Here is a 286494-nt window from a genome sequence, read left to right as displayed (position 1 = left end):
ATGGCCCTGACCTATTTTCTGTGTTACATTTATGTTACATTTACATTTTTAAAAAATATTTTTAATACTTAATATTTTTTAAATATTTTCGATAGCTTCTGAGAGTCCAAAACGTTCCACATATTGATAAATAAGGTTAAAATAGCTGTTATAACACCAAGTTATAATGAATATGATAACAAGCAGGACATGTTTATGGACCAATGGCATCACCACATTGAAATGGCCGAAGGTAAATATGGTTGCCATGGGTAATTTCCTAATGACTATAAAACATTGCTTTATATGAACTAATACAGTATTTTATGATAACTAATACAGTGTGTTTAGCATTTTATAATTAACTTATTACAGTTAAATAATAATTTATAATAAAATTGCTCTAGTTTTTGCCTTGATTGTCGTCCATCCGTCGAGTGACAGTATTTACATTTTAAAAAGTCAGATTCTGTTATAATATTTAATTGAAACAAATAAAATAACAATAAAACAAACAAAAAAAGGTGATGACGATCTCTGAACTCCATGTTAAAGGCACTCGCCCAACCCATCATTCTCACTCTCCTCTCAGAAGGGATGGTGGGCCAAACCAAAGGTTACAATAGGCCAACACTGGCCCGCGGGCCCTACTTTGGGCATTTCTGACATAAATAAAAACAAAGTGAGCAAATAAAAAAGAATGATAATCTGAGAATAAATACTGAAGTAATTTGATACTACACAGTAAAACCCAAAAAGTTAAGGTAACTCAAACTATTTGAGGAAACTGATTGCAACAAACCATTTAAATTCAAAAACTAATCCTAATGAGTCCTGTGAACTAACTCCATTTAAGTTGAAGTAATGAGTTATTTAATTAACTTATTACCTTCAACTCTGAGGTCAAAACTCTTTTCAAATTAGTAGAATTAACTTTCAGTAAATTTTAAGTGAACTACACTTAATTCATTTGATAAAATTTACTGTTGGGTTTCACAATGTATAAAAATGTTGTTTTAAGAGTACAGATTTGGGTCATTATACAGAAACGCCCTCTTTTGTTATGGTAAATGTCTAAAAATAATCTTAGACCACATTAATTATATATTTTTGTTTATGACAACACATAAACAATAACCTATATGACATGTTTCATTTTGTCACTGGCATTACCTACTTTTTGGCAAATTCGTTTTCTGTTCGGCTTAGTCCCTTTATTAATCTGGGGTCGCCACAACGGAATGAACCACCAACTTATCCAGCATATGTTTTACACAGTGGATGCCCTTCCAGCAGCAACCCATCACCGGGAAACCTTCACACACATACACTACGAACATTTTAGCTTACTCCTTTCACCTATAGTGCATACCTTTGGACTTGTGGGGGAAACCGGAGCACCCGAATGAAACCCATGCAAACACGGGGAGAACATGCAAACTCCACACAGAAATGTCAACTGACCCAGCTGAGGCTCAAACGAGCGATCTTCTTGCTGTGAGGCAATTGTGCTACCCACTGCATCACTGTGCTGCCCTTTTTTGGCAATACTAAAGGTTTTTATAAAACAATGTTTCTTGATCCTTCTTTTACAGCACTGTAAACAACGTTGTGTTCCACACTATTCATCCATGTTTTTTACAAAATGGAAGTTGAGTGAACATAAAACAATTAAGTTGTCATTAAAAAACGTAAGAATTTTGTTGATTCAGGTCATTTTAAATAAGTAGTTTGAACAAGCAGCAAACGTCTCTTTTTAGTGAATGTAGTTACAGAAAAAAGACGAATATACAACAAATTGATATTATGGTTTATGTGTTTGTTTGATTAAATGTTATTATCTATTTATGTGTGTTTGCTAAAAGTGTTGTTTAATATTTTTCCTGGTTTCATGCTTTATTTTACATTGTGCACAGATTACGGTTACATGATGGATTTGTCTCTCTGTTCTTTGTTTTTCTATGACTGCAAAAAAAACTATAATAATACAAAAAGTTTGTATGTCATTTACATCATGTATTTGTTTTGAGCACATTGTATTTTGATCTGTCTGTTTTTTTTACCTCAGAATAAACCACCTACCTTCTGTAATTAAATAGCAATGACTTTCAGTTATTGAGGACGTAAAAGTGTTTAATTGCTGATAGCTCTCTCTCTGCAACTCTCACATGGTCGCCCACTGAAGCTAATCAGGGCTGCGCCCGGTCAGTACCTGGATGGGAGACCACATGGGAAAGCTAGGTTGCCGCCGGAAGTGGTGTTAGTGAGGCCAGCAGAGGGCGCCCAATCTGTGGTCTGTGTGGGTCCTAATGCCCCAGTATAGCAAAGTCCCTTTAAGGCAAGTCATTTCACTCAGCAGCCATCTTTGAAACACCTCTTGGGCAGTATGCTTGGGCATTGTTTGAATGGGGAAACATCAAATTCTCCAAAACGGCTTGCCAAGCTTACAACTGAATTTCATATTAGGAATCACCAATAAAATTAAACAACAACTGGTTCTTTAGTTTCATTTCTAAACATCTAAATCACACAAAATCAGCAGAAACTCACGTCTGGTGTGAGCCCCTCCCCCGGAGTTCGTCAGTCTATAGCGGTCAGTGATTGGCTCCTGTAAGGTGGGCTTTATATGCTATATAGCGATCGATGATTGGCTCCTGTACTAGTAGGCGGGGCTTTATTCGCCATATTGACCGTTACACTTTTCCCCAGTCAGAAAGATACGAGTGACATGTCTTTTGTATTCTATAATCTTTGAGTATAGTGAAGGGGACTCTATACTGCTCAGTGAGTGCCGTCTTTCGGATGAGATGTTAAACAGAGGTCGTTAAAAATCCCAGGATGTTCTTCAAAAATAGTAGGGGTTTTACCCAGGCATTCTGGCCAAATTTCCCTCAATGTCTATTATGGCCTCCTAACTTCATCACTCTGTCTCTCCTGGTGTGCCGTCTGGCGCAATATGGCTGTTGTCGTGTGGATGAGTGGATGAGGAGATTCTCCCTAATGTGTAAAGCGCTTTGAGTGTATAGAAAAGCACTATAAATATAAATGTAAGGAATTATTAATTGTTCAAATAACATATTGTTTCATTTTAAAATATAAAGAACCTGTCAACCTAAAGAGTTTTTCGATTGTAATGTTTCTAGGGACAAATGCAGACTAATAATACAAATTCCATCACAAGTCCTTTGTTTGAGACCAAGACGAGTACAAGATAGATATTGAGTATGGTAGATATTGAGACAAAACGAAGGTTTGAAAACGAAAAATGGTGTTGAGATGGAAAAAGTTCACAAACTAACCATATAGGCTACACTTAATATGCCATATTTGTGGTTATTTTAATATTTGCATCTGTAGTACAGAAGGAACGTTCCACTATTCATGTTTTGAAAAGGATTAATAGCATTAAAATATAGACAGATTGATAGAAAATGTATAAAAGAGCTATATGATTAATACAGGCTTCTTAGCATTTGCCTACAAAAACAGACCTTTGTCTGTGGGATCTGAGGAAAGAAAAGTGTCATGTTTCAGTAGACCGCTAGAGGGCAGAACCTCAGGTAAAATATAGCAAAGTTGGTCTTTTTCGCAAATATTAATAATAATGTCAACATACGACGTCGATACATATTTATATAACAATTAGTAATCATATTATTGATATTTAGACACATGCACCTGTACTGTTTTCTCCACAGACCCAGCTCTGGCCGTTTTTGACGACTACAGAGAAAGGTAAACAGTCCCCTTTTTTACATATAGAAATGGCAGGAGGCCAATGTAAATTAAAACATAAGGGCAAGTTCAGAGTTCTGCTTTCACCCACTATTCACTGCTTTAATCTTCCTCGCCCTCCAATGTTGATCTGGTGCAGACTTTTCTTTAAACTCCAGTTATGGCTAAGAGGAAGGAACTTGTATTTGACTTTGATTTATTTTACCCTAGTAGAATTTCCCTTTTAAGCTTATGAAATATAAGAAGCCAGAAATGCGAGGATGCCTTTTTTGCCAGAGAACAAACACACTAAATAAATATTGTCAGTAACATAGTGTCCAGAGTATCTGCGGCTAATCATTGATGTCAGATCCTGGCCTATTTTTTTCTGGGAGATTATTTGAAAGAAAACAGTTACATGCTGTTCTGGACACACCATGATGTACGGTTTGTGTTTTTAGGAATTAATTAAAGCCAAATAAACTAAGATACAAATCCTAAAGCACTGGACATAAATTATAGAGGGCAAAACCAACAGATTTGCTGTTACATACTGTTTTTGGGTCTGTTTTTGCTCACACAAAAACTAATCAAATAAATATTCAGCAAGGACAAAATAAACTGATCTCAATGCTTTCATGCCACAAAAGTTTTCTATAAATAACAATAAAAAGGCTATTTTAAAAGCTGTTCTTCTTAACTTTAAGCTGCCTAATTGTTTTTAAAAAGTGATTATATTAAGAAAAGTTTTGTAATATTATAATACTCTCTGAAGGATCATGTGACACTGAAAACTGGCTATTCAGCTTAGTCATCACAGGAGTAAGTTACAGGAGTAAGTCTTTTTGGGGCCCTAAGAAAATTGATTAAAAAAATTGTGAGGGGGCATCTACCAGTACACATACTGAAAGAAAAAACATAATGCTAATTTAGAGCCTCTGCTGAAAAAAAAAACAGCTTAAACCAGCCTCTGGTTGACTGGTTTTGGTTTTAGAGGGGTTTGGGGCATTTCCAGACTGGTTTAAGCTATTTCCAGCTGGTCAGGCTGGTAACCGACCAGCTAAAGCTAGCTTGACCAGCCTGGTTTAAGCTGGACATAGCTGGTTTTGACTGGGCTTCCAGCCTGGTGGGTTTCCCAAACAACGACAAAGTTCGCGGCTGAACTATCATAGTTTCAATGCATCGTTTGGGAAAAGAACGATGTTGTGACGAGTGTTTCCCAAAACACGTAGTTTCTCTGTCGCAGATCTGTCGTTTGAACCACGTTAGTTGTAACGTAAAACATCCATAATGAAGCTCTAAACAGGGTGGTAACTACTTCTTTAGAGAAGAACCTCATAATTTCTTTGTGCAATTTATATTGTTTTACACACACACGCATTAAAAAAAAATCCAATATTAGTTTAAATATATAAAAACTTGCACTCGTTTTCCATATTAATTGAAATAGATGTAAACTGCACATATAGGGCTTATGTTTCCTTTACAAATAATTTTGAGAACATTACATAGTCTATTCTAAAACATAAAATCACCCACAAAAGCTAACACGTAATCCAATATCATAAATAATCATATAAATAAATAAATAAATAAATAATGAGGCTATTTATTGAGAAATGAAATTTAATATTTTAATTATTAGCAAATGAAGAAAATTCTACTTAAATAATAATATTAATGATGATGATTATGATAATAGTTAGGATATTGGTTTTTTTATTTTTGAAAAGTCTACTTTTACAATTTGACATTCAAATCATTGCAGAAACGTTCTAACCAACAGGCCCATGTCATATACAGTACAGATACTAAATAAATAACCTGCTAAAAATTAAAAGCATTAACGTATGTTATGTTTTTGTTTTCACAAGCTTTGAAGACATAACGTAAACTCCGCTTTTAAGTAATAGGTCACCTAAAGCTTTCATCATGAGCCACGGCTGTGTTCATGTTTTAAACATGAAGATCACTAAACCTGAACTGTAAAAATACTTTGAAAGCAAATTTCCCCTAAGAGTTATGACTTTAATGCTTTTTTAAATCATTCTAAGCTTAAATGTTAGGGCATAGGGGGGATAACTGGGAATAGAACACAACCAGGAACTGTGCTTCTAACTACAGCTCCAGAGGTGTAGTCGCAAGCATACAAGTTTCCGACGCAGTTTGCGAATGTTCGTTGGAATGGTGGATTTGGGAAACACTAAATAAACTAACTATGTTTGTAATGACGGAACTTGCAACCTTAGTTTTCGGAAACGCACCCCAGTTTAGGCTGGTTTAAGCTGTTTTTTTTTCAGCAATATCACTCTTCGTAAACAACAGTGAACAGTTTACACAGTCAATATTACAATAAAATTACAAATGGTAAATAGAATACAGGGGGCAATGTGGTGGCGCAACGGGTAGCGCTGTCGCCTCACAGCAAGAAGGTCGCTGGTTTGAGCATTTCTGTGTGGAGTTTGCATGCTCTCTGTGTGTTCGTGTAGGTTTCAAAGTTCAAAGACATTCGGTACAGGTGAATTGGGTTAGCTAAATTGTTCGTAGTGTATGTGTGTGAATGAGAATGTATGGGTGTTTCCCAGTGATGGGTTGCAGATGGAAGGGCATCCGCTGTGTAAAACATGTGCTGGATAAGTTGGGGTTTTATGCCACTGTGGCAACCCCAGATTAATAAATGGACTAAGCTGAAGGAAAGGGAATGAATGAATGAAGATAAAAATAATAGAACATTAAATAAAATAAACAATTTAGCCTATTGAAATTAATAGCACAATACAAACAGTGATAAAATCTAATTAAAAAAAATCTTAAAATAGATTGAAAACTGAAATTACTAGTTATTCAGGGAAGAGCAGTGAACAGCCGTTGACTTCCATAGTATTTTCTGTTCCAACATTCTTCAAAATATCTTGTTTTCTGTTCAACATAAAATAGAAACTCTTATACGTTTACAACTACTTGAATGTGAGTAAATAATTATCTTCAGAATACCTTGTTTTGTGTTTCAACAGAGTCAAGCTTTAACTGAAAATGTTCAAGCAGTTGTTTTGAGCGAGATGCTACTGGTCTAATCCGATTCAATGATTTATGCTAAGCTAAGCTAAAAGTGTACGTGTCATTCTGGTTCAGGGTGCCTAGTGCACAGCTTATGGAGGATCGATTCTGCTTTAACTTTAAAAACAGTAAAAGAAATAATAATAAATGAAAAAATAATAATAATAATCATCATCATAGTGGTTCATTTCGCTGTGGCGACCCCAGATTAATAAAGGGACTAAGCCAAAAAGAAAATGAATGAATAAATGAATATATCATCATCATAAAATCAGCTCCAAAATTGTAAACAGATAACGATTTTTTATCTCATGTGTAACTGACCCACAATTCACACCTTGAACTTTGCCTGTAAAATAAAGCTGCTCACATGAAATCCCACCCACCTCACTCCATGTCTGATTTTTCTGCTCGCCCCACACAATACTTAAAAGGAAAGCCAGAAACGTGATTGATAACAAAACCATGTTGGAGGTGGAGCTGTTTGCCTAGTAGCTGCACTCAAAAACATGCAGAGGTCGCGGATGGTTCCCCCTTCCCTCCGGCCCCAACCAATCCGTGGCCCAATTTTTTCCAGGATGCCTTTTTTTCCCCCAGTGTCATCCTGTGGGCCAAGTGTGTTTGGAAAAACGAGACGTGGGTTGTGCGAGTCTTTTTCAAGAAACGGCATTCCTAGAAATCTCCTGATTTCCCGAAAGTCATGGCTTTAGTGTGGGCCCTTTGCGGTTTTATGGGACAGTCTTCATCTACCTGAATTATGTGTGCGTTTGACAGGAGAAGGCTTTTATTTATAAGCACAGTCACGTGTAAAATGAGGCCTTTAAGTTCACATTCACAGCTGCCTCTGTCATGTCTGTGTTTTGCAGAAGGCATTTTAGGCCTGGCTGGGCCTCAGATCTCTGCAAAGAAGAAATGCATTTTTTTCCTTCTGAAATTGATCCTCATAGGCCTGCTGTTTTCATTCTAACTCAAACTACTGAAGCCATTTTATCTTTTACAGCTCTAAGTCATACTGGAATACTGGCTTCTGTAATAAATAAGGGATAGTTTAAGAAACTGAGTATTATTTACAACATGATTACCTGTAATTCACAGCTAAATCTAAAAATCTACTTTTCGTTTTCACTTTTTTAAGTGCTCGGTATTATCAGGAAAATAATGTATAATATTGGTTATTAATATAACAATAATTGTGTATAATATAATGTATAATACCAGATGAATGTATTGTAAATACTATTTTTAAAGGGATAGTTCACCCAAAACTGGAAATTCTGTCATCGTTTACTCACCCTTTACTTGTTTGAAACCTTTCTGGATTTATTTCTTCTTTATTTAATTAAAAAAGATGTTTTGAAAAAAGGTGAAAACCTGTAACCATTGACTTCCATAATATTTATTCATGAATGTCAACCATTACAGGTTTTCAGCTTCTTCAACGTATCTTCTTTTGTGTCCAACAGATGAAAGAAACTTGTAAAGGTTTGGAACCATTTGAGAGAGAGATTAATTAGCGAGTAAATTGTCATTTCTTTGGATGAACTATTCCTTCAATCTAAAAAATGCTGGGTTATTTCAACCCAATTCAGGGTGTAATGTAACCTAAACCACCTGTTGGGTATTTTTTTTTTTGTTTGTTTTCATTAAATTAATATGACCAAATTTAACCCAATGTTAAGGTTAGTCCTTATTTTTCCCAATTTAAGTTTAAATAACCCAGCATTTCTTATAGTGTTTAAATCAGTGCATTAAACAACTCTTTGTTAATGAATGCTACATAACACAGTTTGTACTCATAGACTACAATAAATACTGTAGTATACTTTCGTTTTTACTACAGTAAACAGTGGTGTATTATAGCGTTGACTACGATTATATGGTCATCCGTGATCGAATTATTTGCCTTAATCTGAATAAGACAATAATATGATTAAAGTGTTTACATGAGGTGCTGTTTGAGTGTTCCTTTCAGTTTTACATGTTATAACACATAGTTCGATTAACATCATTATGTCACCACTCATTATCCACATTTCCTCCAGAGTTTCATGTAATTTTGGGTGCTTCGATTTTAATTTGTGGACTTTAACTGCAGTTTGGCACTTTCAAATTCATTTAGGAACATTTCATGCATGCCCCTGTGTCAATCAAGATATTGGATGCGAGTATGACCTGCTGGAAGAGTGTTGTTTCATTTTGTTTTAATTACCACAGCAACTATAGAATTACCACAACAGATTAATTTAAGTCCTTTACTATAGTATTCTCTTTAAATGACTTTTGTATTTATTTCATGATGGCTGTTTTGTCTGTGTATGTTTTTGACTTTTAAAGGGCCGATAGCAGTTGACTTCGATTTCACAAATCATTAATGACCATGATTTCAGCTAAATGACCTTTAATGTTCCACTGATGTATTAAAATGCTTGCATCTCAGAATAAATTGATAATCAATCATTAAATTAAGTTAATTAACAGCTGATTTAGTGGACGATGCGGTGGCGCAGTGGTTCAAGCCTTGACTGGGTCAGTTGGCATTTCTGTGTGGAGTTTGCATGTTCTTCTGGTCAGGGATGGACAAAAATACAATAAAATGTATTTTGATATAAAATACAAAATACCTCAGTTTTACGTGTATCAAAATAAACTACAAATTATACTAAATAAAATACTGTATTTTGGATTTTGGATATGTTTACAAAGGAGCATGACATTTCTTCCCAAACCTTCAATCAATAGGCATATTTGATCAATCCCTTCACCATTAAACTGACTTTCTAATTCAATTTAGCATACCTTTTGTACAAATTTCATACAGAAAGTCCTGTCTAGAATAAAATAAGTTTTCTTTTTTTATTAAACATTTTAAGGTCAAAATTATTAGCCCCTTTAAGCTATATATTTTTTTCTGATAGTCTACAGAACAAACCATCGTTATACAATTCAAGGGGGCTAATAATTCTGACTTCAACTGTGTATTTGTGTATATGTGTGTATATATATATATATATATATATATATATATATATATATATATATATATATATATATAGTATAATTATTAACAGTATTATTTGTTATATGCATATTTATATTTGTTTTAATAAAAACAAGTTTAGATTTGTCCACCTGTGGGGTTTTGGAGACGTCTGCATCATTATATTGGTCATAAGAACAGGACGTGTTTGGACATAACTAAGTTTTTTGACCACACTTCGTTATTACTTGTTCATTTATTCATTTGCTGGAGATTAGAACTGAATTTAGAAACAGTTTTGAAACAAATCTTTGCGCTTAACAAACTAAATTAAATATATGCTGATGGGTGTTTTCAGTGGAGAGCATACAACACCGTTTCCTTACTCCACCAAAGTATAGAGAAAGTAAAGAAGCCGAATGAAGGAGGCACATTCTTTGTTCTTGCTGCAGATGGTCTGTTGAACTGTTTTAGTGAAGTGAAGCGTTCTGTTTGCTAGTGAAGCGTTCAGTTTTTCCATTCAGTTTATCCACTTACAAAGTCGCCATGTAAATAGTAAATGTGCCACGGCAGGACACAACTGAATCTTAAAGTAAATGGGAGTGAGACCCTGATTGGTTTAATGTACATTATTCTCAAAACACACCTCATTAGGTGAATAAGCACAACCCTGTTAGACCATGCGCAAAGCATATTTTTCCGTCCCTAAAATAGCAAGAGTGGATTCAGACACACCCTTAATTCTTTTGCACCCTGTGCTTTAGACTCTGCGCCTAGATCGTTAAAATAGAGCCCTTTATATGTGTGTGCATGATTTCCATTCGTAATCCAAGCATTGACCACCTTGTTAATCAATTTTCTGTTCAGATTTCAAGCCTATGCAAATAACTGAGAAAGCATCAATCTGAAGCTCGATTTTTATGATGTTATCATGTAGACTTCTTACAAAGTATTTTACAGTGTTTTAAAACACAAAAATACAAGACACTAAAGTATTTTGTTACAAAATATTAACCCATTTTCATAAACCCCATAAAATACAAATTACAAAATTTAAAATACGTATTTTAAATAGATGTATCAGAAATACTGCCCATTCCTGCTTCCGGTGTTCACTTGGGTTTCGCAAAGACATGCGCTATAGGTGAAATGGGTAAGCTAAAATTATTCGTAGTGTATGTGTGTGAATGAGTGTGTATGGATGCTTCCCAGTGATGGGTTGCAGCTGGAAGGGCATCCACTGTGTAAAACATATGCTGGATAAGTTGGCGGTTCATTCCTCTGTGGCGACCCCAAATTAATAAAGGGACTAAGCCGAAAAGAAAATGAATGAATGAATGAATGACAGCTGATTTATTGTCATTCTTTGTGAACTATGCCTTTAAGCAATCCTAAAAATGGCAATTGATGTTTGTGACAAAATGACATTGTAAAAAAAACACAAGTTAAATATATATATATGAATATTTTTTATTTCAAGATGTAATTACACAAGTTTAGAGAACTGCATTTGGCTTTTCAGAAGACGCATAACTAAATTAGCTCATCAGAATGTACAGAAACATGATTATTTTACATTCAACAATTAAACAACGGACGTGGCACACAGCCGATTATCAAATGAAGATTTAGATAAAAAAACAAAACAATAAATAAACATTTCTCTATATACAGTACTGTAATTCTTACAAATACAAACGCAATAATACAGATATTTACAATATGTACACGTTCACATTGAGGACGTAAGGCGATTGTGCTGCATCTGCATGATTAAAAAGCTTTTAATAAAAAATAAAGGACATTCCCTGACTCTCTGAAGAGTGTTAAGCTTCCTTATTTTCACCACAGTAGAATTAAAGTCGTAAATAATCAGTGACTGCAAAAACAAAGAACTTTATGATAGTGATTAAGTAACCTCAATATCAATACTGCATATAAGACAGCTTTCATTTACTGAGGTGTGTTTTTCACAGCAGTTTCAAATGGAATGCTGACCAAAAAATAAAAAAAAGAAGAAGACATGGTTAGGAAAATAAACTTTGCACATCCTATGTCAGTAAATGTACTATCCTAAATATATTAACGCGTACTGCATCTTTAATTAACATACTGCATGAACCAAACAATACAAATGTTTTGGGAAAAAGGTTTTTGATGCCTTTGAAAACTTAAAAATACAAACAAAAGCAACTCTTTAAAATGTACTAATACATACACTATCTACAATAACCTATGGACATCTCATAGGGATAAGCCCTCCATTTTTAAGTGCTGTTAAGTGGATTTCTATATAATTTCTATATAGTTAAGTGCTAAGTTGCCTTGATAAGCCGAGGTTCTTGTTGTTGTCTGAGGTTTCTTTGTTTTCAGTTTGGTTTTCCCTGAATTGTCAGCACTGGATTGTTGTTTTTTTGCATTGAATGTCTTGTGTGGAAAGGCGGTTTGGTTCTCTATTGTTCCTCAAATGCTATTATGCTGAAGAACTGACCTCCGTGTAGGTAAAAACTGTATAAACTGGCTCCAGTCTTGAAACATTGTCAGTTCCAGCATGGATCGTTTCAACAAGTTCATCATCAGATTTCATCATCAAGACTCACAGTCTGTCTCTGTGAAAGCCCAAAAAAGACCACGGTTATTAGACACAAGTTTTTTGGGTTTATAATGTAAATATTATGTACTTTTTAAAAATAAAGTATCATACCTGTGGGTAAAAATAGCCATCAGAACTACTGTTTCTGCATAAATGCACCTGGTCCTCTGTGGTCTTTTGATAAACCGGGTTGTCAAAGTGGATGCTGTTGGTATTTTTCTGACGCCATTTTCTCCAAACCAGCACAGCGCCACCCACGATCAAACAGAGGAGTGCTTTAAGGAGATAAACAAAAAAATTAATTAGAATAGAAGTTTTGGAAGGAAAAAAACGACAATCAATTGAATTTGCCAGTACGGTGTTGATAAACTAATACTTTAAAATGCTTCACAAAGGGAAATTAATTTGTGCTGTATCAATTGTTCATGGAGAATTTCTATTTCTCTTGCTTGCCTGTCATGATACCATTAGTTCATGTTATGATACTATAGCAGCTGAAGTATCATGATACCAAGTAGGGTTTGGCGAGGTCGACCAATTTGGCATCGTAAGAGGTCTAATGTGAAACATCGCAATGGACGATGGCATCGTCGATGTAGGCAGCGGTGAATTAATTATTTATAAATAACTATTAAATTCATAATGAATTAATTATTTGTAGCCTACCGTTTCAACTACCTGACCCGCATGGTCTTTGTTTGACCCATAACCAAATCATAAATAAATAAAGATAAATTATACACAGATTACCACCTGTATCACTTTTTCCACAGGACTCTGGCATGAATAAGCAGAGTGATCTATGTCATTATAATGACGTCGACAAATTTGGTTGGTAAAAAAGGTGCACAACCAACAGGAACCAACCAACAGTATCTGAGGTTTTCACTAAAATTACTAAATACAAACGTGAAAGTGAAATATTGAAGCAGTGTACTGACGCTGTGACACGTTACCTGATTGATTCAAAAGACAGAAGAGTTGTTAGATAGAGACAAGATTTATTAAATATCACGTTAACAACTATAGTGAGACGCGATCCAGCAGTACATCCTTGATAAACTGTCCTACGTGCACTGCTCTCTGGGGTTTTGTGCTCAAAGCACCTGCTCTGCTGACTGCTGGAGCTCAGACATGCGCCTACGCTGCAGCGCATGACTGTAAGTGTGTGTGTGGTCAGGGGAAGTACATTTCAGCGATATAGTGTGGAAGAAGGGCTTTTCAGAAATGCTAGTGTGGATCGTTTTCATTCTAAAATGCCATTTTAAAACTAAATCGTATTAGTGTAAACGGGGCCTAAGTGTATATTTTTCGCGAGCGGGTTGCTGCTGCGACAGGGGTGGGGCAGAGAATCCCAATGTCAGCTCAGCATCAGGATGTCTATCCACTATCAGCGATGGACGATGGCATCGTCTATCGACCCAACCCGAATACAAAGTAGTGTTGTGATACTGTGATGCATAACTCAAATTATAAAGGAAATTGTCAGAAATACTATATTTAATGTTATAATAGGCATACTTGAAGTTAATTCATAATTGAAAAGTTTTATTTGCACGTCACTTCACCTAAAATGTATTCTTTTTTTGTTTGTTTATTTGTAGATCTGACCAACAAAAAATACAGATACAATAAATACAGATACAATAAATACAGATAAACTAAAGATACAAATTATACCAAACGAAATTTGTTACTAAAATAAATTTTCCCAACACAATTAGGCTTTATGAAGTGGTCAAAACTTGATAAACTAATACCTTAATAAAGAGTAACACAGGGAATTAGTTTGTGCTGTCTCAACTGTTCATGTAGAATTTATATTTCTCTTGCTTGTAGGCTTGTTGCGATACCTTTAGTTCATGTTATGATAGTATACCAGCTGAAATATCATGATACCTAGTAGTAAGGAAATTGTCAGAAATACTATATTTTATATGTTATAATTGGCCTACTTGAAGTACCCCTAAAATTTATTCTTTTTTTTTTTTTTGTTAATTTTGTTTATTTTAAAAAATACATTAAAATAAAGAACAAATTTAATTTGGTAGAATTTGCATATCAGGTAACAATCCAAAGTAATTCAAATCTTCACTTTGTGAGTCGTTCTTTTTAAGAGATTGTCGAGGTTGTTGTAGCAACTAAATCATAGTGACAGGAACAGAAATAAACCGATTCAGATGAACGTCAGAAAACGTGCAACCTTAAAGGGCTCCACAGACTATTAAAATAAAATAGTTTATTGTTGCACAAACATGGGCATTTTAGTGACTTTTCTACATGCAACGTTGTCTATTGTAGATAAACCATTAATGACGATACTACCGTTTATAAACTACAGCAGCACCGACAGTATTTTAGAGCCATAGTATCGCTATACTACCATAGAAAGTACCACAAAAAACTATCATATCTACACTGTCGATGTCGTTTGTGATTCATGTTTTTATTTTCTCCAGTTTATTTATGCTTATGAATTGCATTATGGGACCGTTTAACCTTGAAAAGTTTGAAAAAGTGACTTTTATTAACATTTTAAATAGTTTAAAGTGATATATTCTCTGGGTTGGTGTAGTATAATATGGTACAAAAACCTTGTAATAAATTGCCAATGCATTTTGTGTTATTTTCCAGACTAGTTTCAACTTCTTATACATTAAATAATTTCAAGCTACTAAAATGCCAATAAAAGTCACCTTGTTAAAGAGTTGAATTTTCAACATTAAAAGTCAACAGAGCAGAAATCAAGGTCCCATAATGGATCATTTTTTACTGTGTACATTTTCAAAATGACCCACGTTTTCACATATACAAGAAAATGCCCAAACATTCTATATTACATATGGAAGGCCAGTATTTGGTTCTGTTACCTTGTTAGTACCTGTAGGAAGCTGATGACGTGTCTAGGTATAATTTGCCATGTGTGTAAGATATGTGTCCATTTTTGGTTGTAACTTGAATTAAATCCACATTTTGCTGAAACACTTGAGCAACAACAATGCTACTACTTTCTTCGCCATTGTTGTATATGTTTGTTTGCTCTTGCCTACAATCTACACTCTCCTAAACATGCCCCAAGTGTTTACGTAAACATGACAAAGGCAGTGTTTTAAAAAAACGTATACTTTAATATCCAGTTCACACCCACACATAGGAAAAAGATTAAAACAAGCATATTTGGCGTGCTGTCCGGGGAAAGGGCTCTGAGGCCGGACAGACATCTAAGCTTGGGGCATTCTCTCATTCGAAAGAGACAGAGAGGAATACGTGCTCAGCATCTAGCCCGATCTCAGAAAGCTTCCCCTCCTTGTGCTTAGTATGGCTCTGGTTAAAGGTGTGGAGTTGGGGTGGAGGAGGGAAGCAAAGTTGATTAGATGTCTGAGGTAGGATGAGCTTGGTTATTTATGGGAATTCTCTTTGGATGATTAGTGTGATTGCTAATAGAGAAATCTGTGTGTGCTTCTCCTTCACTTCAAAAACATATGTACTTTTTGGCTAAAAATGTTGCCTTGTAAACACCTTGGCTCTGAGTGTAAAGTAATGGGATTGCCCTAATTGCAATGAAAACACGTGTTGCTCCCTCAGAAATTGGATAAAATGTTTGAAATGTAAATTCAAGACTTGATTCAGCCTTGAATGCTTAAAGTTTTAGATATTAGCTGTCATAAACTGATTCTCTAGTGAAAATGATAGTGACTTTAGCCCAAAGTATACTTCATGAAGTACCCGAATGTGAGGGTCAACATAGTATGCAGATACTGTACTGGCATCACACATGCGCATTTCACTTTTTTGCTGTGATTAATTCATCCACAACTTGGCAACCATGCCTTGGGGAGCATTGATTCACAAGTTAATCAAAGGAAAATTTCATAACAGACCAATATGATTTTAAGCTTCAACAACAATAGGCGAGAGGTTGTTTGAAGAGGTTTGAAAGTACCCTCATTTGTACACTCAACACTAGCATGAGAGAATAATTCAGGAGGGGCAAGTTGTCGCAATGTGCATACATTGAATATCTATGTGTGCATACGAGTCAAAAGTACTTTGAAAGGCTGTATAAATGTAACAAAGTATACTTTGGGCTTCATGGAGGACGACAGGTCATGATGTTAAACAGCTAGCGGAGACAGAAAAGCAGACTGTGTTATCTCCAAAAAGCAACGCTTGAATACATAAAAAGGACTAAAGATGACTGCAGACTAGCATGTGCATTCAGTGTCTGTGTAAAAGAAAAAGTAAGGGGTAAAGCCTGACAGGCTTATCGGCTCTTGTATAAGACTGATATTAGCTGTGTTATTTAGCGATTGTTATCTCAGAATAACAAAACTTTGAATGTCGCCAATGATTGAGCAATCAGATATCGACTATTCCAGACAGACATGTAATAACTCTCTATATCAATAGCTATAAGTAGTCTATATTCATCATTTAAATGGGGAAACTGAAACTAGGAATGCAGATGTATAGTACAAATATAATACAAAACAAACCAGCACTTTTTCATCAAAACCGCGTCTGTGACCGATTCGTAGCACTCACACTTGTCAAACGAACCGGGAAATGCACCCAGGCATGGTTCGGATAGCCTAGTGTGAGTACATCCTGATTGTAACTTTGATGCCTACCTTCAGGCAGAGACTTTTTTATTGCTGTTTACACTATTGTTTTTTTCTTTTAAAATGCCATTTTAATGAAAACGCTCCTTGTCCAGACTGGCGTTTTTATTGTGTTATAGAAAAAATCAACTCTGTTCACAATATACAACCTAAAACATAATGTATGACCATTCATATTGGCATTCATATTTGCAGTCTGAAAGACCAGTCATCCATTTCCAAAGGTTTGCGTTTAAGTTCTTAGATACTGATACAGATCCCCAGGATTTCAAAAATAAAACTAGATCTTTAGTGTTTTCAAACTCTCAGTGTTCATCCCAGAGTAGTGTGGACGCCAGAATCAAAACAAAAACACATTAGTCTAAATGGTGCATGTGTCCAGAAAACACATCCCTTACACCAGGGGTGCACAACCCTGTTCCTGGTGATCCACCTTACTGCAGAGTTTAGCTCCAACCTGATCTAACACAACTAAACCAACCAAGTAGGATCTGAAGGAGCACCTGGTAATTATAGACTGGTGTGTCTGATTAAGGTTGCAGCTGATCTGTGCAGGAAGGTAGATCTCCTGGAACAGGGTTGGGTACACCTGCATTACACCTTTAACTGCTTTTTTAGTTACCTCACAAGGTATCAGAACACATCATATCTTTACATTGCCTTTTAGGTATTTAGATTGAAGAACTCACCAAGAGGAACCACAATATACAAGGCCCACGGTGTGGAAGATGATGTATCAGAGACAGCCTTAACATCACCAATATGGACATCTAATAGAGAAATCACAATTTGTTTTCACAAATTACAGGTAAACTGTAAAATCTTGTAGGGGTTTAGGAATCTCTGAGGTCTTGGTTTTCTCCAGTGGTAAAGCAAGACATACCTGTCTGGGTGGGAAAGGGAAGTTTAGTTGTGGTTTGTGAAGGCACCAAAGGAGCAGCTTGAGTGGGTCTGTTGGGGATCTTGGGAGCAGGAGTAGGTAAAGGTCGTGAATTGGTGGTGGAAGGGCTTGCAGGTTTTGGTGTCGTTTCTGAAGGAACTTGCGGACGAATGGTTGTGACTCTTTCAGGCCGGACTGAAGTTGCTGGTGTCACTACAGCTGTTTCAAAGAAAAACACAAATGTTGAATGTAGGAATCAGTATCCTGTAGGAATCCGAAGTCCTAACAACAATAACTAAATTTGACTTGCCTGGTATACATTTCCGCATATCTCTGGCCAACATCATATTATCTGGACAGGCACATGTGTATTTGGGTGAGAATCTGTTAATCTGAGGGGCAGCGAGGCACAAGAACTCACAGCCGCCGTTGTTGATCCTGCACCAGTTGATTCCTAGGAGGGGATTTCATGGAAACCAACTCAGTTAATAATGATTTGGAAAGTACTATAAAGGCAAATTCATGATTATTCTCTGGCCAACATACCAGTAGGTTGTTTGAGGTTGTGGAAAAGAACAATGTCCTCTGGAGACGAGAGGTGTTCGGCCACTTTTGTGATGTCTCCTCCAGTGACACGGTTCGCACTTAAAATGGCGTTATTGCTTACATCTGTCCAAAACACTTTCTCCTGAAGATGAAAATGCTTGGGTGAGCATTGAGGGATACTTCTGAACAAGGAGTCTTATAACAAGAACTTCCCAAATAAATACCTCAAAAACAGTAAGACTTAGAGGGTGCGCAAGTTTGCCTTGGTCAATGATTAGAGTATGCCGACCATCTCCCTGTACACTGATGCTGGAGAGAGTATGGAGTTTGGAGTCAACCCAGTACAGACGCTCGGTCAAAAGGTCTAGGTATGAGAAATAGTGAGGACAGTGATCACACTAAATTTACCATTTTGTCAACAGTTAACATACTTGTGGGCAAGTTCATACCTATGGTTATTCCGTTTGGCCATACAATGTCATCAGCAACTAGAGTGCTCCTGTCCACTCCATTAAGACCACTTTTTTCGATCTTGGCTGGTGTGCCCCAATCGGTCCAGAACATGAAGCTAAAAAATATATGAGAGAGGAATTAATGTTTAACCACATAATTTCAATCTAGATTTAAAATCTGCATAAACTGGAAGTTGCTGAGTAAGAAAGTAAGCAATGCAACGGCAGCTACAGGACAACAGTGCCAGTGCGCTCACCACACACCAGCTATAGGGGGAGTGGAGAGACAGTGATAGAGCCATATCAAGGGATGATTGGGAGGCAATGATGGGTAAGGGCCAATAGAGGGAATTTGACCAGGACACTGGGGTTACACCACTGCTCTTTACGAAAAGTGCCATGGGATTTTTAAGTACCACGGTTTAACGTCTCATCCGAAATACAGCGCTCACTGACAGTATAGTGTTTCCTTCACTATACTGGGGCATTAGGACTCACACAGACCACAGGTTGAGCGCTCCATGCTGGCCTCACTAACACTTTCAACAGCAACCTAGTTTTCCCATGTAGTCTCTCATCCAGGTACTGACCAGGCTCAGTCCTGCTTAGCTTCAGTGAGTAACTGGTCTTGGGCTGCAGGGTGATATGGCTGAGGCTTTTGTTTCAGTATGTTGGTGTACTTTCAACTGAATCAGAATATTGTGTAGGAGCACGACTTTGTTTTTGCAAGTCATTCCCTCATAGCAAAGTAAAAGTAAGACGGGCATGGTTAAGAATCTTGTGGCTGAAGCCATCAAATTGACATAAACAGAGAAGAACCAACACTCCAAACCGGGAAGACAATAGTCCGACTTTGATTGAAGATTACCAAAAACAATATAGGTTTTCAGTGTATTAACTTGCATGGATTTATGTGCGCTAGCAAAATAAGCATTATGCTTTTTCACTTGGACAAGGTGACATACTTGTTAATAGGGTCAACCACTATGGCGCGTGGCTTGGCCAGGTTCTCTTTGAAGAGCGTCTTGCGTCTGCTTCCGTCTGCTGTTGCCACAGAGATGGCGCCCCTAATACTGTCTGTCCAGTAGATGTTTCCATGGATCCAGTCCACTGCGATACCTTCTGGTGCATCTAAGTCACTGCCAATCACAATGCTGTGTAGGGAGGAATTGTCTGCTGTATCCATTGGGGCTCTGGGAACGAAGAGCAGATACAATTACACCAGGCACCAGTCTGTTCGATAACAAGCAAATGATTTCCACAGGTCTATGTTTGATGAAGATCTTCAAAGATCTTTTTACCTGTATATTTTTTTCAGGGATAAATCTGACCAGTAGATATCTCTGGAAGCAATATTCATATCCAGTGCAACAACGTTCTTCAGGCGGGGGATCACGCGTATGTATTCACTGCGATCCAGAGTCATCTTCCTTACCTCATGGCGATTAGTAAAAAATAGGTAGGCAATGGTTCCTGTAGGAATATATATATGTGAGTTTGAGCTTCTCAGATTGAGGAAATATGAAAAGACCGTGTGAAAGTGTACAACTTGTACCAATAGCTTTGCAGGCCTTGCTGGCTGGGTCCATCTGGTAGCCATCCTCGCACTCACACTTATAACTACCCATCTGGTTGACACAGATTTGGCTGCAGGTGTCTGGGTTGGCGCACTCATCGATGTCTGAAGAAATCAAATATAGATCTGTTGCGTCAGTACCTAATATCACTGAGACAGTTAGCAATCATGTCGACTCACTGAGCAAACTCAAAGCTTATTTCCAACTCATAAAAAGCAAACAAATTTGAAGTCCAAATTCAATAGTTCTTTGAACTGGATCTGCACAAAAGTCAGTTATCAGAGGTGGAGTGTACTTTGAACCGGTTCAGAATGAGAACCAATTTCAGTTTCTTACCTTCACAGCGTCTCTTGTCCACCAACCAGAAGCCAGTGGGACACAGGCACTCGTAACCAATCTTCAGGTCATTACAGATATGAGAGCAGCCACCGTTGTTGTAAAGACACTCATTAGAGTCTGTGAATTGGGAAAAAAATATATATTGTAGATCTAGGTTTAAAGGCAATGCACCCAAAAAAATGAACCATGGTATTATTGCAATAACTATAGTAACCACAAAATGAACTATAGTTTCACTATGGCATTTGAAGTGAAACCATGGTAACTATAAAATGATCCGTGGTTATACTGAGACATTTGAAGTAAAATCATAGTAACTACAAATTGAACCATTGCTTTAATACGGCATTTGAAGTAAACCATAGTAACTACAAACTGAACCATGGTTTTACTATGGCTTTTGAAGTAATGTAAAACCATAGTCACTGCAAAATGAAGCTTAGTTTTACTAGGGCATTTAAAGTAAATCCATAGTAACTATAAAATGATGCATGGTTATACTAAGACATTTGAAGTAAAACCATAGTAACTACAAACTGAACCATGGTTTTACTATGACATTTGAAGTAAAACCATAGTAACTACAAACTGAACCATAGTTTTACTATGACATTAAGTAAAACCATAGTAACTACAAACTGAACCATGGTTTTATACTATGGCGTTTAAAGTAAAACCATAGTAACTACAAACTGAACAATGGTTTTACTATGGCATTTAAAGTAAAAGCATAGTAACTACAAACTCAGCCATGGTTTTATACTATGGCGTTTTAAGTAAATCCATAGTAACTACAAACTGAACCATGGTTTTACTATGGCCTTTGAAGTAAAGCCATAGTAACTACAAAATGAACCATGGCTTTACTACGGCATTTGAACTAAAACCATAGTAACTACAAAATGAAGCTTAGTTTTACTATGGCATTTAAAGTAAAACCATAGTAACTATAAAATGATGCATGGTTATACTATGACATTTGAAGTAAAACCATAGTAACTACAAACTGAACCATGGTTTTACTATGGCATTTAAAGTAAAAGCATAGTAACTACAAACTGAGCCATGGTTTTATACTATGGCGGTTGAAGTAAAACCATAGTAACTACAAACTGAACCATGGTTTTACTATGGCCTTTGAAGTAAAACCATAGTAACTACAAAATGAAGCTTAGTTTTACTATGACATTTGAAGTAAAACCATAGTAACTACTAATTGAACCATGGATCTACTATGAAGAAAAACCACAGTAACCATAGTAAGGTTCAATTTGTAGTTAATAAATATTTATGAATAAAAAATAGTAATAAACAAAAAATAATTCACACAGGTAAATCCACCATAGCAAACCTACACTTCATTTTGTTCTTACTATCATTACATCATTATTTGACATTATTATACAGTACAATATTAAAAACCACAGTACGCACCAAAAAAAACATTGTTACTATAGTCATATTTACTACAGTTTTACTATAGTAAAACCATGGTTCGTTTTTGTAAGGGAATGTAGACCAACTTGGTTTCCCTGGTACTTACCACATTCTCGTAGAGGCTCATCAGACCAATCCCTACAGTCCCGTTGTTTGTTGCAAACCTTTTCCATGCCTATGCATTCACCGCTGCGGCACTTAAACCTGTATGGTGGTTCACAGTGGGTTGCTGAAAATTAGGAAAGAAGAAATATAAGTATCCCATATCAGGAAACCACGTAAAGCGTATGTTTTGACTATCATATCTATATGGTTCACCATTGATGCAGCCCAGCTCATCGCTCATGTCTTTGCAGTCATATACGTGGTTGCACTGCCGGCTGCCATGGATGCAAGACCCATCACCACACTGGAACTCATCTGGGCGGCATGTAGGCAAGGCTGTTCATATGGAAAAGCAAAATAGTTTATTATCTCTTGATGAAAAATGACTTGCCTGATGCTTTTAAGTTATTTGGGAAGAGAAATATATTAATAATCATTTGTTATTTCCTTTGTTGCTTCACCTACTGTAAAATATCACTGGCCCACAATCCTGCTTCCACTTATTTTACATCAAATATCAGATATACATTCTGCAAGGGCTGATATTATAATTGTAATCAAAAATTGCCTTAAAATGATGCATTTAGAACTACTGTTTTCATCTGGTATTATCATGCATTCAAATGCATTTCTTAGGACTGCTTCAGTACACATTTTTTTCACACAGGAGCAAAAAGAGCATCATATGAAGTATAAATACCTTCTTTTAATGGACTTTCTCACAGGACGTGCCATAATGATAACATGTTTGGTAAGTAGATAAAAAATTATTTTCTGGAAAGTCTTTAGTGGCTGTTTAAATGCATTTTACCACAGCATTTACTATGGAGTCAATCTAGGGCCATGTATACTTCCAAAATAAAAGAAAGATTTGCAAAGAAAAAATAATGTATTAAGCAAAAACAAATAAATGCAAATCTCCAAATATTGCAAAGTGAAAATTCATTTTTGAGAAATAAAAATTAATGTTGCTAACAAAATAAAGAACTGCAGAGGGAAAATTAAGTTGAGGAAAAAAAATGTATTTGCAAACAAAAAAAGATCCGCAAATAAAAATCTAACTAAAATGTTTGCAATAAAAAAATCTATATATATTTGCTAAACATTTTATAGCATTGCCTTTCCAAAACCCATCTAGTCAATTGCAATGCTCATTTTGATTTGCTTTTTAGTCAACCGCGAGTTGCGATTCTGTTTTCACTTTGCACTTCACGTTTCTGCGCATTTCACTTTGTGGCCCTGATTTGACAAGGTGGCGGGGTCAAGGGAACTTGGGCATTTATGGCAGACCAGGACCTACTGGGCTGTAAGACCACCTTGGTGATACTGTGTCTCCAGGTCTGCTGTAAACGCACTGCTTGATTTTTATTTCCAGTTCTTTTTTTGTTTGCAAATTTAATTTTTTTTCTCAATTTCATTTTTTTGCCATTATTATTATTTTTACACCACAAAAGCACTTCATTTTCCCACTACCTCTAGAAATTGTTGAAAGATTTTAACTCTGTTAACACCAATATAAAAATACCAGGTGTTAACAGGGCTTTTCAGCCAAAATGTGCATCTAGTCAGTTATCCGTTTATCCAAAATATGTTCTGTAAAGTTTATGGACCTTAAAATATGACAAAACAACATGAATTTGAATTGTGTTAATTTGAATTATTGACAATTGTAATTTAATAAAACAGAATATTTTATGCCATTAAAATGTTATGAATTTAAATTTCTTAACTTGAATAACATCTGAAATTTAAGACAACTGAATTTTCTTATGGCAGATTTTTGTAGACACACTTTCAAATTTGCAAAAGAAAAATTAGTTTTGAATTCCTAGACTGCAGATATTAGGTTTGTTAAAATACAGTTCATCAAATTCAGTATTCTAGAATTCAAAACCTGAAATTCAGATAGTTAAGTTTATCATCCTTTAATGATTAAAGTACCATCCTAAGATGAAATAAATGATAGTTCTGCATAATTATTCAAGGTAATTCCTGCAGATTACTTCACACAATTCTTTCTTGGTATCCTTGTGCATACCATCCAGTGATAATCTGCATGCCAGTTTGAGCTTAACTCATATGAAACATTACTTTAATGGCCCATTTCCACTGAGTGGTACGGTACGATTCGGTACGCTTTTTACGCAGTTTCCACTGTCAAAAGGAACCAAAAAGCGAACCGTACCGTACCTTAAACCGTACCCTTTCGAAAGGGTACCTAGCACAACAAAAGAGACCAAAAGGCGGAGCTAAAAGCGCGCCTGAACACTATTGGTTAACAGAAATACATCTCTAGCTCGTGCACAAGGTAGGAGAATGAAATCAAAGGAAGCGCCATTTTTAAATTCACAGCCGAGACATTACACCGTAATAATATATACAAATAATAACGAGTCATTGGTCAACCGTAGCTTAAACAAACCTTGTCATCATCTTGATAAACAGCGACAAAGCCAAGAAGAAGAACAGAACTACCCTGTACCCTGTAGTTGTTTTTAAGGCCGTCTAAAGCATGAGCGGTTTCACTTTCTCGAGAGTTTGGTGCGTGTCTATATTTGAAATAACAAACTTTTAGAGCTGATGATAATAACGTGTGCGTGATTATTGAAGTGCTTCTGACATCTGATCCTATCAGAAATGCACAACAGCGAGAGTTAAGCATGAAAAAACAAAGGAGAAGCCGGAAAAAACAAAGGAGCAAATGATTGTTTTAGCAACCTAAAAAATTAACAAACAGCCATCTTTAACTATTATCATGGCCTTTTGGACTATTAAAAACTCAGAATGGCTTTTAAACAAGAGGTTACATGTGCTGGTGAAGATTAAAGGCACCGGTGAGAGGTTTGCACTGACTGTGAGCTATATGTTGCGTGCTGTTTTTTAATCCAAATAGGGACTAAAAGTATGTTGTGTGTAATTTTTCTGTAATTTGTAACATATCAGTACCATTGGTACCCTTATGACAGTGAAAACGCAAGCCTGATAAAGGTGATCCATACCGTACTGTACCACTCAGTGAAAACAGGCCATAAGAAGTGTTTGATGACAAATGCAAGATTAAGTTTCATTTCTTACAGCAGTTTTGCTCATCCGAGTGATCCAAACAATCCGCTCCCCCATCGCATTTCCAGCTACCGTGTATGCATTCCCCACTTCCGCAATGGAACTCCATGGATGTGCAGGGATTTTTAGTGGGTTTGGATGTCCCAGGGCCGCATTTCTCAGGCAATTCATCTGAGTTGTCGGCACAGTCGGCATCTCCATCGCACACCCAAAGTCGAGGGACACACTGGGCGTTGTTGCACCTGAAGGAGCCGGAGCCACACGTGGTTGGAGGACAGGAGACTTCATCACTGCCATCTTCACAGTCTATCTCATCATCGCAGACGAATGCAGCCGTAACGCACTGGCCACTGGTGCAACGGAATTCTCCATCGTGACACTGCCGAGGACCTATAAACAAAAATATATAGATTTAGATATATAGACTCACATAAATACACTCAAAAAATAGTTTTTGCTGCTTGTTTAAACTACTTATTTAAAATGAGTTGAAACAACACAAGTCTTATGTTTTAGGACAACTTAATAGTTTTATGTTCAATCTACTTAAATTTGTATTAATATGTAAGTATGATTTAGTTAACTTAATCAATTTGTGTTGGGACAACATGAAGAAATTGTGTGAAACCCAGCATTTTTTACAGTGCATATTGGAAACCACAATGATTAAGTTACTAATACTAAAGTTACTAATACTAATTACTACAAAAAAGTAATTAGTAATTTAGTAATTAATAATCATTAAAATTGTATTTCTACATTTACCCGATAAGTCATTTAATTACATGACTCAAACTACTTAAAAATTGTCAACTCTGTTCAACCATGACTTTCCAGTTTAACTTACTTTTAAAATTAACACTTTAAATGTTTTATACAAAATATGTATCAAAACACTTCAAATTAATGACACCATATTTCATACACACAATAGTTTCACATTTATGTCATTGTTTCTTAAGCATGTGCAATCGGACAAGTCTAACCTTCATTATTTGAAAAATTGGCTTATCATCATCATCAAGCGGCAACATTGGTACAAAACAGCCTGGTACAAAAAGGGGTTTTGGTGTATAGCTAATATTACACTTCATGACAACTGTGAGGGGGTAAATTTTTTTATAACTCATCTGTTTTATTTATATTAAGTTATAATAACTTTGCATAATTAAGGGCGTGGCCACTTGAGTGACAGCTAGGTCTCGCTGCTCACAGGTAATGAAGTATTAAGTGTTTCCCAAGGAAAAACTCATCTAAGCAAAATGTTAGCAGGGATCTGTTGCTCCGCCCACGCACCGTGGGCATTGTTTGCCCTTTTTATGGTTACCCCCGGTCGGCCCAACACGAGAATAAAATGGCGGCGGTTGGCTATGTCCACTTGTAGCTTAATTTGCGCCCTTCAGAAACCTATGGGTGACGTCATTGATAGTACCATATTTTTTAGTCTTTGATTATCATGCAAAATATATAAATATCAATATATATAGAAATTTGTTCTGCTTCTGTGAATTTATACCATATATATAACTAATTTCACACTCAATTCATTTTTGTTCTTAAGCGTGTGCAGTTACCTTGATAAATGTATCTTCTTTAGATGAGTTATAGAATTATTGAGCAAAATACATTTGTATAGTAAAAATACAATTCATCTGCTTCTCTGAACTGATTTATACAAAATTGTTGAATTTATTTACAGTATTTAAGGCAAATAAATTTTATGAAACAGTAATTAAATTATCTGTAACTAAAATGAAAAGTAATCCCTTTCTTTACTTTTTTAGTGTAAATGTAATTAAATTAATAATACTCTTATTATTTAATTACTTTCTAACTAATTACAAGCAACACTGATTGGATTTCTGCAAAATTGTTGCAAACAATTTATACGGGTTGAATTTATACAAACTAATTAAATTTATTAATGTTTAACTTAATTTGTTTGTTTAAATTCAGCCCAAATACATTTTACCACCACTTAACTTAAAAACAAATAGTAGGAATCATCTTTGAATCATTTTTTTCAGTGATATAACATAAAGATGTAGCTCACCGCAGCCTTCCTCATCTGCATTATTCTCACAATCTGCTTTTCCGTCACATTTCCAGCTCTTAGGAATACACTGGTTTAGTCGACCACCACAACTGAACTGACTGGGTCTGCAGGTCCTGGCCACTGAAACAGATTTAAAATACAAATGAATACAATCTTTACATTTTCTGCGAAAGAAGGTGAGTAATGCTCTATAGGGATGTATATATTCATCTATTGTAAATCTCTGTTCAAAGTTAATACAACCTGTATATAATGTTTATAATACATCCAACTGTAAATATCACCATAGTTTTTCTATAACTGCACTTTATAACTTCTACCTATATTCTGCACTTGCTGCTATTGCACTTCTGGTTAGACGTAAACTGCATTTTTTTGCCTTGTAATGTACAATATAACCATTTTCGATTTTTGATCTTTTGGGGTGGGGGGGGGGTGAACCATCCCATTAAAACCAAAGTTCAACAATTTTACTAAATGCCATATCCAACTAACAGCCTGACATATAACCATGTTTTGATTTCCCAGTACTGGGTTGCAGATGGAAGGGCAGCCGCTGTGGTGACCCTGGTGAATAAAGGGACTAAGCTGTAGGAAAATGAATGAATGGTTTTGTTGAAACATACTCTAAATATCATGCAGTTTAAGGAAATCACTATATAACGAATGCATTTTAATGTTTTTCAGACAACAAAAAAAGTGTATAGAATTTTTAATTGTACATTAAACACATTTGAATACTTTTACTACGACTACGTAATAGTATCTTTGCACCTGCACACTTTCTTTGTTGGATAATCAGTTGTGGGAAGACTTACAGCAAGCAGCAGGAAGTTCATCAGTGCCGTCACCACAGTCATCAGTTTCATCACACACCCATCTCGACGTGATGCACTTTCCGTTGCCACACTGATACTGCCGTGAATCACAAGTCAAGGCACCTGTCGGAAGGAGATATACTGTAAGTGACACATTGTCCTAGATATTTAAAATGCTGTATGTTAATTATTCCAAACTATGCTGATATTAAAGACCCTTTTAAGACCAATATGAATGAAATATTAGACTTATACAGGGTTAATGATTATTTCTAATGGCCTGGATGGTCTAATGCATTATTTTTTTTGCTTGCCACAAAAAAATTATTTCTTAGCAACATACTTTAATTTCTCAAAACAAGAAAACTCTAGTTGTTTCAACATTTCTTTTTCTTTCTTTTTTTAAATGACAAGTTCAACATTATTAAAAGTATATTTTTTTGGAGACAATTACAAAAATAATTAAAAATACATATTTGTTGGCTTTTAGAGTATACTTTCCATTCCCCTATGCTTTTCTGATATGAATGCTTAAGCTTCATGCATATTTATAAATATTATGTCTACTCCCCCTTACTTCTGTAAAGAGTTCTTCTTTGAATGGAAGATAAGGTAAAGGGATATATTGCTCTGTTATTATCATGAGAAACTGTAATTTTAGTTTTCTTTACTTGATTAGGAAATTTAATAAGGATAAATTGCTATAAACATGTCTTAAAGCTATTGTAAATTGTATCTCTTTGCAATAAAAAAACTTCAATATAAACTTAAATATAAAAAAAAGGTTTTATTTGGATTTATTTGTTGGTGATTGGATGGATGTCGACCCAATTGGGTAGCTTTACTTAGACAGAAAAAAATGAAGACCTGTTTAAAATAATTATAAGACACATTTAATTATAAGACTTTATGGCCTAAAATTTAGTTTTTGAAATTTAAGATAATCTAAGACTTTAAGAAAAATTTAAAACATTGAATTATTACTGTAAAGTATGGAAGTTTATTTCTGACATGGATTGCAACTTTTCAATTTCTACGTAGCAGAGGGGAACCATCAGGTTCCTTTAAGACCTCAGAAAGTTCACTGCTAAATATGTATAAAATGGTGATATCACAAAAACACAGATAATAAACAAAAGCAAGAGCACCTTGATGTCAAAACATCATCAAAAAACATGTAAAAAAATGCAAATCGATTTGATCTTAGTCAAAATGACTTCAAACTGACATCTAAAATTGGCATAAAAACAAGTCAAAAATTGGCCAATGTTAGATGTCAATTTGATGTCGTATTGACAGCAAGGTAGTTTACATGCATGTAAAATCCAGTGTAAATTTGGAATTGATGCTTTCAGATGAATAAAACTTATATTATAATACTTAAGTGTTATTATTTTGGTGGTAAAAAGGGCATCAATGTGTGAATGTCAAATGGACATCAACATTTTGACATCAAATCAGTTTTCATGTTTGACATGTTTTTTGATGTCAATTTAATGTCGTTCTGACATCAAGGTGCTTGCACTGGACCTACTTGTCACCTGAATGTAAAAATAGCTGACGTTTAATGGAAGTACTAAGAAACTGTAAACCTATTTAAACATAATGTAGTCATAAACCTTGATAATTCAATCGAACACAAGACACATATTCTCTCCAAGCAAGCAGTTGTGTTACTCAAGCGGACCGGTAAAAAAGTCATGTGACTTTCATTAGTGTGTATTCGAAGTTATCAAGGGAATAATGATGCATAGCAAATACTCTTTTGATGGCTTTACCCCACGGCTCAAAGCATCTGGGTCACCATTTCTGAAATAAGTGTGGAGGTCACAAATCAACTCAACCACAGGTTTTATTTTAGAATGAATGACATAGGGAAAGCGTTTCAAGAATTTTCTTTAACAACAAACTAGTTTGAGGGATGTACACAACTTCTTAAATGGCTTACGTAGATAAACAACTGATGTATTTTTCATGATTGTCTTTATAAGACAAATATTATATATATTTACAGTTAATAACCTCAAAGAAAAGCTCAAACATCAAGCAGTACAGTTCATTATTGCCGTAGGAGGTAGAAAATTATTAACTTATATTGACCATTTCAGACTGAGCTCATCCAATCAGTATTCATAGGCAGATCAGTCCATTTTATAATTCAAATGCGAACACAAAGTGATTAATGATTACACAAAGTTGACATTCAGACCAGTCTTATCTGTATCAAGAGACAAAGCTTCCCTTCTGTTGATATAAAACATCATCTCTTCAAGGCACCATGTATTACTCATTGTTTACTGACACGGTTAAAGATAGTGGCCACAGAAAGCAACGTGGCTTTTTTGCTTTGTGTCTTATTATCTAGACAGCCTACCATCAAGTCATCCTTACAGTGGAGTCAAGGATTTTATGGCCAGTTAATCTAGATCACATACACTGCCTTGAAATCTGCAGTGCATTATGAATGATAAATGCTCAAATGTCTTCAAGAAAAGTTGTGGGCTTTGAGAAGGTTATCTTATCATTTAAGGGGTCATTTGCGATGCATCGTTCTTGTGCTTCAGTCTGCGTGACACTGTATGCACGTGTAGACTGATTTCTTCATGGAGATATCTGTGCTATCTGCAAGTGAAATTATCTGTCAACAGATACATATGTGATCTGTGAATGCAAAAGGCCAACATGTGTAGTGCACATGGGTGAATCCTACAAAACCTGTCCCAAACAAGTTGCACACAAAGCAGTGAACTAGACTAATTTAAAGCTCTGACCTTCAGATGCTGTTTGGTCGTTTTAGAAAAATAAAAAACATAAAGGATAAATAATAAGACAAAAAATCTTAAGTCAATAATTGTAACTCATGACAAAAATATAATAATAAACCATGACACTTTTGTTCTTCATGGTTAAAAATCACGACTAAGAGAATAAGATATTAAGAGTCACTCCTCTCCTGTGTGTGTTTACTATTTATATGTACACTGTAAAAAAATACGTTATTTTACGTTTTTTTTTTACGGCAGCTGGGGTGCCGAAAAAAAAAAGTAAAATAACGGTCGTTAAATAACAGAAATTGACCAGAAATTTTAAGAAAATTTCTGTATTTTAACATCTCTTTTTTTACGGTAAATTGCTGTAATTTAACATCTGTTATGTTACGGTAAATTTCTGTAATTTAACGTCCGTTATTTTACGGTAAATTTCTGTATTTTAACGTTTGTTATTTTAAAGTAATTTTTTGTAACTTAATGTCAGTTATTTTTCTGTGAATTTCTGTAATTTAACGTCTGTTATTTTATGGGTTAAAAATTCTGTTAAAATGAAAAATACCTGAATTTGTTTAGAGTGTTTAGCACTTTTCACAATAATTATGTTCCAAAGGAGCTTTACCAAAGGAGCACATTGCATATTACATTGCATTAGATTAATTAAGTTAACTAGGTATCTTCGGTTAATTGGGCAAGTCAATAGACAACAGTGGTTTGTTTTGTAGCCAATCGAAAAAGGAGGCTAATAATATTTTTATTGGTGTTTAACAAGACCATACATGGTATACAATAAAACATAGGAAAAATTACAGACTTTGTCTTATTTACCCACTACCACCTCAAAATAAAATAAATAAAATTACGAATTATAAAAAAAAAAATTTAATTAAAAAAAAAGTTTTTTTAAATAATTGAGCAAGTTCACCATAAGAGTTAAAAAAAAGAAAAGAAAAGACAAGAAAAAAATAAGTTCGCGTTAAGTAAAAATTTCCTCTTTCCAAGGCAAAATATTATTTAAAAATTCATTTAAAAACTGCTTCTATTGCAGGCAAACTACAAGAAATAAGACCTTCTCAAGAACAAAAAAACATATAACATGAAAGTGGAAAAGAATATTTATTTAAGAATTTACGCTATCTTACACTATACAATGGCTATAAATCCATGGCTATTGTTTTTCACCAGGTTGCACTAATTAATATTTAATTAAGTTTATATTAAATATATTTATAATAAATATAAAACATCATTGAAATTAAATACATTAGATTCATTTCTCATTGATAAAATTGTGGTCTGTTGTCAGTTTTGACCACACAGCATTAATAACATTTGCAATACCATAGTGCCAAGCACCCTCTGCTAATATATATATAACTTTTCTCAAAAATAAACAAATTAAAAGAAATATTTAGGTGTGATTGGTGCATATTTTTCAACAGATGCACTAACAAAATTTTTGGATGCACTTGAAACAGATAAACAGCTCCAATAAACTAATTACATCTAAGAATATTCTAGAGATAATGCCACCTAAGCAGACAGCTAACCCGCTAATTATCAACATGCATATGTTTTTATTGTGTTTCAATTTTTGTTCCTAGAATACAGAATGCCAAACATGGCAAAGCAATTCAAATCCTTCTCCACAACAACAGTCCATCAATCCAGAAAGACGTAGCAAAATAACTTCAACAGCCATTATATTCGATATATCAAATTTATTATATTAAACCAGTTTTCATAACTGACCAAATGAGTAATGCATGATTCTGGGAAATAAAGGTTTTGATATATGAAGTCAGTTTTTGGTTAATGCATTGGATTTATAGTATTCCAGTCCTTCTGACATCACACACTGCAAACGACTTCTGGGAAATACATGTGGGAAAATACTATGGAATGAGGCCCCTATAGCTGAGACATGAAGACAAAGTAGCCTATATGCACATGTGCTTACTCTAAGCCAATATTGTTTTGCCCTGCTTATAGTGAGTTTTAGAGAGATTGAATTCATGTTGAGCATGTTGACTTTGGTATTCATTGCAAAACATTCCTAAATGAATGTAGTATCAAATGTTTACACTAAACAATGAGTCAGAATATATAGATAAACTTATAAAAAGAAAATAAGAAAATATATAAGTATAAGAAAATATAAAATACTTATATTATTAATTCCATTAATGAGGATATACAATTATATACAAACACATTTGTGGGAGGAAAAATAATTAAAATATTGAAACTTTCTGGTTATTACATATTTAACATACTATTTCATATTGACTGAAAATATAAGCATTCAGTACGTGAGGGATATTGAATTATTTAAGGGATTATTTAATTAAAACGTATACAGAGTGACAAATAATAAGTATAAGCGGTTATAATAAACAAAGAAACGTATTAAAAGAATTAAATAATCCAAACTAGAAGGTAAACTTGTTTACTCACCTGACTGAACGGGACAGAATAACGTAACCGCCAATAAAAGCATGAATGAAATCTCCATAGTCTCTAAGCGAGCTGTTTAAAGCCCTCGTTTCTCTGTAAGTTCGGTGTTTACTGGGTATATGTGTGGTAAATAAGTAGTTGGATGAAAAGGAAGGACTCTTGCTCATCTGAAGATGCGGGGAAATGTGTACTTCACAGGCGGTGAACGCAGGTATTTGTGTTGCACTTGAACTTGAACTATTCGAATTTGAACGGGGGTGCGCGAGTGGGCGGGGCCTCGTGACGTAGCGGTGGGATTCGGTGGTGTGATTTAAGAGTTTCGCAATCAGGGGGCGTGGCTGAAGGGCATCCATCCCAAACATTTCCTCTCATGCGAGTTTCCAGGTATAGAGAGACTTTCAGCTACTCTGCTTATCATTTATGGCGGGGGAACAATAACAGTGCGTAAAACGTGATCTGATAACAAGCATAAAGCTAATTTATCTGGACGAGAGGTAAACACGTACATCTGGCTAATCCTCTCACACGAACTCTCAAGGCTGATGTGTGTCATAAAGCTAAATAATACAGCCTATCATTAATCTAAATAAGGCTACATCCGTGTTTTGTGACCTTGACATATCTAATAGGCTATATGATCAGCTACATTAACAGGCTACATTCACAGCAGCCATTTTAGAAATGTGAAATAAAAAACAACCTAGGCTACACCTGATATGTTACAACAGTAATTAAGTGGTTTCTAAATATTGGAACACATTAACTAATGTTTAACTGGTCAAATTAGCAGTCATGTAAAAACAAAAAAAAGCACTCAATGTCTAGCCTTGAACTACTGGTCCAGACGTCATCAGAACACAGTCTTCTTAAAACCAGAACTGGGACACTTACCAAAACAATTCAGCGTTGCACTGTCATTTTTCCCTGTCCTATTTTGAGTATAGTTTTGAGAATTTGAACATGCTGTTGCTTAATGTTTATCTTACATAGGAACTGAGGTTAAGATTTCCACCAGAGCATGTTTTTCACTGCCAGAAATAACGTTGCATTTAAATTTTTGGGTGAACTGTCATCATTTTGGCTACTGACCCTACGTTTTGTTCTGTTGAACACAAAAAAAAAGATATTTTAAAGAATGTTGGAAACCTGTAACCATTGACTTCCATACTTTTTGGTTTTCCTATTGATTACTTTATAAATTCTTTAAAATATCCGATTAAGTAACTGAAATCTCCTCATATATTATTCATTCATTCATTCATTTTCCTTCGGCTTAGTCCCTTTATTCATCAGGAATTGCCACAGCAGAATGAACCGCCAACTTATACAACATATGTTTTACACAACGGATGCCCTTCCAGCTGCAAACCAGTACTGGGAAATCCTCATATATTATAAACAGACTTTTTTTGACTGTGCTGTAAGGGGAGAAATAGCATTTTCATTGTTGGGTGAACCGTCATCATTTTGACTACTAACCCTACGTTTTGTTCTGTTAAACACAAAAGAAGATATTTTGAAGAATGTTGGAAACCTGTAACCATTGTCTTTCATACTTTTTGTTTTTCCTACTAGGTTTCTATCTTGTGAACTATCCCTTTAAGTAACTGAAATCTCCTCATATATTATTCATTTATTTATTTTCCTTCAGCTTAGTCCCTTTACTCATTAGGAATCGCCACAGTGGAATGAACCGCCAACTTATCCAGCATATGTTTTACACAACGGATGCCCTTCCAGCTACAACCCAGTATTGGGAAATCCTCATATATTATAAACAGACTTTTTTGTCTGTGCTGTAAGGGGAGAAATAGCATTTTCATTTTTCGGTGAACTGTCAGCATTTTGACTACTGACCCTACGTTTTGTTCTGTTGAACACAAAAGAAGATATTTCGAAGAATGTTGGAAACCTGTAACTATTGTCTTCCATACTTTTTGTTTTTCCTACTAGGTTTCTATCTTGTGAACTATCCCTTTAAGTAACTGAAATCTCCTCATATATTATTCATTTATTTATTTTCCTTCAGCTTAGTCCCTTTACTCATTAGGAATCGCCACAGTGGAATGAACCGCCAACTTATCCAGCATATGTTTTACACAACGGATGCCCTTCCAGCTACAACCCAGTATTGGGAAATCCTCATATATTATAAACAGACTTTTTTGTCTGTGCTGTAAGGGGAGAAATAGCATTTTCATTTTTGAGTGAACTGTCAGCATTTTGACTACTGACCCTACGTTTTGTTCTGTTGAACACAAAAGAAGATATTTCGAAGAATGTTGGAAACCTGTAACTATTGTCTTCCATACTTTTTGTTTTTCCTACTATTGATTACATGTTTCTATCTTGTGAACTATCCCTTTAAGTAACTGAAATCTCCTCATATATTATTCATTCATTTATTTTCCTTCAGCTTAGTCCTTTTATTAATCAGGAATCGCCACAGCGGAATGAACCGCTAACTTATCCAACATATGTTTACACAGTGGATGCCCTTCCAGCTACAACACAAGTACTGGGAAATGTTCATATATTATAAACAGACTTTATTTTTGGGCTGTGCTGTAAGGGGAAAAATATTTGCAAGGCCCCTTGAATTCTGTTTGTTTTACTTGGCAATCGCACAGAGAGTGATCCTCCAAATCAATGGAATATAAGAGTATATAAAGAGTCTACAAATGTAGGCAAAGTCAGAACAAGTGTACAAGATGTAAAAAGAAGGTTGTGTATATCTACAGTTTTTTTCCCTCAGATTTATCAACTATGGTCATTTCTTGTTCTCTCTTCTCCCATGTTGAAGTCAGAATTATTAGCCCCCCTTTAATTGTTTTTTTCTTTTTTAACTATTTCCCAAATGATGTTTAACAGAGTAAGGAAATCTTTACAGTATGTCTGATAATATTTTTTCTTCTGGAGAAAGTCTTATTTGTTTTATTTCGGCTAGAATAAAAGCAGTTTTAAATTTTTTAAAAGCCATTTTAAGGTCAAAATTATTAGCCCCTTTAAGCTATTTTTTTGCGATAGTCTACAGAACAAACCATCATTATACAATAACTTGCCAAATTACCCTATCCTGCCTAGTTAACCTAATTAACCTAGTTAAGCCTTTAAATGTCACTTTAAGCTGTATAGAAGTGTCTTCAAAAATATCTAGTCAAATATTATTTACTGTCATCATGGCAATTAGATAAAATAAATCAGTTTTTAGAAATGAGTTTATTATGTTTAGAAATGTGTTGAAGAAATCTTCTTTTTGTTAAACAGAAATTGGGGGAAAAACTAAACGGGGGCTAATAAAATAAAAATAAAAAAAAAGTTTTGCAGACAAAAAATAAAGTATTGAGTTAAAACAAATAAATGCAAATCTCCAAAAATCACGACGTAAATACATTTTTGAGAAATAAAAATAAATTCTGCTAACAAAAATTTAGGACTGCAAAGGGAAAATTAAGTTGAGGAATAAAAATGAAATTTGCAACAACAAAAAAGAACTAACTTAACAAAAATTTATTTTAGCTTTGGGATTTTTGGAAATTTGCATTTATTTATTAAATTTTTTGCTCAATACTTTCTTTTTTTGTTTGCAAAACTTTCTTTTATTCAGCAAGTATAGCCCTAGATTGACTCCATTTTTTTTATTTCAAAGATGGCTTGTTGATCAAAAACAGATCTCTTGATTCTCAGTAACACTGTCAATCTCTTTGCAACCTTCAAACATTTCCTTCATTCTTTCTCATGCAAAATGATCCATTTAGTTATCAAAATGGGTCAGGCGTGCATGTATAGACACTTTTGTGTTTAACATGGAATGTTTGTAATGTCAGCTAAAGTGGCAAGTGATAATAAAACAGAAATCTTTACAAAGCTGTCAATCAACCAATCAAGCACATACTGTATGAGAGAGAGAGAGAGAGAGAGAGAGAGAGAGAGATTGCCCACAGCACAATCATTCTTTTGTTTTTTGGATATGGAGGATTGTCAAACAGGTGTCAAAATGGAAAAAAACAAAACACTGAACATTTTGATCAATATGGGTCACATGAATGTTTTTTTAGTCAGGTTTGGTAAGTTATTTCGACAGACTTGTGATAGATCACTAGCAAATAGTTGTGACTGTACTTACAGTTTAGAGAATGTTTAAAATGTGCCAAAAGAATTGAGAATTGTTTTAAAAAGACAGTAATATTGTGCAAAAACATGCATGCAATAACTGTTTTAAATCATTGATTTTAAAATAACTATGGGTCAGACTTTATTTTAAGGTACAATTATACCTTTAACAAACCACTAACCTTTAATAAAGCACTAACATGTTTATCAATAATAGGCAAATAAGCTGCTAATTAATATAGAAGTTAGGTTTAGGTATTAGGAATGAAAAATAAGATCATGCAGAATATAAGTAATATGCAGCCAATATCTTAATAACAGGCAGGTAATAAAATACTAGTTTAGAGTGAGAATTGGTACTTAAAAGTGTTCGCTAAATATTTTTACATTTTTACTTGTATAAAAAATTAAGTTAATGTTTGTTTTCAAGCAAGGTGAGGTGAAACTGATTTTATTTTGAACAAAATAATCATACACTTCAAACAATTCTTCAAACAAAAACCATTTCACCGTGATCGAAATGGAGTAGGAGGAAGCACAAGCTTACACTGAAAAAAATTATTCATTGGATTTACTCATATTTTTTAAGGAAAGCGGTTGTAAACTATTTTTATGGGCTGAATATATTTTATAAATTATATAGCTTATATAAATTGTTTGCAACAGTGTGCAATGAACTCTTTTTTTTTTCAGTGTTCACCTAATGAAAAAAAAAGTGTCTGACCCCAAATAGAAATCTCATTAGTCGGTTAAATGTGATTTATTCACATATGATGGCAAATATTTGTAGCATTCATGCATTTAAATAAGTAGTACAGTTTGTTTTTTGTGATGTGAGGCGAATGCTCTTATCTGTTCTCTTTTTCATCTAAATCCAAAACAACAAAAGCCTGTGTCTCACCCTGATCTGAAACCGGATCTGTGACTCTGCCATGCACCCACCGCTCCCCTTAACATCATCTACCAGGAAGCTCCCCGACTTGTCTAAACAGTGAAAGACAGACAAGTGAAAATAGGTCATCATGTACATACAGTAGTTTGGTGTGTTGGTGCTTTATATGTTTGCAGGTCCAAAAGCTACAAAAAAATCAATGTAAAGCGAGAAAATGAAAAAGAAAACAACTCGGCATCAGAAGCAATATCTTATATCAATACTAAAGCTCTGCAAATAGAAAGCTAGAGGTGTCTTTTCATGCTTGTTTGAGAGTTTAATGTGTCCATGACTATACTGTACATTCTAAATAGTGCATTCGCTTGTTCGCAGAAACAGTACTGGATTCCTATAAGATTTTAAGAGTGATATTCTCGATTTCTGCTAGCACGAAGTGAAAGGAAAAACTGAATTAAGCGGCCTTACAATCACATTTAGCAGATGCTTTTGTCTTGAAGCAACTTACAATTAAGGAGGCATTCAGTGATTCAATAAGAAAAGGCAATACACACAAAAAGTTCTAAAAGATACAAAGAAACTCAATAAGCTCAAAGAATTCAGTGCTAGAGGTAGGAGATGGGAGTGTTTTTAGAGAGAAGAGTGTTTCTACAGGTGGTTTGTCAAGCCCACTCACTTGTGTAAAGCACACTTCATAAATGCACAATGTTTTTTTGTTTGTTTTTGATTTTAAGAGATATGGAGTTATTGTAATAAAGTGTGTTGTGCAATAGTGCAAAAAACGTGTCAGAGAGATGAAACAATGCATTTTCTACGGCAGGGATTTTCAAACGTATAGGACACACGCCCCTCCAAGTTTGGCAAATTTTACTCGCGCCCCCCAATAATAATTATATTATTGTATGTTAAGGCAAATAACTACCTTACTTATGTCCATGTTAACATAGTCAGTATGTCTTCAAAGTTAGTGAAAGATTCAGAAGGGCATCCTGCTGATTTGTTTCACAATGGCGATTGTTTGTCAGACGCCTTACCGGTTTGACTTTCATTCACCGTCATTCATTTTAAAAAGCACCCGCTCCATTTTATTTGCGTATATTTTACTCGAACGCATTAACTCTATATGTGCCTGATGGTTAGATGTGGAGCTAATGTTAATCAGATTCACTCTAGTGAGCACATGAAAATCGTCATCATAATTTACTCAAGTGCATGCCTCAATGTCTCGTACCCCCCTTAATAGTGGGGCGCACCCCACAGTTTGAAAACCCGTGCTCTACGGTAATGTTTTGGGGTTGTCGTATGGTGTGGTGAGGGGAGAGTAGAGAAAAGGTGATCCTGGAAGAAAGCTCTAGTTTTTTAGGTGCCGCTTGAATGATGTCAGTGAATCTGCAGTCTGTGTGGGAATGGGAAGATCATTCCACCAGCAAGGAACGTTGAATGAAAAGGTTTTGGAAGGTGACTTATAGCCTCTCTGTGATGGTACAACAAGATGGCGCTTACTTATACCGCCTTAACTACTATGTACTTATATTTGGTCAAAGACTATAGAATACACAAGACGTGTCCCTCGCATCTTTTTGATTGGGGAAAAGTGTAACAGTCAATATGGTGAATAAAGGCCGCCTACTAGTACAGGAGCCAATCATCTATCGCTAGATGGCAAATAAAACCTGCCTTCTAGTACAGCAGTCAATCATCAGTCGCTATAGACTGACGATACTCTGCAAGAGGGGCTTAGACCAGATTTTGAGTGATTTGGACGTTTAGAAATTAAACTAAAGAGATTGTTGTCGTTTCATTTTATTGGTAATTCCTATGGTGAAATTCAACGGTAAACTTGGGAAGTAGTTTTGGAGAATTTGATGTTTCCCCATTTAAACTGAATGCCCAAGCATACTGCCCGAGAGGTGTTTCAAAGATGGCTGCCGAGTGAAATGACTTGCCTTAAAGGGACTTTGATTTGGTTCAATGCACTTGTCAACATACATATTTTTACAGTGTACTTATATTTCTAAATCTCCTGTTTGCAATTACATCTGAAATTAATTCCTGTAAATGCATTTCATTTGATTACACTGTTGACCCATTCCCAACACTTTAACCCACACTTAAATGTCATGTACCTCCAAATTTGTCCCTAACCTTAACTTTATCCCACCTCAGTAGCACTTTAAGTGTTTTGCAATATAATATTAAAATAACAAGTCTACTGAGTTTATTTTTGATGGATTTATAGTAGATAAGACCTCTAAATCTGGAAACAAATATTAAAAAGTAACTTTTAAAATTAACGATGCAGATGATCGAACCATCGAAAAACAGTCATATGAAATAAAATTGTTGAGTTTAGAGAAAAGTCTAAACAGATCTCACCACATGATACAGTTATTTTTAAGAATCAGTATTTTATAATGCCGAGTGCACATTGGAAGGAGGTTAAACTGAGCAGGTTTGAGCACAACTCTGATAACTGAACAAACAAGATTCTATTAGGAAACTCCCACAGTACGCTGGTCAAAATCTCTTGCCCCGAATGCTGGTTATGACATTCCGAAGCAGAAAAGGAGCTGGGAGGTTAACAATAAGCTCTCTGTGTTCACTGGGTCCCAGTGTGCTCAGACCTCCCACAACTCATCGATGAATACAAGCAGAGGATCATCAAACACAGTCTAGGAATGGTTTGTTTTTGGTCAAAGTTAGATTATCGAATTTAACCACATTAAATTATGTCTGATTCATAACAGTTGCTCACAAAAACCTCAAAATTACAATTAAGAAGCTATATTTTAAATTAAAGCCACAACTGGTCAATTTGGCCACTAGAGGTCGTGTATTCACAACAAACAAAAGCTTTGGGGTGTCCAAACTCTGTCCTGGATGGCCTGTGTGCTGCATAGTTTAGCTCCAACTTCCTTCAACACACCTTGTTGAAAGTTTTTAGTATACCTAGAAAGAGCTTGATTAGCTTGTTCATGTGTGTTTAATTATGGTTGGAACTAAAATATGCAGGACACCAGCCCTCCAGGACCGAGTTGAGTTTGGACACCCCTGACTTAGACTGAGTGTGGAATCATTGCTTTACATTTAAAGGAACTCTCCCCTCTGCTCATTTCACAAATCCCCTATAGAGTTAAACAGTATTAGTATTTTTGAATCCATTCAGCCGATCTTCGGGTCTGCACTTTTAGCTTAGCTTAGCATAGATAATTAAATCCGATTAGACCATTAGCATCTCTCTCAAAAATAACCAGAGTTGTGAAGCTTGACTGTTCTGCAGTTAGATTATTTACTAAGACCAATGGAAATTAAAAATTGCCAGTGACTAACTATGGTTTCATTCCAGCGTAATAATCAAGAAACTTTGCTGCGATACTAGCAGCGAAGCTTTTATTATGCCACAATCCACAACTTCCGCTTCTTCAGTTCGTGATCATGTGGAGAAGAAACACTAATGTTTTCATTCATTCATTCGTGTTCTTTTTGGCTCAGTCCATTTATTAATCTGGGGTCGCCACAACGAAATGAACCGCCAACTTATCCAGCATATGTTTTACGCAGCGGATGCCCTTCCAACCCATGAGTGGGAAACCCATACACGCTCATTCGCACACATACATACACGATGGACAATTTAGCCTGCCCAATTCATGTACCGCATGTCTTTGGACTGTGGGGGAAATCGGAGCACCCGGTTTGCATTAAACTGTAAACGATCAGTGAAGTGCTTTAATAAACTGGGTACAGCCATCAAATATTAAATTTAGAATTACCGACATACACTTATGGGCTACATTATTAGGTACAGCTGTCTGGCTGCCCGTTAACGCAAATTTCTAATCAGCCAACCACATGTCAGCAACTCAATGCATTTAGGCATATATACACCCGACCCAGAAATTGCAATATTTGTGTACTCTAGTTCTCTGCTGGATCATAATGTGTCCTTACAAAGCACCCTAATTTATGGAATGATTATTGCTAAGAGTGTTATTCTAAAACTGTAGAAATCAGATTCTGTTCCTCAATTTAAGGCATGGTTAACTTATCTTACTCAAATATTGCACATGGAAAGAGTCCGCTATGGAGTTATTGATAATCTTGCTAAGTTTTACAATACATGTCAACCATTTCTTGATCCCCTGGATCAATATAATGCGGATTCTGAGCAGCAGTATAATGCTTTATATGCTCACTACCCCTATTGACTGTCTCTTTGTATTTTCATTGAAACCATTTATATGCCCTAATAGTTTTTTTAAAATAACTTAATTTTTTTTCCTTTAATTTTTTTATTTTCTATTTTTCTTTATTTTATTTATTATAACCATTATTTTCTTTGTATTATCATGCTTATTCCCTGTATTTTTTATTATTGTTGTGTTGTTTGGTAATTATTGAAAAATGTAAAACTAATAAAAACAATTGTTAAAAAAAAAAAGAAAAGTAGAATTGCAAAAAAACATGATTTATGGAAATGACTGAAACTGGAAATCTTAGTAGATTTCAGAAATCGTGATTTTACATTTTTATATTTTAAACAACTAGATTTATTTAGCAAACTATTTTAAATAACATTTTTAAATAACCTTTTCATACATCACCATTTTAAAATATAAGACTTTTATGAGATGGTGGCAATTTTCACAATAGATAGAGAGATATAGTGCTATATTCCAACTCAATATCTGCATTAAACAGTTTTTACACTGATCAAAGAAATCATCTTCAAGACATTCCTTTCTGTAGGAATTTTGTACAAAATCTATACTAAAATCAAAGAGAAAAACAAGTTACATTATTATGAATAGCTCCTCATGTACAGTAAAGGTGAATGAGGTGGCAGAGAAAGGATTGATCGAATAGGCGAGTTGATGGAAGGTTTGCGAAGAAATGTCATGTTTCCTTGTAAAAGTATTGTGTAGTATTTTCAAAATACAGTATTTTATTTTGATACTTTTTGTGGCTGCTGTACTTTGTAGTTTATTTTGATACATGTAAAATTGAGGTATTTGCCATTTTATTTTAAAATACATTTTAATGTATTTTTGCCCATCCCAGCCTCCAACTATATATTTTGACAACAAACAGAAATGGTGAGGAGTCGGAGTCTCCGACCATAAACCATAATCTTTCTAAATGAAATGCCTACCTTACTACATCCAATCAGCTCGCAGTAGAAAAAAAAGCCACGCCCACTGTTTTCTCATTTAATATTACGTTTCTCTAGGAACTGCATCACAATATGAAATAAAAAATGGTGGCAGCTTCCGGTTCATGTGGACTTTAAACATTCTTTAACATATTTGGGATTGTAAGTAAAATATATAACACAGTCCTTATGGTTTTTGGATATTTTAATGAAAACATATTTACATGATGTGACAAATAAACACATTTTCTCCCACGATGATTTAGTCATGCTATTTAGATATCTTTCTAACATTAAACTTGTAGATGAAATGTGACCTGGACATGTTTTTGTGTCATAGGGAAGTGTAGTACTGATAAGCAGGTTTGCCACACCTTCATTTATCACCAGACTCACTCTGCGAGTAACAGTTGGCCTTTGAGCAAATCAGGCTATTTAGTCAGCATGTGCAAACATCAGCCGCTCACACATACAGCACACATAAACTGCACTCAGCACTATTGTGTCACAACACAAAAAGCATCACGCGTTTGACTGACAACGGTTCGCATTCCTGGACACAAAGTACTCTATTAATGTCAAACAATTAGACACTGATATTACTAAATCAATTGCACAATGAGTGTTTAACTGAGCACATAATGTGTCTTTTGATGACCGTTTCAAGGGCAAACCCAACTAGTCTCCACCTTTCCGTTACGCCTCATCACTCTTGGTGTGTCTATTATAGGAGAAACTTGCATTAAACTATAAAGGATTAGTGAAGTGCTTTAATAAACTGGGAACAGCCATCAAATATTAAAAGTAAACCTATTAGAATTACCGAGATACACTAATGGGCCACATTATTAGGTACACCTGTCCAACTGCCCGTTAACGCGAATTTCTAGTCAACCAACCACATGGCAGCAACTTAATGCATTTAGGCATGTAGACATGGTCAAGAGGATCTGCTGCAGTTCAAACAGAGTATCTGAAAGAGGAAGAAAGGTGATTTAAGTGACTTTTGAATGTGGCATGGTTGTTGGTGCCAGACGGGCTGGTCTGAATATTTCGGAAACTGCTGATCTACTGGGATTTTCACGCACAACCATCTCTCGGGTTTACAGAGAATGGTCCGAAAAAGAGACAATATGCAGTGAGCGACAGTCCTGTGGATGCAAATGCCTTGTTGATGCCAGAGGAGAATGTCCAGACTGGTTCCAGCTGAGAGAAAAGCATCTAACTCAAACAACGACTCGTTACAACCGAGGTATGCAGAAGAGCATCTCTGAACGCACAACACGTCCAATCTAAAGCGGATGGGCTACACCCACACCGGGTGTCACTCCGGTCAGCTAAGAACAGGAAACTGAGGCTACAATTCACACAGGCTCACCAAAATTGCACAGTAGAAGATTGGAAAAATGTTGCCTGGTCTGATGAGTCTCGATTTCTGCTACGACACTCGGATGGTAGGACCAGAATTTGGCGTCAACATGAAAGCATGGATCCATCCTGCCTTGTGTCAACAGTTCAGGCTGGTGGTGGTGGTGCAATGGTGTGGGGGATATTTTCTTGACACACTTTGGGCCAATTAGTACCAACTGAGCATTGTGTCAACGCCTCAGCCTACCTGAGGATTGTTGCTGACCATGTCCATCCCTTTATGACTACAGTGTACCCATCTTCTGATGGCTACTTCCAGCAGGATAACGTGTCATGTTATAAAGCACGAATCATCTCAGACTGATTTCTTGAACATGACAATGAGTTCACTGTACTCAAATGGCCTCCACAGTCACCAGACTCAATCCAATAGAGCACCTTTGGGATTTGGTGAGATGGGAGATTCACATCATGGATGTGCAGCAGACAAATCTGCAGCAACTGCATGACGCTTTTCAATATGGAGCAAAATCTCTGAGGAATATTTCCAGTATTGTTGAATCTATGCCACGAAGGATTATGGCAGTTCTGAAGACAAAGGGAGGTCCAACCCGGTACTAGTTAGGTGTACCTAATAAAGTGGCCAGTGAGCGAACAATTTTTCTGTGCAAGTTAATCTGCGCCTGTGGAAAAAAATGTTTGTTTTGGTCATCTTTAATCAAAGTCTGAACATTTTCTTCTCTGTTTGGAGTGTCAGTTCATCTATGTTTATGCCAGTTTGACAGCTTCAGCCACAATCTTCTAAACCACGCCCCTCTTACCATTGTTATGAAGGAACGATATGCGAAAAAGAAAGCCCCGCCCCCTACTTAATATTCCATTTCAGTTGGAAGGAAATCAACCCACTGAAATGAGTCTCAGCAATTTCCGGTTCTTTAAGACACATAAATATTTCTGCACTGTAAGGTGCTATTTACAGTAGTGCAAGAAAAACTATTTTTTTAGGGTTAGGCTTTAGCATCCACACTACTACAGCATCTTCAAGCATTTTGAAATATGGGTATAAGTGCTAATCAGGGACGTGCACAGAGGGGTGGCCACGTGGCTAGAGCCACTGCCCCTTTGCCCTCATCTTGCTCAATCGATTAAATGATTTTAGCATGAAAAAAAATAATGATAACCAACGCAATGTATTTTTGACTGTAGGTGGTTTTCATATGACGACATTGCGAAATTCAAATTGATGGTAGGAATTGATTCTTCTGTGCACTTTCTGTAATTCAAAAGAAGAAACAACTGTACATTTATTTTGGTATTGTTCCTACACAAAAACATTTTGGGGTAACTTTTGCAAATTTGTAATTGAGTTTATATATTCCAATTTTCTTTGCTTTGGGAAAATGTATTATTTGGTTTTATTGATACAGACAATAGTACAGAAAAAGTGTTCTACTTCATAAATCTTTTACTTTTACTTGCTAAATATCATATCCATAAATGCAAATTCTCCAATAATAAACCACTTTTTAAGGTATTCATAAAATAACTGAAACAGTACTTTGAAACACTTTCCGGTTCAGGAAACACTAAGGCTAGGAAAACATTATCTTGTCATGCCCTATTTAAAATTCCCCTGTAAAAAGCAGTACTTTGTTTTGATTTACTTACACTCTTAATATTGTATTTTTATTTTAAGCTTTACGTTATATGTATCTCTTATTCAATTTATTGTATTTTTTCCCCTTCTTTACTGTTTTATCCCCCTGGCATCTTTTATGTTCCTTATATAGTTCCTAATGTGTCATTATGCTGTAATAATTTACTGTTTAATAAAAAAATAAAAAAAATGTAAAAAAAAGGAAGTGATTCTTCTACATAGGTATGCTATTAGAACATCGAAATGTTTGTTTCATGTTCTTTATAATTGTTTAAATCGGTCAAAATAAGAAATGCCGAACAGCTTTTAAAACTTTTCTTCCTCATGAAGGGGGAAAACTTCCAGAAACTGGCTAAAAACAGAAGAAAATACGGCATGTACATATTTTTGAAAACTATTGAAATGATAAACGTGCATGCTTAAAGGAGTCATTCTGGGGTGCGTTTCCCAAAACCATTATTAGCCAACTAAGGTCGCAAGTTCCGTCGTTACAAACATTGTTTGTTGATTTGCCGTTTCCCAAATCCGTCGCTCCAACGAACATTCGCAAACTTGAGCACTCGCAACTACACCTCTGGAGCTGTAGTTTGAAACATAGTTCCTGGCTATGCCCTATTCATTTAGAACATTCTAACACTCAAAGTTGGAATTATGAAGAGTAAAAAAGCACAAGTCATCTCTCTTAAGTGTAATTTGCTTTCTAACTATTTTTACAGTTCAGTATTAGCGATCTTCAAGTTTACACTTGTGCTCCCTTCGCAGTGCACTTTGAAAACATTGATATCATTTTGAACACAGCATCATGGCGAAAGCTATAGGTGACCTATTATTTGAAAGCGGAATTTATGTTACGTCTTGTGAAAACAAAAAAACATAGCATACGTTAATTCTTTTAATTTATAGTGGATTATTTAAGTATCTGCACTGTATGTGACATGGGCCTGCTGGTTAGAACTTTCTGCTGTGGTTTACAAGTGTCAAATTGTAAAAGTAGATTAAAAAAAACGATACCCTACTTTAATAATAATAATAATAATAATAATAATAATAATAATAATAATAATAAATCATCATCATTATTAATATTATTAAAGTAGGATTTAAAAAAAATTCTAATACATAATTATTAAATTTCATATAAATCGCCTCATTATTTATTTATTTATATAATTTATATATGATATTAGAATACGTGTTAGATTTGTAAGTGATTTCATGTTTTAGCATACATGTCATTTTTAATATTTGTAAAGCAAACACAGGCTCTATATATGTGCCACATATTTCAATTAATATGGAAAGCGAGTGCATGTTTTTACCAAATCTATTGATTAGTTTTTATTTTAAATTTATGCTTGTGTAAAACAATATATTCTGCACAAAGAAATGATGGGGTTCTTCTCTATAGAAGTAGTTACTCCGCCCTGTTTAGAGCGTGGTTCAAGCGACGGATCTGCGACAGAGAAACTATGCGTTTTGGGAAACAGTCACATCGTTCTTTTCCCAAACGATGCATTGTATCATGATAGTTCAGCTGCGAGTTATGTCGTTGTTTGGGAAACGCACCCCTGGTTGTCTTAATATGGTTTCTTTGGTGGTTTCTATTGTTGTTTGCTGTTGTTTTCAGCTGGGCTTGAGCGAGTAGATTTCTTTCAAATGTAGGCTATTGAGACTAATTTTATACAAGTATAGTACTGCTAATACAGTAGGCCTGTGAGTGTCAATCTGTCTGAAACTCATCAGCATTTATAAAGATTGACGTCATTCTCAGCCAGTGACGTCGCGTTCCAAACATTCGATCTGCATTCTTATAAAGCTCCTCGGTTCTCTCTCAGTTTTGTCAGTTTTCTCCGTGTTGCTGTTTGTACTTGACCAAGCTGAGTTCAATTCCGACGGTACGACTGGAGCCACTCGAATTTAACGAAGTCCGCTTCGTGAAGCTCCACTCGGGCCCGTCTGTACTGTAGTTCTTCGTGTTTGCATACGATAGTGGGACCTACAACCGTGGTGGGTGGTGGGTGGGTGCTGCGTGGCCCACTTTATTCTCTTTTAAATGATAGTTTTTAAACTGTAGTTTACTGTAGTTTATAATAGACAATATGTGCCTGTTTGTTGGAATGTTGTGGTGTTTTCTTTTTTAGCAGGATTGAACATACTTATTTTAACTGCATGTTGCACTGCGGTCAAGCCAGAACCACACCGTCAAGACCACCGCCATTTATTATTTATGAGCCTGCAGATTATGGCTTTTTTTGTTTCCTTTGTATTATTAGGTATATCTTTCAGATCGTTGTTTTCAGATCATTTTGCAGGTCAAACAAAATATACTCTAAACACCTGAATTGTTTTTCCTAGAACTCCTGTGAAAATTAAATATTTTCTAAATATTTCCAGAGAGTAGCTTAACAGAGAGATGTAAACAACATCATAGTTTTAATTACTAATTTCTAACAACTCCTTTCTTTTCTTTGGTGACAGTGCATAATATGTTTTTTTACTTGTTTTGCAAGATACTAGTTTTCAGTTCAAAGTGCAATTTAAAGGCTTAACATTGGCAATTAAGAAAGTCATTGGACAACAGTGGCTTGTTCTGTAGCCAATCGGGGAAAAAGGAAAACAAAAATCTTAATGTTGACCCAGTGGTCAAAAAAGCTGCTTAATTCAAGCCAAACTAAAAGAAATAAGATATAGCCCAGTCAGAAGGAAACGATATATAAGGAAATACTGTAAAAATGCCCTTGGTCAGTTAAACAGCACTTGGGAAATATAAGAATACACATTTCACAAAGAAGGTATAGTGAGGCTAACAGCACCGCCTGCTGTTCATAAGTACATGTTGCACTAGAATTGCAGTTATAGCATGGGTCTCAAACTCAATTCCTAGAGGGCCGCAGCTGATGCAACTAATCAAGGTGTTCCAGACTCTTTTGTGTTTGATTAGGGTTGGAGCAGGTTAGGGTGCAGAGCTGCGACCCTTCAGGAATTGAATTTGAGACCCATGAGTTATAGTAAAACTCCTCACCGAGGCAAACATACTTTGTGTTTAACACATTCAGAAGAATTTGTTAAAAAGCAACCACTGACATCTATAGTAGGAATTAAAAGAACACAATGAAAGTCAATGGCTGTTTTTTCAAACATCTTTTCAGTGGGTGTCGTTTTGTGTTCAACCAGGGCCGGAGTGGGACTCCTTTTCAGCCCTGGAGTTTCAAGACTTAGACCGGCCCACCTCAGTTCACGACTGACTATATTAAAATAACGACATTTCCAATTCAGTTTCTTTTCACGTCTTTTTCAAGGAAACAGCTGCTTTAGAACTTCAAATGTTTTTCAGAAATACGAGGACATTAAACGGTAGCTAAATCTTCAACACTATTCTTTAAAACATCACAATGTCCTTTCCTGCAATATCTGAATATAGATTCTGTGCAAACTTTCTTTATAGATATCCAGTCCTTTGTAATGGTGGTCACACAAAAAATAAATAAAATATGTACACCTATATAAGTAATTCAAACAGTATTATATGTCTTAACATTAAAATGAAAAAAAAAAAAAAAACACTACTCAGGTAAGATTCGAACCATGGTCGGAGGAGTCATAACGCAACATGCTGACCCCTGGACCACAGCGGAGCTGTAATGTTAGTATGTGTGGAATAAAAAATAAAACAAGTATTGCACTGTTTTACATAATTTTAACCACAGTATTACTTTCTATTGATGGCTTAATCTTTTTCTCCCCTTTTTAGATTTCTGGTCAAGTTATGTCAGATTTATTAATGTAGTGAATCATCTGATTTTCATTGAGCAGGTGTAATATCCATTAATTCAGAGCTTAATTTGTGTCACAACACACCTGATCCGGTACCCATGAAATCTGATCCGGCACCTCAATTTACAGATTCCCCTCCACAACTGCCCTCCTCCCCCGTCCGCTGTTCACTTTGACTTCCACTCCTCAACCCTCTCCACTTTCGTCCGCGACAACTAATAACGTTATATTTGCTCACGAGAAAATTAATTAAAAGAGCGGAGCTGCGGTGAAACTGTGAACAAAAACAATGAGGCTGTGGTAAAATAAATAAATGAAAAAGTGTGACTGCTGAGAGTGCAAGCAGCTAGAGACACCCGCCCTTCATGGCCAAAAAAAGGACCGGCCCACCGGGAATTCTCCTAGTCCTCCCGATTAGCCAATCTGGGCCTGTGTTCAACCGAAGAAAAAACGTGAGACAGGTTTGTAACAAATAACGGATAAATTAAAGACAGAATTTTTATTTTTGGCTGAACTATCCCTTTAATACTCTGATATACTTCAAAACAGAAACTCTGAAGGCGGAAATATTTCTGAGATGCCTTTATTGTGCATTTTGTAAATCCAGTGACACTGACACAGTACAGAATCCTACACCCTATTCTCCCCCATTCCTCCTGACTAGAAGTACCATAATCCTGTTTGCAATCTTAATTTAAACAGAGGAAAAAAAACGGAAAGAGAAATAACTGGCTGCGTTTACCACAAATAGCATGCATTCTGGGGTGTGTGGGGGGGATAAAGGGGGTGACGTTCACACAGCTAAAAACAATAAGAGGACAATGAAACATGATCCATTCTTACTGGTCCACTGAGTCTGGTCTGTCAGATATCTGTCCATCTTATGTCACATCCTTGAGAAATCAAAAATCATAAAAACAAATGTGGAAAGAAACACCAAATGCTCAACGCTTAAACTGTCTTGCTATACATAAAGAGATCGTCTGCTTAAATATGCAAATGGAAGGGGTCTTTTGTTTTTCTCTGCATTTTATATAGTGTCATTTTCTCATTTAATCGTTTTGTATACTTGTCCTGTCTCTAAAAATGTGCTGTTCTAGGATAAAACTAGGCCCCTGAAATGCGGGCGTGTTGAATCTGATGTAAAATGACGTTTCTGCAGCAGAGAGACGGGATTGGTCCTGAAGCATCTCGAAGGAGTTTTTAATCTTCCTCGCTGCCACTAGCTGAATGCTCCTGGAAGATAAAAAAATTCAGATAAAAGACGTAGCATAAAGGCCTGCTCACACCAAAGATAACCAAAACAATAAATCATTCTTCATTTAAAGGGGACCTATTTTGCAAAAATCAGGTTTATAAGGGGTTAAACATATGTGAGGTAACAGTGTGTAAAAATACAGCCAGCCTCAAATCATTAAAATGTATTAATACCATTTTTTTGTTGTTGTTTTTTTTAAGAATCGCACCTAATAAAAACACTTTGACTGTCATTCTCCCTTTGTACATGTCATCAGAGGGACAAAGCCCCGCCCATTAGTGACAATCTCTCCCTCATTAGCATAGACAGCTCGTCAGTCATTTAAATGTGGTCATTTAAGACGTTTAGGATGCACAAATGAACATTGTAGTCTCCATAGCCCGCGTTCTTCTGAGACACTTCTTTCAACATATTTAGATAACTTTAGCCCTGTTTTGAATCTGCTGCTATCCGCTTTTAATTGGACCCGGGAGCCGCTTCGCGTGACATCACAAGTGCGATATCAAACTGTATGGGGAGACTCAAACACTGGTAATAATAAACGTTTACAAAGCGATGTAATACTTTCGAAAATCACGATCGCAATATACATACCCATGCCTAATATCCGATAGCAAGCCGCGCACCACCATTGGACATAACCAACTTGTGCAAACTCTAGAAAAGACGCAATATGCGAACAGCCTCTAAAAGGCAGCCGTCATTTGCGATCTCCAGCAGTCGATCTTCTTGCACAGACATGGTGGACTCACCTGATTTGTTGTTAAATGGGTTGCGGATCAATTCCTTGGCAGTGTGCAGGTCCTTCACTGGGCCTTTTCCCCTTCGCAAGGAAACTTTTTAAAAATGTTCGTTTCTTACTCATTTTGTTGCGTGTGGGTTAAATTTGGGCACTCAAGTAACCGAGATATAAGCAAGAGAATACGGTCATTTTTCAAAAAGCATTTTTCAAAATCATTTAGATAATAAATAAAACGGAAACAATTAATGATTTCTTGTGCGGTCCGGTGGTTGAGGAGGACTGGTATACACCATGATTTTATATCAAATTCACTTTAATGTGTGATATGACTAAAAAGTGGTCATCAATATATATAATCTCAATTTAAATGAGTAGCAGAGTTGTCCTGGAAACAGTATTCCACACATCACGACTTAAGCGCATGATGAAGCGCAGGTGTTTGTAGCTCCGCCCTCTTTGGACAAAGAGCACATCTCATTTGACTTTAAAGCGGACAAGAGAGAACAATTTCTCCATTCACAATGCATTGGTTTATTGTCCCAGCCTCTATCATGCTGTGTTCACACCAGACGCGGAATGTGCAAATAAATCTTGCTATTCGTGCATAAATGAATGCACAATAGATGCATATTTGCATCATGGGCAGGGCTTGTCTGCCCGGTGACTAGCTTCATTGCTAAATGGCTAACATGAATTTTATTGAGAAATTAGCTGCGTTTATGTGCTTTGGGAAGGCTGAAAAACAGCATATATTTGTTCGGCACCTTGTCTAAGTCCACTAGATTCTTTTAGAGGTGCACCCAGTTCATCAACTCCTCCAGAAACTTAACCTGGATGATGGAAGCTTTCAGCGGTGCTTCCAACTGAACCGAGCCCAGTTTGATTAACTGTTGTCCGGTTCTGGCAAGAGCACTTCCCCTCAGGACACCAACAACAGGCACTACAATCAATCATGCCCCTACAAGAGCAAGCTCCTGACTGATAACGCAACGCGAATGTCAGCTAAAGTTCAGATTTTTAACTCGAGTTATTTGCTCGTTTGATGGGCTTAACGCGCAAAACGCTCGACTTGCGCCGCTTCATTCGCGTGAATTGTGCCGCAAGATGTCTATTCGCGTCTTTGCATTGACTTGACATGTAAATTACTCGCGCTTGACGCTTCATCCGCGCCTGGTGTGAACGCAGCATCAGAATCCCCTTAATTCTCACCGTCCCACAGGTCAGGTGTTTTTCATTACACTTTTTTAAATGGTCAAAAACCTTATAATAAATTTAAAACAAACCATATAACAAACTATATTTTCTGGTGTGAACTCAAAAAATTGAGTAAGAGTTAAGGGGTTGAAGAGCTGGAGCATTTAAAGTGTCAAAACATTTTATACATTGAATTGAATGCAAATGTAGTTACTCTTGATGTGAATAGACCTTAAACTAGCAATGATATCTATTGGTTGTGTGCGTGTGTACGTTTTCCCTTTAAGTTGAATTATTCTACATTGATTATTCTTGTTCAGCTCTTGGGGTTGAGCTTGGGTTAAAACAAATTTAGAAAGAAGGAAACTGTAATGCTTACTCTTGTATTGCATGTAAATGATCTTTTCCTTTCTTACTAATAATAATAAAAAAAATCATTGATTATTCTAAAGTACCTCTTCCTGGTCTTCCTCACTGTCGTCATCGCTAACAACAGGTTTAGGCCGCGAGCTGCGTCCGGTTCGGCGTCGTCCTTTTCCTCTCTCCGCCTTGTCCTTCCGACTCAACTTTATCTTCACCTTCACTGAACGAGCTGTAATATATACACACACACACACACAAATATTTTAACAATGGACTTAATTTAAATTAGAGTTGTAAGTGCATGATACTGTAATCCGATAATATTTGGATTCATTTATGTAGCAGTATGGACCCTTTTCACTTGTCTGGGTTTCTCAGTAGCGGAAGTCTTCATAGCTGGGTAAACTTAGAGCGCAGTGAATAGGAGAATACAACAAATCATTTTTTTTTTTACAATCCTACTTGCTGAAAAAATGAAAGCAAAACTCCCTGATGGTGTTGTCAAGATTTGCAGAAAAAGGAAACAAATAGTGTGAGATCGATAACGGCAACCAGGAGAGAGAACAACGTCAAATTTACTGTCCTGCCCATACACTCTGCATTACAAATGCCTAGCACAAGCAGTAATTCGCTTTTTGTCATTTGATGCAAAGATTATTTAATACATACATAAATACACAGAAATGTTCATACTTTTTTAAAATGTTAAAGACTTTCAAGAACTTGCCGATGACCGCTAAATAAGTCATAACATTTTGGTGAATAGGGACTATTATTGTCAACTTACATTCAGACTCAGATCCTTCATCGACGTCATCCTCTTCCTCCTCGCTGTCGTCTCCCTCACTCTCTTCCTCCTCTTTCTCGATCTTCTGCCGCACACTGGTGAACACAGACTGCAGTACGATAGAGTCCTCATAGATCTGAAATGTCAAACCATCAACTCATTTTAATTTGAACAACCAACCTAAAATCATATATAAAACATTATATTATAACTTATTGTGCCATGTGCAATTATGGTTAGCTTACATACTACAATAGCTAAAATTGAAAATAAATCTAAATTAGTTTTATACACTCAAAAAATGACAAACTACTTATTTAAAATTAGTTGAATCGACAATTAGACAACTTAGTTGTTTTGTGCTCAATCCACTTAAATTTGTAAACTATCAAGTTAACTTAATTTCAGTTGGCACAATATCATGTTATTGTAAAAAATCCTTTTATCAGTATACACTGTAAAAAATACTGGGTTCCACACAGTTACAAACATTTAAAAAGATGGAAAACCTAAAAATACATTTATTGAAATGAACAAAACTACTTAAAACACTTTACACAATACATAGTTCTTTTACACATAATACATTTTTTACACAACACATCTTTGTTTTTTGCTCGAAGACAATACACATGGTTGAATTAGCGTAATTGATGGGTGTGGCTCTTTTAATAAGATTGTGGCTTAAAGAGGATAATGAAGATTACCAATGATCCCTCCAGGTTGAAGGTTTGAGCGTTCTGACAGAGCAGCATGACGTCCTTCTCCAGGTCATTCAGACTACGGTACTTATGACTCCTGATGCGCTCCTGTGCACAGCAGAGAGCGAGAATTAACACTGCAATGTTTGTTCACTAATATATTGTTGCTGTTTTTTTTTTATCTGTAACCATTAAACTGAACAATTCATGAAGTGTTCATATTATAACTCTAATTTAAAAAAAAACAATCAAATAAATCAGAGTAGTTAAAACATCATCAGTATTGTCCTTTCATGTTTAAAATCTAAACAAAAATCTGAAAATACTACAATGATAATAAAACATCCAGTATCCCCAATGGCTTGTTGTGAACTTGAAAAACTATTCATAGACAAAAAAAAAATTAAAATCATCTAATCTGTTAGTTATCACAAAGGAAAAGTTGACAAACTTTGATCTTCCTGAAGTCCACAGGTTTGCGAATGAGTTCATAATATTCCGGCAGCTCTTTACGAGACGGCAGTTGAATGAACACCTCACTCAGTTGCCTCCCATTGCTATGGAAAAATACAGTGACAAAAAAAACAAAAAGCTTAGTTAAATCTAATTACATTAATGTTTAAAATATCTAAAGAAACCTGCAAATGCTGCTTTTATTTGCTATTGGATCATTTTGGTAGGACTGTGCTTGTCTAGCCTTTGTATGATGTTAAAAATTCAGGTACAATCTAGTGGAACACCAATGCAGTTATACTCATGTCAGGTAATACCTGGTAGTTTGGTCATTTATTTCAATAATTTGGCAACCGTCAAACATCATTTGGGAAACGGTTTGAATTTCAGCGTAGTAAAAAAAGTTAGTGTTCCATTTGGAATGACATTACATGCATAATGAGATTACACATCAACAATAGTTAGAAAAAAAATGGCAACTGAAAATATCAAGGTGATATGTGGCTCACATAGGGTGATTTAGAATTAAAGGAAGATTCAGCTTCCATCTTGTCTGAGAAATATGAAGCTTTTGGCAGACTCACCAACATAACCATCATACAAAGTTTATACATGGCTTTGACATCTGCATCAACATCTTTGTGGTTTGAAACAGAGACAATGCCAATGTGTAAAATGAGTTTCGTCATAATAAAAGACAAAATGAAGGTCAATTTGAGGTCAATGTGTCATTTTGAATCATTTCTAAAATAACAACTTTAAACCTCATCCAATTAATTTTTCTCATCCAAAATGTAAACACACAAAAAGAGATGAACATACTTAATTTTTTTACATTAACTATAAATGTTATAAAGTGTTGTAATCATCAATAGAAATAAAACTATGGAGACACATATGAAAGGACAAAAATGTATAATATTTAAAAGTAAATATAGTACTTTTAGTTTATAGTATTAAATACTTAAAGGGTATAGCATTTAAAGGAAAACATCCTGAAAAAGTAATTGTTTTTTTTCCTTTTCGTTTTTCTAAAGATTTATTTTTGTCATTATTATAATAGGAGCAAATACAGACAGCAAACAACTAGGCTAAATAAATACACATTTTTAAATCGGTTCACTTGCCTGTAACCAAGAAATATTTATTTCAAATTGACCCACAGGCATCATAACTGCAACAGGAAGGTTATACTCAAATTTCACAACACATATTTGTTAAAAATATTGCATGCAAGTGGTAGCAAATAATAGCTTAAGACATCCCTCAGAGACTAAACTTCTTATTCCAGAATATGCCGTGCTACTTAAATACAAACTTTAAGAGGATTAATTGCTCAATTTCAAAGTATTTTTGGAATCACAAGAAACCCTGACAAACTTTCGCTCTTGATGAAACCAAAGGAATTGGGTGGGGTTTCACTATCCAATTTCCAATTATACTTTTGGGCTCATGCAGGGGCGTAGCAACAGGGGGGGACGGGGGGATACGTCCCCCTCACTTTTTTATGCCGACCATTTAGAAACAGATGATTAATAATTATATGAACATAAAATATTGAATCTCATTCAACTGTCCCCCCCACTTTTAAAATGTCCGCTATGCCCCTGGGCTCATGGACTCTCTGAATTATATGCATTACTGTCTAATACTAGTCCTTCAACCTTTGATTCTTTAAGGGTAATATGGGAAAAGGATTTTAGGTCTATTTTTAGTGATAAGTGATGGCTATCTGCCATCTCAAATATCTGTCCCAAAAGTACTTCAATTTCGGTTCATGAACAAAATCAAAATGTATTGACAGGATTTATCTAACTCCAGTTCTCCTCCATAGAATATTGTTTTGGCGCATTTTGTCCTCCCTCTGGAATTTTCTTGAGGGTACTCAGTGACTGCCTTTCTAAACTTGGTTTTATAATTTCATTTTATATTATGTCTTTGCTTTCAAGCATTTGTATGCATTTGAATGTTGAACAAAAATTGCTGTACTTTGTCACGAGATACCAGTACCACTGTTACTCTGGTGAAAAAATGTAAAAAATATATAATAGCTTAAAAAGCATCTCTGACTAAAAAAAAAAACAGTCTGACTAAATCCAGTGATGGAGAATAAAAAGAGTGAAGCAACGAACCCATCCTTGTATTTGATCACTGCGTCCACAGTCTTCTTCATCTTCTTGGTGAGTGATGGAGGGTTGGGTGAGAGTTTTTCAGCAGGAGGACGGCCGCGTTTCTTCTGCTTCTTACCGTCGTCGTCTTTATCTCTGCTCCGCCCACTGGAGCTGGGCGTGGCCGGACCGGGAAGGTCAAGGTCTCGGTCACGTTTCCTCTTCCGGGTGGTTTTCTTGTGCCGCACTTCCTCCTCAATTTCATCCAGGGTACCTTCTTCAATGGCCTGTAGAAGTACACATCAATACGTTTGACATTGTATTTCTTAAAGGTCTCGTGAAGTGCTTTGAAATTTAAATTTTGTATTCAATGTTTTACGTAATCTCAACTGAAAGACAAAAAGAGGGTGGTACAGAGTGGATCCTCCCCTTTTAAAAAAGCAGTCAATAGCGTTTTTGTTTCATCACAGCTGAAAGGGGTTGAGCTCAAGCTAATCAAATGAGAAGCGTCTTGAAGGGGGCGGGGCATGTCAGATAATAAAGAACATTTAATTGGTCAAGATTTGATGAGACACTGAAGTATGAGGTGATGCAAAAAACCAAAAAAAAAAACGTTGATTAAGCGGAAGTGACAAACTACAAGCTTTACATTTTTATATTGGCTTTATATTTTCTAAACAAATTCTGTCATAGATTTGTACCACACTAGCTTATAGATATCCTTGAAGACTAACATACTGATGCTTACATCTGAAAAAACATTATTTTAATTTCACTGGACCTTTAAATAACCAATACAATGTTCCTCATTCACCTTCAGCCACTGTTTCTCCGTCAGAGAGTCGCTGTAATCCACCTCCTTCCTCTGGCGGGAGCCACGGCCAAACATCTTCTCCTCTTCCTCTTCACAGGTGAGCCTCTCCACCTCAGCGTCGTCCTTCATGATCCAGGTGGGCAACTCATCCTCCTCCATCAGCCTCGGCCTGCGCTTCGGGTTACGAGCCTCTTCACGGCGCCTGTCCAGATCCATGCGCTGGATGGAGAGGACAACAACAATTAGGAGGACTTGGAAAGAAAAAAGTAAAAAAAAAGAAAGAAAAGGAAAAGAAGAACAAAAAAAAAAAAGAGAAAAAATAGAAAGAAAGAAAATGGAAAGAAGAAGAAAAGAATAAAAAAAAGAAATTTTTAAAAAAGAAGAGAAAAAGAAAGTAGTTAGAAGCAGACAAATGAAAAAGAAAAAAAAAAGAATGAATGAAAAAGAACGAAGAAGAAAGAAGAAAAAAAGAAAGAGCAAAAAAAGAAAAGGAAAAAGAAAAAAGAAATAAATAGAAGGAAAGAAGAGGAAAAATGAAAAAGTAAAGAAAGAAATAAAAAGAAAGAAAAGAATGGAAAAAAGAAGAAGTATTAAAAAGAGGAAAAACCGAAGAAGAAAAAGAATGAATAAAGAAGAAAGAAAAATAAATAAATGAATAAGAAAGAGAGAAAGAAAAAAGAAAGAAAGAATGAACGAAGAAAGAAAACAAGGGAAAAAAAGAGGAAAAGAACAAAAAGAAAAATAAATGAATATGAAAAGAAATAAAAAGAGGGGAAAAACGAAAAGCATGAAGAATGAAAGAAAAAAGAAAGAAAAAAGAATGAAAGTAAAAAAAAGAAAGTAAAAAGAAAAAAAAAACAAAAGAAACGAAAGAAGGAGGGACAAGTAAAAAGAAAGAAATGAAAAATAAAGAAGAAAGAAATTAAAAACAAAGAAAAAAGAAAGAAAAGAAAGAAAATGAAACAAAAATAACAATAAAACCAGAAAGAAAGAAAGACAGGGAAAAAGAAAGACAAGAGACAGAGAAAAGAAAGAAAGTAAAAAGCAGAGGAAAAAATGAAAAAGGAAAGAAAGAAAGAAAGAAAGAAAGAAAGAAAGAAAGAAAGAAAGAAAGAAAGAAAGAAACAAGAAAGGAACAAGTAAAAAGAAAGAAAGAAAAAAAGAAAAAAGAACAAAAAAAGAACGCAAGAGAATGAGAGAGAGAAAGAAAGAAAGAAAGAAAAGCAGCACTGCTGACCATGAAGTGGTCGAACTCTTCCTCGCTTCTGGCAATCATCTGATTAACAGTTTCATCATCAGGTACTTCATCTTCCTCCTGTGACACAACAAAAAGCAAAGACAGCGAATGTTAGCTACAGAAAACGCAGACAGTTTTATTGAGACATCAAAAACAATGCATTGTAGAGGAGAATCCGAACCTCATCCTGCTCTTCATGCTCCAGGATGGCCTGCAGGAAAGCTCTGCGCTCATGGCTGGAGGACTTCTGGTCAAACATACCAGCCTGAATGACCTTCTGGTCCACGTTGAGTTTGTATTTAGCAGCGGCCAGGATCTTCTCCTCCACACTGTTCACAGTGCACAGACGCAGCACACGCACCTCATTCTGCTGCCCGATACGATGGGCTCGATCCTGGGCCTGTAGATCCTATCGGAGAGAAGAAAGAAAGAGGTGTTCAGAGACACAGAATCATCTAAAGTCAAATTTAAAGCACTTTCCAGGTGCAGTTTCATTTCTTTTGTGTGGCATCACAAGTGTAGCATGACTGACATCACATTATATCAGATGCTATGTCTTATAGCGTTTAAGAGTATAGTATTGCATTCTAGGGAAAAAGTCTGATTTTTGAAAATGTTTTCATTTGCCCAAAGCCTAATATTGAATTACTCCCATTTACCCTTACATTTTAATTAACATTTAATAATCATTACCCATTTAGTCAGTACACTATCATGTAAAGTAAATTAAATTACTATGAAAACAACAAATGAAAAATTTCAAGCTGTTTCATATACTGCAGGGCTCGAAATTGCGACCGTATTGTTCGCATATGCACCCAAAATTTTACCTATGAATATATTTGTAACCTCAAAATATATTTTAACTCTTCTTATTGGCCCACTGCGCTAGAACAGAACGCAAATGGATTGGTTAATAACAGCTGTCAATCACTCAGTTCCGACGACAGGGAGCTACAGTCGTGAAAATGTAAAGGTCTGGATACGAGAGAATATTAACAACAATGACAGATTTAGTTTTAGAAACCACCTAAAGTTACAAATAATTGCACATCTGATTAGTGATCATGTAATGAATGTCAATCCAGCATTTACAGAGTGGATAAAAGACTTCCAGTGGTTAAAGTCCGCTATGAAAATGACTAAAGCTATTCACTGTAAAGCCGGTGGGACAGAGTTCTCAGGTAACAGTGTTTGCCATGGAATCTACACATTTTAAGCATGAGATGTTCTAACGTTATTTAATCCTCCATATAATCATCCCAATGCTGTCAGTCGTGCGACTGACACCGCATTCACCACCGATGAAGAGCATGTATTCACTAAGATTAAACTAATATTGCAGCTCATGAAAAGACCGTTATTGCCATTAAGATGACGTATGCAAACAATGTTATGTCAATAGCATCTGTGCAATATGAGACACCACCCGTGAGAACAGCACAGTTATTATTAATTCAGTTCATCTCATTCACTTCAAGCAGTGCGTGTGGGGCCGGTGAGCACATGCAGATTTTTGTTTATTTGTTAGTTGTGATTATATTAATATATAATGGAATCTGTTAGTATAAAACGGTGCTCATAATTTTGGTGGGTGCGACTAAATTTTGTCTGGTGCGCCTAAACTTTTGAAGTTAGGAGCACCGGTGCGACCAAGAAAAAAAAGGTTGATTTTGAGAACTGTCCTGTTTAGAAGCACTTTTCAAACCTTTAAAACACTTAAAATTCAAACATTTTCATGGATGTCCAGCATCCATACGAACTCTGAATAATTTACTCAGACTCATAAAAGCTGGAAAAATGGTAAATCTATTAGAATGATAGCAAATCAACTGATTCCATATTATTGTTTTAACTGCAGCACATTTCATCCAAGAGAATCTAAATTAATACAGATCCTACTCTACTAATAAAACTTGGTATGGTATGGTAGCCAATGAATAATGAATACAATGTTCAATGAAAAACATTTTTGAAAATGAATATGAATAAATGCATTAACATGCAAAATAGTATGTTTATTAGTTAAACATTAACACCTATTACACATTTATTCAAATATTCTTTTAAATCTAGTAAATAAAACATTTAGAATCATTTCAATATTACAATTTTATTTTTATTCCATATAAAACAGAAAATGCAGACGGTTTCATCAGGATTCCATATAAAACATAATAAATTCTAACACCTATTATACATTTATTCAAAGATCCTATTGAATCTAGTAAACAGAACATTAGGAATCACCCGAATGTTAAAGTTTGGCAGTGATTTCATATTAACCATTCAATTCTATTATAAAAGTTAAAAAACTACAGTATTGTACCTGGTGAGGGTTCCAGTCGCTGTCAAAGATGATGACAGTGTCGGCAGACTGCAGGTTCAGCCCCAAACCTCCTGCCCTGGTGCTCAGCAGGAAGATGAAGTACTGATGGGAAGGATCGTTAAAATTCTTCAGCAACATGCCACGATCCTCAGCCTTAGTGGTTCCTACAATGACAAAAGAAAGACGATAGCAAGATTAAACGGACAACTTGATACAGGGTCTGCAAATGTTTAAATTTAAGACTTTAATAGCAAATTTGACTAACTTTATGACCACCAAGCATGCAATGAAAATACATGTTATATTTATTTATTACAAAATATTATATTTATATTAGGGCTCAATGCTAGGGCTATTTTTTATAATGGCCTGGTAGGTATAGATTTTTACTGGCCCTGCCAAAATTTTCTCTGGCCAAAAAAATTTAAATAGTTGATAGTAATAGTCATTTCTTAGCCACATATTATAAATAATGGTGTCAAGACAAGCCAAATATGCTTCTTTAACACAACAAAAATTATTGATAATATTTTTAAAAATATATAATAACTAACACCGGGGAACTGGTGGAGTGAGTCCATTGATCTATATTAGGATTTGCCAATAGTGGAAAAATCATACACATGTAAAAGTGCCATTACTTGCCCAAAAATGTAGTGAGTAAAAGTATCTGTTGTATATATTACTCAAAACATGAGTAAAAAGTAGCACTTTTAAAAGTACGAAAGAATAGTGAGTATATAGAGTGTTATGCTGTAAAAAGCTGATGCCTTTACATGTAATTTGTGCATTTAGTGATTTAAGGCCATTTGGCGATTTCAGTCTTCATACAGTAAACATCAGTCATCTTCTCATCAGTGATAAGCAGTCTAAATAGCCTCTCGGTCATTGCATGTAAAGATTTTAGACATCTTCTGGGACACTTTTAATGCTTCTGCATGGTTTGCACCATTTATAAATCGCCCATGTCTTGAGGTATGATGGGATTTACTTTCTATGTGTGATTTGACTTGACAGGAATCACAGGATGGATGCCAAGTACTAACCAATCCCCTTAGACAAGAAAATTCTAGTGATATTTTAAGTAGTGACTGCAGGTTGAAAGAAAATCGTGAAGTACAGCACTAAAAATGTACTCAAAGGAAAGTAAAAGTACACATTTTTGAAAACTACTTAATAATTTACAATTCCTAAGAAAAACTACTCGATTACAGTAGTTTGAGTATTTGTAATTGTTACTTTACACCACTGGTTTTTGATCAAATTGAAATAAAACAGACTTGGTGTGCTTTTGTGGTTTGTCATTTCATAGGAACACGACTAGCACAGACTAGCATTTATGTTAGACACACCATTTTTACCTCACAAATCGGCTAGCAGCTTTCACGCTCATGGTATCAGTCAGATTTTTGATGGCAGCAATTCCACTTCATTCATTACTATTATGTTTCCAGTGATGCAGTGTTGCTGCATGATAATCTGCTCAATCAATGGTTAATGTGAGCACTCTATTGTTTTTCAGTGTAAACACTCGCTGGACAGACGTGTGTGACCATTACACTCACTTCTTTTGAACGCGATACCCTGCGATACTTTTGAATAAACTATTAATAACTTTTAAACAACAAGGAACCAGAAAGATTGGATCAGATGCTCAACCGGCTTACCATCCAAGCGGAGGTATTTGAAGTTGCGGTAGGCAAAGTAGTCCTCCATGATGGTCATGAGCGTGGTCATCTGACAGAAGAGCAGCACTTTGTGGTTGGTGGCGCGGAGCTTTGGCAGGATGCGGTCCAGCAGCTCAAATTTACCAGAGGCACGGTACAAATCAGACCTGCCAAACAACACAAGACATGATGAGATCCCTTGTGAAAAACGAACTTTTATCTTATTTGGAAGAGGTTCTGCTCACCCCTGAACGATGCCTCCAGTGAAGCCCAGGTGCTCAGAGAAAGATTCCTGCAAAACAGATAACACACATGCATACGAAACTAACAGATAAACAAACAGGATATAAACGAATTCATAATGGAAAATGTGTGAAATAAATGATAACCTCAATGTGCTGGAACATGTACGGGTGGTTACAGATCTTCCTCAGCTGCATAATAGTGTTCATTAGAGTCTTAGTGCCCCCTTTGCCCTGTAATGCACAAAAAGATGAGATGTTAGAAATGGATGTTGAACCATCTAGCCACATTCTGGATGTGAAGCATCTCATTGTCACCTTCTTGTCTTTCTCAGAGCCATCAGTGAGCAGCACTCCTTTAGCTTGCATGTGTCTGTACAGCACCCTCTGAAGAGCCGACATGTCGCACTTGATCACATATTCCACCTGTACACAAAAAGACAGCCATATAAGTGTGGCAAAGCTTAAGCAAAGATAGCATTTGATCCTTTTCATAACTGATTTACTTGTAAGATTGAATTGCACGTTTTACTGTGGTATTACTACATTAGTGCATAAGCAAGAGAAAGGGTTAAATGCTGTAAACTTTCTTTGAGAGAGGAGGAAAAGTGTGAGGGAAAAAATTTAAGTTAAGATGCATACAAAAGTGTTTTGCTTAGAACAAACCTTCTCTGGCAGCTGCGCCTCTACTTCCTTCTTGAGTCTCCGGAGCAGGAAGGGGCGAAGCACTTTGTGCAGACGACGGATGATCAGGATGGTTTCTTCTTCATTCAGGTCCACCTTTAGAACAAAATCAAAACTTTAACGTTCCAAATGACACAAAAACAAACACAATTTCATTTTATTCTCCTTAATAGAAATGTACTAATAAACCAACTACAAACATTTCTCCTTAAGGCCCATTTAAAACAACAATGTAGTTCTAAAATTGACAACTACATATTGAATATAGCTGGAATCACTTTTAGTAGTTTTTACAGTTGAAAATGTTTAAGGTAAGGTGTCAATTTAAGGCAAGATCTTTTTTTTCTGATATTAGAATCTTTATAAAAACTAATATACAGTGATTTTCAAAGAATAAACTATATATAATTCATAAAGCAATGTAAAATATGTATTTTACAAATGTAAAGTGGCATATTTTGAATTTTGATATTATTAGGCTTGTTTTGACTGGCAATTGAGCTCGTTTTATTTTTTTTTATTTTTGAAAAAACCTGGCAACCCTGAGACTGACTTTTTTAGTGCAATAATTTAAAGCAGCAGATGACAAAACTGCAGTGTGCGCTTCCAATAAGCTGAAATTGAACCCTTAAAGGTGCCCTATAATGAAAATCTGGGTATACCAAGGCATAGTAGAATGCAAAAAGATCAGTATATGGAAATGGGCATACTGTGAGCCTCAGACACCACGGTTTCATCATATTCATGTAAATTCTACAAGTGTAAAACCCCGGTAAACAACGGGCCAATCAGAAGACAAATAAACTCGATGAGACTCATGAGCTATGCCCTCTGTATTTGCATGTATGCCTACTTTAGGTCATTCATCCGGATCTGACAAGCATCTGACGTCATCAAGAGAACATGACTCTTATGCAGCTCTGAGATCATAAAAAAACTCTGAAATCATTCATATGCATGCCACAGGCTGCGTTTGATAAGCCAAACGTTTTCTAGTGATACAACAGTGATAATTTTTCTTTCCTGAGTTATTTTAAGCGTATATTTCACTTACTAGGCATGTGGGACTTTTATTTTGAAAACTAGAGCGCCAAACAGCATGAGGCATGTTTAAAACTGACCTTAGGATGCAAATGCCAAGATTCACAGATTATACATTAATTCATCTTCACTCTGAAGTGGCATAAGGTATGTTTGGTTACATCTTTTGCTAATTTATTAAGTTTGTGAAATTTGAAGAGTATGTGTATCAACAAACACATGTAGACGTGTCAAATCACTCAGCTCAACTGTCATCTATTCATCCAGAGGTTGATATTAATTCCTGGCTGTGTTTTCTTTGATTGTAGCTTCAAAATACAGCGCAATACATCTCTATTACTCTCTTTTGTCAAGTTTAATTATAATTTAGCCTTTACCCACAACAGATCTGGTGTGCAAAACAGGTTAAGATTAGTCTGATTGGGTTTATATTTGTCCGTGTTCAGCATCCATCATGCTCTGTGCATGTATATGTGTCTGTAAGAGCAGCATGTCAGAGTGGGAGATCATTAATATTCATGACACAATCCATTTATAGTCAATTATAGGCCTTCTGATTCAGTTATAAATTAGCTTATAATACTCATATTTTTTTTACTTTCCGAAGCCATAAACCTACTAAGTAGATATCAGAGAACAATTTAACTTATTACACCAAGGGAGTATATGGCACCTTTAATACATTTATCCTTATCGTTACTCTTCTTGTTGTGAAAACCATTTTACCTTCTCTCCGGTCATGGCGAAGGGCGCGTTGAACCACTGCTCAAAGGTGCTGCAGCTCTTGAAGATGGTGGGTAGCAGGAAGTTGAGAAGTGCCCACAGCTCGGGCAGCTTGTTTTGCAGTGGTGTGCCTGTCAGCAGCACACGCCGGGGCGCCAGGTAGTGCGTGTTCAATACCTGAGTCAGTTTACAGTGGTGGTTTTTCATGCGGTGACCTTCATCCACAATCATGTACTTCCAACGGAGCTGGAAGAGAAGGCATCGTGAGACACTGAATAAACGCATCACTGGTCTGACAACGATTAGTGGCTTGGTTTATACCTTAGCCAGCACTTGCTTGTCTTTGATGATGTACTCATAAGTAGTGACCAGCACGTTGAATTTGCCACTGCGCAAAATGGGAAGGAACGCACGGCGAGCAGCAGGAGAGCCCTGAGATCAAAATGAGCAAAAGTTGTTAAATATCTTACAGGGTTTTTCAGTTATGCTTTATTTTGTATCACTTTGCATTTGTTATAATCACCTTGTAAGAAACTTTCACCACAGATGGAGCCCACTTATCAAACTCGTACACCCAGTTCGACAGAGTCCTATAAGTGAACAGAAAGATCACTAATTATTCATGCATCTTAGCAATGCCCATAGGGTGATTATTTTTCAAGAGAAATGCATGATTATATGCTAAAAATAAAGATATCGCAGACCCTGTATGACTCAATATGAGTTTATACATATTTGGTAAGCACTGCCTGTTAAGTCCTATTATTACACCCAAATCGCAGTGAATGCAAAGCTGTATCATGTGATTGTGGAAAAACTGGAATATTTTGGTATCATTTTGCTGCATCTCAGCTCACAGTCAATGAATAAATATCACTAGTGATGATGGAAAAGTGTATTTCTACACAGCATATTTTATTGCCCGAGATCACAATGTAAAGTGTACATAATATACTGTTAAAATACCATAAAGAATATATATATATATATATATATATATATATATATATATATATATATATATATATATATATATATATATATATATATATAAATAAAATAAATATTTATTTATATATATATATATATATATATATATATATATATATATATATATATATATATATATATATATATATATATATATATAATTATTATTATTATTTTTTTTTAATAGAATACTTTACTAACTATAAATCACAATTTTACATGAATGACACCAAAATCGTAACGTCAAATCTACAATACATGCAAAAAAAAAACCATTACTACACCCAAAACTGTTCAATTCTAGAGAGCCTAATTCACATAAAAATGTCTTTGGATTTATTTTACTTTTTTGCCATCGAGATCAGAGTTGCCCAAATATTTTCTTATGAAGGGCCAAAAAACAAACAATTGAGGGTTGTGGGCCGATGGTAAATATAGAAGACTAATTTCCAAACTTTTAAAATAATATTTAAAAATAAATTGAAAGCATCACTTTAATTGTATTGGGCTAGCTAATACATTATAATTTGACATTTTATAATTAACTTATTACAATGAAAACAAACGAAGATAAATTCTATTTATAACACAATGGAGTTCAACGCATATTTAAATAAATCCCATTCATTCACAATATTTAATTCAAGCTTTCTTTTTTGTAGCTCAACAATAAAACAAACAAATAAAAGATTGCGTTATATTAGAAATTACAATCTCTATTAAAGGCAAACCCCTGCCCCTCCCCTCCCCTTTATTTTTCCTCTTCTCAGATGCGATAGCAGGCCAAATCATAGGTTATCATGGGCCAACTTTGGACATCCCTGATCTAGATGCACTCACAAATCAAACCGATCATTCACAAATGATTAATAATTAATATTTTAACATTTTTTCCTTGCTCAGAAAACCTAAACAGTGTCAAATTCTTCCTATGGTATCATGCAAGTCCAGTGACTCACGAGAGGGGGACGATGATAAGGAAGGGTCCGTTGAGGCGTTTGAACTCCATGAGGTAGGTGATGAGTGCGATGGTCTGGATGGTTTTCCCCAAACCCATTTCATCAGCCAGAATGCCATTCAAGTTATTGTTATACAGAGACACCAGCCACTCCAGACCTTTGATCTATGGACGGGACAAAAACAATGAGCACAAGCAACCAGTTTAACTACAATCTCATGAGCGAATTCGTTTTTAGTACTTCCTGGTATATATAGTACCAATAACTGAAAAAGTCACGCATCTTCAGAGAAAAGTATTGTCAAAAAAGGTAGTTTCATTCATACTGAATGCTAGAGGGTGCCGCATATTACTTGTATAAACATGTCCACAGAAAAGAATTTGCTAAGCAACTGGGTTTAAAAGATCTGTTCCAACTCTCTGTGATCAGCTGCACCTCAAGAATTAGTTTACAATTTTTTTTAAAACCGAGCATGTTTGTAATAAAGTAAAAACTGTAGAGTAATATTTCATTATTTACCTGATATTGTTTGAGCTGTCCATTCACTAGCAGACTCGATTGTTTTTCCACTTTCTCTGTGACAGCGTGGGCCACGGCATAATATGACTGCAGGCCCCGAATGAACGCAGAGTTCCCGTATTCATCGTCTACATCTTGCTTGGCATGTCTGTAAGAGAAATCATGGATCTCATTCACTTAAACACCACTGTGACAACAGAATGATTAAAGGAGCATGAGCTCATGTAGCCAGGCTGAATCCAATGACTCACTCAATAATGTGACGAGCATCAACCTCAGAAACATCCTCGCTGTCTGGATCAGGAATCACCTTCTTCTCCTCTGTCGGGGCCTGAGAAGGCTGAGGGTCTTCCTCCTCATCCTTTAGAGCATCAAAATAGATGGGCATACAGTAAGATGGACAGATCTTGAGACATTGTTAATTCTGTTATTGTAAAGTTTATATCCACATAAATATGATGAGTCATAAATTGTAAAACATCTAAACAATCAGATATAACTTGGGTTATTTAATATGTTAATTAATATGGAAATTAAATGTATAGATCATCCTACTTTTTACCTCTATTGACAGTAGAATTTGTGATAGAAAAATGTAATACATTTTAATATTTATTATTTACGTTTATACCATATTTCATAACCTATTTATCTCAAAATCTGCAAAAAAGAGAGCCAGGAATCAAACTCAAGTCATCCTTTATATCAGTGTTTCCCAACCCTGTTCCTGGAGGCACACCAACAGTACATATTTTGGATGTCTCCCTTTTCTGACCCATTAACTTCAGGTGTTGGAGTCTCTTCTGATGTTATGATAAGTTGATTCAGGTGTGTTTGATTAGGGAGAGGTTGAAAATGTGTACTGTTGGTGTGCCTTCAGGAACAGGGTTGGGAAACACTGCTTTATATAATTAATCTGATTATTGAATGAATAGTGGTTATAAAATGGAAAAATTTGAGTATTAGTATACTGCTCCTTCAACAGACGTTTAACTGACTATAAGACGCTTTGCAAGCACATGTCAACTTAAACTAACCCTAACAGTCTACTTATAATCTAATGAGAATTAGCTGGCATGCAGATGCAATGCAACTTAAATACAACAAACAGACCATGAAACTAAAGTGTGACCAAATGGAAAACTAGTACTTTGCAGGAAAAAAAAAAAAAGTCAAATTTTGAAAATAAATAAATATTAATTATATTATAAATTATTATAAATTAAATACATATATATTTATTAATAGCTTAAATTGAATTAATGAAATTAAATCTAAACATTTTTGCAAATCAAGTACAATTAATTTGTGACAGAATTTATAAAATTAATCACGATTAGAATTAATAAGGAAATTTAAACCCAACCTGTCAAATATGAATAGATTTTATATTTAATATTGTAAAAAACAAAACCTCAATATAATTATCTGGGGATTATGAATCAAATAATTTTATTAGAGGCCAAGAGATGAATAAATATACATAACATTTTTTGATTACAAATAAAATGAATGGAGGTTAACACTAAATAAAAATAAAACTATTGCACATCTAGCTTACTGAACACTTTGTTCAACAAATATACATCTATTTTTGATTTGTGGGGGTAAATTAAAATCTTCATATTTAAAACTGGCCACCAATATCAGAAGGTCAAAACGTGTATTAGGAAAGCTATTTATTAGTTTTATCCAATAATGGCAGCAGTATCTCAACTATAAAATAGCTATTAATCTTATCCTGTTGATGGCCTATTTCCTGACAGCTCAATGCAGTAAACAGTTCAACACACAGAAACAGTCTTCTTCAAGTGCATTTAAAGCCCTTGCAGAGAGCAGCGTGTTGCTCAAGAGACTCTGAACAAAAACACAGATATAAGCACCTCTTCCTCATCTGAGCCACTATCTTCACTGTCTGAGCGTGGGGCCACCTCGTACCTAAAGAAAACAAACAAAACAACATGACTCCAAACCATTCTTGCACACTACTGGTCAAAAGCCTGGGAAAAGCAAGACGTTAAAGGTTTTGAAAAAAGCCTGTTTACAAAGGCTGCATTTATTTGATCAAAAATATGGTCAAAACTGTAAACTGGCAGAAAGATTCATTATTACACTCTTTAGTGATGCATGGCTGTGAACATTTATTATTGTCAGTGTTTAAAACTGCCACTTCACAAAAAAGTACCATATAAAAGTGCAATGAAAATGTATTTACTTTGTACAAATGTACTTAGATATTCATCGTCAAGTACAATTTAAAACTTAAAATTTACCAAAAAATTTATTATTGTAAAAAAATTTGGTTCAAGTAAACACTGTTATTTTAAACTTGCTTTTCATCAAAGTATCCTAAAAGGTTCAAATTACCAAGTATCGATTCCTTGTCATTGTGATCTGCCAATACAGAGTACAGATTCTGATGCTTGAAGCTTTATGTAAATTTGCCATTGCATAAAGCACAATTTCCCTCCAAGTATGATACTTAAATGGAGATCTCTACTTACCTAAGAAAATAAACTAAGGATGCTGCATGTAATCCTATACATTACTATTGCATATAATCTTAAACACATCTCTTATAACCATTTAGTGTGGACAGAAGCACTTTTACATAATAATAGATAATATGCAGGAGACTCGCGGAGCTTCCGGGAGAGGTCATATGGTTGTACACAAGATGGGGCTGATTGAACAATGGTTGCAACGAAGACACCCTTACTTGCATGAGTTGTGCCAATATACTGTATAAACAGAGGTCGCACCACATCTGTATATACTTTAGCTGCTATGGCGCAAGCGTAGTGATCTTTTTATGATCATTTATCTCCTTACAGGTTGTAGTGCTGCTATCTGTATAACCCAGGTGTGCACGTACATCTTCCTCTCCTCAAACAAACACTAGCAATCGGTTAATCAGATCGGCGAGTTCCAATAGAGTCATTAATTGTGAATATCGGCAAATACCGATCTCCGGCTGATCGATCGGAGCATCCCTAGTTAAAATGTATCAGTTTCCACAAAACAATGAATGTGGAATAAACTGTATTCAACATTGATAATTAAGTAATTTTTGTAATTATTGGTGGAAAACAATTAAAATGATCTGCATATTAAAATGACTTCTGAAGAATCATGTGACAATATCAATGCATCACCAGCATCAGAAAGCTCTGAAAGACTGAAGCAGATGTCTCGGATTAGCACGTACTGAACTTGTACATGCTACAGCAATTATCCTTCTGCATAATCACAGCAGAATTCCAGCAATAAACTTCTCATTCTGGAAAATTACTGGTTTGTATTTTCTGGTATTTGTATAAAAAAGGGCCTGTTGATCACTTTATGGCAATTTTCATAGCAGATACTCAAGAAATAACACATTTAGACAAAATTGCCAAAGTGACTCTCGCTCACCCTGGATTCATCTCCAGCCAGGCATCCAGTTGTCCAGCTTTAGGAGCGTCCATGCCAGTGAGGATCTTCCCACTGTCCACGTGAATCACCTTCACCGGCAGGTCACTCATTTGACTAGTCTCATCCAGAGGCTATGATACAGGACAAAACCATAGCATTAGATTAGCGCACAGTGTTACCACTGTTTTTGACTAATACATCTCCATCATTTCCAGTTATATGCATTTAGAGACAAACATAGACTGTAGAATAGAATTTATAGGCTAAAGAATTAGATTATTCTAATGGTTAAATATAGGCCATTTCTGCAGCTTTGTGTGGCACAAATCGACAGTACTGTTGAAAATTCAGCTTTGAATCACAGGAATAAATGTAAAATATAATCAGATCTTTTCAAAATTATTATATTTCTCAACATTACTCATTTTACTGCATTTCTGATCAAAAACATCTTCAATAAACAAGTCATTTTCCAAATAATAATAAAAAAACAATAATAATAATAAAAATTTAAAAAGCAAAAATGTTAAATAAGTTTTGCTATTTATTGTTATTATGCATGTGCTACACTGGTGTTAATTTAATTAATCTTTACATTAAATACTTACAAAATGTTTTAAATTAGAGCTATTGAGAGATGGTGTTTTTTTCTCCTTGATATTTTTTAGAAGGGCAAGGGGAGAAATCTAAAATCTTTTCCTATTTTGGCAAATTAAATGAATCATTCAGGCTATTTATTAATTCGTTTATTTATTCACTACATCAACATCAAATTTGACCTCATATAATGTAGTCAAAACTAGGCCTGTGCGATTATTTGAAATCGTATCGAAATCGCGATTTAGACATGCACGATTTCTAAATCGCCTTGCAGCACGATTTTCCCACAGTATGGTATTTGAACCAATCATAACGCAGCACGGCTAAACAGAGCAAGAGAACAGGAGACTGAATAGCCTGCATATACAGGCATGAGGAGTTCAGCACAGGAGGACTTGGTGCTAAAAAAAAGTTAACATCTGTAGTATGGGATTAAGTTACTTTGGATACAGGAAGACTGATGTATTGCAGAACCAGGTCATTTGTAAGCCAGTCATGTATTGTGTCTAAAAGCGTGTGGAAAGCGTGAGCGCGTCGCTTCCTTCAGCATTTTCAACGTGATTTGTGGTTGCTCATTTGTTGTTTCTCGGTGACCATCAACTGTTTTCTCAGAGGATACAAAACACTGCTGCAGCTCTGACACAAGTTTTATGTATGGAGAGTTAAAAAGCACTTGGTGTTCAGGTGTCTCGTGTTTGTCTGAGGTAACCGAAATGTGTATATTCCCTACAAAGTATGAAGCTGATCGGTCAGTTCTTGTTACGCGACTCGCGGTGCGGCATTCTGAAAAGTTCCATTTAAAGTTTGTCTGAAAGAGATGTTTTCAGCTGGGTGCACCTGGTAACACGCTCGTGCTGCTCTCAATAAGTGCACACAATCCATGCGCCTCCATTTAAATTAATGAACTTGCACTCGCAAAAGACGCAATATGTGAACAGCCTATTTAATGGCAGCGCCACAAAGAGGTCTATGATATATGCATGACCAAACTAATCTGTGAACACACACCAAACTACTTCTGATATTTGGTCAAGCAGAACATCAGAGCCTTACTTGAGTTTGCCAGTGCACGCGCGCACGCACACACACGTTTTGCCATAGGTTGTTCTAGAGACAATTTGTTACAGCTTTACTAGGTTATTTTTATTTTATGTCTGCTTTAGAGATGTTACAAGTCTTTGATAAAGATCTAATTGTTTTTCTTTTCTTTCAGATTCACACTGTAAAGAGATTCGGTCTGTCTGTGACAAAATCGAGATTAAAATCGAAATCGCAATATTGTTCAAGAAAATCGGGGTTTTTTTGCCCATATCACACAGCCCTAGTCAAAACCTGGCTTTAAAGGTCAAATTGTCACTAAAAACACATCAACTCAAATGATCAGCCAACACAACAAGATCTTACCTCTCCATCTGGACCAAGAGCAGGAGCTCCACCTTCAGCATTCTCTGGCTTCTGAGAGAGAAAAAAAACGACAGAATTATCTCACACACTACAGAACAAACAAATAAATACATTCAAATTTAGAGTCTATTACACAGCCTTTCCCATTCCATGTAATCTCATCACCTTCTTTTTCTTCTTCTTCTTCTTGTCTTTGAGAGCCTGAGCTGCTTTGTGAGCTCTGACAAGCTCTGTGAGATTGGCCACATACTCATCAGTTTGCTGCAGCAGGTACGCCAGACGTTTGTCCTTCTTCTGATCAATCAGCTTCCTGTAACCCTCTTCATCTTCAGCCTGGGAGAAACACATACAGAAGAGGCCGCCTTTAAATCATCCAGTTTTTTTTTTTCACTTTATTGTTTAGAAGTTGTCAAGTCTCAACCATGATAATAAAAATAATACATTTTATTTAAAGCACCTTTCAAGAAACCCGATGTCACTGTACAACATAAATATAAACAATTAAAGAATAATAATAATTAAAAATATATATATATATATATATTTCAAGAGAACACAGGCCCAGTTTAATTCATATTATGCAAGTGAAGGATGCTAAATAAAAGGTGTAAAAGAGCATTCATATGTTGCGTCTACAAGCAAGTGAAAAACGCAAGGTGCACATCGTCCTTCAGAATTTCAATGCGCTTTTGACCTTGTTCTCCTGTAGAGTCTGTTTTGCTGAGCAACAATTAGCTGCACTCTTGAAAAAAACACAACAGACAAACCCTTGCTGTAACTAGAGATGGGTATTGTTAAAGTTTTATTGGTATTACTACTTTTATCGATACCAACTTATCCGTTCGGTACTTAACTCTGTTCTTTTATCTGTACTTTTTGTAGTGTTTTTTTTATGAAAAAAAATAATATTGAACAGAATTAACAACACTATTTTATAATTAATTTTTTAATATAAAGAAAAATAAAACCAACAATATAAAACAAATAAATCTTTTTTCCCTGTAAAAGAAATGTACAATGGTTTGAAGGAAAATGACTCTCAGTTTTTAACCATTCTTCTGGAGAAAAATCAACATGTTTGACTTTTCCGGCAGAAGTCAGGATGTTTCTTGGTTTATTGTGCTGCCTGCTGTTGAAAATACCCTCTTTGAGTTGCAAAATGCAGTTAAATGAGATGATGATTGTGATTTTTCATTAATGCACTCATATAAATGAGTTAACAGTGTTTTGGGAGTTAACTGTGTTTTTGATACAGTTTTGGAGCATCTTGCAACGTAAAAATAAGCTTTCTTAAGCATAGTTTATTATTAGGCTATTCACAGGCTATATTTGTAAATACAGCTGATGTAAAAGCTTTTTTAATGTTTAAGATTTATTAGGCTACTGCGGAAAAAAAAAAAAAATTTATTGTAACAAAGTGTGTGTTTATTTAACTATTATTATAATAATTTAGATGATTGACTGCTGACATACTGATGTGGATGATTTAACGTTACCTTTAGTAGCTAGGCAGTCAAAGACTTTTCATTGCAGTTAATGCGCTTTTGAAAGATACTTTTACTTAGCCAGAATGCTTGTGTTTTTGCTTATACAAGAAAAACAACTTGTTGCTATTGTTGCAACGGACATTGCCGCTGTCCACTCGGGAAATACAACCCGTTTGGTTCACACCGCAAGTTTACGAGCTGTGTGTGCACGAATCTGTGTCGTGAGCTATGTGTGTGCCGAGAACTGTGAAGGCTTTTATACTTGATGCGCTCAGAAACACAAACATTTTTAATGCGAGACCAATGCAGTCATGTGCAGACCAATATCAAATATCACAAATTAGAAAAGGCTGGTCAGTTAAATTATGTTACTGTAAGTAATGTTTATTCAGCAATAATTCTCCAGTACCAATAGCAAAACCATTAACGTCAGAGCTTATCGATACTTCAGTCTTTTATAATGTTGCACCGATACCGATAAAGTACAGAGTTTCGGTACCCATCCCTGCTGTAACTCTGATAAAAGTTTTATATTTTGTATATGGAGGAAATTTTTATTTAAACTACTACTAAACTGAAATGTGTACAACTTGAAATACCTAAACCCTTAATGTTTACTTTTTATTATTTATTATTATTATACATTTTATTTTAGTAGTATTATTTTATTTTTTCCATATATTTATTTTTTTATGGAGGGGGTATTTTAATGTCAAATGTCAATTGTTAGTTGTAATTCTGCTATCAGTCAGTTATTGCTATTGTTAAATGCTATACTGAGTCAGTTTGGTTATGGTCACATGACGCACAGTGTACTTGCGGCAATCTGAAATGTAGAGGTTTTAAACTCTGATCTGTTGGAAAGCATATCACTCGCAACATGCTTGCCACACGTCTCTATTGGAGAAAAAAAATAAATAAATAACTTGATCATGCGAAAGACACTATATCCGAATCCAGAAAAACAAACAAAAAAAAAAAAAAACGCTCAGGGGTAACTCAAATATTTGGTCGGTGCTCTTTGGGTAAGTGATTCATCAAAACAACAACAGGAATCAGTCCAAGGCACTCGAAAAATGTGGAAAATTTAAAAAAGCCTTTATTCACATGGCTAAATCTTAAAAAAACTATGCGTTTCGGCAAGGATCTGCCTTCATCAGGGTAACCTGATCCTTACCGAAACACAATATACGAATTTAACTTTACTGAAAACGCATGTTAATTAAAAAAAATAAATAAATAAATAAAACAAAAAGTAAACGGGCTGTAGAAAGACAGTGCATCTCCTCACCATCAGCCTTCTCATTCTCTCCTTCTCGATACGCTCATTCTCCTTCTTCTGCTCTCTCTCAGTGTTGGCGTGGTACGTGGCTACGGCTTTGGTCAACTTCTGCATCTTTGCGGTGATTGAGCGATGATATTCCTTGAAGTCCTTTGCATGCTGCAGGATACTGTTGAGATACTCCTACAAACACAGCAAGAGAATAGTTGTTCATTAATAATGTCTTTGGTCATTTTAGGGTTCAGAGTGTGTTGCACACATTTAACATGGTTCTGTATTCTTCAAATTAAACTAAAGTCTAAAAAAAAAAAACCAGTCCAGTACCTGATGTTTCTGTCTGCGTTTGCGTTCCTGTTCGATCTTCTGCTGTTTCTCCAGTTTCTCAGTGATTCGAGCCTCGCGCAGGGACTGTCTCTTGCTGCGCTTGTAGGCCTTGCCGTTCAGCGCAGTCTCCAGGGCTGTATCACGCCGCATGCACACTACCACTTCCTGACGGAGCTGTGTTCATATGTTCAACAACAGAAGGTTTTATTTAAAAATCTCCAAATAATAATAATAATGATAAACCCATTATAGTTACTGGATTAATGACGCAAGTTTTACCTGTCTCTGAAAGTTCAGAAGTCTAAGTGCCTTGAGCTCAATGTTTGCTTTGGTCCTCAAGTCTCCAGCCAGAGAGCCTGGAAGATTCTCCAGTTCCTGAATACGATGCGCAATACGTGCCTGTAACCTGACAGGTGGAAACAACAACAGTAAACCATGGTGAATCCAGATAACATGAATGAAGAGTTTCCTGGATGCAATAGGTCAAACTCATCTCACCTGTACTCTCTCTCCTGGAGGATCTCCACAGGGTCCAGACCCCGGGGTTTCTGGATGGGTGTGATGCGGTTCTGTTTCTGATGCAGCACCATTGGCGGCTGAGCCGGCTGACCTGGAGACTGGGTCTGAGGAGGCATGACGGGGGAGGCGGCGGGAGGAACTGACGGTGGTGCTGGAGAAGGGCGGCCTGTAGGCTGAGGGGGTATCAGCTTCTGTGGGGCACTTGCAGGGGCAGCAGCGTTGACCATGGGTCCTGAGATTACAAAGATATGGTAAGTATGTGGCTCCATAGCTTAAAACACCCAGTGAATTCATTTGCTTATTAGTAACAACTGGAGATCATTTCATAATTTACTGACCTTCAGGCCAAGGTTTAGGTGGTCCATTGGTGGGTTGTCCTTGCAGGCCTGGAGGTACACCGGAGGGTCCTGGAGGCGGCATGTTTGGTCCGACCATTCCTGAAGCATAGAAAAGATTAAATCAATTGAAATATTATTACAGAATTTTGAATAGCTGCGAAATTATTCAAAAGTATCATCTCACCATGTGGTCTATTGTAGTTGGGTCCACCAGGACCGGGACCTCCAGGTCCAGGAGGTCCTGCTCCTTGTCCTGAAGCAGGGGGCATGTTGGGCATCCCCTGCTGCATGCCGGGCATGGGCCGCTTTCCCTGCACTGCCATCTGTAGGTGATCTGGTAAAGGCTGCCCGCGTGCCAGCATCTTATAGGCCATGATCTGTGCCCTCAGCTGATGAAGTTGGTTTTGGTTGAAAGGAGTGGGTCCGCCAGCGCCACCAGGACCACCTGCATTCGGAGGTCCTGCACTGGGTCCTGGCCCTGCAACGCCACCTGCACCTCCGCTACGGTTTTGCTGAGCCATTGCCTGTGGGTCTCCACCCTCCATAGGCATAGCACCAGGACCAGAGGGCATCATGGGGCCAGATGGTGGGCCATTAGCAGGTACCGGGCTGGGGGCGTGATCAGAACCACCCAGAGGAGATGGGTAACCTAGAAAATATTAAAGACACCATTTGATAATTTGATTCTTGTTTGTTTTCCAGTGCATTGTTAATGTAACTGCGAAGCTGATTTTTAGTGCTTCCTGACATTTGACGAGGTGTTCATGGCTGTAGCAGTGTAGGATGATTATAGGACACTTGCAAAGGGATTTAAAAAGTGATTAACAATAAGTCATTCACTGCAACGTTTTCTAAAAAAAATATAAAAATAACAAAATAATTTATAGAATACCAAGCCTTGCATTTAGTAATCGAACTTATACAATTATGCAATTGTACAATCACAGAGCTGCAGATTCAAGTTTATCGCTTTTAAATGCTATACAAGCCTAAAATTTTTTTTCTCTCTTATCTATTAGTTTTTATTTGCTATCTATATACAGAACAAGCATATTGGTGGATTTTCTCTTAATTTTAAAAATGTGTCATCCAGCAATGGTATATTCAGCAACAAGTTTAAACAACCTGGTAACAGAGCTGCAGAAGCTACAAACATGCAGGAGGGTATTCCAGAAAGCAGGTTATGTAACATATCCAGATAAGTTTAAGAATACGCAAGTGGATTACTTCAGTGCTAAGTTCCAAAACTCAATTATATTATAATAATAATAATACATGTTTATTTGTATTGTTATTTATTAAATTTATTCTTATCTTGCAGGGTGGAACTGCGTTATTATTTTTTGTATAACAACGCTTTCAATAAAATATATCTCTTATGTAATTTTCATTCATTCATTTTCTTTTTGGCTTAGTGCCTTTATTAATCAGGTGTCGCCACAGCAGAATGAACCACCAACTTATGCCTGGTTTATACTTCTGCGTCAAGTGATCGGCGTGACCCATGCATGCAACGCGCGTAGCTGTGCATTCATGCTTCTGTGCGCTGTTTCAGTTGCTCTGCAATAACACTTCTGAAACACTAGTTGGCAGTAAGGTGTTTATGTTCCTCTGTGTTGAGTTTCTTCGCTGGTGTTTTGTTTTTTACTGAACGCTTCTTTAAATGTACAAGTGGATCAAACTCGCTCATTTTGAGGCAGGAACCGGCGGACGTGCAACAACTTTAACCAAGAGGTAAACACAAAACAAAACTTTCCATCTGGAGCTCCTTCACGGAACTCCACATTTATAAATAATTGCTTCATCAGGCTCGCGCAGCTCTCGGTCCTGCCCACACTCGTCAGCGCTACCAAGCCGACCAATCACAGAGCTTGTGCTACGCATCGTTGCGACGTGTAGTTACATTTTTTGAGAGGTGCGCATCAGCGAAGCTGACGGCCACGGCGAGGGCTATGCGTCCACACGTAGGCTGCACCGTCGCATACGCGTGCGCTTGACGCAGAAGTATAAATCAGCCTTATGAGTCCACGATTAGGCTGCGCTGTAGCGTACGCATGCACTTGAGGCAAAAGTATAAATCAGCCTTAAATCAGCCTTTATCCAGCATATGTTTTACGCAGCGGATGGCCTTCCAGCTGCAACCTATCACTGGGAAACACTCATACACTCCCATTCACACACATACACTACTGACAATTTAGCCTACCCAATTCACCTAAACCACATGTCTTTGGACTTGTGGGGGAAACCAGAGCTCTAATGTAATTTATAGTAAAAATATATTTCGCTTTGTAACAAATGTGGTAGAAAAACCATCATTTAAAATATGTAAACCTATATTTCCCTCAAATAATTGTCCATTTCATGTATAATTAGCAACTAAAAAACATAAGAATTCTTGTTTACAAATAAATTATTAAAGATTTATATATAATAAAGCAACAGGCTTTGAGAATGCATCTTGCCATTAAACAGAAGAGGGGTGGCACACTGCTTATTGAGTCTGCTTCAATGGTGATTCTTGGCTTCTGCATTGAGAAAGCCTTTTGTGTTCAGGTTTAACAAACTCTGAGTTGAGTGAACTAACTCCTAGGAGAGATTATGAAACCAACACACGTCAAGAAAGCAGGTTTAGAGATAATCAGGGATTTCAGAGTTTAGCAGATGGCAAGTTAACCTTGATTTCCAGAATACACCCCTGATCTTGTTTATAGTAGCTTGTATAATTTATACTGCCTGTAAGTGTCTGAACGCATACTATTTTTAATTTTGTTTAGTTTTTGCTGTGGTTTCCGACAGCTGTCAGACTTTTCGCTTCAAAAGGGTAAGCCTGGTCACCCTACATTGATCTTTTTCTGGAAAACAAGTGTTTTAGCTGCCCCAGAGGAAAAACACAGCAGTGCGCATCAAAGGGAAATGTGAGCAAACAGGTTGGATGACTTTTCTATGCCCAGTCTAAACAGAAGAGCGCCATCTGTTCACCACATAACAAACACGGATCACACACACACACACACACACACACACAACATCTGCATCTCATATTTCATGTTCTTGTGTAAGACATTACCTCCTGTATAGAACAACAAACAGAACAACATAGATTCATAAAAGGAATAGCAAGGATGCTAAAATAACAGATGGACAGGAAATGATTAAACGTATGAAAGATGATGACAGATGGAAAGACAGAATGGTACAAGAAGGATAAAGATAGAATGAATTGTACAGGAATGATGGAAGATAGTATGAATGACAAACGTATATGTAGGCCTGTCACAATAATTAATTTATCGACTTACCGCACATGGACATGACCTCAATCATTTTTGGTGATGCAATATATATTGCCCATATATAAAAACCAATTCAAGTAACATTTTTGCTGATTGTGCAACATCTCTATCTCTATCGGAGGTGTCGGTGTCAGTATAGTTTAAAAACACTATATAATTGTGAATATTTACTATAAATTACTTTAGTATATTTTCATGTGGGTGTCTGACAATTGATAATAGATCTGGTAGCAGATATCGCAGCCTCTGTTACTTATTACTTTATTACTTTGCACTTTTTTGTTAACATTTATTAACTTAGGATATACATTTTCACATTCTGACTCCAGTGCCTCATTATTAAATTGTTAAGAATATTTAATTTAATTGTAGTAATTTTAAAAATAAAATATCATGTGTCCTTGTACTGGCATTGTGATGACATTATATTGTCATTCTGGCGTTATATAAAGAGTGGCATAATGGTGTTAAAATGACATTAATATAGTTTATCACAATATATTTTGGTGCGATATATCGTACAACAAAAAATAGTTATCATAAATGAATAATTAAAAGGGGAACACCAATTCTATAAATGAAAAATAATAATAATGGCATTTAAAATAATGATAGAAAGAATGGAGACTCTAAACATATATAGACTGAAATAAACCAATCCCAAATGGATAGAACAGCAGATAAAAGCAACATACAGATATGACAGAGCACACATAAATCTACTCATTGATCCTATAAAAGGATACAAAGAATGATTAATTATTGACCAATGGATGGAGAAAAACTACAGAAAAAAAAAAAAAAAAAGCTTAAAGGGGTGGTCCAGAGCACATTTTTAAGGCTTGGTTGTGTTTACAAGATGAAAAGCAATGTGTGCTTATGCTTCACTTGTAGAAAATCACGTTAATTTTTTATACATCTTACTTTGATTATATACAGCTACTCTGCTAACATGAAAACGACTCTCATATTTCCTAGTTCCTTCGAAAGCCCTCCATCAAGAGGCTCTGATTGGTCAGCTAACATAATGTGCTGTGATTCGCGAATCGGCTCCAGGAAGCATATCTGTTATAACATTACAGCATATCTGGTTACAGCCTTCGCTGTGCGGGGTGTATGCGTGTAACATGAAGGGTTTATGATCTCATTAACCCAGATGTATTTTTTTTTTGTAGTCCCCAAGCTTTGTTTGCTATATGCTTTGCTAAGCTAACTCTGTAAAAGCCAATGTCTCCGTTTGCATTGAACGTCTTGCATTCAGAGATGTTGTTTATACTCACAGAGCTACATTACACATCAACTAAAGTTTAACATGTGATATCATAGTGGACCACTCCTTTTACCTGCAAGGTACGCATTTTCTAATTTAATAACCAGTGCGCTTTCCCTCAGTCTCCTCGTCAGACTAAGAACAACGCTTTAATATCATTTTATCTACAATGTGACTTTTCGGTGTATATTTGACCTTCTCCAAATTGTGTAATTTGGTATTAATACTGATTACATTATTATTATCATTATACATTGTGTTTAGCAACTTTACATTGCATTAAAAAAAGCTAAATGATTGGCAGTGAAAAATGCCTCCACTTAAGTTGAACTATTGTATTGGTTATGCGGCTACACTAAAAAAAGAATTAAAAAAAACAACAGATGGATAAAAACAACAAAAGTGATAAAATTATACAAAGAAAAACTGACAGATAGAAAGGTACAAATGAAGAACAGAAAGATACACAGAAAGATGTACATAAAGAAAAAGCAAAAATAAAACACATTACAAATAAGGAATGACAGAAAAATGCAAAAGAAAACGACAAAAGACAAAAAGTATGAAAAAACCGACATCCTCAAAATGAAAAAGATGTTTTCAAAATGACAGAAAGAATGACAGATACACAGAAAACTGACAGATAGAAAGATATTTAAAAAAATGACAGATAGAAAAAAAATATAAAGAAATGCAGACCGAAAGATGCAAATGAATGACAGATAAAGGGATACATTGAATGACAGATAGAAAGAATGGGCAAAAATATACAAAGAAAGTATACCATACAGAGCAGTGATGCCCAAACTTTTGCGTATGAAAGGTCAAAAAACAAAGATTATTAATAGTCGGTGGGTCGAAGATAAATATATCAAACTATTTTAAAGTCGCCATGGGTAATTTCCTAATATTTCATATAATAAATAGAAAACATTACTTGAAATCATTTTACCTAATGCAATATTACTTTTTAAATGATAACTATTGCAATAAAAACAAACAATCACATTTATAATGCAGTGGAGTTCAGAGCTGAATACACTAGTCAAGCAAAATCTGCCTTTGCCTTGATTTGCAGTCCTCTATCCGTTGGGTGACAGTATGTACCTTTTAAATTAAATCTGATTAATTGACACCATTTAAATTGAAACATTTAATTTCAGTAAGCTTTTTTGTAGGTTAACAATAAAACAAACAAATAAAAGGTTACATTAAATGTCAAATGTCAATCTCTAAACCATCCCCACCATTCTCCCTCTCTTATAAAAGGATACCATGGGCCAACTTTTGCCCGCCAGCCCTAGTTTGGGCATCTATGATATAGAGAGTATCAAAGAACGACAAACTGAAAGTTACAAAGATATACATTATAGACTTAAATACCTTGAGAATGTTGGTCCATAGGGCTGGGTGGGGGTCCCATACCACTGTGCCCACCCTGCCTCATCCCCATTCCTTTCATCTGACCATAGCGCTGGTCTTCAGGAATGCCTTTCTCATGCATGCCCTCCATGGGCTTCAGAATAACAAAAAATACAGAATGACTCAAAGATAATGATCGAACAACAGAAAGGAAAAACACTGAACTAACAGGTGTACACTACTAAAAGAAACCTATTCTGCTCACCAAAGCTATAGTCGTTTGATAGAAAATCCAATATATGACTACTTTCTTATTGAATATAACTTTAAATGGATTTCTTCCTCTGACTTTCTGAATTTTCAGAATCATTCATCCACTCTTCAGTGTGACATGATCCCTCATCATATTAGAATTAGACCTGCTGCTCACAAAACATTTTTTATTATCATCTTTATTATCAATATTCAAAACAGTACCATTCAAAAGTATTTTTATAATCCTTTATTAATCAAGGACACATTAAATTGTTCAAGAGTCAAAGTAATATTTAATGTAAACAGGAAAATGCTGTTATTTTGAACTTTCTTTTTATCAAGGAATCCTAAAAAGCACAACGTATCACAGATTTCTTATGTGATGCAATAAGTTTTCAACATTTATAATTGTAAGAATCATTAAAGGCCGAGTAGCAGTAATAAATGATCATACACAACAGCACATTGTCATTTTATTATTATTATGATTTCTGAAAGATCATGTTTTATTTATTTATTTATTTAATATCATATCAGCAGCATTGGCTATATTCATGGCAAAACCTGTACTAAATAAAGTGAATGGACTCACTTCATACAATTTGCGTTTTGTACGTTCATCCCATTCCATGTGCCATTTCTTATTAATACACAGACTTAAAACAGGTTTAACATCAGACACAGGAATTTTACATTCATCTCCAACTGTAGAGCTTCCTTAGCTGTTTTATCTGCATGTTCGTTTCCAATGAATCCGATACGACCAGGTATCCACAAAAAAATAATATCAAAGACTTTTTCCACACAGAAAAGGTCCACATTTTATATTATGCCAAAAATCATAGGATGATCAGTTTTTATAGATGCAAGTACTAGTAAGCAGGATATAGAATCTGTGCAAATTACAAACTGGTGCTGCTCTTCTTTTTTCTATTTGTTCCAAAGCTAAAGCAGTGCACAAGCTTCAGCTGTGAATATTGAGCTTTGTCCGGGAATACTCTTTCTAAAACACTGTGAACCAATCACTGCTGCAGCAGATACTTGTTCATCTGATTTTGAACCATCTGTATACACTGGTACATGAGTTGGTAGATTGTAGGATTGGGCGATGTATGATGCCAAATTGGTCGACAATGTCTAATGTGAAACACTGCGATGGACAATGGTATCGTCATCGTAGGCGGCGATGAATTTTTTATTTATGAATAATTAATGAATAACCAATTAATTATTTGTAGCCTACCGTTTCAACTACCTGACCCACATTGTCATTGTTTTACCCATAAGCAAATCATAAATAAATATAGTTACACACAAATTACCATCTGTCTATCACTTTTTTTCCACAGGACTCTGGCATGAATAGGCAGAGTGATCTGTGTTGTTATAATGGCGCCCAACCAACAGTTTCTGAGGTTTTCACTAAAATTACTAAGCACAAGTGTGAAAGTGAAAGATTGTAGCAGTGTACTGATGCTGTGACACGTTACCTGATCGATTCAAAAGACCGAAGAGTCATTAGATAGAGACAAGATTAATTAAATATCATGTTTAACAACTATAGTAAGACGCGATCCAGCGGTACATCCTTGATGAACTGTCTGACGTGCACTGCTCTCTGGAGTTCAGACGAGCGCATGACAGCATGTGTGGCTGTGTGTGTGGTCATGTGATGTGTGTTTTCAGCGGACGGAGGGCTGTTCAGAAATGCTAGGTAAAACACAGTGTGAATGTGGATCTTTTTTGTTCTAAAATGCCATTTTAAAACTAAGACCTACAAGTGTAAATGGGGTCTAAGTGTGTATTTTTCGCAAGCGGGTTTGCGACAGGGGCGGGGTGGAGGATCAGCGATGCCAGCTCGGCGTTGGACGATGGCATCGTCTATTGGCCCAACCCTAGTAGATTGCATCATATATTTATAAATTCTTTCTGATAAACATTTGCGTAAATTTCCCTTTTTTTGTACTGAGACAGGTGCATATAATAGATGGCTTTTTAATAAACCAAGGTGGTATAGGGCATACATGTTTGAAGGATCATAGGACACTGGAGACTGGAAAAAAATTATGTAAATTCAGCTTTGAATCAGAGGAATAAATTACATATTGAAATTACATTTCAATTATTTGAAATCCTAATAATATTTTGCAATCTTTCTTTTTACAATATTTTTGATAAAACATCTATCCTTGATGAGCAGAATAGTTTTCTTTTAATTTGTTAAATATTTTAAAAACCAAACATTATATACAAGTGTATATTGATAAAAGCCATCAATACCTTGTGCATCTGGTGCATGTTGTCCTGCGGGTAACCTGAGGGGCCCTGTGGAGGTAGAGGGTGTCCCGAAGAGGGGGGCCCAGGGCTGGGGCCCATCATGCCATGGGCAGAGCCAGGTGAGGGTCCAGGACTAGGCCCTAACATGGCCCCAGGAGACGGCCCAGGGCCTGGGGAAGGTCCCGGCCGAGGGGTCCCGCCCATAGGTGGGTCAGGAGTGGACATCTCTCAGCAGAGCCAGAAGTGAGAGGCAGAAACACAGTGTTCTGGATTCTCAGAAATCCTGGAAAAACACATTCATTTTATTCCAGAACTTAGCCATGATGAACATCATAAAATCAATTAAATCAGTCATTAAACATGCATAGAAAGAATATTAATGCAATTGAAGTGGCTACTCAAAGGAAAAAATAAATAACCTAAATTCTTGTATTTATTAAAATGTATTAACAAAGAGGCTGTGGTTCAATTCCTTCATTTAAAAATTAACACTTTACTGCAGTCAAATGGGAAAAACCTAGAGTGACTGTAAGAGGGCTCACAAAACTGCTAGCCTGACGTCCCGCATCCATTATGCTTTCCAGTCGGGCAACCAAAAATGAATCCACCTTGCGTGTGTTGGGCTATCTTAATGGGAGGAAAACTATAGCCTATTTATTTTAATGCTTCTGCATTCTTTCACAAATTGGGTAATTATGCTGTATGTAATTTTCATTCATCAAGGAGTCACTATCAAGATATATTTGAATTTGTGGTAACTAGTTGTCGTCAAAATAACTGGTACCAAGTTGATGATGATAATAATAATAATAATAATAAAGCTACCAGATTTCCAAAAGTTTTTTTTTCAGAGAGAATTACAAAATGAAAATAAATAAAAATAAAAAATGGGTAATTTAAAATACATTAAAATATTATATACACAAGTTAAGTACATATAGCAAATGTATGCATTTCATTTTATTTAGTAAATCGCGTATTTTTTATTCAGGTTACTTGAATTTAATTCAGGCTATGAAAAACTGAAGAGAGCCTGCCCAAAAGGCTAAAAGAAATGTTGAAATTTTGCAAACACTGCATAGAAAGGAATCAAAATTTTAAACCAGCAATTAGTTAGTATTTCAAGGCTGCACTCTCATCCTTAAAGTATTTTAATGTCCCAACTAATCCTTGATCTGAATATGCCCGTTTAATTAAGGTTCTAATAATATATACCATCAAAGAATACAAATTAAACGGGACATATGCTAATATACAATAATAACTATGTATTGTACTTTAATGCTTAAAAACATTTTGTCTTTAACCCATATAGCAACAACCAAGAAAAAACAGCCTTAATTTAACAACTGATGATCTGAACTCATCCTAATGCTCTGAAAGCTCATTTTCTGTTCATCTGTAAAAAATAGTAATATCATAGCAGCAGCTGAATGAAGCCAGTTATAGCTACAATAGCAAAGAACTTGAAATGGGGCACGAGTCTGGGTTAATTAATTTCTGCCTTAATGTGTGTCAATGAATATATTAAACGGTTTAATGAAGACCACAAGGGGCTTTCTTCCAAAAATTGTATCCAGGTTGTTTATTGGATATAAAAGTAACAATCATTTATATAATACAATTAAAAGCAAGCAAACATTTAGTAGCACTCAATGCAAGAAATCACTCAAGAGCTCTTAAAAATACACTTGGCATTTCTAACATGAAGCTTGGTGGTATCCTGTTTTCTTTGCTTATTGGATGTCAACATTAGTGTCACTTGAAATTACCTCGTCTTAACATTAAATTTAAAATATGCACACACTAAAAGTTACATTTTTATATCTTAAATTAAACAATTACAGCATGAAAATCTGTTTGATATCAAAGAATCAAAATTAGGAGAGAAGCAGTAGCAGAAAAGTCTTTAATAATGCTCAATTACAGTTTTTATTGTGAATCCAATAAGATCAAGTTGTCACAAAAGCTCAGTGAACTGCATTTTTTATATATCTACCCAATAACATTGGAAATATTTAGACGTTTGTAACGTTAGCCATTAAAAAAGTATATAAACACTAACACAAATGCTCACTAGACCAAAGGATGTGACAAGTGGACTACAGACAATTAAGACAATGCCAAATTACCTGACAGCTGTTTTCCAACCTAGTGTCACAAACATATGCGATATTTAATTCACTACAAATCTGAAGGTGAACTGATTTCTAATTAACACAAAATCAAGTAAGTGAGGTCATTACTGCCTAAAAAACCCAAAAGCCGGTTAATGACCCTTTCGTGAGTTTAATTCGAGATAATGCGATGTTTACAAAAAAACACCATATATACAAAAACAAATATTGAAAAATGAAGTGTAAAAATTGTAAAACCAAAAAAAAAAATGTTAAAATGAATAGTAAAAAGCGAAAATTACACATTTTAATTCTTCCTCAAGGCTAACGTGAATTAGCAGCAAGCTAACGGCGCACAGCTAAACATTAGCCAACAATAACCCATTAACTTCATTAGTGTTTCTGCTCCGCATTATCAAGACATATAAAGCAAGTCGTGAAACGTAAACGTAAATGGGGTAAAGCAAAAATTATCTTTGCGTTTTTTAAAGACGTGACCCAACCAACGTAAGGGAGCAAGAACACAGCTCAGCTCCATTAAAACCAAACGTTGAAACAAAACGACTTGTAGACGGAAAATATTTCGGATATGTTTTTTTTTTTAACGGTGTATGGTTGCCAAGTAGTTTACCTATCATTTAAGCCAATTAAAAGACGATTTTAAAACTATAAATGAACCCGAATAGGAAAGACAAAGAAAAGCAAAGGACCTGGGTTGTATGTGTGATTACAGTCGGCCATGCTGTCCTTCCCCATATCAGTGTGTGCTTTCAAACAGAAATAATTCGAGTTTAAAAATCACGAGTACAGAGGTGTATATATGGCGAGCATCTTTCTTTAAATGATTGATCCAACCCGCCTTCCGTACGCTTGACCCCGCTCGAGGTGCATCCCAAAACTTCTTCATTCATTCAGCCTCTGCGGTGGCTCTGAAATGTCGGGCCGACTCGATCACCGCGAACCGGCGAAATAAACAACTTGTTCGCGTCCGATAAATGTTACGGACGGTCTCCGTTTAAAAGTCCGCAGTGACGTCATGCGATTTACAAACATTGTGCCGTGTTTAGAGCGTGACTTACAGTGTATATCGGCGCCGGTCTCTTCCCCGTTCTCTTCGGCAAATCTAGAAACAAAGGGCAGCTTTAGCGAGTTCCTTTTCCCTCTTACTTCCCCCTCCCGTCTGCTCTGATTGTATCTGTAGAGCCGCCTGTTCGTCTCGGTGTGCAGCTCGCGAGCGCCCCCTACATCCGCGACCTCAATGGGGGATGGGTGCTGCAAAAACCTAGATATATACAGTTGAAGTCAGAATTATTAGCCACCCTGAATTATTAGCCCCCCTGTTTATTTTTTTCCCCAATTTCTGTTTAATGGAGGGAAGGTTTTTTTCAACACATTTCTAAACATAATAGTTTCAATAACTCATTTCTAATAAGGGATTTATTTTATCTTTGACATGATGACAGTAAATAATATTTGACTAGATATTTTTCAAGACACTTCTATACAGCTTAAAGTGACATTTAAAGGCTTAATTAGGGTAACTAGGCAGGATAGGGTAATTAGGCAAGTTATTGTATAGCGATGGTTTGTTCTGTAGACTATCGAGAAAAAAATAGTTCAAAGGGGCTAATAATTTTGACCTTAAAATGTTTTTTAAAAATTAAAAACTGCTTTTATTCTAGCCAAAATAAAACAAATAAGACTTTCTCCACAAGAAAAAAATATTATCAGACATACTGTAAAAAATTCCTTGCTCTGTTCAACATCACATGGGAAATATTTAAAAGAGAAAAACTAAATTTAGAGGGGGGCTAATAATTCTGACTTTAACTGTATTTGCTCCTCTTATGCAATCCTCAAAACAGTCATATAGCAGTGCGTGACTGTCAGCTGACACATTCCATAGTAATAAATAGAGGGTCTGAAAAGTCGCTAAAAATAGTGACAAAGTCGCCAAGTTGTCAAAACTGTATGCCTCGAAAGAACCACCCTTTTATCAGGCTGGCTACAGGCCTGTATAAGCATGTCAGCCTGTCAAAATGGAAGTCTGTTTTGCTTTAGAATTTAAATAACTAAATCAAAAATGATGGTGATTTGTCTTGTTATTCTTTACTTCGAAGCATGAAAATGTGACTAATTTGTAATCACTGCAAAACTAATGAGAAATTCACTTCACAATAGATGTACAGGTATAATGGCCACAAAAAAGAAACATATTTACATATATAAAAAACTTTATTATGTACAAAAAAACTTATTCTTTACATTCAAATCTGTATCTACCAGTGATAAAAATGATATTTGTATGTGCCATGTTTTTAATCTTAAATTACTTAGGGATACTCTTTTCCAGGGTTTATTGTGCAGAGTGGGTAAAAAAAAAAAACGCTGGCCTGCCCAATATTGGTTCAACCAATGGCATGAGTTTCATTCATTTTCTTCAGCCTAGTCCCTTATTTATCAGTGGTCGACACAGCGGAATGAACCTCCAACTATTCTGGAATATAGTTCACCCAGCAGATGCCCTCCAGCTGCAACAAAGTTTTGGGAAACACTCATACACTTTCACATTGCAGGACTGTGAAGGAAACTGGAGCACCAGGAGGAAACCCATGTGAACATGGGGAGAACATGCAAACTCCACACAGAAATGCCCAACTGGCCCAGCTGGGACTCAAACCAGCAACCGTCTTGCTGTGAGGCGAGAGTGCCATGTTTTTAGGCAACCAATGGCAAAAGTGGAGAGTACGCTGGAAACCTGTTGGAAAACAGTCCTTACTGCACAAAAAAAATCAAATATGACACATCAGCTTTAAATGTTACTGCATGTCTGAAAGATTGTAAAGGTTAAAACCTGTGCATAGTCTCAAAAACACATTTGGCAAATCCTAAATAATGCACCACTTAAAGGGATAGTCCCCCAAAATTGTTTTAAAAATTCTGCCATCATTTATATACCCTACAGTTGTTAATTCGGGTTTCTGTTAACCACAAAGGAAGGTATTTTGAAGAATGTTGGAAACTAGTAGCCAGTATGAAAGTCAACAGCTACCGATTTCAAACTTCTTTTGTGTCCAAGATAAAAAAAGACTTGGTTGTGTTTATAAGATGCAAAGCAATGTGTTCATGCTTCATTTGTAGAAAATCCCGTAAATTTTTCATCTATCTTACTTCTTACTATCTACTCAGCTAACATGAAAACGACTATCATATTTCCTAGTTCCTCCGAAAGGCCCGCCCTCAAGAGGCTCTGATTGGCCAGCTAACATAATGTGCTGTGATTCGCGGATAAGCGTCACACCTCTACAAGTACTCACTTTCGCGCTGTGTAAATACGGTCAGTCAGAGTAGCTGTATCAGTTTGTGCCTGAATCAGACTGAAAATGAAGAACACACAGCTAAACCTCACGCCTGCTCTCTAAAATAAATGGCCTGTCATGTCCTTTGAAAGCCCAGAAACAGAACAAGCTCTGTGAAAACAGCAGCATTTGGATGGCATTTTAAGTTCCTCTGCTACATTACAGCATTACATCGCCTCTGGCCACGCCCCTTTGCTGCGCAGGGTGTATGTGCGTAGTGAATGCACGTAACCTGGGTTAACCTGATGTTGTTTATGTTCTTACATCTACATTACACATCAACTAAAGATTAAAATATGATATAATACTGGACCACCCCTTTAAGACCTTTTATAGCAATGTTGAAAGAGTTTGCTTTTTAGTAAAACAATCACTTGCTCTATTTAAAGAGCACAATTTTAAGTGAAGTTTCATAAACTAATTTCGAGAGGAGCACGTGATATGATTGAGCACGTCTGGCCACTCATCTGTAATCAGTAATAATCCAATCAAAGCAATCCTAGTTTACTATAAATGGATCATTTTCTTCCTACTGTTCTATCTTTGTTTGGAAGAATCCCCCCTTCCACCCCTTCTCCTCCTTTTCCTCCCTTTTCTAAAGGGCGAGCTCTCGTGACCTACCTGATCTCGGATCTCCTGATATGTTTATTGACCGGGCGGGAGCCCTGGGCTCAAATATCTCCGAGCTCAGGGTTCTCTCCCGGGACAGCATGCCAAACCTGCTTTATACGCCAAGCATATCTAAGTGGGAACTCTTGAACTTACTCCTTTAAAAAGTGTTTCCACACCTTTACGAGTAACAAAAGAAGATATTTTGAAAATAAACCAGTAACCATCGACTTCCACAGTAGAAAAAAAGAAATACTATAGAAGTCAATGGTTACTGGTTTCCATCATCTCAAACAGAATTTTCAGTTTTGTGTGAACTATCCCTTTAAGACACCACAGTACAGAGCAGATCTCCTGAGGTATGAGATGTCAGAGTTAAATGGCCTCAATAGACGGCATAAAATGTCTTTCATAGTCCGAGGCAGAATTCCCCCACTCTTCATCAAACACGCCACCCTCCTCCTCTTCGTCAGTATCCACCATCTCACTGTAGTCAGGGTTCGTGTTTCCCTTGTTTGATTCCTCAGGGCCTTTCAACCACTTTTCTCCACCTTCAATCGTTCTGTCCAGTTGATTATCATTCTCCGGTTCAGTCTCTAAAGGAGGTGTCGGGGTGTTGAGATGCTGGTTCTCCATGATCTCCAGCTCTGAGATCTTCAGACTGATTTCTGACTGAGAACGGAGCAATGGCCACACATACTGGAATATGATACAAATAAATACAGTTAGGTCCATAAATATTTGGTCACCAACACAATTCTAACATTTTTGGCTCTATACACCAAAACAATGGATTTAAAATGAAACAAACAAGATGTGCTTTAACTGCAGACTATCAGCTTTAATTTGAGGGTATTTACATCCAAATCAAGTGAACGCTGTGGGAATTACAACAGTTTGCATATGTTTGCCTCCCACTTGTTAATGGTCCAAATGTAATTGGACAGAATAATAATCCTACATCAAACTTTCACTTTTTTGATACTTGGTTGCAAATCCTGTGCAGTCGATTACAGCCTGAAGTCTGGAACTCATAGACATCTATCACTGTCTTCAGTTCCTGCTGCTTCTTGGGGCATTTTCCCTTCAGTTTGGTCTTCAGCAAGTGAAATGCATGCTCAATCGGTTTCAGATCAGGTGATTGACTTAGCCATTGCATAACACTCCACTTCTTTTCCTTCAAAAACTCTTTGGTTGCTTTTGCAGTATGCTTTGGGTCATTCTCCATCTGTGAAGCACCGTTCAATGAGTTCTGAAGCATTTGGCTTGATATGAGCAGAAAATATTGCCTAAAACACATCAGAATTCATCCTGCTGCTTTTGTCAGCAGTCACATCATCAATATATGGCCATGCCATGCCACTACTACCACCATTCTTCACTGTTTAGGATCATGAGCAGTTCATTTCCTTCTCAATACTCTTCGCTTCCTATCACTCTGGTACAAGTTGATCTTGATCTGTTCACAGGATGTTGTTCCAGCACTGTGAAGACTTGTTTTAGAACTCTAATCTGGCCTTCCTCTTTTTGAGGCTCACCAATGGTTTACGTCTTGTGGTGAACCCTTTGTATTCACTCTGGTGTTGACTTTTCTTGACTGTTGACCCTGACACGCATACACCTACCTCCTGGAGAGTGTTCTTGATCTGGCCAACTGTTATGAAGGGTGTTTTCTTCACCAGGGAAAAAGTTCTTTGGTTGTCCACCACAGTTGTTTTCCATGGTCTTCTGGGTCTTTTGGTGTTGCTGAGCTCACTGGTGCCTTCTTTCTTTTTAAGAATGTTCCAAACAGTTGTTATGCCCACGCCTAATGTTTTTGCCATCTCTGTGATGGTTTTGTTTTTTCAGCCTAATGATGGCTTGCTTCACTGATAGTGATAGCTCTTTGGATCTCATCTTGAGAGTTGACAGTAATAGATTCCAAATGCAAACAGCACACTTGAAATGAACTCTGGACATTTTATCTGCTCGTTGTAATTGGGATAATGAGGAAATAACACACACCTGGCCATGGAACAGCTTAGAAGCCAAATGTCCAATTACTTTTGGACCCTTAACAAGTGGGAGGCACACATGCAAACTGTTGCAATTCCTACAGCGTTCACCTGATTTGGATGTAAATACCATCCAATTGAAACTGACAGTCTGCAGTTAAAGCATTTGTATCATTTCAAATCCATTGTGTTGGTGTCACCATTTAAATATGTTACCATTAAAAAAAAATTATAATGTGACAGTATCTATGTTTCCATCCACCTATTTTATGCATATTGAGGAATAATCAAAAAAACAAATAAAGAAAATGCCAATATGCATTTATTCATAGATATTAAATATGTGCATAAAAAACCCTTTGCGGACAATTGAGTAGGATAGTTTCATATCCAATAAGAAAAAACTGTGACAAAATAACCATGCAAGCATGAAGTTCCAGCAAGCACATCAAAACAAAAGTCATGGGACTGAAGAAAAAAGGTCCAGTGTCTTCTCCTGCAGCAGCAAATTCCTTTTTTCTTTTTGATATTTGCCGCCATTTAATCAGGAAGTGACGATTTAGTTGTTTTTCACTTTGTTTTGGATGGAAACTGTGCTTTATTAGCGAATGTTTTATGTGATGTTCCAGTTTTTCGAAGTCTAATTCGCATCTTTGGATGGAAACACAGCTAATCTCTTTCATTTATAATACAAAAAAAGTAGATTCTCACCTGCAAGTTCATGCGTTTAAATGATTTGCTGTTTATTGGATCTGGAATCTTCTCAAAGCAGTGACCGTAAGATGACCTGCGGGTGAACAGCATAAATACATTTACCATAATGTGTCTTATTTACTAGGTAAAATTATGGTTTGCACGCAGCTCTTATTATTCATTCATTCATTTTCCTTCAGCTTAGTCCCTTATTTATCAGGGGTCACCACAGCAGAATGAACCGCCAACTTATCCAGCATATGTTTTACACAGCTGATGCTCTTCCAGCCACAACCCAGCACCGGGAAATGCCTATATACACTCACATTCACACTTATCCACTACGGCCAATTTAGCTTATTCAATTCACCTATAGAGCATGTCTTTGGACTGTGGGGAAACCGAAGCACCCGAAGGAAACCCACACGAACACGGGGAGAACATGCAAACTCTACACAGTAACACCCTCTGGCCCATGATAAAGGTGATCAATTTGTGTTGTTTGCAATGCCAGTGATATGAAATCATATATGATTTAGGATTTTCAAATACCATTTATGTTCCTGTACGGTTTTGAACAGTGATTAGAAATTTTTTCCATGGATACAATTAAAGAAGACATAATTCAATTTTAAATAATGCAATTTAACTTTTTTGATTGGTTATAATATAGGAGATATATTAAATTCTGTCATCATTTGCTCACCTTTGACTTGTCCAGTTTTTTCTTCTGTTGAACAAATAAGAAGATACTTTGAAGAATGTTGGAAACTCATAACCACTGATTTGTTATTTCTACTATTAGTTTTTTCTATTATGAATGTAAATTTCCAACATTCTACAAAATATCTTCTTTTGTATTTAACAGAACAAAAAGACTCAAATTTGTATAGAACAGGTCAAGTGTAAGTAAAAAAATTTAAGAATGTTCATTTTTGGAAGAACTGTCCCTTTAAACTAACAAATTTATTCATTCATTTTCTTTCGGCTTAGTCCCTATTTTCATCTAGGGTTGCCACAGCGGAGTGAACCACCAATTTAACCATGCAACCCATCACTGGGAAACATCCATACACACTCATTCACATACATACACTATGGCCAATTTAGCTTACCCAATTCACCTATAGCACATGTCTTTGGAAGTGTGGGGGAAACTGGAGCACCCGGAGGAAACCCATGCAAACACAGGGAGAACATGCAAACTCCACACAGAAATGCCAACTGACCCAGCCGAGGCTCGAACCAGCGACCTTCTTGCTGTATGGCGATCGTGCTACCCACTGCACCACCGTGATGCCCCAAAAGCATTATTATAGAAATATTGTATTCATTTTTCTAATACAATTAACAATGTTTTTTACAGGTTTCTGCCCATTATATTGCTTTAAGGGGCTTGTTTTGAGAATACATACAAGTTAAATATAAACAAGTCATAAGTTATGAAAAATATTATTTTGTTGCAAGTTATTAATAGACAGCTAGTTCAACATTTCTTGTTCTCATTTATTTTAATTGGATGTACTATAACAACAAAAACTAAAATAGTATATACATATTCTTTAAACACAAATAAAAATAAAATAGCAAGGTCAGAATCAGCAAAATTACAATAACAAAAAACAAAAGAAATTAAAATGGAAAACAGACAATTTAAAACTATAAGAATGTAACTCTGCATCTGTACATTATGTTATTCCTTTTTAGCAAAACCTGGCAACCTTTTTCTGTGCTATAGACAATAACACTCCAGCACTGTTTAAAAAAAGTTAACTTAACCTAAAATTATAAGGCTGCAGAGCTTTTTTAGTTAGTTTTAGCGTCAAGTGCTGTATTTGAGTTAAAAGTTATGTTTGACCAAAAAAAAAAAAAAAAAAAAGTAATTTGAAGGGTATTTAAAGTTGACAAAAAGCAAGTTGCCTTAAAATTGAGACAACTTTTTTTTTACAGTAAGCACTGAGCAGTTCCTTTGAAGAATTTATAGAAACCAGCCAAGCTTTTTTTGTATCCACATTTAACGTCAACGCATAATAGGGAACTGCTGCTTTAGAATAAACCTCTATACAAACAGAAAAATTGCCAGGCTCACTATTTGTAAAGTGCAATCTATATACTTTTTTCATAATGATCTTATTCTGCAATGTGGAAGTGCATTCATTTTTGGGATTGTTTTAGAACGTCTGATTCAGTCGCCTATGGGAGAAGTGACTAAGAATAATAAACAGAAAGCTGTCAAACGTGCTCTACAAACAACTGTGTTCATGACTATACTTAAAAAGTGGAATATAATCAATAGATCATATTATTATACATCTATAAATAGAAATTAACAGTTTGCAACATCAAGCAAGGATAACAAGCTGTTTTTAACGTTTCCAAATCAATGGGAGTGAATGAGACCGGAAATCTCAAGCCAAAAATATCCCAATAGCTGCTGCCTGCTCGTACATGAAGAATAAGGTCAATAGTGTGCGATGAAATTATGATGAAGGGCGATACTTACAACCTCAACACTATCAGGCCAATCACCAGCATGACTGTCAGTGTGGTCACCACATATATAACAACATCTAGGAGATGAGATGAGATGATGACAGAAATGATTACATCATGATAGTTTACATCATGAAGCACAATTTTTGAACTCAACTTCACACTGCATGCTATGGTTTTACAGGATGTATGCAATGTAAAGCCCTAATGACCAAAGAAATAGCTTGACTTGTTCATTCTTACTAGTTTTGTCAGTGGTAGAGAAGGTGGTGAATCTCCTGGGGCCTTCACCGGCCTCGTTCACAGCGCTCACCCAGGCGTGATACTGCCGGGACATCTGCAGATCTGGCAGAAGTACACTTGTCCTGGTATTGCTCACGTTAAACATTAAAGCTAGAAAGTTCAAAAAGACAAAGATATTTATTTACATCATGCATTCGAATATGCATCCTTCCATTCAATAATACTGTGGGAAAGATATCTGTGTGTGAACAGTATTTGTGAATTCACAGTAGTTCTGGTCATGTTTTATTTTTATCTCCTGTTATAGGTATGGTAGTCGACATTTGAAGTGGATCTAAAGCTTTCATCAATGTTGTCCTAAAAAATAAAAATATTTCCATTGTGGTCTTAAAAAGATGAAAAATTGAAAATGTACTGAATATTTATTCACTCTCACTTGAACAAAAAATAAGTTATTCTGAAAAACGTTAGAAACCTGTAACCATCGACTTCTACAGTAGGAAATAAAAAACTATAGAACTCAAATGGACATTTAAACTGATTTGTGAAAAGTGAAGCATGAGTAAATGGCAGAATTTTCCATTTTGGGTCAACTATCCCCTTAAGACAACTATGAGGAACTTTTTTTGATGCACTTTAAATGTTGATTACAATTTATACTTGGCATGATGCTAACGGTCTAATCTGATTCAATGACCTATGCTAAGCTAAGCTAAAAGTATTCCTGCCAGGCCCATAGATTGGCTGAATGGATTAAAAAAAAATGGTAAAACTCATAGGGGAGTTGTAAAATCAGAGTATATGTAGGAATCCTAAAGAGAATTTCAATAGCTTTTTAAGACTTTTTAAAGACCTTCTCAGAATATTTTAAGACGTCATCATCACTTCAAGTTCTAATCAGTATCAAATCTTTAACCTAATAAACAGCTGTTATTAAACAGTTAAATAAATAAATGAAGCACCATGCAACAGAACTCAGATAAGCTCAGAAGAAACAAAGCTTGAAGGAATAAATTACGAGGTTGTTTTCAGCGACATGCTTCAGCCACTGTTTAAACTCATTTTTCTCCAACCAAGAGTACGCAAACTTACATTTTCCTATTTTGCCGTCTGTTTCGCTCTGTAGTTTCGCTACATGTGGAGAGCATCACATCACCTTCCCACGTTTGTCGCAAATTACATGACATCACCCAGATGGAGGAGCTTGGCTTGACGCGCCCCGGCCCGAACCAATCGCGTGGATCGAGCACGCCATTGTTATTATTAGGAGGAAAATAAATATATTTATGCTGTTTTGGAGTCAAACACTTTGGACAAAGCTTGAACAAAATTTAAGACCTCGTAAAAACACAATTAAGACTTTTTTTTATACCCTTTAAGGACCTTCATTTTCTCATAACTGATTTATCAACTTTTACTACTTTAAGACCCTGCGGACACCCTGAAAATGTAACGACACTGTAAATAAATATCCTTAAATTAGCTGTTTTGGGTATTTTCTGATGCATGTTTGTATTTTTCCTTCATTTATTTAAGCTTTTGAATTGCATTATAGGACATACATTTTTCTTCCAACAACTTTTAACCTTGAAAAGTTCCAAAAAGTGACTTTTATTAACATTTTTAATTGTTTAAAGTGATATACTGTCTGGGTTGGTGTTCAAAAACCTTGTAATAAACTGCCAGTACATTTTCTGTTATTCTACAGACTTATTTATCTCTATATTATTTCTTACACATTATATTATTTCAAACAATTAAAATGTTAATAAAAGTCACTTTGTTTAACTGTAGAGTTAAAATTTCAACATTAAAAGTCGACAGAGCAGAGATCAAGGTCCCATAATGCACTGCACAACCATAAATAAACACGTGTGAATTACAAAATGTGGAAACTGTTAATTAACAGATATTCTTTGAGGAGAATGAGTGGCTGGACATCCTTTCCAATGTAGGTAAAAATATAAGAGAAGTTAGAAGAAAGTTCAGTCAGTACAAAATAATACATAGTTACTACTACACACCATTCAGACTCTATAAAATGGGACTAGCTGGAAATAATCTGTTTTGGAAATGCAATAAAGAATGGATGGTACTTATTTACACATGATCTGGGAATGTTGCTTAATTCACCCATTCTGGTGTAAAATTTTAAGAATAATGGAGTGGCTAGGCTGTGAGTTACCTGTAGAGTCACGGCTATGCCTACTGGGTGACAAACTAGTGATACCTAATACAGGTAAAAATCCCTTTATTATTCTTAAGATTGAATGCATTACAGCTGCTAGGATGATCCTGCGTAATTGGAAGTGTCCCACAATGCCAGAAATGAAAAAGTGGATTAATGGGATGACTAAAATTGCATCGTACGAGTGTATTATGGGGAGATTAAATAATGAGGGAGAAGTACATAGAAAATGGGATAATCTCTGGCAACATCTAAAATTAGGATAAATTAGTATATTTTTACAAAGGTACCACAACCTTAATTTCCACACGTTTACTATATATTCTTTTTCTTAGCTGAATTTTTTTGGTGTGACAGATGGCTGAAAATGTAACGTGTCATATGTATGTGTAGTGTTCTTTGTTCTTTGCTGTTGAACAATAAAAAAAGTTTAATTATAAAAAAATAAAATAAATGAACAGAAAAATAAATAAATAAAAATTAAAAATAAATAAATGTACAGCATATTTCCAAAAAAGACTTTTCCTTTGAGATGGAAAAGATACCATTTATCACGTCGCAGCATCTTGTCACATGTTAAAACACAAATTTGAATTTTAATTAACAATTTGAATCCCCATTTCAGAACAAAGCAAATGATCTACAGGTGTGAAATGACTTTACAGGTGCTATCATGCCTTACCTGTCTCGTTGATGCCCACTAAGTAACGCAGGATGACACCATTGCTCTCATGCACAGGGATGGGGCTCCATGTCAGAGTCACAGACGAGTGAGAAATGTCCGTCACGTGGATAACTGAAACTTTAGGAGGAACTGCGAGGTGGAGAAGATGTAGAGATGATATAAGAATTGACTAACAAATCTGATTATCTGATCTTGTATTTATTAACCAATACTTTATAGCTCAAATCTAGTTAAAGGGATATAAATAAATATTCTGAATTACACTTTTTTTGATAGATCTAAGTGGATATTATTACTGGAGTCCTTTACATAATCCGATCACAGTTTTTCAGTTATTATTACAAATCTAGTGTTTAATATTTTCTTAATTCATTTACATTTGTGACACTATACTTCATTATCCCACCACAAAAAGAAACAAACAACAACTACAAAACTTTGCTATGTCGGCAAGAAAGAGATGGTCTCTTCATTCAAAAATAATAAATTGGTCAGTATTTTCAGCACTTCGTTAAGTTATAGGAACTGTATTTTTATTTTGTCACTATTATTGATCTACAACGTCCTTTAAAGGGATATTATGCCAAAAATGACAAATACTGTCGTCATTTACTCTCCTTTAACTTGGCCTAAACCTGCTGCACTTTCTTTATTCTGTTAAACACAAAGGAAGATATTTTGATAAAGGATGAAAACCGGTAACCATTAACTTTTTATAGTATTTGTCATTACTACTATGGATGTCAATGATTACCGTTTTTCAACATACTTCAATAGATCTTTTTTTTGAGACCAATCTCTCACTCAATCACCTTCAGCTTATTCCCTGCTTTTTCATTAAAATAATTTTTTCTAAATTTGTCATTATTGGGTGAACTATCCCTTTAAATGCGAGTAAAGAAAGCAGATTAGAGGTTTTCCAACTTCCTTATTCAAACTGTTAGTGTACTTTGTAATTTGCTTTTTAACAAATCCAAAGGAAAGTGACAGAAAATAGTTCACACATGCCTACATGAATAACTCAATTACAAAATCATTATTCACTTAACAACACTCGTAAAACTACCACAGAAAAATGTGGGACTGAACGAAAATAAAAATAACTAAAAGAAATATATAAATTCATGGAATCACTTTATTTTAATGCGTCCTTGTTCTATTTACCTACTGTGGTAATTACATTAAATTTTGCATAATAACATTCAATTTAACCAAACCTGCATTCAAACTCTTAAACCATGTGGTAAATTAATTAATATAACTCAGTGGTTAAATGAATAGTCACACTTTAATAATGGCACCTTAAAATAAATTGAGATTTAAAATAATTGAAAAAACTTAAAAATACTAATTACTGTTAAAAAGTGATTATTAAATATAACATGTATTTGATTTATCATTCATCCATTAACGTCTCTTTATTAATCAGGGGTCGCCACAGCGGAATGAACCGCCAACTTATCCAGCATGTTTTACACAGCGGATGCCCTTCCAGCTGCAACCCATCACTGGGAAACACCCATATACACTCATTCACACACATACACCACGAACAATTTTAGCTTACCCAATTCACCTGCATCGCATGTCTTTTGACTTGTGGACGAAACCGGAGCACCCGGAGGAAACCCACACGAGCGCAGGAAGAACATGCAAACTCCACACAGTAATGCCAACTGACCCAGCCAAGGTTCGAACCAGTGAATTTCTTGCTGTGAGGCAACAGCACTACCTACTGCGCCACCGCGATTTATCAAATCATATAAATAATAATATATTTTTATTGTATTACATTTATTTATTTACTTTTAACTTCTACAGATTTGGTGCAGCATAACGACTATAGAAGTTAACCCAAACATGAAAACTTCCACTTCTGAGAAGCTTTTAAATGTGAAAAGGGTCAAGATACTTCTTCAATGCATCTTAACAAAACAGCTTAAAGGGATAGTTCACCCCAAAATTCAATTGTACTCATCCTCAAGTGGTTCCAAACCTTTATGAGTTTCTTTCTTCTGTTGAACACATAAGACATTTAAGAAAGTTAAAAACCTGTATCCATTGACATCCATAGTAGGAAAAACAAATACTATGCAAGTCAATGGCTACCGGTGTCCAACTTTCTTCAAAATATCTTCTTTTGTGTTCAACAGAGGAAAGCTTTGAAACAATTAAAGGGTATCTACATGTGTTAAATATAATCACTAAAGAGGTGTACCTTTAAACACACATAATGTTAGTTGATGGTTATATCACGTTCAAGTTTTTATTTCTGGTTTTGCTTTATTACAGTTTGCAAATAAAACATTTTTAGTGAAGTGCTGTAAAAGTGCAGTCAGTGATTGTAACTTATGTAAACTGATTAATGTAAAGTGGTTAAAAATACATGTAAAGCATGTCCTACCTTTTTGACGTGTGTACACAATCGATGAGTTGAGGAAAGTGCTGTGGTTGTTGAAGATGGCGAAAAGCGACACATTATACGCCATGTAGTCCTTAAAGTCACCTGTGGATGGAGACAAAGTCAAAACTACTGCGAGCATCGCAGGAAACAACCTCTGATCTCTTTTAGACATACATAAACCTACCTGTGAGTGTGACGGAGCTCTGTGTTTTGTTTACTCTTAGCCAGTTCAGGCATGGATGCTCAGGTACAACAGGCACATGTTGTACTACATACTGCAGGAGGTGCTCAGAGAACTCCGGCTGAATAGACCATGAGGCCAACAGTGCCTGCTTCTCACTCCTTACATTCAGATGCACCTCAGGTAGAGACTGACCTACAGGGCAAAAATTATTACAATTATACTATTTAATTATATGCTCACATTCAAAACATTTAGCACTGTTTTATGTTTATAAAGGAATCTCTTATGCTCAATAAGGATGTGTTTATTTGGTTAAAAACACAGCAAAAATGGTCATGTTGTCAAATGTTTATTTTTCATTGTTTGTTCATGTTAGTAAATGCATTAACTAACATAAACACATACTGTAATAAATGCTTTTTTCATCATTTGCTCATATTAGTAAATGCATGAACTAATGTTAACTAATACAACCTTATTGAGGGGCTAATAACAATTGACCTTAACAGTTTAATTCAATTTGTTTTTGTATTTTCCAGCTAAACTAAATGAAATAAGCTTTCTTCCAACAAATAAATGAATCAAAAATGACTAATGATTCAATATTTAGATATAAATAAAGAATAACTTTGTTGTACGGTTGTCACGACACCATGAATTCATGTCACGACACCATACCAGCTGATGTATCATGATACCAAGTATCGCGATACTGTAATACATAACTCAAATCTATGAAATTGTCAGAAATACCAGATTTTATATATAATAATAATACTTAAATGGTCAAAAATTGTTTTAGTGTTCCTGTCCATCTATTGTTTTTGTTTTCAGTCTCATCAGGTAAGAATCCAAAGTAATTCCAAATTTCACTTCATGAGTTTGTGAGATTCTCGTGGTCGCTGTAGCCACTAAATCATATTCAAATTAACTGATTCAGATGTTTGTTCAAACTGAAGCATCAGAGAATGTGCAATACCACAAAAGGTGCAAATATGAAACATTTTTGTGGCCTTAAAGGGCTTTAAAATAAAGTGGTCTATTGTTTATTTGCCGACACAAATGTGTGAGTATTCTAGTGACTTTTCCATATGCAACATTAACCATTTACAACCCCAAATCAGAAAAGGTTGGGACAGTATGGAAAACGAAAATCAAAAAGAAATTAGTGATTTCCAAATTTACTTTGACTTTTATTTCATTGTAGACAATATGAACACAAAATATTTCAGGTACTTGACTGGTCTCCAATAGAGAATGTGTGGCACATTGTAAAGCACAGAATGCAACAACGAAGACCCCATAATTTTGCCCACCTTAAGACTCGTTTGCAGGAAGAATGGGACAAATTTACACCTGAAACACTTCACTGGTGTCTTCAGTCCTTAAACATCTTTTAAGTGTTGTAAAACGGAATGGCAACATTACAAAGTGGCAAAAGCTTTACTGTTCCCACTTTTTTAATGTGTTGCAAGAACCAAAATTGTAATATTAGTTTATTTTGAAAAAAAAAAAAAAATCATGAGGAACACAGTAAATAATGTTTGTTGTATTGTCTACAAAGAAATACAAGTCAAAGGAAACTTAGAAATCTGTACTTTCTTTTTTTTTTTTATTAGTGTTTTCCATACTGTGCCAACTTTTTCTGATTTGGTGTTGTAGAACCATTAATGACAATACTACCATTTACAAACTACAGTGGCACTGTCAGTATTTTGGAGCCGTGGTACCGTGGTACCATCGTAGTACTGGTAAACCACACAACCCTACTTTGTTGACCTACCCCTCTCAGGAAATGGCATGACTGTGGGGTCAGATGTGCCCATTGAGGTGCTGGCTGACACAAATACCCCCACAACGCTGGGCTTGAGAGGGAAGTGCCTGAGATGTGGGCAGCTGTGTTCAGTGCGGTGCTGGTTTCCAGTGTCTCTTTTCTGCCTTGCAACTTGCTTGATCTCAGTGCCATTTTTAAGCTTCAGCGTCACAATATAGCTCGTAACTTCCCCTCGGGCCTGACACAGGGGCATTTCCTGAGACAGGAAATAATAGACAGACACATTTCGAAAGCACATTCATTAGTACTGAACCTTTTGAACGGTAGCAAAGTCAAGTAATTGTAAGTTATAGGAGCATAATCTACCTTCCAATAAAGGTTACAGGAAGACTTGTCAGAATTAGGGGCGCAGTCACTCCAAACATCCAGCTGTCCAACTGGAGCTATAAAACATATGAGAAAAGAAAACGTCTTTGTCAGTCTTTAGTTGGAATTAGGGCTGCACAAGGGGTTGCCACAGCGGAATGAACTGCCAATTAATAATTCAATAAAACAATATTTATTTGAGTTCCAACTTATACACGTTCTTGTGCCTGAATGGTTTAAACTCTCTTGACATGCTCATACAGTCACATGCCTTAAAACATATGCAAATGATACATTTTGATAAAAATCAAAAAAACTGAACTGCGGCTCCATAATCAAGACTTTACATTGCAGATCTTACGATGCGAGTATTGCAGATGTACACATTGCCATATGTACTGCTTATTAGGGCTGCACCATATTGGAAAAATCTGACTTTGCGTTATTTTGTTTTTCTGCGATATATATATTGCGATATGAATACAATTTCACCACATGGCTTGAATATGCCTATTTTGGAAGAAATCACTCATTTAGATTGATTGGGGTGGTTTTGTAAGGGTGTGAATGATGTGTAAAAAAAATAACAAACAAACTGCAAGCAGGAATATTTACAACAGAGCAAAAAATATATATATATATATTAATAAATAAACGGTGCTTTATGGTTTTCTGGAAAGTCAAACTGTAATTAGGAGCCAAAAACGAATAATGAAATGTTAAATGTAAATAAACTAACGCTGTACAGTCTTTATTGTGTTAATTCTGTAAAATTATTCATCATTACAGTTGCAAATGTGAATGCCTTTAAAAACACATGCAAATTTTCACTCTGTTATGGTTATTCATTGCAATGACTTCACAAATCTCATGTATTCTCAACTGTTTTGCTGATCAACTATAATCCCACTTAACATTGCATATCTCACGATGCGACTACTGCAAACACACACATTGCGATATCGATTCAGAAATGATATACAGTTTTACTCTTTTAATTTTTTTTTCTATTTTTAATATTTCCCAAATTATGTTCAACAGAGCAAGGACATTTTCACAGTATGTCTGATAATATTTTTTCTTCTGGGGAAAGTCTTATTTGTTTTATTTCAGCTAGAATAAAAGCAGTTTTTCATTTTTTAAAACCATTTTAAGATCAAAATGATTAGCCCCTTTAAGCTATATTTTTTTCAAAAGTCTACAGAACAAACCTTCGTTATACAATAACTTGCCTAATTACCCTAACCTGCCTAGTTAACCTAATTAACCTAGTTAAGCCTTTAAATGTCACTTTAAGCTGTATAGAAGTGTCTTGAAAAATATCTAGTCAAATATTATTTACTGTCATCATGACAAAGATAAAATAAATCAGTTATTAGAAATGAATTATTAAAACTATTATGTTTAGAAATATGTTGAAAAAAATCTGCTCTCCATTAAACAAAATAGGGAGAAAAAAAATAAACAGGGGGCTAAAAATTCTGACTTCAACTGTATACTGTTCAGTGTGCAATATACAGTTTTTTTAACAGCAACAAATAAAATCTTCAATCAAAACACCAGTATAAACTATAGTGGTCACACAAGATGATTTGGATGCATGTCTAAAGCCACGGTCATGCTAGGATAAAACAAGACGATGCTAATAAAACCAAAGTTTGCTCTATATACTTTTAATAGAAAATTAGGTAACACTTTAGCTTAGGTCACAATTCATGGTATTAACAAACCATCAGCTAACATTACTAGGTTAATAAACTACTAATTAGCAGTTTATTATTGTTGTTTATTGTTGCAAACAATTTATACAGGCTGAATTTAAACAAATTATATAAATTTAGGAATTTTCAACTTATTTTCTTTGTTTAAATTCAGCCCATATAAATAGTTTGCAAACACATTCATTTAAAAATGTAGTAATATAAAGGAGTACATCGGCTTCATTATTCTAGGGTTAAACTTAATCAATTCTACCCCTCCATTTCCTCTAAATGTAATAAATGTGAATCTGCGGAAGGCTCTTTAGGACATCTTTTTTTGGTCATGCCCAAAACTTTTTGAGTTTTGGATCGAAATTTTCAACTTCTACTCTGAGGCTTATTCTTGTGACCTTGCCCCTGATCCAGCAATCGCTGTTTTTGGTTGGTCTGACTCACTTCGTGGGTTTAGTCATCAAATTAAAAAAGCTGTTCAATATGGAATGGTGTAACTAAAAAAATTATTCTTTATTTATGGAAAAAGCCATCGAAACCACTTTTAAATCCTGGCTTTTAGAACTCTCTACCACTTTATATTTAGAGAGGCTAAAACACAATCTTTCTAATAACATTGCCGGCTTTGAAGCCACCTGGAAACCCTTTTTTAATTATTTATCAAATGCCCAGGATAACAGTTTAAAGGTATAACCCTGTTATCATCTGCAAGATCACCATATTGCCTGCGCCCACTGGCCTAGATATAAATGTGTAACATTGTTGACCCATGTATAATATTGGAGGAACTGATGTAATAATGGTTTTAAAATCTTTTTTTCTGTCTTATGTCCCCCCCCGTTGCTTCTGTTTTGTCTTTATAATTGTTGTTGCTTTCTGTATCGCTCTGTGTTGCTTAAGAAAATAAAAATAAAATATTTTTTAAAAAAAAATGTAGTAAATCAAATGGATCATTTATTTCAGTGTAGGATTAGGAATGCATAATAAGATTATACTTTATAACTACTTATGAACAGTTCTATCTTAATTTCTTAATAATAGGCAGGCAGTAAGCTAATAGTTAATAGCATGAATTGTGACCTAAACTAAAGTGTTACCAAAAATGAGAATACAATCAAGAATAAACATATAAAACAAACCCTTTTTTAGATTTCTGTTTTGATTTACTGTCGGCCTCATGCATTCAGATGATGCAGATTTGGAGTTCACCAAGTGGCAACATACTACTGTCACAAGAGCTTGTGTTTTCCTGTCTGATGTATTCGCTTGCATGTGAACGAAAGTGTAAGGGGCAAAAGTGTGATGTGACTGCACTTTAATTCTTTTTGGTACAACAAATGCAGATTTTTTGGCAATTAAATAAAATTAAATAAAACATAAATAAAAAGCAATTATACTAAATAAAATAAAATATTTTTGTTTTGTTTATCATAACAGTTCATTTATCAGAAATTATATTGTTTGATACTGCTAACTTGCCTAGTAAACCTAATTGACCTAGTTAAGCCTTTAAATTGCAGCACTTTAAGCTGTATACTAGTGTCTTGAAGAATATCTAGTAAAATATTATTTACTGTCATCATGGCAAAGATAAAAGAGATCAGTTATTAGAAATGAGTTATTAAAACTATTATGCTTAGAAATGTGTTGAAAAAATCTTCTCTCCGTTAAACAGAAAATGGGGGTAAAAAATAATAAACTGGGGGGCTAATAATTCAGAGGACTTCAACTGTTTGCAGGTACTTTTAGCATTAGAAAAAATAAACTTTACTTTAATGAAAAACGAGTGATGTCCACCGATTAAACACTGATGAAATACTGCACACTGATGAGGGAAAACCTAGACATTGACAGAGCTTTTAGAGAGATCCATAGAATTGGGGATTGAAATCAAATTTAGGTGCTTTATTTTAGAGGTTTAATGGATGCGGCTCATTTTTGATCCAAAGGGCGAATGGTGTACACAGAAGGCTTAAAACAAGGCTGATAATGAGATTCAAGATCATTCAATGAGTAATTGGACAATAAATGACTGCAGTGAGGTGTGTGTGTGTGTGTTTTTCTGACCTGCAGGAGGTGTGCGCACTGAATACACTGAGCTCCAGTTACTCATGACTTTTTCTTCATGTCCACAGTGGCAGCGCACGCGAAAACTGTACTGCGTGAATGGCTGTGGATCCTCCAATCGAAACATGGCCTGGCAATCATCCACCTGCACAATAATGATTCAACAGTGTGACGAAGGTTTGATTCTGTTGTTGACATTTATCTTTAACAAGATGGTTAACGATGCTTTCTCTGAACTAGAACTGACAAATCTCTGACAGGCAATGACTCTATCTCAGATTGTATCTATATGGTCATGAAACTCAAATACTGTATTTGACACATTCACAATCAAACGCACTAAGACATGTAGTGAAATGCTTTTTGGTTACACTGAATTAAATTTACAAAATTATTTTAAGGTAAGTGGTTGCAAACAATTCATATGGGCTGAAATTAAACAAACAAATGACATTTAATAATGTTCAACTTCATTTGTTTGTTTAAATTCAGTCCATATAAATTGTTTGCAATCACTTACCTTAAAATAACGAGTAAACTCAATGAATCATTTTTGTCAATGTATTTATAGCGATTATAGACATGCAGACATGCACTGCAGATGATATAGACAGAATAAATTCATTTATTAATTTTTCTTCAGCTTAGTCCCATATTTATCAAAGGTCAACACAGCAAAATTAACTGCCAACTATTCTAGCATATGTTTTACGCAGCGGATGCCCTTCCAGCTGCAACCCAGAACTGGGAAACACCCATACACTCTTATTCACACTCATAAACTATGGTCAATTTAGTTAGTCCAATTCAGCTATAGCGTGTGTCTTTAGACTGTGGGGGAAACCAGAGCACCCGGAGGAAACCAATGCAAACACAGGGAGAACACGCAAACTCAGTCAGGACTCGAACCAGTGACCTTCTTGCTGTGAGGTGACAGTGCAAACCACTGAACTACCATGCCATATAGTTAATAGATCATAATATATAATAAAAGACATAATACAAACATGACAAGAATACATTTATAAATGTCCACCAAATCCTACAAACATGGCTCAATACTGAAACTCAGTTTACAAAAACACTTTTGAACAGGAGAATGAAGAGTTGCACCCTTAAAGGCACTGACAGTGGACTTGGATGAAGTTGGAAATATACTTAACAGATACAAAATCCCACACAGATTTTACAAATCAGATTGTTGTCAATTGCTTTTACCTCGGTCCAGTCTAGCATTTGATTTTGCATGCTGTATTGCACGTGACACTCATCTGAAGGGCTCAAATCACAGTCCATTAACCAGAAGATTACCAATTCCAGTGGAGCGAATGTGTGGGTCATATTGTATGGGGGGTCTGGCCGTTCTTAGAGAGAGAGAGAGAGAGAAAGAGAGAGAGAAAGAGAGAGAGAGAGAGAGGTGGATAATAAAAGCACAAAGTTAGAGTTTTGCCTGATTCCGATATGCTAAGACCATATTGTAAATGTTTTCCATGAGGCTCACAGCTCACACACTGTGCATTCAGTGTCTTGCATTGCTTAGCAATGTATTCAAAACAATGTAAAGACCGTATGACTTGACATGAAGTAAACCAGTAGAGATATTGTTGAGAGTGTCAGCGTGTGCTACAGTCACAATAGATTTCCAACGTAACACACCATGTTGTTTTACCTTGATCAAGTGAATCAAATCTATTAAGAAAAAAAAAAGTGCACGTGTGATTAAATAAGTTTTCCAGTTCGCACACATCTATTTTTAGACGCAAATGTGAGTGAAATGGTCGCACTGTCGAGCCCTGTATAAGAAAAATAAAAACAAGATTTCTCCTTTACGGAAAAAAAACAGCAGTTGCGATTTTTAAAGATAATTCACATCCCCTTCACTCAGCTTTTAAGTTGTTACCATCAGGACACAGGTTTAGAATTCCTAAAGCCTGTAGAAATGCTTATAAAAAGTAATTTATCCCAATTGCAGTTGTTTTCTTAAATTGGATCACTATTTGGGGTGAATGTGGTGGTTGTCAAGAATGATGTGCAGTAATATGCATGGGGCTAATTTGTTTGGTCTTTAAATTTTTAACTTGCATTGTTGTCTTGATGAGTGTTTCAATTGTGTGATTGTTGTATGTGTGCTATTGTTGTCTTAAATTCAGTGTTAAAGGCAAATTTCCTTTCTGTGCCAAGCAGAATGGACAATAAAGTTTAAACTAAAACTAAAAAACTTAATGTGCGCAATTTCTGTTTCACTTTCACTGCTGAGTTCACTCATGTCATGACTGCAGTCACTTTGAAAAAAAACAATCATGGACATCATACTTCCCGTGTATGACAAACTGAACGTTATTTACAACTTTATCACCTGTTATTCACAGCCTATGCAGGTTCTGTTCACTAAAGTAGACATCATTTGTGGGCATGCACGTGTCCTCTCGGTAGTAAACAATTGACCCTTCTCTAAGCCACACCCAAAAACCGCCACCCACCAATCGTGGCTTAGCAACCATAGCTACGCGCAGGGGCTCTGTCAAGCTTTCGAGCGAGGGAAACAAGCCAAAGCGTTTGCATATGGATTGTGCAAATCTGACACCCGGTATCCTATAAGTTTGGACAAGGTGGTGGAATTTTTTCCCTTTTCAAAACCAAAAACCCAAGAGGAGAAATGCCAGCGTGGATCAAGCTGTGTGAGGGGCGCTAAAGGAGCAGAGTTAAGTTGGTTTTGTTTTGAAATTTCTGACACATTCAGTGACCGACGGCAATAACTCACACACCTCTTACCCTAAACAGATCTAAACTGTCTTTCCTACAAATAAAAAACAAAAGCAGGTTATGTTTCCCAGCTGTCTTATTCTTTTTTTTCCGCTTGATATTATGAGCAATGCTCCGTTTAAGCCTTCGCCAAAAGTAACTTAGCCATACTAATAGCGAACAGGTCATGATGAGTTATTGATCCGGAAAATACAAATCTGCTGCTAACTTTACTGAGCTTCATATTTCCATCTATTTCAAGCTACGAATGTTTGAAATTACAAATCAACAGAACAAAACAGAGATGTGATCACAAACTGAGCACTTGGGATCAATATACTTTACCCGCAGCTGTTTTTCATTAATTTATAAAGAGCACACAAACATACTGACAGTAATAGGTAACTTACTGTACACTGTTACGTGTCAATGATGCTAATATTCGGCACAAATCCACCAATTTCCCCTTTCTGGCTGCTCTTTCTATGAATGAACTATGTAAAAGCTCTGTCCATGCGTGTTTCCTCGTCGGTTAGTAACGCTATATTTCATTGCCAGCATTAGTCTATCAGGCTTTTTGGCTAAAAATAGAAAATCACGCTTTAATTTGTTATTATTAGGTTGTTTTTCAATTTCACCTCTCCTGCTGAGCATTAGCTAAGCTGTTAAATGGTCAGCGTATGAGGCAGCAAGGCTAAGCTAGCTTCAATTTTGATTAAGTTATCTTCTAACTGCATCTCTGTTTAATGTTTATCGTCTTTTTTTATTTTTTATTTTTCATATTTATTTATTTTGTGTGGTTACTTGTCACTTTATGTACACTGGACGCTTCTGTAGCCAAAACAAATTTCTTGTGTGTGTGAAGCACATTTGGCATTAAAACTGATTCTGATTCTAATCGGTTTCCTATTATGTGGTGAATATACCCCTGTAAAGCATACTACAGTCCTTTTTTGTCTGACTTTCTCGGAAATCTCACCTGTTCAGCAAAAATGACATTATATCCCTGGCAATGTCTGACACCGGAGCATACACATTGTAAAAGCCGTGCCAGGCACGAAAGCTTGACAGGCGTAGCAACAGTAACTAAGGAGGGCGGGGCTTAGCGAAGGGTCAATACTCATGTGATTTCGCGGCTGCGACTATGTCATTCCATTAAGACAGAAATTACATTTTTGGGTGAATTATACCTTACAAATGCAGTATATAACACTTTTGACGCTATTTGGAAGCGTCTTGTGTGACCGCCTTTAAGTTTCTTCTGAAAATATAATTGGCTGAATCGAAGAGATGCTGAATTAGAGATGCTGGGGGGGGGGGCTTTGGGTCAAATCGAGATCGCAATATTTGCCCTAGATGACAGTCCTTTAATTTTTGAGTACACTATGCCTTTAGGCATCAAATGATCCTGCAGAAATCAATCTAGTTTCTCAACAATAGAAATTTCCATAGAAGAGCATTTTTTCAAATAGATTTTCCTTTTGGGAACAATGTAAAAGCCTTCACAGTCCATTTATGTTCATTTAATGTAACCTTGCAATAATTAGTAAAGATTTTAAAAATAATTTCTTTATTAAACTTTCCCCAAATGTTTAATACATGAGGGAAGAATGAAGAGGTTACGTATTTTTTTGTTTTAAATTTTTTTTTTTTTATAACCTGAATCAAACAACAAAAGCTAAGAATGGTTTACAGTAGAGTAAACATGACTTACTGATATGGCCTGTGTTGAAGACAGATATTTCAGACTGCGCATGACCCAGCAGGTTTCTAGCAGTGACCCATACTGTAGTCTGAGTGCCTTTTGTGTACTTGGCACGAATAATGATCGCACTTTCACAACCACCCTCTGCAGAATTTACATTCCTACACACAAAACATACAAAACAATGCTTAAATCAATGTCTCTATATAATACACAGGAAGCAATTGTAAAAAAAAAACCTCTCTCACCCTTCATAATCTTGCCAATGAAGAGTGTAAACTGTTGTAATCATTGGCTCATCAGATATAGTCCAGGAGCAATAAATATCTTCTTCCACCAGGTCTTCGATAACACAATTAGGGCGGGACGGGGGAGACGGTGGATCTGCAAAAGATGAAAGAATGTTCTAATGGGATGCCAACAAAAAAGGAATTAAAACAAATGAAATAAACATCAAACCAACACAATGTGCTGCAAGAGCCTCATTACTTTTAATGCTGAAAAAAGAAACAGGAAGTCATGTGGAGAAATCTGCAAAAGCAAGCCACCGGGGTGTTGCACACTTCCCCTTCTTGACTAATTTTGGACAGAATCTCAAAGCACACGCATTTATCAAAGAAAGTTTCCCATTAAAAAAAAAAAAAGCTCTCTTCTCAAATGAAACAAAAACAACAAAATGGCCTGCATTACTTCATGCATTGATTCTCTGGCTGAATCGAATCAACACTGTAAACCTTCTTTTTTGCTGCCTTATAGTTTTTTTTGTTGAATCAACTTAACTTTTCAAGTCTGAACTTAAATCAATCAAAGTGACTAGAAATATTAAAGTCAAACTTATATATTAGTTAGGGATTAGTTAGGGCTGCATGATATTGGGAAAAAAAATAAAAAATTCGGACGTTGCTATATTTTGTTTTTCTGCGATATGTATTGCGATATTAATGCAATTTCACCATACGGTTTATTATAGGGCTGCACAATATATCATTTCAGCATCGATATCACGGATGCCCTTCCAGCTGCAACCCATCACTGGGAAACATCCATACACACTCATTCACACACATACATTACAGCCAATTCAGCCTACCCAATTCACCTATACCGCATGTCTGTGGACTTGTGGGGGCAAACTGGAGCACCCGGAGGAAACTCACGCGAAAAATTATTTAATTTTTAAGGGCCAAGGGGAAGGGGTAATACAAAAATAGAATTGACATTGGGCCACAATGTGTATACATTGTTATTCTACATTTTATTTTACATTTAAATATTCGATTTCTGTACCTGAATACCGTTTGACACTTCAGAAAACCATAACACTGTTTGTTTAACTTTTTTTTCACCACTGGCTTGCTTGGTTGGAAACTTGTGGAGCTGCGCATCAATGGACTTGCTCTTCAGTATTTGAACTTTCAGCAGTGAAAATTAAACCACACTGAACTGAACTAAACTGAACTGAACTTCAACTCTGAAAACTGGACTTTACATTTATGTTAAGCTGCTTTGACACAATATACATTGTAAAAGTGCTATATGAATAAACATGAATTGAATAACCTGTGATGTGACTATTGCACACACACACACACACACACACACACACACACACATTGCGATATCGATGCTGAATCGATGTATTGTGCAACCCTATTTTAAACGTTAATAATTTACAGATAAACATTCATCAGATGTTTTTTCCCCAAATGAATCATGCTAGAAGCCATACACTTTATCAGTTTCTGTATTTCCTGTCAATCACGCCTCCAGCACAGGGCATCCAAGAATTTTTGATAGAAATTCTTTCATTCATAAATATTACTTAATTGAGCTGTAACTTTCAAAGATTAAAGACATTTTGTAAATAAAGCTTTCTTTCTAAAAAATGTATGCATCAGGTTAGGATATAACTTTGGCTATACCCAAAAAACATTTCCAGAACCCCCCAAAAAACAAGGTAATTTAAAGATAAATGATCAATTACTGTTGTACTCACAGCCTCCTTGTGCTTTCACATTGCAGGCACTTCCACTGCATGAGCAGCTAATATGCTCTCTATGCTCTACTGGAATAGAAAAGTTGAAGGTTTCAGTGGAGTTGGCACATGTGCTGGGTAACTGGTGTCCCGACGTGATAACATGAAGTTGGCAGAGATCACACTTGTACGCTCTTCCCTGTGCACTTGTGTGGCAAAAAACAGACACATTGCGATGCACAGGAAGGGCTTGATTCCACCAGCAGTTTACATCCACTTCAAGTGCAAACAAGCCTGAACAAATACACACACAAAGGATGACAGAAACAGGTTGAGGCAAGGACATGTTATGAACTCTGTTACATAAAAACATACTGAAATGCAATCATATAGGTATACAACGTGAATATTATTGCACTATTAAACCTGTTGGACTAAATTATTAACTTGTATAACAATAGAGTATTTGTTAAAAACTTTTTTGTGAATAATTGTTACTGCAGGCCCGTAGCCGGGGAGGATTCGGGTGGTTTGAAAGACCCACCCCCCACTGACAGTCCAGAATTTGGCTCCTATGTGAGCTCATTTGTCCCATTTTTGACTATTCAAATGGACAAATTTTGACAGAGGAAGGTTGAATGAGCTGACCAGTTTATTATTTGCCTATAGACTACAGTTTTTATTTTACAACTAATTTTAACAGATTTCTAATAGTTTTTTTGATGATGGATGATAATAATTTTTTTTAATGCAAATCTCTTAATATTATATTTTAAAACTGAAAAAACTTACAATTTTAATGCACATTTGTAAACATACCTTGTAGTAAAATAGTAGGCCTGTTGTAAGCACTTTGACAAAATTGTAGGAAATTGTTTGGGTACATCAAAAGGTGTGGTTACCCTGCTACAAGCTAATCCAGCAAAGCTTAGTGCTTAAAATATCACTAAAATGCAGTATTTAAACCTCATAATTGAATAGAAAATGAGGCAAATAACTGCAAAACTGTTCACTTTTTGAGAAACAATATAACCACCTCTATCAATAGGCTGGCTACTTGCTTGTACCGTGTACTGTGACAGATGCCAACAGAGTGGATTGGGGTTAAGTTGGTTTTATAATCATATAATTTCAGAAAAGTATTCTTTGCTAATTCTAAATGGGGAACATCATATTAGCAGCCAATGACTATCAAAGTACAACATTGTTCACAGTCAATTAAATAGAGCTAATGTTGTTTACTTACATGTAACCTAAGTCATACTTACAGACCAAATATTCAAAGCAGCGTGGTAAACATTATATGCACCGTATCAAAAGTTGTCAAAAATGTACGAGTGTGCGAATATAAAACCAAATCCTAAGTGGCACGTGCCACAAATGCTGCTAGAGCTTTACTTTAACCACATTTTTCAACTAATAGCATAGTTTTTTGTCTGAAATTAGTTTAAAACACTTATTTCTGTGTAAGGTGTGGCTGTGCTTTCTATTAATTACGTACATAAATATACACGTATTTAGAAATAAATACTATATTACTTTATTCCTTTAAATCATACAGTCCATATTCAAGAATAAAGTTTGTTAGCTCACCTTGAGAGCATATCCACATGTTAAGTAGTACAAGAAAATGCAGCTTTGTAGTCTGCCATGCCATCACACACGGCATTCGCGTAGCCTATGTGAAAAGTCCAGTATGACGCAACGTCCCGTTAACCGAATAGTTTACTCGTTTACGGAAAGTCCACGCCACGGGCGTGCATTTATTTCTTTGCTTACTTCTGAAGTGACATCGCTGACTATGAAAAACAGCACTGAGGTTCTTCGGTAATCTCGAATGATTTGAAAGTTTTATCTTTACTTTCTACATGCTAAAAACAGCACTTTCCATTCCCGGTGATATCGTTCCTTCATTTTCTTAAAGATCAGGTTTACATCACATCCACTACGATAAAACGTGAAAAGCTCGAACTCGCTTCTGATAAACACACCCGTCCAGCCTAACCATAAGGCTCCGCCCACACGCCCATACGTCGAGGACACTAAGCCAGTTGACCAATCAGATCAACGATACGTCTCGGCACGTTTGTTCTAAGCGATGAACTTTTAGTAGAAAACCACAGTTTCAATAAACCCGCTTCCTGAGCGCAACTGACTGACTGATTATACCAGGTTGTCATCAGATAAAAACGTGTTTTGTGTGGTAAGGACTAACTGGACAGTTTTTACTCATGTCAAAAACAATACTTAGTAAGAACAAATCCACCTGATTACACTGTTTATAGGCTTTATTAGACATTCAAGGTAACTTTTATGAGTCATATGCTAAAAGGCTTTTTTTTGCATTTGCATTGCATTTGACGTTTTTACTCATAGTTTTTAACTGGACAGATAGGTATAAAGTATGGTAAATATATGATTAGAGATTAGTCATAATTCCCACATCATTTAAATGGTCTTCTTAAGAAGATTGGCCAATGTAAATTAATTATTAGCATCCTCCTTTAGAAGATTTTAATTCACTTATAGATATGTAATTTATGCATTTAAATAATCTTATATAAATAAATTTAAATAAACTTCACCACAGCAATAATATGGCAAATGTATATATTTTTAAAGCAAAACAAAGTCTGTGCTCCAAAGTATTCAAGAACTCATTCATTTTCCTTCGGCTTAGTCCTTTTATTCATCAGTGGTCGCCACAGCGGAATGAACCACCAACTTTTCCAGCATATGCTTTACACAATGGATGCCCTTCCAGCTGCAACCCAATACTCAGAAACATCCATACGCACTCATTCACACACATACATACGGCCAATTTAGTTTAGCAAATTCACCTATGGCGCATGTCTTTGGACTGTGGGAGAAACCGAAGCACCCTGAGGAAACCTACACGAACATAAGGAGAACATACAAACTCCACACAGTAATGCCAACTGACTCGAATCAGTGACCTGCTTGCTCTGAGGCAATCATGCTACCCACTGCGCCACCGTGACGCCCGACAAATGTATTTTTTTAAAAACAAGACAAATATGTGCTCTAAAGTATTCGAGATTTACAACAGTTTAAGTCGGAGATAACATTTGTGGTAGGCTACGGTTAAAAAGTGTTCAAGAGATAATGAATGATTATAACAACTGTATTACAATACAATTTATTTCAAATTTCTTTTAATACGTTTTTTTTACATGGAATATCAATTACAACATTTATTTTAAAATGATCCTTTCATGTTGTTGCGAACACTACCCCAAATAAACACCAAATAAACAGCCTCTAACTTGAAAAAACGAAATAAGCATAAGTAAAAAAATAATAATGCATAAATAAATTACAGTAAAAATAAACAACAAATTAAAAAAATGGAAAAATACCATGAAAATGAAAAGACAAAAATGCAGATAATCTAAAAAGGGTTGCCATGACTTGTCAAAGGTCTTTAAAGAACTAGTAAGTGATAGTCTCATTTTTTCCAATTTAATGCAAGTAAACACTTCTTTTATCCATGCATCAAACAGGCCTGTAGCCAGCATGGTTACATTTTTCAAAATAAATTCACCTTTATTTGTATGGCGCTTTTACAATGTAGATTGTGTCAAAGCAGCTTCACATAAAAGGTCATAGTAAATTGGAACAGTGTAGTTCAGTTTGTAGTGTTTAAGTTCAGTTCAGTTGAGCTCAGTTCAGTGTGGTTTAAAAATCACTACTGAGAGTCCAAATATTGAAGAGCAAATCCAACGATGCGCAGCTCTACAGATCCCAAACCATGCAAGCCAGTGGCGACAGCGGGAAGGGGAAAAAAAAATTCACTAATTGGCGAAAGTGAAGAAAAAAAACCTTAAGAGAAACCAGGCTCAGTTGGGCACGACCATTTTAATTTCTCTGCTGGCCAAACGCCTTGTGCAGAGCTGCAGTCTCAGCGGCGGAGGCTGGAAGCTGGCCTCAGCGAAGACTCGTCTGTCCCTGGAGCGTTACAGGAATCAGTCTCATGTTCTCCACTCCTCCATGACCACCACAGTAGCTGCTCAGGATACGGCCTGGTCAAGGATTAAAGGGGTGGTTCTTTTTTCACAAAAAGTGGACCCTTTTGCAGTTATACGCCTCATTTTCTGTTCAGTTATGAGGTTTAAATACTGCATTTTTGAGACATTTTAAGAACAATTTTTAGCTGGATTAGCTTGTCGGATGGTCATCATTACCACACTTTTTAATATATCAAAAATGATTCCTAGAGATTTAGAATAACGGAATATTAAAAAATACTGATCTTTAAAATCCTAATTTGTTACATCCTATCATTAGGAATCTGTTAAAGTCAAAATTTGTCCAATTGGAAAAAAAAATGTAAACATAATAATCATAAATAATGTAGAGCTTCACAATTTTTCTAACCTCTCTTGTAAAAAAGTGAATTTGAAAATTCAAGGATAACAACAATAGCCAAAAAAAATATACAAATTCATTTTAATGTGGTCTGTTTTTGGTGCTTCACACCTTTTTACTTGTCTTTTTTGTTTCGGGGAATAAGGTTTAATATTTAAAATAAAAGTTACTTGTAAAATGTTTTCTCTACTTAAAAACAATACAGTAGCAAAAGATGACTTCTCTTTTGTCAGATCGTGTGTTTCCTTGCACAGCTGGATAATGGACTCATGAAATCTGTTAGCATTGGACAAAAACTGATTAGCTGAAGTCACACTGAAGCTACAGCCAACAGAGGATTTGGCTTGGTCTTAAAGCCTTTTTCAATGGGTTATTTTCAATATTTATGATGGCATAGCAGTCAGAATATCCCCCCTCTCTTTCGACAGGCTATGGGCCTGTCGAAAGAGGATGGAGAGACTTGCTAGTAAACAATACAATTTATAAAATCCAATATAAATGATTAAGTAAAACATTAAAAGATCATTTCATTCTGATCTTTGACATATCCGAAATGTCAGAATGTTTCAAAGAGAATTTTGTGCTTGAATGATGATGATGATGATTAATTATAGTATCAATGCAAGTAAAAACTTTTTTTTTAATTATTACTAACAGTAAAAATTATTACTAACAGATATCAGTACTAGTATAGTGTTTAGTATTCACTAGTAAAGTAGTCATTCTAATATGTAATTTGCATACATTTCCCAAACAGATATTAACTTTTGATAAAGATCAGATTTAAACTAATTGTTTCTTTCCGTTGAACTGTTAGAGTAAAAGTTTTTGCAGAGGGGATTTTGATATATTTTATCACTTGACTTTTTTTTTAGCTTTCTAGAAAATACTGTGACAGACAAAACAGTTTTGCCTCTAATGTGTTGCCTTGCAATTGATCTTCCTTAAACAGCTGAAGGTAAATTATTAGCATTCCTATGAAATACACAAGGTGGCTCAGTGTTTAGCATTGTCACCTCACAGCAAGAAGGTCGCTGGTTCAAGTCCCAGGGTCAGTTGGCATTTCTGTGTGGAGTTTGCATGTCCTCCCTCTGTTGGTGTGGGTTTCCTCCGGGTGCTTCGTTTTCCCCCACAGTCTAAAGACATGCGGTATACACCATTTTGAGAGATGCAAACAAAAACGATGGTCCAACGTATTTCCTGTTTTACATTTTTGATACATAATGCCACATAATGATAAATGATGTTATAACATTAAGTTATAATTAAATTGCCTCTTGTTACGGTTATGAAATAGTTTAACAATAAGCAGGAAATGTTCATGGGCCACTGACATGAACACATTGAAATGGTCTACAGGTGAATTGAATAAACTCAATTGGCCAGGGTGTGTGAGTGTGAATGAGTGTCTATGGATGTTTCCCAGTACTGTGTTGCACCTGGAAGGGCATCTGCTGTGTAAAACATGCTAGATAAGTTGGCAGTTCATTCTGCTGTGGCGAACCCTGATAAATAAAGGGACTAAGCCAAGGAAAAATGAATGAATGACTGTATTTGAAAAATAGTAAGTGATGTTTAATGGAGCAAGGAAAATGTCACAGTATTTCTGTTTTTCTTGAGAAACTCATTTATTTAGGTTTGGCTGGAGTCAATACATTTTTGAAGTATTATTTAGGGTCATTTTTTGATTGGCTACATAACAAACAACTGTTGTTCAATGACTTGCCTAGCCTAATTAATCTAGTTTTAGTGCTATTAAATAGCATTTTAGGTTAAATACTATAGCATCTAGTAAAATTACTAGTAATTACTCTAATTGAGTAGTTTTTATAAAAAAGTGTACTTTTACTTTCCCTTGAGTACGTTTTTATTGCTGTATCGGTACTTTTACTCCATTACTTTCCTTCAACCTGCAGTCCTGTGATTCCTGTCCAATCACATAGAAAGTAAATTGCATCATACTGAACTACCTCAAAACATGGGCTATTCAAAAATCCGGCTAACTGTTTGGAACTATTGAAAGTATCCAAGAAGATGTGCAAAATCTTTACACATGACCCATAGTCTGTTTAGACTGATGTCACTGTTGAGAAGATGACGGATGTTTACTGTAGCATGTCATGATTTTGCCAAGTACGATGCAATCCTGGAACAATTTTTGTTCGAAAATGTCATCCATACCTAATTCCCACCCCTAAACCCAACCATAACTGTAAATTATTCCCGAAATCAGAGGGGAATAATAGTTGGATAGCACTCATGTAGAAGTGCATAAGCCTAAAACTAAACATAAATGGTAAACATATCCGTTAATTCTAATTGGCTGATTGAAATGTTGTTTCAGGATCAAGATAGATGTTTATCTAGGAACATAGTGAAATCAGGTTGGTGGTTTAACTGTATGATGACCGAAATGGCCTTAAAAAAATCACTAAATGCACTACAGAATGGTACGTTTACACACACATCCACAAATTACATGTAAACGCATCAGCTTTTTACAGCGTAATACTCAGTAGTACTTTTAAAAGGGCTACTTTTTACTTATACTTTGAATAATATTTACAACAGATACTTTTACTTGCCTCCGCTGGGTAAGTTGGCGTTTCTGTGTGGAGTTTGCATGTTCTCCCTGCGTTCGCGTGGGTTTCCTCTGGGTGCTCCGGTTTCCCCCACAGTCCAAAGACATGCGGTACAGGTGAATTGGGTAAGCTAAATTGTCCGTAGTGTATAAGTGTGAATAAGTGTGTATGTGTTTCCCAGTGATGGGTTGCAGCTGGAAGGGCATCCGCTGCATAAAACAAATGCTAGATAAGTTGGCGGTTCATTCCGCTGTGGCGACCCCAGATTAATAAAGGGACTAAGCCGAAAAGAAAATGAATGAATTAACTTTTACTTGCACTACATTTTTGGGCAAGTAATACTTTTACTTTGGTATGAATTTTCAGTACTTTTCCACCACTGAAACTATTATATTTAATAATGTGTGGGGAAAAAATTTCCATTTAGCAGCACTTTCCTTCCACTTTAATAATTTTGTTTTTAAATCCTTAAAATAATTAGAGATATAAGCCCAGATGTTTGTTTACATTACAGCACAGACTGATTCCTTAACAAGTAATGCAAATAATCACCTTTATTCAAGAATGAAATGTACTCTAGGAGGATTCACACACTGAATTGAACACAAAAAAATGAATACAATAAAACACCAAGCATTATAAAATAACATCTGAAGTTAAATGCAACATCAGAACTCAATGAGATTTACAATTCAATGCAGGAAGAAGTAAAGACACGCACACTCATTTATTCACTCATGCCATAGAGAAGGTTGGTCTCAGCACAGGGAGCTGATTTCTCCTTTACTGCAGCCCCATTTGCAGCAGGCGTTGGACAGTCCCACCACCACATCCCGTCCCTTTCTATCCACGCTCCGCAGTGCCTCAAGCACCTCCTCTGAAATGAGAGAGCGAGCAGGCCTGCTGAACACGCCGCCGTCCTGTTCACCTTGTCCTATTGATGGGAGATTTGAGTCAGTGGCGTGCTGGGAAGAGGAGGATGCTGAGCCAAACAGGACAGAGCCGTCTGCGGCATTACTGTCATATGAGTTGAACAAGTCCAGGATTTCATCTGTGCAACACAAGAGATGAGGATTATTGTAAGAGTTGTAACCCATGCAGCCGGCACCTTGATGTCTAAATGACGTCAAAAATGCAAATCGATTTGATGTCAAAACAACATCAAATTGACATCGGCGTCAAATAATATGGCATCAAATGTCACAGGATTATCTTGTAATCGATTTTTGATGTGTTTTTTAATGCCAGTTTAAGATGTCTATTTGATGTCATTTTGACGTAGATTATATGCATTGTACTGTAGGGATACAAAATCCAGTATAAATTTGGAATTGAAGCTTTTAATTAAACGTTTCTTATATTATAATGTTTTTGTGTCGTTATTTTCATGGTGAAAAAGGCATCAATGTGTGGATGTCAAATGGACATCAAGGTTTTGACATCAAATCTATAGGTATGTTTGACATGTTTTTTGATGTCAACATCAATTTGATGTCATTTAGACGTAGATTACATGCATTGTAGAGATACAAAATCCAGTATAAATTTGGAATTGAAGCTTTTAATTAAACGTTTCTTATATTATAAGGTTTTTGTGTTGTTATTTTGATGGTGAAAAAGGCATCAATGTGTGGATGTCAAATAGACTTCAAGGTTTTGACCAAATCAATATGCATTATTGACATGTTTTTTCATGTCAATATCAGTTTGATGTCATTTTGACGTCATTTACATGCATTGTAGAGATAGAAAATCGGAATTTAATATTTTAATAAAACTTTTCTTATTATAATATTATTGTGTCGTTATTTTGGTGGTAAAAAGGTACATCAATGTATGGATGTAAAATAGACGTCAAAGTTTTGACCAAGTCGATACGCATTTTTGATATCAATTTGATGCCATTTTGATCGTTTACATGCATTGTTGAGAGACAAAATCCATTGTTAATTTGGAATTAAATCTTTTAATAAAACTTTTCTCATTTTATATAATTGTGTCGTTATTGGTGGTCAAAAAAGGCACCAATGTGTGGATGTCAAATGGACAACGAGGTTTTGACATCAAATCTATAGGTATGTTTGACATATTTTTTGATGTCAATATCAATTTGATGTCATTTTGACGTCAGTTACATGCATTGTAGAGATACAAAATCCAGTATAAATTTGGAATTGAAGCTTTTAATAAAACTTTTCTTATATCAAAATATTTTGTGTGGTTATTTTGGTGGTCAAAAAGGGCATCAATGTGTGGATGTCAAATAGACATTAAGGTTTTGACATCAAATTGATATGCATTTTTTTACGTTTTTTGATGTCATTATCCATTTTATCTAACTTTTACATCATGGTGCTCACTGGAAAGACAAACTATGGATCTCTACATATTGGATGGTAGACTCCAAAAATGTTGGCTTGTTTCAACATACAGTTGAAGTCAGAATTATTAGATTTTTTTTTCTTTTTTTAAATATTTCCCAAAGGATGTTTAACAGAGCAAGGAAATTTTCACAGTATGTCTGATAATATTTTTTCTTCTAGAGAAAGTCTTATTTGTTTTATTTCAGCAAGAATCAAAGCAGTTTTTTTAAAAACCATTTTAAGGTCAAAATTATTACCCTCTTTAAGCTATATTTTTTGATCGTCTACAGAACAAACCATCATTATACAATAACTTGCCTAATTACCCTAACCTGCCTAGTTAACCTTTAAATGTCACTTAAAACTGTATAGAAGTGTCTTGAAAGATATCTAGTGAAATATTATTTACTGTCATCATGGCAAAGACGAAAGAATTCAGTTATTAGAAATGAGCTGTTAAAACTATTATGTTTAGAAATGTGTTGAAAAACTATTCTCTCCGTTAAAAAGAAATGGGTGCAACAATAACCGGGGTGGGGGGGGGGAGGAGTTGGTGCTAATAATTCTGACTTCAACTCTATGTGAGCCAAAGTTGGGTTAAATACATGAATCGTATGCACTGCAATTCAAAAGTCATTTTGAAAGTTCTGTCATGACAACTTGGAGAGATTTAATATCGTAATGAATGTATATATGACACTAGCTATGTTTAAATTCAAAGATGTGAATTAACATGTGCACAAAACTGGAATATTGCAAAAAGACATTTGTGAATTATGCACAACTTCCACCCAATCAGTCAAAGAGAATAAAATCATCACTTCCTGATAAACTGGCACCAAATATCAAAAACTAAAATTTTGGTTTGGTAGGAGAAGAGATTGTGGCCATTTTTTCCTACATAATAAATAACTTGCACCTCAGAAGATGAAGACCAATGAAGACGAAATGCGATGAATGCAGGCTTTAAAAGGTGCTAGATGCTGTTTGGGAGCGCAACCCCTCAAAACAGTTCTAAAGATAACAATATTAAACCACTGTGATGACAGACTTTGGTTAAGACTTTTTAGAATAACTAAATCAAGATTTGAGATGTTGTGCAGGATAGACAGTTCACTGGATTGTCTGTTAATGCTGTTCCATTCCATTGTGCCCCACTTGTGACATAAAGGCTATATTTTTGTCATGTGAATAATCTATTAAATTGAAATCACATAGCTTTTTTTATTTATTCCTTAAATATAATTTCTAATGTAGCTTATGCACATATTTTCTTATATATAATATATATATATATATTTTTAATGGATAGAATAGTGCAGAAAATTGACAGGACATAGTTGGGAGCAGAGAGAGGGGAAAGGTCGGCAAAGAACCTCGAGCCATTTTTTTGCGATATCTTTTTTTGTTTTTCATTGAACAAAGTATTTTAAAATGAGATATTTCCATTGAACTCTGGGATTTTATGAGTTCTATAAACAAGTGAACTCATCCCCTGCCCTATTTCACTCAAAAAATGACATTTACTCTTCTTCGTTCAAGCTACTTATTTAAAATGAGCTGAAGCAACATAATTATAGATTTTTTTATGTGTCAACTCAATTGTTTTATATTTAATCTACTTAAATTTGTGAAAACGAATGAGTTAACTCAATTCCTTCATGTTGTCCCAAACACAAATTGTGTAGAACCAAGCATTTTATATTAAAGACTATGCAAAACTAAACAAAACAAAGAATAAGAAGATATATTTAGACAAATATCTGAACGGCAGTCCATTTCTAATACAAGGAACAAAGTATTTTAAAATTAGATATTTCCATTGAACTCTTTACAGATTTTATGAGTTCTATAAAAATAGTGAACTCATCCCTCTGATACACTCAAAAAATTACATTTACTCTTCTTTGTTCAAGCTACTTATTTAAAATGAGCTGAAACAAGACAATTAATGTTTTGTCTACAGGACAACTTAATTATTTTATAATCCATCCACTTAAATTTGTGAAAATAAATGAGTTAACTCAATTCCTTCATGTTGTCCCAAACACCAGTTGATTGTGTGGAACCCAGTATTTTATATTAAAGACTATGCAAAACTAACCGAAACAAAGAATGAGTAGATATATCTAGATATTTGAACAGCAGTCAATTTTTAATAAAGCACATCAGGGAAAAGGGTATTTTAAAATTCTCTTTAAGTTCCATAGAAAGTGAACTCATTCCCTGCACCGATACACTAAATAAATGACATTTACTCTTTTTTTGTTTAAGCTACTTATTTAAAATGAGCTGAAACAACACAATTATTGATTTTTTTTGGAACAACTTAATTGTTTTATATTCAATCCACTTAAATTTGTAAACTCAATTCAATTCCATTATGTTGACCCAACACAAATTATGTATAACTCAGCATTTTTGCACAGTGTATAGTTTCATAAAAACTAACCTGTGTTTGTTAAAGAGCGTTTCCATCGGGATCCTCCGCAGGTGAAGATGACAGCACGGATGAACTCCCTGCCGCATAATTTGACTCCATACGAGGGCCCGGCGTCCAGCGCCTTTACTCCAGCCAGCAGCAGACACACTACGAGAGCCGAGGTCTTCCACATCATGCTGACAGCAGATACTCACACACTGGTTTCCTGATGGTCTACCTTTGCTTTGGGAAGCAGATGCCTGTTGGATGGCGAAGTTCTGTGCTTTTTGCCGGTCTCCATGCCTGCTTATAAAGAGACAAGGGACACACAAAGCTCCCCAAGCAGACGCAGGAGTCACTGATAACCCTGCGAGATAAAGTCTGAGACCTTTCTGGAAACAAAAGCGCGGGCAGGAAAAGGTGATTGTGTAATTATGAAAGGCGTACTGTGACATGAAGCACTCTTTCTCTATTTAAACGAATGAATCATATTTGATCTATCATCAAGGCTGGATAGTTTACTTGCAACAATCTGGTGCTGATTTCAAATCATTAGATTAAAATATGTCACATTGCTTATTTTTGAACAAGTAATCAGACTTTTAGATTCTTGTTAACATTGTTTTTAATAGGACAAACTTGCACCATATTGACTTAAAAGTGCAAAGAGTATGAAAATGTTCTGCGTTAAATATTAGTGTTGGGTAAAGTTACTTTTAAAAGTAATATAAATAACCTAAAGCCTTTCTTAATCTTAATAAATAAATAAATAAATAAATAAATAAATAAATAACAACATAATAACATAATATTTCATAACGTAACAGTACCAGAATCTTTATTTTCTTTGTACAAAATACAACGAATTTTACGTTTGCCCTTCCCTTCAGTGCAGTCCTATTTATCTCAAACAACAACAATAAAAACGAGATAAAAAGATAAAATGGCAACAATAATTAATTATAAAAGGAGTAACAATGCAATACTAAAAGTGCAAATGATGTGCGTATAAAGTGGCAAGTGCATTTTCTAGCAGCTTTTAAATTTAAAAGTAGATATAAAGTGGACCAGAAAGGAATACAATGTAATGTAATGTAATGTAATGTAATGTAATGTAATAACATAACATAACATAACATAACATAACATAACATAACAGATACTTTTACATTACTTTCCTTAAAAAATAACTTAGTAACACATTTAGTTACTTTTTTTAGTAACTTTACCCAAAAATGACTACATCAGAGATTTCATAATTGGGTTATGTGAAGGAAATGCAGTGGTTGTGTAAACTAACTCATTTGAAGTCATACAAATGTACTTTTCTAAACTACGTAACTTAAAAACTGTAATGATATCATGAATGACGAATCAAATTATGAAAAAATGTCCTGTTTTGTGTTTGTGTGTTCTTAGTATTACCTTTGTTCAACTTCCCAACACTTTTTAGTTCACTTGTATCCTATAGTTTATCAGTTAATACATTTAAAGGGATTGTCCATCTCATTTACTCCCTCTTCACTTGTTTCAGACCTGTTTGAGTTTCTTTCATCTGTTGAACACAAAAAATATATTTTCTGAAGAATGCTGGAAAGCAGCAGACAGTGATTTCCAATATATTTTGTTCCTATCATGGATGTAAATGGTTGCTGGCTTCTATAATTCTTCATAATATCTTGTTTTGTGTTGAACAGAAGAAAGAAATACCTAAAAGGTGAAATATCCCTTTAAATGCTTTTGTTTTGGTCTTCTAGAAGCCTATTGAAGGCAAACCTAAAAGGATTTGCCTAAAAAACAAAAATAAATAAATAAATAAATGTGTGTGTGTGTGTTAAATCATTAACTGTCATATACAGTATGTAATTGATATATATTGGCATATGTCAGATGTCTCTATACATATCTATACCATGACACAGCTATTTTGTGGATGGGATTTGAACCCTTGACCTTGGTGTTGTTAGCACATTCTCTACTCTTTCTCCGTTTAAACAGATTAATCATATTTGCAGAATGACTAACTGTGCTGGTTATTTTATATAAACTGTGGTCTCAAATTATGTAGAGAAAATTTTAATAAAAAGAAATGCATTTCTTTTTTTATTGATTACTTAAAGATTTTTTCCTGTGAGATTATGAAGGAACTGCATTAACTAATAACTAATTTAATAAAAAATGTCAAATGAAAAAATGACGGTGGCTCAGTGGTTAGCTGTTGCCTCACAGCAAGAAGGTTGCTGGTTCGAGTCCCAGCTGGACCAGTTGGCATTTCTGTGTGGAGTTTGCATGTTCTCCCCATGTTCTTGTGGGTTTCCGTCAGGTTCTCCGGTTTCCCCCACAGTACAAACACATGCATATAAGTGAATTAAATGAACTAAATTGGCCGTAGTGTATGAGTGTGTGTGTGAGAATGTGAGTGTTTGGGTGATTCCCAGTACTGGGTTGCGGCTGGAATGACATCCACTGTGTAAAACAATTGCTGGAATAGTTGGCAGTTCACTCCGCTGTAGCGACCCCTGATAAACAAGGGACTAAGCTGAAGAAAAAAATGGATGAATAAAAAAATGACACAAATTTATGATTAAATGTAAATTAGAGAAAATCTATTTATTTATTCATTCATTCATTTTCTTTTCGGCTTAGTCCCTTTATTAATCTGGGTTCGCCACAGCGGAATGAATCGCCAACTTATCCAGCACATGTTTTACGCAGCGGATGCCCTTCCAGCTGCAACTCATCTCTGGGAAAAAAAAATCTATTCATTTTTAATAAATAATTATAAATAATTTACTGCCATTTTGTGAATTGGAATCAAACTATGGCCGTTGTTTTGTTAGCAGACCTTGAATGCGGTATTACCTTTTGAGACATTTAGAAATAGTACACTGTAAAATATATATATATATATATATATATATATATATATATATATATATATATATATATATATATATATATATATATGACAAATATATTTATATGCTACTTTAACTTATTTTAATATGCTAATCAGATTCCAACATATTTTTAAAAAGTTATACAAACTTTAACTGTAAATATTTTTTGTCAGTTTGGTTGATGTAAGTTGAGATGACTAGAAAAGTTAATTTAATTCAACTAAAAAATATAAGGCAGTATTATTTATTTTACAATGTACAAGCAAAGTCCCTTTAAGGCAAGACATTTTACTTGGCGGCCATCTTTAACAGGCCTCTCGGGCAGTACGCTCGGGCATTCTGTCTGAATGGGGAAACATCAAATTCTCCAAAACTGTTTGCCAAGCTTACGATTACATTTTTGGAATCACCAATAAAATCAAAATATAACTGTCTCATACATTTAATTTATAAACGTTCGAATCAAACTAAATCTACATTTTTTCAGGTTGTTAATGCGCACTCGAATAGAATGAGATCATGACACCAACCTCATTTATGGCCGTGTTACATATTATCATCATCTGGATAATGCTTCGTCAGATCACACTGGTCTTCAGAAATACTTCACAACTTGTTCTTGATGATAAATCTCCTTCAGAAATGACAGTGACTCTTTGTTTACAAGTTTGTGGGTGTTTGAGTAGTTGTTATGTAATGTACGTTTGACAGGACGGACTGTACATCGCGTTTATTTCATACAGATTACAAAACCAAGTGTATTTGATTCATTTAAAAGTTCATCCTTCAAGCTTCATTGGGTATATTTCTTGTATTTGTTGAGATTCCAGTGCATTTGTTGACCACCAAACCTGTTGTAAAAGCACACGTCAGGTCCAAGCTTCTCCCATGGAGAAACGTCAGTCTACAGCGATCGATAATTGGCTCCTGTAGTAGGCAGGGCTTCAATCGCCATATTGACAGTTACACTTTTCCCCATTCAAAACTATACGAGTGACATGTCTGGTGTATTCTATAGTCTTTGGTACTAGTAAGATGTTTCACCAGTATGGACTGGTTACTATGGTGTAGCGCTGTAATTACCAAGGGGTGGTTGCTATGGCAATGTTAAACAGTTTCTATGAGTAAAAAAAGACACTTGTTTTATCATGCAGGTAAAGTCTGATCACTTATGAAAGTAACAACACACCTTTCTAAAACCTGTGTCCTGAGTTCACCAAAACCCTTCATCTACCTTCATTTCAGCGATATTAATAATTTTTCTTTTCTTTTTTTCCAGACGTAGCGATGACTAGGGGTGGAGGTTAAGAGACAAAGAGATGTAGCTAGCATGGCATTTTCAAAGTGTGATAACACAGTCCATTGCACACAGGCAATCTTTGTGACCGCATGGACAAAGGTCGCCAATTTCCAAAATGACAACAGAATAATGCATTTTTAATGAATGCGATGATAACAACGACAACAGCGTGACATTTCCACAGACATTAACCACATTTGACGTTTACAACATTTTTTTTCTCTCAGAAGCCATTAAGCTTTTTAAAATGTACACAAACTTCATACAAATGACTTGAACATGCCTTGTATTATCTAATAGCTTAAAAACGAATTAAAAGCAAATCATTAATGATATACTACTACTAAGTTATATAAAAAAATTACAGTAAAAATGTTTAGGTGAGTTATTTTTCTATCATCATATACTAAGTAAGAGCAAGTTAAATGGTGTAAATCTGTATTTTGTTTCAGAAAATATACAGTTTGTAATATTTAGAATTTCTTTCTCTGTTGATTTAATTCACTTAAACGAAACAAAACTAGGCATGGGCCGGTAAATGTTTCTGACAGTTGGATAAAAATACTGCGGTTTTACAGTATCACTGTATTGTGAATACTGCTCTAATATAAGTTATTTTTAAATGCCCAGGTAAAACAGGGAAAAAAAAAATAAAATTTCCCCTCTGAACACAGTATATTTTATTTTAGGAAACATTTAGAATATTTTTTAGCAGTAAACATGTCAGGCTAAATAGTTAAAATAAATAATTGACTTCTGCTTTCTTCCTTAATTTCAAAAAAACTAATTTCTTTACAACACATAAAAATACATTTTAAAAGCCCCTTACATATACCTTAGGAACGGTGTGACAGACTATTTTAGCGTTTTTTTTTTAAACCTTGACTTTTCCAAACCGTGGTAAACCTTGAAACCGGTTATTGTCCCATGCCTAAACAACACAACTTTAAGATTTAAAACAGAAAAAACTTGACACTCAGTATCTTTTCTTAAATAGCTGAATCCTCTGAGATGATCCTATTTTGTCTTTTTTTAAATAACTGATAGAACCAAAGATTACAATTGAGAATTTTGCCATTGCAGTGGGTAGCACAAGCGCCTCAGAGCAAGAAGGTCGCTGGTTTGAGCCTCGGCTGGATCAGTTGGCATTTCTGTGTGGCGTTTGCATGTTCTCTCCGTGATCACGTGGGTTTCTTTCGGGTGCTCCGGTTTCCCCCACTAAATTGTCTGTAGTGTGTGTGTGTGTGTGTGTGTGTGTGTGTGTGTGTGTGTGTGTGTGTGTGTGTGTGTGTGTGTGTGTGTGTGTGTGTGTTTGTGAATGAGCGTGTATGGATGTTTCCCAGTGATGGGTTGAAGCTGGAAGGGCATTCACTGCGTAAAACATATGCTGGATAAGTTGGCAGTTCATTTCGCTGTGGCGACCTCGGATTAATAAAGGGACTTAGCCAAAAAGAAAAAGAATAAATGAATGAATGAATTTTGCCACTGTATTTGCCACAGCAACAGATTCATGAATGTTTCTTTAACAGTGAAAACATTAGAAAATATCTTTAACATGGATGAATTTCCAAATTTTGCTCATGTATAAGAATTTTTGACATCAAATTAAAAACTTTGAATAGATTCTATAGTGCTTTGTAACTTGTGTTATATTAATAAAAAACATTATTTTATAATATAATAATATATTATTTTACTTTAAGCTGAAAGACAAATTCTATGCACCCAAAATCAGTGGAACATTTTTTATAATCAATCAACAGGTAATAATCAATACATAAAGGAGTATAATGAATCAGTCAACAACTCCTTCTCACTTTAAAAAACATAAATCCTCAATATCCTGAAATGAAAGATTTATTAGGATATCTTGCTTTGTCTTAAGAAAATACTTAATAAAATATCAATTAGATAATATTTTTTTACAATTTATTAAAAGTTAAACACTACCATTAGAAAATAACTGTTATTATTATATAAAAATAATATTATATTACAGACGTCACGGTGGCGCAATGGGTAGCACTGTCGCCTCACAGCAAGAAGGTCACTGGTTTGAGCCTCGGCTGTGTCAGTTGGCATGTTCTCCCCATGTTTGCGTGAGTTTGCTCTGGGTGGTCTGGTTTCCCCCACAGTCCAAAGACATGCGGGTATAGGTGAGTTAAATAAACTAAATTGGCCATAAAACATATTCTGGATAAGTTGGTGGTTCATACCGCTGTGGCGACTCCTGATTAAAAAAGGGACTAAGCTGAAAAGAAAATTAATAAATGAATGAATTAGATAATAATTCATTGCAATTTATTAGAAGTTAAACACTACGACTACTAGAAAATAATGATTATTATTATATAAAAATATTGCATTACTACTACTACTAAAAAGAATTAACATTGTAATAACAATAATATTTATAAAAATACTCTGATTCATCTTAAGAACAACAATAAAATATTAATTCGATTATAAAGTATTAGCATTTATTAAAAGTTAAATACTACCAGGGGCGGATTTAGTGATTTTTTGGGGCCCTAAGTAATTCCAGCCATGGGGCCAAAGTCCTGAAATGCACCCTTTCTCTAATTCAACCTTTTCACTACTTTTATTTCATTTTTATTTATAGTACTGTTTTTTATATCATATATATATATATATATATATATATATATATATATATATATATATATATATATATATATATATATATATATATATATATATATATATATATATATATATATATATATATACTGGACTGCTCCAAGATGGATATTTTATTTTGTAATATTATTATTACATAACATTATTATAATAATATTATGTTATAACATTATAATCAATAATATTTAATTATGTTAAAATTGTATTTGTTTAACTCTCACCAAAAATGTGGTATAATAATACGTATAATACCTATATAGTTTATAGGTATAATTTATACTTCTAAATATTTATTGGGGGCCGCCAGATTTCCTGGGGCCCTAAGCAGCTGCTTACCTCGCTTATCTGTATTGTTTTGGCTTAGAAAAGCTTTAGTTTGTATTATTCAATTCAATTCAATTCAATTCATGCTTATTTCTATAGCGCTTTTACAATGTAGATTATGTCAAAGCAGCTTCACATAGAAGTATTAGCAGGGGCGGATTTAGTTAATTGGGTGCCCTAAGCAATTCCAGCCATGGGGTCCAAAAGTTCTAAAATACACATTTAGTACTTTAATTAATTTTTATTTTGTTGTAGTAGTTGTTTATTCAATTTTAAAAATGTTTAATTATTTTGCTGTTTTTTTTATTCTTATATCACCCAATCACTCTTTTTCTACATTTTGTCTTAATGCAAAATAATAATAACAACATGTAAAGCGTCTTGTAAAACTTTTTAAATGATTTGTTTTCTTCAAACGAATTCACAAATAAAAATTATATGTAAAATATAACATTTTTAAAACTAAATCTTTACCTAATTTGACTGCTGGACTTCTTAATGATTGAGGATGGGGGATACATTTGCACAGGTGTAATAAACATTAAACTTTAATTTTTTTTTATTTATACAAAATATGATAGAAAATTAAGTTATACATAATTTACAGGTATAATTTATACTTCTAGGTATATAAATTGGGGGCCCTAAGCAGCCGCTTACCTCGCTTATTGGTTAAATTCGCCCCTGAGTATTGGTATATTAATTAATTTATTCAAAGCTAAATACTACTACTCAGTAATAATAATAATAACAATAAGAATAATAACAATTATTATTGTTATATGTCATGTATAAATGTTGCAATATGTTTTTATTGTTACACATTTGAGGCCTGTTTTAGGCAGGTAAAATTGAGAAAACGTGTGTTTCATTTTAAAAATATGAAATATTAACAGTTTTTAGAATATATTCAGATCAGTTTTCTATCTGCTAGGAAAAATAAAGGAAATAGCATGTCTGATTTCAGATCAGTACCTGAAGACCCCGTTGGCATGGATCTGAGACCCGTCTGAGATGACTGACAGGCTTCAGACGAACCAGGCGGAGAATGGCGCATTGGCTTCATCGTCCCACCAATAGGAAGACGCGGCGTTATAATTATTGTATTTGGACCAATCGGAGCGAAGGAAGGGGGCGGGAACATCGCGAGTGGGTAGCAACAGTTGCCCGGGTGAGGACGAAGCGCCATAGCCACGGTAGTCGTGGTGACAAGAACCCAGCAACGAGAATCAACAACAACAACAGCCCGATTCATTGAAAAAAAGCGTATTAAATCAAACGCGCGGCTGGAAAAGTCTCTCGGAATAAGAGGTGATTCCGTTTTTTATATTTCATTTGCAGTCACTATGTGGAAAGCAGAAACAGGTGCGAGGATGGGGATATTTTTAGCGTCTGTCGATGTCCAATAATCACGATTGGTAACCGGGATTGCTAAGCGATCGAGTCGCGCGCTAGCCAGATGCGTCTCGCTAACGATAAGCATTAGCATCATCCTCACCAAAAGCCGCTCGTTGTTATGACGATATACTAGATAGGTTGTACAAAATGGCGGGTGTTGTTTGCAATAATACGTGAGTCTCTCCGTACACATTGCTGGATAGCCAGCCACCCATCCATAGCATTCGGCTATCGTTGCTAAGGAGCCAGGTGTTATAAACGCTGTTGGCATAGTTACACCGACGACCACGCTGACAAACCTGCAGTTATAGCTTGATAACCCAGACCGGTCTCCCGTTCCTAACCCGACTGACCGCTGGATGATTATTGAACATCAACACACATGTACTAACACATTTCATATGATTCAGCGCATTGTAAATAATATCCAAAGGTCTCCGTGCAAAGCAGGGCATATGATTGCGCAGCTGCTGCTATTGTACGTCCATAAATTACATCATTTTTGGTTCATTGTATATTGAATCATTCTGTTGCTTTGTGTGATTATGGTAGCCACGTTTAAATGATTTATTTATTGAGACTCCAATTTATTTATGAGCATTTATTTGCACGTTTTGAAGAGCAGACTGGTTTTGCTGTATCTTATCCAATGTGCCAATTATAACGTTACATTAATCATCAGGAGGGGTCAATTTTTTTGGTAATGTTAGTTTGTGTAATACATCCTTCAGTCGTTTATTTATATTTCAAAATTACATCTAATTTATTAATAAACATATTTAAGTTTTCAGTGTTTGGAGGGATATTTAGTGTATTCTGACTTGATTAGCTATTTCAGAGGTAGGTCAAACTATATAAACTGTGCGTCTAATTTGACTTTACTTTCAGGCTGTATCCAGAAACAAACCATTTTTTATGAGAAAACAATCCTGTGTACACTTACCGTGTCAATCTGTGTTCTAGATCTGCAGTTTCAAACGGTTTCTCTCATAGACTGATTAGCGCAATTACGCATTCACAATGGTATGATGAACCATAATAGGGGTGGTCAAATGTATATTTATATTATCTATCATTTTAATTATTAACATTATTGCTTGAAATACAGATCTGAGCGAACTATTTCTCAGTATTACAGGGCTGACCCCCCATACATCTTGTTTTCATGTCCCTCAGATCAAGCTTTAATAAAGGGAAGAGGGATAATAAAGGGATGTGTCAATCCCCCCCAAAATAGAGCTGCATGATTCTGGCTAAAATGAGAATCTCTATATATATATTTTTTTTTTGCTTAAAATATAGATCACGCTTTTCTCACGATTCTATAGATGTAAAATAAAGGTGAATATGAGTAGGCTATTATTACTGTTATTTTTTAAACATATGGTAAAACAACAATGATAATATTATGTGTAGGTCTACTGTTGGTTAAACTGCTAAATTTTGAATAGACTTTGAATGGTGGACTTGAACAGACTTTAAATTTGTCCTGGTCATTAATGCACAGTAAAGTGATGGCATCAGAATACAACTGTTCATAATTCTGATGTTGAATTATTATGTTTGAGATATATGCTTGCAATCTGTCATTGACAACATTATTAGACCATTTTTTCCACTGGTAAAATCAGACATTTGTCATTATCAGATTCCCTCTTGCATTATATTCAACATTATATACAGTAGACTACTAGAGTAGTTATACTGACACTGTTAAACATTTATTCTCATGCACAACACTCTGTGTTTGCTATGAAAGAAAAACATTAAATGCTTATCGTAATCATAACTCTAAAATGGTAGAATGGTAGAAAATCGTAGAAATGCTGGATTAAGATCATCTAGGGGTTAAATCAAGATCGCGATATTTTTCGATTTATCGTGCAGCTCTACCACAAACTGCCCTGTAACCCTGATCTTACCTATTGATGAATACAATAATATTTAAACTTATACACGGTTCAACACAGGATTTTATCTAATGGTCCAATCAGGCCAATCATTCAGATTTTTACTTGCCCTGGCAAAATTTTTACTGTCCCCACCAAAAAAAACATTGCTATTTTAGCCACATATTTTAAATAATGTATTAGAAATAACATCCGTGAATCTAGAATTTTAATATTTAAAAATGCTAATAAATGTATAATGAGCAAAATTCAGTGTTTTGCAAACAAAAAGAGCAGTATGGAAAATGTGGAGGTATTTTATTGCAGTTCGAAATTATTTAACAACAGGTTAAAATTTGCAAAACATCACTTCATTTTTTTCGTCTTGTTGTACCCACATAAATGTCTGCTTTCAAGACGTTAGAAACAAACGTTTTCTTTTCCCCTTATAATTTGATGTTGCCGTCACTTCACTGTACAGGTTGTTACCAGGTTACAAAAAAAAATAGCATATTCAAAACATCAAATCAGATAAGAGGAACCAAAAAGCAATATGGTGTTTATAATATCACAGAGAAGGTAGCATCTAAAGACTTCAAAGCATAAACTTAAAATGCACGCAATTAACAAATAGTCGCATGCAAATGAAACCTTAGTGACAAGGCAGCACTGTCACGATCGGGCCAGTAATGATCCTGTCTATTGTCCCAAGCATCTCTCACGCTGGCCCTGTGCCATCAGGCAGTCCTCATTGTTGAGTCCTGTTTTATTATAGAAATGTGCATTATATGTTATTCCTAATAATATTATAAAAGGGTTTATTCATAAATAGCAGTAGAATAACAATAACTAGAATAACAACAACAAACATTGTACTTGCTTTTATGCAATTAAAGGCTTTGTAAAAGGTCATAAATAAGAGCTGAAGGCATTAAATGTTGCATGCACAGCAAAAATGATATTATCTTCCTCCTTTTTTGACAGCACAAATATCTAAATATCCTCAAATCTACACTGTAAAACCCCAAAAGTTAAGGTAGCTCAAACCATTTGAGGAAACCAACTGCAACAAATCATTTAAGTAAAAAAAAAAAACTAATCCTAATGAGTACTGTGAACTTAATCCATTTGAGCAAATGACGCAATTTGAGCACAGTAAAATCCAATAAATGAGGAGAACTCAAATCAACTGAGTACTGTAAAACTCAATAAGTTAAGGCAACTCAAATTGTTTAAGGAAACCGATTGCTACAAACCATTTGAGTTAAAAAAAAACAAATCGGTATGAGTACTGAGAACTTACCCCATTTAAGTTATGTAATGAGGTATTTAATTAACTCATTACCTTCAACAATGAGTTCAAAACTCTTTTCAAATGAGTAGAATTAACTTTCAGTCAATTTTAAGTTAACTACACACAATTCATTTGATACAGTTGACTGTTGGGTTTTACAGTGTACAAATATATATATATATACTTGAGATACAAAATGAACAAATTTATTGTGCTTTTTTAAAGAGCCCATATTATGGCTTTTTGAAAATGCCCTTCCATGTAGTGTGTCACACAGCTCTAAGTGAAGTGAAATATCCAGCTAAGGCTTAAATCTGTAAGTGTACAGTGTTTAAAACTATTGATTCATCTATAAAAGAGTCGACTCATAGTGCTTCAAACGAGTCGTCTTGATAACGAGTTATTAGGTGTTTCGCGATGACGCAGCTACGAAACACAAGTAGTTGCACGCGCAAGCCCGGGAGATTTGAAACCTGCGGCCCCGCCCACTAACAGAAAAAAGTCACACACACACACACACAGAGAGACACACACAGACACCGGTAGAATGAAGTCACGCTGTGCAGATGGAGATTATTGACAGTTCACCCAAAGATGAAACCTTAGCATATAGCCTAGCCTTGAGCAGATCGAGAGCCTCTGGAAACTACCTGCTTACAAAGAAGACTTCATCAGTTTGTTAAAGGAAGGATCGGTAAAGACTGTCAGAACAAGGATCAGTGGATCATGAATCAGTTTCTTCCCCCATTTCACCAGTGTAAGTACGTGCGATTAAAATTGTTGCCTCGTTTACTCTAGCTTGCAAATTATGCATTTAGTTGTGTTTTGTTACTTGTAACCGCGTGTGCTGTATCAGGTTAACTCTTTATATTCTCATATTGCGTGTAAAGCTACGTTGAAAACGCGACGCGTGCCGCTTTGTTTATGGATAGTCAGCTATGTGTGTGTGTGTAATGTGTGTGTGTGTGGCTCCTCTGAGGACGGTCGTTTGTGTGAGTGTCTCCTCTTAGGAGGTTGATGTGTGTGTGTGTGTGTCTCTGAATAGGGTAAAGCTCTAGGCAAAGGGTGATCAAAGGGACCCGTTTGTAAAGTGAGGACTTTAGGGGGTGTCGCGGTTGAAATCTTAGGGTTGTAATCGCGGATGTAACTGAGGACGCGGAGGGGGAGGGAGGTGTCGCCGCCGCGCCGTCTCTATTCTGGACGCGCCGGCCCTGTGTGTGCGTGTGTGTAAAAAGAGCAAGTAGATTGCTAGGACATATCCTCGCCAGTTCTTGGACTTTTTGCTTGATAAAATAGTTAGTCGTCAGTATTTTCTAGTCCATCTTCTGTGTTTACATTCACCCACTGGCAGCCAAAATCCACTATGAAGCGTGTGTGCACTGTGACTACTTTTATATTGTTGATAATCTGCTGGGCATTTCACTCTGTCTCGCCCTGAAGCCTGTCAGTGTCGTCGACCAATCGCAGCAGCCTGTCATCGGTCCAATCAGCGCAGATTAGCTTCGCGCTGAGGACGGGTTTGGGTACAAATGAATCGCTGAACGATTCATATGGGAGTCGCTGGGATAACTAGGTAAAAATAAATGCATATTATAAGACCATCAAAGTGTTGTTTGACCTTGCATGCATATTAGACTGTTGTTGGAGACCCTTACAACCTAAATATGACCCTATTTCATCTATAATATGGGCTCTTTAAAGACTGAACAAAATGCAAGGAGTTTATGCTTATAACAAGAACAAATATCCACCAATGGGTTATTAAATATGCAGATATTTGTTCTTGTTTAAATGTGAACTTGCTTTGACTTGATCAGTTTCACAGAAAACATTGTTTCGTATCTCATGCCATTTTACATCCTGAGTGTACTTTGATTAAGGAATCTTTAGACATTTATTTTTTTTATTTTATGTTTATTGTGAACACTCAATTGAGTACAATCATACAACATTTCAAGGTACATTTGAATCTCAGTATGTGACCTTAAATGACATAGAATTTACATACTTATTGTCAGGTGTACTAACTATACATAGTACTCAAATTTTGTTAAATTATAAAAAGAAAAATAGCATAAAAAAAAGAAAATAATAAAAATTAAAGGACTATTTATATCCAGGGTGAGAACGCATGTCATAGTATAATTCCCTCCTAAATAATCTCAAATGACCATCTTCATTAAACACAATACAATATGAATATATATAAACATATATGTATACACACATTAGCATATATATACAGTTAAGCATCTTCTATTTGTTTATAGCAACAACATCAGGTCTTCAAACTGAAATACATGCAACCCATTTCCTCCATTGTCCCAGGAATATATCCTTCTTTAAATTAACTGCAGAAGTGATTTTTTTTTCTCATTGTATAGATCTCAATAGTTGCATCTATCTAATTATTTAAGGTTGGTCGCTCTTACTGTAGCCATTTGCATGTGATTACTTTTTTACTGGAATCTTTAGATGTTTCAATTTGAAAACAAGGCTGATTATTTACATTTTTTTATATTTGATCAGAAGGGAATGTAAAAGTGGTGTCAATATTTTATGATCAGAGTTATTCAAACCATTGAGTGCTCATATAAAATTGCATGCAGAAAACAGATGTATAGTCTTTCCTTCAAATGAGTCTTTACTAAAGGTCTTAAAACTAATTAGTGAACACATCTGTAAATTGGAAATGCTGTAGAAGTGACAAATGCCTAAAAAGGTCTTTTATAAAACCATGCAAGTATACAAAAGGAAAAAATATGTAGACATTCTTGATTTGAAAAATGTTCACCCTTTTCCTATGATGCTTTGCAGCATTTATAGGAGTAACTTCCATTAAACTGTAAACAAATTCTAAAATTATTTTTGTATGGGGTACAATGAAATGGCTTTATTCTCTTCTCAATTTGTCCATCGAATATAAAAAGACAACATATTAGAAATCCCATGAATAACCCCTGAAAACAAGGCTTTCCTCTGAAATAGCACAGATTGAATGTTAATGTACTACAGGTAATACAGAGAGCCAATAATCTGGAGGAACAAAACACACTGTACTCAAAAGACCTTTGGCCACAGATATGCTTGTGATACTGATGGTAATGTTTTAATAACAAGTCGTGTAACAAATTTTTTTTCATGTTGGATAAAAATATAACACAAAGATAAAGCTACTTCTCACATTACTGTGGATATGGATCAGTTGTAGAGCAACCTTATTATCTGAAGTGATTTGTTTCAGTTCTTTTTAATGCAGGCTTGAGTGCCCCCAAACAAATGTGCAACCTATCATTTAAAAAGCAGTAGTCACATGCTGATAAAGGTGGATAGCATCATTAAATCATGCATTTAGAGAAATTTGAGTAACAGCAATGAAGTAAATTAGTAATGACTGATGAAATTTATAGCATTTAACAAATTCTGGGAACTAACATTGAGATTTAAAGTGTTAAAGATCTTGAAAACAACAGTTGTTATGTTGTTTTATTAGAAGAAAGCACCTTATTTTGAATTTGTTTCATTGCGAACTTTGTGTTCTTTTCAATGGCGAGTGCCCTCATTCATTTGCAAGCTGTGATCAGGTTACTGGTAACAGGACACCAAACACTCTGCCTTAACCTTCCCTCCTCTTCTCTTTGCTGGCCCAACAATGCTTGTAGTCTTTAGGGCTTTCATATAATTGTGTAGTTGTACCAAGGCCGTGTTTAGTAAAGGTGATTAGTGTAAATAAAGATCCCTACTGTTATTGGCCATAGACTTTTTGAATCATTGGGCCACTTTTAGCCTTCACCCTAACTTCCCTAGCAACACCCAGCCTTCCCCTAACACATCCGAACTTCCCTAAAAACCCTCAGCCTCCCCCCAACAAATAACATTCTACAAGTTTCCTTTTGCAAACATAGGACTTCACTCACTCATTGTTTTCTTATTAGGGACATTCATTTTGAACTGTAACAGACAAAGATGTTCATTAATGTTCATCAAGGTCATTAATCAGTTGTATAACGTGCTTTCTGTTAAATCTTTTTTAATGTCAGGTTAATTTAATAGAAATTCAGGCAGAAAATTCTACAATTAGATAGCAAAGTGGAACAAAAGATATCTTCAGCCACTGCCATATCACTTTGTAATCCAAGGCCGGTTGGACTTAAACAGATATATATTAAATAAATATAGACCTAAGCTTGTATATATGCATATTTAGCAAAAAAAAAACTTGAAATGCATTGTTTCTTTGCCTGATTAAAGGGATAGTTCACCCAAAAATGAAAATTCTGTCATCATTTACTCACCCTTGGCTTGTTCCAAACCAGTAAGATTTGTTTTGTTTTGTTGAACACAAAAGAACATAGGAGAAATTTGGAAAACATTGACTTCCATAGAATTTGTTTTTCTTAGGATATCAGTGGTTACAGCTTTCTTCAAACATTCAACAATCTTTTATGTTCAACTAGGGTGAACTATCCCTTGCACCCTTTATCTTTTTTCATATTTTGTCCTTTCGAATCAAAGTTTGTAAAGATTCTCCTTGTAGCTGGTTGGTTTGGTCCATGTCTTTTATAATCAGGGCTGGACCATAAGGACTGTACGATGGCCCGGGCAAGCGTGCGAGATGCTTGGTACAGTAGACAGAATCGTTACTGGCCCGATTAAGTTTTGCCTGCCTTGTCACTAAAGTTTAATTTAGCTGCAACTGTTTGTCAATTGTGTGCAAATATGGTGCTTTCACACCTAGACGTTTGTTTCGGAACCTGTCTTGTTTGCGTAGTTAGCGCGGATCGTTTGGCATATGTGAATCTCGCAAGCACAATCAGATCTGTGCCAAAACAATCGGTCCAAAAGATCGCCTGAAACGAACTCTGGAGTGGATCAATTATAGTGAGAAAGCAAAATGATCCAACGAACTAACAAACCAGACTATATCACAGTGTATTATAGTTGTGTAGGTTAATAGCCATATATACAGCGATATGAAAAGAGAATTATGAGTAGGTAGGGATGTTATTTCTACTGGCATGGTTTCATGTTGAAATAGCACTGAGAGCTTTTATGCATTGACTGAAATACTATCTGATATTTTTCCTTATTTTAATTTTACAGTATTTTGTATTAGGCCTATTGTTTTGTTCATTTCTGCACTGACACCTTGAAAGAAAAATCAACATTGATCTGCTTCATGATTTGACTGCCGACTTGGTTGAGTTATTTCTCTTAAAAATTTAAACCTATAATGCATAATTATAGCCAACGCTTTTTAAATAGATAATCCGACCCCGGATTATTAAAGGGACTAAGCTGAAAAAAAAATAAATGAATGAATAAAAGCAGTTTTTAATTTTTTAAACCATTTTAAGGTCAAAATTATTAGCCCCTTTAAGCTATATTTCATTTAAGCTACAGAACAAACCATCATTATACAATAACTTGCCTAATTACCCTATCCTGCCTAGTTAACCTAATTAACCTAATTAAGCCTTTAAATGTCACTTTAAGCTGTATAGAAGTGTCTTGAAAAATATCTAGTAAAATATTATTTACTGTCATCATGACAAAGATAAAATAAATCAGTTATTAGAAATGAGTTATTAAAACTATTATGTTTAGAAATGTGCTGAAGAAATCTTCTCTCCGTTAAACAGAAATTGGGGAAAGAAATAAACAGAGGGTCTTATAGTTTAGAGGGTTTAATAATTCTGACTTCAACTGTATATATGAATATGCATGAGTATATATATGAGTATGTATACAATTATGTTTGGCTTTTGACACATTATTTAAAATATGTGGCTAAGAAATAGCTATTAACTTCTTTTTTTTGGTGGGGCCAGTAAAAAATTGGGCAGGGAAAGTAAAAATCGAAACCACTGGCCTGATCGGGTCAGTAGAAAAAATTCTTAGCATTGAACCCTGATAATGCTTTAATAATTAAAAAAATAATAATTGGAAAAATACTTTCATATTTACTGAAAAATTAGGCAGCCTAGGCCCCACATTGAAATGCGTGATTTTGATTTGTTAGTCATGACATTCAAGGTCACCTGTTTTCTAATTCTGATTATCGTCAAAATACATCTACAGCTGTATAATAATGTTCGACCTGGTATTCAAGCTTGATGCTACTTTATGTCTGTTGTTTCTTGGGCACACTCTCTCTTATTTCAGTGAAAGAGACAGGGCTGTTTTGGACATATCTACTATATTTACTGTAAAATTCAAATTTAAGACTTCTGTATTAATAGTAAACCTATTGTTGAAGGGTGTTAGTGTGAATGTTTTGTACACTAATGGACTATAAGATAATAAGTTAGATTAATACATTAACTACACAAAAACACATTGTACAATAGAAATCTACCCTAAATTTGAAAACTTTACAGCTGAGGAGAAAAATGAAAGTTTGAACCAATTTGTTTTACTAATAGGAGTTCTGTATCGAATACCAGAAGGGAGTAAATAAAATTTGTGGTGCATAGGATGGGAATCATCTGACAGAATACTCTGAGCTTTACTCAAAATTTGTCTATGGTATAACTGAGCCATTGTCATCTAATTTGTCCATGTTATTTTTCCTCCTACATTCACAATTTTCTCCAAACAACTCTTATTTTTCACACTTAGAAAATTGAACCAACAAAGCAAAGAAAAAGAAACAGTGACTGAATGTGTGAACTCTAAAACATTCACATGAGTGATTTATCTATATTAATCTATATTTATCTATAATTTATCTATATTTCTGTTAGCAGTTCAATCTTTGCTGCCCCTTCTTACACAAAATATTAGTATTAACAGAAAATGACTTTTTATTAACTATGACAGTACCCAAATACTTGTCTGTGAAATTAAAATAAAGTTCTTTAGATGTCATTATCAGTATGTTAGTCTTAAGCATATCTAGAAGTTAGAGTGCTCCAAAACAGTGACAAAATTCACATTTATAAGGTAATGTCAACAATAATTCTGCTTCTCATCAAATCTTCTGACCAATCAAATGCTCTTTAGTATCTAACATGTCCCGCCCTCTTCAAAACACTATGGGCTCTATTTTAACAATCTAGGTGCAAGGTCTAAAGCGCATAGCGTAAAAGCATTAAGGGTGTGTCCGAATTCACTTTTGCTATTTTAAGGATGGAAAAATATGCTCTGCGCCACGGCGCATGGTCTAACAGGGTTGTGCTTATTCTCTTAATGAGTTATGGGTGTGTTTTGAGAATAAACCAATCAGAGTCTCATCTCCCATTCCCTTTAAGAGCCAGTTGTGTCGTGCCATGACGCATTTGCTATTTACATGGTGGACTTTGTAAGTAGAAAAACTGAATGCTTCACTAGTGAGAAAACAGTTAAACAGAGCATCTGCAGCACGAATATAAAGAATGAGCCTCCTCCAATTGGCCTTTACTTTCACTTTCACTTTCACTTTTTCGTGGATAAGGAAACGTGCTGTACGCACTCCACTGAAGATATCCATGAGCCTACATAATTAATTTCGTTTGTAAAGTGCAAAGATTTGTAAACAAATAAATGAACAATAATAATGAAATGTGCTCAAAAAACTGAGATCTATCCAAACACACGTCCTATGCCCCATATGGTCCAAAATCCAACAGGTGAACAAATCTAAGCTTGTTTTTAATACAACAAATACAAATATACATATAATAAATAATAATACTAATAATAACATTATACAAAAGCAAGTTGTTGTGTATAAACTGAAAAAAGCCCCCCGAGGCATGAAGGCAGTGGTTATTATATTTATGTAGAACGTAATAATTTTTGTAATATTTTATTCATTTAATTCTTTTTCATTTGTAAAGATATTTGCATATTGCTGTACATCCTGTGTGTTTTAAGCAATGTGTAAGTGAGGCGCACAACTAAAGCGCTCTGCGCTGGACTTTAGACCTGCTTTCAGTTGGTCTATTGCGCAGTCTATTTCAGATCCTCTAAATAGCAACGCATCAACAATGCGCCTTAACACACCTCTTTTCTAGACTGGAACACCCATGAGTCCACAAAGTGGTGCAAATAGATTTGCTATTTATACAACATGGTGGAAAAAAAGGAAAATTAAGGTTGCGCTGGTCTGAAAATAGCAACACGTCGGGGCAAACCGGGGCAAACACTTCTTGCGCCTTATTGCGCCGGGTGTATGATAGGGCCCTAATTCTATATGCACTTAAGCTCAACCACTCTCAATGGCACAGCTATGGACATAAACAAAATGAAATTGGCTGTTTTTAAAAAAGGGTAGGAACTAATATATATCCCGCTCTGTCTTCATGTTTCAGTTGAGATTGTCAAACTAAATAAAATAAAAAATATTTAAAAAATGCACATTTCAAAGCACTTCAGGGACCCTTTAAAATGCTCTCTAATAAGTGATATGACTGTACATAATCTCTTAAACGTCCTTTTTGTTTGAACTTGGCTAAAAGATGTTGTAAACAGCAAAAAACTTCAAGTTTCATTAGTCAACAACCTAAATGTCTAATCAAACTTCATGTGTAATTATTTACTTATGTGCAGGAAGTAAAATGGTCATGCACGTCATAAAATAAACCCCTTCATGGTGATACACACTCTTCCCTCAAATCGGGGTCCTGATGAAAACTCTCTCAGATTTATTTTGTTTATTTTATACTATCCTGTGTGACCCAATAACTGATTTACCCTTTTATTGCATTCAGACCAGGGTAACCCAATGGCAACTCCAGCATACGTTAGGGAGCTGCAGCAGACCTCCCAGCCTCAAGGGGGCAGTGTCACTCCTACAACAGGACAGGCCTCAACCGTGACGGCAGGCCCTCAGCAATTCCTGGCTGAACTTCAAACTACAGGAGCCACGCCCTCAGCAGCCCCGCCCACAGGTCGGACCACGCCTCCCACTTCACAAGCACAGAAGAGCCAGGCGATTGCCCAGGCTCCACCCACACAAGCCCCGCCCACTCAAACTCAGTACGTCACGGCTGAGATTCAGAGCTCACCTACACAGTCCAGCAATGCTCAGAACACACCACAGTACATTGTTGTCACAGTTACAGGTAAGAACTAATCAACCCCTTGATGAATGGCTATGATGAATGAGAACAAAATATATACGCTCAAAATTACGCTTGCTGTTTGTTCAAACTACTTATTTAAATGAGCTAAAACATCACAAATCTTTAGTTTCTTCGCAAAAAATCTATTATGTTTATTCCACTTAACTCTAGGGATGTAATGATTCACCTGACTCACGATTTGATATGATTCACGATACTAATCTCACGATTTGGTCAATTACTTGAAACAAATTTAAGGTGAAGAGCCCTTTAATTGCTCTCCTTTGAGCAAGCGGAGCTGCAAATCATCCCGTTGGCGTGGTTTGGCTAATTAATGATTATTTTTTGTGTATAGACGTCTGTGACACTAGTTTTTCACTGTGTTGACGTTTTATGTGCATCATATTTGTTGTTCTGTTAAGAGTTTGTAAACGTCTTTTTGCAGTATTTGCACATTTGTCTGCCACACTTTACCGCTGTCATTTTACTCTGCCGCCCCACCTCTTGCTCACCGCTTATGTGCAAGTAAAGCAAGATTGTGCCTGTAACAGCGCCCCCTCTGTTCAAAACCGGTATTGCGATTCATTCGGTTTGAATTGGCACATATTTGAATAGATTTTCAACTGACTCACGATGAATCGTTACATGCCTACTTAAATCTGTAAAACTTTTAACTTAATTTCTTTATGTTGCCCCAACACTGATCACTTCTGTGGAACCCAGCATTTTTTTTTCAGCGTATATAGATATATGTGTGTGAAAACAAAAGCCTTTGATCATTTTCATGCATGGATATTTTGACATACAATTTTGGTAATAGATCTTTCATCTGATTATGCTAATTGAACTGTATGAAGGCAACATATACTTTTTATATCTTCCCATCCCTCTTTACTGATGCCTCTTATCTGATAATGTGTCAACTTGCCACTCACCTGCGATCAACCAATATCAAACCATAAGCATTCAATCAGATCTCCATGCACAAATTAAGTTTGTCCTTCAAGAAGCTGTTATACAATACCATAGGGAAGAATTTCTTGCTGACTATAAGAGTTTTGTCTTTTCTTGTATTTCTCTAGAGGGTTCTCTACACTCCAGTGACTCTGTCTCAGATTCCAGTCCTCCTGCTGCTGTGGTCCAGACTGGAGTTCCCACACAGGTAGTGCAGCAGGTACAGTCGGCCCAACAGGTAAAACTAACCCTAACCCACAAAACCATGTGCACACCTCTGAAGTGCCATACAATAGTGTTAAATGAACAAATAATTCAAATAGAAGTCTTCAAAAGTACTTGGTCAAAGTACAAAAAGTACTTGGTAAAGTAATTGGTCAAAAATGACAGCTTTGCATTTAGCTTTACTCAGTTCACTCAAGTCCAGTGGTCTAAATAGATAATGACAAAAATATATACAGTAGAAACCCTCTGGAATTATTTAGCTTATCAAAATTTGATGATCACAAATAACACTATACATGAATAAACCTATTCGATAACTATGAGACAACATAAATAGTTTTGATCTGCCTTGTAACATAAAAAATACAAACCAATGTGAGTTTCTTGCATGGTGTTTTCTTTCGTGCAATATGGTGTAATTAAATAAATTTCAGTTAGATCAGAGGACATGCTGCTGAAGCTTAGAAAACTGGGAGAGGATTTCTAAACACCTGGGCTTTAGTGAGTTCACAGATGGGGAATTCAGCACTGCTTGTGGTTTGAGTTTTCTAGAACAGCAGTTCGTAGAAAAGCAGTCCTAAAACATATGAAGCTCGACCATAGAAGGATTTTTTTCTGCTATTAGAAAAAACACAAACACACTACCGTTCATGAGCATTTATAGTCACCACATAGAAAAACCAATTCTATCCATTTTTTAAAAATAAATGTGTTAATGTTTTACCCATTTTAAAGGGAAAGTTCACGCAAAGCTGAAAATTCTGTCATCATTTACTCACCGTTCGTTTGTCCCAAACCTGTGTTTGTTATTATTTGATATTTTTCTGCTGAGCTTAAAAGAAGATATTCTGAAGAAAGCTGGAAACTGGTACAGGGTGTCCGCGGGGTCTTAATTCAATTCAATTCATGTTTATCTCTATAGCGTGTCAAAGCAGCTTAACATAGTTCTAGCAAAGAGCAGATTTCAGAGTTGAAGTTCAGTTTTAGTTCAGTTCAGTGTGGTTTAAATTTCACTGCTGAAAACACTGAAGAGCAACTCCACCGAAGCGCAGCTCCACAAGTACCGATCCGAGCAAGCCAGAGGCAACAAAAAGGCAAAATTTTAGGCCTTAAAAGGTCTTAAATCTACTGAAATATTGTGTTGCTGGTCTTAAATCTTTTTATTTAACAAGTCTTACTTTGTTCATGTATAGCTACCCAATCTGGCCATTAACACCCATACAATCGCCAACAACCCCAATCTCAATAAAACGTTTAACTTTTAACTTATTTCAAAATAGCATTTGATTACTTTCCTTACAGTAACATCTGTTTACATGTTTTCCATTTATTTACTGCAGAGGATACAGACCTGACCTAGATTTTTAAAATTATTAAATTATTATTATCTAATACCTAATATCTAAATTACTATTATCTAATAATTTTTTGATAGGTCAAGTGAAAATCTTTTCCTAATGGGATATTCGAAAAAAAACATCCGTACCATTTAGCCCTGCATAAGTTTAAAATTTCATTCATAATGGTGTTAAAATTTCTAAAACCTGCAGAAACCCCGTGGTAAACATTGACTTCAATATTATTTGTTTTCCCCACTATGAAGGTCAGTGTATAACAGATACCAGCTTTCTCTTAAACACCACTTAGTAGATTTACAGCACAGCTGTAATTCTCCAAAGATTCTTGTAAATCTTCTGGTAATCTTTTTGGAAGGTTAACAAACTGTATATCAACAGGAAAGCAACTAAGGGTATGTGTAAAAATGGAAACCCTATGCATTTTGACTATTCGTTTGTGTTTTTTGGACCTGAAAATGCTACTTTTGAAAAAATGTTTTCACAGTACGAGTGTTAGAAAACAATACTGTTTTTGTCTCCATGTAAGCTACAAATGTGATAATACAATTAATTGTTCGGTTTATAGGCATGCACTTGATAAACAAAACGTGTATGTGCGCAGACACTCGGCTGGCATGAATAATACAGCATTTTTATTCGTTTTTGTGGATCCATGTGAATGGGTACTATTTTGACAATGTTAGCATCTGAATGCGAAACCTTTCAAAAACTAAAAAGGAAAAACCTTTAGGCTTTAAATGAATCATTGTTGAATAAACATGTCCTACATGTCAAAGTGTACATGATCCATCACAAGAATCTATTCACCTTATTCTCCGCGTACGAGTGGGCGCAGCCATTTGAATTATTTTGGCTCGAAACTTCCGGTCTCATTCACTCCCATTCATTTTTAAACGTTAAAAACAGCTCGTTTTGCTGCTTGGTGTTGCAAACTGATATTTTCTTAATATATTATTCTACTTTGTCTGTACTGTAATGCAAACACTTGTTTGTAGAGTAAGTAGTTTGACCGTTTTTTTGCCGTTTATTATTCCTAGTCATTTCTCCCATAGGCAGCTGAAACGGAAGTTCTAAAACAATCGCAAAAACGCGGGCACTTCCGCATTGAAGAACAAGGTCAATATAATATGCAGTTTTATATTTTATCATTTGTCCAGTACAATAACATTTATAGTGCAAGACCCCAAGAGGTGATTTGTTGTTTTTATCAGAATTATGTTTATTTTGTGCATAAAATTAATGAAAAGTGACATTTTGGCATTTATAGCATTACAAAATAATTATATTTCAAATACAAAGTGCTGGGCAGCACGGTGGCTCCGTGATTAGCACTGTCGCCTCACAGTAAGAAGGTTGCTGGTTCAAGCCCCAGCTGGGCTAGTTGGCATTTCTGTGTGGTGTTTGCATGTTCTCCCTGTGCTGGCATGGGTTTCCTCTGGGTGCTCCGGTTTCCCCCACAGTCCAAAGACATGCGCTATAGGTGAATAGGATGATCTAAATTGGCTGTAGTGTATGAGAGGGTGTGTGAATGTGAGGGTGTAAGGGTGTTTCCCAGTACTGGGTTACAGCTGGAAGGGCATCCGCTGTGTTAAACATATGCTGGATAAGTTGGCGGTTCATTCCGCTGTGGCCCCCCCGCTGATGAATTAAGGGTCTAAGCCTAAGGAAAATGAATGAATGATACAAAATGCTGTCCTTCTTATCTTTCTATTCAATAAACATTACTGAAAAAATAGGGCAGTTTCCACCAAAATATTAAACATGTTAATAATAAATGTACAGTCAATCGATTACAATGATTTCTGAAGGATCATGTGACACTGAAGACCTGCTATATTTACCCTAGCTGTCACTGGAAAAAAAAAACGTTATAATACATAACAGATAAATAGATAAAAGATGGATACTAAATTAAATTGAGCAGTATTCAGGGTAACATGATCTGTAAATCACTGTCCCAGAATAAATGGCTTTTTTATACCACAGATATGACTATAGAGTCTTTAATTTCATTTTAAATACAAGCACTATTCATTTCTTCAGGGGTAAGATTTTTTCATTGAGACTTTTTATTGTCTGAGATGGTTCCTTCTGTAACTTTCTTTATTCTATGGAAATACTTTCACACAAAAAGCTGTGAACTGTGACCGGGTTTCAATAAAATAGACAGTGGTTTGTCATTCTCACAATAGCTTGTTCGCTGTGCTAATGTAGTTCATTTTTCAATTTATCAACAGAGGTCAGTGGTTCAAGCCACATCTCAGACAACAAAAACAGAGCCGGGCACGCAGCTGAATGTCACCAGCCTACAGTCTGTGCACCTGACACAGGAGGTGAGCAGTAACACTCATGCAGATGTGCTATTATGTTAGTAGAGACTGGCTTTGCAGTTTATTAGATTCCTATGATGTCCACTGTCTATCTCTATCTTTCGGTAAAATGCATTTCATTTCAGAAGACATTTCATATTTCATTTTCTAATGTTCACACCTATCTACTTTTTAATGTACTGCAGTGAAGGGGTCATGACATGGATTTCTGATAATATAATATAATAAATCCTTTAAATTTGATTTATAATGTTTTTTTCAAAATACAGAGATGTTTTTAACTCATTCTAAACCTCTGTATGTTTTTTAATTGTTTTCAGTGGAAATGCATTCAGTGCAGTATTTGTTTTAAAGAAACACTCCAGTTTTTTGGAAATATGCTCATTTTACAAGTTCCGTAAAGTTAAATACCATTTTTTAGAGTTAGTTACCATTTTTGAAACTATTTAGATGATTTTCAGGTCTGGTGGGAGCACTTTTAGCTTAGCTTAGCATAAATCATTGAATCAGATTAGACCATTAGCATGAATAATTATATGAAAAATTTATATTTATATTTAGAACATTTTTGATCATTTTCCCTTTTAAAAATGGACCTAACTGTATCAACATTATTTTGTGGGCCGATATGACCTGTGCTCTCATTCCAATTTAATTCAATTCAATTCACCTTTATTTGTATAGCGCTTATACAATGTAGATTGTGTCAAAGCAGCTTCACATAAAAGGTCACAGTAAATAGGAACAGTGTAGTTCAGTTTGTAGTGTTTAAGTTCAGTTCAGTTGAGCTCAGTTCAGTGTGGTTTAATAATCACTACTGAGAGTCCAAATATTGAAGGGCAAATCCAACGATGCGCAGCTCTACAGATCCCGAACCATGCAAGCCAGTGGCGACAGCGGAGAGGGAAAAAAAACTTCACTAATGGCGGAAGTGAAGAAAAAAAACCTTGAGAGAAACCAGGCTCAGTTGGGCACGATCATTTTAATTTCTCCGCTGGCCAAACGTCTTGTGCAGAGCTGCAGTCTCAGTGGCGGAGGCTGGAAGCTGGCCTTAGCGAAGACTCGTCTGTCTCTGGAGCGTCACAGGAATCAGTCTCATGTTCTCCACTCTTCCATGACCATCACAGTAGCTGCTCAGGATTCGGCCAGGTCCAGGATATGGAAACCTTGGGATCATCTCGTCGTTGGTCTTGGATCGAATCAGTGACTCTGCAGAGTCTGAGGGCCTCGGGAAGAGTATCCCCAGGTGGAAATGGAGAATAAAGAAAATAATTAGCGTAGCTGATGTTCACAGTGTATATCAACAAGATGCATAACCTGTGTGGAAGCCCCCTAAGTGGTGCACTAAGTGTATGCTTTACTATACAGATAGGTCCATCATTCCAGCATAATGATAATATGCAGCACCTGAAAATAGTCCTCAGCTAACTAAGTAACAGTATTATTAAATATGAAAATTATTAAAACCCTGTTTTGACATTTTTGGGCGAGTTGTTTATCTTTAAGAGAGCTATAATGAGAGTATTTCCAAAAAAAGGGGAGTGTTCCTTTAAATCATCAGCTTCATGACGAGGCACTGTGTCTGTTTCAGTTCACTGGATTTGTTTTCTGTTGCGGCAAGTTAAAGATTGTTTAGCATGGAACATACAGCACTCATCTTTGCCATTTGCCAGTCAGCTGTCCAGTCACAGGGGAAATACCTCACCGATCAACTGTCACAACATTCTTGTTGCAAGTTGTACATTGTACATGCAAGTGACATCTACAAACAAAAAACATAGAACAGGAGGAGGATTTAAAATAGCTCTACACTGGGAACATTTTAGACAGAAACAAGTGCACTTAAATCAGTTATTAATGTATGAAAATTAGTCTCTAGATTACTGTACAGCACGTCACTTTCCAAACATACCACTACCAGACATTCTCTGTCTCTCTAAATGTCTCGCTATGCTAATCTTGCATAAAAACCACCACAATGACACTTCATTTCAACATGTATTTTCCTGTCTGACGCAAAACATGCTGGGAAATAGAAATCTGCTTTTCAGTGTTCAGCTTAATGCAATTACATTTTGTGTTGACGTAACTTTTGTCCTATTAAGTTCAGTGAACTTTCATTGACATTTGAGTACAATGAAATCATTTCATTTAATTATTTGCATTGTTCAGATTTACAATGTGCCTGTGTGATATCTCAACTCTGTGACTTATTTTTGAAATAAATGTTTGAAATAAATGCTTTGCTTATAATACGGAAGACATTGTAAGCTATGAAAATTACAGAATTGTGATGTCCTTGGTTTCTCATGTCATGACTCATTTAAAGGCACAGTATGTAAATTTCTCCGCTAGAGGGCACATATGTATAACAAACAAAGGCGTAGTTTGATGATATCGTGACCTAGTGTGGAATCATGGGTGTTATGGTCTTCATTACATCCTATGGGACTAATGGGTGAGCAAAAGTATTAAAACCTTATTATCATGGCAGTATAAAGCAGAGTAATATGATATTGCTTTAAAATGATATTGTATTGGCAGCGATTTTGTATTGGCAACCATTTGCATGCTGTTTATGCATCCCAGGTGCCTAGCATTCTAACCATCTGCTGTGCCTTGCATTTTGACAGGGCACTCTGTGCAGTTACTCTGTGCAGAAAAAAGACCTGAAGTCATGCACTCCAGCACAAAGATTGTTGATACAGTGCAGTGTTTCCTCTAGAATTTTTTCCAGCTGTGGCGGCAGGCCTTTTACACAGATCTACAAATGTCGTGATGCAGTATTACGCAGTAATTGACGCAGTATTAAGTCGAGATCGTATACATGCAATACGAGCATGCAAATCTTTTTGCTTGCGTGGCGATTTCCTCTGCTCTCAAATAAACGCTGCTGAAGTGCGATTTGGTCCGTTTATATAAGAAGTGTGTCTACAACATTTATTAGATTTGCTTGGAATATTTATGAATGTCTTCAATAGACCTACAGAGCGATATTAATGCATCCTGAAGTAAAGTGAAACAGCTATAAACTCATACATTGTATGCAGAGCCTTAGAATTTTATCTATAAAGTATAATCATCAAAACGCTGTTCATCATAACTGAAAGCCTGTGTTTGTCGTGTTTGCTGGCCATCACGCACCTGTCAGTTAGTCAGCATGTCACCTTAAAGGGTTAAACAAATAACGCACAGCACTACAATGTTTACAGAAAAGTTCATTCTGTTATAATTCACTTACATTTTAATACGTTTTGGTACAATTATAACCCGCTATAAAAAACAACAACGATCTACACGAACACGGGGAGAACATGCAAACTCCACACAGAAACGGCAACTGACCCAGCTGAGGCTCGAACCAGCGACCTTCTTGTTGTGAGGCAATTGTGCTACTCACTGTGACACCGCACAGCCTATTATTGAAGATTTTTTAACTAATTATTTTAATTATTTTTCTAAATTATTTTAATGATTATAAAGATTTTTATAATCATTCAAGATTTTTTTAAATGAAACTTAGATGCATCACTTGCTTTTGTTCATATCTCGGACAGTTTTACCTATTAAAGTTCATTAAAATATTAGTGACAACCAAACATGGGTTGCTCTACAAATATATATTTTTATTATGGCAAGAATAAAAGCTTAAACAGTAGAATTACAAAAAATACAGATTTTTTTTAGATGTAGCCCGCTCCACAATTGACACATTACTGTCTGGTTAGTTTCTGTCCTCTACTTATAAGCTAAAAAGGCAATAATCGTCCAACATTCCTGACCATTATCATCAATAAAGCCTAGAAAAATAGAGCATCAGTATATTGTAAACAGATAGGTTCAAATATTCCATTCCAGTTATCAAAGAAATAATTTCTTACTTAATTACTGTTTTTGGACTATTAAATTGTTTTCAAGAGTTCACACTTAGCTGATGATTAATTTTAAGCTACTTTGGCATGCTGTCCTGGGAGAGAGCCCTGAGCTTATAAGATCCTCGAGCCCGGGGCTCCCTCCCGTTGCAAGGCGAGAGGGGAGTTTGAGCTCAGGTAGATCTCGAGAACTACCCTGCTGTAGTAACTAATGAACAGATAGTGATTGCTCTTAGGACATAACAATTTACTAGGAGCATGTCTATGGTGCCGATTTGGATTAGTCAATTAACTTAAGTTGCATGTTTTTAGTTGCATGTTTTTTGCATGTGGAAGGAACCCAGGGGAAACCCACGTGAGCACAGGGAGAAAGTGCAAACTCTGCACAGAAGCGTCTGCTGGTTTGGTAAAGCCTGCAACCAGAGACGTTCTTGCGGTGAGGCAACAGTGCTAATCACTGGACCACCATGTCACCCATCTAGGAAAAAGGAGGAGTAGGGGTGGAAGGGGGAATTCTTCAAAACGAAGATAGCAGTGGAACGTAACCCAGGGTATTTGTAGTAGCTTAGGAGTCATCTGATTGGTGCATTGAGAATTGGATAATGCGGATCCAGCTGCTAGCAGTCATAAGCACGTGATCCTCTCGAAATTAGTTACTTAAATTCAAAATTAATGATGAAAAAACATATTTCTTTAACTGTGTGTCAAAACCACCTGTGTTTCCACTTTTGCCATGACCTCTTTTGGCTTTAACAAACTTATCCATCTTTCCTCCTCTTCCACAGCTGTTGCAATTTCTAGCCGAGAAGAATTGTCCATCTGGTTATCTCTTTGACCACGCATGGATGGATCTAAAGATATCTGTACAGTTGCACCTGTTTCAGACAAAATCTCTTCAAAGTGATTAATATTCAACTCAAATGAAACGTGGCGCCGCACAAACTGTTCGCTCGAGTCTCAAAACATTTTGTGCACTCCGCCAGCCGAAGTCATGTCGCACCCAAAGCGAACATCCGGAAACACAGCGATGACATCACATTTGCCGCGTGCACTCAAGCGAACTTGCGAAAACGTCAAGTATGAACCAGTCTTAATACTAAAGTAAATAGTAAAATCACCAAAAAAAGCAGTGCAGTGCGGCACATGTTTTTAGAACTGAAAACTGATGCAATGAGAGATGAGCGCGATACGACACTAAAGCAGTGGAGGTTTTATTATGCCATAGTCCACCGCTCTTCACATGGAGAAGCAGCAAAGCACTGTTGCTCCTCTGTGCAGTCCAATAAAACACACAACATATCGAGTGTGTGAGACGCCATTAGCATGGCCACACAGGACATGCTCTTTGTTACTAGTTAAAAATGCTAATTTCTCTGGATTTGAACATTCTTTGGAGCATTTGGGATGTTATAAGTAAATAAGTCAGCAAAATAAAACATTGTTGTAATGGTTTTTAGAATATTTTAACGAAACAAACTTACATATTGTGCCTTTAAAGCAACAGTTTGTTTAAAAAAAAGTCTTAACCAGTCTTTTTGCAAAGTTCTTTAAGCAGACAGTTGTCTAACCATCTGTTGGATTTCAGAGCACTATTTTCAGAGAGGGAGAAAGTAAATTGAGGAGACAGAGACAGATAGAGGATTGGTTGGAGCATAGGCCAGCAGTTGTACTACTAGAGAAGCACACTAACCCATTTGGAGAGAGTTTATCTTACGCTTCTGTTGATGGAGGTTTGATGGACTTCTCATCTGTACCTGTGGCCTATTCACCCGTCAGCTTCTCTCTTCCGCTGGTGGCAGTGGGCTGGGAGACAGACGGGGTCTCCTACACCTCTGCTCCTGTGCCAGATGTGCAGTCTTTCCTCTATGAGATGCCTTCAGCCCATAGAGTAGGTGACTTTAGTTAAACACAGTGTGTAGGTGAAGCTGTGCTTAGTCAGTGAGAGTCAGTTGATTGTGTTAGATTGTAGTGCAGTGATTTCCAACCTGGGGTTCATGTTCTACGCAGTTTATATTGTGTACTTTATTACAAAAAAATAACTTAAATAAAATTAACTGCTATTAGTGGTGTAACAGATCACAAATCTCATGGTTCAGATCACACTACGGTTTTTGAATCATGCATCAGACCATTTTTTTGATCAGCAAAAAAGGGAGGAGACAAATGTCATTTGCTTTTCATACAAAATTTTACTGAAAAAAACATTGGTTTTGACAAATAGAACCTGTAATTTGAATAAAAATAATAATCAAGAAAGAACCAGCTGAATAAGAGGAAAATATTCAATATGAAAAATGATCTTTGCTACTGTTGCTTATAATGCTAATTATAGAAATCTAACATCTTGTACAACATATCATATTTATTTTCAATTAATGATTCAACAATTCACACAAAACATGTTCAGTGACATCATTTTAATGGTTGTTTGTTGCCACCCATTGGTTACACAATGTAATCGCTACAACATTCACCAGCGTCAAGTTCCATTCAACAGTGATTTTGATCTTTACCATAAACATCAGCATTTATATCTGAGCTATAAACTGTTCTCCCAGTACTTCTGTGTTATTTAATTGTTTGTAACTAACTGAAAAAGTGTAAAAACTGAATCTCTCTCAATCAAACGCATCAATCTGATCAATCTGAATGCAGCGATTAGAAAGATAAATAAACATATGCAAATTATCATTTATCATTCATGTTGCGTGGGTTTGAATTGAGATGCGAATCTTTTAATGTATAATTGTGCAGCTTTACACTGAATGCATGAATGCAGGCTAAACAGTGACAGAAAACACCTTTAATTAATACCCTAAGAAAGCATTTAGGCCCCACCACAACTTTTTCCATCACCATTATTTTTACAGAGAAGCCAAAATGCTTTCAAACACATGATTTGAATGATGCGGGAGGCAATCTCTCTGCAATTATTATAAATGTTAAATTAACCTACAAGTTAAAAAAAGGTTATCAATCTGTAGGTTTCAGTTATAATCGATAACACTTTATTTTGATGGTCCATTTGAGTATTAGTAGACGGTCTGGTTAATATCTGCTGATACTGCTCCTTCAACAGACATTTAACTGACTATAAGAAACTTTGCAAGTACATGTCAATTTACACTAACCCTAACCCCAACCTAACAGTCTACTTATAGTCTAACGAGAGTTAGTTGGCATGTAGATGCAATGTAACTTAAAATCAACAAACGGACCATAAAATAAAGTGTGACCTTTAAATCTTCCTATTTCAGACAAATATCTTTAAATATTTGTATTTAGAATCCTGAAAATAAATTCTACAAAATGTAAAGCAGCACAAGCATTTTCAAGATTGACAATGATAAGAAATGTTTACGAAATGGACGGTAAAAATTCAGCTTCAAAAATATGCTACCATTTAAAACCAGTATTCTAAATTGTAATAAAATTTCACAATATTAATGTTTCATCTTTTCAAAGAAGTTTCTTAATGCTCTGCAGTGCTGCGATTGCTTAACAAAAATACAACAAAATTTTCAGCTTTTGATTGTTTGTTAGTTGAAAAGTGAATTTTTGGTCATTTCCAGTGTAATACAAGTTGAGCACATTTCTATTTTGATGTGGATGATCGTTTTGGGTGGTACATAAGATTAAAAGGTTGGGAAACACTGATTCAGTGCATTAAACATGGCTTCACACTTTTTTTAAAAAAAGGTTAAAGCTGCAAAAGTGTGACGATGTGTATTTTGTGCACCATAGGTACAGCAGCAGCTCCAGCAGGTGCCTGTCCAGCATGTGTACACTAACCAGGTGCAGTATGTGGAAGGAGGAGAAGCAAACTACACCACCAGCACCATGTGAGTATTTACAGGAAGCATCTGTGCTGAATCAGCCATAGGGCTTTTCACACCATAAATGGCTCCTGTATAGTGAGATTATATGTATTTCCCGAGTAAACAGGTAACTCTCTGCTGAAACCTCTGTCAACCACTGCTTATGGAAACTGCTATTTACCTTTACTCTTTAAGGAACAGTGAACTTTAATCTGCAAATGGGCTCATTTACAAGCTATCCAGACTTAAACAGTAGAGTTTTATCATTTCTGAACCCATTTAGCCGATCTCCGGGTCTAACAGAAGCAGTTTTAGCTTAGCTTAGCATAAATCATTGAATCAGATTATACCATTAGCATCTCACTCAAGCCATGTAAAAAACTATTAATTTTCCTGTTTAAAGCTTATTTTTTTTGCAATTACATCATGTACTAAGACCAAGGATTTTATCTAGGACCTGAAAATAGTCCCCAGCTAGGTAACTAGGTAACAGTGCTGCGTAATATCATTGCGTCTGCTGCAGCCTTGTACAACAGCAAAGTTCCTTGATTATTACGCTGAAATGAGAGTTTAGTTCCTAGCTGTATCAGCCTAGAAAATACGTTTTTTAATAAACATTATGAGATGGCAAATGAACAGCCAGTGGTGGAAAGAGTACTGAAAAAATCATACCTAAGTAAAAGAACCGTTACTTGCCTAAAAATGTAGCACAAGTAGAATAAAAGTATCTGTTGTAAATATTACTCAAAGTATTAGTTAAAAAGTAGACCTTTCAAAAGTACTTAAGAGTAGTGAGTATTATGCTGTAAAAAGCTGATGCATTCACATCTAAGGATGGATGTGGATGTGTGTAAACGTAACATTCTGTAGTGCATTTCATTATTGCCCAGCAGGCACACAATGTCATAAGATATTAATATTAGGATGTCAGGAGACACAAAATTCAATGTCTAGCCAGTATCTAAGGACAACATTATTTTGATTTCCAATCATGACCTAAAATGACGCTGATATTTGGTTGATTTTAGCTTGTGTTAGAAAGTGACCAAAATTCAACGTCGAACCAACATCTTAAACCAGCGTCAAATTGACGTCAAATACTGACATTTATTTGTCAGGTATGGCAACCAAAATCCAACATCTGATAGACGTCATAGTGGTAACGTCCACACAACGACAAGCTGTAACTTCAATAGATGTTGATATTTGGTTGATTTTAGGTTGGATGTTTTCTAATCCCCATAGATAAGAAAAAATAAAGTAGTGGCTGCAGGTTAAAGGAAGTTAGTGGAGTAAAAGTACTGATACAGCACTAAAAATGTACTCAAGGGAAAGTAGTAATACACATTTTTAAAACTACTTAGTAAATTACAGTTCCTGAGAAAAAACTACTCAATTACAGTAATTTGAGTATTTGTAATTTCTTACTTTACACCACTGCAAATGAATAATAAATAAATACATTCATTTTAATTATTTTACAAACAGAATCTTTAAAAAATGCTAATTAATGATCCCAAATGTTCAGATATACTTTTTGTATCCTATTGTTAAAAGGTCACTTTTGTTTTTCACTTTGATCAAAGGTGACAGGCATTTACAGCTTTACAGTAGCAATGAGGTGTACATTTGTTACAGTGTTTATTAATCTTTGTAAATCTTAATTCAGCAACATACAGTGGTTCCTTGTTCGTTCAAATTAGCTCAGTTCCTTTTTATAAAATTTATCAATACATTTGTTTTATTTGTTAATGTTACTACAAATGGAAACTTGAGTGTTAGTGTTAAAAAAGTGTTAGCAATATTTCAAAAATAGTATAAAAATCTATTTTCAACTATTAATGTTTCAATAGTGTGTGCCACAACTTTCAGCAGGAATTAATTCATTAATTACATTTTAAAATGTATTACAATAGAAACAGTTGTTTCAGGTGTAATTACATTGGAAAATATTGTTTTTAGTGCATGCAAATAAAATAAACACAGCCTAAATGTGAAAACAGACTATTTTAAAAACATAAAATGTTGAGACCACAGACTTAAAATGCTCTGCACTTGCCTAGTCAATAGCCTTCTTTCACACAGTGATACCGGTAAATATGCGGAAAATTTCCGGAACGACTTTACAGGTAAATTAAAAAAAGCACTGTTCATACAGGCAAGGACGTTAAGTAATTTTTCCAGAAAAAACATTCACACATCCATTCCAAAATACCGGTAAATACTAACATCAATTACCAGAAATGAGCTCTAAACGATTACAACTTCGATGAAAATATATGGAGGAACACTTTCGCATGTCGAGATGTACATAATATGTGCGTGTGCTGGCGCTCACCGGCTGCTTCACATGCACATGCGTCAAGCAACTGAAGGAAGCAGGGCTTGAAGGTAAACAAACAAGGGCTTATCATAAGCATTTTATTGATTATTTTTTCCACAATTAAGAAGAAACATAGATATGTTATCTGACTAACATCTAGCAGCTAAATGTGTCTGGAAAAATATTGAAAGGCTTTTATTTTCATAAACAGCGCGGATGCGAATGCGTCTGAATGTTCTGATTGCCTGTAGTAGACGTATCATGTCAGCATGTTCTAATTGTGAACGTTCTCTTTCCGGCAATTTTCCTTCTCACACAGTGCAGCATTAAAGCAAATTACCGGTAATATTACAACTTCTCTTTCCGGAAAATTGCTGGTAATTTTCCGGAACGGTCTGTATGTGTGAAAGGGCCTATTGTCTTCAATAATTTTAGTAACTCACAGTTAGTTAACGCATGATTAAATAAAAACAGTTCTAATTTAAAGCTTCGCTCAAGGAAAACACTGTCTTTGATTACAACCCAGAATCCTAATAAACCTTTTCATTTGCTCACAGTCGTTCCAGCAGTTTCCCCTACACAGAGACCCCTCTGTACACCCAGAGCAGTGCGGGACAGTACTATGAGGCCACCCCTGCCTCTGGATCTGAAGCTGCGTCCCCGGGCACGCCTCTCACCGTCTCCGTCACCTCAGGATCCCCAGGTGTGCCCATGTTTGTGGCAGGGACGGGGCAAATTGTGGCCAACCCCACCACAGCGGCAGGCAGCGGGGTCACAGCAGTAGTAGCGGCCGCGGGGACGGCAGCTAACGGCTCTGGAGAATCTGCCGGCGAGGCTAACGGTAGCAGCGGCAGCTATGTGATCCAAGGTGGCTACATGTTGGCCGGCACAGGGACCGGTAGCAGTGGAAACGGTCACGGGTACCCGCACCCCACTCGCGCCTCTCCAGCCACCGTGAGTATAAATGAAGGCGAGGACAATAGCGTGCCGTCGGCAGACAAAAAGGTATGATGACAGCAGGGGGTGGAGTTTAATCGTCACCCATCGCCACTCACTGACTGCCCCACTCTACCCGAACCAGTTTAAACGCATGGTGATGATCTCATTGCACATGTCAGAGAGCACAGTGATACAAATCTGAATCTAGACCAGGAATATCTGTCCTTGCTCCCCACTGTTCTGTATATTTTGCTATTTTATTATTTACCACACACATTAGACTGAGAAAACCAGCTTGTTAAGGCCATGGCATACTTCAAACTATCTTATTTGTCTTCTTCGTGTTGATGTTTGATGGCAAAGAGTGGTATAGTATTTTTTAACACTCCAAATTACTCATAGAAAAGATGTGAAGCCACGAGGTGGGCTCTTTGTTGTGTGTGAACCCTCTGAGTCAAAGTTTCCAACCTCCAAAAGGTAAAGTCTCTCTTTGAGTGATCATACCAGCTCTGCTACTCAACTTCATATTCATGTGGCTAGTGTTGTTATTTTGGATGTTGATCTTCTGTCTGACTCCTGTGGAATAACAAACGAAATGTGGGAAAGAAATTGCACATCAAAAAGGGCGGCATTCCAGAACACACCCACCAATTCCGCCACAGACTAAAGCTGCGGTCACACTGGGCTTTGTGTGTGCGAAATTCCGTCGTATGGCGCTGCGAAAAGTAATTGATTAGAAATTTGCATAAACGAGCAGTTGGACAGGTGTACCTAATTAAGTGGCCGGTGAGTGTATGTAGATATATACAATTTAAGGGATTAGTTAATCCAAAATGAATATTTTGTTACTCACCCTCATGATTTTCTTATTCCCTGAGACCTTTGTGTATTTTCGGAGCGCAATTTAAGATATCTAAGATGAAATGTGGGCGTTCTCTGACCCTCCATAAACAGCATGTGTCGTGATTTTAAGTCACACAATGTTCAGAAAAGGAACCAAAAGCATTGTCTAAACAGTCCATGTGACTTCAGTGGTTCGACAGTAATCATACGAAGATTCAAGAACACTGTTGTGGGCAAAAAATTCAGAAAAAAGATATAGTAGCGCAACACATAAGTGTCATATTTCCCATAGTAAATTCGCATCGGGAGAAATCTGTTTTTTTGGTGTACAAAACCACACAGAATGTTTTGACAATGTTTTGGTTCCCTTGCTGTCTATGGAGTGTCAGAGAACTCTCAAATCTAAAATATCTTAATTTGTGTTGATGAACAAAGGTCTCAGGAGATTGGAATGACATGAGACTGAGTAATTAATAACAGAATTTTCATTTTTGGGATAACGAATGCTTTAAATTCACACATCGTACTCTAAAATGCAACATTTGAATGAAACATATATGTTGTTTGAACTGGAATCATGGTGGAATATCCTGCAGAGTTCACATGACAGGGTACTTACAGTCAATTTGGAACAAATGTCTGAAGTAAAAATAATTAAAACATAAAAAAATGTCAAATTATTTTCCTGAATAAAATAAAACATAAAAAATGTGCAGAGCAGTGGGTTGTGAGGACTAGAATCGAGAATCACTAATCTTGAGATGCACCAATCGACCGGACAGAAATTGGATTTGGACATTTTGCTCCAAACTTGTGATTTGGCCAATTTTTGTTCTGAACTTGCATACAAACAACAATGCAAAGATTTTAAAGTACAACGTGTGTAAACAAAGCGTTAATGGCTCCACTAGGGTTCAATCAATATACTTAAAAAATGACTGACAGAAGTGCTAGAAATGCTGTAAGAAAATAGTAAATGCTAATTTGAGGGTGGGAGGGTTTATTGAAAAATATAAAGGGACTATTACAAGTTATTTTTAAGATTATCTGCATATAATGCATAATAAACAACAGCACATATGTTTTGTTTACTACAAAACATTATTAAATGAACTTTTTTATTCATAAATTCATATTTATATTTTGGATTTACACAATTGATATGAGTCTAATTTATGTTTATTTTAACAAATGAAAAAAATCTGTATTGGAATCGGATGGTTTGTTTATACAAAATCGGCAATTTGAATAGGCTTTTGAAAAATCAAGATTGGTGCATCATTATATAAATCATTTCAGTTTAACAATAAAAGTCATTAGATTGACTTTTGTCTCCCAGCATGCTACTTCTATGATGACACATGTCCAGTTGACATGAGTGACGCTTTCTAAGCCTTTCACTGTGCTGTCGTGTTCATCGCAGAAACATTCAAATTCAGTCATAATCATATTCATGATATTCATGAGAGTCAGATGGCCTTGTGCTCAACATGTTCATATATAAAACACCCTTCCAATTTTGCTACGCACACACTTTTATTAAAGTATTTTAATTAATGAATGAGGCATTCCATCGATGGACCGTTTCATTGCGTACTCACCTTGTATGCCACGGCACGCAAAAACAGCTGTTGAGAGGCAAACAGTGCTGTGAAAAAGTTTGTGCCCCCTGTCTGACTTTCTCTTTTGATATACAGTTGAAATATTAAACCCCTTTGAATTTTTTTTTTCTTTTTAAAATATTTCCAAAATGATGTTTACCAGAGCCAGAAAATTTCCACAGTTTGTCTGATAATATTTTTGCTTCTGGAAAAAGTCTTATTTGTTTTATTTTGGCTAGGATAAAAGGAGTTTTTAATTTTTAAGGTCAAAATTATTAGTCCCTTTAAACCATATATTTTTTTTCAGTAGTCTACAGAACAAACCTTCGTTACACAATAACTTGCCTAATAATTACCCTATTCCGCCTAGTTAACCTAATTGACCTATTTAATCCTTTAAATGTCACTTTAAAAGCTGTATAGAAGTGTCTTAAAATATCTAGTAAAATATTATTTACTGTCATCATGGCAAAGATAAAATAAATCAGTAATTAGAAATGAGTTATTAAAACGATTATGTTTAGAAATGTGTTGAAAAAAATCTTCTCGCCGTTAAACAGAAAAAATCAACAGGGGGGCTAATAATTCAGGGGGTTTAATAATTCTATTTTTAATAATACTTTCAAATAAATTGTTGCGAAAACAAAATGTTCTAAACTAATGTTCCTCTGTCATTTAGCACAACAGATAAAATGAAGGGTTAGGGTTAGTATAAAAATAAAGCAACATATTTATTCTGACCTGTTCTCATTAAATATATAAAAGAATAACTAATTATGCTACCACAAAGTGCTAAAAAATGCTGAAAAATCTGTATGAATTACATTGAAATACTAAATAAGTTACATTTTAAAACAATACAGTTCATTTTCTCTCTATTTGTGCTTAAATAAATGTAGCCTCTGTAAGCATAAGATGCTTATTTCAAAAACAGAAACAAAATCAATCCAACCCTACAAACTTGACTGATGGTGCAAGGCCATTCAGCCAAGCAAAACGTCTGTCTGTCAAGCGACTTTTGTTTTATCTTTCAGTATTCCTCTTTTTTGAAATGCTGACAAAATTAAAGAAATGAAAAACAAAACACATGTATAATTAAAATTGCGCAGAGAAATACAGACAAAGATATTCATATTCACAGCACTGAATGCTTTATCGAGGCTGTCAGAATAACAATATTTTATATAGGCATGGCTAACTAATATCATTTGTTGCAAATGTGAGGACACTGTGTCTGTGTTCATTTAAGGTCAACATGATTTTAAGATCCAATGCAAACTTACACTGTAAAAAAATGCTGGGTCCCACACAATTGATTTGAGTTGGAAAATAAGTTAACTTATTTGTTTTTTCAAATGTAAGTGGATTGAACAAAAAACAATCAAGTTGTTCCCAAAAAACCCTCAGGAACTTTGTTATTTCAGCTCATTTGAAATAAGTAGTTTGAACAAACAGAAAGCATAATATTTTTGAGTGTACGTTCTTGTCTAGAACAACTACTTTTTATCATTGTTTTCCATCTCAATATTTTGTTTTGCTTCAAAATGATCTACCGGGTTAGTAAATACTGTTTTATGTTGACTTTAAACGATGCGTCAAAGAAAATCTCTGCATTAGTGCATAATTGCCATGCATAGGGGTGATTCTAGAATTGGAGATACATTTTTCTTTTTTAGTGGCAAAATACAAATCACTTCCTTTTTACTTTTAATGAAATTAGAAGATTCCTTTGTAGTATGGCTCCTTGTATAATTTGTTTTCTTGTTTTGTTTTTTCAAAATGGAAAAACGAGAAGTGCCACGGTTTGATTATGCCAAATATGAACCTTCTCACGAACATAAAAATGTAGTTTTTCAAATATTTATTGTTGTTTTGTCACGTTTTGTTCTTACAAACAAAATGAAAATGCGATCCATCTTTCGGATGAGACTTTAAACTGACGTCCTGACTCTCTATGGTCATTAAAAATCCCATGGCACTTCTCGTAAAGAGTAGGGGTCTAACCCCGGTGTCCTGGCCAAATTCCCTCTATCAGCCCTTACCCATCATATACCCCAATCATCTCCATCCACTAAATTGGCTCTATCACTGTCTCTCTACTCCACCTATAGCTGGTGTGTGGTGAGTGCACTGGCGCCGTTGTCCCGTGGCTGCAGTCGCATCATCCAAGTGGATGCTGCACACTGGTGGTGGTGTGGAGAGACCACCCCTCATGATCGTGAAACGCTTTGGGTGTATGACCATACACAATAAATTCACTATATAAATACACATTACATTACATAAAACCAAAAAGAATAAACAGCTTTAAAATTTGTTCTCTTTGTGGGCGGGAATTATACACACCCCCTCTCCGTTGATTGGTCGACCATACATAAAACCGCGCTGTCATTAACTGTTTCTCAGTTTTGCAATATTACCTTTTAATAACTAGAAAAGTGATATGTTTTTGGAATATTATGCATATTATGACCAGTATGCATCGTCAACTATGCATTGTAAAAAAAAGTCTTGTAGCCTAAAATTTTGTAGCCGAATCAACTTGATTTTTCTAGTCGTCTCAACTTACATCAATCAAACTGACAAAAAAAAGTCAGTTCGAAAGGGTGTTATCTTTTTTGGCTAACCAAAAATCACACTTTAGCATGAATCCTAAAAGTACATTGCATTAATTAAATCATGATTAAAAGCTATTAAGTAATAACTATTAAGCAATAAATGAAAACCAGTGGTGCATTCTATGCTGCTTTTGATACTGTGGTAACAATTGTAATGTTTTACAAAATAAGAACTTTTGAGATTTATGGAGGACATTTCCTGTATTTTACATTGTTGTGTGTTGTGCCATTATAATACTACTTATTATTATTGACTAATTATTGCTATTATTATTAATGTTACTAGGTTACTAAATGCTGATTTCACAATAACACTTGATGAAAAAATAATAGTAGTGGGAAAAAAGACAAGAAATGATTCATTTTAGTTATGTAGTACACTTTTTTTTGTTGCATAAATGATTATTTTATTATGGCCTAAAACCTTGTAATACACTGCAATACATTACAAGTTATTAAAACAAATAATAATATAAAAAACCTGAAAAAAAGATGCTGAATGTATCTATAGTTATAGAATCACCCACATGCATGCGCAGTGTGTCTGCATGCGAAAGTGTTCCCACATGTTTGCATATTTACGTTTGTGTGTATCAGGACATCCTTTAGCCTTGGCGCTCTGTCTGAGTGTGTGTGTTTGGTTGTGTGTGTGTCTTATCCCGGCAGCTGTCCTCTGGCCCTCAGGTGCAGTGGTTGTTGGATAATTATGAGACAGCAGAAGGAGTGAGTTTGCCCAGGTCTACTCTCTACTGCCACTACCTGCTGCACTGTCAGGAGCAGAAGCTTGAACCAGTCAATGCAGCGTCCTTCGGGAAACTCATCCGCTCTGTGTTCATGGGCTTGAGGACTAGACGTCTGGGCACACGGTGAGAGAAATCTGGATGTAACAACTGGTAGCGCCATGGGTGTGTGATATTTATTGGCTATAATAATGCTGTAATGATTGTTTTTTCTTATTTATGTGCAAGATAACATTATTAAGCATTTTAAATAAATAACATGTGAACCGGAAGTTGCTGAGACTTTTATTTCAGTATGTTGATGTACTTCCAACTGAAACGGAATATTGATTAGGGGGCGTGGCGCGTTTCTGTTGCACTGAACAAAACTGCTGCAACTAAACAAAGTTATGCCACCTGTGTGCTAGTTTAAAATTCCGAGCTTATATCACGTATCGCGGCTTTTCCATGCACAAGTTCGTTATTTCCAATATTAGAAAATAAGTATAGTTAAAATATAAACATACGTCTGTAAAATAAACTATTAAAAGTGCTGATGATTGTAATAGTAAGTGTTGTATTGTCATCTTTCAGGTTGTATCTTAGCTTTAATGCGCTTTTTAAATAAATAAATAAAAAATGCAGCTGCTTGCCATCGCGACAGCAATAAGATCCAATGGACGGCCGATCGCTTTCACTTCAAAATGGCGGAATCACGTGGCTGCTGCTGTTGCAATGGAACGTTCTATTGAGTTTCGCCTCTTGGTCATTCTAAGCTCTTTGGTATAGCTGATTAACCATGAGAATTATTTATATAATTGATAAAATTTCCCATTTATTGTATTTTATTAACGTCTACCCCTACCCTACCCAACCGTCACAGTAATGTAAAAACTGATCTGGAGTCTTCTTTATCAGTATAGCTAATTAACCTACTGGCCCATATCTATCAGCTGATAGCTGATCTATCAGAAATTTAATAAATAAAATAAATAGTTCTCGTGGTTAATCAGCTATACTGATAGAGAAGACTCCTGATCTAGATCTGTTTTTTCATTACTGTGACGGTTGGGTTTAGGGTTGGGGTAGGGATAGAAAAACTATTCATGGGAAATTTAATAAATAATATAAATAGTTCTTGCTAACTTTCAGCCTCAGCCGTATGTGATCTATTGCTCATTAACCATGTGGAAGGATAATAACAGCCTTCTGAGCCTACCAGTAGGTGTGGAAGGCACCTACCGACCCATATCTCTCAGCTGATAACCACTGATAACGACCATTCAACCGAGAGATAACATTCTAGTCGGCTGATCAAAGAGCTGCATGGATTATCATCAAATTCAAAGTTTATTTCAGATTTGTCATTTCGATACTTTGCAGCGATACTGCATAACACAAATCTGGATGTGTATGAATATCCACACACATTTGCCGAACAGCGGCATGGGATAGTGCATGTCAGGAATTGAAATCAGCATAGTCTACAGCAGTGGTTCTCACTCATCTGCCACATTCTGTCTTTATATTATGCACTTTTCTTTTTATAAATTCTTCCCATTCCCACAATGACTGCTGATTCACTAGGATCATTCAAACGACAACTAAAAATCTAACAATCTCTTATCAAAATGTTTGAATGAATGAATGAATGAATCAGTCATTAAGACCTAACAGAGATTTTAATAGCATTGATCATGTATTGATCCATGACAGGCCTAAACTAATATTAATTATCATAATAAAAAAAAGATATCAAAATATAACAAAAGTAGATTTCTCCCCAAAAATCAAATGTAGTTAGCCAGCCTCTAAAGTTGATTTAAAAATAAAACATAATTTCAAAAAAATTGGTTGGTTTGTGAATGGTTCACTAACAGGTAAATGAATGTTGCATTACACTGTTCAAAAGAGGGGAGTTTATGGATGATTTCATTTTTTAAATAATGACATTTTAAATGTACATTTTTAAAACCTGCTATTTTAAGAAGCAATTATGCATTTTACCAGTTTTTCCTGTGTTTTACATGTAATAAATACAGCCTTTGTGAAGATAAAAGACTTCAAAAAGACTGAAAACGGTACTGACTTGAAACTTTTTGAATGGGGGTTTTGAATGTGTCTGTGAGTCACGCACACGTGATTAGACGCCTCCATGATCCTCAGGTTCAGGTCACACAGGTGCACTGAAGCTTTGGTGTGTTTGTTCCAGAGGGAATTCCAAATATCACTACTATGGCCTGCGGATCAAAGCGAGCTCCTCTCTGCTCCGGCTGATGGAGGACCAGCAGCACCTGGCCATGAGACAGCAGCCCTTCTCCCAGAAACAGAGGTGGACACTCATGCTCTCTGTCTGTTCAAACCATCAGTCTCTCTCTGGATCCTGTGTTTCTCAGTCTGATTGTGCGGCTCTGCAGGTTGAAGCCGGTTCAGAAGGTGGAGGGAATCACCAACGGGATGTCATCAGGATCTGGACAGCAGCAACAGCAGCAGCAGAGCTCGGGGTTGTCGGACATCAGCACACAGGTCCAGCAGTACCAGCAGTTCCTCGGTGAGTTACGGCAGAAGCCTTAAAAGGTATTCTTTGTGATATACCTAAAAGGTATTCTACATGAATTCTATTCTAGTTGGAATATATAAAGTTTATAAAAGTATCGTTTAAAATGTGACCCTGGACCACAAAACTAGTTTACAGAATATAGCCAAAATACTTTGTATGGGTCAAAATGATCTATTTTTATTTGATGCCAAAAATCATGCAGAAGGTCATAGTCCGCACTCATTAAATTAATATTTAATATATCTTTATTATGCCAAAAATCATGAGAATATTAACTAAAGATCATGCACCATGAAGATATTTTGTAAATGTCCTACTGTAGATATATCTATAATCATTTTTGATTAGTAAATTTCATTGCTAAACACATTATTTAGACAGCTTTTGGGGGAATTTTCTCTGGGGTTTTTTATCTCTCAGATTTCAAATTTTCAGTTTTAGTTCTTTCTATCTTTATTTAATCTGACTTTTCTAACTTAATCTATTCAGCTTTCAGATGTATATATCGCAATATAAAAAATATCACACTTATGATTGATTTTGTGGTCCAGATTCACAAATATAAACTTAAAACTAGGAATTTTGAAAAACTTTTTAACCATTCAAAAATTTGGGATGGTTCAGATAAAAAAAAGAAAGAAAAATATCACAAATTTGCACTAAATTAATTAAATTTAGAGACATCTTTAATGTTGCAATAGAACTTGGTTAACTAAAGATGTTTATTTTAAACACAATAAAAAGTCTAATCTAATGGTAATGTGATTAAAGCTACCTGTTAATTTTATGAAAATACAATGTGATTAGGGGCGACATGGTGGCTCAGTGGTTAGCACTGTCGCCTCACAGCAAGAAGGTCGCAGATTCCAGCCCCAGCTGGGTCAGTTGGCATTTCTGTGTGGAGTTTGCATGTTCTCCCCGTGTTCGTGTGGGATTCCTCCGGTTTCTCAGTCTAAAAACATGCAGGTATAGGTGAATTGAATAAACTAAATTGGCCGTGGTGTATATGTGTGTGAATGAATGTGTATGGATGTTTCCCAGTACTGGATTGCAGCTGGAAGGGCATCTGCTGTGTAAAACATATGCTGGATCGCGGCGGTTTGTTCTGCTGTGGCGACCCCTGATGAATAAAGGGACTAAGCCGAAGAAAAATGAATGAATGAATGAATGAATGAATGAATAATGTAATTAGTCAAATCATTGAATTTGAGAACCTTTTTAGTCAACACTATCTTACGTCAATTTGTAACGTTTTGATTTAGTGGCTAATTTGTTTGAATTTGTACAATCTCATTTGTACAATTTAGAATGATTTGCTTATCCCCCAATGACAATTCGGTTTAGGGGTGGGGTTTGGTGCCACGTCACCTTTTTAAAATCAGACATTTTTGTACGACTTAACTCAAATTTGTTCGAGAGCCCTGAACTCATATGATCCTCGAGCCATTGCAGAGCGAGAGATGACTATGATATGGAACTTAGGGTATTTATAGTGGCTTTGGAATCGTCCGATTGGTGAATCATGAATCAAGACCAGCAGTGTTCCATCATAAGCACGTGATCCTGTCGAAATTAGTCTATAAATAAACTTCACTTAATGTGACCAGATTTAATCAATTCAACTAATGAATGAACTGATTTTAAAAACAATTCAGTCCATCTGATTTAAGTAAATACATATATAATGAAACATCTAACCAAGTGTTTAACTTAAACTACATTTCACTTTAGTATTTTTAAATTTGAGCTATTTAAAACCGTTTGAACAAATCCGGCTGGGTCAGTTGGTATTGCTGTGTGGAGTTTGCATGTTCTCCCCGTGTTCACCTGGGTTTCCTCTGGGTGCTCACAGTCCAACAACATGTGCTGTAGGTGAATTGGATGAACTAAATTGGCCGTAGTGTATGAGTGAGTGTGTGAATGCGAGAGTGTATGGGTGTTTCCCAGTACTGGGTTGCGACTGGATATGCATCCGCTGCATAAAACATATGATGAAATAGTTGGCGGTTAATTCCACTGTGGGGACCTCTGATAAATAAGAGACTAAGCTGAAGGAGAATGAATGAATGTTTGTTTTTTCTCTCTAATTGAAGGCTTCCAGTTAGATATTAATCATGTGACCAAATGTCTGATCCTGAGTTGATATTAATAACATATCAGCAAATGGTTGTTGTTATTCTTGATGTTATTAGATGCGTCCAGAGCTCTCCCAGAGTTCCCTGATGTTGACCTGCAGGGTAAAGCTTTACCAGAGGGCATTGAGCTGGAACATCTCAAGAGCTTTCAGCTGCTCTACAGAGAACACTGCGAAGTGAGTCTTCCCTCTAAGTTTCAATCCAGTAATTGAGTGCATATAAAGTCCCTTAAAGGGACATGAAACCCCCTTGTTTCAGTTCAACTTTACCTCAGGGTTTTTTCCAAAAATGCTAGATTATAGGCAGAAGGAAGGAATCGGGGATATTTTTGCATATAAGTGAATATTTTGATGGTCCATTTGTTGAATTAAAGTTACATTGCATCTACAGGCCAACTAATTTTCATTAGATTATAAGTAGACTGTTAGGTTGGGGTCGGGGTTGGCATGTACTTGCAAAGTTTCTTATAGTCAGTTAAATGTCTGTTTAACAGTTTTAAGGAGCAGTATCAACATATATTAAGCAGACAGTCTACTAATACTCAAATGGACCACCAAAACAAAGTGTTACCGTAAATATTTTTCAAGAGGGTTTTAATTGTTGTTTTGGGTTTCTTTAGGCCATTCTGGACGTGATGGTCAACCTTCAGTTCCCTTTGGTGGAAACTCTTTGGAAAACTTTTTGGAGGTTCAGTGATAATCAGGCAGGAGACTCGGCAACGCTAGCTGTGTAAGTTGGCTTCTCAACACAACAATTTCATTAAGTCGAACGCTACATGTCAAGATTATTATGCTTTCTGTAGGATTTTATCAAGATGTTCTACTGAACAAGGATGTAGTCCCCATGAAAGCCAGAGCTGTGAAAGCTTTATTCAATGTGTTGAAAATTTGAAGTGAAACAGGAAGTCGGTGCAAGACATATTGAGCATATCCTCTTTTTTTAAAATAGCCAGTAGCATTTTGTTTATATCACTGTTCAGCAAGAGCCACTGAGCTCAGTAGAACCCCATCTAATGATTGACGACAGCTACAGTCTAATAGTAATACTGAGTTCCATTAACATTTTTTTCTTCTAATTTGCTCTACATCACTCTATAATACAGCATTCAGTGCAGAATTCAAATGCGTCTGATATATTTCATGGTTTGCGCTGACTAACGGATATTTTCCCCACTGTGCTTATGTCTCTAATCTGAAAGAAGTCTATAGTTGGGTTTCCATCACCCTGTGTTAATGCACATTTTAAATTTTTGCATGAGAAACCAATAGTATCTGCGCATGCAAGCTGAGACATGCAGTTTCAGACGTGCAGTCTCGAACACATGCAGAGCTATTGACGTCACTGTGAAGGGGTGGGGTGAGGAGCAGGGTTAGGTGTGCACATTAAAAGCAGGCATGCAGTCTCAGATTGCATGTGCACTAGGTCTGCAGCCAGAACCTTCTCTAAGGCCCCATTTATAATATTACGTTTTAGTTTTAAAAATAAAATGAAAACTCGATATGAGGAACTGCCTATTTTCATTTTGATATTAACAACTTAACAGACACCAAAAATGTTGAGGCGTCAAGTAGCTTCATATTTATATGACCATCATCTTTACTGTATGCATATTTATAACAAAACGAGGCCTATAACATAGCTGCCTCCTTTAATTTTCATTGAAAAATAAGAAACATACCCTCTCTTTTGCTGAATATCAGTTTTAATAATCAATAATGGCCATTATAAAAGTATAACGTACAATAAGTTTATACATTATAGGAAATAAAGGCAAGCAATCAGTCAGATGTGCAGAATCAGTGTACGTGGTTACATTAATTCATATATTAACTTATCTTTGCGCTCAGCCAAAACACAATACCTATTAACAAGTAATAGATTCAAAAGACCAAAGTTGAAGAATATGTAGATAGAAAATAGACAACAAGATGAATTAAATATCACAGTTAACAAATATAGTGAGATTAGATCCAGCGGTAGATCCTTGATGAACTGTCCGATGTGCACAGCTCTCACCTCGGGTTCTGTGCTCAAAGCACCCACTGACTGCATGAAGCTCTGACACACACATACGCTGCAGTGCATGACAGTGTGTGTGTGTGTGTGTGTGGTCACGTGATGTGCGTTCTCAGCAGTATAGTGTGGACGGAGAGCTGTTCAGAAATGCTAGGTGAAACGCCAGTGTAGACATGACTAAAACGTATTAGTGTAAACCTGGCCTGAGAAACAAGTGATTGAAATGACAAATTTAAAAAAAAAAAAAAAAATCACATATTTCACACTCAAAAAAATTATGCTTACTTGAGGTGGTTTTGGACTCCTGCGAAAGAGGATTAACGCGAATAATGGCAGATGGAACCATATTTGACAAAACTCTGACATCGGAACATTACACCAATATGAATAATCAGCTGTCTCCATTATGGCTGTGTTGTTTATCGTTGCTTACAAGTTTATTAATACTACCGTCAGCTGCTCTAACAACAACAACAACAAAGTTCAGTTTGATCGTCTCTTATTGAGCTCAACTGCTCTGACTGAGCTTTGACAAAATGCTATTAACTATTAGTGAAACATTTAGGTAAAATCTATAGCTAATTATTTCTATATAAACGATCAATTCGATTATGTAAAGCAGGTTTTAAAGGTCCTGTTAAGTGCTTTGATATGTGCATTTTTATTAGATGTTTGACGTAATCTCAACCGAAAGATGAAAAGAGGGTGGGAAATACTGTAGCTCCTCCCCTTTTCAAAAAACAGCCAATAGTGTTTTGTTTTATCACTGCTCTGCCAGTGAAGTGGTTGAGCATAAGCGTCTTGAAGGGGCGGAGCATGTCAGATACTAGAGAGCATTTGATTGGTCACGATTTGATGAAGTATGAGGATACGTCAATCAAACTGTTGATCCATTTAGGCGGAAGTGACAAACTATAAGCTTATATCAACTTTATATCTCCTAAAAGCGAATTTTGTCACTGTTTTGGTGAGCACTAGCTTATAAATATCCTAAAAACTAACAATACTGATGCTAGCATCTACAATTTTTTATTATTATTTTAATTTCATTGGACCTTTAAAGGGCACCTATGGTGAAAAATCTACTTTTCAAGCTGTTTGGACAGACATATGTGTAGGTTTAGTGTATAGACCGTCATATTGGGGTAATATAAACACACCCAGTCCTTTTGTCCGTTTTTAGATCGACCGCAACTTGACGTAGGAGTGCGGTCCCCCTGCCCACCAATATTGATTGACAGGCGCGCATTACCATATCCTCTGTTTGTTGTTTCACATCCACCATTTTCAGCGTGTGAGTCAAAGCGATGTCACCAAAGAAACACCCTTTCTCTATTTTTAGATGTAAGGCTTATTGGGCACAACACAAGATCAACATTTACACATAACCACTTTCATCAGCGCCATTGTTTGTAACTTTAGGTGGGTTAGCAAACGTGTACTTTTCATTGCGTCTTCCTTAAACTTCAGCCGTTTGCATTTCCTGCGATCACAGAAGCTCCCGGTCATCTTAACTAGGTCCAGCTGGAAAGTGCTAGCACGTTGCCTCACGTGCGCGTCCCTCCATTGGAAATAAATCAACGGACTTGCCTTAAGCAGGTCACACACCAGAAGCTCCGCTTGGCGACGCACAGCATCGCACTACGCAGCGCCATGCATTTTAGAATTCTAAAAACAAGTTTCTATCAGGGTACACACAACGGCGCCTCAAGTCGGCAGCTGTCCATGGCGCCCAGCCACAACCCAGGACACTGTTCATATTTCTGCCGCGCCACAGAGCGTCATCTAAATGATTTCTTTTTAAATAACATGCGAAAGTGCACGTCTGATGTGCCGTGTTGCGGCTCTGAGCGGCGCATCTGGTCTCTCAGTCAAAGTTAATTCAGTGTGCGTGGTTATTAGTCTTGGTGTACAAGCTCAGAACTTTAAACTAGCACACAGTTGGCTGTAAAAGTATACACAGACACAAATGATTTTGTACTCTCTGCTTGGTCTGTGTCCGAGTCGTACATATACCGCTACATGCTGGTCCTCTCACTCATGTTGCTTCTCTCTGTCTGTCTGTTGCCAAACACAAAGCTTGTTACGTTGGGCGGTAAGTCGAAACTAATTTTCATGTGAAGCAACACACCCTTAAAACAGCGACCTGTGTACACGCCCCCAAAATAACACTTTTTAACACATTAAAAAAAAAAATCTGAATTGTGTTTTGAACTGAACCTAAACTGGCACACTCATAGAAGAATCATAATATTAATATTAAATCTTAAAAAAGGGGTAAACTCGGTGTCCTTTGAAGCAAAGTTTTATCATGTTGAAACCATAGAGATTTGTGTTTCAAATATAATATAGTGCACTTCATAGGGTTAATGAATAAGATAAATAAGATAGTAGCCAAATCCATTTTTTTAATATCTTAGGCACGATGAGTCGGAGAAGAGGCTGCCCAAGTCATGTTTGGTGATTCTCTGTAAATATGACCCGGTGCTTCGCTGGAGTCGTGACTGCGACAACACACTGTACCAAGGCCTGGTGGAGATGCTCATCCCAGACGTTCTGAGACCTATTCCCAGTGAGTTCCAGGATGTTCTCTCGCTCCACTTATTACTATGCAGCCTTATGTGCCAGAGCTGATGGTGATCCATCAGGTGGCTCACTGTTTGCCAACAGTGGCCTATTTTTGCTCACCATCTCCTTGCCAAACTGGAAGTAGCTCAACACGAGTGCTGCTGGTGGTACCAATTACGAGTAAATCATCCACTGCCAGACAATATGATGTATTTTGCCGATATATCTTAATTTCTCTAGGTGCCTTAACACAAGCCATCCGAAACTTTGCCAAGAGTCTTGAGAGCTGGTTGACTAATGCCATGGTGAACATTCCTGAAGAGATGGTTCGTGTCAAGGTAAGAAATAGCAACTAAATATGATCATTTCTTTTTCGTAATGTTTCTAAATGTGCTTTTAAATTTGGTTCGATTGCTTTGTCCATACCTAAATATGCAACGGTCAATATGGCCACTCTAGCAAAGGAATGCCCACTGTCTAGTAAAGTAGCCATTCATCAGTCGCTATAAACTAATGATTCTCTGGAGGGGGGGGCTTAGTCTCAGTCTAGATGTGTGTTCCTAGGTTCTGCAGCAAATGTTGGGGTCAGAAAATGTGCTGGAATCTCAGGGAATACTTGCCTCACAGACATGAGAAATAAATCTACATACATTAAAACTTGAAATCTCTACTGTTAAATGAACTACATGGTGCAGTCTTTCCTATCTGACCTCATTACTTGAAATGAATTCCTGCCTCCGCCATTCAAACACTAAAGGTGCGTTCACACCAGATGCGGATGAAGCATCAAGCATGAGTAATTTACATGTTAAGTCAATGCAAAGATGCGAATAGACATTCTGCGGCGCGAATGAAGTGGCGCAAATGATCATTTTGTGTGAATTACTCGAGTTGGAAAATCGGAACTTTAGCAGCAACTGAAGGAAGCAGAGCTTGAAGGTAAACAAACAACGGCTAATCATAAGCATCTTATCGATAATTATTTACACTGTTGGCATTAAGATGAACATATAAACGTTATCTGACTAACTTCTTCTTGCAGTTAAATGTGTCTGGGAAAATATTCAAAAGGCTTTTATTTCCAGAAACCGCGCGAACGTGAATGCGTCTGAGTGTTCTGATTGGCTAAAGCAGACGTCTCACGTCAGCACGGTCTATAGACGTGCACGCGGTCTTTCCGGCAATCTTCCTTCTGCGTTCACACAGCGCAGCATTCCGGCAAATTACCGGTAATGTTACAACTTCTCTTTCCGGACAATAGCCGGAACGAATTTACCGGTATTTCCAAAAAGGGCCTGTTCACACATACAGACCTTTCCGGAAAATTGCCGGTAATTTTCCGGAAAAGTCTGTATGTGTGAAAGGGGCTATATATGTTTAGTGATTTATTTCTGTTTATTTGACCACTAGTCTAGTTTTGGCCTATTCTTGGACGTCTATTAGATTTTCACTGACTGCCCAAATTTTGCCTTGTTTTAACTAAGACATCTTTTAGACATCAATTAGACATCTTTTAAAAACAAATCAAATGCTTGCTGGGTTACCTTAGAAGACCAATGCAATTGGATGCACGTTTTTTCAGAAGATGATATTGAGTAACACCTAAGTTATTGATTTTTATGGTAGTTACATACTTTGATTGACATGATGAGGACTGATGGCGTAGCCATAATGGAGGTTGGTGTTGCAAATTGTCCCTTCAGGTGAGCATGCATATTACCTTGGGCAAGCTGAAAAAAAGCTGTTTTTTTTTTTGTTTGATTCAAACATTTAGAAACAATTTAAGACACATTGTTTATCAGATTTAATTGGTGATTTCAAATATGACGTTTAATTGTAAGCTTGACTAACAGCTTCCTCATTCAAAGATAGGAGCTGCACTTGTATGACCGAGAGGCATTTCAAAGATGGCTGCCAAGTGACATGACTTGCCTTAAAATGTTTATTTCTGCTGCTAGGCAGTAACAGCGTGAACAAAACATGCAATTGCTAGATAATGCTGCTTGCTTGCCTCAAGTTTGAACTTTGGACTATAAATGTGGTTTCATTTGCAAAGTCCTAACACTGAGTGGGTCCATAAGACTGAGAGTTGTTATTTGCTGAAGTGGAGCAGAAATTAAATATACATTCTCTGTGCTTGCAAATTGTCTTTTTGGCACAGATTCTATGTTGGCCTTATAATTGTCAACCACTACAGTGAACACCACAAAACGTCTGTTCTTGTGACTAATATTGTGTATGCTGGGTCTAACAGAAAGCTAAAGAACATGCTTGTGACACATAATCAGACATACATTACTAAGCTGAGGAGGTTTAGTAATGAAAATCATAGTTTTCCCAGATATCATATCATCTGCATTAACCCTCTTGTACACGTCTGTAATGGACTACGCTTTTGTTATGTTGGTGCCTCTTTTAGTCCCATTGACTTTCATTATAACCACATTTTTTGAATGCAAAACTATGATGCCATATAATCATGCATTTTTGATTGTTGGTGGTTTCCCTGTTGGGAAGAGGTCAAATTTGTTATTTTTACTGTTGATCATCCATCAGTTCGCAGCATTAACCCTTTAGATAGGCCTCTGCAAAAATGTTTCTGGCTTTTATATGGAGTTCTGTGGAGTGAAACAGCTGATTATAGTGTGTGTGCATAAATACACTTACTATGTTTACTATGTTCTGAGAGCTGAGCTGCTTATTTGGATTTACTCAGACCTATCAAAGTACTGTAAGTGCACAAAGGTATCTCACACTTTCACACGCGCACTATAATCCATATTAAAGCCAGAAACTAAGCTTTTTTTTGCCCTGCAACTGTTGATCAACAGTAAAACTGATTAATTTAACCTCTTCCCAAGAGGGAAAACCACCATCAAGATACCTCTTTGAAGTTGGCACCCCATAAAAATAAACAATCCGGTAATGCTTTATTTTGATTGTCCATTTAAATATTAGTAGACTGTCTGCTTAATATCTGTGGATACTGCTCCTTCAACAGACATTTAACTGATTATAAGAAACTTTGCAAGTACATGTCAACTTACACTAACCCTAACCTAACAGTCTACTGAGAATTAGTTGGCATATAGATGCAATGTAACTTAAATTCAACAAACAGACCATCAAAATAAAGTTAGACCAATAATCCCCATAACTATGCATTCGTTTGTGCTATGTTTGTGCTGATTTGTGCCGTAAAAATGAATGTTTGTGCTGGTTTGGGGTCTGAGATATTAAGCATTTTTTTTGACCGTGTGACGTCACTTTCCCCCCCCATGTTGCTCAAATCACTGCAAATCAGCACAGCTCCTTTGTGCTCGATTTGTGCTGGTTTGTGCCGTTATAACAAGCACTGTATCTGTTTTCCTCGTTTAGATATAACCAAAATATTTCGAGAGCCGTGACAGCAAAAATATGCGGTATTGAACCCATATGCGATCCTAGTATCAGGATTGGTGCATCCCTAGTTTATATTTAACCAAAATACCTTAACCTTACATGATTATATTGTGTCATGGACTTGCAATCAAAAAATGTCATTATAATGGAAGTCAATGCGCCAAAAACAGCCACCAATATAACGAAAGGGTAGTAAATTTGCCCAGAGTTTTTAAAAACGTTCAACGCATTTTCCCAAAATATGTATGAAGATAATGTTTGCCACCAAAAATCATTCCATTTGCAGAAACACAAAGAGAATTGTGGCCAAATTAAGACTCAAAATCACCCAGAGTGGATGAAAACATCACCAACAGCCCACACAAGGGTATTTAATTGCAAAACAAAATTCCTAGAAATGTTTCCCAGTATTGGGTTGTGACTGGAAGGGCATCTGCTGTGTGAAACATATGCTGGAATAGTTGGTGGTTCATTCCGCTGTGGCGACCTCTGATAAAATCAGAAACTAAGCCGAAGGAAAATGAATGAATGATAGAATGAAATCCCTAGAAATATTTTAGCTACACACATTCATCAAAAATTAATCAAACATTTGACAATGCAACTATTAAATATAAAACATTTCATCAGTTACTTTCTGTGAACTGTCTTTTGTTCAGGTGACGTCTGCAAGTGCGTTTGCTCAGACTCTGCGCAGGTACACCTCTCTAAACCACCTGGCCCAGGCAGCTCGAGCCGTCCTGCAAAACACTGCTCAGATCAACCAGATGCTCAGCGACCTCAACAGAGTGGATTTTGCAAACGTGCAGGTGTGTGTGTCTGTGTGTGACTGGACAAATCTCTCACATCCCAGCCAGACTTGAGGTTGGATGCTGTATTTACTAGAGCTTTCATCTGTCACCATCTGAGATGAGCTCATTTTTTGGCTTGGTGTGGCTGTGGGTGTTTGTGGTCTGTCTATTAGGAAAGCGGAAACTTTAGTGAGTGTTTAGAATAACATAGTTTGTTTCTTTGAAAGTGATTTTAAAAAGGGTTTTTACTGAGTGTGTGTAGTCATCTAGCTGATAATTCTGCCTAAAATGACTCGCAGTACATGCCTGTACAATGCCTGCCACAACCCTGGAACCCAGCCACAAAATACTAATTACTAAAACACTAATATTAATGAGCTCTGTCTAACCAATAGCTTTTACACCAATGTACAGTAAGTTCATTTGAAAAATGATCAAATTTAGCATGATCACCTTTGCTTTTATGCTTTTTATGAAGTAAAGGATGAGAGTATGTTTATTCATCTTTACATAACATGCAAAGCTGAATAATGATGGAACATTTTGACAAGATTTAGTTGCATTTAACATGCCTTCTATATATATGAAATCACAAAATATTGGTGTAAAATTTGTTGCAGGCTTCATAGTTGGATGTTGGATTTTTTCCAGCTGTGGCAGCAGACTCTGTTGGGCATTTTACACAGATCTACCAACTACATGTGGCGTTGTTTCATTGACAAATGTCGTGAGCGCATTATTAAGTCGAGATCGCATTAATGTAATAGCCTACGAGCGTGTCAATCTCTGTGCTCGAGCGCTGATTTCCTCTGCTCGTGCACAAAACGTCTTGTTCGCCCTCAAATATCCGCTCCTTAATATTTTCTTGCGCGCCCTCAAATAAACGCTGCTGAACTGTGATTTAGCGCGTTTATGTAACGAGTATGTCTCCAACATTTATTAGATTTGCTAGGAATATTTATGAATGTCTGTAACAGAACTACAGAGTGGCATGAATGCGTCCTGAAGTAAAGTGAAACGGCTATAAACTCCAGCAAGATAAAGTCATTGTATGCAGAACCACAGACCTTTATCTGTAAATAAAATATAATTATGGAAACTGTGTTCATCATAACTGAAAGCTACGCCGTGTTTGATGGCCTCACGCATCAGTCTGTCAGTCAGTCAGTCTGTCAGCACGTCACCTTAAAGTGTTAAACAAAGAACGCACAGCACTACTGTTACAGAAGTTTTCGCGGTTATAATTTACTTACCGTTTAATACGTTTTTGGTGCGATTATAACCCGCTATTTAAAAAAAACGAATATTTTGAATGAGAAGCTGTAATGTAGCCATGGATGAATGTAGGTGTGGTGCCCCGCCACGGACGAATGAATGTAGCGAAAACCATGAAGTAAAGCCGTGGCCCACACTGGGAGTAGGGTCTGTCTGCGAACTGCAAGACAGGGGCGTAACATGAAGGAGCCTTAGGAATGTAACTTGTAGTATGTTAGAGGCGTAACTTGAAGTTATGGAGCCATGTTAAAATTATGTTGTCGGCAAGATGGTGCTGTACATCAGTTATTAACATCTAAACCTACTCCAAACATAAACCCAACCATCAGTTAATAATGTCTACACCTACCCTGAACCTAAACCTGACCATCAGTTATTAATGTCTATACCTTCCCCAAACTTAAACCCAACCATCATAGTTATTAATGTCTACACCTTCCCTAAACATAAACCCAACCATCATAGTTATTAATGTCTACATCTTCCCCAACCCTAAACCGAACCATCATAGTTATTAATGTCTACATCTTCCCCAACCCTAAACCCAACCATCATAGTTATTAATGTCTACACCTTCCCCAAACATAAACCCAACCATCATAGTTATTAATGTCTACACCTACCCTAACCCTAAACCCAACCATCATAGTTATTAATGTCTATACCTTCCCCAAACTTAAACCCAACAATCATAGTTATTAATGTCTACACCTTCCCTAAACATAAACCCAACCATCATAGTTATTAATGTCTACATCTTCCCCAACCCTAAACCCAACCATCATAGTTATTAATGTCTACACCTTCCCCAAACATAAACCCAACCATCATAGTTATTAATGTCTACACCTACCCTAACCCTAAACCCAACCATCATAGTTATTAATGTCTACACCTTCCCCAAACATAAACCCAACCATCATAGTTATTAATGTCTACACCTACCCTAACCCTAAACCCAACCATCATAGTTATTAATGTCTATACCTTCCCCAAACTTAAACCCAACAATCATAGTTATTAATATCTACACCTTCCCTAAACATAAACCCAACCATCATAGTTATTAATGTCTACATCTTCCCCAACCCTAAACCCAACCATCATAGTTATTAATGTCTATACCTTCCCCAAACTTAAACCCAACAATCATAGTTATTAATGTCTACACCTACCCTAACCCTAAACCCAACAATCATAGTTATTAATATCTACACCTTCCCTAAACATAAACCCAACCATCATAGTTATTAATGTCTACATCTTCCCCAACCCTAAACCCAACCATCATAGTTATTAATGTCTACATTTTCCCCAACCCTAACCATCATAGTTATTAATGTCTACATCTTCCCCAACCCTAAACCCAACCATCATAGTTATTAAAGGGCACATAGGTTACCCCTTTTTACATATTTAATATAAGTCTTTTGTGTCCTCAGAATGTGTCTGTAAAGTTTCAGCTCAAAACACCCATCAGATTATTTATTATTGCTGTTTGAAGTGTCTATATTATAGCTGGAAAAAACGTTTTTGCTGTTTTTTTGTACTGGCCCTTTAAGGCTAGTCCTCCCCGCCCACCGTTCCCACGTGCCTGTCAGCAATCGCCGCCCTCGGCTGCCTCAGGAATCAGATCTCACGTAACGTGTGTGAGAAATATTACAGTAAGAACTTTAACAATCAGTATTTGATGCATTTTTTGTGGAGTTGCAACAATGAGTCACACACAATGTCATTACAAAGTTCACGCACACACACAGCGAGGACACAAACACATAGCGCAGACATACACACACACACACACACACACACACACACACACACACACACACACACACACACACACACATAGCGCAGACAAACACACAGACACACACACACACATAGCGCAGCAGACACACACATACACTCACAGAGAGAGAGAGAGAGAGAGAGAGAGACAGCGCGTTAAGCTTTGCACTCGTTTTGCACGCATATGTGACATGATACTGGTAACATCCACTGCTGTATGGATATCTCTTATATTATTGTACAAAATAAACCCAATTTAACGTCCACAAACCGCGATTGAAGTGTCTTTTATAATTGTTCTGACACGCGGCTGTGCTGATTAAGTGAATCTGAAGTGAATCGCTGTAATTCATTTCACACATGCTCTGTTTTAAAACATTTTAAACTTGTAAAACTCACTCTTGATCACATTGATGATGATTGATGATCCTAGCGAACTGAACAGACCGTTTATTCCCAGTTGCTTTGCGCACGTCTGGTCTTGTTTATATGATTATACACGTGACTACCGGGATATGTTAATGCACGCCTGTCAATCAATATTGGTGGGCGGGGGGACCGCTCTCATACATAAAGTTGCGGTTGATCTGAAAACCGCTCCAATTGGTCCACCGTTTTTATGTTGTTAAATTTGAAAAAAAAGGACTGGGTGTGTTTATTTCACCCCAATATGACAGTTTATACACTATACTTACACACATTTCTGTCCAAACAGCTAGAAAAGTAGATTCTTCACCATAGGTGCCCTTTAATGTCTACGTCTTCCCCAACCCTCAACCCAACCATCATAGTTATTAATGTCTACATCTTCCCCAACCCTAAACCCAACCATCATAGTTAATAATGTCCACATCTTCCCTAAACATAAACCCAACTATCAGTTATTAATGTACAGCCGCGAGTTGCAGAGGCTTTCATACTTGACACACTCACCATTGTACTGTTATTTGCTACCACAGGGGACGATGCTGCGTGCCGATGCTCTTGCTACAAGTTTTGCACGTTGCTGCGTTGCAAACTCTGACTGCGAAATCTCATCACATGACTGCATGAGACCAATCGAAGATTAAACCATGACCTCTCTGTTAGTGGTGTAACGGATCACTAATCTCACAGTTCGGATCACGTTAAGGTTTTTAGTCACAGATCGGACCATTTTTCGGATCAGCCAAAAAGGGGAGGAGACAAATGTCATCTGCTTTCCATTTATTACAAAAACAGTACTGCAAGAAACTTTTGGTTTTAACAAACAGAATGTAGAACCTGTAATTTTATTACAAATAAAATGAATAAATAATCAGCTGAATAAAAATAAACTAAAATATTCAGTACTGTGAAAAATTCACTGTTATCACTACTGTTACTGATGACCTTAAATGTAGAAATCTAACATCATAATTTGTACAACCCATATTTATTTTTAGTCTCATTTTCAATAAATGATTCAGTTATTCACTCATAAAACTTCATGTTTCATTGCTAGATGTATCATTTTTTAAGAATTATTCAGTGGCATATTTTTGATGGCTGGTTGTCGCCACCTATTGATTAAATAATGTAATTGCTGCCAACAACTTTCATTTTGAGCACATGACAGTGATTTTAATCTTTACCATAAACATCAGTGGTTTCATATATAACTATAAACTGTTATCCCAGTACTTCTGTGTTATTTGACTCTTTGTAACTACACAACTCAAAAGACTAAAGACTCAATCTCTTACTTGATTTGTGCGTTTCTCAAACAGATTTAAATGCAGCGATTTGAAGGATCAATAAACATATGCAAATCACTATCATTTATATTTTATATTGTGTGGGTGTCGAGATCCTGATCTTTAATGATTAATCATGCAGCTTACACTGAATGCATTAATTCAGGCAAAACAAGTAGTGACAGCACCTTTTCTGACAAAAAACGGTGAGACAATAGATGAAGAATGATCCTGGATCATGTTCATCACCAAACAGCTGTTTTGTTTTTATATTGCTCATCTCTTTAATTTACTCATCCTGTTTTATTCTATGACTAACTTTCACTTAATTTCTCTATCGGGCTGTAATATATACTAAAGGCCAGTGTGTGCACAGATTTCCACTTGTGTTTTGACCAGTGTTTAAAACCTTGTGACTAAAGAAAGGGGACCAATATGCACACCAGCTTGCAAAATGTAAGATGTAAAAAATAAATAAATAAATAAAAAATAAACCTGACCCGCCATATTAAAAATGATCTCAACCAATGAGATTGGCACTTATAACTCATAACCTTGAGCTGCTGAAGCTACAGTAGACACTACATGGTGGAGCTCATGCATAAACTGGTCAAGATATGCACACATTGTGTACCGTGGTATTTCTGTTTTCCATTGAGTGCCATTTAATGTCAGGAGTGATTTTGTATGTTCACTCTGCTGATCTGCGTCTAGTGAATGAGCCTTAAGCCCCTTTTTAACAAAAATATTAGGCTAATAAACACAATTACAACAGATTACATACAACATACAAATGATTTATTATCTCTGCATTTAGCATTATTCCACCACTTCTAATACAGTGGTATTTACTGTGCATTTTGAATGAAATCGTTTTATGAATCTAATAAGATGTCAGGAGGAGTTTGATGAGTTAGTGAGAGATGAAATGGTACAGTATGTGATCGAGAGTGTTTTTTCTGAATGTCCTGCAGGAACAGGCCTCATGGGTGTGCCGGTGTGAGGACCGGGTGGTGCAGCGGCTGGAGCAGGACTTTAAGCTGACCCTTCAGCAGCAGAACTCTCTGGAGCAGTGGGCCGCCTGGCTGGATGGGGTGGTCTCGCAGGTCCTAAAGCCCTACCAGTCCAGCGCTGCTCTTCCGAAAGCAGCTAAACTCTTCTTGCTGAAGTGGAGCTTTTACAGGTAATCCCGTTTTTCTGGCCTTCTTGAAAATGTTCTCAGTGGGCCTTGGTGTTAAAGGGTTGGTTAGTTGTAAACGACTTTCTTCTTTCAGTTCAATCCATTCAGAGTAATTCAATAACTCAAAGCGCATCCATCCACAATTTAAAGTGCCTCACTCTGCTCCGTGAGTTAAATAAAGATCTCTTGATGCAATTTTGAATTGATGCATTTTGGTTATAAAAAATATCTACTTTCAGTATATTTAACAATTTTGTGTTACTTTTGCTCAATGTACAACACATATTCAGAAGAGAGAGACTTTTTTCTGTCTTTTTGTCAGATTATGTTGACTTTATTCACTGTGCCTGGAGCCATATATTATTGTGCAAGCATATGCTCTCGATTTTACTTGTTTTGGACAGCCAAAAAAACAGCCATTCTCTACAATTCTGTAACTTGAAACAAAAACAAATGTAATACTCTGAATAGAATCAACTGAAAGACGAAAGCTAGGGTGCCTTGAGGGTTAGTAAATCATGGCGTGATTTTCATTTTTGGGTGAATTAACCCTTTAAGCTGTCTTTTAGTCAACCTGATCACAACTGGGTGATGCTAGTAACTGGTGTAAATGGGGTGTAAAACATTTTGAACTTCTTCACTTTTGCCCACGTCCAGGGTAAGTGAAAAACGCAATAGGTTGGATAGCTTTCATAGTGCACACGGTTTTATGGTCAAATGTGTTTAAACAGCAACACAGGCCACATATTCTGTTTTTACTGATCTAACTATAGTGACTTTAGAAAGAACAAGGTAATCTTAGAAAGGTTAGAAAGAATAAGGTAATCTTAAATCACTGCACTGTAGTAGCCATCTTTTCATTCACTTGCTTCACACTGAATCACACTGAGCGCTCCCCTAAAAATGACTTAGAACAATATAAATTGCACTGGGTATCGAATCAGATGTCCCTATTTGATTTGATTTGATTCCAATTCACAAGCTCTCTCTTCGATTTGATTATTGATTTGACTCAGTGAGCATTATTTGAATCAAAAGCTATTGATGTTTACAGAAACGATCTGTGAAAATTTTATTTCAGGAATGTAGAAGTCCATCTATTAGCCCAATAATGAAACTAACAGCATGGTCGAAGGTTAAATGCATGTAAGCCTTTCTAGTGCTTCTGAAAAGAATTGTGTTATTTATTGAAATTTATTCGAAATTTGGTTTTTCAGCTCCGAATTTAATCTGACTCCAATTTTAAGTGAATGTCAAAGTTAGACTGTATTTCTAATTGTAAGAACCGATCACTTTCATCATTTATGACTCGATTTAGGGTTTTGATCTATATCTGATCCCTTATTCTTCAGTAATACGTTCATTAGGGACCGAATGCCGCTCAGAGTTTCACGCCCAGGGTTTGCGTAACTTCACACGGACAGTATGCTGACACTGAAGCTAGTCAGAGGATGTAGGGTTAGCTAATACTTAAATAGTCTGGTTGCAAACTGCTCCCTCATCCTAAAAGGTAGTGGATTTAGCCACTTTCATACAACTTGCTAATTCCAGCAATTGGATGATTAAAGATCTCCATGCTGTCATGTCAAAACAACTCCGTACATTCAAATGTGTCTTTAGAATCGAAAGTCTAATCATGTCGAATCATAAAGGTAGCGCAGACTTAATCTACTGGATATAAAAAGATTTCTGGAGAATTCAGAACGAATCAAAACTTAACATTTTATTTGTCAGGTAAAATTGTATTAAGCTAATTACATAATAAAACAATAAGAAAGCCAATTCAGAGATGATACTGTAAAAATACAACATTTATTACTCAAAGATAAATCAAAGAGCAAGAGATGCATACCTGACCCGAGAAGTAGCTATGCTGCAGCATATAAGTCTCAGAGACTCACGTGCTGCAACGGGGTGTCTTGGCTACAAGATCCCAATGATACTTGTTCACATTTCCTTTAAATACTCAACTCAGAACAAACAGCCATAAATTCAAGACAATAGAAGTGTCACAGAGACCCTTGCCTGGTGAATTTGAGGTGTTAACCATCTCTAAGGAGGGGGAGCATCTGGCAAAGATTTTATCAAAGCCAATAAACAAGTCAGCATATAGAAGTGAAATATTACAGGGAAATTAAGACCACTTTACAAATCACACAGAGACATTTAAAATGATACCAAACATGAATATAGTGCTGCAAGACACACCATATTAAAACCTCGGACATTTTATGTGAAAATGTGAATGATCTGCTCTGATCAGAAGGTAACTTAAGGGTCAAGTGGGAAGGTTTGAGGTGAAAGGAAAAGGGTGAACTTTCTCGCATTGCCCTTGGTTAGGTATAGCTCTGTGTTTCCAGCATATTGTGAACTGTCTCAGGATAATTTGAATAGAACAGTTGGTTAACAGCGGGTTTCCTGATCATCTTCTCAGATCAGAAAGTTTATTGTTTTATTACATAGCAATTCTTGTGGTCTTGTCTCATGAAATTCCATAACAGTTCTCAGGGTCTGATATTCTGAAGAGATTTAACCATTCTTACAAGGAACATGGCTATAATAAAACATCCCATTTCTCTATTTCGGAGATTCTCGATTTCTCTATTTGTTGTTGTTTTTGCTTTAAGACAATGCATGGATAATGATTTAGAATTGCTTTCAATTTCGAACTAGACTTTTTCCGTGAACACTGAGCAAGATTTGCATTTCAACACATAAGCATGAGAATTTGAGAGTTCAAGTGACAATAAGCCACAAAAGTGAAGTGAATTCCGCTCTCACCCACTAAAATGACTGTCAGGGCTTTGCACCACAGAAAGACCTCAGCCAGTGACTTTTAAATTTCCATCATGTTTATCATGTTTCTTTGCTGCTGTAATGATAGAAGCAGTACTGGACAAATATACAGTTGAAGTCAGAATTATTAGTGTTGAAAAAATTTTCTTTGTAAAAAAAAAAAAAAAAAAAAAAAAAAATTATATATATATATATATATATATATATATATATATATATATATATATATATATATATATATATATATATATATATGTATATATATACACACTGGCGATCAAAATTAGAGAACAATTTATAAATAATTGAACAATTCTGAAATAATGTCATCTTCACTGCTCAACAGTTGAAGGAGTTGTTGTCCAGTCTATACCATGGTACCAGAACAACTTTTCCACAAAAAAAACTAAGGCATTTCAACAAAAACCATTATTTTGCAGAAAACACACTGATCAAAATTAGAGAACAACAATGATTGTAGCATGGAAAAAGATTACAGCATTTTTTTCTGAAGGTTACAACAGTCAGCAATTAGTAGGAAGTGTACAGGCCTCTGCTCTGAATGACTTCAGCACATCTGCGGCCACAGGACAGCACTAGTCTCTCACACTGCTCTGGTGTGATTTTGGTCCACTCTTCTTCCAGTCTCCTCGACAGTTCAGTGACTGTAGTGGGTTTCTTGGCCATAACTTTGTCGCCAAGGATTTTCCAGAGGATTTCTATTGGGTTGAGATCAGGACTCTGGGCAGGCCATGTCATTACTTCAATGTTTTCAGTTTCAAGGAACTGCTTTACCCGTTTTGCTGTGTGACATGGAGCAATGTCCTGCATGAATACTGCGGGCTGATTGGGTGATGAACGCAGGGAAGGAACCATATGTTGTTGAAGAAGGTTCTGATAAACATTTGCATTCACTCTGCCATGTAGCTGTATAAGAGGCCCAACTCCTGCTGCAGAAAACATACCCCAAACCATGACACTTCCTCCTCCACTTTTCACTGACTTCTTTACACACTTTAGGTTCAGTCTTTCTCCAGTTTTTCATCGAACATAATGTTTCCCATCGGACCCAAATAAATTAAACTTGCTTTCATCACTGAAGTGAACTTTGGACCAGTTCTCCTCTGTCCACACAACATGCTCCTCAGCAAAGCTTAGTCTAGCCTTTTGATTCTTCCTGCTAATGAGAGGTTTGGTCACTGCAGAGTGGGCTTTCAGTCCAAATGCTCTTAAACGTCGAGACACTGTATGACGAGATAGATCTTTACCCTGTTCAGCGCTGAACTGGTGAGCAATTCCAGCTGCAGTGTGGAAACGATTGGCCATTGAGATCCTCCGCAGTATCCTGTCCTCTCTTGTATTTGTCTTCCGTGGACGACCAGCCTTCTTGGGGGACTTGAATGAGTTTGTGAGGATGTAAAGATTCAATATTCTTGAAATAACAGATTTGGAACGACCAGCTTGTCTTGCTATGGCTGATAGGGTCATACCTTTGGCTTTCATCTGGACAACCTGCTGCCGGAGGCTTTCAGTCACTTTAGAACGGCCCACCATCTTGCAGAGTCAATGAAACTGAAAGTTAGGCTGCCAGTTAAATAGGGGTTGATAGATAATCGGGGAAATTAGCACCAGGTGCCAGATTAACACCAATAACTGGGAGGTATCTGAAAGTGTTCTCTAATTTTGATCAGTGTGTTTTCTGCAAAATAATGGTTTTTGTTGAAATGCCTTTGTTATTTTGTGGAAAAGGTGTTCTGGTAGCATGGTATAGACGGGACTAAAACTCCTTCAACTGTTGAGCAGTGAAGATGACGTTATTTCAGAATTGTTCAATTATTTATAAATTGTTCTCTAATTTTGATCGCCAGTGTATATATATATATATATTTATTTATTTATTTATTTAATATATGGGTGCACAATATATAATTTCAGCGTCGATATCGCAACGTGATCCTTCACAATAGTCACATCAGGTCATGCAATGATATGCAAAATTTTAATTTGCATGCGTTTTTGAGGTCTGTGACTTTATAAAGTTTTTTTTTTTCGGCATGAGAAATTTTACAGTTTGTAAGTTTAAAAACTGTTCCTGAATACGACTTAAAAAAGAATAAAACACTTTATTTCAATTGTGGTTTTTTTTCTTTACTGTATTTATCAATGTTTGTAGCTTGTTTATAAGATTTTATGCAGATGCACTTCTCTACAGAACTCTAAAATGATACTTTTTTTCCAAATAGAGATATTTATCTGGTGAAATTGTAGTTATATCGCAATAGATATCACAGAATAACAAAATATCGCAATGTTAAATTTTTCTCCTGCACAGCCCTAGGGAGAATATTTAAGGGAGAATATGTAAGACTTTGTCGTTTTTATATATATATATATATATATATATATATATATATATATATATATATTTACTAGAACAGTGTTATATTTTTGCTGTGTTATGCACTTACATTATCTCAAATGTTTCGAAAAATGTTAAAATACAGAGAATTCAGCAATTTTAACTATAGTGAATCAGACCGTGTCCTGTGTGGCCATGCTAATGACTTCACATACACATTCAATTTGCGATTTGGTTTTATAGGAAATAGGAAAACACCAAAGATGCTTTAATATGGTGTGTGTTTTATGAAGCAGCATTATAACTTATCATTAAAATGTTTTAGTCTGATAAAACAGTGCTATTTCTTCTCCACATGATCATGAGTAGAAGAAGTGGAAGTAGTGGTACAGTGGCATAATAAAAACTTTCAGTCTTACTCAGCTTCATACTACCCTAATAATAAGATTTGAATACTTTAGTTCATCCATGCATTCTGCAGGAGTCCTGAAGGATGTAATGAAGACCACAACTCCACACTCAGTCATGGTGTCATTAAACTAGGCCTTTGTTTGTTGTGAATATGCGCCCTCTAGTGGCGAAAATTACATAATGTGCCTTCAAAACTAAAGGAAAATATCCACAAAACAAAAAAAGTCTCAACAAAATCACAAATGAATGAAATAGAGCTAGAGTTTGTCACATTGTTTCCCTTCTAAAACAGTAAATCCTATAAAGTAGTATCAATGTGGCTTGCAACATTTTACATTGTGTGCTGTGGTTTTGGAACAGAGCTGTCATGACCGTTGGGTGACTGTCAGTTACAATAATGTCAGTTACATTTCCCTCTCTTACTCATCCTCTCTCACGCTTCCTGTATGTTGTCTCTTTGTTTCGTCTTTAGCTCTATGGTGATCCGAGATCTGACTCTGCGCAGTGCTGCCAGCTTCGGCTCTTTTCACCTAATTCGTCTGCTCTACGATGAGTACATGTACTATCTGATAGAGCACAGGGTTGCCCAGGCCAAGGGTGAAACACCGATTGCTGTCATGGGAGAGGTACAAACACACTCACATATTGAAACGGGAAGTTTGTCTGAGATGAAGTAAACATTTCAGTGAGCAATACAAAACAGAAGTGTGCGAGCTACTCATAACACGATATTCAACAGAGGAACTGTAAATGACACGTTCTAAATCTAGCATTTTAAATGTGCTAATTCTCACTTTTTCTTCGCTCTTGAAGTTTGCAAGTCTTGGCCGAAGTCTGAACCCACTTGATCCTGATAAAGGTTTGTAGTTGTATGCACAAAATAACACACAGATGCTAAAGATTTGCATGTCAAAAGGTTGATAGGTTGTCACAGACTTTGTTTCTTTTTTACTTAAAGGTGCAGTACAGTAGGTGTTCTGGCAAAATGCTATCTGTTAACTTTGAAAACACAGTCCCTCCCCTTCCGTCCAAAGCCATGCCTCATGAAACACGAACGTGTCCCATAAAGAAGACAGTAGACAATCCACTAGATCATGTCATTCGCCACTTAGAAAACTTTGTAGTACTTTATAATACTACAATTCCCAACAAAAAAAATGGATTATATCTGGCTCGTTTTCAGTTGTGTAGCAATATTTCATGCATGCAAGGATCACCGGTCTCACTCTTTCAGTCGCTTCGTCCTAAACAAACTATGGTGCTTGGCCGGCAGGACTAAACCATACTTACATGCTAATTTCAGACCAAATATTCAGAGTTGCATGGTAAACAATATAGGGAGCGCGTCACAGGTTATCATTGTTCAAAAATAAACCAATGTGATGTGAATATAAAAGCAGCTTCACTTCAGTAAAGCAGGCTAGGCGGAATATCGCTATTTACTTATATTTTGTTGTTAAACTAAATAAAAATCTACATTATTGATGCTGTAAAAGGACCTTATAAAACTGAAAATAGACAGCCATGGTGTCATGCTTCCTCCAGCTTGCAAAACTAACTCCTATACTGATTCAGGATTTTAAAAAGGTTTGATTCAGCATTTGTTTTTACCGCTGTCACTCTCTCTCTCTCTCATGTGCACGTGAACGGCGGATCTGTATGCGTGAAAAGGGATGCGCAGATGTACAAATCTACATTTGTTGACAGACAGTTCAGGCTACTTATCAGAATTATGAGAATTATTGGCCCGACAGTTTTAATTGGATGAGCATTTTTTAGTCTTATGCCTCAACCAGAATATAAAAATACATATAAATACATTTAGATCATTTACTTTAATCATTACTATTGGAATGTGAAGAGACTTTCAACCAGCATAACAACAAATGTTTCTGGACACAATCACCTACTGCACCTTTAATTCAGGTTTTATTAAAAAAAATATATATAATAATAATGACAAAATAAATGAACCCTATAGCAATGCACTAAAATTTTCATTTGTAACCCACAGTTCAGCTATTCAAAAAATATTAAAATTATATGGAGTTTAGAATAGTATTAATTATATACAGTTGAAGTCAGAATTATTAGCCCCCCTTTGAATTATTTTTTCTTTTTTAAATATTTCCCAAATGATGTTTAACAGAGCAAGGAAATTTTCACAGTGTGTCTGATAATATTTTTTCTTCTGCAGAAAGTTTTATTTGTTTTATTTCGGCTAGCTTCACCGTTTTAAGGACAAAATTATCAGCCCCTTAAAGCAAATTACAATAACTTGCTTATACAATAACATGTCTGATTAACGTAATTAACCTAGTTAAGCCTTTAAATGTCATAGGCTGTATAGAAGTGTCTTGAAAAATATCTAGTAAAATATTATTTACTGTCATCATGGCAAAGATAAAATAAATCAGTTATTAGAAATGAGTTATTAAAACTATTATGTTTAGAAATGTGTTGAACAAATCTACTCTCCGTTAAACAGAAATAGAGAAAAATTAAATAGGGGGGCTAATAATTCTGACTTCAACTGTATGCATTTCAAATTATTCTGTTTTTTACTGCAATTATAATAATAATAATTATTTACATTTAAATGTTATAATTTACATTTTCACATGTGTTAAATAAAATAATAATGAATAAATTAAAATCAGTTATAAATATTTTGAAAGAATGTGCAACAAAACATTATTTTTTTATTATTTACAGTAATTTATTATTCATCTAAATAAAAGGTCAACTTAAAAAATGAAAAGTATTTTAAATGATCATCATAAATGCATTATCAGTAATTATTTTAAAGTAAATGTATTAATATAATACATTCATATAATATTTTGTATTCATATAATGTCTATTAATTGAACAAAATATATAAAACTGTACAATTTTTAATGCATTTTCAGTATTTTGAAAAAAGATTCAAATACACAAATAAAAAATCTATTTCATTTGTAAGATGTATTTAAAATAATTATTTACAATATTTTATAATGAATGTAAAATCACTTTTAATGAAATTTCGAAATAATAAACAAACGTATAATCAATTGATAACAAAAAATACAATTATAAAACATTACATTTATATCAAAATAATAACATATATATATATAATGGAATTACATTTGTCTTTTAAATTGTAATAATATATTTATAATAATAAATTTTATAATAATAATATAAAATTTTTAGTCATTTAAATTGTATTTTAAAATAAATATATCAGAAATTCATAAAACATCTTAGAATTGACCTTCTCTGTATGTTTGCATTTCAGAAGAGGAAGAGGAAGAGGAAGAAGAGAGTGATGATGAGTGTCAGGAGTTATCTCTGCAGTCAGACGTGGGTGCGATGGGGGACGAATCTCTGGAACCGCCCGCCAAACTGGCCCGAACCGACCAGAGGGTGTTGTTCACCACAGGAAGCATGGAAAACTGAACCGAAAGCCACACATGCACACACACCACACAATCACCGCCCATCATTTATGCACTTCAAATCCACACATACATGCATCCAAGAAAACACAAATGCTGCAGCTTACATATTTACACCACATTTCCGATGTTTATATGTACATTTCCATGCCTGTCGATGTCTCAAACGCATACACACACACACACATTGAAACACAAAGAGTGTGGCCCTCGCACAACTCATAACATGGTCATCGAATAACGTATCGTATCGAGATCGTAGACATCATAAGATGCAAGAACATAAACGAAAACTGCTGCAACTGGATCATAAGAGTGGTCTGCGATGGACTGAGCTCTGATTGGCTACTGAAACCTGAATGAAGCTTTTTTTTAACCTTTAATGGTTGTGTAAGGAGATGGACTGTAAGTGTGTGCGTGCGTTGTGTGTTGATGTAAACTTTCTGCCTATCCGTGTGTTGTTTGTGTGATGGTGAGTGATCCGGGATCTTATCGTTTCGTTGGCTAGCGCGAACGCGTGTGTGTGTTTTCGTGCAAGAGTGAATGGCCGTCCGTGGTTCTCAACAAGTGTTGATAGTTGTTTTCGTCAATGGTTCCTTTTTTGATGCCTTCAGTGACTGCCATGTCATTCAGTGTTTAAAGCATATTATAGCCCAGCTCTCGAGTCTACTGGGTGTATGTGATTCTGCTGGGGTGTGTTTTATTTTTTAGGGCTAGTCTATATACATACCTCTGCAAATGACAGCAGTTTGCCAGAAACGAGAGGCTCCTCTCACTCCTGTTCATTTATTTGATATGGGTTTTATAGCATTTTGCTCCTATTTTGTTGCACTTTTTCCTCTTGCCAAACATGGTCCTGAGCTTGGTATTAGGCATTAAAATGTTTCTGTCCTTACTTTTTTTTTTCCTATGGTCACAAAGTGACAATCTGGATGTGTACAGCGTTGTCTAACACTGTTTAGTGCATATTTGATGGTTTTGCTGTGTATTTAAGATTTGGGTTAAGATATTTTACTACTAGAACCCTTCAAATGAACTTGACACCACTGCCCATAGTAGCTCTAAGTAGAGAACGGATCTTTCGGCTTCTCAAGACTTGTTCGTCGACTTCTTTATTTCTTGTGTTGTGGCGTTATTTAATGATCAATTCGAGAGACCTATAGTACATTAAAACTATATCTTTCAACTATTGCTGCTGTATATCTGAAGGATAGTGAGCAGCGCACAAGATGCTGACTGATCTCAAACCAGCATGATGCTTTTCTTTCCCTCTGATCCTCTTGACATATCGCAAGATCTGTAGATCCTCTCTGTACGACAGCCATTTTCATGACAAAATGAATTTCCCTTTTCACTTTTTGAGGTCGTTTCCGTTTCTTGCTAAAAAAGGAAAGATAATACACGAAAAAAAACTAGTGTGGTAGTGTTTTGAGTAATCTGAACCATGGGGATGGTTGTGCCTTTGCAGTTATCAAATGAAATCCAGATGTTTTTAATTTAAAATATGAATAAATCACTAATTTCTAAAATTGTGAATCCTTTCCAATATCTAGTTGTATCTGCTTTTCTTCTGCTACTCTAAAAGGTCATACCGGGTTTCACACCTTTGTTGTGAAAAATTGTTTTCTGCCTCTACCTAACTACGGTTTCTTAATACCAAAGTGCGACATCCTTCCTAAAAAAAAGCACAAAACATGATGAAGAAGCTTCAAATGTGGTAATGAGGGGAGTTCAAGTGCTCGCTTGCTGAGGTGATTTCCTGTTAAGAGTCACATGTTAAGAGCCTGAGATACTTCTGAGAAAAGCAGCCCATCGATAGAGACAAAAAAACAAAAACTAAGGCAATGCAGTGACTTCTGGAGTACAAAGAAGCAACAGAAAATCTTCTGAACTGCAGGTGTATATATAACAAACATTTTGATTTATACATTATGGTTTTATGTCAGTAAACTTTTACTTTATTAAACATACAGGTTGCATTTTTTTTTAAATTAAAAACATAAACTAACAACAGTGTTTTTATATTTAATTTAAATTTCATATTATGGCAAATTACAGTAAAAAAAGGACAATTATAGTTTTAAAAGTTTATATAGTATGAATTTAAGCACAATGAAATAATAAAACAACATACCAACAAATAAAAAGGTAAATAATAATGTGGCTTATTTGTACAATCAGTATCACACAATACATTCTACTTTGAACTTAGGAAAGGAAAAGAATCAATTTGCTGGAACAAGTCTAGATCTGACAGTCATGAAAAATTCTGGAAAAGTCATGAAATTTTTGACATGGCATTTTCCAGGCCTGGAAAAGTTTTGAAAAAAACTGAAAAACCCACAAAGTTTTGGAAAAGTCATGGAAATTAGTTTAACAAATGTCTGTATACTTAAATATAGGTTACCTATGTTGTCAGTCGTACGATAATTATCGTATTTCTATGATAATTTCGACCTGTGTACGATGTACGATCAATAATGAGAAAAATCCTGTAATGTACGATAATTTCAGAATTTTATGCCATTTAAAAGTAATTTCAATGTAATCTTCGGGCTTCTTTACTTATTGATCTAGCTGCATCTTTTCTGTCCTGTCTGTGAGGAGAAGGTGGAGTTAGGCACCTTTTCTATCTCATCTTATGTTACCTCTTCTCAGCCAATCAACGTAGAGAATGGCTCTCTCACAAGTTAACGTTCCTGCTGCGCATGCCCGTGGTTAGGTCAGTAGTTGTCAGTTTGAGTTCGATCTTTTAAGCAATAATGTTAAAACAATTAGTGCTGTAAAGGAAGGCGAAAGGGACAGGGGAGTTTTCCCTTGATGTTCTCGAAATGCGTCATGTGAATGTGTTTTTACCCAAAGTTAATCTCATCAAAACAAAGCACCTCAGAGTGTTTTAAAAATTAAGGAGGCTGCACTGCTTTCAAACAAACCAGCACTATTTTGCAGTCCATGACGGCATCCAATTTGTACAGCAAAATGAATCCCTCAACATCTGGCAACATGCACCATTTGATGACAGCAACTCAGAGGTGGAGTTTGAACCTTCACACTAAGGTATGGCTAGTTTTTTAACTTATTGTGGTAATTTGCATGTCGTGTCAAAACGCTATGTTTGAATCTCTGTTTGAATCGTGTGCAATAATTTTCCTCCAAATACGATAATTTTGAGGTTCTGGTACGATACTTTGACATTTCCAATCTGGCAACACTCATAGGTTAGTTGACTTTACTTCTTTTCTGCCCATGGTCAAACACATGCTCTTACATTATTAGTGCTGTGTGAACATTATCTAAATCAATTTTACATAGATATAAAGATTCATTTAAACTAAATAGATTGTTGCATGTTTTACTATATGCAGCAACAAGTCCTGGAAAAGTCAGCACATTTTAGTAGTAAAAATGTGTATGAACCCTGGACAATAAAACACATTCTTGTATATATTTTGCCTAAACGTGTGTAACAACAGTGTTTATTCATAACAAGTGAAGTTTATAAACTAATTTCGAGAGGATCACATGCTTATGATTGACCACAGCTGGTCCCACATTAGCTATCATTTGATTTACCAATCAGACGAATCCAAAGGCACATAAATAACCAGATTTTCTTACCTTAGTCTTCGCCTTGAAGAATCCCCTTATCCACCATCCACCCCTACTCCTCCCCCTCTTTCCTAGACTAATCCAGGACAGGGCGGCACGGCAGCTCAGTGGCTAGCACTGTTGCCTCACAGTAAAAACTTGTTCGCTGGTTCGAGTCCTGGCTGGGCCAGTTGGCTTTTGTGTGTGGAGTTTACATGTTCTCCCGTGCTCTCGTGGGTTTTCCCCAGGTACTCCAGGTTCCTCCCACAGTCCAAAGACATGCACTATAGGTGAATTTAATAAACCTAATTGGCAAAGTATATGAGTGTTTTAGTACTGGGCATTCACCGCATAACCATATGCTGGTATAGTTGGTGGTTCATTCAGCCGTGGTAACCTCTAATAAATGAATAGGCTGAGTGAACGAATTCGGGGGAGCTCATGAGATCTATCTGAGCTCAGACTCCTCTCTCGATGAAACGGGAGGGAGCCCCGGGCGCAAGGATCTTCTGAGCTTCAGGCTCTCTCTTGGGTCAGCATGCCAAACACGCTTTATAATCAATCATCAGCTAAGTATGAACTCTTGAATTATTATTGACACACAATCACTATATTGTTGGGTACACCTTGCTAGTGCTGGGGGTTTTTTTGTGGCACAAGTTCTTTGATGTGCTGAAAACATGCCTCAGAGTTTTTAGTCCATGTTGACATGACAGCATCACACATTTGGTGCAGATTTTGTTGGCTGCACATTCATTATGGAAATCTCCTATTCCAGCACATCTCAAAGAGGCTCTACTGGATTGAGATCTGGTGACTGTAGAGGCTTCAGGAAACCAGTTTCGGATCATTTGAGCATTGAGTGACATTGTATTCTGTGATCTTCAAGGGATGTCCATGGTCAGCAGCAGTACTCAGGTAGGCTGTGACCTATGAAACAATGCTTTATTTGTTCATTCATTCATTCATTTTCGGCTTGGTCCCTTTATTCATCCGGTTAAGTTCAGTGTGGTTTAATTTTCACTGCTGAGAGTCCAAACAATGAAGAGCAAATCCATCGATGTGCAGCTTCACAAACCATGCAAGCCAGTGGCGAGGAACAAACTTCGCCAATTGACGAAAGTGTAGGGAAAAAGATCTCGAGAGAATCATTTTATTCAGTGTACATTGTGATACAAGCGTAGCACAAATAACTATTTAGAGGAGCTTTCATGGACCACCAACAGAGGGCAGCATAATACTGCTGAAGGTTGTAGAAAAAACAAAGCTGGTGGGCCAAAAAAGATGCTTCACACATCACAACAAATAAAGAGTAGCAGGAAATTCCTATCAGACCTTAAACACTAGAGCAAGCTGTATTTATCACACCTGTTGTTTTCACTTTAACTGTAGCAGCTTAAATAGAAACATGCTTTCTTTGATTTTAAGATCCAATGGTTTCATCTTAAACCTTGAGTATTCCAGGAACTTTATCCACAAAATATACTTTATAGTGACGAAAAAGAGGATTCAAATGTTCTTTACACTTTTTTACAGCAATTTTTTTCTTTGACATTGCTGCAAATTACTTTTTAAAGTGTAAAGCTAGTAAAAAAAGACTGCACAATATAATAAACGTTCATAGTTTTGTTATCAAAACAATCCAGAAATTGGCTCTAGCTGTCCTCACACACATGTACGGGGAGAACATGCAAACTCCACACAGAAATGCCAACTGACCCAGCCAGGGCTCAAACCAGCAACCTCCTTGCTGTGAGGCGACAGCGATACTCACTGTGCCACCATGCCGCCAAACCCCCCAATATACAGTGTCCAGTTTAACTAATTGATTGGTTGATTTGTTTATTATATATGATATTTCTTAAGCTTTGCTACTCTTTTTCAAACCTAGTATGTTTTTGAATAACTAAACGTATGTTACACTTAAAACCAGTGAAACTTTACTCAACCAACATTTCAACATATTTCAAACTGAAACTGTTATTACTTTTACTGCTATTACTATTACTGCTATTACTAAAACTGCTATTACTGCTATTTCAAATCCAATTGAATGGGAACATTAAGGTTCGACATCTTATCTTTGTCCCACAGGGGAGTTAAGAAAGGGAAAGGAAACAAGCATTAAATGTGAGCTGTCACACAAGGAATTCTGGGAATGTAAAATTACATGGTTTCTCTATAAATTATAAGCTGATTTTTCTCCATGTCCAAAATCTGTAGATGTAACAGTGCTTGAAATATTTACTGAATTTAATGTCAATTTGCAATGACAGTGTTGCTTTAGTTAGAAATATTGAAGAGCCGATCCTCCCTATACGCAACTCCTACCGCCGAACCACCAGGGGACGCCCCTTGCTCTTAAATGTGAGTCTGTTCTGTGCTTTTGTTTTATTTAGGCATGAAAACACTGAAATAAATATAAAAACAGCAGGATTCCCTTTCTTTTCATTACAGGTGTCGTCGCCCCAATAGTTGTTTGTGGTGTGACCAATTTCTGTGCATTTCTTCAGTTGTTTGTGGTGTGACCAATTTGTGACCAATTTCTGTGCATTTCTTCAGTTGTTTGTGGTGTGACCAATTTCTGCGCATTTCTTCAGTTGTTTGTGGTGTGACCAATTTCTGTGCATTTCTTCGGTTGTTTGTGGTGTGACCAATTTCTGTGCATTTCTTCAGTTGTTTGTGGTGTGACCAATTTCTGCGCATTTCTTCAGTTGTTTGTGGTGTGACCAATTGCAGCGCATTTCTTCGGTTGTTTGTGTTGTGACCAATTGCAGCTTGTTTCTTCAGTTGTTTGTGTTGTGAGACACGTGTGCTGTCAAATTGATGAAGATTGTTTCTTTATTTGCTGGTGTTTCTGTAACTGCATGTGCTTTCTTAAATTGCAGCACGTTAAGCTCTCTTGGCCATCGTAAATTACCCACCTCGTAAAAATAAGATGTTACAAAACACCAACATGGTGCAGCTACATATCAACTTAGATATATTAGGGGGTTAAATATGTTGTCGTGTTTAAATGATGACCTTTGTGTGGAAATGTTGATTCAATGTGTTTTTCTAATCACCACCTGTTTGTTTTAGTAATTGTCAGTGTAATTCATAGAACCAGCTACAAAATGGATTTTAGTAATTCAGTAAATTGGTATATAAACATAATATTTAAGGTAATGAGATGCGTTTAAGGCATAAAGCCTAAAACACGGACAATAGCTGTAATTCTATTACCCTGTGTTAATGCGAATTTTAAAGTAATGCATGAGAAACAAGTGATAGAAACAACAAAATTAGAATAAAAATCTCTTTATTGATAAAAAAGCTTGATTGAGTAGGTTTTGGATTTTACGTAAAAGGTTCAATCTGAATAATGGGAAATGGAAACGCATTTGCTGAATAAACTCTAATGTAGAGAACATTACACCAACGTGACTAATCACCTGTCTCCATTATGATTGCCTTGTTTACTGTTGGTTACTAAGCTACCAATACTACTGTCAACTGCTCTAACAACTTGATGGAAATGCACAGAACTTTTTTAATTCACATCACGTTAGGATGGAAGCCTAGCTATTGACAAAGTTGTTCATCAGAGATTAGCATGGTGCTATCTTATGTTAAACATATAAATGAGTGGGAATCCTTCTAATACAGGCTCTTTCTGAGATAATATCAGCTTTATCCGCTTGTTAAGTCGTGACGTAAGAAATACTGAAAATATTCGTTTATGACCACTTTTTAGTCATATCACGCATTAAAGTGAATTTTATATAAAATCATTGTGTACACGTCAGTTTCTGGACATGCTGCATCACAGACACTAATGTTTTAAAAATGTATAAAAACAATCACATTCTGGCCATCGGATATTAGGCATGGTTATATATATTGCGATCGCGATTTTTAAAGTACTACATCGCTTTGTAAACATTTATTATTACCATTTGATGAGTCTCCCCATACAGTTTGATAGAGCGATTGGACCCAGAAGCCGCTTCGTGTGACGTCACATTTAACAAGCAGATAAATCATGTTCTTTTTGTTTTCAGCTGTATTCAAAGGACAGCTAGCATTTTCTATTCTTTTTGTTTTAGCAATGATTGGCACAATAAAATGCAAAGTTTTGAAATATTCACACCTCATGTGGTGAAAATGTGATTGTGATGACGATTGATTGGAACACACTTAGATCGGATGTGGGACATTTCACTGTTGATATTCCCACGTCCAACTGTTTCTGGAATGCAGCATTAGCTAAAGGGGCTTGAATGATTAATGGTAGAAAACTATTTATGTCATCCACGTTGTTTCATCTGCAACAACATTGAACACTTTTGAACGCATAATTATTTAAATTATATTATTCTCTCTATAAAAAAAAAAACCCACGGATGGCAGATTAATGTGCTACTTCATTTCCAGTATGGATAAAATAAAAGAAGCATGTGCATACTATTGATACTACTACTACTACTACACCTGAATTTGAACATCCTTCACAAGCCTTAAAAAAATAAGTCATATATAGAAGATATTTTGTAAGCTATATATTGTAATGATACACTCACCGGCACCTTTATTAGGCATGTATACATGGTCAAGATGATCTGCTGCAGTTCAAACCGAGCATCAGAATGGGAAAAAAAGGTTGATCTGAGTGACTTTGAACATGGCATGGTTGTTGGAGCCAGATGGGCTGGTCTGAGTTTTTCAGAAACTGCTGATCTACTGGGAATTTCACGCACAATCAACTGTAGAGTTTACAGAGAATGGTCAGAAAAGGAGAAAATATCCAGTGAGCGTCAGTTCTGTGGGCGCAAAACCCTTGTTGATCCCAGAGGTCAGAGGACATTGGCCAGACTGATTGGTTGCAGCTGATAGAAAGGCAACAGCAACTCAAATAACCACTCGTTACGACCGAGGTATGCAGAAGAGCATCTCTGAACACACAACACTTCCAACCTTGAGGCAGATGGGCTACAGCAGCAGAAGACCACATCGGGTGCCACTCCTGGCAGCTAAGAACAGGAAACTGAGGCTACAATTTGCACAGGCCCAGCAAAATTGGACAATAGAAGATTGGAAAAACGTTGCCTGGTCTGATGCGTCTCGATTTCTGCTGCAACATTCGGATGGTAGGCGTCAACAACATGGAAGCATGGATTCATCCTGCCTTCTATCAACGGTTCAGGCTGCTGGTGGTGGTGTAATAGTGTGGAGGATATTGTCTTGGCTTTGGGTCAATTAGTACCAATTGAGCATAATGAAAACGCCATAGCCAATATGAGTGTTGTTGCTGACCATGTCCATCCCTTTATGACCACAGTGTACCATCTTCTGATGGCCACTTCTAGCAGAATAACGCACCATGTCGTATAGCGCGAATCATCTCAGACTGGTTTCTTAAACATGACAATGAGTTTACTGTACTTAAATGGCCTCCAAAGTCACCAGATCCCAATCCAATAGAGCACCTTTGGGATGTGGTGGAACGGGAGATTCGCATGATGGATGTGCAGTTGACAAATCTGCAGTAACTGCATGATGCTTGTCAATATGGACCAAAATCTCTGAGGAATATTTCCAGTACCTTAAGGATTAAGGCAGATTTGAAGGCAAAAGGGGGTTCAACCAGCTACTAGTAAGGTGTACCTAGTAAAGTGGCCGGTGAATGTATATAAGAAGTTATATATTGATTCTGCAATGTGTATGTAAGCTCTTTTCTGCGATTGTTTTAGGCTTTCCGATTTATTTTGCCTATGGTATTTCCTAATTCATGTATGTATAAAAAAATACCAGTTTGTAAAATCAAGCAACATAACAAGCTGTTTTTTAACAGCTAAATATCTATGAAAGTAAGATCAGACGTCTTAAACCAATAAAGTTCCAATGGTTGCGTTGCGTTCACATGATAGAATAAGGTCAACAGTATGAATGTGGGTAGTATGAATGGAATTCAGACGTACTGCATTCATCATGTTGTCATCATCACACGACCTTCATACGTTAGTTGTGTCGATTCACTCCCATTCATAAATTCTCTTTTATGGCCTCATGGGATGGTATCTATCAAATGCACACTTCAGGATCTCTCTGGAAGTATAGGTCATATGGACACTTATGAACATTATAACAAGTTTGGCCAGAAGAGAAATGGTCCTACCCAACTGAGCCTGGTTTCTCTCAAGGTTTTTTCTTTCACTTTCATTTACTATGATCTTCTATGTGAAGGCTGCTTTGACACAATCTACTTTGTAAAAGCGCTATACAAATAAAGGTGAATTGAATTGAACTTCGTCAATTGGTGAAGTTTGTTCCTCGCCACTGTCGCCACTGACTTGCTTGGTTTGGGACATGTAGAGCTGTGCATTGAAGGATTTGCTCTTCAGTGTTTGGACTTTCAGCACTGAAAATTAAACCACACTGAACTTAGCTAAACTAAACTTCAACTCTGAAAACTGAACTGACACAGTTTCAATTTACTAGAACTTCTATGTTAAGCTGCTTTGACACAATCTGCACTGAAAAGCGCTACAGAAATAAAGGTGAATTGAATACTTCTTACAGTATACTTCCTGTTCCTAAACTCAACCATGTACTAATGAGTTTAGCGTCATCCCAAATGCAACCTTTTATTAAAAACTTAAAATCTAACCATTTCTCAGTGGAAGTTTAACAGTTGCCACTTGAGTGAAATAAAAGACCAAACATTAGCTGTTATCAGTACAACTGCATTCATCATCAGTAGGCCACATAATCACTTACACAGGAGAATTTTACATGCACAACCCAAATGACAAAGTAATCCAAACTTAGCCGCCCACTGAGCGCATGAAGTGTTCATGCAAAATTCTTCACTTCTGTTTATCAGTTGTATAAGTAGGCTACAATATCCCTGTATTTAAAGTGCACTTATTCTTTTTAGAATTTTCACTTATATTCACTTATATCACACTGCACCTTTCGCCCCATAGACCTCCATTTGTATGCATGTGAATGCAACAGAGCGTAAACGCAAGCCTATGCGACTAGTTTTGCATGTCGCTGCTTTCGAAAGTTCAAGCTTGGTGAACTCTGACCTGGAAAATAGCATCGGGTTATTGCGTGAGACCATTAGAAGATCAAAACATGACCACTCTGTACAGCAATTGAAAATATGGAGCATTTGTTCACTTTATCAATGTCTACTACTGTACGACAGGATTTCACAAGCTCAAACTCTAGCTGGCAGCAGCTTTGTTTTTCAAAATGGCATATAATAGTGCTTATGTATGCTATTTGGGATGCACCTTATGAATTTGGATGCACTCTATAGTGCGTACCCAATTATACATATCTAAAGCGAGCAAAATACAAGAGCTACGTTTTTTTTGCAGGTTTTGTTTTCACAAATCCACCAGAGGCCGCCGTGTATGCTTTTTCAAATCTGAAATTTCTTTTGAGAGTGCCATTCGGGCCTGCTGTTCTCGCTTAAATTCACCACAGGCCGCTATTGGCTAACTGACTTACTGACTGACCAACTGACCTTCCCCTTCCCTAAACCCAATCAATAATAATGTTTTTAAAAGCACTGATTGACTCGCCCACCCCCTTTCCTAAACCCAAATACAGTGTTTTAGCAATCCAGAAAAAGAAAAGCCTACTGATTTTTACCATGTTTTCAGATTTTACCACATTCTCACCCTGTTATTTACTTGTTTATTTTATTTTTAGCTTTTGTTTTTGTCTTACCCGCTTTCCGGAACTGCCAGACTCGAACCCGTTGTCGCGGTCAACTCAGCTCTGCGTCTCAAGTCTGCCTATGTACATGTCGAACTACCGTACAAACTGGTAATAGCGGGAAAGCCGTCCATACGGAGGTAAGCGCTCAGCTGGTAAGCGAGAAAAGGAACGGCATCATACCGTCCCATAATGTTCACTTTAATAACGAAATGCAGCCATACATATCTCTGGCTGCATAATTCGCAATCTCCAGAAATGTTTATAGGGCTACATTTTCAGAATGAGCCTATGTTGGAAGTGTACCATTTAGTATGTATCATTATGTTATTGATGAAACACTACGTCCTGCAGCTTGCTTAAACTCTTTTCTTACACTCTCAAAAGTAGGCACTTTTTCTTCACAAGGAAGTAGTAGCCTGCTCCTCTGATAAGCACCAACAATGAAACAAAAACAGTGAGTGAGAGGGCATTGGAAACAGGTTTGAGGACGTAAGCTGAGCTGCTGTTGTTCAATACTCTGAGACGTCTGGCTATATTTGGATGTTTCCCCTGAGATCCTGTCCATGCCAAGTTGGGCATTTGTCCCCTCCTTTTCCTATATTCCGACAAACCAATGACTAATAATAACCACGTTTTCTCACATGACGAGGAAGAGCGCGTATGCTAAGTATTAGGATTTTGATTTGGCACGTGCCTTTTTTTCACTCATCTACTGTTTTATATCTCTGTCCTATTGTTCCTGTTCAGCGTTCTAGTGTGTGAAACGCTGTGGCCAAGTCGTGGAGTGAGAGCATATGCCCATCTCTGCCCATCTCTCTTTTCTTCATCCTGACATGTGTGTCCTCCTCCGCCCTGCGCCACCTGTGAGTCTTCCTGTGTCCCTTCTGCCGTTTCACCGCAAACGCTCAAGCTAATCTCCAGCTCCTCGCCAACGGGTACTGCTGACGTGCTAACGGCCACAATCAACGCTGACGTCCGGCCACTAAAGCATGCCCTCGAGGCAATTATCTAATCAATACATCCACCTATTTCATAAGCCCAATGGTGCATTGTGTGAATTATGACTTTTGGTAAACTGTAAACACTCAGGGAAGCTTTTAAAATTTGAATGAGGTGGAGTTATTCTCCTCACAATTCAGTAATCGAATATTAAAAGAAAACTTACTAAAATTAATAATTGTGGACCATGTCATCTGAAAGGTCAATTTAAAAAGGTTTGAGACAGTATTTAGCAAAGATAACTGCGTTCACCCCGAAGGCGGCGAGAGCATCAAAGTTAGCCCTGGTCGCCCTGGCGACAACGCTGTCTGCCTTCAGAGTAAAGTCTAGATCGTATACGCGGCCAGCCGGAAGTACGATATGCACGTCAATATAGCAGCATTTTTTATGACATTGTATAACAATAATTAATATTTTTACAGTACTGTGATGGTTGGGTTTATGGTTGGGGTAGCATACCTGTCAACATTGGGATGAGAAAATAAGGAATAAGAAATGCCCATCACAACACCACAAAAAATGCGCGCAACAAATAAAATAGCATATTAAAATGAATAGCTACTATAAAGAAATTGAATCAAGTTATCAAATCTCATTAATCTTTTCTTCACTGTATAAACTACACATTCTGATTAAAGAGCAACGAATCTCATTTATTTGGATTTATCGTTTGATTACATTAAATAACAGAGGTGTCACTTTAAAAATGCACACAAATAACATTATAATGAAAGTATTCGATTGCTTTTCTAACTTTTTATGCTCATTTAGGACAAAATTATTTGTATTTGAACAAATCCCCACCAATATTGATATATTTAGATGGTATTATTATTAATTATGTGTATATGTCTGTTCAAACACACACCCAAAACCCAGACTTTCGCTCCGCTTCAAATCTATGGAGCGCACCAGCTGACAGTCACGCACCGCTATATGACTGTTTTGAGGTATGCACATGAGGGGTGAAGGCACCTGTAATGAAAAGGAAGGCAATCACGCCGTTTTATATTAATTTCAAAGTGTTTTCATGCCTTAATAAAACGAAAGCACAGAACAGACGCATATTATTGTCATCTTTCATAGAAAGATTTAAAATACAGGAAAAATACGAGAAAATACCTTTATGGTATGATAGCAGGATAGAACTGTAAAATACGGGAGAATTCAGGGAAAAACGGTAGGGTTGGCAGGTATAGGGGGTAGGCGTTAAAAAATACAATTTATTGGGTAATTTAATAGATAGCATAAATAATACTCTGTACAACTACTGTTTTACGTTACTGTGACGGTTGGGTTTAGGGTTGGGGTGGGGGTAGATGTTAATAAAATACAATAAATGGGAAATTTAATAAATAATATAAATAATTCTCGTTAACTTCTGGCCACAACTATATCCGATCAAGCAACAACCTGCCTTCAGCTCCGGCAGCGAGAGCGTCAAAATTTACTACACTGATCTCAAATTTAAAGGGGCCGTTGCAGCATATCAGCATATCAGTTACATTCCTGCATAAAAAACATGCTTTCTAGTGTGAAAATGTTGCGCGCTGCTTTTTATCTAATTTCTTTAACTATGGAAGATCATGTTGTTGGGTGGTGTGGTTTTGCTTTACTTCTCCAATATACCCATATGTCTGAAATATTCTAAATCAGTAATACTGTTTTGAACTGTTGTTATAGTTAGCATGAGATTCCAGCTTAAAGCTTCCTGCACATCAGAAACTCACCAGTAATTTTTTTTTATATCTATGTCACTTTCAGAAAACATGGTAAATAACTGAAAATCTGGCGACCGCAATATTAAAACCCTTGGGAACATCTGTGGTCGGAACCAAAGTTCTACGAATGGGGCCATTAAAAATGCGCGTTGTTGTACCGTGGCTAGCCTCATTTTGTTTTGCGGTCAGCCGAAGCCTGTTGTCAAACTCTCCTTGGAATTAAAGTAAATGTGTTGTGCTTCATAGAACATCCACCAGGTGGCGCATCAAACAACAATCTCCACTGTGCAGAATACATCAAGGTTATCTACAGTACTGTAATTACTCTGCCGCTCCGAACTTTAAACCTGGTTTTAAAATATGCAGGTTTACAATTTCACCATTATTTTGATCATGTATTTATTTTATAATTAAGATGGATATACTTTAAGACTCTCCAAAACTTAATTCAAAACTTACTATTATAAATAAAAAAGAACATTAAAACACACCGAGTCGTCAGATTGAGGGTTGTGGCAGCCTCTAGTTTGCATCTGCTGTGGAATCTGTGATTTATCTCAATGTTTCTCAGCATACAGTACTGTACGTGCCTCTCGTTTCTCGCGGCCACTCCACACGCGTGCTGAACGGCGGTCAAACGGACAGTGCTCCGCTGTCATGAAAAGAGGTGGTCACTGCATGAATCATGCCAGTCAGTCACAGCTAGTTTAAACAAAGTACCTTTAAGGCAAGTCATTTCACTCAGCAGCCATCTTTAAAACGCCTCTCGAGCAGTATGCTCGGGCATTCTGTTTGAATAGGGAAACATCAAATTCTCCAAAATTGCTTGCGATAAAAATTAATATTACAATAAATTGGTCAACAATAAAAAGAAACAACAACCGTCTCTTTAGTTTCATTTCTAAACGTTTGAATCACACAAAATTAGCCCCTCGCCTGGAGAATCGTCAGTCTACAGCGATCGCTGATTGGCTCCTGTACTAGAAGGCGGAGCTTTATTCACCATATTGACAGTTACACTTTTGCCCATTCAAAACTATACGAGTGACATGTCTTATGTATTCTGTAGTCTTTGGCTTAAATTAAATTCGATTTAAAACAAAACATTCCGACTGCTTGCCACAGAGCCGCGTCATAGCTCATTACCATAAAGTTGACTTGATTTCAACTCTCCTCGACGCCCACACCAGTGAAGACGTACCGCGCCGATCTGTGCAGCTTATCAACTCCGGCTCCCTTTGAAAATGAATGACTTCCGGCTACTTTGACGCTCTTCGTTGTGAACACACAGTAAAACAATAAGAAAATCTGAGGCTGCAAAAAAAAAAAAACAATATTGGGATAATTGACTTCAATGTTCTCTAAATTAAGTGCTTTGCAATGCATATTACTAATCAAAAATTGGGCAACACAGTGGCTCAGTGGTTAGCACTGTTGCCTCACAACTGGGTCTGGTGGCATTTCTGTGTGGAGTCTGCATGTTCTCCTCATGTTGGCGTGGGTTTCCTCCGGGTGCTCCAGTTTCCCCCACAGTCCAAAAGACATGCACTATAGGTGAACTGAATAAACTAAATTGGCCGTAGTGTATGTGTGTGAATGAGTGTGTATGGGTGTTTCCCAGTACTGGGTTGCAGCTGAAGGGAATCCGCTGTGTAAAACCAAGCGGCAACCTCCCGCTCTCCCTCGGGAAGCCAATACGGAAGTAACTGAAACTGCAATTCATCAAAATTCCGCTAGTCCTGGCTCCATAATAGAGCAAATTGCAATTGAGCCCACTGTTAGAATGGCCAACTTTACAGCAGAAAAAAAGGTGTTTACAGCCTGGTACAAAGAACGATTTTGGTTCCTATAGCTATTATTACCCTCCATGACAACTGTGATGGGGGTGAATTTTTTTATAACTCATCCATTTCCTTTATATTAGGTTATATTAAGTTTGCATAATTAAGTGCGTGGCCACTTGAGTGACAGCTAGGTCTCGCTGGTCGCCGTCATTTCACCTCAGCTGAATCCGGCAGATTAGCCACTGATCTCGGCATATTCATCATATTTTTGTGTTGTTTTACACAGTCAGCTGCCTTTTGGGATTATTTCTTACAATAATCAGATGATATGGGATGCTGTGTGCACTTAATTGTGCTCACAAACCATTCATGTGGCCTCCGTTTCCCATGTGAGTAAAGTTATATACTTGTATACCATCTCTATAAATGTATTTGTTTTATTTAAGGTCATTTATCATTAATATTTTTCTTTAGACCCGTAAAGCACTCCAGAATGTGACAGACTGATTAGCAGTAGGCTCTAGAACAGTCATCTGAAGCGTTGTCATACAGTGTTATGCTGGAGTTTATCAATAGTCTTGCATTTACTAACACAGACTATATTAGAAGTGTTTGGAAGTAATTCACGTTTTCCTCCTGTAGAAAAACGTCATAAGAACATTGTTTAGTGGCTCAATGTTTTACAGCAGTGTTTTTAAAAGTCTAAACACTTTATTGATATAGTGTACAACCAAGCACATGTGGTCAGAACACAAACGAGTCGCAGGTAATAAAGTATCAAGCGTTTCTCCCAGTAAAGTCTGTCTGCTAGGTCTAAGCAAAGTGCCAGAAGGTGTCTGTAGCTCCGCTCACTCTCCGCCTCTTTGCCCTTGTTTGGTATCCCGCCGTGGGTGCGATGACGCGCGAACAAAATGGCGACAGTTGGCCGCGCCTACTTGTAGCTTCTTTTGCAGTGTTCAGAAACCCATGGGTGACGTCACGGATGCTACGTCCATATATTTTACAGTCTATGTGTAAAACATATGCTGGATATGTTGGCGGTTCACTCCGCTGTGGTGACCCCTGATGAATAAAAGGACTAAGCAGAAGGAAAATGAATGAAGGAATGAATAATCAAAAATTGAATTTTGATATATTTACATTAGGAAGTTTACTAAATATCTCCATGGAACAAGATTTTTACTAATGATCAATCATCAAATCAATCATTTTGATATATATTTTGTTTTCTTGGCTAATGCCAAAAATATTCCCATGGAACAAAAGACATCCAGGGTCACAAATGACCTTCAAAAAAAAAACTTGAAACAAGTCTTGGAATGTATATTGAATATTACTGTAATGCATGAAATACAAAGAAAAAAATATCTGATGAAAGAAAATACTGTGGACTCAAACAAGTGTTGGCCTCAGATATGCTTGTGATACTAATGTCACGTTTAACCACTAAACCAGAGTATATACAGGAATCAGAGAGTGAAATTCAATACATTGTACATTTTAAGACCTTATAACCACTTTAGGTTTCAACCGGAAACACTACCGAGTATTACAGTATATTTACTAAACATTAATGTAAGAAACTAATCCAAAACAAAAACATCATTCATATACTGAATAAAAATCTATTAAATCTAGCTAATTCAGCAGGTCGGCGCCTACACTCACAGAAATAGGTAAAAGAGCTGTCACTGGGGTGCACCTTTTTAAAAGATACTGTATATCCTGTATGTACAACAAAAGCATATATTTGTACCTAAAAATTAAGAGGTTCACTTTTGTAGTTTTTTGCGAACATGGTAAAATGTGTGGAACTTTACTATAGGAATTACTGTCATTCGATGTAGCCAAAAACAAATCAAAATCGTGCTTTTACACCAAATGCAACAAGATTGATCTGATGGATTCGGATTTCTTTTCTCCAATGCTTCCCAGCAAGGATCAACGTTTATCCTTTTCTCGTTATCCTTTTTCTCATTGCTTTATTTGTATGATTATTTGAATCAGTATTTAATCTTGAAATGATTTTGTCTAATGAATGAAGTAACACATTGCTTAATATAAGAATGTTCAGTGAATTTGCCTGTCTCGTTGTAATTCTATTTTCAGGAGCCACCAAACCAGGTTAGAGGTCATGGAGACCTCGAGTGGAACTGAAGGGCTTGATGATTGAACTGTTTTCCTATTTGTATTGCTATGTGTTAATATGTGTCTAAAGTGATTTTGATATTATTATTATGTGTTAATTCAGTTTAAAGTGATTTTCCTTTTTATTCACAATAGAGTTTGTGTAGTGAGAATATACAGTGCATCCGGAAAGTATTCATAGTGCTTCACCTTTTCCACGTTTTTATGTTACAGCCTTATTCCAAAATGGATTAAATTAGTTTATTTCCTCAACATTCTACACACAATACCCCATAATGACAATGTGAAAAAAGATTTTTGGAAATTGTTGCAAATTTATTAAAAATAAAAAAACCTGAAAAATCACATGTACATCAGTATTCACAACCTTTGCTCAATACTTTGTTGATGCACCTTTGGCAGCGATTACAGCGTCAAGTCTTTTTCAACCCAGGCTCATTCTGAAAACGTAGCCCCACGGACGTTTCTGGAGACCTTGAAATATGTCCCGGGAGGTACGTATGGCTGCATTCTGTTTTTTTAAGCGAGCGCTGCGGGGCGGTGTGACGCCGTTCCTTTTGGCGCTTACCCGCTGACCGCTTACCTCCGTGTGGAAGGTTTTCCCGCCGCAAACAGTTTGTCCAGTTAGCTCATTGTGTACGTCGGCGGCCTTGAGATGCAGTGAGGAGTTGACCAAGACGATGGTGACCGGTTCAAATCCGGGGAAGAGCGGTTTCAGAAAACAGGTAAGACAAAAACAGAATCCAAAAAATAAAATGAGCGAGTGAACAAACAGGGTTGAGAATGCGGTGAAAATCCGAAAACGTGGTAAAAATCAGATGCGGGCTTTTCTTTTTCTGGACGGCTTTTAGAAACCGTCGGTTGGGTTTAGGAAAGTAAGTGGGTGGATTCAGGGAAGGAAGAGGGTGGGTCAGTCGATTGGCCGGTCGCCTAATCAATCATTCAGTCCTTCAGTCAGTCAGATGGACGGTCGTCCAACAGCGGCCTCTGGTCGGTTTAAGCGAGAACAGCACGGGTGCAAACGGCGCCTGCGAGAGACATTCGAGATATGAAAAATTGCACAAGCAGCCTCTCGTGGACTCGCGAAAAACAAAAACGGCAAAAATACGTACCTCCGGGGACGTATTTTCGCGGCCTCCAGAAACATCCGCGGGACTGTTGTCTCAAGCTCCATCAGGTTGGATGGGAAGCGACGGTGTACAGCCATTTTCAGATCTCTCCAGAGATCTTCAATAGGATTTATATCTGGGCTCTGGCTGGACATTCACCAAGTTGCTGTGAAGCCACTCCATTTATTTTATGTTCTCATTGCCTATTTATGTCTGGCTTATGTTGTGCTCTTTCGGATTTAGATTTTGTTTCTGAAATCTCCGTTGTTTCTGAATTTGTTGCTGAAATTTTTACTATCTATGAAAAAATTAAGAGGCATCATTTATTATTATCAAAGTTGTAAACAGCGAAATAGTTTTGCAAAGCATGATACATTATATATATATTTCTCATTCTTTAATAAATTTATGCAAAATTCATTTCATATAGATAGATTCCTACTGTCGCCTTTGATAAATTGTCTACATTCCTGCTGAATAAATCTAATAACCCCGAACAATTGAACTGCACTTTATGTAGAACTTTTGTGCACTTTATGGTGTTGTTTGAATGTGTGAGTGAGAGTGTGTGTATTTGCATAATTCAAGCATTTAGATTCTGCATCTCATATTTAATATTATGGCTGCATAACACTGGAAAAAATGTGACATGGGATTATTGTATTATTAGTATTATAGCGGAAATAACAATATTTCTTACAATAAAACATTTCCCTAGAAAAAAATTACGTTTTTATTAGATATTTATTTAATGATATAAAATATAGGTTAAATATATTTGTCAGCTCCAATTAATTGTGATTCAGACCCGAAAAAATGGTATCAAGGTCCAAATTTAGTCTTTAAAACACTATGAATGAACAAAACCTCAGGAGATATTCTCAATCTGATTGGCTGTTGTCATTTTCCTTGGTTGCTCTTTTGTCTCGACTCCCGCCATTAGTGTTTATAACCGTGTAGTCATTCGTAACAACTGCCATTAGAGTTCTAAATACTGGGTTTTAAGTAGGGCTGGGCGATATGGCAAAAATGCAAACTCGATTTTTTCCATATTGAACAATAACAATAAATTTCAATATAAGTTGGTAATGCTTCCAGCTTTAAAATTTAATAACCCAACAATGACTGATGGAACAAAAATTAGACGGTTCGTTTAATTACAATTTAAAATATTGTTTATTAACAAAAACACATTACACATTTGACCTTAAATTAAAACAAATAGTAAAATACATTTTAAAGTACTAATCTGTTTAAGGTCTGGCATTACGAGGTAAATTAAATGCAAAACAAAAAAGTATACACTACAACCTCCAGCAAGTCCAAACAAATTGTAAAACAGGCTTTTTTTTTTTGAGTGAAACTTTTTTAGGTGATGGAATATGTTGGTGTGTTGCCAAACTTGGTTTTTTACAAACCATTGACATACTTTTTTTCATACCAATTTTTTTTTCTTCTGTCAAATAAACATAACTGGGCCACTAACTCAAATCAACCACTCCACGGAAAATAATCATTTTTATTGCTCTGCTGTAATTTCTATACCACGAACCTATATCAACATTTTTAATACAAGTCATTATTTTAAAGATTATGACTTGAGAATCTGATTTTACCTCAGCACTGCACTTTCATTTTCTAGATCTTACTCGCGGTGAGTTCAGGCGAATGAGTGCTTTGAAATGAATAGTGTCAAACTGGCACAGAAATATCAGCCTGATCTCACGAGAAAACGTAAGCAATTTACGTTTTTGACAGTTTAGTGGCTAATTCGTACGAATTCATACTGGTTCAGTCGTACGAAATTGTATGATTTTAAAAAGGAGGCGTGGCACCTAACCCCACCCCTAAACCCAACCGTCATTGGCGGATGAGCAAATCGTACTAAATTGTACGAATTAGATCATACGAATTCGTACGAATTAGCCACTAAATCAAAAAGTTACGAATTGCTGTGAGATTGTGTTGGAAATATCATATAGGTTTTGCTAAATTGCTGGTCAAATGTAGGACTTTTTTTAAAGAAGCTATAAATGGTCGCGCATACTGCGGTTGCGGTGACGAGAGACAACAAATCGGATGCTGACCTATTTAAAGTAGGCTATAGGCTAGGCTTATAGCATATAATCATTTTGTATAAATAAGTTTATAAAAAATGTAGCCAATATATATATCACAGTTTTGTGAGGCAACAATTGCAGTGGAGCATAATTAAGTTCTTATTTTCCCTGAAGCGAAACAAACATTGCACAGTTGTATAGCGGATGGGGACGCACAAAAATATACAATTCATTTTTTTTTTTTTCGGAAAAAAATTTTGGAACGAATTTCGTTTGGTACAATTTGTATCAGTTTGTATCTTAATGTATTTTTTTGTTAATCAATTATCTAGAAAATAAACAAGAAGTAAGAACATTTGAGGTGAAGTCAGTACCTCAGGGTCCGCCATCCAAAACACAAAATGGTTAGTTAAATACAATAATAATATCAATAAAATAAAAGTGAAATATTCAGTTTCAAATAAGGTATTTTTATTAACTGTGTGATCAAAAATAAAAGAGTAGCCTTTATTAAACTGCTTTCACTCTTGCGACAAAACCATTCATTGATCTGGCGTGAAATTAAATCGTTTGAATATATTTTAATATTTTAGACAAAGTACTTTAAAGTTTGCATAATCAATGATTGATCTTATCAACCCATGACCCACCCATAATTAAACATCATGTAGCCTTCTTTTTGATTACCTGACCCACGTACAGTATTAACAGCTGCATCAGCGGAATTAACCAAGATCTATTAACGATCGGCAGCACCAGCATTGGCGTATAACAGGATTTTATCTATCCCCAAAATCAAGAGAGTGACTCCATAGGGTAATGTGAATTACACACACTTAATTATTACTTTAATGTGTAAAAGTTGAACAGCAAACAGCACAAAGTATAACTTATGTTTTAAATGTCCACGCTTAATCAGTCATTGATAAGGTCTATTGATTAAAAGGGTTACTGACAATGAATTGATCAGAGTAAACGTTAACATCCCTATTATATAGGCCTATGTTGTGTATAGAAGTTATAAATGAATTAACCGGCATATCGCTTGATTTCTTTCATCATCACGGCGGTAACAAAAAAATCAGTTACCGTCACAGCCCTAGTTGTCGCATATTACTGCTGTGTGACTGACTCTTAGATCAATATTGAGTAAAAATGTCCAGAGCTTATCATCGTTATGGAAATAAATTTTATCGCAATTCCTAGTTTTAAGTCACAATTATTAGCCCCCTTAAATTATTAGCCCCCTTTTCCCCAATTTCTGTTTAAAGAACAGAAGATTTTTTTTCAACACATTTCTAAACATAATAGTTTTAATAACTCATTTCTATTAACTGATTTATTTTATCTTCGCCATGATGACAGTAAATAATATTTGACTAGATATTTCTTCTAGATATTTTCTACATATACTTCTATACAGCTTAAAGTGACATTTAAAGGCTTAACTAGGTTAATTAGGTTAACTAGGCAGGTTAGGGTAATTAGGCAAGTTATTGTATAATGATGGTTTGTTCTGTAGAATATCGGAAAAATATAGCTTAAAGGGGCAAATAATTTTGACCTTAAAATGGTATTAAAAAAATTAAAAACTGCTTTTATTCTAGCCGAAATAAAACAAATAAGACTTTCTCCAGAAGAAAAAATATTATCAGACATACTGTGAAAATTTCCTTGCTCTGTTCAACATAATTTGGGAAATATTTAAAAAAGAAAACAAAATTCAAAGGGGGGCTAATAATTCTGACTTCAACTGTGTGTGATGTGGATGTTGATGTAATTATGTGATGAAGCCACTTGTGAACATTAAAGAAAGTCAAGTCAAGTTTATTTTCAGCTCTAGGTTCATCTTTGCGCCTCTCCAGCCAATAGGAGAACAGCTGGGGAGGTGGGGGTAAAGATAGTAAAGCCGCAACTGATTGGCCAAAAATTTAGATAAACAACCAATGCATAAAATAAATGTCCTTTAGAACATGTCTGCGATACTTTTATGGTAATTTTGCGATATATTGTGCAGTACCACTTTTTTAAAACAGATAAATCCACCCTCTGACCACAGAGAGAACTGTTTATCAGGCAACAGCATTTGGGCTATTGGTAGAAAAACCCAAAACTGACATACACACTACAGTTATAAAGTACATTAAAAAAGTTTGAATCTCCAGCAATGCCGAAAGCGCTCGATTCTCAGAGTATGAAATTGCTACCAATATTGTGTCTGGACTTCAAAGAATAGCAGTAGAAATGCCTCACAACCATGGCAGCCATCTGTTAAAGAAGAGTTATTTAAAAAAAGAGAGAGAGGGAGAGAAGATGGTCTAGAGAGGAAGAGAGAAGGGAGGGTTATAGAGAGAAAAAAGGGAGAGAGAGAGAGAGAGAGAGAGTTAGAATAAATCCTTACCACAGAATGATTACGGCTCACAAGTCCTGCCTCTGATATGGAGTGCAGAAGGAGCCGGGATTACAACTACAGTAATCTGAGAACCGCAACTGCACTCTGCAGCCACAGACCAACACATCAGCTTCAACAAACTAAACGAGTCGCCTTTCAGCGGACGACGAGAAGAGAAATACATACTCCAGGGAACAAAAGAAGCTAAACAATCTGTTGGCTGGCGATCAACAGCCTGCTAAAACAAGAAAGCTCCACCTGTCGGCCTGTGCCACCTGTGTGCCCTCCCAACTGCCAGTTTTCGGAGTAATCCATTGTGCTTTTTTAGCAGAATGAGGACCACGCTGAAAGCGCCCAACGGAAACAATTCAACAAGGTAAACAAAGTTCCCATTTAGACTTAGATGAGACTTTTGGAACTCTCGGAATGTCTCGGAACTCCGTGTTCTATTTGAGACTGAGCTTGTGATTTCTATTGACTGATCTACATTTGATTTTGGATGCAGATGAGACGCTGACACATTTTGGACCTGTCCAATGAGGGTTGAGACACATGTGTCCACTTAACCAGTGAGCGTCCCGGACAAGGAGCTCTATGCGCTCCTGCACCAGGACACTTGTGGACAGTCGCCTCCCGCCTGTCGTTTCTCCTCCGGCATCCGCTCTCCCTCCATCTCTCCTCCCCTCCCCTCCCTCCATCCGTCCCACCCTCCCCTCACGGAAGATGATGTGACCTTCTGCCAAACTGCTAGAGACCATGCCACTGTCACAGTGGGCTGTTCTGTCTACACTGAAATAGAATCAAACAAGAGCCACGAGAGAGAAAGAGAGAGAGAAAGGAGGGGGGGACGGGGGAAAAAAAGAAGAAGAAAAAAATCAGGACGAGTCACGGAGGAGAAAATGTGCTGTCGGGCGTCCGGGCTGGATGTGGTTTGCCAAAGCAGGTAACTGATCACCTTCACTTCAGCAAGGGGTTCTGCTGCGGGTGCATGCATGCACTTTCATTTACTCGTTTTTTTTTAATTGCACACCTGTTAATTAGCGCGGAACTGTGTTTTAGTAGCAGCTTTGTGATGAATGCTAAGTGTGCTTGTGTTATAAATCCTCCTGAAGTGCACCCACAGGTTGTATCCAATAGTAAAGTTTCACAAGTGCGAGCGAAAGCAAACAGACCTGTAGGTTATCGCTGTGTATTGTCGCTCTATACCACAGGTATAGCACACAATGATCAATCACTTCTCGCGGCAGATGGAGCGCGCTTCCCCGTTTGAGTCGCTGTGCTGGAATGTTAAAGCGGCAGGAATTGAATTCCGTTGAGAGGTGAACTGAGAGATCTTGGATAGGAAGCAATGACAGCTTTCAGTAATTACTGTTGGGAGCAGTTATTATGGAGCACACACTGACGCATTTGGGATTCGTCCCGCTGAAGCTGTGATAATGTGCCACTTTCGTATCGAGAAGAGGGTGCTTCATGAGAACAAGGTGGTTAATGGGAAGAGAGGTTATTTGGGATGGCTGGAAAAGGATGGCAAAAACCGATTGCAAGTAATGTTCAGGAAAAAAAAGAGGAGGGAAAGTTAATCGCAACAGTGAGTGAATCAAAATTAGAAAGAGCCCAGCTAAAAATATGCTCTGGGGCAAACAAAAAAAAAAAACATTGTAACAATTCTAATTACAACTCTTCTGTTATAAATCATGTTGAGAAATTAAAAACATTAGATAATTTTATGATGAATTAAAATCAATAAATCAATAATTATGCAAGGAATAGGTGTAAAAAAGTATTTCAGTGACATTCATCTGAAAAAACTTATCATTTTGTATGATGACCTGATTGCCCTTGCGTCCTTGTTCTCCTTCTAATCAGTGCTATCAGAATAAAATCAGCTTTTTCAGTGTTTTATGAGCTGATGTCAATTTAATATCAAGTAATAAGAGTGAACTTTTTGCCTCTGAGTAACTGAGTCTATATTTAATCTTATTGCATGAGTTCTGTATACGCAAGTTGGCTGGATTTAGATGTTTCTGTGGTGGCTTGGCACTGAATGTGTAGTGTGTACTATGAAGGGCACAGCGTGTAGGACAGTTACGTCAAGTGGCTGACTGTTACGTCAAGACTACGAGGTTTTCTTTCTGCATTCAGAACTTGACTGCAGACTTTTTGTGTCGCTCCGCATGAGCGTGTTTAGTGAATTCAAGTATTATTTTAGAAGAGATGTTGTTTTTGGACCAATTAAGAACCACTTACAGGTTGCTCGATTTTTCAAGGTTAACCTGCTGTATGTGTGCGGAAAAAATTAAATAATATATATATATATATATATATATATATATATATATATATATATATATATATATATATATATATATATATATATATATATATATATATATATTCATCTTTCTTAAGAGCTGTATTCCAAGCCTTTTTTTTAATAACTCCTTTCTTTAATAACATCGCTTGATAACCCTATATACAGTGTTCAGCATGATTGAGTACACCCTATTTTGAAATTGAAAATTTGTATCCATTTCTCAGTGAATATAGGCTGTATTTTGGTGCATCTAAACAAAACAGATTTATTAAACAGATATATTTAATCAAATAATATTTTAGTCACCATACATAATTGAAAGATAATACAATTAAATTCAAGTAAAATATTGCAAATAAATTACAACCTGCAAAACCTTACTAAGTTTTTCACTTTTTTTGCTTCTCTTGATTTTTCCTCTTTTTTAACTTTGTATTTAATATTTTTCTATAACATATAAATTTGGCTGTAATAGTTTTTGGACCGTTATTGTAAGTTATTTTGTTAGATGAGCTCCAGATTTGGCTTCGGTACTGGCTAATCTAATGTATATGCACAAATATAATATTGTCTAGCTTCCTATTAAAAATATGAGTTTAAAAGAGAGATTTGTGAGTGTACTTGTATATGCTGAGCACTGTAGGATATTTTAATTGTGTATATTATTAGAAATAACACATATGTACCCTTTAGGGGTAGATGAGGTACAAAGTCATCACAAAGTGATGAGGTAAAGTCACAATATTAACACTTTCAGCACTGTTTGTGAATGTCAAATATGCTGTAACAATGCTAGAGTGGTTTTCATTGCTCGATGGTTGCTAGTGTATTTTGGATGGTCGTTGGGTTGATGACTCTACATCTGGTTCAGGTTTGGTGTTTGTTCTCAATGTTGTGAAGTCTGACATACAAAATACTAAACAGAAATTTTTATATAATCAATAAAAAATAATATATATATATGTTCTCAAATCTGGGTAGCTGATAGCAGTGCGATATTCTCCACTCTATTGTCCACATAGAGTGATAGCAGATCAATAAACACTACAGTTTGACAAATATTGCAGCTGTTGGACAACATAATGTACTTTTGAGGCATTTTTAGGCGAGAATGTAGTTGTTTCGATTGCAACGATGCAGCGCTATCCACATGATGGGGATAGAGACTGCATAATAAGACCTTAGAGAAGGAAAAACCCAATGTAATTTTAAACTACAGCTGATCAAATTATTATAAAATTGGTAAGTGACTTTCTAAGTTGATCTCGCTCTCTTTTATTTTGTAATGCTGTATTTATACCATAGTAATTGCAGTGTATGGAGCGTGAGATGGAACATATTGGGAATGTATGTATTTTGTGTTGGCCACTCTTTGTATAACCCTAAGTTACTTTTTGGTTGGCCATCTGTTTCTAATGAGTCTCTTGTTTTCGTTACTGCAGACTAGTTCAGTAAACATAAAGAAAGAAGAAATGCCTGCATGTGTTAAGCGTTTTTCCTTATCGCAAACACAACAGTAATCTGTTAGTGTTTGCATTGCTTTGCCTTTTTCGAGATTAATTATTGTGATCTCCCGATTGCAACAGAGAAATACTGGGAAATCTCTCTAGACTGATGACATTTCATGCCATTCAGCTTTATAACTTTAAAATGTCAGCAAAATCACCTGTTTTGTCTTGACTTTAGATATAACACAAGAGAATCATTCAAACACTAGCTCTGAAGTGACGTTGGTGAATTAGTAACAGTTTGTGCTATTCTGACGTCAGCTGCAGATGTGAATGAATATACACGATTATGTCGTTGAACTGTTGTATAAACGCAATATCACACTCATAGCAGTGCGATGTGGCTGTATATCAGCACTGGTGGAACACAAAGGCATTCGCGTGGGTTTCCTCCGGGTGCTCCGGTTTCCCCCACAGTCCAAAGACATGCGGTACAGGTGAATTGGGAAGGCTAACCTGTGCTAGATAAGTTGGCGGTTCATTCTGCTGTGGTGACCCCGGATTAATAAAGGGACTAAGCCGAAAAGAATGAATGAATGGTTTGCTTTATATTTTGGGGAAGCATGCAAATGTAGTGCAAACCGATGAGGTTTTAAAAAAACAGCTTACTAACTATTTGAAAACAGTTATTATTTAGATGTTTATTAAAATCATTCAAAAAATTAATCAGCTGCCTAATGGAAGACATTTTAGAATGATTCAAAAAGCTTTTTGCTTGCTAAACATGATAAACTTTCAGTCAGTTAACATAAGGAATGTTGTGAATGTGTACAAGAGGTTCTTCTTCAATTTCAGATCATGTAGATGATTTATAAATTGGTGCATCAAATCTGATACAGTGACAGAAAGAATCCTGAGATACAAAAATGATCTTTCCAAAAAAAGAGAGATGATGATCAGAGGAAGAGCTTGGGAAAGTTGAGCCAAGACATGGAGAGAGCGAGTGTGTGTCGGTTCTCAGATGCCCATGTCAGAGTGTGTGTGTGTGTGTGTGTGTGTGTGTGTGTGTGTCCACCCTGGTGTGTAGTGGACATTTCAGTGCGCTGCGGAGCCAGCGGACCCTGGGATCAATGCATCTGTTCTCTGCTTACACAAAACACTAGCAGCACAGAGCTGACTGTCAATACTCACAATGCAACACTGACTCCAATAGATTCTGCACATAAACAAGCCTCTTACTCTGAGAATTAATTGTGCCATCACACTAAACTGTTTCCTGAAACTTAAGCATGGCTGAACTAAGAATACAATGCACTGACTTAAAATAGCTTTTTTAAATGCAAATAAAGTGAACTGATGTATGCAGAATGATGATGTATGCAGAATTGCAGTTCATGTTTAAAGAATTACAATGAATTCAAAGAAATTATCTGACATGTGTAACGTTTAACTAAAAAAATTAACTTTTTTTGTCTTAGATAAATTGAATAAAAACATGAAGTTTGACAACTGATTGACAAATAATGCAGACAGACATAAAGAACTTACTTGCTTGCTTGCTTGCTTACTTATTTATTTGTTTATTTATGACTATATATGACTTATACTAGGGTATATTTAGCCAATAAAAAAACTGAACTGAAAATGAAACTAATTGAAATACAAATATTAAATGTAATATAATTTATATTAAATTGAAATACTACTTGCATTAAAAAAATAATAATAATATAATAATAATAATAATAATAACAACAACAACAACAACAACAACAACAACAACAACAACAACAATAATAATAATAATGATTCATAAATAATTATACAAACTAAATATTATTATTCTTTATAATAATAATGATAATATTTAATAACAATAATAATAATAATAATAATTAATAAGTAATAACAAAAACAAAATATTATTATTATTATTAATAATAATAATAATAATAATAGCGATTGATAAAAAATAATATTAAAATAATAATAATAACAATAATGATTCATAAATAATAATAAATACAAAATAATAATAATTAATAATAATAATAATTTATTATAATAATAACAACAATTTATAATAACAATAATAATAATAATAATAAATAACAATTAATAAATAATATTAACAACAACAACAATTTATAATAATAGCAATAATGATTAATGAAAAATGTTAATCATAATATTAATAACGGTCAATAAATAATAATAATAATAATAATAATAATAATAATAATAATAATAATAATAACAACAACAACAACAACAACAACAACAACAACAACAACAACAACTTATAATAATAACAATATTGGTTAATGAAAAATTTTAATAATAATAATAATAACGGTCAATAAATAATAATAATAATAATAATAATAATAATAATAATAATAATAAAAACAACAATTTATAATAATAACAATAATGGTTAATTAATAATAATAACAATAATAAAAACTATTTATAATAATAAAATAATGATGATGAACAATAAATAATAATAATAATAATAATAATATATATATATATATATATATATATATATATATATATATATATATATATATATATATATATATATATATATATATATATATATATATATATTAATTAAATTCTTTTTTATACTAAAATTACCTAAACTGAAATGACATTTTAAATGCATGTCAAGGACATAATATATAATATAAAAGTATTATTACATATAATGTTCTCTAAAATACAAAATGATACATACATAAACATACGGTTGTCCAAAGCAAACAGGTCAGATGAGCAGTCTAACAGACATTTCTAAACAGATGCAGTCTTAATCCTACTGCAGCCGGGCAAACATCCACTCTACCCATACTCCTAAAGGTATCACACTAGATGTGCACCAAAATATATTTATGTAATAAAAAACACACCCAAAGAGTGTAATGCTACACCGCCGGTGAACAAAGCAGCGGCGGGACTGAAACATTTCAGCAGTGGATGTGAGGAATTACATTACATTCATTATGTTGTCTGAAATGCCACCGAACGCCATTCACCCTTTGCAACGTGACACATGGAGTAAATGAATTACACAGGGGCAGTAAAGCTGGTCTTACTGCCAGTGTAATGAATAGATGTGGTTTTATGAAGATGAGATTGTACGCAGTAATGACAAAGCAGTAAATTCAATGACCATTTAAGTTAAGACTATGTCAGCTAACTAAAATCGTGTCTTCTTTAACTCACTAGTGTCTTTCTTTCAAGGAGATTTTTAGCAGCAATGTTGGTTGATCCATGCCTTATGGCCCGTTTCCACTGAGTGGTACAGTACGGTACAGTACAGGTTGGTACGGATCACCTACTTGTGTATAAATGTTCATTACTAACCTTTCTATGAACAGGATTACATTATAACTGCTGATCAATGCAAAATACTGTAACGTCTGCAATTACATTAAACAAATAAATAAATAAATAAATAAATAAATAAATAAATAAATAAACAAACAAATAAATAAACAAACAAACAAACAAACAAACAAACAAACAAACAAACAAATAAATAAATAAATAAATAAATAAATAAATGAATAAATAAATAAATGCAACATATATGAACACATACAGCATCTTACAGTCTCTGATATATTACCAATTACAGAAAAACTACTCACAGCATACATTTAGTCCTTATTTTTTGTTCAAAAACAACATGCAACATACTGTATAGCCTACAGTCAGTGCAAACCTCTCACCTGTGTCTTTAATCTTCTCCAGCACATGTAACCTCTTGTTAAAAAGTCATTCCATCATTCGAGTTCATAATAGTTCAAAAGACCATGATAACAGTTAAAGATGGCAGTTTGTTCACCTTTTAGGTTGCTGAAAGTATCATTCGCTCTTTTGTTTTTTCCGGCTTCTCCTTTGTTTTTTTGTGCTTAATTCTTGTAATAATGGGTTTTAACCACAGCGGTTCAAACTGTAGTACTGCCGAGTGACTAAAAAGTGATCAGCATGATGGTAAAAAAACTGTACATTCTAGTCAAACCATTCTTCTGCAATCTTATACCAAAAACGCATGTAAGGGCAGTATTAATAGCTCAAAATGTGGGAGAGCGTTGTTATTATGTGATTATATTGTATTGCAATATGGATTTCACAAATATTTGATAATGAAATGATTTAATGACAATAATTCTCTATGGTTACAACTGAATTAGCTATAAATAACCAGCTTGTACCCAGCTTAAACTAAAAATAAAGTTACCAGAGGTAGAAGGAGAGACAGGGGAGGAAGAGACAAAGAGAGTTAGTAGGCCTCAAAGAGACAGAGAAGATAGACTGACAGATCAGAAGAGGAGCAGAGCAGGAAAAGAACAGCCCAGGAAAAGAGACAAAGCAAAGTTTACCAGCTATTTTGTCTCTTTCTTGACCATGTGACCAAAGCTCAAATACTGAGACATACAAACTGATCAATCAACATGTGACCACAACGTAAAACCCGTAAAGTCCACACACCAGGCCCTGATCTAATCAGTATCTGCCTTTGGAATTTGTGTGAGCCTTCTGTGGTGAAAAAAGACAAATGATAATTTAGACTCTTACACTCTCTCGTTTGTCTGTTTCTGAAAGGATCGGATGTCAGAAGCACTTCAATAATCAGGCACACGTTATTATCATCAGCTTAAGAATAAGTTTGAATAAGAATATACATAAGAATAAGAAATAAGTTTGTTATTTCAAATTTAGACGCGCGGAGCGCATGCGAGAAAGCGAAACCACTCACACTTTAGACTGCCTTGTAAACAACTACGGGGTACAGGGTAGATTCTGCTCTTCTTCTTGGCTTTGTGGCTGTTCATCAAGATGACGACAAGGTTTGTTTAAGCTCGGGTCCACCATGGCTCGTTATTATATGCATATATTTTTACGGTGTAATGTCTTGGCCATGTATATAAAAATTGCGCGTCATTTGTTTTCATTCTCCTTGCTTGTGCACGAGCTAGTGACGTACCTCTGTAAACCAGCATCGTTCAGCTGCACTGTCTTGATTCATCTTTTGGTACCCTTTTGTTGTGTTAGGTAACCTTTCGAAAGGGTACCCAAAAAGTGGTACGGTACGGTTAGGTTTTTGGTACCTTTTGACAGTGGAAAGCCATAAAAGCGTACCGTACTATTCAGTGGAAACGGACCATTATTTTCCACATATTTTGTATAAATATAGAATCAAACAATTGCTTTTTTATTGCTTTTCAATTGAGTTGTTTTAAAAGTTTTCTACGGTCAGTGAGAGAGTTCAGAAAACACATGCATATGGAAAAAAACAAAAAGAATTTGAGAAAACCTCTTCAGTTTGTCAAGACATGTGCGTGTTAATTCTTGTAACGAATGCAGAAATATGCTACAAATAGTGCAGACCACAAAGAATATGTGTTGGGGGACTCCAAAAAGTGACAAACCCGGCTGCTTCCTGTTTAGAGTCAGCAATGTTGTCAAATATTTTTGCTTATTTTAACATCCTGGTCATGTGGTTCCTTGTTATGTGTATATTCTTAGCCTTAATAATCTGACCTATTGCACACTTAACAGTAACTTGGGAGAGACAGAACCTGCGGGCATTTTTTGCTATTTCTGCATAGAATTTTGTAAAAAACCTGCAGATTTATGCAGAATGATTTTGAGAGAATTGTAACTAAAAAACTTAATATATGAAATAAAATTATACCTTTTTAATTTTTATTTAATGTTTATTTAATGCAAATCCAATTAGATCCACTTATTTGATAAAGCAAGTCCCTCATATATCTCTACTAAAAGGCAGAAAATATTACTTTATAAACTGTGTTGTAAGAGAATCATTTTCATATTAGTCAATAATATTACTGAAATTAATTTAGAGTAAATATAAATTTACACACATTTACACAAGTAAATAAACAGACTTAGCGATGGGCTTGAAGTCTGCGGAAAATCTGTGGATTTCTGCGTGCAGAGATTCCATGTGGGCCTTACAATAACCCTTTACCTGGCATTGTAACTGCCTGTTTGACCTTTTGTCCTTATACTGTCAGTTATCATTTAAAAAACTCACATTCAGTTTTGAGTGGTGTGAGGGACAATTTAACCAAAGAAATTAGTCAAAAATGTGGAAGTGAAAGTTAGTGTTAAATAAACTGTAATAAATGATGTGGTCTTTGTAACATTTCAGCTGTGGTCTGCACTATTTGCAGTGTGTTTCATGTGTTTTGTGTCTGTTGTCAAATTGAAGGTGCTTGTTAATGTTTTTCTATTTACACATTTTTCTTAACTCGCAATGAGTTTGAGCTCTCTCGGCCACCATAGTTTTAGGTCAAATATGGACAAATCCAACTGTTAAGATGAGCTGTATGGAAGAGACCAAAACACTTGTAAACCAGTGTTTTCATTCTATTGTAAATCTGTGTAGAAAGAGATAGTTCACATAAAAATGAAAATGACCTCATCATTTTTTCTCTCCCTCATGTAGTTTTATACAAGTTTCATTCTTCTGTTGAACACAAAAGAAGATATTTTGAAGAATGCTGGTTTCTGTCACCCATTGACCTCATTACTAGGAGCAAAAAATACTATGGAAGTCAATGGGGATCAGTAACAAAATATCTTCTTTTGTGTTGAACAAAACAGATTTGGAACAAGTGAAGGGTGAGTAAATGATGACAGATGTTTCATTTTTGGGTGAACAGTCCCTTTTATGCCCTGACATACAAATCCTAAAGCAAAGTGATGTGGTATTATTTTGAACAAAATCAGGTTAAGTCAGGGCTGTTCCTTTAAGACGGTTGTGCTGTCCAGTGCTTTAGATGAGTGACTGGTGCCTGATAAGATCTGTCTCTCAGCACTGCATTACACATACAGGACAATGCCTCGTCAGCAAGAAATTACATTACAGAGTTGATCAGATTAATGAAACGTTTAAATGACTTTAAATGGATGGATGGATGGATGGATGGATAGATGTATAAACAGATAGATGGATGGATGGATGGATGGATGGATGGATGGATGGATGGATGGATGGATGGATGGATGGACGGACAGGTGGAGGGATGGACGGATGGATAGATGGAAAGACAGATAAATAGATTTATGGATGGATGGATGGATGTAAAGACAGATGGACAAATTGATGGATGGATGGATGGATGGACAGATGGATGGATAGACTGATGGACAGATAGATAGATGGATAGATAAATAGATGGATGGATGGATGGATGAATGAATGGATGGACAGATGAACGGATGGATGGAGGGAGGGAGGGAGGGAGGGAGGGAGGGAGGGAGGGAGGGAGGGAGGGAGGGATGCATGGATGGATGGATGGATGGATGGATGGATGGATAGACAGACAGACGGATGGATAGATTGATAGATAGATGGATAGAGGAAAAGTGAATGGATAGATGGATGGAAAGAAAGATGGGTCGACAAACAGATAGATGGATGGATGGAGGGATGGATGGAGGGATGGATAGAGAGATGGATGGATAGATGGATTGATAGACAGATGGATAGACAGAAAAAAACAGATGGACAGATTGACGGACGGATGAACCTACAGATGGACGGAGGGATGAACGAATAGATGAACGGATGGATGGACAGACGAACAGACAGGATTAATGGGTTGATGAATGGACAGACAGACGGACAGATAGACAAATAGATAGATAGATAGATAGATAGATAGATAGATAGATAGATAGATAGATAGATAGATAGATAGATAGATAGATAGATAGATAGATAGATAGATAGATAGATAGATAGATAGATAGATAGATAGATAGATAGATAGATAGATAGATAGATAGATAGATAGATAGATAGATAGATAGATAGATAACTGGATGGATGGAAAAACAGATAGATGGATGGATAGCCAGATAGATAGATGGACAGATAGAGAGACAGACAGATAGATGGATAGATAAAACAGTGGATGAATAGATTACCCAGCCACAAGTGGTTGAAAATGTTGTAAGCCAGTAGCCATTGATCTCCATATTCTTTTTTTCCTAATATGACATCAGTGGTTATTATTTTTAGGTGGACTACCCCTTTAAATAAAAAATGAGAGAGGTTAGTGATGCAAACGAGTTAGAACTCAACAAGATTACATGACAGTGTGACACACCCACTGTGGGACAGATGAAAACGCAGAGCTTGCAGGACTGATCCAAGGTCATGTAGGGGAAATTGGACATTTGTTAAGCAACAAGCTCCCATTGGCACAGAATCTGTCAATCAGTGTAAGTCCTTTGAGAAACGGGCGGGAAATGAATGTTCTCCTTCAACTGCAGGTGGAAATCTGATTATTCACTCTCTCTCTCTCTCTCTCATATGCAAAAGTTGTGAAGCGGGGAACCTCTTTTGGCACTTAGGTGTTACTGTCAACAAGACACGTGCATGTATTTGTATTCAGAATGCAATCCAAGTGCACCTTGTCCACTATAATGTCCTCTGGCGAAGAAGAAAGAGAAAGCTACAGGATGCAAGAAAAACCACAGCAAAAAACCTGTGCAACAACTCTTACCATCTGTAGTACTGTGTGCACTATTTTTCATTATTAACAATACATGCTTTTATTGGTTGTTTTCACATGACATCATTGTTGAAGCACAAAATTAGGATGGAGAGCAGGAAGTGATTCTTCTACATAGGAATCACTATCAGAACATCAAAATGTTTACGTTTTATGTTGTTTATAATTGGTTAAATCTGCCAAAATAAGAAATGGCGAACAGCTTTTATAGACTTCCAAAAGTTTTAGCTCATAAAGGGGGGAAAGTTCAAGAAACTGGCTGAAAAACGGAAGAAAAGGTGGCATGTAATAAACATTTTTTCAATACATCCACATGTACAAAATGTTTTGAATGCGATAATTCATTTGACAGCACTAAATTAAGATTATATACAGGTCTAGCAATGTGTATAAATATTTTAATGTATTATATAAAAATCAGATTCAAACACCAACACACTTATACAAAATCCAGGAGAATATAAAGAATGCACCCTGCCATGTAATCGCTGCAATAAAATCTCCGTCTTGTTTTGTAATAATCCAATCCTTTACTGGCATTTCGGTGGAATAAACAACCATAACGTGAACATCGAGATGCGCAGCAGCATTTGTTGATGGGAAGTTCATCGACAGAACAAAAAAGAAATCCAACCCTTGCACTGTTTAGCCCTTACAAAAATAAACAAATAAATAATAATGTAGACTACGCGTCCACACTTTTGTATGCTTTCATCTGTTATTTTGTGATGTCTGGAAGATATCCGCATGAGGGAAAAAACTTTAGTAATTTAATATTGAATACATTTACTAAGCATGCAGTAAAATGTATAATGTGTACAACTCTTTGTTAATGAATGCTACAGAATACTGTAGTATAGTAAACTGATAAACTGTAATAAATACTATATCATTAGTGTAAACTGTGGTGCATTGTGATTATAGAGTAGAAAACTGAAGCCTATTGAATATTTATGATTAAATGCACTACACACTGATGACTCATAGACATGATCATGTGGCTTGATGTTACTTTCAATATAATATATCTGACTATATTTATTAAATTAAATATTAAACAGATTGAGTAAGTACACTGTAAAGGTAACCTGTCTTTTTTTGCGTTTTATATTTGTTTTAACACCAAAAAAATGTTTAATGTACTTGTGGTTTGTCAGAATATGTTTAGATTTGTTAGATTATAATAATTAATTATAATTATAATAATAATAATAATAATCAGCTGCCCCACTTTTAGGGTATATTCAGACTTTTTAATGACATTTTGGAAGCATTAAAGTGAAAGTTCACTAAGAAATGACAGTTCTGAAAGGTTACTCACACTAATGTTGATCTGAAGTGGGATTATTATTTCTTACTTCTGAGGAACATTAATGTGGACGTTTTGGAAAATTCGTCTTTATAATGAAAGTGAGATGAACTTCTATTCTGAAATAATTGATATAGTACTTATAACTCTTTTTATCTGTTTCAATTATTTGTTTGTTTTTAGCTTTATCTTTTTTAGTTACACTTATTTCAACAGGGGGCAACACGGTGGCTCAGCGCTTAGCACTGTCACCTCACAGCAAGAAGGTTGCTGGTTTGAGTCCCAGTTTCCCTCATAGTCCTAAGGCATGTGCTAGAGGTGAATTGAATAAACTAAATTGCCTGTAGTGTATGTGTGGGTGTTTCCCAGTGCTGGGTTGTGGCTGGAAAGGGATATGCTGCATAAAAAAAACATATGCTGTATAAGTTGGCGGTTCATTCCGCTGTGGTGACCCTTGATGAATAAAGGGACTTGATGAATAAAGGGAAGCCGAAGGAAATGAATCATTTCAGCAGGCCTACTTGCACTATATGAAATATTACAGGCAGCTGCCAAAGCTAAAATGTCCAATTCTTATTTGTCATTCAGTTGATGTTTTTCATGTGTTATTTATTTTACTTTTTATTGCTATTAAACCTCGTTTTACTAACCAAGACAAAACCATGTGGTGCACATTGATACCCTTGTAACTTCAATACATATATAAGCACATTTAGAAAAACGTTTTGTTTCTGATTTACAGAAGTCATATAGATTTGTAATGACATGAAGATGAGTAAATCCTGACAGAATTTTCATTTAAATTAGTATATTATTAGTAGCCTTAATGTACATACATGCTGTACCTAATGGGTGCCTATTCATTCATTCATTCATTTTCCTTCTGTTTAGTCTCTTACTTATCAGGGGTTGCCGCAGTGGAATAAACCGCCAACTTTTCCTGCAGATGTTTTACACATGCAGCGGATGCCCTTCCAGCCGCAACCCAGTACTGGGAAACATCCATACACACACACACACACACACACACATACACTACCAATTTAGATTATTTAATTCACCTATAGTGCATGTCTTTTGACTGTGGGGGAAACCAGAGCACCCACACGAACATGGGAAGAACATGCAAACTCCACACAGAAATGCCAACTGGCCCAGCCAGGACTCGAACCAGCGACTTTCTCGCTGTGAGGGGACAGTGATAACCACTGTGCCACCTCTAATGTGTGCCTATTTGTACCTAAAATATACTGTATATAGTAGTATACACAGTAGTACCTAAAAGTGACTATTAAATCATATAAGTACATAAAGCATGCATATTAAATATGCATATTGGGTGCATAGTACCCAAAATGTTTGTTAATAACCTAAATATGCATAATAGTATGAAAGGCACCATAATAAATCTGCATATTAGTGATTTTTTTCATTGTACAACAACTTTTCACTCAAAAAAAAAAAAAAATTCCTCATTCCTCATCATTTCTTCACATTCAAGTGATTTTAAACGTTTATCAATTTCTTTCTTCTACTGAATACAAAAAAAAGATATTCTGAAGAAGGCCGGAAACCAGTAACCATTGACTTCTACTGTAGGAACGAAAATAAATACCATGGAAATCAATAATTGCTTTTTAATCCCCCAATTTTTTTCTATATATCTTCCTTTGTGCTCCATAGAATAAAACAAAACCCCAAAAAGCTTCTTAAAAAGTGGAAAATCAGTAAATGATAACAGAATTAGAATATTTGGGTGAACTATCCCTTTAACAGATTTGTTATAAAGCATAAATGAATATATGTGTAGAAAATATAGGAGCATTAGGTATTATATTATGGAAAAATCTGAAAATGTTCACACTGCAGATGCTGTAAGAAGCCATGTCTCTTCCATGTGCAAAAGGTCAAAGAAAGTTACTACGTTTTCAGTCCACGAGGCAGATTACAAAGCAAAGTGTTATGTTTATACAGGGATTATTGTGTGAGAGTGGCAGTGCGAGCTGGAGAAAGAGAAGTGAGGAGAGCAGATATGCCACTGTTAAAGCAGTCAGATGACATCTGGATGCCACAACCTCAGCTTAAGGCCATCTTATCATGATCCGGCACTCCAAATAGCCACCCACCCACACACACATACACACACAAACTCACATTACATCTATGCATACAACCAAAGCCAGAACATGCTTTTTCTGTGCACCATAACCCAACATGCACTGCAGTTGACCGTTAACAGAGGTGCCATCCAAGATATATGGAGTTCACAGCTACATGTGTCAAGTAAAATGGATCGTTGCCCCTGCAACACATTTTCAATTCCAGCGTAATCTGCTGCCTTTCAGATGTTATTACAGTTAAACAGCCTGGAAAAAAATCCTCACTCTCACGCAAAAACAGAGCAGCGAAAGAAAAAAAAAAAGCAAAGAGAGAAAGAAAATCGGCTTGTAGTGGTAAGAAGGCTGACAGTGAGTGAGAAATGTGTTTGGGGGAAAGGATCTTGATGGATGGACTCTTTGCATCCTTCTAGGACTCTGGGTTAATAGAGATCTTCACAGAATGTCCTAGGCGCTGGTCCAGGACCAGATTCTCGACTTTTCTGATGCTGGAGATTAATGCTGATGAGAGAACATGGGAGGGATGCTCTTATCTTTTCATACTTGTATTGATAACATTTACATTATACAAGAATAGACAAGCGTGGTTTTGAATCTGAAACCATGCTGTATAATGCTTGACTGACTTCTTCTGTTCGAAGTTTGATGATTTTCTTGGAGTCTTCTATAAGTTTAGATTTTTTACACAAAATTTGATTTAATATTCATTCATTTATTTTATTTTCAGCTTAGTCCCTTTATTAATCAGGGGTCGCCACAGCGGAATGAACGGCTAACTTATCCAGCATATGTTTTACACAGCGTTTGATTTAATATGTAAAATATTCTTTAAGTAATGCAAATTATTTCAATAATAGTAGTTATTATTACTTTCAAAATGATATCTTGCCTTTAAATTAATTTAATCTGTCCTGCAAATGTGATTTTAAAAACACAAGAAGCATATTATTAAAGTTTTAATGTTCAATTTTTATTGTAAAAATATAGTTGATAGGCAGCACTGTAGCTCAGTGGTTAGCCCTGTCGTCCCACAGCAAGAAGGTAGCTGGTTTGAGCCTCAGCTGGGTAAGCTGCAGTTGTTTGCATGTTCTCCCCATGTTGGCGTGGGTTTCCTCCGGGTGATCCGGTTTCCCCCACAGTCCAAAGACATGCGCTATAGGTGAATTAAATAAACTCGATTGGCCATAGTGTGTGTGTGTGTGTGTGTGTGTGTGTGTGTGTGTGTGTGTGTGTGTGTGTGTGTGTGAATTAACGTGTATGGGTGTTTCCCAGTTCTAAGTTGCAGCTGGAAGGGCATCTGCTGTGTAAAACATATGCTGGAATGGCGTAAAACATATGCTAGTTGGCGGTTCATTTCGCTGTATAACCTCTGATGAATAAAGGGACTAAGCTGAAGGAAAATGAATGAATAAATGAATTACTTTCAAGATGATAACTTCATGCTTTTTGGTTAATAAATCTGGGATGTAAAAATAATGATGCACTGTGACGCAAAAATGTGATTTTAAACACCCTGGAAGCATATTAGTGATAAAGTTAAGTGTTAAAGTAAAATTTTTAAAATGTTAAAATGTGGGTGAAATCATCACTAAAAACCAAATACAGTTAACTTCATTCATTCATTCATTCATTTTCTTTTTGGCTTAGTCCCTTTATTAATCAGGGGTCGCCACAGCGGAATGAACCGCCAACTTATCCAGCACATGTTTTACGCAGCGGATGCCCTTCCAGCCACAACCCATCTCTGGGAAACATCCATACATTCACTCACACTCATACACTACAGGCAGTTTAGCCTCCCCAATTCACCTATACCGCATGTCTTGCAAGAGTCTCGCAATAACGCCGATAACAGCCTACCACTAATTTAAATACAAGAATTTTGTCCATATGTGTGTATATGTATATAGTTTTATATATATGTGGGTTGGAACGGTGGCTCAGTGGTCAGCACTGTCGCCTCACAGCAAGAAGGTTGCTGGTTTGAGTCTCGGCTGGGCCAGGTGGCAGTTCTGTTTGAAGTTTGCATGTTCTTCCAGTGTTCGCGTGGCATTTTCAGTAGGTGAATTAGTTAAACTCAATTGTCTGTAGCGTATGTGTGTGAATGCAAGAGTGTATGGGTGTTTCCTAGTATTGGGTTGTGGCTGGAAGGGCATGCTCTGCGTAAAACATATGCCAGAATAGTTGGCGGTTCATTCCACTGTGGCAACCGCTGATAAATAAGGGACTAAGCCAAAGGAAAATGAATGAATAATATATTATAGTTTATTGGAAATAGTTTTCATGCCCTTTTAAAAGTTTTTAATGAGCTTTTTGAATGTTGCAGTTAACCAAATGGTCCTGCGGTGTATCCAATGAATATTTGGAAGTACACATATTCCATGTGGTCTCTCAATTAGAAGTATCATAAAAAATGCATGCGCAATAATTAGAAAATGTTGTTCAGACAGAGTATAGCATGTCACACCCCAGGACACTTCAGCGATTGTCATGTCAGTGAGTACCCATGTAAGCATGAACTAGTGATTTATTATTTATTAGCGGATGTCAAGAGTGTAATTAAGAGGAAAATGGATAGCCACCGCGTTTCTTAGACACATACGTCAAACTAAACACTCAAAGTGACTCTTAAGTCCGTGAATATAAGTTGGTAGTGTTGCAGTTAGAAATCTTCCATCTGTCCTGCACGATCCATCAAAACGAGGAGCTTGAGTGCTCATAAATATGATTTATGACTTGTGTACAGTACAATAAAACAGGACAAAACATGCTGTATACTTGCAATGAAACTAGAAATGTCCAAGAGATTGAACGTTGACTCATTTGGCATGCACCGATACAATCTACCAACCACTCAATGCACCTTAGAACCGCATAGCAACACCCTGGCAACCATCCACAAATGCTTAGTATTGCTTTGGCTCGCACAAGCAAACGCCACTCATATTTTGTATGGATAATGTAAAAATCTAGTTGCAATTACATTTCGGTATCTGCCGATACAGATCAAGGTCAACCCTCTATTTTAATCTGGATCTTCTGAACAAAAAAAACGTCATCTCAAAAAAGAAAAAAAGATTAATTTCCTTTTGATGCAGCACAATCTGGCTGTAGGAAAAGTTCTAGAAGGCTGTTGGATGTTGGCTCAGTCACCTTGTGAAGCATTTGATTACCTGCAGCAGCTCTCAGAATCAGTCAGTGTCATGTTAAGCCAGCACGACTGCTGCATGACTGTGCTTTAATGAGTCTTAATGGCTCTTTAATGGCTCGTTAAGCCACAGTCATGCAGCAGCCTTAATGAGCACCCTATGAGCACGTGCACATGCTAAAATACACTGTCAAACACAATACCACAGAGAGCAGAGAGTCAGCACAACTCTCTAGGCCTGTCGTGTGTCGTGACACATAATGTGCTTTATAGCTGGATCATTTTAACCCTGAGTTAACATAACTGTGGGTTACCTTGAGCAGTCTCTGCTCACACACAATCCAGGGCTAGTACTGCAAGAGCTTTATATGGCATTCGTTCATTTTCTGAACACACACAAAGATATTTTAGATGAAATCCACTCCTTTATCCCTCATAGACAGCAACAAGACATTCAGAGATTCACCAAAAACATTGGCGAAACACTCCATGTGACTTCAGTGGTTCAACTATAATCATACAAAGCTTCAAGAACTTGCAAGAGTCTTATTGCTCGTCGTAAACATGGTCTGACATGGAAGGGATTGCTGAACCGTCATTTTTACAGGTTTTTTCGGTGCACAAAAAGCTGTATATGATTACATGATGATTGAAAAACTGGAGTAACTAGTGAAGGGTGTATTTGTAACATTTTAACACTTTTGTGAATCATTAAGGCTGGACACACCAAGTTTATTGTCGGTCATTGGGCAGTGTCAGGTCGACAATAAGCATCTGTCAGGCTAGTTTGTTTTACCTCAGAGGGAATTTGACCAATTCAGCATTTGCAATCTTGGCAGTCAGTGAAAGAGATCGTTCTGATTAACTGTTCAGCTATGAATCAGAGCACAAGAACAAAAACTAATGACAAAGTGACAAAACTAGTAAACAATGGAAGTCAAGACTTCGGAGGTCATTTGGTCACATTTCAAGGTCATTGTTAAACATTTTAAATATAATCCCATTAAAAATTCCCATTAGAGATCCCTCACATGCATTTCTAAAGTGTATAGCTTTGTGGAAAGTGTTTTCATCCTTCCCTGATTCCCTGAACTCGTTTTCACATTCATTCACACCATTTGGAGCCTTTGATATGTCAAAGGGAAGTATTTTCCAAGTCCACTTCCCATCACGTTGCGATGCTGACCAATTCCTCATAATGGTACAGTGACATTTAAAGATGTACTCCTTCCCATAAGCACACATCCACTGGAGATGATTATCATATTTGCACAAGGGAATTCCTCAGTGGTGAGTAAGAAATACCGTGAAAATGTTGCGTTGTTTATGGTTTGTATGTGTGCAGCACTAGTTTCAATTTCCCTTTGTGGAACTATAATACAGATACTGCCACCTGCTGGTATAGAGAGATCATACATTCTCATTTCACGTTGGTGTCGTCCATTTGGTGTGTTCACATACAGCTTTTTTGGACGTGACGAAACTAGATGCAGCCAACGTGAAGCGACAACACAGTCAGTTTTCAGCCTGTATTTCTTTGATGTTGACATGCTGTGTCTCTGACATTAGTCTCAAACTAGTGATTCTGAGCATGTACCAACCTACCAAAATCATGGGGCCTCAGGAAATGAGGCTGTGATACATTGTAATTGCTGCAAAATATTCTGAAATTTCAATCATTTGCTGATAGATTGAGATTAGTCTTATATTTTGACTGTTCGGACTGATGGCAGAAGGTCTGGACTCCATTCCAGCTTTCATTGGCCAAAGATCATCCAAAAGGCTGTTTGACTGGCATATGATAATGAATAATAATGTTTTACATTTATAAAGTGGTTTTGTCGCCACTAAAAGAGCTTTGGTGATTTGGAGGGAAAATTTCTTTAAAGACCACCAGTATGCAGCATTCACCGATTTCATAACTGCTTATTGGCAGACAGAGCGATGAAGCCAATTGGTAGATATGAGAATGATTTGGATATCATAATGATGGGCAATGGGATGCTAATTGGCGGGTTTTGTCTGTCTATTTTTAAAGGGGTCATGAACTGGGAAAAAAGATGTCATTGTTTATAAAAATATCAAGTTAATTTCAGATATAAAAACTTTCATGGTCTAAAAAGAGAAAAAAATATGGAAGCCAATCTGCTAAAATGTGTAATGTGTCTTTATTTAGGCAAAAAGATATGTAAGAAATAAGGTACTGAACTTATAACTGTACCTTAAAATGTCCACAAAAGGTCCGTAGAAAACACCCACACAGTTTCTCGACTGAAAAGACTAGCAGGTTTCATTTTTAGTCTCCAAAATGGCTTCTGTCACATCTATATTGTTGACTAATAGTAGCACATAAACACTTCTGCAAGCAGACGCGAATTATAAATGAAATAGTTGTTTATTTGAATAGTTTGTGGAGCTGGTAATGATTTAATTCTGAGTTTATGAGGTTTTTCTGATGGCAAATCAGCCAAAAATAAAAGATACCACTTCGGTAGCAATTATTTAAACTTATAACACTTTCATAGATAAAGAGATACGATCAGTCAGGAAGCAATGTGTAGTCTGACATATTTCTTGTCTCTGAGAGGAGTCGAATCACATGCTGTAACAGACCAAAATACAGCTTGAACATGGAATTAAATGCACACTATATTTACAATGAAACAGCTTAAATTTGATTCACACAACACCAAATAAGCACAACAAAACATCCTAATGGTGTCTCAAAAGAGATAACATCAAGGTGAAACTATATTTTTGTTGTGCACTTTCTTGCTTTTGTTTGTTGGATTTAGGGAAGAGTTTAGGTCAGCGATCTGCTTGTTGATCTGACAAGCACCCGCCTTCTCATGGTTATGTACAAGATTATTATCTAATGCATTTAATGAAGAAACATATTTCAGATTTGTAAAAATCCAGAAAGCTCCCTATAGAGGATTTGTCATGTGAAACGTGCAACAAACTGTACTCGGAGCAATGGATTTCAGGTTGCGCCTGAAATTGTAAGCTGTGGCTAGGTTGGTGAATATTTATTGCATTACTTTGAAGTAGGGCTGCACGATCTTGGAAAATTGGACATCATCTGTGATAAATATTGCGAAATATATAGTTTGAACAGCACTATTTGACCATTTTCTAATAGTATTTAGGTACAGACATGGAATAATCACAATGCAAGAAATACCTTTCTTACTTTGCTTTGTCTCGTTTCTAGTCCAAATATCTAAAAAATAAATAAATAAATAAATAAATAAGATCAAGTAAAAATATTGTTTTGTTTTCAACTTCCAAAGAATGAAGCTAAAATAAGAATGAAGCTGAAATAAGAATGAAGCTAAAATAAGTTTTTCCTCAAAACAAGCAAAATTATCTGCCAGTGGGGTAAGTAAAATAATCTTGTTTTTGCTTTAAAATGTAGATATATGGACTAGAAGCAAGACAAACATTTTTTAAAAAGTAAGTTTACATTGCAATATCGATGCTGAAACTATATATGTTGCAGTCCTTCTATAAAGATGTTGCCAATATGATGTTTCTGGCCATTCACCACAGTCTGCAAACTAGAAGCCCACAGTGGAGAACCAAACCCAACAGATGCAGCCGTAACCGAGAGAAAGTATATCTGCGCATTAATGTGACAGCTTGTTACTGATGTTTATCACAAGGCTATAATGACAGGCATCATTTAATCAAGATAACGGGAGTAAATATGAATGTGGAGGTTGTCAGGGTCGATGACAGACAGCCGCACGTTGAGTTACGATAGCTGTGAGCTGAAATCTGATGAATACAGGCTGAATGAATGCCGCAGTTGAAACATTTGTCAGAGCCACCGTCACCAAGATTCGGATTAAAATGGAGCGCTGACCTTGATCTGATGTGACAATAACGGCGCCTGTTTATTGACTCGGCTGTTTGTCCAAAAATGAGATCAGTGGAGGTGCGTCTAATTTGAAATTACCCTCTCACTTCCTTTACAAGGCCAGGAGCTTTTTGTAGGAATATTTTGCCAAGCTAGTTTGATTGTTTGACCTTATTTTAGGTTTTCTTTATCAACGATATACATCGACTTGGCCTAATAATGCATTCTGCAACAATTATTAATTTTAGTTTATCTTAATTTTATAATTTACTTACCTACTGCTTGATATTGCAAATTTCTAATCAGCCAATCACATGGCAGCAACTCAATGCAGTTAGGCATGTAGACATGGTCAAGACGATCTGCTGCAGTGCAAACCAAGCATCTGAATGGGGAAGAAAGGTGATTTAAGTGACTTTGAACGTGGCATGGTTGTTGGTGCCAGACGGGCTGGTCTGAGTATTTCAGAAACTGCTGATCTACTGGGAATTTCACGCACAACCATCTCTATGGTTTACAGAGAATGGTCAGAAAAATAGAAAATATCCAGCGAGTGGCAGTTCTGTGGGCGCAAATGCCTTGTTGATGCCAGAGGTCAGAGAAGAATGGCCAGACTGGTTCTAGCTGATAGAAAGGCAACAGTAACTTCAATAACCACACGTTACAACAGAGCAATGCAGAAGAGCATCTCTGAACACACAACACATCCAACCTTGAGGCGGATGGGCTACAGCAGCAGAAGACCACACCGGGTGTCACTCCTGTCAGCTAAGAACAGGAAACTGAGGCTACAATTCACACAGGCTCATCAAAATTGGACAATAGAAGATTAGAGAAAAAACTTTGTCTGGTCTGATGGGTCTTGATTTCTGCTGCGACATTCAGATGGTAGGGTCAGAATTTGTCACCATCAACATTAACGCATGGATTCATCCTGCCTTGTATCAACGGTTCAGGCTGGTGGTGGTGGTGTAATAGTGTTGGGGATATTTTCTTGGCACAATTTGGGCCCATTAGTACCAACTGAGCATTGTGTCAACACCACAGCCTACCTGAGTATTGTTGCTGACCATGTCCATCCCTTTATGACCACAGTGTACCCATCTTCTGATGGCTACTTCCAGCAGAATAACGCGTCATGTCATAAACCGCGAATCATCTCAGACTGGTTTCTTGAACACAACGAGTTCACTGTACTCAAATGGCCTCCACAGTCACCAGATCTCAATCCAATAGAGCACCTTTGAGATGTGGTGGAACGGGAGATTCACATCATGGATGTCCCGCCGAAATGTCTTCGGCAACTGCATGATGCTATCATGTCAATATGGACCAAAATCTCTGAGGAATATTTCCAGTACCTTGTTGAATCAATGCCACAAAGGATTAAGGCAGTTCTGAAGGCAAAAATGGGTCCAACCCGGTACAAGTAAGGTGTACCTAATAAAGTGGCCAGTGAGTGTAATTAAAATCTCAAAAAATGCAAAAAAAAAAACAAAAAAAAACCAGAAAGCATTTATAAGCTTATACATTACAATACACAAATTACAAATGTATAATTACACTTAAAAGTTGAAAAATATTAAATATTATTTTACAAGCATTTCTTTACACCTTATTTAAAGCAGTGTATTCAGTATCACTGAGTAACTATCACACTGTCAATCCATACCTGTAGTTGTATTAATTGTTCTTTTTTGGTTTCAGTTTTTATTTTAGTTGTAATATTTTTTTAATACGCTTATATACCTTTTATAATTTAAGTCTGTTTGTATAAAAATTATTTTAGGCAGCAATTTTTTTATATCTATTTTAGCTTAATTTCAGCACTTTATTTAATTATAGATATTTTTGTTTACGGTTTTAGTGAATCATAAACCATCCCTTTTACATAGCCATAATCTTTTTTAGTTTGTTAAATTTTTAAGAGTCTTTTAGCTCTTGCATTGCTTGCTTGCCAGTAATCTGCAGTATCTGTGCAGTATTTAGTTTTATTTCATCTGATAGGTCAAGCGCAGGAAGAGAGCTCATTACTTTGGCCTAGTATTTCCCTTTTTTCCTCTTGATATTACACTCATCTCCAGTGGATGTGTGCTTATGGGAAGGAGTACATCTTTAAATGTCACTGTACCATTATGAGGAATTGGCCAGCATCGCAGCGTGATGGGAAGTGGACTAGGAAAATAATTCCCTTTGACATATCAAAGGCTCCAAATGGTGTGAATGAATGTGAAAACGAGCTCAGGGAAGGATGAAAACATTTCCACAAAGCTATACATTTTAGAAATGCATGTGCGGGAACTTTAATGGGAATTTTTAATGGGATTATATCTAAGATGTTTAACAATGACCTTGAAGTGACCAGTGATAGAATAACAGACTCCAGACTTAGAAAAACAGATTTATACAGAGAAATGTCTGTCTATGGGCGGCACAGTGGCTCAGTGGTTAGCACTGTCGCCTCACAGCAAGAAGGTCGCTGGTTCAAGCTGGGCAGTTGACATTTCTATGTGGAGTTGGCATGTTCTTCCCATGTTCACGTGGGTTACCTCCGGGTGCTCCGTTTTCCCCCAAAATTCCAAAAACATGTGGTATAGGTGAATTTGGTAAACTCAATTGTCCGTAGGGTATGTGTGTGAATGAGCATGTTTCCCAGTGATGGGTTGCAGCTGGAAGGGCATTCGCTGTGTAAAACATAGGCTGGCAGGTCATGCTTTGGTGACCCCAGATTAATAAAGGGACTAAGCCAAAAAGAAAATGAATGAATATAATTAGAGGTCCAAATAACAATCATTAGTTAAATGGTGATTATTGTGTTTCACTCTGTGTTTAGAGGTACTGCTTGAAGACACTACGGTATATGTGCCCTAAGGAGTGAGCGCATCTTTAGTGAGCACACAGATATGTTTGCTGCAAGTGATGAATTGCTGTTCAGTCACTTTAGCTTGCCCAGAGAGAAGTCCTTATTGATTTATGCAACTTTTTTAAATAGCACATTTTTTTTCTGGCCTCCACCTTCGACAACAAAACCTCACATTCATTATCGCTTAAGTTCTTTATCTTTTGTTTCTGTGCTATAATTATCTTTCTCTGGATGAGTGCCGGTTTGAGGAATGCCCTTATATGGAGCTGTTTTGGGTGTGTATTATGCAAATTATTAACCTCATGCATGCGGGCGTTTATTAATAAAACTTCAAATTAGGCATACAGAACCTTTCTGCTATTATACATTGAATGATTCGCTTTATGTATATCGTACTTTCCTTTTCACATTTAAATTTTTTTATTTTATTCATTCAATCATTTTCCTTCGGCTTAGTCCCTTTATTCATTAGGGGTCACCACAGCGGAATGAACCACTAACTTATCCAGCATATGTTTTACGCAGCCCTTCCAGCTGCAATCTAGTACTAGATGCACTTTTACTATTTAAAGGACAAAAAATAAGGCGGCACATGATCTAACAGGGTTATACGGTAACCTTTTATAGTAACTAAACACTATAAATCATTTATTAAGCATTAGCATCTAGTGAACTCATTATTTGTTAAGCATTACCGCTACATTAATAAACGCTAGTAAGCAGTTTATAACTGCAGCTACAAATGAGCTATTCTTGACTTATAAACACATTTATAATGTGCTTAATAATTGTACTTTCATACTTCGTGATACTAAAGTATCGTATTATCTACAAACCGTCTGTGTATAAGAGTAATTGGAGGTTTTTAAGATCATTCAGAATGAGTTAGTAAATGATTACTAAACTATTCAAATTTACATTTATATATCTTATTCAGGCATATATTAATGGTTACTATGTATGTTAATAAATGCTTTATTAACTCAACTTCATGCAGTTTTGAGACCTAAAGTGAGGACTATTTATGCTTTTTAAACCCCTTATAAATGACAATTAAAGGCTCAGTATCAAATGAACAATAATCTTTGTAATCTTATCTAAAAAGTAAAATTACTATAAAGTTTAAGCATTGCTGAATAACAGGAGTGTCAAAATACAACATAAAATTGGATAAAACAAAAACATTCTAATAATTTAACAATATAATAGGATGCAATGTTGAAATTGTACAGTAATTTTATTTTAGATAAATAAATAAAGATTTATTTTTTATTTGATACAGTTTCAATAAATGAATAATGTCGTTTATGCTCTTTTGTCATGTTTAGAGTGTAACTGAGCCTTTAATTGCCATTTATAAGGGATTTATAAAGCATAAATAGTCCTCTGTAGATTAGGTCACAAAACTGGATGAAGTTGAGTTAATAAAGCATTTATTAACATACAAATTAACTATCAGTATATGCCTGAATTATAAATGTTAATTTCAATAGTTTATAAATCATTTACTAACTCATTCTAAATGATCTTAGATAAACACCAACTATGCTTAAATAACTGGTTTGTAAATAATGCAATATTTATAGTAGTAATGAAAAATAAATCATTAACAAAGTATGAAAGTACAATTATTAAGCACATTATAGACGTGCTTATGAGTCAAGATTACAGCATTTGTAGCTGTATTTATAAACTGCTTACTAACGTTTATTAATGTAGAGTTAATGCTTAACAGATAATGAATTCACTATTTGCTCATGATTAACAGATGATTCATAGTGTTATGGGTATGTTTTGAGCACAACATGCACTAAACCAATCAGAGTCTGACCAAAACACCTATCAATGCACAAAGTGGTGCAAATGAACTTACTATTTAAACAACATGGCGCAAAGCAAGAAAATTAGGGTTGCGTTGGTCTAAAATAGCAACAAATCATGCCAAACACATCATGCGCTAGGTGTATGATAGGGCCAGGGGACTTGAAACTTTGCAGACTGTTAGCTATATGCCTCCTCTGTTAAAGCCACAAAGGCAAAATAAGTGTTGGGGGTGTTTGTTTGTTTGTTTGCTTGTTATTGAATGTTTGTTTTTGTTTTGTGCACATTTGTAAAAAATTCCTATGAATAATTAACAGTGCCAAAAAAACTCCAAATTCACTAACAGAAGAACAAGTTTAAAAAAAGCCCTTTCATTCATTCATTTTCTTTTCAGCTTAGTCCCTTTATTAATCTAGGGTCGCCACAGCGGAATGAACCGCCAACTTATCCAGCATGTGTTTTACACAGTGGATGCCCTTCCAGCTGCAACCCATCACTGGAAAACATCCATACACACTCATTCACACACATACACTATGGCCAATTTTAGCTAACCCAATTCACCTACTGTATATACCAAATATCTTTGGACTGTGGGGAAAACTGGAGCACCCAGAGGAAACCCACGCCAACGGGGAGAACATGCAAACTTCTAAAGAATTAGGCTGACATTTTCTTGAGAATTTTAAATCTGCATATAAATACGTAAAAAGTACGTAATTATTAGTGTGTATATGAGACCAAATGTTTCTGGGTCCAAGACTCTACTCATTTGAATTGAAAAATATCCCTCTCAATACACTCAAAAAAATAACTTCATTGGATTAACTCAATTTAACTGAGGGCAGGATTTCCATCCAATAAATTTGTTTAGCACCAACTAAAAAAAAACGATTTACACAGTTAAATGCAAATGAATTGTTCCAACGTGATTTTAGCAAATAAAAGTTTAAATGCATTTATGTTTATTTAACTTAAACTCAAAGGTCTGATAATATCACGTATGTCTATTATGTGTCGTACATTTCGAAGTCTCTTAGTTTTACTTGAATGTATCCTAATTGAACTAAAAAGCCATTTGAGACTGATCTCAGAACTCATTTTAGGACAGCTAATACTCACTTAGCAAAGCCATAAAACTGTATTTTTGCTAATTAAGCTGCAACACCCAAAGCGGGGCTTCTGCAAGGTTGTTATCTCAAAACTCAACTCATTACATGAAAATCCTTTAAATCTTCAAACAGAAGTGAAGATTAAACTCTAACAAGTCTTACTGTTAACTTTAAGATTACTTTAATTGTCAATATTTCCCTCTCTTAATTCAATCCCACGCAAAGCATTCTGGGAACTATAAATCCCCTAACCAGGTAGTTGGACCAACACAATTCCTTCATGTTGTCCTAACACAAAACGCTTAAGTTAACTTAATGGTTTACAAATTTAAGTGGACTGAACATAAAACAAATAAATTGGCCAGACAAATTTCAAGAATTGTGTTGTTTCAGCTCATTTTAAATAAGTAGTTTGAACAAGCAGCAGTAATCGTTTTGTGTGTGTGTGTGTGTGTGTGTGTGTGTGTGTGTGTGTGTGTGTGTGTGTGTGTGTGTGTGTGTGTACCACTCCATTTAACCAGTGTTTAATCAAATGACATTTAAAACTGAATATCAGACAAAATCACTAGTCTCAAGACTTAATGCATCCCAGACACAAACATTTTAACTATTTATAAAAGATGAATCACTGCATGACCATTTGAGATTATGGATTTAAATATTACAGTACATTTTCAGTAGTAGCAAATATTAGTACCATTTGTTGTTTGCAGTCAGAAACTATTACATATATTGCTATTACAGAAACTATTACAAACTTAACAGTTCTTGGTACACTATTTAAAACTCTTACACCATATCAACATCAGTCAACAGGAACATTGTCTCTGTGCCTTTTTCCTCTTTTTTTTCCTCCACTAGAGGGTGTTGAACGCTTCTTTGAGATCTGAAGCAGTGTATTAAGAGATTTGATCAGCCCAGCAGAAGGCCCATTTAATCTGCATATATTAAGACACTGTATAAACAATAGGCATATCTTTAATAAGAGCACTGCAGGATAATGAGCGGAGCGTGATGGTGGAGCTCTTCATGCCAGGCTGGATGTTTGATAATCTGGTGAATGCTCCTCACTTTCACAGAGGGCTGAATCAGAGAGATCACTAATCTGAGCACAAACTTCGGGACGCGCAAGGACACTGACACACACTAAACCCACAGAGAATCAAAGAGTGTGAGGGAGAGGATAAATGATTACTGATTACTGGATTACTGCTCTTAAAGGTGAAGCTTTTATTTTGTGCGCCACTGGAGAGAATTGGGGAAAATGATGATGGCTGTTTCTGCATCTACTTTCCCCTGTGTTTTATTGGTTGGATAAGTGGATGGCCCCACCCACATTTGAGGCAATTTGGTTGAGCCGTTGCGACGTTCACTTTTAAATATGCAGATATGCTTTTTTTACTTTGAAATTTAAAGAATAAATAAATAATTCAATCATTCTTTAATAAAAATAGTTGTATTTATTGACTGATTTATTTTTAGAAATACATTTTTTTTATTAATTTATACATATTTTATATATGTTTTTTTATACATGACAATTTTTATAAGTAGATTAACTTATAAAAATGTCAACTGCATATATTATATTATATTCATTCATTCTTTTTCCTTCAGCTTAGTCCCTTTATTCATCAGGGGTGGCCACAGCGGAATGAACCGCCAACTTATCCAGCATGTGTTTTACGCAGCAGATGCCCTTCCAGCTGCAACGCGGTACTAAGAAACATCTATGCACACTCATTCACACACATACACACCTATAGCGAATGTCTTTTAGACTGTGGGAGAAACCAAAGCTCCCGGAGGAAACCCACGTCAACACGGGGAGAATATGCAAACTTTTTATACTACCTAAATTGAAAGTATACTAAGCTTTTTCTTTCTATGCTGGTTCTCACTTTCCGTTAGAGACAAAAATTGCCTTCAAAACGTAGTCAAGACTTGCTCCAAGATTATTGGTTTGCCTCTGCAGAGTCTAGCAGAGTTACATGAACAGCAAATGATAAGGAAAATTCAAAGTGTGATAGAAGATGTTTCCCATCCTCTGAAGCCTTTTTTTTTTGTATTGTTGCCTTCTGAAAGAAGGTTTAGAAGCATCGAAATGCTCTTCTAATAGATAAAATTTCACATTTGTTCCTGAGGCAATTAGGCTTTATAACCTTACATTTGTTTATAACATCTTACAAGTTTTACATTTTAATGTATGGGTCCTTCCATAATTTCACTTTTAATAACGAAATGCAGCCATACATATCTCTGGCTACATAATTCACAATCTCCAGAAATGTTTATAGGGCTACATTTTCAGAATGAGCCTATGTTGGAAGTATACCATTTGTATGTATCATTATGTTATTGATGAAACACTACGTCCTGCAGCTTGCTTAAACTCTTTTCTTACACTCTCAAAAGTAGGCACTTTTTCTTCACAAGGAAGTAGTAGCCTGCTCCTCTGATAAGCACCAACAATGAAACAAAAACAGTGAGTGAGAGGGCATTGGAAACAGGTTTGAGGACGTAAGCTGAGCTGCTGTTGTTCAATACTCTGAGACGTCTGGCTATATTTGGATGTTTCCCCTGAGATCCTGTCCATGCCAAGTTGGGCATTTGTCCCCTCCTTTTCCTATATTCCGACAAACCAATGACTAATAATAACCACGTTTTCTCACATGACGAGGAAGAGCGCGTATGCTAAGTATTAGGATTTTGATTTGGCACGTGCCTTTTTTTCACTCATCTACTGTTTTATATCTCTGTCCTATTGTTCCTGTTCAGCGTTCTAGTGTGTGAAACGCTGTGGCCAAGTCGTGGAGTGAGAGCATATGCCCATCTCTGCCCATCTCTCTTTCTTCATCCTGACATGTGTGTCCTCCTCCGCCCTGCGCCACCTGTGAGTCTTCCTGTGTCCCTTCTGCCGTTTCACCGCAAACGCTCAAGCTAATCTCCAGCTCCTCGCCAACGGGTACTGCTGACGTGCTAACGGCCACAATCAACGCTGACGTCCGGCCACTAAAGCATGCCCTCGAGGCAATTATCTAATCAATACATCCACCTATTTCATAAGCCCAAGGTGCATGTGAATTATGACTTTGGTAAACTGTAAACACTCAGGGAAGCTTTTAAAATTTGAATGAGGTGGAGTTATTCTCCTCACAATTCAGTAATCGAATATTAAAAGAAAACTTACTAAAATTAATTTAATTGTGGACCATGTCATCTGAAGGTCAATTTAAAAAGGTTTGAGACAATATTTAGCAAAGATAACTGCGTTCACCCGAAGACGGCGAGAGCATCAAAGTTAGCCCTGGTCGCCCTGGCGACAACGCTGTCTGCCTTCAGGTAAAGTCTAGATCGTATACGCGCCAGCCGGAAGTACGATATGCACGTCAATATAGCAGCATTTTTTATGACATTGTATAACAATAATTAATATTTTTACAGTACTGTGATGGTTGGGTTTAGGTTGGGGTAGCATACCTGTCAACATTGGGATGAGAAAATAAGGAATAAGAATGCCCATCACAGCACCACAAAAAATGCGCGCAACAAATAAAATAGCATATTAAAATGAATAGCTACTATAAAGAAATTGAATCAAGTTATCAAATCTCTTTAATCTTTTCTTCACTGTATAAACTACACATTCTGATTAAAGAGCAATGAATCTCATTTATTTGGATTTATCCTTTGATTACATTAAATAACAGAGGTGTCACTTAAAAATGCACACAAATAACATTATAATGAAAGTATTCGATTGCTTTTCTAACTTTTTATGCTCATTTAGGACAAAATCATTTGTATTTGAACAAATCCCCACCAATATTGATATATTTAGATGGTTATTATTAATTATGTGTATATGTCTGTTAAACACACACCCAAAACCCAGATTTCGCTCCGCTTCAAATCTATGAGCGCACCAGCTGACAGTCACGCACGCTATATGACTGTTTTGAGGTATGCACATGAGGGTGAAGGCACCTGTAATGAAAAGGAAGGCAATCACGCCGTTTTATATTAATTTCAAAGTGTTTTCATGCCTTAATAAAACGAAAGCACAGAACAGACGCATATTATTGCCATTTCATAGAAAGATTAAAATACAGGAAAATACGAGAAAATACCTTTATGGTATGATAGCAGGATAGAATTGTAAAATACGGGAGAATTCAGGGAAAAACGGTAGGGTTGGCAGGTATAGGGGGTAGGCGTTAAAAAATACAATTTATTGGGTAATTTAACAGATAGCATAAATAATACTCGGTACAACTACTGTTTTACGTTACTGTGACGGTTGGGTTTAGGGTTGGGGAGGGGGTAGGCATTAATAAAATAGAATAAATGGGAAATTTAATAAATAATATAAATAATTCTCGTTAACTTCTGGCCACAACTATATCCGATCAAGCAACAACCTGCCTTCAGCTCCGGCAGCGAGAGCGTCAAAATTTACTACATTGATCTCAAATTTAAAGGGGCCATTGCAGCATATCAGCATATCAGTTACATTCCTGCATAAAAAACATGCTTTCTAGTGTGAAATGTTGCGCGCTGCTTTTTATCTAATTCTTTAACTATGGAAGATCATGTTGGGGTGGTGTGGTTTTGCTTTACTTCTCCAATATACCCATATGTCTGAAAATTCTAAATCAGTAATACTGTTTTGAACTTTGTTATAGTTAGCATGAGATTCCAGCTTAAAGCTTCCTGCACATCAGAAACTCACCAGTAATTTTTTTTTAATCTATGTCACTTTCAGAAAACATGGTAAATAACTGAAAATCTGGCGACCGCAATATTAAAACCCTTGGGAACATCTGTGGTCGGAACCAAAGTTCTACGGATGGGGCCATTAAAAATGCGCGTTGTTGTACCGTGGCTGCCTCATTTTTTTTGCGGAGCCGAAGCTGTTGTCAAACTCTCCTTGGAATTGAAGTAAATGTGTTGTGCTTCATAGAACATCCACCAGGTGGCGCATCAAACAACAACTCCACTGTGCAGAATACATCAAGGTTATCTACAGTACTGTAATTACTCTGCCGCTCCGAACTTTAAACCTGGTTTTAAAATATGCAGGTTTACATTTCACCATTATTTTGATCATGTATTTATTTATAATTAAGATGGATAACTTTAAGACTCTCCAAACTTAATTCAAAACTTACTATTATAAATAAAAAAGAACATTAAAACACACCGAGTCGTCAGATTGAGGGTTGTGGCAGCCTCTAGTTTGCATCTGCTGTGGAATCTGTGATTTATCTCATGTTTCTCAGCATACAGTACTGTACGTGCCTCCTCTCGTCTCGCGGCCACTCCACACGCGTGCTGAACGGCGGTCAAACGGACAGTGCTCCGCTGTCATGAAAAGAGGTGGTCACTGCATGAATCATGCCAGTCAGTCACAGCTAGTTTAAACAAAGTACCTTTAAGGCAAGTCATTTCACTCAGCAGCCATCTTTAAAACGCCTCTCGAGCAGTATGCTCGGGCATTCTGTTGAATAGGGAAACATCAAATTCTCCAAAATTGCTTGCGATAAAATTAATATTACAATAAATTGGTCAACAATAAAAAGAAACAACAACCGTCTCTTTAGTTTCATTTCTAAACGTTTGAATCACACAAAATTAGCCCCTCGCCTGGAGAATCGTCAGTCTACAGCGATCGCTGATTGGCTCCTGTACTAGAAGGCGGAGCTTTATTCACCATATTGACAGTTACACTTTTGCCCATTCAAAACTATACGAGTGACATGTCTTATGTATTCTGTAGTCTTTGGCTTAAATTAAATTCGATTTAAAACAAAAAACATTCCGACTGCTTGCCACAGAGCCGCGTCATAGCTCATTACCATAAAGTTGACTTGATTTCAACTCTCCTCGACGCCCACACCAGTGAAGACGTACCGCGCCGATCTGTGCAGCTTATCAACTCCGGCTCCCTTTGAAAATGAATGACGGCTACTTTGACGCTCTTCGTTGTGAACACACAGTAAAACAATAAGAAAATCTGAGGCTGCAAAAAAAAAAACAATATTGGGATAATTGACTTCAATGTTCTCTAAATTAAGTGCTTTGCAATGCATATTACTAATCAAAAATTGGGCAACAGTGGCTCAGTGGTTAGCACTGTTGCCTCACAACTGGGTCTGGTGGCATTTCTGTGTGGAGTCTGCATGTTCTCCTCATGTTGGCGTGGGTTTCCTCCGGGTGCTCCAGTTTCCCCCACAGTCCAAAAGACATGCACTATAGGTGAACTGAATAAACTAAATTGGCCGTAGTGTATGTGTGTGAATGAGTGTGTATGGGTGTTTCCCAGTACTGGGTTGCAGCTGAAGGGAATCCGCTGTGTAAAACCAAGCGGCAACCTCCCGCTCTCCCTCGGGAAGCCAATACGGAAGTAACTGAAACTGCAATTCATCAAAATTCCGCTAGTCCTGGCTCCATAATAGAGCAAATTGCAATTGAGCCCACTGTTAGAATGGCCAACTTTACAGCAGAAAAAAAGGTGTTTACAGCCTGGTACAAAGAACGATTTTGGTTCCTATAGCTATTATTACCCTCCATGACAACTGTGATGGGGGTGAATTTTTTTATAACTCATCCATTTCCTTTATATTAGGTTATATTAAGTTTGCATAATTAAGTGCGTGGCCACTTGAGTGACAGCTAGGTCTCGCTGGTCGCCGTCACTTCACCTCAGCTGAATCCGGCAGATTAGCCACTGATCTCGGCATATTCATCATATTTTTGTGTGTTTTACACAGTCAGCTGCCTTTTGGGATTATTCTTACAATAATCAGATGATATGGGATGCTGTGTGCACTTAATTGTGCTCACAAACCATTCATGTGGCCTCCGTTTCCCATGTGAGTAAAGTTATATACTTGTATACCATCTCTATAAATGTATTTGTTTTATTTAAGGTCATTTATCATTAATATTTTCTTTAGACCCGTAAAGCACTCCAGAATGTGACAGACTGATTAGCAGTAGGCTCTAGAACAGTCATCTGAAGCGTTGTCATACAGTGTTATGCTGGAGTTTATCAATAGTCTTGCATTTACTAACACAGACTATATTAGAAGTGTTTGGAAGTAATTCACGTTTTCCTCCTGTAGAAAAACGTCATAAGAACATTGTTTAGTGGCTCAATGTTTTACAGCAGTGTTTTAAAAGTCTAAACACTTTATTGATATAGTGTACAACCAAGCACATGTGGTCAGAACACAAACGAGTCGCAGGTAATAAAGTATCAAGCGTTTCTCCCAAAGTCTGTCTGCTAGGTCTAAGCAAAGTGCCAGAAGGTGTCTGTAGCTCCGCTCACTCTCCGCCTCTTTGCCCTTGTTTGGTATCCCGCCGTGGGTGCGATGACGCGCGAACAAAATGGCGACAGTTGGCCGCGCCTACTTGTAGCTTCTTTTGCAGTGTTCAGAAACCCATGGGTGACGTCACGGATGCTACGTCCTATATTTACAGTCTATGTGTAAAACATATGCTGGATATGTTGGCGGTTCACTCCGCTGTGGTGACCCCTGATGAATAAAAGGACTAAGCAGAAGGAAAATGAATGAAGGAATGAATAATCAAAAATTGAATTTTGATATATTTACATTAGGAAGTTACTAAATATCTCCATGGAACAAGATTTTTACTAATGATCAATCATCAAATCAATCATTTTGATATATATTTTGTTTTCTTGGCTAATGCCAAAAATATTCCCATGGAACAAAAGACATCCAGGGTCACAAATGACCTTCAAAAAAAAAACTTGAAACAAGTCTTGGAATGTATATTGAATATTACTGTAATGCATGAAATACAAAGAAAAAAATATCTGATGAAAGAAAATACTGTGGACTCAAACAAGTGTTGGCCTCAGATATGCTTGTGATACTAATGTCACGTTTAACCACTAAACCAGAGTATATACAGGAATCAGAGAGTGAAATTCAATACATTGTACATTTTAAGACCTTATAACCACTTTAGGTTTCAACCGGAAACACTACCGAGTATTACAGTATATTTACTAAAAAATGTAAGAAACTAATCCAAAACAAAAACATCATTCATATACTGAATAAAAATCTATTAAATCTAGCTAATTCAGCAGTCGGCGCCTACACTCACAGAAATAGGTAAAAGAGCTGTCACTGGGGTGCACCTTTTTAAAAGATACTGTATATCCTGTATGTACAACAAAAGCATATATTTGTACCTAAAAATTAAGAGGTTCACTTTTGTAGTTTTTTGCGAACATGGTAAAATGTGTGGAACTTTACTATAGGAATTACTGTCATTCGATGTAGCCAAAAACAAATCAAAATCGTGCTTTTACACCAAATGCAACAAGATTGATCTGATGGATTCGGATTTCTTTTCTCCAATGCTTCCCAGCAAGGATCAACGTTTATCCTTTTCTCGTTATCCTTTTTCTCATTGCTTTATTTGTATGATTATTTGAATCAGTATTTAATCTTGAAATGATTTTGTCTAATGAATGAAGTAACACATTGCTTAATATAAGAATGTTCAGTGAATTTGCCTGTCTCGTTGTAATTCTATTTTCAGGAGCCACCAAACCAGGTTAGAGGTCATGGAGACCTCGAGTGGAACTGAAGGGCTTGATGATTGAACTTTTCCTATTTGTATTGCTATGTGATATGTGTCTAAAGTGATTTGATATTATTATTATGTGTTAATTCAGTTTAAAGTGATTTTCCTTTTTATTCACAATAGAGTTTGTGTAGTGAGAATATACAGTGCATCCGGAAAGTATTCATAGTGCTTCACCTTTTCCACGTTTTTATGTTACAGCCTTATTCCAAAATGGATTAAATTAGTTTATTTCCTCAACATTCTACACACAATACCCCATAATGACAATGTGAAAAAAGATTTTTGGAAATTGTTGCAAATTTATTAAAAATAAAAAAACCTGAAAAATCACATGTACATCAGTATTCACAACCTTTGCTCAATACTTTGTTGATGCACCTTTGGCAGCGATTACAGCGTCAAGTCTTTTTCAACCCAGGCTCATTCTGAAAACGTAGCCCCACGGACGTTTCTGGAGACCTTGAAATATGTCCCGGGAGGTACGTATGGCTGCATTCTGTTTTTTTAAGCGAGCGCTGCGGGGCGGTGTGACGCCGTTCCTTTTGGCGCTTACCCGCTGACCGCTTACCTCCGTGTGGAAGGTTTTCCCGCCGCAAACAGTTTGTCCAGTTAGCTCATTGTGTACGTCGGCGGCCTTGAGATGCAGTGAGGAGTTGACCAAGACGATGGTGACCGGTTCAAATCCGGGGAAGAGCGGTTTCAGAAAACAGGTAAGAAAAAACAGAATCCAAAAAATAAAATGAGCGAGTGAACAAACAGGGTTGAGAATGCGGTGAAAATCCGAAAACGTGGTAAAAATCAGATGCGGGCTTTTCTTTTTCTGGACGGCTTTTAGAAACCGTCGGTTGGGTTTAGGAAAGTAAGTGGGTGGATTCAGGGAAGGAAGAGGGTGGGTCAGTCGATTGGCCGGTCGCCTAATCAATCATTCAGTCCTTCAGTCAGTCAGATGGACGGTCGTCCAACAGCGGCCTCTGGTCGGTTTAAGCGAGAACAGCACGGGTGCAAACGGCGCCTGCGAGAGACATTCGAGATATGAAAAATTGCACAAGCAGCCTCTCGTGGACTCGCGAAAAACAAAAACGGCAAAAATACGTACCTCCGGGGACGTATTTTCGCGGCCTCCAGAAACATCCGCGGGACTGTTGTCTCAAGCTCCATCAGGTTGGATGGAAGCGACGGTGTACAGCCATTTTCAGATCTCTCCAGAGATCTTCAATAGGATTTATATCTGGGCTCTGGCTGGACATTCACCAAGTTGCTGTGAAGCCACTCCATTTATTTTATGTTCTCATTGCCTATTTATGTCTGGCTTATGTTGTGCTCTTTCGGATTTAGATTTTGTTTCTGAAATCTCCGTTGTTTCTGAATTTGTTGCTGAAATTTTTACTATCTATGAAAAAATTAAGAGGCATCATTTATTATTATCAAAGTTGTAAACAGCGAAATAGTTTTGCAAAGCATGATACAATTATATATATTTCTCATTCTTTAAAAATTTATGCAAAATTCATTTCATATAGATAGATTCCTACTGTCGCCTTTGATAAATTGTCTACATTCCTGCTGAATAAATCTAATAACCCCGAACAATTGAACTGCACTTTATGTAGAACTTTTGTGCACTTTATGGTGTTGTTTGAATGTGTGAGTGAGAGTGTGTGTATTTGCATAATTCAAGCATTTAGATTCTGCATCTCATATTAATATTATGGCTGCATAACACTGGAAAAAATGTGACATGGGATTATTGTATTATTAGTATTAGGAAATAACAATATTTCTTACAATAAAACATTTCCCTAGAAAAAAATTACGTTTTTATTAGATATTTATTTAATGATAAAAATATAGGTTAAATATATTTGTCAGCTCCAATTAATTGTGATTCAGACCCGAAAAAATGGTATCAAGGTCCAAATTTAGTCTTTAAAACACTATGAATGAACAAAACCTCAGGAGATTCTATCTGATTGGCTGTTGTCATTTTCCCTTGGTTGCGCTCTTTGTCTCGACTCCCCGCCATTAGTGTTTATAACCGTGTAGTCATTCGTAACAACTGCCATTAGAGGTTCTAAATACTGGGTTTTAAAGTAGGGCTGGGCGACTATGGCAAAAATGCAAACATCGATTTTTTTCCATATTGAACAATAACAATAAATTTCACATATAAGTTGGTAATGCTTCCAGCTTTAAAATTTAATAACCCAACAATGACTGATGGAACAAAAATTAGACGGTTCGTTTAATTACAATTTAAAATATTGTTTATTAACAAAAACACATTACACATTTGACCTTAAATTAAAACAAATAGTAAAATACATTTTAAAAGTACTAATCTGTTTAAGGTCTGGCATTACGAGGTAACTTAAATGCAAAACAAAAAGTATACACTACAACCTCCAGCAAGTCCAAACAAATTGTAAAACAGGCTTTTTTTTTTTGAGTGAAACTTTTTAGGTGATGGAATATGTTGGTGTGTTGCCAAACTTGGTTTTTTACAAACCATTGACATACTTTTTTCATACCAATTTTTTTTTTTTTCTTCTGTCAAATAAACATAACTGGGCCACTAACTCAAATCAACCACTCCACGGAAAATAATCATTTTTATTGGCTCTGCTGTAATTTCTATACCACGAACCTATATCAACATTTTTAATACAAGTCATTATTTTAAAGATTATGACTTGAGAATCTGATTTACCTCAGCACTGCAACTTTCATTGTCTAGATCTTACGCGCGGTGAGTTCAGGGCGGAATGAGTGCTTGAAATGAAATAGTGTCAAACTGGCACAGAAATATCAGCCTGATCTCACGAGAAAACGTAAGCAATTTACGTTTTGACAGTTTAGTGGCTAATTCGTACGAAATTCAGACTGGTTCAGTCGTACGAAATTGTATGATTTTAAAAAGGAGGCGTGGCACCTAACCCCACCCCTAAACCCAACCGTCATTGGCGGATGAGCAAATCGTACTAAATTGTACGAATTAGATCATACGAATTCGTACGAATTAGCCACTAAATCAAAAAGTTACGAATTGCTGTGAGATTGTGTTGGAAATATCATATAGGTTTTGCTAAATTGCTGGTCAAATGTAGGACTTTTTTTAAAGAAGCTATAAAAGGGTCGCGCATACTGCGGTTTGCGGTGACGAGAGACAACAATTCGGGATGCTGACCTATTTAAAGTAGGCTATAGGCTAGGCTTATAGCATATAATCATTTTGTATAAATAAGTTTATAAAAAATGTAGCCAATATATATATCACAGTTTTGTTGAGGCAACATTGCAGTGGAAGCATAATTAAGTTCTTATTTCCCTGAAGCGAACAAACATTGCACAGTTGTATAGCGGATGGGGACGCACAAAAATATACAATTCATTTTTTTTTTTTCGGAAAAAAATTTTGGAACGAATTTCGTTTGGTACAATTTGTATCAGTTTTGTATCTTAATGTATTTTTTTGTTAATCAATATCTAGAAAATAAACAAGAAGTAAGAACATTTGAGGTGAAGTCAGGACCTCAGGGTCCGCCATCCAAAACACAAAATGGTTAGTTAAATACAATAATAATATCAATAAATAAAAAGTGAAATATTCAGTTTCAAATAAGGTATTTTTATTAACTGTGTGATCAAAAATAAAGAGTAGCCTTTATTAAACTGCTTTCACTCTTGCGACAAAACCATTCATTGATCTGGCGTGAAATTAAATCGTTTTGAATAATATTTAATATTTTAGACAAAGTACTTTAAAGTTTGGCATAATCAATGATTGATCTTATCAACCCATGACCCACCCATAATTAAACATCATGTAGCCTTCTTTTTGATTACCTGACCCACGTACAGTATTAACAGCTTGCATCAGCGGAATTAACCAAGATCTATTAACGATCGGCAGCACCAGCAGTGGCGTATAACAGGATTTTATCTATCCCCAAAATCAAGAGAGTGACTCCATAGGGTAATGTGGAATTACACACACTTAATTATTACTTTAATGTGTAAAAGTTGAACAGCAAACAGCACAAAGTATAACTTATGTTTTAAATGTCCACGCTATATCAGTCATTGAATAAGGTCTATTGATTAAAAGGGTTACGGACAATGAATTGATCAGAGTAAACGTTAACATCCCTATTATATAGGCCTATGTTGTGTAATAGAAGTTATAAATGAATTACCAAACCGGCATATCGCTTGATTCTTTCAATCATCACGGCGGTAACAAAAAAAATCAGTTACCGTCACAGCCCTAGTTTGTCGCATATTACTGCTGTGTGACTGACTCTTAGATCAATATTGAGTAAAAATGTCCAGAGCTTATCATCGTTATGGAAATAAATTTTATCGCAATTCTAGTTTAAGTCACAATTATTAGCCCCCTTAAATTATTAGCCCCCCTTTTCCCCAATTTCTGTTTAAAGAACAGAAGATTTTTTCAACACATTTCTAACATAATAGTTTTAATAACTCATTTCTATTAACTGATTTATTTTATCTTCGCCATGATGGACAGTAAAATATATGTGACTAGATATTTCTTCTAGATATTTTCTACATATACTTCTATACAGCTTAAAGTGACATTTAAGGCTTAACTAGGTTAATTAGGTTAACTAGGCAGGTTAGGGTAATTAGGCAAGTTATTGTATAATGATGGTTTGTTCTGTAGAATATCGGAAAAATATAGCTTAAAGGGGCAAATAATTTTGACCTTAAAATGGTATTAAAAAAATTAAAAACTGCTTTTATTCTAGCCGAAATAAACAAATAAGACTTTCTCCAGAAGAAAAAATATTATCAGACATACTGTGAAAATTTCCTTGCTCTGTTCAACATAATTTGGGAAATATTTAAAAAAAGAAAACAAAATTCAAAGGGGGGCTAATAATTCTGACTTCAACTGTGTGTGATGTGGATGTTGATGTAATTATGTGATGAAGCCACTTGTGAACATTAAAGAAAGTCAAGTCAAGTTTATTTTCAGCTCTAGGTTCATCTTTGCGCCTCTCCAGCCAATAGGAGAACCAGCTGGGGAGGTGGGGGTAACGATAGTAAAGCCGCAACTGATTGGCCAAAAATTTAGATAAACAACCAATGCATAAAATAAATGTCCTTTAGAACATGTCTGCGATACTTTTATGGTAATTTGGCGATATATTGTGCAGTACCACTTTTTTAAAACAGATAAATCCACCCTCTGACCACAGAGAGAACTGTTTATCAGGCAACAGCATTTGGGCTATTGGTAGAAAAACCCAAAACTGACATACACACTACAGTTATAAAGTACATTAAAAAAGTTTGAATCTCCAGCAATGCCGAAAGCGCTCGATTCTCAGAGTATGAAATTGCTACCAATATTGTGTCTGGACTTCAAAGAATAGCAGTTAGAAATGCCTCACAACCATGGCAGCCATCTGTTAAAGAAGAGTTATTTAAAAAAAGAGAGAGAGGGAGAGAAGATGGTCTAGAGAGGAAGAGAGAAGGGAGGGTTATAGAGAGAAAAAAGGGAGAGAGAGAGAGAGAGAGAGTTAGAATAAATCCTTACCACAGAATGATTACGGCTCACAAGTCCTGCCTCTGATATGGAGTGCAGAAGGAGCCGGGATTACAACTACAGTAATCTGAGAACCGCAACTGCACTCTGCAGCCACAGACCAACACATCAGCTTCAACAAACTAAACGAGTCGCCTTTCAGCGGACGACGAGAAGAGAAATACATACTCCAGGGAACAAAAGAAGCTAAACAATCTGTTGGCTGGCGATCAACAGCCTGCTAAAACAAGAAAGCTCCACCTGTCGGCCTGTGCCACCTGTGTGCCCTCCCAACTGCCAGTTTTCGGAGTAATCCATTGTGCTTTTTAGCAGAATGAGGACCACGCTGAAAGCGCCCAACGGAAACAATTCAACAAGGTAAACAAAGTTCCCATTTAGACTTAGATGAGACTTTTGGAACTCTCGGAATGTCTCGGAACTCCGTGTTCTATTTGAGACTGAGCTTGTGATTTCTATTGACTGATCTACATTTGATTTTGGATGCAGATGAGACGCTGACACATTTTGGACCTGTCCAATGAGGGTTGAGACACATGTGTCCACTTAACCAGTGAGCGTCCCGGACAAGGAGCTCTATGCGCTCCTGCACCAGGACACTTGTGGACAGTCGCCTCCCGCCTGTCGTTTCTCCTCCGGCATCCGCTCTCCCTCCATCTCTCCTCCCCTCCCCTCCCTCCATCCGTCCCACCCTCCCCTCACGGAAGATGATGTGACCTTCTGCCAAACTGCTAGAGACCATGCCACTGTCACAGTGGGCTGTTCTGTCTACACTGAAATAGAATCAAACAAGAGCCACGAGAGAGAAAGAGAGAGAGAAAGGAGGGGGGGACGGGGGAAAAAAAGAAGAAGAAAAAAATCAGGACGAGTCACGGAGGAGAAAATGTGCTGTCGGGCGTCCGGGCTGGATGTGGTTTGCCAAAGCAGGTAACTGATCACCTTCACTTCAGCAAGGGGTTCTGCTGCGGGTGCATGCATGCACTTTCATTTACTCGTTTTTTTTAATTGCACACCTGTTAATTAGCGCGGAACTGTGTTTTAGTAGCAGCTTTGTGATGAATGCTAAGTGTGCTTGTGTTATAAATCCTCCTGAAGTGCACCCACAGGTTGTATCCAATAGTAAAGTTTCACAAGTGCGAGCGAAAGCAAACAGACCTGTAGGTTATCGCTGTGTATTGTCGCTCTATACCACAGGTATAGCACACAATGATCAATCACTTCTCGCGGCAGATGGAGCGCGCTTCCCCGTTTGAGGTCGCTGTGCTGGAATGTTAAAGCGGCAGGAATTGAATTCCGTTGAGAGGTGAACTGAGAGATCTTGGATAGGAAGCAATGACAGCTTTCAGTAATTACTGTTGGGAGCAGTTATTATGGAGCACACACTGACGCATTTGGGATTCGTCCCGCTGAAGCTGTGATAATGTGCCACTTTCGTATCGAGAAGAGGGTGCTTCATGAGAACAAGGTGGTTAATGGGAAGAGAGGTTATTTGGGATGGCTGGAAAAGGATGGCAAAAACCGATTGCAAGTAATGTTCAGGAAAAAAAGAGGAGGGAAAGTTAATCGCAACAGTGAGTGAATCAAAATTAGAAAGAGCCCAGCTAAAAATATGCTCTGGGGCAAACAAAAAAAAAAAACATTGTACAAGTTCTAATTACAACTCTTCTGTTATAAATCATGTTGAGAAATTAAAAACATTAGATAATTTTATGATGAATTAAAATCAATAAATCAATAATTATGCAAGGAATAGGTGTAAAAAAGTATTTCAGTGACATTCATCTGAAAAAAACTTATCATTTTGTATGATGACCTGATTGCCCTTGCGTCCTTGTTCTCCTTCTAATCAGTGCTATCAGAATAAAATCAGCTTTTTCAGTGTTTTATGAGCTGATGTCAATTTAATATAAGTAATAAGAGTGAACTTTTTGCCTCTGAGTAACTGAGTCTATATTTAATCTTATTGCATGAGTTCTGTATACGCAAGTTGGCTGGATTTAGATGTTTCTGTGGTGGCTTGGCACTGAATGTGTAGTGTGTACTATGAAGGGCACAGCGTGTAGGACAGTTACGTCAAGTGGCTGACTGTTACGTCAAGACTACGAGGTTTTCTTTCTGCATTCAGAACTTGACTGCAGACTTTTTGTGTCGCTCCGCATGAGCGTGTTTAGTGAATTCAAGTATTATTTTAGAAGAGATGTTGTTTTTGGACCAATTAAGAACCACTTACAGGTTGCTCGATTTTTCAAGGTTAACCTGCTGTATGTGTGCGGAAAAAATTAAATAATATATATATATATATATATATATATATATATATATATATATATAATATATATATATATATATATAATATATATATATATATATATATATATATTCATCTTTCTTAAGAGCTGTATTCCAAGCCTTTTTTTTAATAACTCCTTTCTTTAATAACATCGCTTGATAACCCTATATACAGTGTTCAGCATGATTGAGTACACCCTATTTTGAAATTGAAAATTTGTATCCATTTCTCAGTGAATATAGGCTGTATTTTGGTGCATCTAAACAAAACAGATTTATTAAACAGATATATTTAATCAAATAATATTTTAGTCACCATACATAATTGAAAGATAATACAATTAAATTCAAGTAAAATATTGCAATAAATTACAACCTGCAAAACCTTACTAAGTTTTTCACTTTTTTGCTTCTCTTGATTTTTCCTCTTTTTAACTTTGTATTTAATATTTTTCTATAACATATAAATTTGGCTGTAATAGTTTTTGGACCGTTATTGTAAGTTTTTTGTTAGATGAGCTCCAGATTTGGCTTCGGTACTGGCTAATCTAATGTATATGCACAAATATAATATTGTCTAGCTTCCTATTAAAAATATGAGTTTAAAGAGAGATTTGTGAGTGTACTTGTATATGCTGAGCACTGTAGGATATTTTAATTGTGTATATTATTAGAAATAACACATATGTACCCTTTAGGGGTAGATGAGGTACAAAGTCATCACAAAGTGATGAGGTAAAGTCACAATATTAACACTTTCAGCACTGTTTGTGAATGTCAAATATGCTGTAACAATGCTAGAGTGGTTTTCATTGCTCGATGGTTGCTAGTGTATTTTGGATGGTCGTTGGGTTGATGACTCTACATCTGGTTCAGGTTTGGTGTTTGTTCTCAATGTTGTGAAGTCTGACATACAAAATACTAAACAGAAATTTTTATATAATCAATAAAAAATAATATATATATATATGTTCTCAAATCTGGGTAGCTGATAGCAGTGCGATATTCTCCACTCTATTGTCCACATAGAGTGATAGCAGATCAATAAACACTACAGTTTGACAAATATTGCAGCTGTTGGACAACATAATGTACTTTTGAGGCATTTTTAGGCGAGAATGTAGTTGTTTCGATTGCAACGATGCAGCGCTATCCACATGATGGGGATAGAGACTGCATAATAAGACCTTAGAGAAGGAAAAACCCAATGTAATTTTAAACTACAGCTGATCAAATTATTATAAAATTGGTAAGTGACTTTCTAAGTTGATCTCGCTCTCTTTTATTTTGTAATGCTGTATTTATACCATAGTAATTGCAGTGTATGGAGCGTGAGATGGAACATATTGGGAATGTATGTATTTTGTGTTGGCCACTCTTTGTATAACCCTAAGTTACTTTTTGGTTGGCCATCTGTTTCTAATGAGTCTCTTGTTTTCGTTACTGCAGACTAGTTCAGTAAACATAAAGAAAGAAGAAATGCCTGCATGTGTTAAGCGTTTTTCCTTATCGCAAACACAACAGTAATCTGTTAGTGTTTGCATTGCTTTGCCTTTTTCGAGATTAATTATTGTGATCTCCCGATTGCAACAGAGAAATACTGGGAAATCTCTCTAGACTGATGACATTTCATGCCATTCAGCTTTATAACTTTAAAATGTCAGCAAAATCACCTGTTTTGTCTTGACTTTAGATATAACACAAGAGAATCATTCAAACACTAGCTCTGAAGTGACGTTGGTGAATTAGTAACAGTTTGTGCTATTCTGACGTCAGCTGCAGATGTGAATGAATATACACGATTATGTCGTTGAACTGTTGTATAAACGCAATATCACACTCATAGCAGTGCGATGTGGCTGTATATCAGCACTGGTGGAACACAAAGGCATTCGCGTGGGTTTCCTCCGGGTGCTCCGGTTTCCCCCACAGTCCAAAGACATGCGGTACAGGTGAATTGGGAAGGCTAACCTGTGCTAGATAAGTTGGCGGTTCATTCTGCTGTGGTGACCCCGGATTAATAAAGGGACTAAGCCGAAAAGAATGAATGAATGGTTTGCTTTATATTTTGGGGAAGCATGCAAATGTAGTGCAAACCGATGAGGTTTTAAAAAAACAGCTTACTAACTATTTGAAAACAGTTATTATTTAGATGTTTATTAAAATCATTCAAAAAATTAATCAGCTGCCTAATGGAAGACATTTTAGAATGATTCAAAAAGCTTTTTGCTTGCTAAACATGATAAACTTTCAGTCAGTTAACATAAGGAATGTTGTGATGTGTACAAGAGGTTCTTCTTCAATTTCAGATCATGTAGATGATTTATAAATTGGTGCATCAAATCTGATACAGTGACAGAAAGAATCCTGAGATACAAAAATGATCTTTCCAAAAAAAGAGAGATGATGATCAGAGGAAGAGCTTGGGAAAGTTGAGCCAAGACATGGAGAGAGCGAGTGTGTGTCGGTTCTCAGATGCCCATGTCAGAGTGTGTGTGTGTGTGTGTGTGTGTGTGTGTGTGTCCACCCTGGTGTGTAGTGGACATTTCAGTGCGCTGCGGAGCCAGCGGACCCTGGGATCAATGCATCTGTTCTCTGCTTACACAAAACACTAGCAGCACAGAGCTGACTGTCAATACTCACAATGCAACACTGACTCCAATAGATTCTGCACATAAACAAGCCTCTTACTCTGAGAATTAATTGTGCCATCACACTAAACTGTTTCCTGAAACTTAAGCATGGCTGAACTAAGAATACAATGCACTGACTTAAAATAGCTTTTTTAAATGCAAATAAAGTGAACTGATGTATGCAGAATGATGATGTATGCAGAATTGCAGTTCATGTTTAAAGAATTACAATGAATTCAAAGAAATTATCTGACATGTGTAACGTTTAACTAAAAAAATTAACTTTTTTGTCTTAGATAAAATTGAATAAAACATGAAGTTTGACAACTGATTGACAAATAATGCAGACAGACATAAAGAACTTACTTGCTTGCTTGCTTGCTTACTTATTTATTTGTTATTTATGACTATATATGACTTATACTAGGGTATATTTAGCCAATAAAAAAACTGAACTGAAAATGAAACTAATTGAAATACAAATATTAAATGTAATATAATTTATATTAAATTGAAATACTACTTGCATTAAAAAATAATAATAATATATAATAATAATAATAATAATAACAACAACAACAACACACAACAACAACACAACAACAACATAATAATAATAATGATTCATAAATAATTATACAAACTAAATATTATTATTCTTTATAATAATAATGATAATATTTAATAACAATAATAATAATATAATAATTAATAAGTAATAACAAAAACAAAATATTATTATTATTATTAATAATAATAATAATAATATAGCGATTGATAAAAAATAATATTAAAATAATAATAATAACAATAATGATTCATAAATAATAATAATACAAATAATAATAATTAATAATAATAATAATTTATTATAATAATAACAACAATTTATAATAACAATAATAATAATAATAATAAATAACAATTAATAAATAATATTAACAACACAACAATTTATAATAATAGCAATAATGATTAATGAAAAATGTTAATCATAATATTAATAACGGTCAATAAATAATAATAATAATATAATAATAATAATAATAATAATAATAATAATAACAACAACAACAACAACAACAACAACAACAACAACAACAACAACTTATAATAATAACAATATTGGTTAATGAAAAATTTTAATATAATAATAATAACGGTCAATAAATAATAATAATAATAATAATAATAATAATATAATAATAATAAAAACAACAATTTATAATAATAACAATAATGGTTAATTAATAATAATAACAATAATAAAAACTATTTATAATAATAAAATAATGATGATGAACAATAAATAATAATAATAATAATAATATATATATATATATATATATATATATATATATTATATATATAATATATATATATATATATATATATATATATATATATATATATATATATATTAATTAAATTCTTTTTTATACTAAAATTACCTAAACTGAAATGACATTTTAAATGCATGTCAAGGACATAATATATAATATAAAAGTATTATTACATATAATGTTCTCTAAAATACAAAATGATACATACATAAACATACGGTTGTCCAAAGCAAACAGGTCAGATGAGCAGTCTAACAGACATTTCTAAACAGATGCAGTCTTAATCCTACTGCAGCCGGGCAAACATCCACTCTACCCATACTCCTAAAGGTATCACACTAGATGTGCACCAAATATATTTATGTAATAAAAACACACCCAAAGAGTGTAATGCTACACACCGCCGGTGAACAAAGCAGCGGCGGGACTGAAACATTTCAGCAGTGGATGTGAGGAATTACATTACATTCATTATGTTGTCTGAAATGCCACCGAACGCCATTCACCCTTTGCAACGTGACACATGGAGTAAATGAATTACACAGGGGCAGTAAAGCTGGTCTTACTGCCAGTGTAATGAATAGATGTGGTTTTATGAAGATGAGATTGTACGCAGTAATGACAAGCAGTAAATTCAATGACCATTTAAGTTAAGACTATGTCAGCTAACCTAAAATCGTGTCTTCTTTAACTCACTAGTGTCTTTCTTTCAAGGAGATTTTTAGCAGCAATGTTGGTTGATCCATGCCTTATGGCCCGTTTCCACTGAGTGGTACAGTACGGTACAGTACAGTTGGTACGGATCACCTACTTGTGTATAAATGTTCATTACTAACCTTTCTATGAACAGGATTACATTATAACTGCTGATCATGCAAAATACTGTAACGTCTGCAATTACATTAAACAAATAAATAAATAAATAAATATATAAATAAATAAATAAATAAACAAACAAATAAATAACAAACAACAAACAAACAAACAAACAAACAAACAAACAAATAAATAAATAAATAAATAAATAAATAAATGAATAAATAAATAAATGCAACATATATGAACACATACAGCATCTTACAGTCTCTGATATATACCAATTACAGAAAAACTACTCACAGCATACATTTAGTCCTTATTTTTTGTTCAAAAAACAACATGCAACATACTGTATAGCCTACAGTCAGTGCAAACCTCTCACCTGTGTCTTTAATCTTCTCCAGCACATGTAACCTCTTGTTAAAAAGTCATTCCATCATTCGAGTTCATAATAGTTCAAAAGACCATGATAACAGTTAAGATGGCAGTTTGTTCACCTTTTAGGTTGCTGAAAGTATCATTCGCTCTTTTGTTTTTTTCCGGCTTCTCCTTGTTTTTTGTGCTTAATTCTTGTAATAATGGGTTTTAACCACAGCGGTTCAAACTGTAGTACTGCCGAGTGACTAAAAAGTGATCAGCATGATGGTAAAAAAACTGTACATTCTAGTCAACCATTTTCTGCAATCTTATACCAAAAACGCATGTAAGGGCAGTATTAATAGCTCAAAATGTGGGAGAGCGTTGTTATTATGTGATTATATTGTATTGCAATATGGATTTCACAAATATTTGATAATGAAATGATTTAATGACAATAATTCTCTATGGTTTACAACTGAATTAGCTATAATAACCAGCTTGTACCCAGCTTAAACTAAAAATAAAGTTACCAGAGGTAGAAGGAGAGACAGGGGAGGAAGAGACAAAGAGAGTTAGTAGGCCTCAAAGAGACAGAGAAGATAGACTGACAGATCAGAAGAGGAGCAGAGCAGGAAAAGAAACAGCCCAGGAAAAGAGACAAGCAAAGTTTACCAGCTATTTTGTCTCTTTCTTGACCATGTGACCAAAGCTCAAATACTTGAGACATACAAACTGATCAATCAACATGTGACCACAACGTAAAACCCGTAAAGTCCACACACCAGGCCCTGATCTAATCAGTATCTGCCTTTGGAATTTGTGTGAGCCTTCTGTGGTGAAAAAAGACAAATGATAATTTAGACTCTTACACTCTCTCGTTTGTCTGTTTCTGAAAGGATCGGATGTCAGAAGCACTTCAATAATCAGGCACACGTTATTATCATCAGCTTAAGAATAAGTTTGAATAAGAATATACATAAGAATAAGAAATAAGTTTGTTATTTCAAATTTAGACGCGCGGAGCGCATGCGAGAAAGCGAAACCACTCACACTTTAGACTGCCTTGTAAACAACTACGGGGTACAGGGTAGATTCTGCTCTTCTTCTTGCTTTGTGGCTGTTCATCAAGATGACGACAAGGTTTGTTTAAGCTCGGGTCCACCATGGCTCGTTATATATGCATATATTATTTACGGTGTAATGTCTTGGCCATGTATATAAAAATTGCGCGTCATTTGTTTTCATTCTCCTTGCTTGTGCACGAGCTAGTGACGTACCTCTGTAAACCAGCATCGTTCAGCTGCACTGTCTTGATTCATCTTTTGGTACCCTTTTGTTGTGTTAGGTAACCTTTCGAAAGGGTACCCAAAAAGTGGTACGTACGGTTAGGTTTTGGTACCTTTGACAGTGGAAAGCCATAAAAGCGTACCGTACTATTCAGTGGAAACGGACCATTATTTTCCACATATTTGTATAAATATAGAATCAAACAATTGCTTTTTTATTGCTTTTCAATTGAGTTGTTTTAAAAGTTTTCTACGGTCAGTGAGAGAGTTCAGAAAACACATGCATATGGAAAAAAACAAAAAGAATTTGAGAAAACCTCTTCAGTTTGTCAGACATGTGCGTGTTAATTCTTGTAACGAATGCAGAAATATGCTACAAATAGTGCAGACCACAAAGAATATGTGTTGGGGGGACTCCAAAAAGTGACAACCCGGCTGCTTCCTGTTTAGAGTCAGCAATGTTGTCAAATATTTTTGCTTATTTTAACATCCTGGTCATGTGGTTCCTTGTTATGTGTATATTCTTAGCCTTATAATCTGACCTATTGCACACTTAACAGTAACTTGGGAGAGACAGAACCTGCGGGCAGTTTTTGCTATTTGGTCTGCATAGAATTTGTAAAAAACCTGCAGATTATGCATGCGAACGGATTTTGGAGAGAAATTGTAACCTAAAAACTTAATATATGAAAATAAAATTATAACCTTTTAATTTTACTTTAATGTTATTTAATATGCAAATCCAATTAGAATCCACTTATGTGATAAAGCAAGTCCTCATATATCCTCTAACTAAAAGGCGAAAAATATTAATTTATAAACTGTGTTGTAAGAGAATCATTTTCATATTAGTCAATAATATTACTGAAATTAATTTAGAGTAATATAAATTTACACACATTTACACAAGTAAATAAACAGACTTAGCGATGGGCTTGAAGTCTGCGGAAAATCTGTGGATTTCTGCGTGCAGAGATTCATGTGGGCCTTACAATAACCCTTTACCTGGCATTGTAACTGCCTGTTTGACCTTTGTTGTCCTTTATACTGTCAGTTATCATTTAAAAAAACTCACATTCAGTTTTGAGTGGTGGTGAGGGACAATTTAACCAAAGAAATTAGTCAAAAATGTGGAAGTGAAAGTTAGTGTTAAATAAACTGTAATAAATGATGTGGTCTTTGTAACATTTCAGCTGTGGTCTGCACTATTTGCAGTGTGTTTCATGTGTTTTGTGTCTGTTGTCAAATTGAAGGTGCTTGTTAATGTTTTTCTATTTACACATTTTTCTTAAACTCGCAATGAGTTTGAGCTCTCTCGGCCACCATAGTTTTAGGTCAAATATGGACAAATCCAACTGTTAAGATGAGCTGTATGGAAGAGACCAAAAACACTTGTAAACCAGTGTTTTCATTCTATTGTAAATCTGTGTAGAAAAGAGATAGTTCACATAAAAATGAAAATGACCTCATCATTTTTTCTCTCCCTCATGTAGTTTTATACAAGTTTCATTCTTCTGTTGAACACAAAAGAAGATATTTGAAGAATGCTGGTTTCTGTCACCCATTGACCTCATTACTAGGAGCAAAAAATACTATGGAAGTCAATGGGGATCAGTAACAAAATATCTTCTTTTGTGTTGAACAAAACAGATTGGAACAAGTGAAGGGTGAGTAAATGATGACAGATGTTTCATTTTTGGGTGAACAGTCCCTTTATGCCCTGACATACAAATCCTAAAGCAAAGTGATGTGGTATTATTTTGAACAAAATCAGGTTAAGTCAGGGCTGTTCCTTTAAGACGGTTGTGCTGTCCAGTGCTTTAGATGAGTGACTGGTGCCTGATAAGATCTGTCTCTCAGCACTGCATTACACATACAGGACAATGCCTCGTCAGCAAGAAATTACATTACAGAGTTGATCAGATTAATGAAACGTTTAAATGACTTTAAATGGATGGATGGATGGATGGATGGATAGATGTATAAACAGATAGATGGATGGAGTGATGGATGGATGGATGGATGGATGGATGGATGGATGGATGGATGGATGGACGGGAAGGTGGAGGGATGGACGGATGGATAGATGGAAAGACAGATAAATAGATTTATGGATGGATGGATGGATGTAAAGACAGCTGGACAAATTGATGGATGGATGGATGGATGGACAGATGGATGGATAGACTGATGGACAGATAGATAGATGGATAGATAAATAGATGGATTGGATGGATGGATGAATGAATGGATGGACAGATGAACGGATGGATGGAGGGAGGGAGGGGAGGGAGGGAGGGAGGGAGGGAGGGAGGGAGGGAGGGATGCATGGATGGATGGATGGATTGGATGGATGGATGGATAGACAGACAGACGGATGGATAGATTGAATAGATAGATGGATAGAGGAAAAGTGAATGGATAGATGGATGGAAAGAAAGATGGGTCGACAAACAGATAGATGGATGGATGGAGGATGGATGGAGGGATGGATAGAGAGATGGATGGATAGATGGATTGATAGACAGATGGATAGACAGAAAAAAACAGATGGACAGATTGACGGACGGATGAACCTACAGATGGACGGAGGGATGAACGAATAGATGAACGGATGGATGGACAGACGAACAGACAGGATTAATGGGTTGATGAATGGACAGACAGACGGACAGATAGACAAATAGATAGATAGATAGATAGATAGATAGATAGATAGATAGATAGATAGATAGATAGATAGATAGATAGATAGATAGATAGATAGATAGATAGATAGATAGATAGATAGATAGATAGATAGATAGATAGATAGATAGATAGATAGATAGATAGATAGATAGATAGATAGATAGATAGATAGATAACTGGATGGATGGAAAAACAGATAGATGGATGGATAGCCAGATAGATAGATGGACAGATAGAGAGACAGACAGATAGATGGATAGATAAAACAGTGGATGAATAGATTACCCAGCCACAAGTGGTTGAAAATGTTGTAAGCCAGTAGCCATTGATCTCCATATTCTTTTTTCCTAATATGACATCAGTGGTTATTATTTTTAGGTGGACTACCCCTTTAAATAAAAAATGAGAGAGGTTAGTGATGCAAACGAGTTAGAACTCAACAAGATTACATGACAGTGTGACACACCCCTGTGGGACAGATGAAAACGCAGAGCTTGCAGGACTGATCCAAGGTCCTGTAGGGGAAATTGGACATTTGTTAAGCAACAAGCTCCCATTGGCACAGAATCTGTCAATCAGTGTAAGTCCTTTGAGAAACGGGCGGGAAATGAATGTTCTCCTTCAACTGCAGGTGAATCTGATTATTCACTCTCTCTCTCTCTCTCTCATATGCAAAAGTGTGTGAAGCGGGGAACCTCTTTTGGCACTTAGGTGTTACTTTCAACAAGACACGTGCATGTATTTGTATTCAGAATGCAATCCAAGTGCACCTTGTCCACTATAATGTCCTCTGGCGAAGAAGAAAGAGAAAGCTACAGGATGCAAGAAAAACCACAGCAAAAAACCTGTGCAACAACTCTTACCATCTGTAGTACTGTGTGCACTATTTTTCATTATTAACAATACATGCTTTTATTGGTTGTTTCACATGACATCATTGTTGAAGCACAAAATTAGGATGGAGAGCAGGAAGTGATTCTTCTACATAGGAATCACTATCAGAACATCAAAATGTTTACGGTTTATGTTGTTTATAATTGGTTAAATCTGCCAAAATAAGAAATGGCGAACAGCTTTTATAGACTTCCAAAAGTTTTAGCTCATAAAGGGGGGAAAGTTCAAGAAACTGGCTGAAAAACGGAAGAAAAGGTGGCATGTAATAAACATTTTTTCAATACATCCACATGTACAAAATGTTTTGAATGCGATAATTCATTTGACAGCACTAATTAAGATTATATACAGGTCTAGCAATGTGTATAAATATTTTAATGTATTATATAAAAATCAGATTCAAACACCAACACACTTATACAAAATCCAGGAGAATATAAAGAATGCACCCTGCCATGTAATCGCTGCAATAAAATCTCCGTCTTGTTTGTAATAATCCAATCCTTTACTGGCATTTCGGTGGAATAAACAACCATAACGTGAACATCGAGATGCGCAGCAGCATTTGTTGATGGGAAGTTCATCGACAGAACAAAAAAGAAATCCAACCCTTGCACTGTTAGCCCTTACAAAAATAAACAAATAAATAATAATGTAGACTACGCGTCCACACTTTTGTATGCTTTCATCTGTTATTTTGTGATGTCTGGAAGATATCCGCATGAGGGAAAAACTTTAGTAATTTAATATTGAATACATTTACTAAGCATGCAGTAAAATGTATAATGTGTACAACTCTTGTAATGAATGCTACAGAATACTGTAGTATAGTAAACTGATAAACTGTAATAAATACTATATCATTAGTGTAAACTGTGGTGCATTGTGATTATAGAGTAGAAAACTGAAGCCTATTGAATATTTATGATTAAATGCACTACACACTGATGACTCATAGACATGATCATGTGGCTTGATGTTACTTTCAATATAATATATCTGACTATATTTATTAAATTAAATATTAAACAGATTGAGTAAGTACACTGTAAAGGTAACCTGTCTTTTTTTGCGTTTTATATTTGTTTTAACACCAAAAAAATGTTTAATGTACTTGTGGTTGTCAGAATATGTTTAGATTTGTTAGATTATAATAATTAATTATAATTATAATAATAATAATAATAATCAGCTGCCCCACTTTTTAGGGTATATTCAGACTTTTAATGACATTTTGGAAGCATTAAAGTGAAAGTTCACTAAGAAATGACAGTTCTGAAAGGTTACTCACACTAATGTTGATCTGAAGTGGGATTATTATTTCTTACTTCTGAGGAACATTAATGTGGACGTTTTGGAAAATTCGTCTTTATAATGAAAGTGAGATGAACTTCTATTCTGAAATAATTGATATAGTACTTATAACTCTTTTTATCTGTTTCAATTATTTGTTTGTTTTTTAGCTTTATCTTTTTAGTTACACTTATTTCAACAGGGGGCAACACGGTGGCTCAGCGCTTAGCACTGTCACCTCACAGCAAGAAGGTTGCTGGTTTGAGTCCCAGTTTCCCTCATAGTCCTAAGGCATGTGCTAGAGGTGAATTGAATAAACTAAATTGCCTGTAGTGTATGTGTGGGTGTTTCCCAGTGCTGGGTTGTGGCTGGAAAGGGATATGCTGCATAAAAAAAACATATGCTGTATAAGTTGGCGGTTCATTCCGCTGTGGTGACCCTTGATGAATAAAGGGACTTGATGAATAAAGGGAAGCCGAAGGAAATGAATCATTTCAGCAGGCCTACTTGCACTATATGAAATATTACAGGCAGCTGCCAAAGCTAAAATGTCCAATTCTTATTGTCATTCAGTTGATGTTTTTCATGTGTTATTTATTTTACTTTTTATTGCTATTAAACCTCGTTTTTACTAACCAAGACAAAACCATGTGGTGCACATTGATACCCTTGTAACTTCAATACATATATAAGCACATTTAGAAAAACGTTTTGTTTCTGATTTACAGAAGTCATATAGATTTGTAATGACATGAAGATGAGTAAATCCTGACAGAATTTTCATTTAAATTAGTATATTATTAGTAGCCTTAATGTACATACATGCTGTACCTAATGGGTGCCTATTCATTCATTCATTCATTTTCCTTCTGTTTAGTCTCTTACTTATCAGGGGTTGCCGCAGTGGAATAAACCGCCAACTTTTCCTGCAGATGTTTTACACATGCAGCGGATGCCCTTCCAGCCGCAACCCAGTACTGGGAAACATTCCATACACACACACACACACACACACACATACACTACCAATTTAGATTATTTAATTCACCTATAGTGCATGTCTTTTGACTGTGGGGGAAACCAGAGCACCCACACGAACATGGGAAGAACATGCAAACTCCACACAGAAATGCCAACTGGCCCAGCCAGGACTCGAACCAGCGACTTTCTCGCTGTGAGGGGACAGTGATAAACCACTGTGCCACCTCTAATGTGTGCCTATTTGTACCTAAAATATACTGTATATAGTAGTATACACAGTAGTACCTAAAAGTGACTATTAAATCATATAAGTACATAAAGCATGCATATTAAATATGCATATTGGGTGCATAGTACCCAAATGTTTGTTAATAACCTAAATATGCATAATAGTATGAAAGGCACCATAATAAATCTGCATATTAGTGATTTTTTTCATTGTACAACAACTTTTCACTCAAAAAAAAAAAAAAAATTCCTCATTCCTCATCATTTCTTCACATTCAAGTGATTTTAAACGTTTATCAATTTCTTTCTTCTACTGAATACAAAAAAAAGATATTCTGAAGAAGGCCGGAAACCAGTAACCATTGACTTCTACTGTAGGAACGAAAATAAATACCATGGAAATCAATAATTGCTTTTTAATCCCCCAATTTTTTTCTATATATCTTCCTTTGTGCTCCATAGAATAAACAAAACCCCAAAAAGCTTCTTAAAAAGTGGAAAATCAGTAAATGATAACAGAATAGAATATTTGGGTGAACTATCCCTTTAACAGATTTGTTATAAAGCATAAATGAATATATGTGTAGAAAATATAGGAGCATTAGGTATTATATTATGGAAAAATCTGAAAATGTTCACACTGCAGATGCTGTAAGAAGCCATGTCTCTTCCATGTGCAAAAGGTCAAAGAAAGTTACTACGTTTTCAGTCCACGAGGCAGATTACAAAGCAAAGTGTTATGTTTATACAGGGATTATTGTGTGAGAGTGGCAGTGCGAGCTGGAGAAAGAGAAGTGAGGAGAGCAGATATGCCACTGTTAAAGCAGTCAGATGACATCTGGATGCCACAACCTCAGCTTTAAGGCCATCTTATCATGATCCGGCACTCCAAATAGCCACCCACCCACACACACATACCACACACAAACTCACATTACATCTATGCATACAACCAAAGCCAGAACATGCTTTTTCTGTGCACCATAACCCAACATGCACTGCAGTTGACCGTTAACAGAGGTGCCATCCAAGATATATGGAGTTCACAGCTACATGTGTCAAGTAAAATGGATCGTTGCCCCTGCAACACATTTTCAATTCCAGCGTAATCTGCTGCCTTTCAGATGTTATTACAGTTAAACAGCCTGGAAAAAAATCCTCACTCTCACGCAAAAACAGAGCAGCGAAAGAAAAAAAAAAAAGCAAAGAGAGAAAGAAAATCGGCTTGTAGTGGTAAGAAGGCTGACAGTGAGTGAGAAATGTGTTTGGGGGAAAGGATCTTGATGGATGGACTCTTTGCATCCTTCTAGGACTCTGGGTTAATAGAGATCTTCACAGAATGTCCTAGGCGCTGGTCCAGGACCAGATTCTCGACTTTTCTGATGCTGGAGATTAATGCTGATGAGAGAACATGGGAGGGATGCTCTTATCTTTTCATACTTGTATTGATAACATTTACATTATACAAGAATAGACAAGCGTGGTTTTGAATCTGAAACCATGCTGTATAATGCTTGACTGACTTCTTCTGTTCGAAGTTTGATGATTTTCTTGGAGTCTTCTATAAGTTTAGATTTTTTACACAAAATTTGATTTAATATTCATTCATTATTTTATTTTCAGCTTAGTCCCTTTATTAATCAGGGGTCGCCACAGCGGAATGAACGGCTAACTTATCCAGCATATGTTTTTACACAGCGTTTGATTTAATATGTAAAATATTCTTTAAGTAATGCAAATTATTTCAATAATAGTAGTTATTATTACTTTCAAAATGATATCTTGCCTTTAAATTAATTTAATCTGTCCTGCAAATGTGATTTTAAAAACACAAGAAGCATATTATTAAAGTTTTAATGTTCAATTTTTATTGTAAAAATATAGTTGATAGGCAGCACTGTAGCTCAGTGGTTAGCCCTGTCGTCCCACAGCAAGAAGGTAGCTGGTTTGAGCCTCAGCTGGGTAAGCTGCAGTTGTTTGCATGTTCTCCCCCATGTTGGCGTGGGTTTCCTCCGGGTGATCCGGTTTCCCCCACAGTCCAAAGACATGCGCTATAGGTGAATTAAATAAACTCGATTGGCCATAGTGTGTGTGTGTGTGTGTGTGTGTGTTGTGTGTGTGTGTGTGTGTGTGTGTGTGTGTGTGAATTAACGTGTATGGGTGTTTCCCAGTTCTAAGTTGCAGCTGGAAGGGCATCTGCTGTGTAAAACATATGCTGGAATGGCGTAAAACATATGCTAGTTGGCGGTTCATTTCGCTGTATAACCTCTGATGAATAAAGGGACTAAGCTGAAGGAAATGAATGAATAAATGAATTACTTTCAAGATGATAACTTCATGCTTTTTGGTTAATAAATCTGGGATGTAAAAATAATGATGCACTGTGACGCAAAAAATGTGATTTTAAACACCCTGGAAGCATATTAGTGATAAAGTTAAGTGTTAAGTAAAATTTTTAAAATGTTAAAATGTGGGTGAAATCATCACTAAAAACCAAATACAGTTAACTTCATTCATTCATTCATTCATTTTCTTTTTGGCTTAGTCCCTTTATTAATCAGGGGTCGCCACAGCGGAATGAACCGCCAACTTATCCAGCACATGTTTTACGCAGCGGATGCCCTTCCAGCCACAACCCATCTCTGGGAAACATCCATACATTCACTCACACTCATACACTACAGGCAGTTTAGCCTCCCCAATTCACCTATACCGCATGTCTTGCAAGAGTCTCGCAATAACGCCGATAACAGCCTACCACTAATTTAAATACAAGAATTTTGTCCATATGTGTGTATATGTATATAGTTTTATATATATGTGGGTTGGAACGGTGGCTCAGTGGTCAGCACTGTCGCCTCACAGCAAGAAGGTTGCTGGTTTGAGTCTCGGCTGGGCCAGGTGGCAGTTCTGTTTGAAGTTTGCATGTTCTTCCAGTGTTCGCGTGGCATTTTCAGTAGGTGAATTAGTTAAACTCAATTGTCTGTAGCGTATGTGTGTGAATGCAAGAGTGTATGGGTGTTTCCTAGTATTGGGTTGTGGCTGGAAGGGCATGCTCTGCGTAAAACATATGCCAGAATAGTTGGCGGTTCATTCCACTGTGGCAACCGCTGATAAATAAGGGACTAAGCCAAAGGAAAATGAATGAATAATATATTATAGTTTATTGGAAATAGTTTTCATGCCCTTTTAAAAGTTTTTAATGAGCTTTTGAAATGTTGCAGTTAACCAAATGGTCCTGCGGTGTATCCAATGAATATTTGGAAGTACACATATTCCATGTGGTCTCTCAATTAGAAGTATCATAAAAAATGCATGCGCAATAATTAGAAAATGTTGTTCAGACATGGAGTATAGCATGTCACACCCCAGGACACTTCAGCGATTGTCATGTCAGTGAGTACCCATGTAAGCATGAACTAGTGATTTATTATTTATTAGCGGATGTCAAGAGTGTAATTAAGAGGGAAAATGGATAGCCACCGCGTTTCTTAGACACATACGTCAAACTAAACACTCAAAGTGACTCTTAAGTCCGTGAATATAAGTTGGTAGTGTTGCAGTTAGAAATCTTCCATCTGTCCTGCACGATCCATCAAAACGAGGAGCTTGAGTGCTCATAAATATGATTTATGACTTGTGTACAGTACAATAAACAGGACAAAACATGCTGTATACTTGCAATGAAACTAGAAATGTCCAAGAGATTGAACGTTGACTCATTTGGCATGCACCGATACAATCTACCAACCACTCAATGCACCTTAGAACCGCATAGCAACACCCTGGCAACCATCCACAAATGCTTAGTATTGCTTTGGCTCGCACAAGCAAACGCCACTCATATTTTGTATGGATAATGTAAAAATCTAGTTGCAATTACATTTCGGTATCTGCCGATACAGATCAAGGTCAACCCTCTATTTTAATCTGGATCTTCTGAACAAAAAAAACGTCATCTCAAAAAAGAAAAAAAGATTAATTTCCTTTTGATGCAGCACAATCTGGCTGTAGGAAAAGTTCTAGAAGGCTGTTGGATGTTGGCTCAGTCACCTTGTGAAGCATTTGATTACCTGCAGCAGCTCTCAGAATCAGTCAGTGTCATGTTAAGCCAGCACGACTGCTGCATGACTGTGCTTTAATGAGTCTTAATGGCTCTTTAATGGCTCGTTAAGCCACAGTCATGCAGCAGCCTTAATGAGCACCCTATGAGCACGTGCACATGCTAAAATACACTGTCAAACACAATACCACAGAGAGCAGAGAGTCAGCACAACTCTCTAGGCCTGTCGTGTGTCGTGACACATAATGTGCTTTATAGCTGGATCATTTAACCCTGAGTTAACATAACTGTGGGTTACCTTGAGCAGTCTCTGCTCACACACAATCCAGGGCTAGTACTGCAAGAGCTTTATATGGCCATTCGTTCATTTTCTGAACACACACAAACATATTTTAGATGAAATCCGCTCTTTTATCCCTCATAGACTGCAACAAGACATTCAGAGATTCACCAAAAACATTGCCGAAACACTCCATGTGACTTCAGTGGTTCAACTATAATCATACAAAGCTTCAAGAACACTTTTTCTGTGGCAAAACAAAACTGTAAATATGAATTTGCTCTTCTCTCCAGTGTCAGGTCAGGGTGCATGTTTAATACAGGCAATGCAAGTCAGCAGCGTAATATGCAAGAGTCTTATTGCTCGTCGTAAACATGCACCCAGTCTGACATGGAAGGCATAGCATTTTACAGATTTTTTCGGTGCACAAAAAGCTGTATATGATTACATGATGATTGAAAAACTGGAGTAACTAGTGAAGGGTGTATTTGTAACATTTTAAACACTTTTGTGAATCATTAAGGCTGGACACACCAAGTTGATTGTCGGTCATTGGGCAGTGTCGGGTCGACAATAAGCATCTGTCAGGCTAGTTTGTTTTACCTCAGAGGGAATTTGACCAATTCAGCATTTGCAATCTTGGCGGTCAGTGAAAGAGATCGTTCTGATTAACTGTTCAGCTATGAATCAGAGCACAAGAACAAAAACTAAAGTGACAAAACTAGTAAACAACGGAAGTCAAGAAGGATCCTAGACTTCGGAGGTCATTTGGTCACATTTCAAGGTCATTGTTAAACATTTTAAATATAATCCCATTAAAAATTCCCATTAGAGATCCCTCACATGCATTTCTAAAGTGTATAGCTTTGTGGAAAGCGTTTTCATCCTTCCCTGATTCCCTGAACTCGTTTTCACATTCATTCACACCATTTGGAGCCTTTGATATGTCAAAGGGAAGTATTTTCCAAGTCCACTTCCCATCACGTTGCGATGCTGACCAATTCCTCATAATGGTACAGTGACATTTAAAGATATACTCCTTCCCATAAGCACACATCCTCTGGAGATGATTATCATATTTGCACAAGGGAATTCCTCAGTGGTGAGTCAAGAAATACCGTGAAAATGTTGCGTTGTTTATGGTTTGTATGTGTGCAGCACTAGTTTCCAATTTCCCTTTGTGGAACTATAATACAGATACTGCCACCTGCTGGTATGGAGAGATCATACATTCTCATTTCACGTTGGTGTCGTCCATTTGGTGTGTTCACATACAGCTTTTTTGGACGTGACGAACTAGATGCAGCCAACGTGAAGCGACAACACAGTCAGTTTTCAGCCTGTATTTCTTTGATGTTGACATGCTGTGTCTCTGACATTAGTCTCAAACTAGTGATTCTGAGCATGTACCAACCTACCAAAATCATGGGGCCTCAGGAAATGAGGCTGTGATATATTGTAATTGCTGCAAAATATTCTGAAATTTCAATCATTTGCTGATAGATTGAGATTAGTCTTATATTTTGACTGTTCGGACTGATGGCAGAAGGTCTGGACTCCATTCCAGCTTTCATTGGCCAAAGATCATCCAAAAGGCTGCTTTGACTGGCATATGATAATGAATAATAATGTTTTACATTTATAAAGTGGTTTTGTTCGCCACTAAAAGAGCTTGGTGATTTGGAGGGAAAAATTTCTTTAAAGACCACCAGTATGCAGCATTCACCGATTTCATAACTGCTTATTGGCAGACAGAGCGATGAAGCCAATTGGTAGATATGAGAATGATTTGGATATCATAATGATGGGCAATGGGATGCTAATTGGCGGGTTTTGTCTGTCTATTTTTAAAGGGGTCATGAACTGGGAAAAAAGATGTCATTGTTTATAAAAATATCAAGTTAATTTCAGATATAAAAACTTTCATGGTCTAAAAAGAGAAAAAAATATGGAAGCCAATCTGCTAAAATGTGTAATGTGTCTTTATTTAGGCAAAAAGATATGTAAGAAATAAGGTACTGAACTTATAACTGTACCTTAAAATGTCCACAAAAGGTCCGTAGAAAACACCCCACACAGTTTCTCGACTGAAAA

The 286494-nt window shown here is 36.1% G+C and overlaps 6 protein-coding genes across 10 annotated transcripts in view; 2 read left to right on the top strand and 4 right to left on the bottom strand.

The window, feature by feature from the left end:
- Positions 1-11183: 11183 nt before the first annotated feature.
- On the bottom strand, positions 11184-33666 carry ldlra (low density lipoprotein receptor a). The gene is made up of 18 exons (XM_056453302.1): positions 33441-33666; positions 28216-28338; positions 27395-27517; positions 25354-25731; positions 22492-22614; positions 22280-22402; positions 20734-20853; positions 20376-20501; positions 20122-20293; positions 19786-20013; positions 18818-18936; positions 18593-18732; positions 18369-18510; positions 18133-18276; positions 17826-18041; positions 17632-17712; positions 12432-12595; positions 11184-12336 (listed from the first exon to the last, which is right to left on the bottom strand). Exons 1-18 carry the CDS (start codon positions 33496-33498, stop codon positions 12304-12306), a joined length of 2613 nt encoding a protein of 870 aa, XP_056309277.1. The 5' UTR covers positions 33499-33666; the 3' UTR covers positions 11184-12303.
- A 17294-nt stretch (positions 33667-50960) lies between these two features.
- smarca4a (SWI/SNF related, matrix associated, actin dependent regulator of chromatin, subfamily a, member 4a) lies at positions 50961-90328 on the bottom strand. Of its 2 annotated transcripts, none has more exons than XM_056453299.1 (34): positions 90229-90328; positions 87036-87315; positions 84522-84654; positions 78757-79221; positions 78573-78671; positions 78214-78466; positions 77995-78121; positions 77716-77889; positions 77401-77574; positions 74788-74955; positions 74623-74673; positions 72619-72749; positions 71088-71142; positions 69456-69565; positions 69205-69352; positions 68686-68849; positions 67260-67326; positions 67058-67168; positions 66740-66982; positions 64955-65068; positions 64607-64714; positions 64436-64522; positions 64292-64338; positions 64047-64213; positions 62380-62543; positions 60232-60459; positions 60051-60128; positions 58814-59032; positions 58024-58286; positions 55890-55995; positions 55445-55546; positions 54738-54873; positions 54043-54179; positions 50961-51629 (listed from the first exon to the last, which is right to left on the bottom strand). In XM_056453299.1, exons 2-34 carry the CDS (start codon positions 87255-87257, stop codon positions 51597-51599), a joined length of 4884 nt encoding a protein of 1627 aa, XP_056309274.1. In that variant the 5' UTR covers positions 87258-87315; positions 90229-90328; the 3' UTR covers positions 50961-51596. The 2 variants fall into 2 exon arrangements, with proteins under 2 accessions (XP_056309274.1, XP_056309276.1); XM_056453301.1 differs by having other exon boundaries at positions 74623-74670.
- Positions 90329-91365: 1037 nt separating this feature from the next.
- On the bottom strand, positions 91366-118330 carry il12rb2l (interleukin 12 receptor, beta 2a, like). Its single transcript, XM_056453298.1, has 15 exons — positions 117936-118330; positions 116364-116636; positions 114616-114751; positions 114377-114528; positions 111139-111284; positions 109921-110065; positions 106142-106218; positions 105785-106031; positions 104002-104193; positions 103818-103919; positions 101411-101542; positions 98541-98690; positions 98308-98374; positions 95823-95898; positions 91366-93816 (listed from the first exon to the last, which is right to left on the bottom strand). The coding sequence occupies exons 1-15, from the start codon at positions 118009-118011 to the stop codon at positions 93493-93495; spliced, it is 2295 nt and encodes a 764-aa protein (XP_056309273.1). The 5' UTR covers positions 118012-118330; the 3' UTR covers positions 91366-93492.
- Positions 118331-123873: 5543 nt separating this feature from the next.
- On the bottom strand, positions 123874-128496 carry rln3a (relaxin 3a). Its single transcript, XM_056450546.1, has 2 exons — positions 128132-128496; positions 123874-124367 (listed from the first exon to the last, which is right to left on the bottom strand). Exons 1-2 carry the CDS (start codon positions 128295-128297, stop codon positions 124075-124077), a joined length of 459 nt encoding a protein of 152 aa, XP_056306521.1. The 5' UTR covers positions 128298-128496; the 3' UTR covers positions 123874-124074.
- A 7948-nt stretch (positions 128497-136444) lies between these two features.
- rfx1a (regulatory factor X, 1a (influences HLA class II expression)) lies at positions 136445-200488 on the top strand. 4 transcript variants are annotated; one of them, XM_056453297.1, is made up of 18 exons: positions 136445-136597; positions 148561-148914; positions 149997-150106; positions 153689-153784; positions 161398-161495; positions 164352-164748; positions 170480-170661; positions 172727-172846; positions 172932-173065; positions 175267-175385; positions 175829-175938; positions 179646-179797; positions 180034-180131; positions 183855-184004; positions 189742-189950; positions 195986-196139; positions 196327-196372; positions 198800-200488. In XM_056453297.1, the coding sequence occupies exons 2-18, from the start codon at positions 148575-148577 to the stop codon at positions 198958-198960; spliced, it is 2676 nt and encodes an 891-aa protein (XP_056309272.1). In that variant the 5' UTR covers positions 136445-136597; positions 148561-148574; the 3' UTR covers positions 198961-200488. The 4 variants fall into 4 exon arrangements, with proteins under 4 accessions (XP_056309272.1, XP_056309271.1, XP_056309270.1 ...); XM_056453296.1 differs by having other exon boundaries at positions 170462-170661; XM_056453295.1 differs by having other exon boundaries at positions 164352-164799.
- A 65096-nt stretch (positions 200489-265584) lies between these two features.
- The window catches only part of grin2ca (glutamate receptor, ionotropic, N-methyl D-aspartate 2Ca), a 132108-nt gene continuing 111198 nt past the window's right edge, over positions 265585-286494 (top strand). The window contains exon 1 of the mRNA XM_056453293.1: positions 265585-266167. The gene's annotated coding sequence lies outside the window, so the exon portion shown is untranslated. The remainder of the gene's footprint in view (positions 266168-286494) is intronic.

This window comes from Danio aesculapii, chromosome 3, assembly GCF_903798145.1.
Source record: "Danio aesculapii chromosome 3, fDanAes4.1, whole genome shotgun sequence".
Classification (NCBI taxonomy): Eukaryota; Metazoa; Chordata; class Actinopteri; order Cypriniformes; family Danionidae; genus Danio; species Danio aesculapii.
The sequence above is the reverse complement of the archived record's forward strand: the minus strand, read 5'-3'. Positions and strand labels throughout refer to the sequence as shown.

Coding starts and splice junctions, on each gene's coding strand:
- ldlra (XM_056453302.1), bottom strand. CDS start 33,498: ATGGAGATTTCATTCATGCTTTTATTGGCGGTTACGTTATTCTGTCCC. Junction 18,511..18,592: donor TAAGTCTTACTGTTTTTGAG/GTATTTATTTGG, acceptor TTTCATCTTCAG/GAGAAAGTGTTTTGGACAGA. Junction 18,277..18,368: donor CAACCTCAAACAACCTACTG/GTATGTTGGCCA, acceptor ATCCCCTCCTAG/GAATCAACTGGTGCAGGATC.
- smarca4a (XM_056453299.1), bottom strand. CDS start 87,257: ATGTCCACTCCTGACCCACCTATGGGCGGGACCCCTCGGCCGGGACCT. Junction 74,956..77,400: donor AGAGAATGAGAAGGCTGATG/GTGAGGAGATGC, acceptor TGTTTCTCCCAG/GCTGAAGATGAAGAGGGTTA. Junction 64,214..64,291: donor ACTGGAGGCATCGTTCAGGG/GTGAGCAGAACC, acceptor GTTGTTTGGCAG/GTCTGATTTGTACCGTGCCT.
- il12rb2l (XM_056453298.1), bottom strand. CDS start 118,011: ATGCCGTGTGTGATGGCATGGCAGACTACAAAGCTGCATTTTCTTGTA. Junction 106,032..106,141: donor CCTGTAACCTTTATTGGAAG/GTAGATTATGCT, acceptor TTCCTGTCTCAG/GAAATGCCCCTGTGTCAGGC. Junction 98,375..98,540: donor CTCTACCACTGACAAAACTA/GTAAGAATGAAC, acceptor CTCATCTCCTAG/ATGTTGTTATATATGTGGTG.
- rln3a (XM_056450546.1), bottom strand. CDS start 128,297: ATGATGTGGAAGACCTCGGCTCTCGTAGTGTGTCTGCTGCTGGCTGGA. Junction 124,368..128,131: donor ACGCTCTTTAACAAACACAG/GTTAGTTTTTAT, acceptor TGTGTTGCACAG/ATGAAATCCTGGACTTGTTC.
- rfx1a (XM_056453294.1), top strand. CDS start 148,575: ATGGCAACTCCAGCATACGTTAGGGAGCTGCAGCAGACCTCCCAGCCT. Junction 164,800..170,461: donor TGCCGTCGGCAGACAAAAAG/GTATGATGACAG, acceptor TTATCCCGGCAG/CTGTCCTCTGGCCCTCAGGT. Junction 179,798..180,033: donor CGTTCTGAGACCTATTCCCA/GTGAGTTCCAGG, acceptor TAATTTCTCTAG/GTGCCTTAACACAAGCCATC.